We start from the raw sequence: 288,358 nt of genomic DNA on the forward strand, positions 1-288,358 counted from the left end.
TAGTGGGAGATCGGACCTTTACAGGTGAGGGAAAGCAACTTCAGAAACGAATTATTTTCTTTGCTTTATTATTTTTACCGAGACAGAGAAGTATTGTATTGAGAGATATCTATTTTCATAATCAATATGTGCCTAAATTATATTTAAATCATTTCACTCTGTACTATATATTTTCAATAATTATAGAATGTGTTGTTCATCCACTTAAGGGTACCTCTGTAGACATAGCCTAAAGCTGCAGAAGAATCTGAAAGATCTACACGTGGTATGCTTAGAAACTGCAGATTGGGATCTAATGTAGACTGCATTAATAAATGATGTGAAATGTTGAAAAAGAGTTTCTTGTCGTGCTTTTGAAAATCAGCACTTTACCATATTTTGCTTACATTTCTTCAACGTACGTTGATGACCAGCCCCGAGGGTCTGGTTGGAAAAGGAAGTGCAACATTATACTTATAACCGATTAGTCTCTTTGAAAGTGCCATTAAAGTGAATTTACTTCTTAAAGCGTGATTATTTTCTGACCTTCTTTTTAAAATCCACCATGCTAACAACACAAATTTCATTAATTCTGAAAAGACAAGACTGCCTTCTAATAATTCATTTAATTTGGGTTACTCTTTAACTGATGAACATTACAAATTAGCTTTATTAGGTTAAGTACATTTTCCCCAAAACATTCTGACCTGTCACCTGGGAGAGAGAATTTTGAGGGAGGAGTTTCAAAATAGTAAAACTTCTATTAAACCTAGTAATGGAACATATCTGTACACAGGTAAAAACACAGTTGCAAGTGGGGGACTAGAGAAAGGTTTTAAACCTAAATTATTAGATTACCTACATGGATAAAATTCAGTACTTGTGTAATTGTTCAGAGCCGTAGGTATTATTTGTAATATAATCTAGTTCTTCCAACTACAGTTTCAAAAAAATTTTAGTAGGATGTATTGCTTTCATTCATTCATTTTCTTATGAAGTTTACTATCATAAATTGGGACTTGGAATATTTTCTCCAGTTGCTCATTTTATGAATTGGTGATTTATACTGTAAATCTAGCCCCACGTCAACTTCAAATCATGTTTAATGGAAAGCCCTAGAATTTCATTAAATTTCCAAGGAGATATCATCTTTAAAATTAGAAGGTACACCTCTCCGAAGAAAAGTGGTTACTTTTTCTGTACAAAGCACCTTATGCAAGGATTAATTCTCTGAAAGCCTTTCACAATCTTTATGTCAGCAGGAGTTCACCGTAGATTGCTCCTGCTGAGATTTTACATTAGGGCAAAAAAGAGGTTTGCACCTGTCACTCATCAAGATTACAGAGTCATTATTGTAGCGCTTTAATAATTTTGAGGTGTTTTTTTAAATGTCGAAAATGAAACCACTTTCCCTCTAAAGCCATATAAGATCTGGAAATTTCTAAATTGAGAAAAAATTTATGACAACTATAAAATCCAATTACTTAAACCCAGTTTACTAAGTTAAGCTTCATGGTAAACGGATCTATCCTTGGAACTATGAAAAGTTTCAAAGTTTGTCACTAAACATTGAAATTCCATTAATTGCATATTTGATCTCTTGATGCTGTAGAAAATAAATCTGGCCTTTGCCTTTGAGATCTATGTGCCCTAAAAATACAACACAGATTTGGCATAAAGCATACTGAATGTATTTATATACTTTGTGGCTGTGTTTATCCAAAAATTTCAAAACACGTTTCAAAAGCTTAATACCAACTGATAGAAATAAGCTACAAGAAATCCAGTGATGCTTAACCAAAGATAAGTGCTTAACATGACAGTAGGGGTCAGACATCTTAACTCCCATCTCCTTAGTCCTGACCAATGACCACATCTGCTTAAGCAACACTGTTAGAAGCACACCTCTTTCAGCAAATAGGAAATCAATTGGACAATTTGAACAGTGTTCAAACATAACGAACTCTTGTTGAAAAAGAGCCTCTCATTACCTTTGTATTACAGTGAGATAACTCTCATATCAAAATGGCACTTAAATTATTCAGTGTCTAAGGAAATAATTAAAATAATTTAAATGAAATAAATCACTTTTTTTTTTAATTCCCCTGTTTGCAATTATACTTGAAATCTTATCCCCTTCTCTACCCTGTTGTGAGACTTTGACAACCTCCACAGAAATGGCCGGGAAAAGCAGGGAGTTAATTTGCCTTCAACATTGCTCTTTATGCTGACGTCCTTGCAAGTGTAATTGTTCCAGAAAACATTGGGCAATAACTGATTGGTTTGGATCCTACTAGAGGAGAAATTGCCAATCCCAGCTCTAAAACGAACAAATATCGTTATTTTTAACCATTTTACAATTTAGCTAATGTAACATGCCTCACAGACAATTGTAAAAGAAGATTTAATTCTGTCAGATAAAACATATCTTTGATGCAGAAATAGAGGAAGCATTAAGCCTAATCTGGTTTAAAGGTCTTTACTTTTGGGGCGCCTGGGTGGCTCAGTCGTTAAGCGTCTGCCTTCAGCTCAGGGCGTGATCCCGGCGTTATGGGATCGAGCCCCACATCAGGCTTCACTGCTGGAAGCCTGCTTCTTCCTCTCCCACTCCCCCTGCTTGTGTTCCCTCTCTCACTGGCTGTCTCTCTCTCTCTGTCAAATGAATAAATAAAATCTTAAAAAAAAAAAAAGGTCTTTACCTTTTATTCATTCATTCCTTCATTCCTTCATTCATTCAAACTTAAACTTATTGAATGCTGACTAAATGCTAGGGATTTAACAGGTGTTTAAATAAGATGGGATCCTTGGCTATCATGAGTCAACCCAGTGGTAAATTAGAGGAAGACACTCATGTATTCAAATAAATGTAATAAAGAGTAATGGTTCTCTCTTTCTTTTGTAAATGTTTATACTGTGTAAATAAAATATCTGAAGGGTTTGCCACTGGCTGGAACAGCTACCTATAAAATTTGGATAATGAGATCCACTTGGCAAGACTGTTGTAATGAGTGAGGTTGGTCTTATTCACATGCCAGTTAACTACTATTTCTCATCTTTGTGTTCCCACTGTCTTAGTACAGTGGTTTGCATATTTTCACTCCATAAGTATCTACTGAAATGAGTCAAACTGTCCACCCACCAGGTGGTCTTGGGCTTAGTTAACTTTTTGATGCTCTAGAAGGCTTTCCAGATAAGTCAAGGCAGGAACCTGGTGGGTAGGAGACTGGGAAACTTTCAGACTCACAGGGTCTACTTGAGGATCCTATGTAGGTACAGAGAGTGCCAATAATCACGTCTATTATTTATAAATCAGCTCCTCTTACAAATGAAGAATCGAAGAGCTGAGATCAGCTCCCAGGCATCTTGACTCAACTTCTTTCTATAATTATGACATGGCCTCCCTTGTGAAAGCTTTTCTGGGTGCATTTAACATCACTTAATGTACGACAGCTATTTTCCCTCAGCTCCGGATAGGTCTGTCAGTTTCCTCAAGAGGCTACCACCTCGCAAGATTTTAATCTCTGAATTGTGGTCTCAGCTATAAACCTCTTAGCTGAGGTTTTAATGGCCAAGTTTTAAGTAAATTTAATAGATAAACCAGTGGGTGTTCCAATTACATATCCTATTAAAGGGCTTTATGTGAGTAGGATTTTAAAAAATTACTATTAAAAAAAAAAACCCCATAGTCCATGTGCAGTGTAATTTGCCAGCAGGAAAGATTTCAGTCCTGGCAAAGTTGCATATAAAAGGGAAGCTAAGAAAACGAAGAATCACAGTACTCCACGAACACTCCAAAAAAGCTCGGGATTCTTTTGGCTCTTTGTCCGCAAACAGGTAAAACGCTTTGTGTTTCTAGCACTTGTTTGAGACCACATGCTTTTGTCTTGTCTATAGGGCATTTTACACCCAAAGGGCTAAATCCAGGTGTGACAGTAATCTTGACCTTCGTGGTCCTTGTCACCTGGGGCCACAGGGATCCAGCCTTTGGGGAATAATTACAACAGCTTGTGGACCAGTGTTTGATTTCATCTTTAGCCTCTTTCCCATCCGATGAAAATTAACCTGAAGACTTTGTGAGAGTTCCTCCTGTCATTAGCTAATTCAAGGCTGCCTTGGCTGCGGAGGCATCTGGTCTGGGGCTTGGTGCTTTGAGAGGTGTTGAGTTCTCTCTCACGCTCACAGATGGTCTGGCCAGCACTTATGTGTGGAAGACACTCAGCAAAATGGAATTAGTGCCACAGTGTGTGCATTTAATGTCATACAACTTTATATTTGCCGGAGATTCCTAGCAGGAGCTACCTTTCCAAGCAGATGGCCTAATTCTCTTTATCTCAGGAACTGATACAGTTGAAAACTAATCTACCGGGGGTTTGGGGGGGGCAGGGAATGTTAAGGCAAAAAAGGCAAACTTGATAAGGGAAGGAATCCATGAGTTTGGGTAACCAAATAAATACTAAAAATAAAAGTAGACTTGCTTAGTATGAAAACGTACTAAGCATGGAAGTTCCAAGTACTGCCTTTACCTCCAGTGGCTAGGAAACCCGAGGCAAGCAGGCGGGGATGTGTTTCACGTCTGCTTGTGCACACAGGCAACTGCCACTTCCGCCTTCTGCAGGCTTAGCATAGAAACATTAGGCTTCTCACCAAAAAGGTCTTGACTTTTCGCTCAACTCAGTCTGGGTCTATTCTCACTATCACATTGATGTCCCTTAGAATGGAGCCGATTCCAAAACTTATAGCTGGACTTCTCCTGCTGACCTTATGTGTGGTGGGCTGCTCTGGCCAACACTGGTCCTATGGACTGCGTCCTGGGGGGAAGAGAAATGCTGAAAAGCTGATTGATTCTTTCCAAGAGGTAAGGCTTTTTCCTCATCAAAATAAGACGTGGCTTATGGGATTCAGTCTATGTTAACATTCTGTGTGTGCCCCAACCGTGCTATGCTGAGCTCCACATACTGTTGGTATTCTGGGGGAGATGAGACACGTGCAAAGGCAAGTCCCATCCCTGCTTTCTGTTCAGACAGGAACAATCCCAAGAGAACACAGCAACAGGTGCGAAGTAGTGTGTCGCACCCTGCATATCTAGAATTGCCAAAGGAATTTGAAACGATGGGTCTGGGATGGACCCAAGGCCTCCAGAGCAAGACAATTCCTTGGGATTTGGAAAGAAAAATCTTAGAACTTCTGCTTATTTTTTTTTTCTTATTTCACCTTTTAAAATTATCTATGATACTAGGTCAGTGTACATTTTCCTAACTTACAAATAAGTATTCTTACCAAGAGTACATGCCCTAATCATTTCTTTTTACTGAAATAGGCATTTAAGCAAAGAACTTGGAGGCTGTTAGTGGGGAAGGGCTAGCAAGCTCAAGGACACAAAGTACATACTGGAAAATATCCGGGATTCAATTGCATACGCATTGATTTCAGTACTAGTACCAGCACTAACATAGGGTACTTGGTTTTTTATCTTTAATTGAGACTTATGTCATGTGAGGATCGCACGAGAGAGGCGTTAGCTATTAGCTGGCTAACCCCCAAAATGGCAGTGGATTAATAAAAATACAGTTGTTATTGTTTCTTAAATTAATGGGAAATGGACAGAACCTCAAGGATAAGCAAGTAAGGGCTGGGACACTTAATGTAGTGTTGCTAAAAGGAAACTAGAGAAGCTTAAAATCATTTAGCTTTCTTTTTGGAGAAATAGTAAAGATAATTAAGTATGAAATAAAGATGCCCTGGAATCCGAAGTCTCCTCGCCACAGATTATATGTGAAGTAATTTTTATTTAACTATGACATATTTAGTAAAAACTAGAAAATAAGAATCACCCCTATTCATAACTACAAGATCCTCGACTTTTGTATACCATTCCCTCATGAGGTTCAAAGTACTTCATTCCCATCATCTCGAGGGAGAAAATATTCTCTCCTTACTAGCATTACTCCCAGAACGCCCATCCTTCTGTATAAATGCCTCAGGGAGGATCTAAGTTCTTTAAGTGCCCATCCCACAATTCCCTTGACCTGACTCTTCACACACAGTTCTTGGGGAAGTGGAAAATACCATTCCTTCCATTTATCTCCTTCAGCAAGAATCATGTTCTTTTTCCTCAGATAGCCAAAGAGCTTGATCAAGGAGCAGAACCACAGCGCTTGGAATGTACCATCCACCAGCCCCAGACTCCCCTCAGGGACCTGAAAGGAGCTCTGGTGAGTTACAGTGGTCATGACATGGAGCTTTAGAGATGGAGAGGTCCTTGGTGCCACCTCTCAGATTGTCCGCTTAGGACAACCACCTCTCGGCCTCTGCAGGGCCTAGCTTCCTGGCTGCCTGAATTCCTCCTGGGTTGGCCTCACTATTTTGTGACACCCTCTTTCAGTGGGTAGACAGTCCTAACGGTACTTTTTTCCCTTAAATTAATATTTCTCTGTAACTTTATCCCCTAATCTTGGTTCGAGCCTTTGGGATGACTAATATATTTCTTCCCACTGTTACATGTCAGCTCTTCATGTATATTCATTGGCCACCGTCCCCCCTCCCCGACTCGTCTAATCTAGGCTAATCCACACCTCTCCACAAAATTCCTTGATTCATTAATATTCTTGGTATGACATGGTTTTTCCCTGGAAAAATGTAGAAATCAAAAATGGTGCTCTAGTCCCCCCCCCCCGACTTTGGAATAAAAAATTCCAAACTAGTAAATTTGTAATTCCATTCCAATGTAAATTTGTAAAACCACATATTTGATTTCCAGTTTTCTGACTGGATTATAACAATCTCCAAATTGCCACCCAAAATGGGAATCTGCTAACCTAATGCAGGTTTTTGATAACAAGAAAGCAAGTATACGGAGCACTGAATATAGAGGCTGAATCTTGAGCTCACCAGTCGGTGCTCTCTGAGCAGCCACGGTCCACTGGTGTGCAGCAGTTAGGGCCACTACAGTTCGTTAGCAGCTCTGCCCAGGGTCATATATAAAGAAATCATATATAAACACAAGCTATAGCTTTCATTTTGCCCATTGATCTCAACTTCCACACCCACAGTTCAAAGAAAGCAAGCAGACAGACATCTTCATTGGCTTTCTGTGTCTACTTCTACTTATCACATAATAAAAATAATAGCAAGCAGTGACATTTCCCAAACGTGACCTTAGAAAGAAGGTATTGAGGCCAACGCTGGGTTAATAACAAACTGAGATCGGGGCGTCTGGGTTGCTCAATCGGTTGAGTGTCCAACTTTTGGTTTCAGCTCAGGTCATGATCTCAGGGTCGTGGGATTGAGCCCCGCGTCAGGCTCCATGCTCAGCATGGAGTCCACTTGTCCCTTTCCCTCTGCTCCTCCCCCTCCACCCGCTCACGTGTGTGCCCTCTAAAATAAATAAAATCTTAAAAAAAAAATAAATCACAGAGATCAGACCTTTCTTTCACCTCCTTCACATCCTATCCTTAAAGTATTAATGTAGATCTTACATTTATTAAACAACTTAAAAACACACGATGTTATATCTCTCTAGCACTTTCTGGAGCACAAAAATAAACGGATCTATTCTTTCTATATTGATATTTTAGAAATTAAAATATCAAAAGCATAGTGAAATTCAGCTAGTAAAATCAACCTTGATATATTTTTGCTCATGTATTTTTTAGGAAAGTCTGATTGAAGAGGAAAACGGGCAGAAGAGGATTTAAATCCAGTGAACCAGAAGGATTGACAACACAAGTATAATTCTCACGTTGAAACTTGTGACTCATTTAACATCTGTAAATTGTGTGAATCTCAGATAGGCTTATGCTAAATTCACACATTTCATGTTGAAGTGCTGTGTTGTGAATAAAGTGGCATAAATGTTAAGTCTTCCTCTAAGGCAGAATTCTGGTGGGAGAGGGGCACCATAAGCCCACAAACAGGAGACCTCCGAGCATGGGGCCCGGGAAACAGGAGAGAACATAAAGTCGACATTATTGTTGAGTAAAGAAATCCCATGGCTCTCCTCCGCCACCACCCTGCCCCAAGAACAAGACACTTATTGGGGCAGGCCCCAAAATCTGATTCAGCTACAGTTTTCTGTGGGGTTGTGGCTTGATTTTTGACTATACTCCATAGAAGGGAGGCCACGGCCAAGGTTTCTTCCCACTTGGAAAGCAGTTCCCTTCCCAGACTCCCTTGGATCCCTTTGGAAGTCACCTGGAACCTGAGAGGCCTTGGGAGAGAGGAGGCTGTGCTGGGCCCCCATCCGATTCTCCCGCGGCCGCACGTGGTCTCCCTGTGTTCACCACAGCCAGCAGTGCATGCAGGGGCTGGGGACCCGGGCCCAAAAATAATAGTGTTCATCGGCCACATCTTTTTGGTGCTCTCTCTTGAGAAAGGCTCTGGAGTACAGAGTCTGTTGAAGACAGAATTCAGCTATTTCTGCGCACCCTGGTCAAATAGTGTTGCCACCATTCCTTCCCCACAAAGACCAGCATCAGACTCTGTTCAGGGACAGATGTGTAAATATGGTCATTAACCCTCACAGCGACCTTGAAAATTAGCTACTCTTGTCTTCCCTTTAAAAGGAGGAGACCAGGGTTTAAGGGACCCACTCAGTTCCATTGGGGTACGTGGGCAGGGCTCCCGTTTTGCACTAGGAAGAGCAGCTGATGGCATTAGACTGGAAAGCCAGTACATATTTGGTTAATTGGTTATATTTTGTTAATTGGAGCTGAAACAGGATTCTGGGGCTCATGTATCGACTTCATTTACTGGTGGCTATTTCGCTATAGGGTCCAAGACACTATGACACCAGTTTTCAACTATCCTCCTACCTTCCAATTGATTATGAAACCATTTGAAAAAGTCTGATGTCGGGTAAGTTGCCTGGTGTCACAGCAACAAACTGAGCCTATGTTCACATGGCAACAATCAAGGCCCTTTCCCTATTTCACTCAGACAGATAGAACCTTCCACCTCCTCTCCCTACCCCTCCATCTCGAAAAAGGGCCTGTGGTGAGGAATTTGAACTGGAGTCAGAAACAGTCCATGGGAGAGAAAACCCTCCTTTTTTAATACAGATCAGCACCATGCTAGATTCCCCAAATATCTCCATTTGAAGAATCTCTAAAACTCAAAGAAATTCCTTATTCCCACTTCAATAAAATTAAGCGGAGATGTAGTTCACAACCTACTTTGTGGAAGAAAAGGCAACCCCACCTATTTTCACTAAACCAATACATACAAGGCAGGACGAGAGGCTTCCATCAGCCAACTGCTCAGGAACTATTTGTTACTAAACACGATATCATTTACAATCTTTACATTAGTTAACACATTAAAAGAACAGGGCAACACAGTCACGTATTTATTTTTTTTAAGATTTTATTTATTTGAGGGAGAGAAAACGAGCAGGGGGAGGGGTGGAGGGAGAGGGAGCAGCAGACTCCCTCCTATGCAGGGGGCACGGGGCTCCGTCCCAGGACCCCAAGATCATGACCTGAGCCAAAGGCAGATGCTTCACGGGCTAAGCCACCGAGGTGCTCCTCACAGTCCCTTATTTTTTACATTCTGTGGGAGTCTCAGTTTTCCAGAAGCTGTGGGCTTCCCTGAATGGGCTACAAAGCTGCCCATCCAGCTACCTGATGCTGATGTGAGCTTCAAAAAAAGCTCTGTAGCCTTTCCAAATAAAGGGTGGGAAACATACTAAAAGCTCCCTTTAATAGGTTCTCAAATATAAATGGCTTTCAATCATCAAGCATCAAAAACAGTGGCTTGAAGATAGACCATGTTAGCAGTGGGTTTAGAAGTTGCAGTATTCTGGAGATGACTGGGAAAAAGCCAAGCACTGCATGAAGTAACAATGCTTATAAATTTTGACAGCGAACGGTGCTCTAAAGTCGTATTTCTCACTGGGGACTGTAGATCCAAAAAGATCCCCCAGGCTTACTGATTCAGTCTTGGGGGCCCAAACCATTTGCATTTTTAACATGCCAAGGATTCTTATGTACACAGTGGGGCATTATTGCCCTAAAAAGCAATAGATGGCAAATGTTTAAAAGCACTGGAACATTTTCTTAAAAGAAAAAAAAAATCTTAGGCATAAGCCCAGGACTTAAAACAGTGTGGCTATTCTAACTGAAGTGGCTGCCCCCCCCCTCCCCAGGGTGACACACCACCAGCAGGGAGTTTAAGAAATGAACATCTATTTTGAACACCAATTTTCTCAAGTTGTTATTTCTTCTAAGATGGTGATTTTCAGCCTTCGCCAAATGTTGGAATAACCACTGGGGAGATTGAAATGGAATATGGTGCCTGGGTCATGCTCCCCTCTCTTGGAAATTGATTTAATTGGTCTGGGGTGTAGCCTCTTCCCAGGTGACACTAATGTTCAGCCTAGTTTGAGAATCCGTTCCTATCCTTCCCAAGTAAGTTACCAGCTACTCCTCTTTTACTTCCCTTCGCAGTGAATGAGTGAAGAAACAACCCATCGCGTTTAATGAATTGTTGTCACAAGCCATCAGCTCCAATGGATGGAGGGGGGTGGAGGTGACGGAAGAACAAAATGCAGCTCTTCTTGCTTCCAGGTGAAGACGACTCCATGACCCCACAACACAAGAGCCTAAACTAACAGGACCTACAACGACAGGAGGCCAGAGGGACTGGGTGTGATGTGTCAAAAAGGAGGTGTCGATAAAGAAAAGTTCAGGAATGATTTCCTTTTGTTAATGTGAAAGTAATAACAGACTAAACACAATAAACTTCAAAATACATTTCCATTTTTAATTTAAAAAATAAATAACAGCAAATCTGAACAAAATTTTTCTACTTCAATGCACATCTTCCTAATGGTCCATGTTTGAAACCCAACTAGTTTACGAAATCTTGGCAACAGAGCCTTTGACAAAGTCTGGAGGAACAACTTACAAAATCTGACTAACAGGCGAGTTTAGGCAGCATATGTGGGAGACCAGCGTTGGCTGGGTTATAAGAATCAGCCTGAAATCATCAACTTAAAAGGAAAACTACCTTTTTCCTTTTGTAGGTTAGAACTGGTGCTTCCATGCTCAACCCACCCAAAGAGGAACTTACCTTTTCCAACTAATTTTAAAATCCACTTGGTCAATGGCATGTGGGCCTAAAAGCTGTGGTACAGAAACTTCCATTGCCTTCTGATTCTTTCTCATTCACATAGAATCAAAGTAAGCTCGGTCCAAAAGGATTCTAAAAATCACGTAGCCTCAGGTATATATGTTTTACATGAGGAAACTGAGGCCCAGGGACTGACTATAAATTGACTTGACAAAGGTGACACGGTCTTTACTGTCCTGTTCTGTGTTGATGGTGGGGCTTTCCCCCTTTTTTCATTATACCCAAGCAGTGAGAGGAAGGAAGATACAGCTATGAATGGCTTTCTAAATGCCTTTTGCAGAAGGACAGCACGGACATGAGGGGACTTTCTGGGGTTCTGGAAGTAGTCTAGGTCTGGATCTGAGAGGTGGTGACATGGTATATGCCTGGTAAGGTTTCATCCATCTATACCCCTAAGATTTGTGCACTTGACCATATGTATGTTAAGACATGCCTCAATTTTAAAGGAAGAAATCACCCCAAGATCTGGGGGCCAGTAGTGGGGAAGGACTCCCACAGTTTGGAAAAAGTTAACAAAGGTAGATTGTTATCTCAAATCCCACTTTCTCTTGTTTGTCTCAGGGATCTGCAGGGTGAAGGCATTTTTCTTGGGTCTCCCTGGTAGGAGACAAGGACTGCAATTCTGGAATCCACATGTGAGGTGGAAGAGGGGAGGCCCATGGCCCAGCAGCCTTACTGAGGGTTTCACTTTCCCCTAATCCCACTCTCTTGCCAACCCCACAACACAACACAGTCTCTGCGTACCAGGCTGTTCCCATTGGACACACTGAATTGCCATATCCTGAGGGTCTTGCATGGTGTCTGGCATTCAATGAGGGCTTAATAAATGCTGAATAAAACAATTCTTGGAAAAAAAAAAAAAAAACCTCAAAGGAAGACAAGTCACCAGAACAGAGAGAGAGAAAATAAGGGATTCAAAAAAAAAAAAAAATCCCATAAACTAATATCCACAAAGGTTGTGACAGTTTGGGGGCTACTTTCAATGTCCTTCAATACTCCCGAGTTTTTATCAAGTCAAATAAAGACCAGTTCTTTCCTCTTTTATTCCCAGCCCCTTCTCTCTCCTATAAGTAAGGTAATCATAAGGCGTTTCTTTGCAGTGTTCCTCTTTGACTTCAGGACAGACATGATTTATGATCATCAAACATGACTCTCTGACCCAATGGCTTCCCCCATGTTCCCTGTAAGCAGTTATCTACACCATTACCTAAAATCCTTTCTACTAAGGCAGGAGAGACTTCGTATTTCCATTAAGGTGGAAGGGGAATCAGATGGAAAAAATATGTTCTATTAAAAAAGGGAAGGTATTTGGGCACTTGGGTATCAGACTTCCCCAGCCCCAGATCAAAGACCACACTGCAGAACTCACTGCACTGCTCTGAAGGGACATGCTTGAGGTTTGGTATTTTTCGTGACCAGCTTACATCTTTCTATCTTAAAGGCAGCCTGAAAAATAGGGCGAGTGAGGCCTATAGACCCCCACCAGCCAGTCTGTCAGGCAACTTCTCAGAAGCTGCTCTGGGCTTCACAGAAGCCCCGTATAACCTTTCTTCCTTCTCTTCATTGAGTTCTTTCCACTAAAATCCTCTTCAGTTCTTATTAACACTTCTTCAGTCATAAATAATCATGTCAGAGACTCCAAAAGACGCCATCTCTTTAAAAGGGACTGTATGTGCACAGCTAACTTGCATCACTTTCCAAATTACCTCAGGGGGGAAATATCAATAATGCTCTTAGGGAATTCCAGATCTTACTCAGGCCGAGCAGAGGAAAGGAAAGACCATTTCGTACCTACTACTCCACATAGTCGATCTCATTTGACCTCATCTGTGTGGCAGGTCCTTTTCCCTATTTCGGAAGGGGAAGCAATGAGGGCTCGGAGGATTGCAAAGGGTTGAGGGAGTTTGTAAAATTAACAGATGACACAGCTGGGATGGTTGGAGACCAGATGGTTTACTTCCAAACTCCAGCTTCTCTGTCTTGTACCCCCTGAAGGTTCCCCTGAGTGGAGGTGGAGAATTACCTTTTCCTCACCACTTTTAACTACGCACGCTAATTGCTTGAGGAATGCTGGCCACGTCTCAGGTTTGTATTTCCCTGACTCCGTGAAGCATCAGTATGTCTCTTCTAAGAGGGGTGGTGCTGAAACAGGTACATGAAGAAGCCGGCAAGCAGATCCTTGCAGACAAGAATCCTCCGAATTCTCAGAGGTGAAATCTCTCTTTCCTCTCTCTACTTCGGGACCGGGTAGGCGGGGAAGGGGACTGGCTGGGCCCAGTTATGGAAGGGACCCTCATGAGCTTCCCCCATTGACCTAGGGGATCCACACAAAGCTTTCTGCTTGCCATTAATGTCAAAGTAGGATAGAACTATCTGGGACATTTCCACGGTTGTCCCAACAAGGGGTAGGTATTCATCATGGAGTCTGCCAGGGTTGTCTTCTTGATCTAAGTGTTATCTGGGGACAGAGCCTCAATTAGCAAGCTGGGCTGTTAGTAAGAATCTGTAGTCAGATTTTCTGTGTTTAGCTTCAATTTCCTTGTCTACAAAACGAGGGGGTTGTTTGTACGACCTTGAGCCCTTCTAGCTCAAAACGTCTCTGACCTTGTGTGGTTTGTGTGGGTGTACGTAATATTTGATCATCTATATCACCCCATTCTTCTTTCGAAAGGACTGCTGACTTAGTACCGTAAACATGTAATCAAATTAATTCCACAATCACGAGGAATAAATAATCAAAGGGAGATATTGCACTCTATTCCCCAGGGTAAAATCAGGTGGCAGTGAGGGCTGCTGAGCCGTCCAAATGGGATCTGGAAGAGAAGCTGTTGAACCCGGGCTTTGAAGTCCCTTCTGTCCAGTGATTTGAGCTCAGAGGAGGTAACAGGGCAAGAAACTGTGCAAAAGAAAGAGCTTCAAGGGAGGCTGTAGCAGGAAGGAGTGACACGGCGTGGCGAGGGCCAGTTAGTTGGGAGTGTGACGACTCCCGGGAGGGGGCGGGCAGCGTTCCCACGCCACACATAGTAGCTGGTGTGGGGGAGACGGGAGCTCAGACCTCACAATCGAGTCCATGGTTTTTTGACAATGATGGCTATTCATACGTGACAGTAGCCAATTTTCCTTACAAAGATATTCTTTTCCTTAAAGGAGACACAAGCAGACATCAGAAAGATAGGATTATTTCGGCTACCAAAGTACTTGATGCAATTCTCTTCCAATGTTATTCGAGGCACGGTGTGTCCACGTGAGAAAACCAAGTCTCAAGCATAGCTTTTCACAAGCAAAGCAAGAAATCCTTCCAAAGTGTAGGTTCCTGGGGTTGCTCCACGACCACCACAGAAGAACTTAGCCAGGCTTCTGTAGGCTGCGGTGTCTCTGCGCTGGAGGCGGAATTTGATAACGGTGAGGGAAATCTCTCTTTTGAGAAACACAGAGGACACGACCAGTTCTGGAATTCAAGTGGACTGGAGATGTGGCCTTAGTCCTCCTTCAGAGAAGCCTTTCAAAGAACCACCAGTTTTGAGCCGGTAAAGCTGACCCAGATCAGGAAGGGCAGTCAGCAAGGGGCCCTGGGGAACGAGGACAGGGCCTCCTCTCAGCATCAGCTGTTCAAGGTGTTCAGAGTTCCAGAGAGAGGGCAAGATCCTTAGTGGGATCCGGGCTCAGAGGAAAGCAAGCCAGATTTCCGAGCTTTGGGAGGTGGTGGGGGTGGGGCTTTGGCCTCTCTTCGGACTGGCAGTGGAGGGGCAATCTGAGGGAGCAGACACAACGACAGTCAAATGAGTCTTGTCGAATTTACTTTCTCTTCCACATTTCTGACACGGTGCCTTAGCGTCTAACCCATCTAGCTACGCGGCCTTGGCGAGGAGAGAAGGGCAACAACACTCATTTCTCCTCCCTTGCTCTCCTTGGGTTAAGCAGATACACACCAAACTGTTATATCCCCGACACTTGGGTTCTTGGCATATCCTCAGTAGGCATTTAATGAATATTTGTTGAATGAATGCAGGAAACCCATCAGAGGCCATTCCAGAATGACTGTCACTCACTCAGGAGGAGTAAACTCTTCACATGTGAACCAGATACTCACGATTTCACTCACCTGTACCCAGGGTGAAGTACAGAGAAGAGCTCTACCTTTGATTGGATGAAAAGGGCTGCTTGCATTTTGTTACTTCCCATTAGAAACTCCCCTATCTTTTATGGTTTCAGGCATGAGTCAAGAAGTGATTAGTGTGACAAAACTATGGGAAACCCGCCTAGCAAAAAGCTTAGAAAACCAACACTGTGCTCCCGAGAGTGGGGCGCTCTGACCCCCGCACCGTTGTTCCCTACCTCCGCGGAGTTCCTCTGGCTGCTCTCGTAGGGCTTGCTTTTGGGGGGAGGGGGAGGCGGGACAGTAGTAGTCATCAGCCCATCTGTCTGCAAGGATGGGGAGCCTAGAAATGATACAAAGAGATGAAGGCAGAGAGAAGAATTCATCAAGGAATCTTAACAGAACCTCTGCTTGCCATTTTAACATCTAAACCAACCTGGCCGATCAAATTGCCAAGGCGATATTCCATAGTTTCTGTGGACAGAATGGAAACGACCTCTCAACCCTCACGACAAAGGTAGCACTGTTAACTCACCAGCAGGTTTCACAAGAAGTTCCGAAGTAAAAATCCCATTTTTTTGCTTAGGGTTTTAACTATTAAGCTGGAGATGTAAACATTTTCTAGAACTTAGGGTATGACTCTATTCTCCAATCTATCTCAAGTGCTTAGAAAAAAATGTCACAAAGTAAGTGGTCAATAAATATTGGTTAAATTTAACTGAGCTGTCTTAGTTTGATCATTTAAAAGCCGCAATATCCATTTCCTCCAGGACAGCTTATTTAATTATCTCTAACTCTTGGCGACTCCTGTGTCCCATGTGGCACGATGATTTATCCCTCCATTCTCTGTACCAAGGGTCCCTTGGAATTCTTCTCAGGCCTAGTGTATTGCTGATTTCCCAGGCCTGCCTGTAGGCAGTATATGGAATGGGCCTATTTCTTGTCCTTCTTTGGGACTCTTTCCTATACCAAGTACAGGGTTACCTACCCAATAGTTCATAAGTTACTTGCTTCCTGTCTGGTCCCCGTCTGGCTCTACCTCATTTATACCTTCACAAATGGAAAAGGAGTGGTAAGACCCTCTGGGCCACTCAACAGAGAAGGTTAATGAGTCCTAGCAACCCAAAGATTCCTTGTTGAACTCTAATTTTGCTATACCCACTACCATGGAATGAGCCAACTTTATAATAATCTCACATACTCTGTGCGGTCAGGCTAAATATCGCCCAGATCCATACACATACTCTGTTCCCTACTGAAGCAAAGAGAAGGAATATACCTGGATCTCTCTACATCTCTACACCTGTATATATATATATATATATAAAACTTACTTAGCGTCCTGGTAGCTTTAGGAGTGAGTGGAGGTGGGCTCAAGGGCGTTGACTGCGGAGGTGAAGAACCATGAAATGGTGTCAGCCGATTGTCCGACAACTGGAGACTCTTTGGTCTTTGTGCTTTTCGGGCTGGGCTCTAGTGGGGGGAGGGGCACAGCAAAACATTCTCACGGTGAGAAAGGCTGAGCCCATCAATGCTCCGAACAACCTTGCCTGCTGAGCACCAACTTGTTCGAGGGAAGATTCCAGGAGCCACACTTAAGCTTCCGGCACGGTCATGTGGGGAGCACGGCAAAGACACTGACAGGGAATCACTAAAGCAGACATTCTTTCTTGGCCAGCCAGGAGCTGATTTTGACCACAGTTAGACTGTGTTATTTGATTTGGAAAGGAGCCACCCTGATTCTCAGGGAAGGCTGGTCTTGCCACACTTAACAACTTGATGTGGCTCATGAAAAAAAAAAAAAAAAGCACTTTTTTTTTTAAGTTAAAAGAAGACAATGTTTGGACTGACTCATGGAACATGGTGGTGAGAACCACAACTCCAAGCATTAACCCACGTGTTTACATTGTGGGTACAAGATCTTGCACCACCACTGCTTTAGACACTCAAATTCTCCGTATGTGCTTTTTTTTTTTAAGCACAGCTTAAGATCAAACACTGTCACAGGCTGCCGGGTCCTGAGGAGGCACAGCCAGACTTCCACCTGGTGACTCCCAGCTCTGCCGTGAGTGGTGATGTGCCTGGCCGCAGGGAAAGCACTAGCAAACCTCTGGTGCTTGTTTGCTTGCTGTCCCCCACCCCCACCCCGACCCCCTGTTGTTGGTTTTTTTTACCATCAGATCAGGTTCTGGCGCTTTCTCTGCAATGACCTGGGATTTGCTAAGGCTCCAGTCTTTTCTCTTGAACTTGCTGATCCGGTTCTCATTGTCCTCTCTGAGGGGCAGATCTTCAACCCTGGCACCTGATGAAGCCCTGCGCTCCAAAAGTGGCTCCAGGATTGACCTATTAGCCAAGAACAAGGACAGAATCACAAAAACACTGACCACTTGGCAGACAAACGTACTCCCAAAAGACCAAGGGTTAGGACTCCTCAACCTCATCCTGACCTGTGACTTCCCTCTCAGGTTCTAAATCTGAATTTCTAACCGCCAATGGGACATCTCAAGGTATCCATGTAATGAGACCATCAAAGTACAAAAGGAAAATATCTCTGAACATGCATCTTATCCCAGGAAGAGAGTCTTACTAAATTTACAGGCAAAGGTAGAATTCATACAGTAAAAGATGAATAAGCAGCTTTAGACAGTGGAGAATAGCACGTGCCCCAGAGACAGCCTGTGTTCAGATCCTACCTCTACTTACTTCTTGGGTGATCTTGGGCAGAAAATCTTTTCATACCTCAGTTTCCTTATCTGTGAAATGGGGACAATAATAGTACCCACCTCATAAGGCTAAGACAAATGCTTAGAACAGGGTCTAGCATATATACATGCTCTCGAAATGTTTTTATTACAATGACAGATTTTTCAAGCACCACAGTGAAAACTGTTTCATTCAAGAATCATGATTAGGGGGCACCTGGGTGGCTCAGTCGGTTAGGCATCTGCCCTAAGCTTGGGTCATGATCCCAGGGTCCTGGAATCAAGTCCTGCATCAGGCTCCCTGCTCAGTGGGGAGTCTGCTTCTCCCTCTCCTTCTGCCTGCTGCTCCCCCTGCTTGCGTTCTTTCTCTCTCTCTCTTTCAAATAAATAAATTTTAAAAAAGGATCATGATTAGGTGCTAGAGAGAGGAAGAGTTTGATGAGAAACAGGACAGTCTCACGAGATTTCCCCATAAATTACTTATTAACTACGAAGGAAAAAAACAGTATCTCTACAGAAAAAAAAAAATGGACAAAACCTTAACCACATACATGGTCAGTTCACATCCCCACTGGGGGACAAACGGACATAATGCTCTTCTGGACATGACACTGTAAAAGGACACAACATGACACAAAAGTCTATAACTTGACTCCTAAGCACAAGGACACATAAGACAAACCCAAATGAAGGGAAATTCTATAAAATAACTGGCCCGTAATCTTCAAAAATGTCAATATGATGAAAGACAAAATAAGGAAAGGCCAAACTACTTCAGATTAAAGAAGAATAAAGACATGTGGCCAAACACAGCATGTGATCCCGAGTGGATCCTGTACCAGAATGTGCAGCGGGACAACCGACAAAACTGGAATCGGGTTAGAGTTTGCAGTACGGCATCGATGCCAAATCTCCTGAACGGACAGGCTGTAGGTGTGCAGTTATGTAAGACAAGGCGTTTGCTCTTACAGCCTAAAGTATCCAGCCTCCTCCCACATGGCGGAGGGGGGCTGCTGGGGGACAGACAGAGAGGGAATGACTGTAGCAAAATGTTAAACCAAAATATTACACCTTTATGATGGCGTTTGCTTAGAGCTTCTGAATGGGTATTCAATAAGCCCTGGTGTGATTAAAAACTGATAGATTTTTGGGGCTTCTGGGTGGCTAAGTCACTTAGCGTCTGCCTTTGGCTCAGGTCATGATCCCAGGGTCCTGGAATCGAGTCCCATGTCTGCTCCCTGCTCGGTTGGGAGTCTGCTTCTCCCTCTACCCTTCCCCCCTGCTTGTACTCTCTCTCTCTCTCTCTCATGCTCTCTCTCACATTCCTTCTGTCTCTCAAATAAATAAATAAAATCTTAAAAAAGATAAAAAATAGAAGCTTCTGCTTGGCAGAAAGCATCATTACTAAACTGAAACTGTCTCTGCTTGACACATTTTAGATGGCAAATATCTTTAGTATGTAAGAACCTTTTGCAAACCAAAAAGAAAAATGAGTTCAATTTTTTTAAATCATCAAAGGATATAAATAGGTCTTTCAAGAAAATGGAAATTCAAATAATTTTTTAAAGTGTTGCTAATTATTAAATATTCAAATATTAAGACAAGATATTTGGAGGGGGCAAAGACTTCTTTACATTTTATTATGGAAAATTTCAAATGTGTAAAAAAGTGAAGAGAACGCAATAAACTGCCATGTGTGTATTCCTCAGTGTCAATAATGATAACTTGCAGCCAATCTGCTTTCTTACGTACACCTAAGTCACTTTCCTCGCCCCTCGCTGGATCACTTGGAAGCAATTCTTAGATGTCATATCATCTCAACCATAAATACTTCAATGTGCACCTCAGTAAGGCAAGACTCAGTTCATAACATAACTACACTCCCATCACCGGTCCTACAAAAGGAATTCCCTCATTCCTTCAAACATCCAATGCTTACGTTTCCTGATTATCTCGTAAATTTTTTGGAAGTGGCTTGTTTGAATCAAGACCCAAACAGTATTCACTTGCTGTGTTTGGTTGATATGCTTCTTCAATCATTTTAAACATTTAATATGCATGGTCCCCGTTTCTGCAAAGTGTGTTTGCCTTGCTCCACGAAAGTTCCAGGGACGTCTGACTGGGGCTGAGCCTATGGAGTCACACTGGGAAATGCCTGTAGACAGTGGTTTCTTTTTTTTTTTAACTTCAAATTATTCTCTCCTTTTCTATTATTTTTTAAAAACCTGTATGTATGGGTTTTTAATTTTCTGGCATCTTTCTTTTTTTTTTTTTTTAAGACTCTGGCGCGCACATGTGGGGGGAGGGGCAGAGGGAGAGGGAGTGAGAGAATCTTTTTTTTTTTTTAAGATTTGATTTATTTATTTGAGAGACAGAGAGAGAGAGCAGAAGGAGTGGCAGAGGAAGAAGCAGGCTTCCAGTGGAGCAGGGAGCCTGATGCGGAACTCGATCCCAGGAACCTGAGACAAAGGCAAGACACTTAACCCACTGAGCCACCCAGGTGCCCCTTTGGTATTTTTCAATTGTTAATAAATTTAAGAGGAAGCCACTCATTATTATTTATCTTAAATCTGTACTGGTTAAAGAAATATCACAGAACCAAATTCCAAAAAAGACTCTAATTATTCTTAATTATTTTTTTAATTTTATTTTTTTAAGTAATCTCTACACCCAACGTGGGGCTCGAACTCACAACCCTGAGATCAAGAGTTGCACCCTCCTCCACCTGAGCCAGCCGGGTGCCCTGAGACTAATTATTCTTAAAAACAACTAAGCCAAATCAGACAAACAAGATCACCTCAAACAGTAATTGGTCAGGGAGAAAGAAAACCACCACCTCAGATTCTATGGAATCAATTATGACTTTACCTCAGAGACGGCAAATGAAGGCTGCGGGTCACTAGGTTGACAGTCAAAGACGCGAGTTTCACTAGGGCCTAATTAGGAACCAAACTAAACCATAAAGTAACTACAGTGTGGTCCCCCAAGGTCTGTGTTATTTTTTTCTTATAATGATTACTTCAATGATTTTCCTGAAATATCAAAGATTAGTCTTTTTCTAAACAATTTTGTTCTGGGCCCAGCTGTGCTGGTGCTCTAAGCATGTACTCAGTCGGCCTTCTGGCTTCCCTTGACACAATGAGCTATGTTTCAAAAAGTAGTTCTCCTTCTGTGCCCTGGCCTACCATTTGCCAGACAGGATGGATACATTCTACTTTCTTCCAATAAAGAACTGGCCCTTTGCAGATGGCTCCCCCAATATTCATCATCGAAGTATTAATATTGTGACGTGACATTGGGAATGGGAGACTCAGGGTCATTAGCTGATAATCAGTTAGCTGCTTTAAAGAAACATCCTAAATAATGTTAGAACATAGTATCAATGACTTCCTACTCATTGGGGAAATTTGGGCAAGGTCAATAACCCACCTTGCTTGGGTTGCGGTATGAAGAGGGCCTCACTCACCTATTCTCGTTTACTGCCCTAAGTGTCAGCAATCATGGTGTCTCTGATGTTCAACAGCTGTTTCAAAACTTTTCTTTTTTTGAATGAGACCATTTATTTAAGAAAAGAGTATTACTGAACAGAATTTTTATGCCTTCCACAGAGTCGGCAGTATCTCTTAATGGCATAAAAAAAAACCATAGAAGAGAAAAATAAATGAATCCAGGACTATCTAATATTTATTACCCTAAGGAGTAAAAATAGTGCAAACCCCCAATACTCAAGTCGCACACTGCACTGCACGTCGGTATTCATTGGACACCAGAATCGTAATGAACGTCATCCTCTGAATAGGGAATGTATGCTTCTAGAAATGCATCCTATACTTATCTTAACCAAAAGGCCACGAAGGAATGTGAGAATATATCCTAAATAACTGGAAAGCTATCTGCACACATATGTTTGGTACAATTCTTAGTAACAAAACTGTATTTTATATTGACAGAAGCTAGATGTTTTCATATGAAATTTATAATGAACTTTGATGATTACCTGCTTAGAAATAATGACACAGCTTAAATATTTGATAGTAAGAGAAAGATTAATTATGGCACGTTCATAGGATGCAATGGTAAATAGCTATCAAAAATGATAATAAGGGCACGTGGGTGGCTCAGTCGGTTAAGCCTCTGACTCTTGATTTCAGCTCAGGGCATGATCTCAGGGACGTGAGATAGAGACCTGCGTGGGGCTCTGTGCTCAGTGGGGACTCTGCTTGAGGATTTCTCTCTTTCCCTCTGTCCCTCCCCTGCTTACCCATACTCTCTCTCAAAAGGAAAAAAAATACTCAACATGTATAGTAAGTTAAGTAGGTCACAAAATGGTACTTATGATGCTTTTCCAATTGCATAAAATATATATATGCTTTTTTTGTTATATAACTAAACTTTAACAGCAGTTACTTCTGAGTGATGATGTGATAAGCATTTTTTCTTTTAAGTTTCCAGTACTTTGAAAAATTTCTATGTGTACATATATTAAGTATATAATTAGTAAAATACTGTTTTAAGATAGTATTTTTAAACGGAAAGAACACAATTACAGATTCATTTCTTTAAAATATCTTAAATTTGAACACATGGGAAGGCAGTCCATGTTTTTGGCAAGAAAGGTTCAACATCAAAAAGCCATCAGTCTTCCCAAAGTTAGTCCAGAAGTTTTACATGATCCCATGATCCCAATGGAAGTAGCAATAGGATTCCAGACAGGTGAATCCAAATGTGAGCCATGAGTAAAAGTAGCCAGAGAAATTCTGAAAAGGATAACTAAAAAATAAAAGCCTTTCGAAACTACAGTAGTTAAAACTACATAGTACTAATGCATAACACATAGGGAGATCAAAGAAATGGGGGAGAGAAAGTCTGCAAACAGACTGAAGAACATACAGAAATTTGATTTGGTAATAAGGTTGACATTTCAAATCAGCGGAGAAAAGATGGTTTGCTCACTAAATGTTACAGGGAAAAGAGCAGTTGCATGGCCAAAAAAAAAAAAAGGTGACTTCATACCTCACATTTTATACTCACATAAATTTCAAAGAATCACAGATTTAGTGGTAATAGTGAAATTCTAAAATTAATTTTTTTGCAGCCTTAGCGTGGGGAAGGCTTTTTATAAAATCCAGAAGTCATGAAATCCAGCATTAATTTACTTGACTGCATAAAAAAAGTCAACACAACTAAATAAAAAATAAGAAGCGAAGTCAAAAGACAAAGGAGAAACTGGAGGATGTATTTCAACTACTATTACAGAGAAAACACAACAGAAACATGCACCCAAAATACTTGACCCTAGTTTGCAGAACATAAAATACAAACAGCTGCTAAAAAATGAAAAGCTCAGATTCACACAAGAGAAATAAAACCAAACCAAAATGAAACCTGATACCGCGAAGATATTCTCCACCTAGCAGATTAGTGAAAATTAAAAAGGCTGATAATACACAATTTGGGGTGTGGGGGTGATGAGGCACCCTTGCATGTTGCTGGTAGGACTGTAAATTAGTATAATGTCTATGGAAGTCAGTTTAGCAATAATTTGGACAATTGCAACTATAAATGTTCGACAAAGCAATTTCACTTCCGGAATTTCTCTCATGTGGATATACTTGTATATTTACAGAACAAATTGTTTTTAGGCTTAGGCACTGCCACACTGCTGTGACAGCCAAGGACTGAAAACAGCTAAACATCCACCAACAGGCAGCGGTGGAATGTGGCAGGGGGCAGACGTATCCCAAGATGTCTGCAGCTCGAAGAAAAGAGGAGGCTCTTTACAGTCTGAAACGGAATGATTTTCAAGACACAGTTACGTTTCATTCATAGAAACAGAAAGTGTGAGGGAGAACATCTATTTAGGTATTGCTTGCGCGCGTACAAAGAGCTGTTGGAAAGGCACCGAGAACCTGAAGGCTAACATCACTTCCTCAGCAGAGGGGTTCTGGTAAGGTAGGAGTCAAGGACTGAGGGGTGATTTTTCATGAGAGATCCCCTTTGTACCTTGGAATTTCATATCATGTAATTATGTTACCTATTTACAAAATAAATATAAATTTTGAAACTGCTTTTGAAAAACAATTCAGATGAAAAAATCAGACTATCAATTAATATGAAAAAATAAATCAGAATGTGATAGGGTGGGTGACAAGATGTGACAGGATGATGGGTGATTACGATCCGATTTGTCATAACTATTATCATTATGTAAATAATGATCTTCCTCATGAGGAAGACACAGAATGATCCGGAGGTTAACAACTATATACTCTGAATTACTTCCCTTATAAGGGTGATGCATCTACATTGACCAAGGCTCCCTTTCGTGACAAAAGGCAAAGGTTAGTAAGGAGATAACCCACCCCCTCCTCCCCCCAGCAATTAAAAATTGAACCCTTACCCATCAGATCCTGGTCTGGAAGGAGCATTATCGGATGAGTTAGAAGAGGTGGAAATCACTGAGGAAGTCACTGAGGTGATGGACAGTCTCCGCAGCGTAGATGACATGATGTAGGGAAGTACGATAGAGCCCGTGCGGCTTTGCTTCCTCTCAGTCAAGGTCGGTGGCTGAAGAACACACGGCATCTCATGGTGAGCCGGCCTGGAACTCACCATACGGACTGGCACACCCCCCATCCGTTTGGGGCCAGTGCCATTTGTATTGGCTGGCACCCACTGCTGCTTCACTTGTTAAATACTGCAACTACTTCTATTCCTAATTATAAACACAGCTAGGTTAAACCTACCTTGTTAAGACTAGAGAAAAATTCCCCATAATTTGCTGCCAGCCAAATAAGACAGGAAAAACCAAGCTGTTCATTACCCCCCAACAGAAAAGCAAAACCCTCAGTCTGCTTCTCCAGTTTAGCTTCTTTCAGCCACTAAAATAATAGAATACTGGCCTCATAGAAAGTTTTGGATTCAAACTGTAGACCTGATGATTAAGAAGTAAATGGTGAATCTTAAGTAAAGGAACATCGATCTACTTTCATCAGAAATGTCTCCAGCTGGATTGATTGCCCCAGTAGGCCACCGTATCAAATTTACATGCAACCATTGGCCTGGATCTAATAAAAACCACTCATTAGCTGAAAGTCAATCCTTCCCACCTAGGAGCTTGTGTAAAAGACAAGTGTTCCCAGGAAAAAGCTCTTCATTGGCAGGAGGAGGTTAGACATGACTGAAGACTTGACTAAAAGCAATGATCACAAAGATACTCTGGAGAAAAAAGCAGTAAAGACGGAGATGCAGGAATGGGAGGCAGGAGGACACCAAAGGAAATTCAGAGCTTTGATCCAAGGAAAGAAAATTTGAAAATCAGGGGTTCAAGAGTGAGATAGTTAGAAAGCAAAGTGAACTCATATTAAAAAGAGCTGAAACGGGGCGCCTGGGTGGCTTAGTCGGTTCAGCATCTGACTCTTGGTTTTGACTCAGGTCATGATCTCAGGGTCATGAGATCAAGCCCCGTGTCAGGCTCTGCACTCAGCGGGGAGTCTGCTTCTCTTGTTCTCTCCCTCTCCCTCTGCCCCTCCCCATGCTTGTGCACACATGTGTGCACGCTTGCTCTCTCTCAAATAAATAAATAAATCTTAAAAGAAAAATAGGAAAAATGAAGCTTGATCCAAACATTCAATCAACTGTTGGAGAAAAAAGGTTATTTTTTCTTTATTTTTTATTAATGTGGGCATATTTTATGCCCAATATGGGGTTCGAACTCATAACCCCCAAATCAAGAGTTGCATGCTCTACCAACTGAGCCAGCCAGGAGCCCCAGAGAGAAAAGCTTATTGAGCACATGCACTAACCCACCCAACTTCTCAGGAAGAAGAAAACTGTCACTGGGAGAAATGTGTTAGAACTGTTGGAAGAAATGATGAAATCAGCTACATGCATTGTGAAATGCACTTCACCATTCTTTCTCCCCTTCAAAGGTATTCAGAGTGGAAACTTTTCATTAAAATGAAAAATAAAGACTAGGAAAAACACCAAGAATTGGACTAGGCCAGAGAGGAATAACCAGCGTCTGGGAGCAGAAACGCCCCAGCTACTAGTAGAGCAGTGCGCACACTGTGGGCCCAGACCAGCGGCCTCAGCCCCACCCGGGAGCACGTGAGAAAGGCAAACCCTCGGGCCACGGTAGACTTCCTGTTAGAAACTCTGGAGCTGTGGCCCAGCTATCTGTGTTTTCACAAGCCTTCCAAGCGGTTCGGACAGTCACTCAAGTCTGAGAACCCCTATGTAGCACGTGTTAGAAGGTCACCAAAAGCATGCCATGTCCTCTCCTCTCGAACCCCAGAAGTTCCAAGCCGTACCTCTGCTATTTTGACTCATCCGGCAGCTGAAAAACTCATCAATAATAAAAACGGTAAAAGAGACCGAAAAAGTTAACAAGCTACTTAGACGAAGCCTACCAGTGTTATAACCCCATAGAGCTTTTCCACTTTGTCCTTGAGTTCCCGGAAACAAGAAGACAACCGGTCATGTAGCGGCTTTAGCTGCTCTGTCAGCTTCTCCCCGTGGATGCGGATCCCCTCTGTCAGCAGAGGCATCTGGAGAAAAGCACGTGACAGGAAGGAAGTATGGTTTAGGAAGAGAGATACTTCAGATTTCGAGGTTGGGGAAGGATGGGGGTGGAGATGGACAGGTAAACTGGCAGACACAGCACATACCACACGGGAATGCTACTTCTCCGTGTGGGGCTAGGGTACCGGACACCCTTGGGTCAAGGACGCAGAGAAATACACAAGGAGCAAGCAGGCCCTAAACTGGGAAGGGCTGACAGCCAAGACCTGAGCCCCGGGGCTTGTCTGTGGCTAAGCCACTGCTAGTTTTAAACCTAGACTGAATTGGATGGCGGCATTTTCTCCCACTGTTCACCAAAGTCACGAGAGAGAGAGAGAGAGAGAGAGAGAACCCGATGCCAACATGTTCCAGCTGGAAACACAGCCCAGCAAACCAATCTGGGGACTTGGATCTGTTCTCTAGGAAGGGCCCTCTCGGCACTGCAGAGTCTAATGGAATGCTACTCCTGGGGTCACTTTGCCAAACAAAGAGATAGGCTGTGATTCCAAAGGTTAAAAAATGAAACAAAACAAAACACCCTGAAAGTGGGCTTGTGGATTGAAGCCCTAGAGAATATCTTGGCGTGGTGCAGCGGAAGGCTGTCTGGCCACACGCCTCCCATGATGCATACCTGTAATGCTATCAGTCGCTTCAGCAGCTCAATCTTCTCCTGGTCTTCGGGATGCTCCTGCAAATACTTTTCTGTAAAAAAAGCCTAAAAGGGGAGCACATGCAAATATTAATTAGAACACACCTATCTGTGTATTTGACCCTCGAAGGAGGAGAGGGGTGCCTGGAAGGGTGAAAAATGTCTTCTGTTCTATCTGATAAACCTGGAACGGCTAAGTAAACACTCATTCTTTTGCTGGGACAGCCCTGATGCCATAGTGGACAATGCTAAAGGGATGTGCTCTTTTGTGGTCTTTCTGGAATTGTGCGATGCCGAATCGAAGTACCTTCTCAACGACCACCAGACACACACAAGTGCACAAACCAAATAATCATCAGCAGAGCAGAACGGCATTTGCTGAAATAACTGTCCCAAAGGACTAAGGCCAATGACCACATCTAAAGGTTATTCATTAGCTTAAGTGTGCAGATATTATAAAGGAAAAAGCAAAAAATCAGTAGGCTGGACTGGATATGGACGTAGTTTTCCTGCTCCATCATCTGATATAGGCTGTATCACATTTTTTTCTTGTATTAAGTAAAGATTAATATCCACACTTTCTTTTTACTCATCATCCAAAAGGCTTTTTTGAAGACAACATGAGATATAGATGTGAAAATGTTTTATAAATATATTTTTTAAAGATTTATTTATTTACTTGACAGAGCGCGAGTGAGCATGAGTGGGGGGAGGGACAGAGTGAGAGGGAGAAACAGGCTCCCTGCTCAGTGGGAGCCCGACAACCGTGGGCTTGAGCCCAGAACCCTGGGATCATGCGCCTGAGCCGAAGGCATAGGCTTCACCCACTAAGCTCCCAGGTGCCTGATTCAATATATTTGAAGTCCTTATAAAAAGGGGAAGTTTAGACACAGGGAGAACACACTGTGAAGAGGCAGAAAGAGAACACGGTCATCTGGTCATCTATAAAACAAGGAATATTCGCTGACCCCTCAGAAACCAGGAGAGAGGTGGGACCAGATTCTTCCTCACAGCCCTCCGAGGGAATCAAGACTCCTGACACCTGGATTTCAGACGACCGGGCTCCGGAACTGTGAGGCAATATATTTCTATTGTTTTACGCCACCCTGCGTGCGCCTTTGTTCTGGCAGCCCCAGCAAAGGAACACAACAAGGGATACAAATATATGCAGGCGGGCAGGCCAAGGATCACAAACAGGAAGCAGGACAGCACATCCGGAGAGCGCTCCGTCTAGCCAGATTCATGTTTAGAGAGAAATGAGTGAAAAAGTTGTATTGCTTAAACCTTCATCCACCTTCAACTTTAAGCAGTTTAAACCTTCAAAAGTTAAAAAAATTTTTTTTGATATAAGGTAAAATGCACTGAAATTCCCAAAACATCGGTTGAGTCAAGAAATATTGGAGCAGGGTGCTCTGAAATTCAACTTTCTTAGGAGAGTCCTGCCTCTCAACAGAAAGGGGCTGATGAATTACAGCAAACAGCTCTTGCATCCCTATCACGCAGGCAATGATCAACGGGCTGCTTTAGGACAGGTCACCTGTATAGGTAGGTGATGATGGATTCCCCCAACGAACTGCAATGGGGGTGATCAATGAGTTTACTTCTTTTTTACGTTTAGAAATGTACAAACTCATACATATTAATTAAAAGTACAAACTAGTCTTTTAAGATAAAGGTCTTGAAATTTATTAGTTTACACACCCTACTTTTCCTTTTTTAAAAAATTTCAATGAGAAGACAATGATATTGGAAAAAACCTTCATATGAAATTACATACTATTCATCACAGATATTGACATGTCTGGATTTGAGTTCAGGGGCATTCTGTAAAACAAAATAATAACACTTGGAAAAACACATGAAGATTAGTACTAGATAGCGTAGCTTATATGAAAAAACACACACCCAAATCACTACAGTATAAAAAAGTGTTATATTCTGGATCCTAGTTTTACATTAAATTTTGTGATGACACTGGGGATTATTGACACCCGGCATGGGCACACTAGAAGTGACCTCTGGTGTGGACTCCTTCCCAGCTGCTAAGGGTCATAAGCCTGAGGAAGGTGCAAAGGTTGATGGGAAAGATGGTTACGACAGCAGTCACAGAGCACTGGCAGCCCTGCTCAGTCAGGGAGGACGTTCAGATCACATTTGGCTCCAAGTGGACAGGAGAGAGGAAGAAAACCAACCCTCAGCAAGCCTCAACTGTATGGCAAGTGTTCTGCGATGTTCGTTACACACGTGATGCCTTCCTCAGCTACCAGCCGCTCCCGGGCTCCTCACTTTTTTCAGGTACGAAGCTTGGCACTCAGAGAGGTGAAGTATCCCACCCAAGGGCACACAGTGGCCAATGGGAAGCCGGGATTGGGCCACAGGCATGGCTGATTCTAACGCCCCTGGTCTTGGTGCACAAATGGAAAGAAGAGAATTGGCCCACTGAACGTCCGCCCACCCTTCCTGTCCACCTCCATCACTTCCCACTCACTCTCCAGGCTACCACAGGGGTGGGGTAGCCAAATGTTTATTTGATCAGGAAGAGGACTCCAAAATTACTTAGCCACTGAAAACAGCTGAACAATTAAAAATCCTGCCTCGATTAATTACACTTAACCGAATGCTACCTACCGAATACATCACCTCCATTTTATTTATTTATTTATTTTTTAAGATTTTATTTATTTGAGAGAGAGCGGGATAGCACAGAGGGAGAGGGAGAGGGAGAAGCAGACTCCCCACCGAGCAGGGAGCCTCATGTGGGACTCAATCCCAGGACCCCAGGACCTTGACCCGAGCCAGAGACAGACACTTAACCAACTGAGCCACCTGGGCGCTCCCATTACTTCCATTTTAAATGGTGCTACATTCAAACCCCATGCAATGGATTCACATCTGGTGAGCGCTCTTTTCTTGTTTTTCCAGAATACAAAATATGACACTTAGTTGAACTAATATAACTGGGCAGGCAGGGCCAGCGTTTGTCCAAACAACCTACGGCACACCAAACTGGGGTGGGCGTTCCTAGAAGCTCATTTTAACTAGAGCGCAGCTCTGTCTCTCCCACAGATGCTTCTTCGCTTCCAGAACATCCTCAGCTCTGGGTCCACCTGTAAACTTTCTACCTCTCAGGGGCGAGAGAACAGCAGGTAAATCAACCAGACGTGGTATACTAGATTGATCTTTCAGTGACTGCTTACCAGGCCGTGGCCTAACCCTGGCTGGGTTGCTAGGTTGCCAGGATATGTGAGGTCAAGGACACACTTTTCATTAATTTCACTTGCCCATTCATAAAGAGGGCAGAGTAAAAAAATCTCTCAGGGAACCTGTAAGAAACGAATTCACTGGCTACACGGTGCCACAGAGAGAGACATGGAGACACACGGGATTCACCTTTTCGTAGTTGGAGTAGCCCCCCATGACAGCCGGGTCTACGATGCCGCTGAGCAGCATGGAGAGAGGGTGCACAGAGAGGGTTCGGTCCCAGGCATGCTGCTGAACACAGTTGCTGATCTTCTCATTGGTGAGTTCCATGGTTTCTATGGCATTCTCCAGGGGACTGATTTCCTCCTGTGACAGAGGACAAGGGAGAGGAAGGGCATTTTGTGAGCTCACAGCAAAGCTGGAAAAAAATCCCAAGCGTTCTCTTTTAAAAGGTACAAAATTCACCCCAAGCTATAAAAGAGTGAAGTTTTGCTCGTCAAGGTTCTGTTTATCTGGATACCACACTTACTGGAAATGGTTTTGCTAAGTTGCGAAACAAGCTATTTAAAATCTTAAGACGTGGGGCGCCTGGGTGGCACAGCGGTTAAAGCGTCTGCCTTCGGCTCAGGGCGTGATCCCGGCGTTATGGGATCGAGCCCCACATCAGGCTCCTCCACTATGAGCCTGCTTCTTCCTCTCCCACTCCCCCTGCTTGTGTTCCCTCTCTCGCTGGCTGTCTCTATCTCTGTCGAATAAATAAATAAAAATCTTTAAAAAAATAAAAATAAAAATAAAATAAAATCTTAAGACGTACAAGGGTGGCCTAAAAATTAGAGCTATAGTGAGGATTATTTCTTGGTGCAAAGTGTCTACAGAAATTTTGAAAAAACAAATTGGAGCTGTAATAACAATTGATTTTTAGGCAGGGCTTCCTCAGAGATTTCTGAGAAGATCAATGACAACACAGTAATGGGTTATCTGATCCCACATACTTCTGCAGCACCCAAAATGTTTCCTGGCAAGAGGTTTGATGCTTCTTCCATGAGAAAAGGGAAGTGACTTTGGAAGCCATACATTCAAACCATACATAAGTCACCTTAGTATGGGTTCTGTGGTTAAAAGAAGTCAGAAATAAGAAGATGTATTAGAACATTCAAGGTGAATTTTGGATGAAAATGAAGTAAGATTCAATACAGATTGAGAAGAGCAACTCCTGTGGAAACATCTTCAAAGCCAGGTCTCAAGAAAGATCGCCTTCTTCATTTTACCCACTGCCAGCCAGCATGACCGCCTACCACAGCCTCGATGCCAAAAGTCTCTGTCCAAAAATCATATTCATACTTGAAAAATAATAATTTATTACTAGTGGTATGGAACACATGAAAGTTCAGTTCGGATTCGTTCAAGATGTATTTCTTGAAAGTATATTACATGCCAAGTACTGTGCTATGCTCCACAGTCACAACAGTGACTAAGATATAATTCGTGGCTGCGAGGAGCCTACGGTTTTATAGTGGGGGTCTCAAGACATGTAAGTATGGGAGTAACTTGTTAGAAATAAGCCCAGGTTGCGGCGGGGCACAGGGAAAATGCATCTAACCCCACCTGGGGAGTTTCAGAGATGGCTTCCAGGTGAAGCTGGTACCTAACATGAATTTCGACGGGAGGTAGTTAGGTTGAGAAGTAGCATTTCGGGCAAAGAAAATGCCCCACTGTCATGGAGGGTTGAAATAACATGGAACGAGCAGTTTAGTTCCAGAAGATTCCATAGGAAATGAGGTGGCAGAGCTGAGTCACAAGGACTCTGCAAGCATGTGCTAAGGAACAGGGGCTTTATGCTCTAGGCACTGGGGAGCCACGGCAAGGTTTTAAGCATGAGGACTGGGTCAGCTTTTCACTGTGGAACTCATGCTCGGAGGCTGTGAGGAAAACAGGCCTGTGAAGGTCAAGGCAGGAGGCCAATGAGGGGGCTCTTTCCGTGGCGTCCACCAGAGATGAATGAGGGACTAAAATGGGGTACAGTAGTAGGACAGCTGGAAGTAAAGAGAACAGATTTAGTAAGTATTAGAAAGGTAAAAGGGGCAGCTTTGGGGAGGGATGGAGAAGGAAGTGTCTGGGGGGACTGGTGATGCGATTAGCACAAACGAAAGAAGAGCAAACGTTTTGGGAGAGAATGTGATTGACAGCAAACTCAAAGGAGACATTCCGAAAATGGTTTGGTAGACTGGCAGGATCATGAGGAGACTCATTCGCTCATGAAAGAGTCATTCACTGTGAGGAACCTTCAGGGTTGGTGTTGTAACATCAGTTGTACAAAGGAGTTCTATTAGACAAGCATGCCTTTTATTTCTCTTTTGGAAAACAAAGTTGGCCAGAGGAGGCTGGCCGAGCTAGTGAGAACTGGAGGAGCGCTTAACAAAGGCTCTTATTCTATCTGGAGACACAAAGAATTTTCTGAGTTCCAATTTCAAATGACTCACCGTTGAAATTTGTTTGACTTCAAACCACTTGAGAATCCCAGGAAAGGTGTATGCAGTTGTATACGTGGTCCTTTCGATCCACATGGTCTGGCAGAAGGAAAACGCAAATGTCAGTTCCCAGGCAAAATGGCAACGCTCCCTGGTTGAGGTCAGGGAGATTCTATTCCCAAATGCTTCCTTGGTGAACGGGCCATAGTCAGAGGATTCTGGATGTTTAAAACTGCAAGGGATCACCTACTTGAGCCCTCTCACCCTCTAGAGGGGACGTGTGAGGTCCCGAGAGGCGGGACTTGCTCAGGTCATACCGGCAGCAACACGGGAGCGTAACAGTGGAGCCCCGTTTTGGGGTAGGCTCCGGTCTAGAGTTCTCCACTGAGATGGCCCGCTGTCTAGGTAGTAAGCGCACAGCACCCCTGCCCCCAGGCTGCCATCATTTCTGCCGTCTGCGTTGGTTAGGGGGAAAGCCGACTTTACCTTGTTTTAGAGGGAAAAGGCGGGGGACTCACAGCAAATTCATTGTCTGGATCTTTCTCTCCTTTCCGGAATGGCCTGGAGTATCTGAACTGCTGCACTTCATTGGCTCTGTAGTAACTGGAGAAAGACATGGCCACATGCTGTAGTTTCTCTCTTAGAATAAGCAGTCCTTGATCAGACTTCAGTAAAACCTGGACCACATCTTACACAGACCAAGTCTTATCCACTAAGCGACCTCAAAACAGTCTCCGCAATGAAGGCTGGAGGAGGTGCACAATTTGAATTTATTGCACATCTTTATTATTTACAAATCCAGTCCACAGCTCACCATTTAAAAAGGTATATGTATTTATATCCCCATTTGTGATTTCATTTGTATATTTTTATCACAATTCTATCAATCCTACTAGTATTTTAGCTTCTCAGGAAAAAAGAACGAGGCCTTTGATCACGGGACCAGGCAAGGTGAGGTGAGTCACTCCTCAGTGAGTGGTTCTGAGTGGAAATAAGATCTAGAAGATCTGAAACCTAACAGTGAAATTCCTGATTTCCATCTGTCTGCCTAAAAACAAAACCCCAAGACCCCCAAATCCCTTTTGAGTTACCAAGCTCTTATTTTATACTGAAAATAGAATCAAGAGTTGCTGTGGTGTGGTCTGAATGCCAAAATTCACGTGTGCAAATCCTGCTCCCCGCGATGGGACTAGAAGTAGTGTCTGCGGCAGGCACGTAGGTCATGGGATGGAGCCCTCATGAACGAGAGGAGTACCCTTATCAAAGAAACCCCAGAGAGCTCTGTCGCCCCCTCTGCCATGTGAAGACACACAGAGAAGTCAGTGTCTGTGAATCAGGAGGCAGGGCCTCACCAGACACCAAATGTGCTGGCACCTGACCTTGGACGTCCCCCGCCTCCAGAACCGTGAGAAATAAATGTGTTGTTTATAAGCCACCCACCCAGTCTGCGCGATCCTGTTAAAGCAGTCCCAGAGGTTTAAGAAGGTCTTCCAAATGAGCTTAAGACTTTGGTTTTAAAGATTTTATTTACTTACTTACTTATTTATTTAGAGTGTGGGCGGGGAGGGGCAAAGGGATAGAGAGAATCAGGCGGACTCCGCTCGATCTCATCACCCTGAGATCATGACCTGAGCTGAAATCAAGAGTCAGATGCTTCACCGACTGAGCCACCCAAGAGCCCCAAAGCTTTGGTTTTGATGCTTTTCTAGATAAAATGTGTTAGAAAATGTTTTTAAAAAGAAACAAACAACCCCACTTACTTTAAGATCTGCTCTGGAACTGGTTTGTCCTTGTAGCTGGGCGGGAGGCTCATCACCGGCTTTACGGTGAAACACTGCATGTCTGAGGAGATGGTTAAGGAAGGGCGAGGGGCTGGGCCATGAAGCCGTCCCAGGCAGAACGCACCACCCGGGCCTCCTGCCTTGCAGATGGAAATGGTACCTGCTTGAAGTACTCCTTTTCACCGAATGCCGGCATGGCACTGAAAACAGGGTTCCCCAAATGCCTTAGTAAGTCATAATCCTAGGACGGTTTTTGGTCAGACACCTGGCAGGCAACCTTGCCATAGGAAAATAGGCATCGATGAACTATCAGGGGAAGAGGGATTCGGAACAGTTTTAAGTCATTTCCGACAGGTATGCCTCTGAAAGTGCCGGACCCCAGAACCTGTGCCGTGGGAACTTCTGCCATCTGTGGGTATCACTTGTTGATGGGGGGCCAAGGCTGGGCACTGAACTAGGTTCTCAGTATGTTCCGGCCAGCAATAAACACAACCACCAACAGGCAGATGTTATGACTCTCCTTTTCCAGACGACGAATCTGAGGCTCTGAGAAAACCCGGAGCGCGCACCTGGGACATGGTGAAGTCAGGCTTCAAATCCAGCTGGGGGGGGGGGGGGGCTACCTGTCTCTCTGACTTGATTATTTTCTTTTAATAATGACTTTTTTGTCCTCGCCAGTGCAGATATACTGTTTCAAAATCTACAGCATTTAAAGTCAAGGTGAAGGCCCTGGGTGGGGACAGAACAGCGAGTGCCAGCGTCTCTGGGTGGTGCACAGCCCCCGGGGCACCAGCACTACAGGACGCTCACTCAGAAACACACAATGAGAATTCACAGCTGCTGATTTAGAATCCCTCCGTGGGGAGTCTCACGTGTAAGAAAATCTGAGGACCACTGGGCTGTGCCTTACACTGGTCTAGCTGACAGAGCATTTTCACAGAAATGACCTTTTTATTTTGATCCTCCCAGAAGTGCTACTGGGTGTTTAGGGAAAACAGACTCACACCTCATGGATGAGAAACCAAGGCCTGGAGGAAGGAAGCCGTTTGGGAAAGGTCAAGGGACGAGGCAGAAAGGACTGAGGGCCCAGCCACAGGAAATCCTAAATCCAGTTCTTGAAGACCTCTTGTCATTCCCACACCACGAAGGCACCGCCGTTGTCTTCTGAACCCACATAACCCAAACAAGGATTTATCCTGGAAGACCATTCTTTTCTAAGCATCTGCTACATATTAACAGGCTGCTGTTCTTTCAAAGGTGTGCCTGTCACTGGTCTGTTATTATTATTGTCAATCTTTCTAGAGCTACTTACCAACCTATATGTATAATAATGGCCAATATTTATTGGATTTGTATTATGTACCAAGCACTGTTCCTAATATTTGACAGACGTATACTCGCTCTTTACAAGAACTCCGTGAGAAAGGATGAACATCATCCCCATTTTACAGATGGGAAAACCGAGGCACGAGAAATTAAGGAACATGCTCAAAGTGACACAGTAAGTGGTAGAGCTGAGACTCGAAGCCAGGCACCTCAGCTCCAGAGCCCGTTCTCTTGTCACGCCGTGACCCTGTCATGCTGGCTCTGGCTTATCTACCTTACCTCTCTTTGAATAGTGTTCAATTTTGAAGCATCTTTATTTTAAGCATAAAACACAAGAAAAAATTCTAAAAATAATTTTGTTATGGAGCTCTTAGTGTCTGTTCTTGTTTTCTTTTTAAGAAAGCATGTAATTAATTTTTCAATAAGTCATTCAATGTTATTCAGTAAGTCATTCAATAAGTCATTGAATGTTACAAAAGAAAAGCTATACATCTTTCTCCACAATCCAGAATTCTGAACAGTCTATGTCCTCCTCAAGCTCCCCATACAGCTAAAAACATATCCTTTCATATTCAAGATTTGCTTATCTCCTCTTGTACTTCATAACCATGAACTAAGGACGCTAGGGTCCCAAAGCTTTTACACAGAATGGGAAACTGAGTCAAACGGTTACATGAGTGGTCAGAGGACAGGACATATCCGAGTGCAGAGACGGGACTGAACCCTTAGCTTCTCTGGCTGGGCCGGGCCATGTCTCCCCAAGGTGAGGATACACTGCTTTGGGGACGACTTGATGTCCTCTCCCGGGGGCGTGGTGCTGGTCATCTTCTCAGCATTCGGGAACTGGGTCAGCAACCTCAGGCTGAAGTCTTCTCGCCTCTCATATTCCTTCCCCCGGTAGATGAAGATTCTGTTCTGCAGGTGAGAAACAGCGAGGGGAGTGATTACATATGAAGAGTGAAAGGACAACTGGAGATCCTGGTGCTGAGGGAGCCGCAGCCCTCCCGGGCTTCAGTGCATCCGCCAGCAAGCTCTCACTGAATACCTACTACGCGCCCCGCTGTAGCCATCATGTCTGGTAAGAGCTCATGGTTTCTTGGGGGAGATAAGTCATCGGCCTAAAGCTGATGCGGTGCTTCTCACAGTGCGGCCCCACGGCCACCGCTGGTCTGCAAATGGTCTACACTGATTCACAGGGAGAAGAGCTTGTGCCCTAACATAGATCCATGATGTCACCAGGCATGCTGTTGAATTTAGCTGATTTTTTTCACAGCAAGACATTCTCAACAATGGAAGGAAGTGCATGAATGTACTTTACACGCAAGACCTCCCTCGTCTTATCATGATCCAGTTGTAGATGAGCCCTTGGAGCGGTGCTGACCTGGAGAACAGGAAAGCGTGAGGAGCGTCCACAGCACACATCTCCATTAGCAGAGAACAGGAATAATGTACAGCAGTTATTATATCAACCCTGAAAATCACTGTGGATGGCAACATCAAAGGCTCACAGAATATAAATGCACTAAATCCTATTCTCTCCCTTCTAATCTACATTCCTTTTCTGTTTAATAAAATTAATAAAATTGGATGTTTTTAGAAAGAAATTTCCTAGGCTCCAGGCAGAGGAGTAATTTGACTCATAGCTGCTGTTGCCCACGCAAGTTCAAATGTAGCCATGTTTCAAAGGTTCCTGCTCGTCTGATGATCGCTCAGATGAGTACTTGGCACTGACAGCCCATGCATGATCCATTTTTTAACTAAACCTTAGGCCCATATGGTCCTGGAAAATGTTTCTAAAAACCACCCGTCCGTTCATCTAGCAAATGTGTATTGGACAAATAGCAGATACGCTAAGACACTAGGGATATAATGACAACCCTACTCTCACAAAGCTCACCTTCTGGTGGACAGAAACAGAAAACAAGTAAGTATGATAGTTTATCTAATATAAGTAACAGGAAGGCAATATACCTTCCAGGATAAACACTGACGGCAGGAAAAACTGCCTGGTCTTTTGCAATAGATGATGAAATTTTTCCAAGCTGGGAAAGATTTATATGACTCAGCCATGCTTTATGCAATTCCATCATTCAGGCCAAGCTGTGGTAGGTAAGGAAGCAGACTATAAGCAGCACTAATTGTGGGATGTGGACAACAGTCTGAACGGAAGCAGACAAGCACAAGGTCAGCATAGACTAGCACGGATTGAAAGAGAGGCGTCGAGGAAAACATGGCATTGACTGGGCCCAGATGGACAGACAGGGTAAGGAGAGGAAAAGAGAAGGGGAGGACAACCAGCAGGATGAGTGAAAGGAAGGACAGGGCCACAGGGCAGAAAGTATGGAACTGAGGTAGAAGAAAATAGGCTTGGACGAGACAGAACACTGAGAGGCAGGCACCAGTTCCCAAGGCCCTGGGAATTCACTGCAGGTTCTAGAAGGAGGGAGCCACATGATGGAAGCAGTAGTGTAGACAACCTCAGCAGACACTGGGCTGTACATCCAACTGTAGGAACCCCAGGCAGGAGAAGCTGGTGGGAGAAGGAGAAGCTGGATCTCTGACCCTGGTGTCTGGTGAAGGGCAAAGAAGCTGGGAAGAATCACCGAGGATTCTGAGCTTGCTGGGCCCAGAGCAGGAGAAGCAGTGGTGCCCCTGACAGAAATGGAAGGAGGAGGCCTGGCTGAGGCAGGGGGGAAGAGGACAACACGATTTTAGATATTCTGAGTTTGGGGAAATGGTGCATAACACAGAAGGACATGGAGGTTACATCGTGCAGAGGCTTTTATATTTTTCAGCGCACGCTGACAACACCTAACATCCACAAACCACTTTACAGTTTCTAAAAACTCCTGTATGCCATTTATTTAATTCTGAAGCAGCCCTGTGAGGTGGGCAGGATTTCTGTAACTTACACGTCGGAAAACTTGGAGGTTACATGACTTGGTCAAAATTCTATCGTCACCCAGCAGATGATGGGATGACTTCAGATCGGAAGTCTAACCTTTGCCCTGAACCAGTGCTGTCTCCAGCTCACGTCGCCTATTTCACGTGACACAGCAGTCACACACACACATGCACACATGGCAGGCACCACTGCCTTATTGGGACTGGAGCACTGCGACTGCCAATCTCAGTCTAGAACCTACTGCAAGGCTCCTTCCCAGACCCTCTCCTCCTGGTGCTCCGTTCTCTTTCCCCGCACTCTCTCCTCCACATGCGAATAACCCGCCAACTTTATCTCCAGTCTGGAACTTTCCCTTTGAGTTCCCGGTCCATGTTTCAAATTGCTGACTCCCATCTTTTGGTTGTTCCACGTTACCTCACACCGAGTATGGCCCAACCCACTTTCACAATGCATAAAGATCTGAAAGGCTATCTGCGATCCGGGACCCCAAGCCACCTGCCCCCCATTCTCTACTTGCCCTCTTCTTCACACTCCTCCAGCCTCACAGCTTTTGAACCTGCTGAACTCACTGCCTGGCCCCCCCTCTTATCTCTTGACGGCCCCCTTGCTTATTCCCTCACTTCTTTCAGGTTTTTGCTCAAACGTCATTTTCTTATTGAGGTCTTTCTCATTCACTCTATTTAGAATTTCAGCTCCACCCCTACGACCGGCCTCTCTCTTCACCCGCCCCGACATTTTCTCCATGATACATATGGATGTCTACATGGGATGCGGACATTGTTCTACGCCATCGGACATACTAAATGTGTGACTTACTTTTTGTGTGTCTCCAGGCTAGAATATAAGCTCCAAAATTTCAAGGATTTGGGGTGTTTTGGACTGTGCCCCCATGCCAAAATACAGCAAGGCACAGAGTAAGAACTCAATAAATATTTATTCAATGAATGGACTGAATCTCTCTACCATGACTCCATTTTCCAGTACTGCTGTGTTAGTGGACGGCTCCACAGCCCTTCCAGTTATGTAGCCAGAAACCTAGAAACCACTCTTGCCACCTCCCTCCTTCCTCACCCACATATGCCAACAACAACCATCAAATACTGTTACTTTATCATTCGAAATCCTTCCAGCTTTTTCCTAAAGCCACTTCCCGAGGACGACTGGCCACCCCTTCCTTCAATGTCTGTAATAGTCTCTAACTGGCTTAGCTGTGCATACCCAACCATCATCTGTACCAGCCAGATAATGATTTTGCCAACACACCGAGTCCGCAACGGCTCCTTCCTGCTTGTGGGGTACTGACAACACAGCCAGGGCAGCCCCAGAGCCCCGCCCTGTGTGCTCTCCCCACACGTCGTGCCTCAACTCCCCACTCGCCCCACTCCCTCTGTTCCTGCCACACTGGTCTTCCATTCCCAGGCCCTGCCACGCGCTCGCCTGCCCCTTTCTCTGCCTGCGGTGTTTTTCTCCTACCACCTTTATTTATCTCTGTCACTCCAAGCTCAGCTTTCAAATTGCAGCCGAAGCAGAAATTCCCTGGGAAGTCTTTTCTGAGTTTTAAAAAAATGCAGGCATAATTTACATATAGTAAAACCTACCCTCTTTAGTGTAAAATTCTGTGAGTTTTGACAAACATAACCATGATCACAATCACAATACGGAACACTTTCGCCACCACCACCAACCTCCCCATGCCCTTCTGAACTTCTGAAGCCCAACCCTCCCCCACGACGACGAGAGGACGACTCCTCTGCTTTCCACCCCTACTGTAAGTGCCGGCTTGGCCAGATGCCATAGAAATAAAATCACAGAGTATGCAGACTTTATGGTCTCAGGTCTTGTACTTAGCACAATGCATCCGAGACTCGTCCACATGCTTGTGTGTATCAGGAGTTTATTCCTTTCTATTACTGAGTAGTATTCCCTTGTACGGCTATCCCACAGTTTGTGTATCCCTTCACCAATGGAGGGACACGTGAGTTGTATCCAGTCTTTGGTGATTATAAATAATAAACAATCACGTGCAAATTTTTTTTCATGTGAACGTAAGTTTTATGATACTTGGATAAATACTCCCTGGTTAACCAACTCTTATGGCACAGAAAATCTTTCTTGGTCAGTTTCAATTCCCATTCGTTTGCGTGATTATATAATTAACATTACACCTGTGAGGCTGTAAATTCCATGAGAGTAAGGACCATATCTGATCCGAATCTGCCTCGTATGTGCCTGGCACACAGCAGGCACTCAGTACACAGCTACTGAATGAATGAGTGACCTCTCACTGGGCACTAGGAAGAATGTAAAGTACTTCCTTTCTCACTTTTTCTTAAATTAGGGGAAGGAGAACGGGTAATATGTTTAAACACAGTCAGCTCTACAGCGGCTTCCCTTTTTGTGTGGGGGAAAAAATAAGATTTTGTTTGTTTTTGAGATTTTAAAATCAGTATCACATTATAGAAAATTTTGAGAAGGAAGAAAAACATGGTCCTTCTCACTATTACAACACCTGTTTTTATTTTTGTGAAACTTTTACAGTCTTGTCCTCGGGATATTTGCTTTCCAACTGGCTGGAAATAAAATAAACAACTAAATACATCAATCCACACGTTTCCCCAGCCTGACCTGTAGCAGCAGAGCCGTGGAGGCGATGGTTCTGTTTTTCCCTTTTTCATTCCACCTGGGAAAAGTCATTTTACAAAGGAGCTGCCAGAATACCCGAGGTTGGGATGTGGGGTGAAGAGGACGGCCACGCAGGAAGTGCTTTCCCTCCCCGACCTCCCACAGTGAGAACACGGGCCTCCAGCTGCTAACACACTAGGCCCATCTGGAAAAGAGATGAAGACCTTCGCTCCTTCAGACTGCATGGCTTAATGGCTCGGAGGACCACCCCGAGGTTTCTTACCCGGAGGAAAGAAGGAAAGCCCTGTCCGTAGTATCCAACAGCAAAGTATTCAGGCTGAGGCCTCATTGCTTTAATGATGTTCTCATAAAACGAGGCTCTTTTTTTCTGGAAAACAAAACAAGACATTCCACAGGGAGGTTACAAGGGCACCACTGAGGGGTGGGGAAGATCAGACTATTTGCTTTGTTGTTTCCCATGGGCCAACAGGCACATGAAAAATCTTTGGAAAATATCTTGTAGGCCAAGAAGTTACTTTCTTGGATTGAAGGGTTTGGACCTGGGTCCGTGAATGAGCTTTGGAGGGTCTGGCAATCTCTGGAGTTGCCCGTGGGAAGATGCACGCATGTGCGTTCCACTGAGGAGAGAGGCAGTGTTAGCTTTCACCAGTGTCCTGAAGAGGGTTCAGGACCCCTAAAAGGTTAAAAAGCCCTTTCTGAGATTCGCAGAGGGTGATTGCACTTAAACAGACACACATGAGAAACGAAGATAAAGAACTTTCTGGTTCACACAGGTGGTTTGGATTAAAGTCTTTGGTTCAGCTACAAGTGCGCAGAAGGTGGTGGTGATGTTCTGGGTTTCAACGTCTGGTCCCAGCCCTGTCTTTACTCCTTCCCATGGGAACAGGTTTCCCAGCCAGGGCTGAGAGTAAGCCTTAAAGAAAGCAAAACAGGTAGCCAGACAGGGGTCCTCGGGGCATGTCCCTAGGCCCCTCTCGCAACGGTCCCATGACTGTATTACTAACTTTATTTAGGTGAAGGTTTCTAGCACGTTTTCTTAGCAGGGTAACGTGTTATATCACTAACGGCTCCATTTAGTTTGTGAAACTAAGAAGTGATTTTGTGTGTGTAATAGCAGGACTTGGTACACCACACTGGCAACTTCTTTTCAAAGTGATCTTGTAAACTCTCCCCTCAAAGAAGCTACACTTGACCCTTGAATGACGTGTGTTTAAAATGGATGAATCCACTTACATGCAGATATTTTTGATAACTACAGTATATAGTACAGGAATATCTTCTCTTCCTTTTAATTTTCTTAACATTTTTCTCCAGCTGACTTTATTATAAGAACACAGTATATACATATACAAAATATGTGTTGTCAACTGTTTATGTTATCAGTGAGGCTTCTAGTCAACAATAGGCTATGAGTATTAAGTTCTGGGGGAGTCAAAAGTTATATGCAGATTTTCAACTGTGGAGGGCGGGGTTGGCACCCCTAAGCTGCCCACCCTGCACCATTCAAGGGCCAACTGTATTATTACATAACGACGGGTGACCTGACCTTTTGTGATTCCACTACTAAAAATTATCAAATGTGATGTGTGTTGGCCTACCACTGGACATTCAGAGGATTACTTTTGTTTTGCTCTACTGTTTTTAAATAGTTGACCTGTGCCAGTGGCCGGGCATAACACACAAGTTCATGGAACTGTAAAAAGTACAGCACCCCAGTGACATTTTGGGAGAAGAAAATTTGAGAATCAAGATCCAGCAGCATTTAACAACTTACCAAAATGTGCACGAGGTAGAAAAAAACAAAAAAACAAAAAAACAAGGCTCAAAGATTAGCAGTCCATTCATTCAGCAGGACCCTGAGGATGCGGACCACAGAACAAGTAATTCTGATGAACAGAAGATGTCAGAAAGTATTTGAAATATGGACAGTGTTCACAGAAGGCAGAGTAACTGAGAGGGTAAAGAGAAGATGGGTCAGGAATATGGAGGGTCCCTACTCTAGGGAAACAAAATGCACAGAGAAGGGAGAGGGGTCTGTCGGCAACGGTCCTGAGCCCTTCATCAAAGATAATTTGGAGGAATAATGATAACACCTTTTGGACCTCATCTTTTTTTCATTTTTCTTTCAAGCAAGGTTTGCTTTTCCACTGTAAAGAACACCGTTTATCTTGACTCTCTCAAATGTACAAAAACATTTTTGCGAACACAAATTCTAGCACCCCTGCTGGACACTTGACACATTCTGACCCAGACTCACCAGCAGGTTGCCGAGGCCCTCGTAGTCAAATACTTTGCTCTCATAGGTCTCAGCCAACTCTTTGCTCAGTTTGATGGCCTTCTCCCACATCTTCAGAAAAAGAAAAGTAGGGTTACAAGCAGAGAACAAAGCAGTCACTGATCTGTCTGTGAAAGCCATGGGAGAGTTGCTGACAATGGCTCATGAGTCAGGTGGGTTGATTTCTGCACATATTCTCACCACGCCTCACCTCTTGGATCAACTAAACCTTTTCTTCTGACATGATAAAGCTACTACACCTTGGCTGCTTTGCCATGTTCTATAATTCTGTTTGCGAGAACAGAAAGAGTACCATGTGTCCCAAACAAAAGCAATACTGCATCGAAAGGGCAAAGCACTGAAACCATTGAGAGCTGAGAGGAACCAGTTCCAAAGCCTGGGTTTTGAGAGCATGAAAGTCTTGTTGGAGGAAAAGGAAGGTAGTGTGGGCCCTAGTTCTGGCTCTGGGGTGTGTGTGCGTGTGTGCGTGTGTGCGTGCGCACTTTTTCTCTGACTTATTTTGCTTAGCATAATACACTCTAGCTCCATCCATGTCACTGCAAATGGCAAGCTTTCGTTCTTTTTTATGGATAATACTCCATTGTATAGATACCACATTTTCTCTATGAATTCATCCGTTGTTGGACATTTAGGCTCTTTCCATAATTTGGCTATTGTTGATAATGCTGCTTTAAACATCGTGTGCATGTATCCCTTTGAATTAGTATTTTTGTATCCTTTAGGTAAATACTTAGTAGTGCAATTACTGGGTTGTAGGGTAGCTCTATTTTTAACTTTTGGAGGAACCTTCATACTGTTTTCCAGAGTGGCTGCCCCAGTTTGCATTCCCACCAACAATGCATGAGGGTTCCCCTTTCTCCACATCCTCGCCAACATCTGTTGTTTCCTGTGTTGTTAATTTTAGCCATTCTGACAAGTGTGAGGTGATAACTCATCGTGGTTTTGACTGGCATTTCCCTGATGATGAGTGGTATCGAGCATCTTTTCATGTGTCTGTTGGCCATCTGGATGTCTTCTTTGGAAAAATGCCTATTTTTTCCTTCTGTCCACTCCTTAACTGGGTTATTTGTTTTTTGGGTGTTGAGCTTGATAAGTTCTTTATAGATTTTGGATACTAACCCTTTTTCAGATATGCCGTCTGCAAATATCCTTTCCCATTCCAAAGGCTGCCTTGGCTTATTTATTTATCTAACCAACAGGTTCCACTGTTAAAACAGGAATAGTGGCTGCAAGTGGCAGTCCATGAGAACTCTCCAGACCTCTGAAACGAGTCAAATCTAGGATCTGTTTTGTTTGGATAGCACATGGTTTGTTTCTTCCTTCCCCTTGCCCTTCCATATGTTTCCTCCATTTTGAAAGCCCTTCAGCTAGACACACTTTGTCCAGTTGACCCGAAACTCCACAACTTCCTGCCTAGTTCACAGGTTTACTTTACCTTTTTGAGAGCCCCTGGGGCAATTAATTAGGTTGCCTGTTACCTACAGTGTTAGGCAAGTAGTGGCCTGGGCATGGGATGAGCACCAGGGGCTGGTCAACAATCTCTAGAGAATGCGCTGAAAATGACAGTGCTAGCCCCTGGCACTCAGCGGTATTTAAAGGTAAAATTACAGTTATGGAGAGTGGGGCCCTGGGCGGCCCATTATATTCTCCATTGGGTTAAGTGTCCTCAATAACTGATCTTTACTGACTTCCTTAGTTTAATTTATCTATTCATTTGCTCTCCCACTAAAAATACCAGAATTCAAAGACACACATGGGAATAATAAAGAGTAAGTCATCATTGTTTTAAAATAAAGGATTTGTCTGGTCTTTGTCCTGAGTTCCTGGAAGGGAGCTTCTAACCCCCTGGAACTTCTCCAGTGATGGGAGTATCTTTGTTGTTTCTGGTGGGCCCCTTAGACCACACCTGAGTTTATACTCATGAGGGGACTCACAGTGGGCCTCTGGATGGTCCCAGAACGGGGCTGGCCTTGCCAGCACTGCAGCCCATGGGATTAGAAGATCTGGGCCTCGAGCAACATGGTATCAGCCGGACCCCCAGGGAGGAGAGGGCTGCTGGAGACTGAGTTCACTCATGCAGCCAAAGACACAACCAACGAAGCCCTCAGATGAAACCCCAACAGAAACTATGCACAGAGACTCAAGTGAAATTCTGAACATCAGTTCGCTGGGAGGATGATGTGCCCTGCATCAACGCAGAGAGGACATAGAAGCTCTACATTTGCAATGCTCCTAGACCTTGCCCTATGTGTTTCTTCAGTTGGCTGGTCCTGATTTGTGTCCTTTAAAATAAAATTGTAATTATAAGCACAGCACTTTACCAAGTTTTGTTAGTTGTTCCAGCATATTATCAAATCTGATGGGTTCGTAGGACTCCCTCCCCCAATTTATCATTAATAGGTGATTGGGTGGATGGCCCAGAGACCCCTGAACTGTGGCTGGTGTCTGAAGTGAGGGCTGTCTTACTCGGGACTATCTCCCTAACCAGAGGGAACTGTACTGTCGGTAGTCAGCATCAGAACAGCACTGCAACATTGCAGCCAATTTCTTCCTTTCCCTAATACAAAAAGACAGCCCAATACTCACTTTGCCTTTGTCAAAGTATGATATGATTTCTTGATACAGCTTCTCTTTAAGCTCCTGCTGGGTATAGACATAGTAACTGTCCCTCTGAAGCAAATGGGGTACACAGGGTTTATCAGACCACTGAAAAACAAACAAAAGGAACAGAAGAGATTAATGTAATACCTTGATTAATTAAGTCAATTAACTAAGGGAGATTAGTGTAACACATATTCAGCTGATAAAAGTCACAGACATATTTGTATATATTTTTGATTTGGCCATATTGTTTAGATTATTAAACACAAGCTTCAAAACGAGTGTCACACCGAATGGGCAACCACGTGAAGCATTCCTGTAAACAGTCAGGAAGGGGGCGAAGTGCCGACCGGCACAACTGCTGGTCACTGACGGTATTACTCAGACAACAGGATGGAAGAAAAAAATTAGAAGTATAAAAATGGGAAGGAAGGGGTAAAACTATGACCGTGTGCAAACAAAGACTGTATTCTTCATAATTCATGCCTTCCCAAAGCGTGCCGACTGAACGACTATCACAGGTAATGAGAGAATTCAGTAGCAGCATAAAAATTAGCAAATATAGAAATAATTTAGAGATGGATTTCCCAGGAATAGATAACCATGCTGAAGAGAGAAGACGCCAACAAGAATAAACCCCAATGAGAAGATATCCAGGCAAAACAATGTGAACGTACTTAAGGCCACTGAACGGTCCACTTAAAATGGTTAAAACAGTAAATGTTATGTTCTGTGTATCTTACCATAATTAAATTAAAAAGAAAAGATACCTAGGAATCAACATAACAAGGAATATGCAAGACTTCTATACAAAAAGTTTAACACACCATTGAAGGGCACAAAAACAGACTTCAACAAATGGAAAGTCATATCATGTTTTTGGATAAGAAAATGCTACTCCATAAACAGGGGAAATTCTTCCTATATCAATGTTTTAACTCATGATTCCAAAGTCCATATGGAAAAACAAACAAAATGAATAGGGCAGAAAACTCTGAGAAAAGAACAGCAATGAAGAGTAACTACCAGGTAGTAAAACGTCCCATCAAAAAACAGTGTGGTCCTGGTGCGTGAACAGCGTTCATTCAGACCATGCAAAAGTAGAGGCAATCCGGTAAGAGACTTGTCTTGTTCAGCAATTTACTACATGATAAAGATGGAATACCATCCCAATGAGGAAAATACGGACTATACTTAATAAACAGCACCCCCAAATTCAGTAGCTAGCTGGGGAGAACAAGTTGCATCCACACCTCATACTTTATGCCAGGGTAGGGAGTTTAACTTTCTGAGAGCACAGATGAAAAGACCTACAGTCCCTGACACAGCGGAATCTCTTTGTGATCATTCCACAGTCAACAAGCCCTCCCGCCATCCCATATGCAATAGGCGTTTTAGTGCCCTGAACTTGAGTACAAATTGTGAACGGCTGCCCTGGGAAGTGGTGAGGCAGAGGACTCCTGTTTTTAATGACAAAGCTAAGAACAATGCACACGTGCTATTTTAGTATAAAAATTAAATTATACCAGAAAATTAATTGCTAGGGGCAAGAATGGAGACAGGGAGATGTAACAGGGGGCTACCGTCATGCTCTAGGGGAGAGACAATGGATCAGGACAGCAGCAATGAAGTAAAGAAAAGTGGATAGAAGGAGATAAAATCAGGATCCCTAAAAGATGTCTGCACTCCTGTGTTCACTGCAGCATTATTCACAGTAGCCAAGACATGGAAACAACCTAAGCGTCCAACAATGGATAAAGGAGGTGTGGGATATATACGCAATGGGATATCATTCAGCCACGAGAAAGAAGGAAATCCTGCCATTCTGGGCAAGACGGATGGACCTTGAGGGTATTACATGTGAAACAAGCCAGACAGACAACGACTAATACTATATGATAGCTCTTACATATGGACTCTAAAAAAAGCCAAACACATGAAAACAGAGGGCACAGTGGTAGTTACCAGGGGGTTGGGGGGCAGGGGCACTGGGGAGATGTTACTGAAGGGTGCAAGGATAGCCAGAGCATAAATAAATCCTGGACATCTAATGCACAGTGATTACAGACAACAATACTGTATCATAAACTTCAAATTTTCTAGGAGACTAGATCTTAATTGTTCCCACCACAGAAAAAAAAAAAAAAAAAGAAAAAAGGGTAAGTTTGTGCCTTGAGAGAGGTGTTCACAGACGCTACAGGTCCTCAATTCTAGCTTGGCCTCAGTGTGGGAAGGTGAATAAAAGATGACAACAGGTAATTGCCTGAGAGCCTGAGTAGACTGAGGTGCCCTTTAGCAAAGTGGGAAGAAAGAAGAGAGTGGGAATGGATCCAAGAGCTCCGTGGGGAATGACAGCTTCTGTTACTGTGTGAGAAGTGCAAGCTGTCTATTAGCAGCTCCGAGATCGCGACGTGGAAAGAACAGTTCATACATGAATGCAGAGTTAGAGGACTGGTCACAGCTAGAAATCATCATTTGGATCCATGACATATAGGTGTATCCATATCCACGGCATACTGCTTTGACTTTGCAAGAGAGTGTAAATAGGGAAGTGCTGCTATATTTGTTTACAATCATTTCCTGGCAGTTCTACAATTTTCTTTTTACATATATTAATCGACGTGTATTTTGCTTCTTCAATTAGATGGTCAATTAATTACTGAAAGCCCACAAGCTGTGCTCTGCTTCTGAAGGATTTTTAAACAAATGATAATCGACATTTTCCCAACCGTGGTCAGAAGATTAGCTGTGCCTGTTTAGAAGGCATACAACTGCTCTTGGATAAAAGGATCTCCCCTGAATAAGGCTTCTTCCCATCCAAAATCATGAAGCGTGCAGGATTTGGTCCCAAAGGGCTTAGGCAGCTGACTTCCACCCAAGGGAAAAAGGCAACCCTGATGCACTTACCTGCAGTAGCTCGGCATGGAGGAGGAGGGTGTAGGCCGCTTCTGTGTAGTTTTCGGAGTCTCGGTGCAAATCCCGCAGCTTGTACAAGTACCTGGTCAGAAGGGGAGGGAGGAGGCATTCTGCCACTCGGGTTCAGCTCATTCTGCAACCAGGCCGCAGCCTGCTTCCCCATCTTTCCTCCCCTACTCCTTTCTCATAGACAAAGGAATCCATCCCTTCCTGTCTTCCCCTCCCTCTGTCCCTCTCTGCTGCTTCTGTCTGTGTGTCTTTTCCACTCCATCTACTCTCCTTTGTACTTTTCCTTTAAGGTGGTGGGGCTTAACTTTTTTTTTAAATGTCATGGACCCCTTTGGGAAGCTAGCAAGAGCTATGGAATCTCTCCCCAAGAAAATGCATATAGTTAAAGTTTGTTTCATGCTCAGGGCTTCCAGCATCCCAGGCTGATGGTCCTTGACAGAAGACACCTGTCCATCCATGCCTCTGCCCTATGCAGACTTTCCTAACTGCTCTGGCCAGGCTTCTATCCTTCCCCGGAATCCCAACACCATCCCCCCTTTAAACTCCCTCAGACTGTACTTAAGCGTCTGTCTAAAGAGTTTACCTTTTCAGGGGGAAGGGGGCATATCACCTACTTTCTGATGTCTCTCAAAGCATGGTGTTGGGGCTTAGTATTTGCTTACTGAAGAAATAAATAATAAAGCCATGACATAAATGGCAAAAGCAGAAATCTCCTCCAGCTTACCTTATATATATGTCCTCTCTCTTCTTTTCTTTATAAAAATTCTATCAAAAAAAAAAAAAAAAAGAGGGGCAAAAATACCAACGTAAGTCAAAGGTTATGGAGAAGCTAGCCACGGAAATGGCCAAACCACTACTTTTGTTTTTCAACAGTGTCACTTTTCCAGAGGTTATTGTTTTCCTTTAACAAATACCCCACAAAGAAAGGCAGTGACTATTTATAAAGATAAGTTGAAGAATTTTTTCAGGACCATGCCTCTAAAAAACGTGAAGGAAACTCTCTAAGTGAGATAGCCAACTGATACTCAAGTCAGCTAATGGTCTTTTTTTTTCTCAAAGGGTCACTGGAGTCAGGCTCTTCATTTATATTAATGCACAGAGGAATGCACAGCAGACTAAACTTCTGAGGTCTGTGGTCCCGGTTACATATATTTAGGGAAAGGCAAGACCACAGAGTTCTACCACCATGAGGATTCCATAAACTCTCTCCTCACAGTATAGTGTTTCTGATGCAATATTTCCAACAACAAAGCAACCACATATAAACAAGACAGAGAAAAAGGTGAAGGATGGCCTTCGAGTAAGAGCTGAGCCAAGAGCTTATGTTTCACTTTCCATCCCCATGTCTGTGGGACCTGATATCTGAGCCCAGAGCTGAGTCAGCAGTTCCAATTAGACTCAGCAGGACATAGACGCCATACAGGTGGCCCCAGGGTACCTTTGTGCCTGGGAGATCTACTCAGAGCTGAGCTACGCTTGCAGGGGTGGCCCAGCAGTGCCCTCTCGCCAATGCGGGGGCCTGACACCTACCAGCACGTTCACAGTACAGCTCATGCGGTTCTCCTTGCTCTCGTCATGCATGATAATGGTTCTGTAGTCCAACAGGTGCTCTAGCAAGCTGCTGACCAGGAATGCGAAAACTTCTCCAGAGGCAGAGAGGTATTTATGTTTCCGGCAATGTTCTAGGAGCCTGGAAGGGTGGCAGTAGAGAAAAATACCCGTGTTGCATACTGTCTGTCATTCCAGCAGTGTTAATGAGCACTGTCCAAGGTCCTGGCAGCAGGTGGCGCCAGACCAGGAGACACACACCCTTCTGTGCAAGGCCAACGTATGCCAGGGCTTTGCTTATGCTGTCCCTCCTGCTGACTCAAGCCCTACATTGTCTTCAGGGCTTTGGCTCAAGTCCCACTGTCACTTAGAACTCCAGCCCACAATGCCCATCTTTAAACTTCTATCTGTACTTGTTTTTTGTTTTTGTCTTTTGTCGATACCACAGAATCTAGAACCTTGGCCCAAAAGTGTTATGTATGCTATCTGATCACTCTACTGAAACTGAAAGAGACCACCTTTCTATGTCTTTATTCTCCCTAAAGCCTAGCACTTCAGAGCATCCTGCAGGCATTCTGGAAAGCCTTGGATCAGCGCCCGGTCTTGAGGACCCTAGAATCTAGTGCATATCCATACGCAGTCCTCTTCAGACGGAAGTGCTATTTAGCAACAACAAGAATGCAAACTTACAAATAAATGAGCTGAGGATAAATTTTTGATTTAAACCTTTTCCTGTTGTACCCAAATAGAGCAAGCACCTTCTATAGGGGCTTCTTTGGTTTGACAACTAGAAGAAAACTCAGAGAACAAGAGAAAAAGAGAGAGAGAAATAGGCTCAAAGAATTAGCCCAGACTTTAGGAATATTCTTGAACACTGGAGATATGTGTAGTCCTATTTTTCTGAGTTAGTGATTCGGGAAGAATGAAGGAAAAAAAAGAAGCTCTTGCAGTGAAAAATCAGCTTGGGATTTAAAAAAAAAAAGGGTAGTTTATCATTTGTAAATTGTGTGTGTATATGTATGTACTTTCTCCATTTAATTCCTGTACGGGATCCGAATTACAAGAGTGATGATGTGGGAGGGTTTGAAGCTCAAACAGGCAGACTTAAAAGATGAACGAACAGATCTTGTCATCCACTAAAAGCAAACTAAAAGAGTTCTGGTTCTTGAAAATACAGCTGAGTCATCAATTCAGTTCCATTTCTGAGCACCCAGTGTGCTGGCTCCTTAAATCTTAAAAAACAAAAAAGAAAACAGAGTTGGGAGTCCCTGTCCCCAAGCACAGTATAGTGTGCGTCACGCCCACAAAAGAAGTGGACAACAAAATGACAGGGGCATATACCCAATCAACAGGTGACGCAGCCGGTCAGTATCACAAAGGCTCAGAGAACCCAAGGAATAAGTAGGCTCAGACAGTGAGCACCATGGATGATGGAGGGCTTGAGGATGGTAGCAGTGACCAGCACAAACCCACGGCAGCGATGCTCCGTCAGCACGGGCTTGGTAACAGAGGCTATGCTAATGCATCGCCTCATTTTATCCTCAGCCAATACCAAAGTGTACACGGTATTCGTGTGGATGAAAAAAAGAGAGCCATCAGAAAGGTCAGAACACTTGCACAAAGTCATGCTCCTGGGATATGGTGAAAAGGAGATTTGAAGGTTTCTCCACCTCCAACATCCAAGTGTTTTTAACCACCTTTTTATGTTGTAATCCCATATGTGCAAAGGAGAATTCAGAGGGCAAGAGGGGTGTGTGGGCTATGTGTGGGTGGGTAGGGAGTGGCGGTGATACTGTGAGAACAGGAGGGAACGGAGACGTAAGATGTGGGGGAGGTGGGTAGGGCAGTGCAAAGACCAACCCGGCTGGAGATAAAACAGGTGTTCTTAGAGGCCTTCTATAGGGCATAAGGTATTTTGAAAGGTAAAGTGGACTTTGAAATATTTTTTCCTTCCTCCTTTAAAATGGTTCTTTGAAGCCATAATTAGAGGCGAGAGCACGTTTGGTGAAGTTCAGCGATTCAAACACTGGGCAAAATGCCGTCGCTCTGTACATCTCCCCCTTCTCCTCCATCTGCTCTGTTCTCGAGGGGCCGGGCTGGCCAGGAAAACATGGACATTTGGCTCGCTCAGACAAACAAATGTCAGCAGTGGCTGGTGTCAACTCCATTAACCCCACCGAGGACCATTTGTGGTGGTGAGCCCAGTGCTTCTGGATCTACTCGACTAGTCTATAAGGGCAGCAGAAGCCTGCTTCTCTCCATCACTCTATGACGCATCAACCTGAGACTTTGTTTCTGAAATACTCACAGTTTTTCCAGAAGGACCTTGTACTGTTCATCTCCTCTGCCCCCTTCTACCTCTTGGTCCAGCTTCGTGATTAACTCGTTCTCAAACTGAAAGCAGAGTCAGAATTTTCACAGGAGAATGCCAGGTATCCTTAGAAGAGGACATGTAAGACACCCAACCAACCTTTCTAGATTCGACCCAACCGCTTTACTGACCTGTGAACGCTTTCCACCATATTCTAGGGGAAGATCGTCCACATCTATTAATCATGTACCAGGGCTCTATCGAAATGCTCTAAACTAGTCTTATGTTGCTTTACATTGCAGAAAAAAAAATACCCTTTCTTCCTTTGAGGGAGGCCTCAAAATAAGAGACCACCGCATCACTCCCCCAATCCACGGCATTATTTTCTCAGCTATACCGCAACAGATAGGATTAAGATGTGTGATGTCAAATTTTAATTAACCAGAGATGCAGTGTTGTTTTAGGAAACACATGTAGCAAAAAGATCATGGGATACAATATCCAATTCTATCTCAAACTGCTTTACAAAATGAAAAGTTAATAGTTCTTAGACCACCCTGGATTTGTAATACTTGGGCTACTGTTTCTCTATAGAGAAAGCAAGCAAGCAAGAGCTGACTATCTGCACGTTTGGAAGATTCCAGTTCTACCACTTCTTACCATATGGAAATTGCCGTTCCCGCTAAAGTTGAACTCACACTGCATCATGTCAAAGAAAATGGGGATGGTGGCTTTCCGGAGCTCGACCTCAGGGGTCAGGGTGACCTCCAGAATGGGACCCACCATGGAGGGGATAAATTTGATTTTGTGGGGACCTGAAATGAAAGTAAGTGAGGATATTAAAAAGTGATTTCACTGGAAGTCAAACATCACCACGTTCCTCCACGGGGCCAGAAGAAAAGGAAAAGGTCATGTGGGTGAATCAACTCAATTCAGAAGTGAGTGACTAAATATTATATTCTGATAACATGTAGATGTCATAATACAAGACCTCCCAAGTCAACTTTCACTTCGAGACACACAAAGAAGTCTCAGGGTTACTGGAAAATAAATTCCAAAGAACCAATCATGGGGTGCTTATTACATAGATGTGCGTGGCCATTTCAACATCGTACACTCACCCAGGTTATACCACATGTCCCGGATTCTGAAGCCGATTTCCTTCCTCATGTCCCCGTATCTAGGAAGAAGACCATAAACAAGAAAAAGATCTGTAGTGGAAATGAGTACATATATTAAAATGATGAGGTAAGTAAGAACAGCCTGCTGCTCCTCTCGGTCACATTTACGACAGGTTTGAGGCAAGGTCACTTTAAGAGATGCAGTCAATACCGAAAAGAACCCCCAAAGAGAACTGGGCCACATGGAGAGGGGGACTTTACTAGCAGGAGGGGGCCAAATGCGAACACTGAAAAATAACTGAGAAGTGAAATTGTCAAACTGACTGAAGGGAGAAGGGTGAGGAGTGCTCTGGTCGCCGTTAAGCAAAGAAAAAACAAAACACAGCAAGCACCAATGAAAAGGAAGGGAATGAGGTGATTTACATAGTCGTGTGGCTGATGTCTAACAAAATGCTGACTTCATACTTTTTTAGCTGAGTAACCCACCTGCACACCAGTACGTTCTGCAAAGTCCTCACACTGAGAGGCTCTAGATATACCTTCTCAGTGGGGGGGTGTTGTCCCCGGAGGGGTGAAAGGTGGTCCTTGGGGGCACAGAAGGCTCACTGTTGTTATGGATGAAGTACAGATATACACAGAATACATAAACAGACATGCAGGATATGTATCTGTGGTGTTAGTATTTTGGGGGTGTGTGACTGGAAAACCAATTTCTGAAAAGGTTCCTTAAAGGGGTCGATAAAGAAAACAGAGAGAAAGAAACATTGATCTAGACAGTGGCTCGTGGCTGGAGATGAATCAAAATCACCTGGATATCTCTTTAAGAATACACAGGCCCGAGGCTACCCCAGCCACGACCAGAGGCCAGGGGCTGGGAAAACTGGAAACAGGGTGGGTCAAACTCCATGTGGCCGACGTTCCCACGGAACTCTAATAGGGACTTACGGTCCATCCTACAACCACACTGTGACATTTTCTACTCACTGCACCAAACATTGTTTTCAAATTCGTCCTTTGTAAATGCCTTCAGAAACCAGTATAAAACTCTTGTTTAAAGACCTCTCATAAAAATAAATAAATAAATAAAGACTTCTCTACAAAAACAAAACAAAAAACAAAAACAAACTTCTCTTACTATTCCATTTTAACTCAAACACCTAATTTTATTATTTATATTAGGTAAGCATATGTAACTAATGTCTGGCACATAATATACAATAAATGATAACTACTATTGTTTATTAATACTGCTGTCGATGCTACTTCTACTAAAAATAAGAGAAATCTTGAAAAAAACTAATTCATATTTCTTTTTTTTTTTTTTTAATAATGATTTTTTATTATATTATGTTAGTCACCATACAGTACATCCCCGGTTTTCGATGTAAGGCTCGATGATTCATTAGTTGTGTATAACACCCAGTGCACCATGCAATCTAATTCATATTTCTATAACATTAATAAAAATGTTTTCCCAAGGTGCACCTCTGCCCATATGCATATATATTTTATACAGCCTGTACTTAGTCACAATTCTCTCTGATCAAAACCAGAATCACTAAGCCTAAGTAGCCACTTTATTTATCAGACTTGGTGTCAACTAACTTCACTTTTGATTGTTTGACCAAAATCAAATCCATCCTTGAAAGAAGTCATGTCATTTAAGATAGTTTAAAGAATAAGATTAAGATATCTTAAAAATCAATTTTCTCTCCATACCCACCCCACAGGGAAATCCATAAAACCGGTTCTACTTTTATCTCTGAGATTTAAATCTCACTCTCTGAGCCACGGATCTCAGTGTTTTAGGAAGAAACCAGGGGTAGACGGATACCAAATAATTTGCCTAGAATCCCAGACATCCCGGCAAGGGAACAGAGCTCAAATTTCACAGCCTTTAAATGACACATTTCTCACGTTCTATTTAACTACACAGCCTTGAGTTTCCAGGCTCTCCGTGAACTCTGAAACAGACCGGAAAGGAAAGCAATGAAAAGCTTCCCTAAATCTCTCATTGCTCTTGGTCATATGTCCACGTCGAATTCCAAGCCAGGAATCTGGAGGGCATTTTTAGGGGATGTGTTAGTCTTGGCTCCTCTGCTGAACTGACCGAGAGATGAAACAGTGTGGCTTTGTGAAGCGTGAGTGGGAGAGGCGCCGTGCCTGCAATGCGGGTAAACAGCCAGCAGATGGACAGCAGTTCTTGGAGATGGGAGTACTGGCCAGCCTCGGTGCTCTCCAAGCATGGATTCCATATTTTAAAACGTGACGGTTGGGGCACTGGGGTAGCTCAGTTGGTTAAGCATCTGCCTTCGGCTCAGGTCATGATCCCAGCGTCCTGGGATCAAGTCCCACATTGGGCTCCCTGCTCAGCGGGGAGCCTGCTTCTCCCTCTGCTTGCCGTTCCCCCTGCTTGTGCTCTCTCTCTCAAAAATAAATAAAATCTCTAAAAAAAAAAAAATTGTGACGGTTGATGGGAAAATGAAGGGGGCCTTGAGAAAAGAGATGTGAATTAGAGGAAATTTGAAGCTTATTAAATTATTCTATTAAGACTGATCTCATCAACAACATGGGGAGCCCCTGAACAGTTAATGTTTCTGTGATACCAAAAATCCTGCTCTGAACAGAAATGGAAGAATTGGGGCGCCTGGTGGTTCAGTCAGTTAAGTGTCTGCCTTCAGCTCAGGTCATGATCCTGGGGTCCTGGGATCGAGTTCTGCATCGGGCTTCCTGCTTGGCAGGGAGTCTGCTTCTCTCTCTCCTTCTCCCCAATGCTTGAGCTCTCTTTCAAATAAATAAATAAAATCTTAAAAAAAAATAGAAATGGAAGAATCACCTTGCCAATCTTAAGCAATTTCTTAAGAGGACACTTACTTTTTGACAATTTTGTTGCGCTTGGCTTGAGAGAAGGTTTCAAGCTGCAGGGACTCGTGGGTGAGAAATGCTACGGCCAAATGGAAGTAATTGTTCCAGAGCTGCTCAACATTGATCGTGTGGGTGAAAAGCAACAGAAAATAACATTAATATGGGTCAGAGTAAAACAGTGCCACATGGTAGAAATTTACTCAAAGGAAAAAAACAAAATAAAATCCACCAGGCCCCTTTTTCTTTCTCGTGTCTCAATTATTCAGCCCTGAAAGTTTTAACACTCACTATTAAGCTTTTTTTTTTTTTTAATCCAGACTATTCTATTTGTCTTTACTCCTGAGATAGGGGAAAACTGCCGCCAAGAAGTGCACCTATTTATAGTAAGTAGTTTGGCAATATGTATCAAAAGCCTTAAAATTCTGCCAAACTTCTGAAATAGTAAATACTTTAGGACTTTATCCTGGCAAAATAATCATGGGTATTTAAAAATATTTAAAGCAACGAAGGCCTTCACAGTGTTATTTAAATAACAGAAGATGGAAACAACCTAAATGTTCATAAGAAGTATTTGGTTAAATAAATCATGGCCGGGCCATGCAACGGACTGTACTCAGACATTAAAAATACTGTGAAAACATTTAATATCATTGAAAAGATGATAGAAAAGATTATATTAATAGGTTGCCAAAGAACTGCACAGCTTGATTCCATTTTGGCATATATATATAATTTATTATATATATTATATATATAACGCCTAACTAGCAAATATAGATATTCCATTTTAGCTCATACAGACACACACACATACAGATGTATTTATAAACGCATATATCATCTTCTCTTCCGATGACTCTCCACTGTTAAAGTTCCCCAGATATAAACAAAGCCACATGATACAGCAAAAGCACATCACCAACGAACTGTCTGCACCATGGGAGCGGGGAACGTGTCTGCCTTCACCGGGGCCTAGAATGGTGCCCTGTGCCTATAAATACTCTAATATTTGTTGGATGAATGAAGATGGAGCTAGGGGTCACCTGTTTCACTACCACTTTGGATTTTCACACAAGTGTGTATACGAACCTCTCCTTAGAAATGAAACCACTTGCAGGCAGAGAAATGTCTGCGTGTCCATCTGCAAGCACATGTGTATATGTGTATTTGTGTTATGGTAACAGCAGAGGGTAGGACTATTTGTCTTTCAATTTTTTTCTTTTTCCTTAACCATATTTTCTACTACTACTTTTTTTTTTTTTAACCTGTATTAGTTATACAGAAAGAAAAATAAAACTCTAATTGATTGTGTCTGGAGGACAGAGTGACAGGAATGTGTGCTTTAGGGAAAGGAGAAAAACAAGAAAACTGTTTGCACTTGAAAATGATAAAATCTGAAGTGACATTTTCCAAAATGCCACAGTTCTCTCAGGGTGGCTGAGAGTTCGAGGAGCCTCCTAGGTGAGCAGCATGCTTACCTGAAGTTCAAAGCTTGTCTGATCCATGAAGAATCTTGTGAGAACCTCCGTAAACTGATTTATCGCACGGAGGAAAACTCTGTGGGAGGAAAATACCAGATAAAGAAGGGAACTTTCTGCTCTTCCAAATGTCTACCATCCACGTGAAAAACTGAAGCAATCTAAACCTGGACTCGGCAACACGAGACCGTTAGCTCTATCAAGGTCACCAGAGAGCAACACCAGAGCGGACTGCAAAGGACACTCAAGTGCAGTTTCTAGAACTGCCTACAAGAGCCACTCCAGGCTGCATCACAATTCAGCCACTTGAGGGTACATCAACCAGGTCCCCTGAGCCTCAGGAAGGGCTCCTCGCACTCCACTGCGATGCTTCTCTTTCCAAGTCTGGTGATACTGACAGGAGTTTTTCTTTAATCTGGGAAGGGTTTTTCTAATCAGGTATGTGGAGTTAACAACTCTTAGAATGATTTACTTTATTTAGTTCTTTTAAAAAAATTCTGAAATTTTATTATCTGTATATATATATAATTTTGAAGTCTTATTTCATATACTTATGTGTACATATATGTGTATGTATATATGTGTATATAATTCTGAAACTCTGAAAAAATATCTATATTTAGTTCATTTTGCTCCCATTCACCAAGTATTTGTTATGGTCCAACAATTACAAAGAACTGGCTTAGGTTTTGCCTTGAAAGAGAGGGTTCCTGGTCTTAAGATGTTTACAACTTGGTGGGGGTTACTTGCATGGGGGTCACCATGACCCAACCAAGAATATGGAGAACTTGGCGGAGGGGGTGTCAAAGAGGTACGGGACATCAAAGGAAGAGAATGCCACCTCCAGGTCTGAAAGGCTTCCTCTGGAGATGACATTTGAGAAGGACGTTGAATGGTGGCAAGCTGACAGCCAGCGGTTATGCGGGAAGACACGGCAGGTGTAAGAAACCCAACAGAAAACACAAAAAATGTCCAGGGACCAGGAAGAGGCCAGTTTGGTTGGAGTGCAGGCTGTATATCGAGGGAAATAGCAGAAGGTAAAGCTAGAAAAGCGGGGTGGGCCAGGCCACAGAGGCCCTGCCTGTCATGATGATGAAGGCCACATGGAGCCACGGAAGGGTGCTATGGGAGAGCTGGGGAGGAGGTGGACAGGAGGACAATGAGGAGATTATATCCCAGCCAAGAGCCCAAGGCAGGGCAGCTGCAACAGCCCAGGGGGAAAGCAAGAACGCGAGCCCAGAACCAGCATTCCAGCAACAGGAGGCTCCTTACTCTACTGAGCATGATGTCCTGCCAAGAGATATAAAAGCACTCTCTGAAGGTCAGATAACAGGTCACCTGGTCATGAGAGCCAAGTATTCAGAGTCAAAGGCCTCAGGCCTGGCCCCGGAGCGTCTTACCTGCTCTGTGTCATATTCATGACCATCCAGTCTTTGGCGTAGACATTCTTTCCAATCAGATCCTTAAACATGATGAAAGTCTCCATGAGGAAGTCCTGCAGAGAACAGAGGAGGAACGTTTGGGGGAAAACGAGGTGATGAGAGGGAGCGTGGCATCAGAACAAGATGTCCCTTGCCCCTGATGACAGCCTATCTTTTTAATAAGGGCTTTTGGGGATCTGACAAGGACAAAAAAGCTGTCCACATTTTATAAATGATAAAACTGAGGCTGTGAGAAGGTAAAACACTTGCTTAAGGCCACAGAAGCTAGGCAGTGGGAGAGAGGGAAAGAGAACTTGGGGTTCCGGACCCCAAATTTAGAGCCATGGTGTCTAGGCCTCTGCTGCCAGGTCTGTCCGAATAGATCTACTGCACTTAAAATGAATTTACCAGCAATTGTGATACTTCTTGTAACTCTGAGCCCAATTCTCCTTTATTATTATTAGAACAGAAGAAAACTGCTATAAATAAAAAGCAAAGTCATGATTCTTCCTATTCCAGGAATGTTCCCATGAGTAGCCTGGGGGAAGGAGCCTAAAGGGTCCTTAAAAAGTGTCAGTAGCAGTGGGTCGCGATGACAATAATAACTAATAACGAACACAGAGCACAGTATCTGCAGAATAGCTATTCGACGCAAAAGGAGACTGAGCAAAAAGCAACTTAGGACAATGTGGACTAAAATTCAAAGCTAAAAAGTTCTGAAAGATTTTATTTATTAGTTAGTTAAATTTAGACATTTTTCCACTTGGATTCCTGAGTTGAAAATCCAGGCCAATTCCTCTGGCACTAAACCGCAGGGTTCTATCTCATGAATTACATCATGTAGCAGAAGGAATGCGGGACTTGGGAAGCAGGCAGCCTGGGTTCTATTTCTAACGATGTTCCTTCCAGACAGTGGGCAAGATGGCCGACTTCCGGCGCTCGGGATGCTACACAGCGCCGGGTTGGGAACAATCCTGGCTGTGAAGTCTGTGTGACCCTTGACTCTTCCTCCAGTTCAATGGAGAGTCAAACTTTTCTATTCTCAATTCTCAAATCACAGGCATATTTCATGAGTTTTAAATTTTTTCATCATACATTTGAAGTATATCCACCATTTATTAACTATTCTATTAACTCTCTTAAATCAGTAAGAATTCGTGGCTTCTGAAGCAAGGATTACGTTTAGAGGCAGGATACCCACTCCCAATGCCGATTCTACATTCCACTCTCGGTAATCTAACTGAATTGTAAACAGTGATGGTATATAATAAAGGCAATGCACAGATTGTCTCAGGCCTTACTCTATCTCCCACTTCCCAAAGTCTTCCAAGTGATTTACTCAGAAAGCAGAAGAGCGGGAAAGGACAATCCCCTGGAAGTCAAACGACCTAGCTGTAGCCACAGGCTTGCCCCTAATGACAATAGTTCCCTCATGCGGATAATAATCCTTTCTTAGTTAGATAATACAGGGGAAAGAGCTTACCTTGTTCTGGAAGACAGGAGTTAAACCTGGTTTTTTTTTGTTTGTTTACTTAATAGAACCAAATTGTCAAGAGCTTGAATTTAGTACAATTTCCCTTATTCTACCTGCTTTCTGAAGGAAGTTTTTAAAGAGTCACTAAACTATTTCTATGTTAACTTTATTTTACATGACAATAATAAAATTACTATTATAAATAGCTAGCTTCATAGGCATTAACCACATGCCAAGCACAAAGCTCAGTAATTACCAGGTGTTGATTCGATCAATACTCATTTACGTTAACCCTCGAAATAGGTACTATCTTATAGACAAGGAACCTGAGTGTTAGCGAAGTTAAATTGCTGGGCCAAAATTTCATAGAAGGAAGCAGGATGGCTAGAATTCAAACCCAGACCTAGATGTACTAAAGCCTGTGTTTTTAAACCCACTACACCTTCTGCCTATGGAGGAGAAACACTGTTACCCCCAGCTTCCATCTCCACCCTCCCCTCTTCTGTTCCTAATTCTCTCGCTCTTGGTCTCTGCAGGCACAGCGACGTATGGCTACGGGTCCCTGTACCATGCTGCCGGCCAGAGCATGGCTTAAGTGCAGGCTCATGGAGGCCTCCAGATTAAGCCATGTGGTTCATCACTGGATCCACTACTACTATTACTACTATTAAATAGCATTCTCTCTGCTGTTCCTTGTGTGTTTTTCCACCATGTGGACCTCACAGAAAGGAAGGTGACTGGCAGAGAAGGAGCTGGATATCCTTGGGTATACAGGCCGCATGCTACCAGTATAGTATAGACAGAAAGTAGAAAATCCAGAGCATAAAGAAGACTGAAACATTCACGGGTGGTGGGAGACTGTCCACAGCAAGGACTAGAGCAAGAGGACATTGGACTGCTGATCCTGCCATGTCCAGCCCACTGCTTTATAAGATAAGATGATACTTTCAGGGACTTGTTAACAGCCACTAACAATTCCCTGAGGGGAAGATCCTGGGGAAGCAGCCAGAGGCCGAACTTTGCATCTTGGGCAACTTTTGGTTGTAATGCTGAGCAGTAATCATGAGAACAATTTTCTTGTTGAAAACAAAAGAGAACAGAATATCGTCAACTGAAGGTGACTGATATTCACCCTCTGGGGAATACAGATGTTAGAAGGGGCAAGTATGACCTCTCCTTCTTTCCCTTTCCAGGGAATACTGAAAAGGATGACACAACCACATCTTCAAAGCAGTACCGTGCACAGCTCTGCCTCCTAGAATCCCTGCCATGGCGTAACTACGATCCCTGAAAATGAGGTACTACTCTCTTCTGAGAGCAAAAAGATCCCCCAAATGGTTCCAAATGAGGGTTCTCTCTAAATCCAAGAGACTCAGGAGGCTGAGTGAGGGCCTCTTGGTACATGTTTTGATAGATACCAAAAGCTATCTCAGAGAGAAAATAAGGATCAACCCTTTCCCTTTGGTACTCACTGTGGACAGCCATCCAGCACTGGAGGTGGATGGGAAGGGAATTCTGGACTCATGATGCTCAGTTTTGTTTTTGTTTTTTGCCAAAAATAAGAAGTCTTAAAGTTATCAGGACTCAATGAAGACAACTTACAATGATGTCTTGCCTGGTTTTGAAAGTGCTGATATAGTGGCCGTAGTGGCTATCGTCCATTTGCCGCAGGATTGCAATCATACACGCGACAAAGCTCCCCTGGAAGGAGAGAAGAGACACAAAGCCAATATCCCTTAGACCACCAGCTGACAAAACAAGATTTGTACGTATGTACTTTGGTCGTCTCTACCCAATTACCAAAACAGGCACCCTACCAACCAGGAAACACTTGCGTTCTAAAGGTCTAATAAGGCACACACTTTGCTGTTTCAGCTTAAAATAACCTCCTTCCAGGTTTGAGTTAAGGGATGTGGAGGGCTCTGCTCATCCCCTTAATAGCATGATTTGCAAAATCAGCAGACACGACTCTGAGATCTCAGCTAGATCAGTAGTTGAAATACCACAACCTGGGGACTTTGTGTTTCTTGTTGAGACAGAGTTGTTGTCCGTGGAGAAATGTCTGAAATAGCACAAATTTAATTTTGGAGGAATGCAAGGAGGAAAAAGAGATCATAAAACTGAGAGTGGAAGAGCAGAGAGATAAGGAAATGAGCGCTCCCAGCTAGAGCACTTCAATGTCATTCTTTCAATTCCAGAATCCTTCAGACAGTTCCTTCCAGCATGTTAGGCATGTGTGATTACAGACGGATTTGAGGAAAGGGACTGAATAACCTTATGATTAACATCAACTTATATTTTTGAAGTTAAGCACTACATATTCAATGTGCTTTCCCCTCGTCCAATCCTATTTGAACCACACACTTACTTTTCTGGTCAGAGGGCATTTAATTATCTAGGGGGGATGCCCTCCTGTATTTATATAGTTATTTAAATAAATTGGCATAGAGAAGATGAATATACAGCAATTTGGAGACGGAAGGAATGACTTCCTAAACACAAAAACAATGAAAGAATACTCTCTGAATGAAAGCCTTAGTCTCTTTGGTATAAAAAAGCTTTAATTTTTATAATTATAAAAGCAATGTAAATTTACTGTCCGAAGGCTTCTGATACACAGTGCCAAACCGCAGTTTGCACTCCCGTCATTATCAACACTACTTGCTTCTCCGGGCCTTTGCCTATTCCGGGTCTCTGCGTTTTATTTAATTTCATTTCTGGTTAATCTGCATTTCCTTTGTTCTGAATTACACATTCTGTCTCTTTGTTGGTCGGCCATATTTTTCTCATTTTGCTGTTTGCTCATATTCTTTACTCATTTTCCTACTAAAATATCTTTTTGTTAACGATTTGTAATAGGTCTTTGTATATTAAGGCCATTAACACTCAGCACAGATTTTACAAATAATTTTTGGAGTTTGGTGCTTGACATTTAATTTGCTTATATATATACATTTTCACATATGGGGGTTTAATTTTTTTTATCTAGTAAACTTCATCTTTTTATTTTATAGTAGCCTTTCCATTTTTAAAAATTCATGAATCTCTTTTCTTTTAAAAATAGGTATAGAAAAAGAGGTATGGGTGAAAGGGATTAAGAGCACACTTACTGTGATGAGCACTGAGAGATGTACAGAATTGTTCAATTACTATTTTGTACACCTGAAACTAATATAACACTATGTTAATTACAATGGAATTTTTAAAAGTATAGGTTAATTTATGTTTTCCTCTAGCTGTTTCATTATTTCTTTTTTTACATTGCTCTTTCATTCCATCTGCAATTTATTTTTTTGGATATAGCATGAAATAAAATTCAAACCTTTTTCCACATTGTTCACATTATTTTCCAAACAACATTTATTAAAAATCTTCACTTTCCTTATAGAAAGGTAACAGAATTTTCATATAATCTAAAGTCTCCTTTTAAATTCTCTCAGTTCTGTTCTGTGGATATATGTACTCTAGTCCATAATTCCAACACTATTTTAATTATTGTAGCTAATTATAATGTTTTCAAATCTGACAGGCAAGTCCTCCACTATTACTTCTATGTGGCCATTCATTTATCTGTATCTTGTATTTATTTTTTTTAAAGTTTTAATTTATTTATTCATTTGACGCAGGGCTCAAACTCACAACCACGAGATCAAGAGTCGCACACGCTTCTGACTTAGCCAGCCAGGCACCCCGTCTTGCATTTACTTTTACTCTCATATTTTTGTGATTAAATTAAACGGGATTTTTCTTTTACAATCCCTAAATAGTTACCGTTGTTATACAGAAAGGCCATTGAATATTGTCTGTTTATTCTGAAACTGGTCAGTTTAATAAATCGTTTATTACTTTTGTTAAAATTTTGTTATGTCTCTTGGGTTTCCTAGAAATGGTAGTCATTTCACTAAAAATAATGATAATTATGAAAATTATTTTCTCCTTTTTCAATAGTCATACTTAGTATATATGTGTGTAAATGTGTGTGCGTGTGTTATTACATTGGCTGTAATTTACAGAAAAATGCTAAACAGGGTTGAGATTTAACATCTTGAGTCTCCTTTTTATGACCATCAAGTAATAGGTTGCCTAGTGATTGCATGTTAACATCTCCTTCCATTAATTTGTTATAGATATTACGTCCATCACTTACATTTTGGCATGTATGGAGATAGTCATAAAGCTTTTTTCCTTTTGTTCAACTGACGTATTTTATTAACAGATCCTCTACTGAAAATATTTTTTTTCTTTTTTCTTTTTTTAAGTAGGCTCCACGCCCAGTGCAGGGCTTGAACTCACGACTCTGACTGAGAGCCAGACCTGAGCTGAGATCAAGAATCAGATGCTTAAGAGTCAGATGCTTAACCGACTGAGCCGCCCAGGTGCCCCCAACAGATCCGCTAATACTTAACTATTCTTGAGTATGAGAATAAACTATATTAAGCCACATATATCTGTATTCATTCATTTATCTGCATATTTCTCTTTGGAGCTGTCTCTTTGTCTCTGTCTTTCCCTTGCTTTTTTCCTTCCTAGGTTTATCTTTCTCCAGCATTCTTTGCTTCCCTTGGCATCTCTACCACTCCCTGTATCTCAGCCATTACCACTCCCATCATCTTACTTTAACAGAAACATAACAGGGATCCTGCTCCTTTCACATTCAAGTCCCCACCCTTCTCTTCAAACACAGTGAGCCAAGATTCTTGAGCTGGCTTAAACAAGTAAGATAACGAATGATTTCACTACTAAAAGAAGCTGAAGAGGTCCATTTAAATTAAGATATGTTAAGTATTACCTGAAAACCAATCTATCATTTCCTAAACAACACAGTCCTCAACCTGCCTTTCTTTATATGTTCTTTAAATACAGGGCAGCAGGGGATTGACAATAACAATGAACGGTACGTCTGGTGGCTACAGCTTTAGTACGAGATCTAAATCCTTTCATGTTTTGGATCACCCTGAGTCTTAACCTAGGGGTACTTCTCTACATTCCTATTTGAATCAGCTCTGTCACCAGATGTTCCGCCCTGACCGTTGCCGCTGATTGAAAGGCCCCTCCCCACACCTCCACACTACCCTACCACCTTCTCCAAGTCTCTGTCCAAATTTTCCCTTCCCATGAAAACCATTCTTAATCACCTCGTTTAAATTTGTAACTCTCCCACCCTGACTGTCCTTATCCTGCTCATTTTTTTCCTCAGGGCCCGTATCTTCTTATTTTTTGTTACTGTTATTGCTAGAATATAAACTTCTCTAAGGTAGTGATTTTTGTCCGTTTTGCTCACTAATCTACCTCCAGTGTCTGGAATAGTCCCTGGCTTACAGTAGTTTCTTCACACCTATTTCTTTTTTTTTTTTTTTTTTTTTTAAAGATTTTTATTTATTTATTTGACAGAGATAGAGACAGCCAGCGAGAGAAGGAACACAAGCAGGGGGAGTGGGAGGGGAAGAAGCAGGCTCATAGTGGAGGAGCCTGACGTGGGGCTCGATCCTGTAACGCCGGGATCACGCCCTGAGCCGAAGGCAGACGCTTAACCGCTGTGCCACCCAGGCGCCCCATCTTCACACCTATTTCTTGAATAAATAAATGGCTTTTATTGACTATTACCATTTGGGATGGTCCTTTTTTTTCTTCTGTCCTCTAAGTAAGATCAAATTTAGCTTTTACTATCATAATTAAAAGATGCTTCATTTTAACGATGTTACAACATGGTTTTCCAACAGTTACCTCTGGCTGCAAACATACGTGTCCTTTGACATCTAACTGAGGCCCAGGAGGTGGAGAGGAAGAGGCCAAGGCAACACAGACACGTCTAAAACCATGCTAATCACAAGTTCTTTCAAACATTTGTTTTTCTTTGAACCAAAAGGTCTGGACGGTACCACAGGCCACCAATCTACAAGCACGCTACACAGCAGTGGAACTATAATGCAGGGGAAGATGGAACTGATCAGAATTCCTCTCCTGGAGACTATAGTGCGTAGTTGGAAAACATAACCTGGTAAGCTGCCAGGGGTGGGGGTGGCCGCCATGCGTGGCCTCTGCCGCAGGCTGGCTGCCTGGGACCCAAACCCCAATTCAACCCCTTGGTGGTCTTGCAACCTCAGGCAATTTTCTTAACCTCTCTCTGCAAGTTTCCGGATTTGAAAAATGCAGCTAAAGAAAGAACTACCTCCTAGGATCTGTGTGAGGCTTCCATGAAATGTAAAGTGCTAGGGCTCCTGGGTGGCTCAGTCGGTTAAGCGTCTTCCTTCAGCTCAGGTCATGATCCCAGGGTGCTGGGATCAAGACCCGCATTGGGCTCCCTGCTCAGCAAGGAGCCTGATTCTCCCTCTCCCTCACTTGTGCACGCTCGCGCTGTCTCTCAGATAAATAAATAAAATCTAAAAGGAAAAAAAAAAAGAAAGAAAGAAATGTAAAGTGCTTAAAATAATTTCTCGCAGATTAAAACAAACCCAAACCAGCTAATGACTACTACTATTATCATCACTACAGCTAAGAGTACTACTACTGTTCCTATTATCATTCTAACAAGGGTAGACCCAGACAGTCATGCACACCACATACTGAGAATCAGAACGCAATTACTTGAGATAACAGAGGAAGGACTGAATGCAGCCACCACAACCCTTCATCTTCTGCTCACAAATGTTCATGTTTTCCTTAAATGAAATAGTCAACAAATATTAAAAGAGCATGAGGTCGATTGGGTGCTGAGTTTGCCTACCTGGGGTGCCCACACGTCTCAGTCACTGCTGGAACGTATTACAACAGGCTTGTCTAATCTTCAGTATGAGCAAGGTTCCTCAAGAATGGATCTGAACACTTCGTGTTTACAGGGTCCCCACTAACTTTCCCCCCTTAACCTCTCCCACCACCCTGTTGGAGCATTTTCCCTCAAGAGAAAATCAGTGTTGGAATCAAGATCCGCTGGGTCGGGGGCGGGGGAGGTTAGAACCAAGGTCACTCATCGCGGAGGGCTGTAAAGTTCCAGAGCCCACTCACTGCCCCTGGCAGCTGTGACGCACAGCCTGCGGGCATAGAGGTGAACTGGGACGAGTGGCGCCTGTGGGAATCTGGTCCCAAGACGGTGGTCCGGAGGACTCCCAAGGGGCGGGTGGGACCCTGAGAAGCCGCCGTGGCGGCCTGGTACCCCGATGCGATACTCACAATATGGGGAGACTGTCGGCTCATCCCGATCACGGTGCGGTTGATCCTTCTCAGCAGCCGTTCCATTATCAGCTGGATGTGCATCGCCGTGGGGCCCTGCGGGGGAAACATGGGAACTGACCCCACTTCTGACTCAGCTTCACTTTTCCTCAAAACACCTTGGACAGGTGAGTGTTCTCATTAAGTCTCATTCTGGCTCTTCCCTGCAAAGCAATCTCTTGTCCAAAAAGGGGAAAAGAAGCTCGCAGATGAATACATACCGTCACTTAGGAATTGGTTGAAAATGATGAGGTGTAACATGTAAAAGCTGGGAGTGGGGATGCGGGGGAGAAGTCCTCCCTAGGGAGCCAGACCATCCGCGCTCACTGCAAGTTCAACGTGGCCCCCAACTCAATGTAGTTCTGGGGGGACCCCCTGGCATGAGAGGTCAGTCCCGACGCTGAGCACAGGGGGTGGCCCAGGAGAACTAGGCATGTGCGTGGGAAGGCAAAGACAAAAATTCAACGTTCTTCCCACCTTCTGTGTAGGAGGAAAAAAACCAAGAAATTCAAGTCAAGGAGCCAGGTATTGACTGAATGTGTTCAAAAGTCATTTGCTGGGGGCACCCAACTGGCTCAGTTGGTAGAGCATGTGACTCTTGATCCCGGGATTGTGAGTTTGAGCCCCACATGGCGCACAGAGATTGCTTAAAAAAAGGTTTTTTAAGCTAAAAATATTTTTTTGAAACCCACAAAAGTCATATGCTGGTGCTTTAACCTCTTGTGTGATGGTATTTAGAGACGGATTTTAGGGAGGCAATTAGGTCATTAAGGCGGGGCCCTGGTCTCATAGGGTTAGTGTCATAAGGAGAGACACCAGAGAGCTGGTCTTTTCTCTTTCCACACACACACTGAGGAAAAGCCATGTGAGGACAGAGAGCTGACAACCATCTCCAGGCCAGGAGGGGGCCCTCCCCAGGAACCTGACCACACTGGCACCCTGACTTTGGACTTCCAGCTGCCAGAACCATGGGAAATAAATACCTGTTGTTTAAGCTGCCCACTCTAGGGTGTTTTGTTTTGGCAGCCCGAGAAGACTAACACAAGGATTTAATATTTTGACTCTGTCATGTGTCACTCTGAGCAATTATTTAACTTTGCTGAGCTTCTGTTTTCATAGCTGGGGAAAAGAAAGGTTCCCATACAGGAATTAGCTGGGCTGGTGTACACAACAGTGCCTCACAAATACACATTTTCTTTTAAAGACTTTATTTATTTACTGGAGAGAGAGAGCACAGAGGCAGAAGGAGAGGGAGAAGGAGGCTCCCCGCGGAGCAGGGAGCCCCATGTGGGGCTCAATCTCAGGACCCCGGGATCATGACCTGAGCTGAAGGCAGGTGCTTAACCGACTGAGCCACCCAGGTGCCTCCACGAATACATATTCTTTATTTTTCCTTCTCTCCTTCTTGTGATTTGATGTTATACTCATTAGGTTCCAAGTTAGCAATATTCAACCTTGTCCTTCAAAGCTTTTATCCAGTCTTGCTTCATGATAGATATTTTGAAACTCTGGGTTAATAATTCAAATAACTAAATCACGCTATATATAGTTTTATTAAAATATCAAGCACTGTTTGCTCCCCTTTTGCACTTCCCTTCTTTCCTTCTTTGTTTTTATTACATATTCACTTGTTTCCCATTTCTTTGAGGGAACGTGATCCGTTAGACCTGCCTCTCTGTTGAGGCATTTTACCCTCTATTTAGGTAACAAGACCACACCACAGCCCTGGCCAGGTGTGTTGAGTCCTGTGCCGACCCCATGTGGGGGTAGGAAAAGGAATCCGGCATTCTCTGAGCCCTTCAGAGATTCACCTCTAGCCGGAGAGCTGGGGCTTGAAGATGAATGAGCAAAACACAAGGATCCTCCTAGAAGGTCAGCTCCATGAGGGCGGGCTGCTTGCCTCGGTTCTTCACTGGGGCACTCTTAGACCTATCACGGTGTCCAGAGCGCAGGATCTGTTTAAGACGTGTCTGCGAACTGAATCGTAACTCAAGATAGGAAATGATAAGCACCTTAAACAGGAAGTAAGGAGAGCACGAAGGGAAGTAGCAGAGTTGGGGGCTTGGGGCAGGACTGAACCAGGAGCGACCTCACGGAGGTGCTTACTGCAGCTGGACTTTGAAGAATTTGGACAGTGTGGAGACACAGCTCTGGGAAAAGAGGAGTCCTGGACTATTAAAAAAAGGCATAGGAATCATGTCAGTAATTAGAGCCTGGAATTAACTGAGGAGATGAGGGGATAGTGGAAGACATACAAGGTTAGGCTGCACACTTAAAAATGCTTATGGTGGGGGATAAAACTGTATCATTATCACCACCAAAAAATTATCAAACTTACTACTTTAACAGAAGCTCCAAGATCAATAATCTTGAATGCTTCTGTTCATTACAGGGAACCTTATCAGGAAGACAAAAAAAAAAAAAATTTTTTTTTCTCAAGCCAAGGGGCGCCTGGGTGACACAGCAGTTAAGCGTCTGCCTTCGGCTCAGGGCGTGATCCCAGCGTTATGGGATCGAGCCCCACATCAGGCTCCTCCGCTTGGAGCCTGCTTCTTCCTCTCCCACTCCCCCTGCTTGTGTTCCCTCTCTCGCTGGCTGTCTCTCTCTCTGTCAAATAAATAAATAAAAAATCTTTAAAAAAAAAAAAAAAGTTTCTCAAGCCAAATAAATCTTCCAGTGTAATATGTAAATACATTCAGGTCATTGCCAAAGAGTCCATCTGTGTGGTAAGAAGGCAGGCAAAGATATTATATTAAAATTTTTTATGCTAAATGTAAATTTTTAAATTAAATTTAATTTTATATTTATAATATAAAATATTTATATTAAAAATAAATTTATTTATATTCAATATAAATTATATATTTATATTAAATATAAATTTTGTGTTGATATTAAACATAAATCTAAATATATAAATTTATATAAATATATATTTAATTATAATATATTTATGTTTGTTATAAATATAATTATATAGTTATAATTATATAGCATATATTTTATATATTATATAAATATGTATATTTATATAATCATATTTATATAATTTATGTATTTATATATTTACATTATATATATTTTATTTATAAATATACATTTAATAATGTATGATCATATATGTATAAATATGATATATTAATATGATTTATATTAAATCTATATAAATATAAATATATTTATGATTTGTATTATTTATAATATAATATAAAATGCATATAACATATATTCTTTTTAAATTATATTATTATTATATATAACATAATCATATATAATTATATATTTATATGATACTATAATTATATATAATGTATAGTATATAATATATTAACATAAATATATTATGATTAATAATTATTATATTATTTAAATATAAATTATTTAAATGCAAATATAAATTTAACAAATCTATATTAAAAATTAATAATAAAAAGATATTATATTAAAAACAAGACATGGGGCACCTGGGTTGTTCAGTCCGTTAAGTGTCTGCTTTTCCTTCTCCCTCTGCCCCTCCCCCATTGGCACGTGTGCACGTGCGTGCTCTCTCTTTCTCAAATAAATAAAATCTTTAAAAAGCAAAACAAAACAGCATCAGAAGTGGAAGAGATCTAAGAGGCCATTTAGAACAATCCCCACATGTTATGGAATGGGAAATTGAGGCACCTGGAGATTTGCCTAAGGATAAAGAGCTCCACGTGCTAATGCCAGCACCAGAAAACAAACAGCCCAACTCCCATGCTTCAGATTAACTGTGAATTGTACACATTTACTTCTAGAACACACTGGAGCCCTGCTGAAACCAAAGTCCCTGGTACACTGTTGCCAACTACAGCTTGGACCTTTATTTTAGTATTTTGATTACTGAGTCATAAGAGTTACTTTTTAAAAATATTCTTAGCATTATGAGATGCTTAGTCACATTTATTTATTTGTTGCAAAATCCTTGGTTAGGAATCAAATTCCCAATCATAAAATTCCTTGGGAAAATTTATTATATTTTATGTGGTTTCTAGAAACACATTTAAGGGGGAAAAAAGGAACGGGAACATGACCTGTAATTAATAAATATCCAATAAATAATACAAATTGTAAGTGGGCTGCAGGGGCTCAGAGAAAGGGTGGAGGTAGGTAGAGAAAGCAATGGAAGAAGCCTTCTCCGGTACCTCCATGGCTGCGGCATGAATTAGCAGAAATGCAGACGTGCCCGTGTGAAAAGCAGCAGCTGAGGCAGGCTGGGGCCAAACTGCGGTGAACCTTGAAAGGTGAGCTAAGAATTTAGCTATGGGGAACTGACAGTGTGTTCTTCAATTCCTTTAGCAGACCTGAATCTAAATATACTGGAAGGAATGGGCTTAGGCAAGGCCAAGACTGTTTTCCCTGCTCGTGGAAACAGTAGTGCCAGGGAGCCATTGTGGGGGGTGGTAAGTATGCTTTGTGCTCAACTGAACACCTTCTGCAACTTCTCCAGCCTCTTGAGAGGGGGCCATGCCTAGGCTATGGGTCGTGCTATCTCTAGAACAAGGTAAATCCAGGCAGATGCAGCCCCAGGGTTTGGGGGAGAATGGGCGCCCAGGTCAGAGAGAAGATGTGAGACAAGAAAAACACATCATTTCCACTAGGCTCCAAAAGGAAGGATCAGTGTCAGACAGTATAAAAATGAGAGCATGTCAGAAGCTCAGGCACATCTACAACAGTCCTGTCAGTCCAGTAGAAAAAGGCGGCCAAGGTTTCTGCATAAAAAGTCTAAACAGGGCTCTGATTCTTCAAAGCCCCCTCAGGGATCTCAGTGGTGGACAAGCCAGGAAAACCAGCCTGCAGCAGGCACCCCAGTAAGCAGACCCCTCCTGGACCCAGATTTGCAGAGCAGGCTCTGGCAAGAGGAAGCCTCTCCGATCACCTCAAAAGCACCCCAAAACCTGCCCCAGTACCCAGGTTCTGAACTGCCTGAGCCAAGCCCTGAGACGAGGAAGGCCCTGAAGTCATTCTTGCCCAAGGCAGAGGGACCCATGTGTGTGGTCTGCATCGGGTGACGGTTCAACTCACCACATCCTTCCTGTCCAGCACTTCCAGGATGTTGCTCAGAAGCTGCGAGCTGGCCTCATGGTCGGGCTTGCTGGAGTTGTCATCTAGCTGGCCGCTGAGCTGGTCTGTCAGCAGAGGCAGCAGCACGTCTCTGCACTCTGGGAGACAAAGTGCACCCAGCTCACCAGCTGCAGCAGACCCCCCGCCCCCGAGGTGCTCCGCTTTTGCCTGCAACTCTCCCTCTGCCCCATATGGCAGCTGACCTCTGAGCTCCACCCAGCAGGAGCACAGCATCCTGGGCATGGAACTTCAGCCCTGTAACTTGATTTTATTTTACTTTTTTAATTTAATTTAATTTATTTATTTGACAGAGGGAGACACAGCCAGCGAGAGAGGGAACACAAGCAGGGGAGTGGGAGAGGAAGAAGCAGGCTCCCAGTGGAGAGCAGGGAGCCTGATGCGGGGCTCGATCCCAGAACCTGGGATCACGCCCAGGGCCAAAGGCAGACGCTTAACGACTAAGCCACCCAGGCGCCCCATGTAACTTGATTTTAAAAGCCAAGAAAATTACACCGATCACAGGCACATATACAGAAATGTTTAAAGTATTCAACAATGTCTTTGGCTTTTTTAAAAAATGCCACCTCGACAGCTGAAGGCTAAGTCCTACGAAAGGAAAAAATTAAGTAAGTCACACTTTTTAAAAAATGTTTGAAAGTTTCCACCTAATGGAGAGAATTCACTCTAAAATTTGTACAAATACTGAGTGAGCTTTCCTAGTACATTTCAGGGTGTTTCAAGGACGTTCTGAATGTTTTTGCAGGCACATGGGCTTCGCAACATAAGGGGTTATCCTTCTATGATGTCTTCCTTCTGGGATCCTCGCTATTAGAAGACATTATTACGATGAGGCCAGATGTTCTGGACACTAACAGAAATGACTGTTAGCAGTGAGAATACTTCCTTCTAATTGGAACACACGGTGCATGCTTGCTCTGGTGCTCAAACACCCCATTTTTATCATCTCATTTATCCTTTCTGCACGCTTAGAGGCAGAAATATCATAGCATATTAAGATGTCTAGTAATATTATATTTTCTACTTGAGAGCATTCACTAGCTTTGTGCACACCTCCAACTGTGTCCTTGGAACAGTTAGAATTTCTAAGCAAAAATTCACAGGGACAGGAAATATCAGAGCCAAAAGGGGCTACCAGTGTGATCTAGTTCAAATCCTTCCTTCCACGGAAATGGAGGCTAAGACTCACAAAAGGCTCCTCGTGTGTCCAAAGTTACATAACCAACCAGGGCAAGGCCAGGAGGCCTGTCACCAATAACTCACTCACCTCTCCCTATTTCTGAGGAGTCTTGCTGGTGCTCAGACCTTCCAGGAAATACATGCAACACGGGGTCACCCTCTGGGAGCCCCTGACCTACTGGTAGCTCCAAAAGAACCTCCCAGAGCAGCCCCTCTCTAGCAAGTCTTGGGTTTATTGGGGAAAGACCAGCCATGGAACCTCTTCCCCATATCAGCTTTGGGACAAGAGCACAGTGATTTAGACTTGGTGGCTACATGCTTGCCTCTAGTTACAAAATGAATATTTCATCCATGTAAGAGTTTTCTCTCCTCTGTGCCCTCTGGCTCCCCCACGAAGCCCTTCCCCACCAAAACCTGTGACTTCCAGTGTTTGCCAGTTTCTGTGGTATAAATACGACCACTGTGGCCCATTTTCAGCTCCTCACATGATATGACTGAGCATGGAAATTGAGAAGAGATACACACAATCTGCTCTCCTGAGCCAGGACCGGGGCGGGGGTTGCTCCAGCACACTCCTACAGGGCTGCCCCCTGGTTTTTCAGGTTAAGCAATAAGTACAGGTCAAAGAAGACACATTTGTTGAAAACCATCTTTCCTGCTTCCCTGCTACTTTCTGGGGTGTCCCATTTTGAGGACAAAGTTCTCTTAATTAATGAAAGACTGACTTGTTCTCATAAAAAAAATGCATGATTTTATTCTCTCAGATCCTCTTGGAAATACTAACCTGACTCTGTCTGCCCTTTAAAACCAGTTTCTCAGGAGGTCCCTATGTCCCAACCAGCTACTGGCAAGGTCGTTATTGACATTTAAGGGAAAAAAAAAAAAAAGCAAGCGTTGGCTGGAGAAGCAGCAAGACTGGAATGTCGGTAAGCGGTAGTTTTTGGTGAGGACATACCCGACTGCCGGAAAAGATTGCTCTCCACTATCTTGGTCATGCAGTTCAGTTTCTGACGAACTAACTGGTTGTCAGGGATGCTTTGAATGAACTTGCAGAAGAGCACACTGCAAAAGAGATCCCAGAGGTTAGTATTTTCGTTCCGTCACACTGAAGGTATCATTACACAGCTCCTCCCCTCGACTCTGAGATCCGGGCGTGGAGAGTTTTCCCTGGAAATCCCTCCCAGGCGGCCTGAGAGTCTGCCCCTTGGAGCTGAAGCCGAGACTGTTCCATGCGCACTGCAGCGCTCAGCCTCAGAACCTTCTCTGTTTAAACTGCCAAAGCACGGTCACGTCCATCCCGGCTTTGCGGACCTGTCCGACCCCTCGCTTCTGCACAACCCTTTCCTGGCTAACTCCACCCCGGTGTCGATCACCATCTGACTTTGCACTGCTGGGGTGCTTAGGTACAGGGCTGGAAGTGTATTATTATGTACTTTCTTCTGGAGTTAATTTCACGTCTGCATGTCTTGATTCCACAGAGAAAAGTGCAAACCTCTCTCAGGGGCAGGCTTTGTGTCTTCTTTCATATTTTTCACAGAAACTGAGCACCAGAAGGGGTTCAGTTAAGACGTGTTAGAAGAATAACAGGATGTGCAGCAGCCCATGCCCCAGCCACGCAGGGAAGTTGCTTCGTTGTTAAAGTCAGCAAACGGTGCTTTGCTATTTACCTAAGCTCCACGGGATCAAACACAAGTTTGACGTCGTTAATGATGCTAGGAAGGTATTTCAGAGCTGCCCCCTGTAAGAAAAATACCGAAAGGCAAATTCAGTTGCCAAGCAGGACGAAGGCAGAATGCATTACTTAATCCCAGGAAGAAAAGGCTTGCATCTACACAGGGAACCACACACAGATGCTCTCGCAGTAGAGAGCAGAGCTAAATGCTGCTAAAGGTGATTGCCTAAAATCTTCTTCCTAAAAGGTCAGATGGCACGGCCTTTTCTTTTTCTTCATTATCAATAGGTAGTGTTTGTTTGGAATTCATTTTTCTATCAAAGCAGGTAGTCAGAATCTTGACATCTCCCTCATAAGATGGGCATAAAGAACAAAGAATAAATAATGAAATTCAGATCTGAATCCTCAGAGATGGCACATTTTATATTAAAAAACTGATAATGAGGAACATGATGATGACTTTGGGCTTCTGGGAAGAATGGGGGGGGGGACTTAGAATAAAAACCTGTTGCCTGTACCACTGCGATCAATTGGCTGAATTCACAGGGGCCATGGAAGCCTTTCAAGGGATGTCTAAAAGGATAGTTTGTCTGTGGCAAACTGCCACTTGAGAACACAAATGGACATAAAAGTTAAAACACAGGTTTCTCCCTTTACTTTCTGGAAGTCGTACTAAAATTCACAGGTTTTCCACGAATTCACTTTGCTTCTCTCCCGCCATGTCCAGTTCTATGTTGTCACAGGACATTCTCAGCAACAGCATGAAAAGAGGCACCCACGGGGATACCATGCTGACCTTGATCTTGACAGCTTCCTCCAGGGGCCTGTCCATGAGCATATTGAAAGCGAGAAATAACTGGCGGATTGAATTATTAAATTCATCTCCATCTTCGCTTTGGCCATAAAATCTTAACAGGAAAAAGAGAGAAGCGGTCAGGTTTTCCATCTTCACAGAGAATTTTTGAAAATATCTGTCCCCTAATCAATGCTGGAGGCCTGTGTCTCCCTGGTCACCACGTGAGACTGTGCCAAGGGAAGGTCAGAGGGTGCTCCAGGATGGTTTCGGGGAGACACCCAGTAGGCTGAGAAGATAGTACCACCTGGTCAAGAGCAGGTAGGAATTCGTACCTAAAGTCCTACCACAGAGCTCTGCATTTGGTCTGCTACGGTCAGCCAGTCTGGAATGACTCCCTAGAAGCTGTATGAAGCTGTCCATCCTAGCCATGCACGGGCACTTCCGGCCAAGGGCGAACAGCAGGAGCTGCTCTGTGTGAAGGATCAGTTGAGCTCTGTGTGCATGCCCGCCTTCCTCAGCTCATTGGCAGAACGCCCAACATGCAGGGGACTCCCCTGGCTCACTTTCCCAACACACACTCTTGCCATAGCCTACCCTCCAGCATCACTACTGCCCTCTTCCCTAGTTCTCCTCTTCTACTCTTTCCATCTCATCTCCTCAAGCCCTGATCATTCGAGCTGAGGTTTCAGACAATGGGTAGAGAAGCTCCTTGAACCAGCAACGTTCTGAACCCAACCCAGTCTGCAAGTTCAGGAATGCCATTCTCTCCACTGAAGAGGCCAGGTGCGTGCTGACCCGCTCTACAGTAGGACCTCGCGGCACACAAGAATACCTCGCCCTCACTGATTCGTGCTGGTTTTAAGGTACTCTGCTTGTCTTCAGGATTTGTCCATCTGCTGAAAAGCTGGTTCTTTCTCCTAAGTAGAAATCAGAGGTCTTTGGCCCATTTCTCAGAAACATGAAAGTCTCAAATTGTAACCCAAGCGCATTCACCCTGGGTGGCAACATTCCCACCAACTGGTCAAGAGTAGGGACTGTTTGGAGTCAGGATTTTGCACACACACTCACTCACTCACACACATACACGCACACATATATTTAAGTTCATCTGCATTCAGCTACGCCTTATAAGGGACTTGTGGAATTCGAACTCCCCTGAGAAAAGAATTCGATCAGAGGGTTATTGGTCATTCTCAATTCATCCATTTAGCAGAACTAAAAAAGAACTTTCCTTGCTACTTAGTCCACAGGGTATCTCAAAATTAACATACGCAAAGCAGAACCCCCTTGATTCTCCTGCTCCTCTTTCAGAATTCCAAGTCTCAGCAATTTAGCACCCAAAACCTGGAACTTATCCAGGATTCCTCCCTTCCTCTCATTCTCCCACAGACTCTAACAGCAAGGCCACCTCGCGCTCTCGGCACCCCATCGGAGACGGAGCCGCCGCATCTCACACTTGAACTACAACAGCCCATTGTGTGCTCACCCAGGGTTTGCTCTTTACCCTTGATGATCCACTTTCCACCTAAGACATGAGATGATCACTGGAAATGGAAGCCAGATTTTACTGCCTCTCTAACTGAAACCCTTCGATGGCTTCCCATTCCACTTGGGTGAAATCCAAACTCCTTACTACAGCCTGCCAGGTCCTCCCTCGTTTGTCATTCACCTGCCGCTCCCCATTCTCCCATTCTCATCCTCCATGCTCCAGCAGCACTGGCTTCTCCTGATTTCTCACGCAAGCCCTACAGAGCCTCCCCCACACCCTCATTCCTCCTCCCTGAGACCTGCACATGTGGCCTCCTCCTGTTTGGTCTCAACTCAAATGCCAAATCCTAGAGACGCCTTCTCCCTCCCTGGTCATTATCCCCCCAAGGCCTCCCTAGCCAGCCCTCACCTATCTGAAATAATCTTAAGGTTTCTTTCTTCACTATTTGCCTCCCTGGCTTCAACCCAACCCACAAGCACCATCAGAGCTGGAGCCTTGTTTCGTCTGCTACTAGAACACCAGTACCCAGACCAACACCTGGCATCCTCTGTGCCGGGCATTTAAAAAGAGGGGACTAGGGGCGCCTGCGTGGCTCAGTCAGTGAAGTGTCCGACTTTTGATTTTGGCTCAGGTTGTGACCTCAGTGTCCTGGGTTTGAGCCCTGCACTGGACCCCACACTCAGTGGGGTGTCTGCTTCTATCCCTCTCGCTCTCCTTCTGCCCCTCCCCCGACTCGGGTATGTGCTCTAAAAATAAATAAATAAATAAATAAATAAATAAATAAATCTCTATCTATCTATCTTTAGAAAAAAGGGTAGTGGTGGGGGGAACTAATACAAGACAGGCGGAGTTCTTAATGCCCTACCATGGGCAATTTACAATTTTAATTCTCCCTAGGTGTCTCCTGAATGGAGGTAATCTCCAGCCAGGAAATGAGCTCAAAGAGAAATTTAAGCTCTGAGGAGGGCAAAGGGGTGGTGTGGGGGAATGGATGGGGTGTGGGGTCTGTGGGGGGTGACATTTCATTTGCAGCTCCTGGACAGGGCCAGTAAACTGATGTCTATCTGATCTAAGCAATCAGAGAATGTAGATTTCAAGGGTTGCTTTCTCAGTTCAAGCTCTTGTTTCATGAGAAAAAATAAGAGGGGTGGGGATAACCATAAGCAGGTGCTCAGGGACCAAGTTCAACACAGCTACTCCCTTAGTTAATTTCATGGGCTACTTAACCACTTTTCCGTTGTTCTCCTTGTATATAATGCTGAAAATGCTGGCTCACATGCAGTGCAACACAGTGAAGGGTGACACACAGTGAGTCATCAATGGAGAGTATTTTTCAATTTCATAAATTAAAATCTCCTTTCTATGGTTTTATGAGGATTTTTATTCCTGGACATCAGGGCTCACATACAAATGTTTAGGTAAGGGAATGTTCCCTCAGTGGGACACTCTGGGCCCTAAATGAATTTGTGGAAATTTAACATAATTGTAAAATGAGGAACTAGCTATAAAGGAAGCCTGTCTGAAGAGAGAGACTACAGAGATTGCATATAAACCCGGCCCTGGGTAAACACCGCTCGCTTCTGCTAGGCAGGGAGGGATTGTCACTCACCCAGTTGGACTTTTAAGTCATTAAACGTTTTTAAAAACTGTAAAAATTTACAAAGTTACTGTGGAAACTTTAAAAATGCTGAAAGAATAAAAACCTGCTTAAAACCCTCTTACCATACAGTTTTATTCCTACTAAAATATTAGTTCCCAAACCTATATTTTCAAAATGGGGTCATATGACACTTATGTCTTATGCTTTAGTTTTATTATGTAAGAACCTATCATGGTTATCTTTCCTCCTTAACATACCCTTTCTCATTCATCTTTGTTCACACCTGCTGGATTATTTTCCAGCAGATAAACTTTTAGATAGGGTATTACCAGACAAAGGTGGTATTTTCTTTAGCTTTTTGTGGTTTTTGTTTTGTTTTTACTTTTTACTCATGGTGTCAAATTTCTGCCCTTAAGAAATTTATATTCCTATCAGCATTAAAATGCAGGACCAAATTTTGTCCAATTTCATCAAAGGATAAAGATTTTTAATCTTTATCAAATGTACAGAAAAAGTGTGTGTGTGTGGCATTTTGATAGTATGAATTTTCTTAAAAGATTTATTTGTTTATTTAAAGAGAGTGGGGGCAGGGGCAGACAGAGAGAGAGAAAGAGAATCCCAAGCAGGCTCCCCAATGAGCATGGAGCCCCATGCAGGGCTCAATCCCAGGACCCCAAGATCATGACCTGAGCTGAAATCAAGAGTCTGACACCCAACCAACTGAGACACGCAGGTGCCCCTGAATACTTCTTAAGAAATTTAATTTACCATTTGAATTTTTCTCTTATAAATTGTTTTTGTTTTCTATTATTTAAGGATGTTTATCATTCTTTTGTTGATTGGTAAGAGCCTTTAATTAGTAAAGGTAATTAAAGGCCTTGATCTATACGGTACATTGTAAGCTTTTCACTGTTAATTGTTTGCCTTTAATTTTATGATTTTGTAAACATACCAAGTTAAAAACAATACGAATGCTCAAATCTAGACTTGAAACCCCCTTACTTATAGTTTTACTCCTAATAACATTTTAGCATGCTATCTGTCCAGTTTCCAAATCTGTTTTAGCAATATATTTTAACAGTTTGGAAATTCAGCTATTACTGAAAGGCAGAGATGGCACTGGGGTTGTGGGCATTCCCAGAAAAGTTACTTCCTCATTCTTCATCTCTGCTTTTTTTTTTTAAGATTTATTTATTTATTTATTTATTTATTTGAGAGAGAGAGAGAGAGAGAGAGAGAGGGAGAGAGAGCAGGCCGGGAGGGGGTGACATAGAGGGAGAGAGAGAAAATCCCAAGCAGGCTCCACCTTCAGCATAGAGCCCAACTTCAGGCTCGATCTCATGAGCCTAAGATCACAACCTGAGCCAAACCAAGAGTCAGACGCTTAACTGACTGTCACGCAGGTGTCCTGTCTCTGCTGTTTTTGATGGAACTGTTATTCGAGAAATTCAAGCTGGGAATTATCATATCTGGCTTAGTTTCATCAGGTAACTAAGCATGATGTCGGCAAAAATCACACACCTCCCTGACAAGGAAACATCTTCCCGACGACAACTGCCACTATTCTCCATCCACCACCAAGAACTCATAATCCTAGATCTGTACACCCAACAACATCATGCAGTCCCTTGCTACGCCAAATGCAGTGTTGCCACAGGAACCTTGGTTCCCAGAGCGGTCATCACCAACCAAGGCTTTTATCAAGCTGCACACTGTAGCTACCTGCATCCCTAAGTCCCGCTGTCATTACTGCTCTAGAAATTCTGCCGACTCGAAAGGACTTGGCATGGGCCTTCTCTAGGGGTTTCAGAGTCTACCACCATCTTCAGCCTTGGAGTTCTGAAATTTGGCAATTCCATGACCCAACCATGATCAGAGCACTGAACATGAGCATGAGGATTAAGGAAAAGTCCATGAAGAGAGAGGATACAGCATAAACATCTTACTGCAGCGACCATTACCTCAAGTAGAGTACTCTAGATTGGATGATGAATCTAAATAAGTACTTCAGGGCTTTCAAAGCAGCGAAAAGCAATTCTGTCTTGCTGGAGTCATCTGCATTGGCCACATAAAAGTTCAGTACCTTGGAGAGTTTCCTTAAAAGGGTGAAAAAGAAAAATGTCAGTGGGGCAAAGTGGTATTCTGAGGTTTGGGGTATGTTATATAAGACGGGAACCTGGCATACCGGGGAAGCAGAAATCACAACTATAATTATCTCTTCTAGAATATTCTCTGAGTAGGGAAATTGACTCCTTTGCAGTTTGGTTTCCTCACTGCAGTCTAGGTTTGGAGCTTCCCTAATGCTTAGAAGCGGTGGTTTCTTTCCCTTAGGATCTTTTAAAAGGATCAAAAATGAAAGTTGAAGGGATTCAAACCATGAAGGCATTTTAATCTCTAGTATATTATACATACATCCTCAGACGTTCCTGTAAGGAAGGGAATGTCTGCCTAATGCAGTCACCTTAAAAGAAGTCTAATTCCCTCCAGTCTGCCTAAACTCTTTGGGATTCACAGAATGGTGAGTATGGGAAGAGAAGTTCAACCTGACTCTGGCTCAATCTGATGGAAACAACCATGGTTTCTGAGCATCCCAACAGATAACACTGGGCTGGGATGTCAGATTGCTCTTTGTGTCCTTCCAGAGTCTAGGCATTTTCTTAATCGGTTGTTAACTTACACTCCGGGGGGCACTCATAGCTTGACCTTTCTTTCTATAAATCTCTAAGTTTTCATAGTATTAAGAAAAATCCACAGCACACATGTCAAACTGATAAAAGCTTGTAAAGAAACCCAGATTACTACTTCCTGGAGTGTTGCATTTGGCTCTGTGAAATGAAGATCCAGTGACAGGAGTTCCCCGCTTGCAGCTACCGCCTGCTTGGAAAGTGAGGCTACTGGATGCAAAGAAACCTATCACCAGTGTATCTGCTGCTTCTCCCAAACCAGCGGGCATCATGTCCGTCATGTTCGTTGGTGATTATGCTACGTAACATCTCTTTTCTGTCACTTACATTTTATAACATCGCTGGGCCTCCCATGCAAATAAAACCAAGAACTTTCTTGTTTAGTTCAGAAAGGACACAAGGGACCTAAAGAATCAGGTCAGTAGCCAACCTGATTGATCAGCAACAGCAGCTAGCAGGACCGGCCTAAGCCACTGTCAGAAAGATCTCTGCTGATCTCAACAACATTCCTGTTACTCTTTATCACATTGCTCTGCACAGTAGCTGGGATGCAAGGGGGTGGGGGCCACGTACAATGCCATGGGGAGGTGGGCTGAATGTTAGTTGCTTTCCTGAGTCAGAGGCTCATAAACCAAGGACAGAAAGGAGGCTGCACTATGGAAAAGGCAGAGACCATTCTCCTTTATATAAAAGACAGAAAAATTAAATCTCATATCCTGTAAGTAATAAATCCTACAAAGCCCTTGTGATGTAGGGCTGAGGACATGACCCTCAGTTCTACCAGACTTAGTCTTGCTTAATCCACTGTTTGGTCACCGTGGGGTTTCCTGCTAATCCCCCTGACACCCAACTCTCCTAAGATCTGAGTATGACCTTCTGTCCTTAACTGTGCTCCCAATGCCTTCAACTCCTCATCTCTCTGTGTTCTGGATTCTCAAAGACATACAGTCTTACTTCCCCGGGAGCTTCCCAGAAGGCAGGGATTGACTTTTAATGCCTTTCCCAGGGGTGGAATACTTAGCTGGTTCTCTCTTTCCACCGGAAGCTTCGAACAAGCTTCTGCACTTAGGGGCACACTTACTCGGCTTATGTCCCTTGCATTTCTTAACAACCCAACCCTAGAGTACACACCCAACAACCCAGCAGCTGGTAGTCCCCTTGAATTATACTTACACGTATGCCAGAGTGGCACTGAAGTGCTTGTAGATGTAGGTTTCAAGGACAGGATTAAAATGCTGGAACTTGATGTCTCCTATCAGTGAGATAATAAATACCTGCCAAAGGTGAAAAATAGAGATAGCAGCACTGTACGACCCCAGGCATTTAGTCAATAAACCGGATGTTAGCATCCTGGTGACTTCTTTTCTTTCCAGACCATGTTTGCAGCATTCTCACTTCACTGTTCTAGAGCTGAAGTCTTGGAGTTTCTTTTATTTAACATCAATAGAGAAACTATGATGTGTCAGGCAATGGGCTAAATGCTATGGAGAATCTAGTAAGAGCCAGCCCTGGCCTCAGAGAGCTCAGTGTCTCAGAGGACCAGTGCACAAGCAAGATGAGTCAGGGAGGAAGATGGGAAGAGGCAAAAGAAAGCTACAGAAAGCGGTCTCCTGTGGGAAAAAGAAACTCTAACCCAAGGATGCAGCTAATGAATTATTTCGTGACCTTGTTCTCGTAAGTGCAGCATGAGTGCCCCCAATAACTTAACTTCATCAGATTTTGCCTCTCAGTTTCCCCTTCTTCTGTGAATGGTATCCCTATCAGGCACATAATCTATAAAGCATCACGCTGCACCTACTGATGAGAGAAGAATGCAGAAGAAGTGCCCCAGGGACGCCTGCATAGACCCACTGCCAGCTGCTCTATCCCATGAGAATCTGCAGACCCAGTCCCACAGAACCCAGAACCATTCTTTCCCATGAATCTGGACATGTGTGATCTTAGCTGGAGCATTTCCTCTCTTTATCTTATAACCTTAACTTCCTGACCACTTCTTGAATGTATCAATTTCTCCAAGCTGGTGAAACAGCCAACATTCCTTTGCTGCAACATCCAGGTAAATTCTGCACAGAATTTTAACCCCAACGAGAAAACGATGCTTGGTTTGGATGTGTCAGCTTCCTCCATTCACTCTGCCACAAACTGCAGCCTCCAAGATTTTTATTTGTTTGTGTTTTAAGATTTGTTTATTTGACACAGAGCAAAACAGCACAAGCAGGGGGAGTGGTAGAGGGAGAGGGAGAAGCAGACTCCCCAGGGAGCCTGACATGGGGCTCAATCCCAGGACCCTGTAATCATGACCCGAGCTGAAGGTAGAAATCGACTGAGCCGCCCATTCACCCCACCTTCCAAGATTCTAACATCATCTCTCCTTGTCTGGATCTGTTTGTGGAATGGGCTGTATGTTGTACAGAATGAGACTGATGCTTGTTTCTGATGTGTGAATTCAGTCTCCCTTGTATGAACATACAAGCACAGACAACAGAGCCACAGTCACCTTTGGTAAAGGTATCTCCTGGTTTATAGCTAGGCAATTTTCAAATAAGTTAAAGTGATCCCTGATTTCTAATGTAATACAATACTTCATTTACCCTGAGAAAGAAGGCATATCAAAAGTAAGATCTAACAGGTAACAGAAAAATAAAGTCTTTGAACCTAAGTCAGTTGTTTCTAATTTAACCTCTAGAATCAGAGAGATGGATGCAAATATTTATGCAAGAGGATACTCGATGCAGTCATTTATAAGAGCAAAATACTGAACACTACCCAGTTGTGAGAACAAACTAGTTAATATGTTTAACGTTTAACTGCTTACCAGTGCATCAAACACAAGGAAGTCATAGGTTTCATTGTCTGACATTTCCATCATTATGTTAAAAAGTGCATCTAGTGTATCTTGCAAAAACTGGAGATTAAAAAACAAAGAGAGAGGTTACTTTATGCTTTCAGTTCTTCTCCATAGTGCAAAAATTCAGAGAAATTAGGTTACAATGGAATGAATTAAAAATAGCATTTCTTAAAAATTGGCACTTCTGCTTTCCAATGTTGATAACGTTTTATATTTCTGACCACTGATTTAATTTGAAATATTGAACTAATGATACGGTGACTGTGTTTCTAACCATGAATACATAAACATACCTTAACAATTTCGCCTCCATCCACCTCCATTAACTTCTTTAAGTTGTGTTTAATGTTCTGGGAGTTTGAACGCCAATTTAACAAGCCCAATAGGTCAACTAGGAAGAACGACCACAAACCAAAAAATTAGACACTGATTAGAAGAAGTAACGCACACTATTTCAGGATTCAACTACAGAACTCTCTAGAAAAGATAATTGACCTTAATAGTGGCTAATTCCTTTTTTTTTTTTTTTTTTTTTTTAATTTACTGTCTCCTGTCTAAACCAGAAAAAACCTTGTGGTCTTTCAGTCTTCAGAGAAAAAAATTAACCACTAATATATGAGAACATAAAACTGAATTCCTGAATGGAATTAATATTTCTGAAATAATGACATCATAGCCATGTAGATGAGAAGTTGGAAATACTTTTTTCAAAAAAGATTTTATTAATTTAATTATTTGAGAGAGGGAGAGCGAGCAAGCATGAGTGGGAGTAGGGATCTATCCCTAGAGAGGGAGCGGGAAAAGCAGACTCTACACTGAGTGGGGAGCCTGACGCCAGGTTCAATCCCACAACCCTAAGATCATGACCTGAGCCGAAATCAAGAATCAGATACTTAAAGGTCTGAGCCACACAGCTGTCCCGAAAACACTCTTAGGTAAACTTCATACCTTCAATTTGCTGCATTGCTTAATTCATCCTTTGCCACTATATGTGTCTCAGTGGATGCCAAGGGAAAAGGGAACTTATATGGGGCGCCTGGGTGGCTCAGTCATTAAGCGTCTGCCTTCGGCTCAAGGCGTGATCCCAGCGTTCTGGGATTGAGCCCCACATCAGGCTCCTCCAGTGGGAGCCTGCTTCTTCCTCTCCCACTCCCCCTGCTTGTGTTCCCTCTCTCGCTGGCTCTCTCTCTCTCTCTGTCATATAAATAAATAAAATCTTTAAAAAAAAAAAAAGGAACTTATATACATGCACTGATTCATTTATTTTTTTTAAGATTTATTTATTTATTTTATAGAGAGAGTGGGAGAGAGCACGAGCCGGAGCAGAGGAAAGGGAGAGAGAATCTCAAGCGTACTCTGAGCTGAGCGTGGAGCCTGATGTGGGGCTCGATCCTGACCCTGAGATCACGACCTGAGCCGAAACCAAGAGCTGGATGCTTAACCAACTGAACGACCAATGTGCCCCACACTTATCCATTTAAACACTGTGTCCACATTGTAGAGATTTCATTTTTTCCATTTTGGAATTGAGGAAACTGAGGCCTTATGAAATTCAATTACTTGCCTCAGGTCACACAATTGCCAGGGAGTCCTAGGAATTTAATTATAGATTGATCTGATTCCCAAAAAACCATGTCCTTGCTACTCTATCATACTGCCTTCTGAGAGTTCTTCAAAGAAACAGACAAGCAAATTAGACAATTGCTATTTCAAAGGAAGGCAGAACAGACTCATGGTCCTTAGGGTAAGACTGGGACAGAAATCTTAAGGTGTATCTGGATTTAAAGTGTAGAATTATGGATCTTTAAGCCATTTATAGCTTTAATCAATGTTGAAAGTGTCAAAGGAAAATATAACAGGCATCTGGACTGTTACTATTTTATCATTTTGTTTAGTACATTAAGCTACTATTTCAATTTACAGAGCATTATCTAGCAACACATGCTTTTTAATCAATGGACTTGTATAATATTCAGAAGTTGTTAAAAACATACTGTTCATTAGAATAGTCAATTTGCTTTATGAGTGTTTATTAGCTTACCTATTAGTCCCTGGGAAACCTCCAACACCCAGTGCCCAGAGACGCCCCACTGTCAACAGAATAAAGTCCCAATACCACTCACAGAAGGTGGTGAGCCCCCACCCATGGCCTTCCTGCCAGCCCACTACCCACCAGTCTGTTACCCCTCAGCAGCCAGACAGATCAACTCACTACTCCCTAGACTATGGCACGCTCTGATAGATCCAGGTCTTTGCATATATTCTTCCCTTCGTCTGAAATGCCCAGATACACTTTAATACTATGTATTTGGTAAGCTCATCCTTAGGTTTAAGACCCACCTCAAATTGTCTTCCCTCTGGGAAGACTGACCCAATCATTCTGTGCTATTTATACTCTTTCCTACATATACATATGCATATGCATAGACAAACATAACAAATAATAAAGACACACTCGGTATTTCTTTGGCTCTTCCTATAGACTTGAGCCACTTGAGGGCAGGAACCATATTGCACTCATTGTTATACACCATCATGCTGCCAGGCACCTAGTAGGTGTTCAATACATATTTGATGCAAGAATGAATGGACGGGTAGAAAGGGAACTGGTAGCCCTGAGGGAGCCGGTATTGTGCTCGACACAGTTCTTGGATTTAGTCATTTATTCAGTAAGCATTAATAATAGACACTGTGCTAGGCTTGTCACTTCCCCTTCCCATCTCCTACTTCCGCCAGAGGCTAGTCAATGGCACCACTCCATTTGTTACTTCGCTCCACTAGCTGCTGCCTGAGGAAAAGGATTTAGATACTTTATCAGGGTGAAGAGTCACCCGGCAGCTTGAAGCATCTGCAGACAACCCTTCTATCAGCCCAGAGGTTTACGCCCTAGAAATATTTGCATGCCACATCACTGCCCATGTCAGGAATAGAGCTGGAATCTGGTGAATCATAGGTCCTGGGGCTAGAAAAGCGACAGCCCCGTGTTAGAGCAAAGTCCCCAGACTTCCTGTGCTGCTGAGACTCACGCGGGTTGAGGCACATAGCTCTAGTTAATTTGTGTCAGTTGCTACACAGTATCTCTCTTATTGTGGGGATGTACCACAATGGGTCTGTCCATTCAACCGCTGATAAACATTTGAGTTGTTTGCAGTTTTTTCTATTTATCACAAACAATTCTGCCATGAACATTCTCATGCTTCTTCTGGTTTCCAGGTACAGCAGCATCTCTGGGCAATAAAACTAGAATGGAATTTCTGGATCATCGGGAATGACCATCCAAATGTTATCTAATGTCCTCTCAATTTACGTCCCTCCCCCAAAGTATTCAAGAATTTGGGATACTCTGATTGACAATCCTCTAATTTAGGCTAGTGGCTACTTTAGGGAAAGGATTAGAAACTATAATAATTAAAAAAGAAAAGAAAAATAAAAACTGTGACTTTTGGGGTTACAAATATCTATTTTCAGATCCATGTCCACTACTTATGAACCCAGGCAAAATATTTTGGCACTTTAACTTTCTGATCAGTGAACAGAATAATGGCAATGGTGGTGTCTTTGTGCACTAGGGTGTTGGAGGGTAAAATAAGATGCCGCTGGGAATTGTGTGGCACTGGGCCTCACACCTGCAAGGACCTGAATTCCCCTCTCCCTTTGCTGGAGCCACAAATCTATTCTCACCTTCCATACGGGCCCAGCAACAAACGATCCATATAAACTGGCTCTGATTTAGGTTAGAAAAAATTTATAAATGAAGAGTCTACAAGATCTATTTGTTAAAAGGCCAGTGGCTTTTAACCTTTAGAGTCTGAATAGTCCTTTGTAAGGCTAAGGAGAAATGCCATTGGTCACGGTCCCTGTGAAAGAACAGCCACCCTCTTTATCAGGGAAGTGCCCTCTTGGAGTGGAGGGTTTCTTACTGTTCTTCACCTTCCTCTTTCTTGGAAGACATTAAAGTGGTTCCTTGTAACTTCCGTCGAATTAGAAGAATGAATACATGAGCCACCCACAATCTTTATTCTCATTATTTGTCCCTCGGAATGTCCTGTGTCCTCTGATACTCGGGATGTCCTGCTGTTCTCTTCACTTTTCTCACATCGGTCCTCCCTCCCTCCCGCCCCCACCCCAGGCCATGAGGACTGCACATCACTCCTCCCTGGTTCCCATGAATTTGCCTTTTTCAACCTTCTTTGGGATAGGTTATCATGCAAGACTTTGGTTTGGTTTAGTTTGGTATGTTGAGTTTTTTTGAGACCTAAACACTAGGAATGGGGAGGACAACGAAGCCATCTGATGGAACTTCCTGGGATGATGGTGATGTTCTGTGTCTGCTGGCCAACACGAAAGCCACCAGCAGCACGAAACCATGGAACACCTGAAACGAGACTAGTGCAACCATACTTTCTTCTGATACTAAATAAATTTCTCAAGGTCCATGTGCCTGGTGGCTGCCACTGGAGGACAGCATGGCTTTAGAATATGCAGAAGATGAGTGATGCAGATATCAGCAAATCAAGCGTCTGAGCTGAGTACTGCCACCTGCCCGTACGCTTCCTGTATTCTTGACTGGAGATAATAAACAATCTAACCATATGGTTATGTTTCATGGAAATTCCTTCTGCTTTTCATTGAAGTTAATTTTAGCTACTTATCTCTTGCTTTACTTGAAGTCTAATCTCTGGAAAGGAAAATCTATTTGATAAATGCCATCTTTTTTGACTATCTCTTAAAAGTCCTAAAAGTACATTAAGGCTTTGTATTGTCTGCTACATACTTACAAAAATACCATTTTAACATTTTATAAAGAAAAGTTTGAAAAATAACAGAAAGAGCACAGAAAATAAACACGGTCCCAACTTCGGGAGTCTTTCCTCTTAGTCTTTTCCTGTGTACATATGATGATGATGGTGGTGGTGGTGGTGGTGATGATGGCTAATATTCACATAGTGTTTATAATGGGCAAGACACTTGTCTTACTTTAACTTATTTTAATTTACTTCATTCTTTGAAATACACACTAGTCTTACTCCCATTTCCAAGAAGAGGACACCAAGTCACAAAGAGGCCATGTGGCATACCTGAGCTGAAAGAACTAGTGGCAGAGCTGGGACTTGAACCCAGGCAATTGGCTTCAAACCATCAACAGGTATCTAAACAAAATTAGGATTATACCCCACCTAGTGCTAAAGTTTTCACATGTCTTTGATTACATTTTGAAATATATTTGGCAGCTGTACATATGTCAATTAATTACATGATAATGCCCCCAATTACTGGACTTTTGGATTGTTTCTGCTGTTCCCCTATTATGAGTAATACAGAGACATCATCAGACGTGAATCTCTGCACTCATCTTTCATTGTTTACTTAGGTTTCATTTCTAGGGCTGAGACAACTGGCTCAGACTGGCTCAAAGGGTCTGAATACATTCAAAACCTTTGATTCTCCTTCTAAATCATCTTCCGTAAATACTGTACATTTAACCCAGTACCAGCAGTTGATCACATTTGCTTTTTCCCTAAAAAGGATTAGGTCACGGACACAGTTTTGTCATGTCTTCTATGAAGTACAGAATGTTTTCTGGCTTAATTTTTGTTTTTCTCTTAATAGACTTTATTCTTCTGAGAGCAGTTTAAGGTTTACTGAAAAATTAAGCACAAAGCACAGAGAGTTCCCACATATGCTCCCTGTGCTCCCCAGCTCCCCCTACTACGAGTATCTTGCATTAGTGCGGTACACCTGTTATAACTGATGACCGAATATTAATACTGTTCATGAGCTGAAGTCCACAGTACATGTTAGGGTTTACTCTGTGTAGCACGTTCCGTGGCTTCTGACAAATGTATAATGACACGCGTCCATGTATCCATCACGGTGCCATATCGTATAGTGTTACTGCTGGAGAAGTCCCCTGTGCTCTGCCTATTCATCCCTCCTCCTCTCCGAGGCCTTTGCAACCATGAAAATTTTCACTGTCTCCATAGTTCTGCCTTTTTTCTGGCTCAATTCTTGGTGAGCGTGTTTTTACTTTCGCATATGTATCAGCTCTGCACTTCACTCTGTTGAGTCTGGCCCCTTATCCAAGTTGAAATACTATCCATGTTCTCTAGCCAACCATGATTCATCAAAACAAACAATACTGACCCCTTTTAAAGATCAACCAACATCTGATTCCTGAGTGTATCTTATGTCTGAACTGTTTTGTCTATCCCTTAGCACTTCCGTAAGGCAGAGTCCTGGCCGTGTTCCTCACCCAAATCTTCTAAAAGGCCAAAGTGACTACTCCTTTATACATCACAAGGGCTACAGGATTTCTAAGGCAAGTTCCCAGAGTTCCTCATTCTTGGCTCACTATGTTCAGCAGGACCCCTTACTCATAAGTTAACTGAATGAGAAGCTGTTATTGGATATCAAATGCCATCATATACACAAGAGAAGTTAAAATTGATAGCAGAGATTTCAAGAAGGAACAAAGTGAAGCCCATTTGAACTATTCAGCTGATTTTATGAAAAACCTCCGACTGCTTGGGGAAAAAAATGGGAAAGAGGAATCTCTGTTGGGTGGGGGGGCAGATGGAATTCTAACAGGAAACGCTTCCTGCTCTTAGCCACACCTGTTTGGGCAAGAGACTGTTTTTTTCTCGGCCAGTATCCTCCCCCTTATTACCAACATCTGTTATTTCATATATTATACAGAGTGCGTTATTAGAGTTCTTTGCTGCCTTGAAAGAAGGCAACAAAAGACTTTAAAATTTTTTCAGCCTCTGTTAGTGAATACATTTACAGGTTTTATAATATTAAAAAATACCAAACTACTTTTCATCCTATTTGAAAGATAGGCAAGAAGAACACCACATGAAGAACAGGGAGTAGAATCCAAAGTGCCCAGCATCCCGCCTCGGAAGACACAGCCCCATGTGGCCCAGCCCCCTGGGTCTAACAAAACAGCCCAAGGGGACCAAACAGAAAACCCAGTGTGGTGTCAGTGTGGTCACCACACCTACCATTCTGGGTGAGTTTTGTGGAGCAAATGAGGGTGGCGATCTGAAAGCTGTCTTTGGTGCTGTCCTTGCTTGGGGTGAAGCTGGCCAGGGTTTTGGAAGCTTGGAGCTCTTTTTCTTCCATCTCTATCTTGGTTCCTGGCAGGGTCAGATAGAATTTAGCATCTTCCATTTTCTTGTTGTCACCCTGAAAAGGAAGCATATGAGGGACACCACATGATGGGCAACATCTCATAGATGCAAATAAAGTACTTTCTCTCATGAGCACAGTGCCTTTCCAGGGCACGAAACACAGTTTTATCAAATTATACTTATGTTCCTTCCAACTCTAAGACACTGTGATACTTTTCCAGGGTTTGAGCCCAGAAATAATTTCAACACTGAATAAAAATGGAGTAAGTTGTGAACTCCAAACTGAGAACATCCTAGATGTCTGCTGTAAATAAATAAATATTAAGGAGTAAGGGTGGATTTCAGTTTCTTGAACCTGTAAACGGTCAGAATGACATGTCATTGGGTTGAGGGGCTGACTGCATTCATTGGGAGGAAATAGCTTGCCACAACTCCCAAAACTATTTGTGAAATAAGGAGCTGTTAGAGGAAGACCCACGCCAGGCAGATGCAGCTCAAAGAAGCTACCGGTTCTGATACAGTTCAATAAAGGAGACCTTCCCGTGTCTACTTGCCACTGGAAAATCTCCGGAGATAATTCCGTAGCAGTTAAAGAGTGAGGACAAAACTGCTAGGGAAGGAAGCGAGGCCCCCTAGCAGAGAAATGGTGCCTGGCTCTTGGTGATATGAAAACCACATCCTACCACATCCTACCACACCCTCCACACCCCAACCGAGCCCAACAGTGCAACTGTCTCTGTCCCATACAGGACGATGCAGAGGAGAGGCAAGAGGCCAGCCCTTGACTATTCACTGCCACGGAACACTGTTGAAGGAGAAGGAGACGTTCTTTAGAGGCCTCGATAATAATACAACTCACTCCTTAACAGAAGGGATGGGAGACCATGCAGCTGGAGCCCTCTGGTTTTCTAGACATAAGGGGCAAACACTTATAGCTCTAGAGAAGTTTCTGATGCTTATCCACATAATTCTGACTGGAGCCTTAAGAACCCCTTTCGGAGGGAGTAAATATTTCCCAAGCAATTTTCTGAGCCTTGTTCTCTTAGCAGTACCTTATATACCACCAGATCATGCCTCCCGTCCTGCAGAGTGGTGCCGTCCGGGTTCATCAGTTTCACGAAGGCCACGCCAAAGGCTCGCTCAGATTTATCTCTGGCTGAAAAGACAGAAATACAGGTCTGAGCAGCGCAATAAGACAGCAGGAAGCGCTGGCTGTGATGGACCATTTCCCATTTTGCTCCAGGGTGTGATATTCAATCACGCTGTAATCAACACTGTTCAGCGAGCTACAATAAGCCGTGTGTGACTGTGCATGCCACGGGCCCCTCAAAGGAAATAGTCCCCAAACTGAAATCTTCTAGTACCTCCACCTATGTTTTTCTTCCTATATTTGCAAATAAATGAGACCAGCAACTACCCAATCACCTAAATCAGAAATGTAGATGTTGACACTGACGCCCCCTGCCATGTCAACTCCATGTACGGAATCCATCTGAAACCTGTGCCTTTTCTCCCCCTCCCTTCTGTTCCTACCCTAGTTCCATTCAAGTCTTCCCTATATTTCTAGAGGATCTTTCCAAGCAGTCCTTTCCTCCACAATGCAGCCAGAGTGAGATTTCCAAAAGCAGATCTAATCAGGTCAACCACGCTGCTCCAAAAACACCTCCATGAGATACCTCATTTCTGTTGCTTTAAGATAGACTCTGGGAAGCATTAATTGTATACAAGGTTCATTATGCCACCTCTTCCGTCCAAGAGAGGAGCCCAGGTGCCAGGAGGATCCAGCCTCCCCAAGGAACCAGAGCACCTCCCTCTGGATCTTTAGGTGTTGGCCTCTGAGCTCACTGTCCCCCAGTTAGGTGTCAATGCCTGGGCAACCTGTGGCCTGTTCTCATCACACGTACAACTCTGAGGTCAGCAGCGGCTCACGTGCCCCTAGACTGGCTGTGCAGTAAACCACTATATGATTATATTACGATTTGTTTATCCATTCTCCTGTTGGTGGCCGTTAGGCTATATTCAATGTGGGGATATTTGAATAAAGCTGTTATAAACATACACCAAACCACAACGACCATCACTACGACCCATAAAACACCTTTTAAGGGCTCCGCCAAAACCTGATTCAAAATAACCTTCATCCTTCATGATGTGGCTCCAGCCTGCTTAGATTCAGACCACTGAAGTGTCAGTCCAGGCTCTGTCACTCCCTAGCCCTGTGATCCTGGGCAAGGATCTCATTTCTCTGTGCTCAGTTTCTTTTTTGTATAAATGCGGAGAAAAGCATTATGTATGTTATCAGATGACTGTCGATGCTACACAGTGTATAAACAGAGATTCATTTAGTGTCTCATACAAACTAAGGGCTTGATAAATGCTAGTTTAGTATTATGCAGAACCATAGGAAATTGCTGATATTTGCCTATTTGATACTGACCTACAAAAACAGCAATTTTGTGGGGTTCAACTTAATATCACGACACCCGCTGCTCTCACTTCAGCCCTACTGCGTTCACTTTGTGAGTTTCAAACACATTTCCCCACCGTTACTCTTCACTGGGGAAACATCGATTCCTTCTACACCTGCAGTCTCAGGATGTCCAAATCATGCACAGATGACAGGGCTGGACACTGTGCTACATGCCCCCTTACAACTCTTTGCTGGGGCAGCACCTGCCACACTGTTCTGACCTTAGCTGCCTTTTCTCTTGCTCATCTTCCTAACCAGACTAGCAGAGACGTCAGAGCACTACGCATGCCCTATCCTGTGAAACCCTTACCGAGTGTCTATTAATATCATACAGAACCTTAATATTCATAGAACACATTTTGGGGAAATTCTTTTTTTAAAAAATTTTATTTAAATTCAATTTAGTTAACATATATTTATTATCAGTTTGAGGCACAGAGTTTAGTGATTCATCAGTTGCATATAACACCCAGTGCTCCTTCCATCAAGTGCCCTCCTTAATGCCCATCACCCAGTTACGCCATCCCCTCACCCACCTCCCCTCCAACAACCCTCAGTTTGTTCCCTAGAGTTAAGAGTCTCTTATATTCTGCCTCCCTCTGTTTTTATCTTATTTTATTTTTCCTTCCCTTCCCCTATGTTCATCGAATTTGTTTCTTAAATTCCACATATGAGTGACATCATACAGTGTATCTGTCTTTCTCTGATTGACTTAGCACCAATGAATCCTGAAGTAATGATGCTAAGTAACTAGTTTCCAAGTATTTTGTTTTCTAGACCCACAAAAGTACTGTCAAGCCAGAGTAATTTTTTTTTTTTTTTACCAGAATTATGCTGTAGACCTTCTAGTACTTACATTCCTGAGATGACCTGTGTCGGAAGGTAAATCTTATATGGCAGCGGGTAACCTCCTCTATAGCGATGGATACCTGCACAGTAATAAGGAACTTACAGTTTACAGATACACAGTATGTTGCACTCTTAGCTCATTTTACAGAGTTGGTGCAATTTTAGTTTCTTATTACAGCACTAATTCCTACAGAGTGAGATTGAGGGTAAGGTTCCATTCAAAACAGATTGTTATTTTCAAAACCTTAAGAATCTGAAGAGAAATCACCTTTGCTGTTTACCACGATTCTGAGGATGGAGATATTACAAGTTTCTAGTGCCTTCTCAAGTATGAAAGAGGAAATACTTCAGAGGAACAAGATCAGGACTTTGGGGTCCATACAGGAGCTTTCAGACTGCAAGGTGTATTGTATGTTGATTGATATGGTAATAATTAGGGTCCATAACAGAAGGAAAAGATAAAATACTGGGGACAAGGAAGCTTTACGCTGTTTACATATATGGAGGGGACAAGGAATGCAGAAGTACATGGCAATGAAAAGAGCAGAGAACTTGTGGCAAATAGTCAAATAAATTATAGCATGATCATATAATGGAATATTATTTGAGTACCTAGAAACCCATTTCTGAAGAACTTTTAATGCCTTGAAATAAGTAGTTTTAAAAAGCACAACATAAATCTGTTATAAACTGCACATTCCAAAACATATGAAGTATATAAAATTGTGGAAAATGATTACTTCTGCATTGAGATATTAGAGTTTTTTGTTTTTTTTTTTTTAGTTTTCTAGGGAGAGCTCATAAGATTTTGACAATCCAATTGGACTTTGACAATCTGGGATTTAGGAGAAATGGGCTCCAATTTAGGTGTGGACACTAAGCAGTTACAGGATCTTGGAAAGTCACCTGACATTTTTGAGCGTTAGTTACCTAATCAGAAAGGGCATTAGGACACTGTTTTAGCCACAGGGCTACTGAGTGACTCACCCGGAGGGCTTATCTAAAAAGCACTTAGGGAATTTGTAATACACATATTTAAATTGAAAAGAGCCCAGAAAACTTGGTCAGAGGCCAAGAAGAAAAAAATGTTAGGCAACTGCTTGCAGAGTGTGAAATTTCCATTTTGTTTTGGATCATCTTGGCAGCCTATTACATCATTACAACTACAAGCGTCTCTAGTGAAATTTCTACACATTTATCAATGAGAATGTTATTTAAGAATTCCGAGTTAACGATAAATACTCTCATGCAGAATTGTATCAATTCATTTCTTATAGGACACCACAGGCAACCTACCTATAACTTCAGGATGAAGAGGGAATGATTTGTGGGTAAAAAGAAAGGAATCTAAAGGAGTTTTAAAATATGACGGAGATTACAAATGGCGCATCTCACCTTGACCGTCTCATACCAACAGGGCTGCTTCACTTGGTAATAGACTACTGATTTGTACTCTGAAATGCCTTCATATCCAGCACCAGGATGAATTGCTTTCTTTGGAAGGGAAGAAAAAATTAAAAGATCATTTTTAATTGTTTTTTTTAATTCCAGTATAGTTGACATACAGTGTTATATTAGCTTCCAATGTATAATACAGCGACTCAACAATTCTAGACATTACTCAGTGCTCATCACAACAAGTGTGCTCTGAATCCTCGTCCCCTATTTCACCCATCCCCCCACCCACCTCCCCTCTGGTAGCCATCTGTTCTCTGTAGTTAAGAATCTGTTTCTTGGTTTGTCTCTCTCTTTTTTTCCCCTTTGCTCATTTGTTTTGTTTCTTAAATTCTGCGTATGAGTGAAGTCATATAATATTTGTCTTTCTCTGACTTATTTCACTTAGCATAATACTCTCTAGCTCCATCCATGTTGTTACAAATGGCAAGATTTCATTCTTTCTGATGGCTGAGTAATAATCCATTGTGTATAAATACATCTTCTTTATCCATCCATCAGTCGATGGACACTTGGGCTGTTTCCATAGCTTAGCTATTGTAGATAATGCTGCTATAAACATAGGGGTGCAAGTATCCCTCTGAGTTAGTGTTTTTGTATTTTGGGGGTAAATACTAAAAGGGGATAATTTCATCTAGAAAAATAAGAGCACTCCACATACCACGCATGAGCCATCTACCCTCCACATGGCCGGCACGTGCCTCACACTGGCACACATCAGCTGATCCCATTTGGAGGCTGAAGAGCAGGGTAAGAATGAGTTTCTACTCCTTTCTTTGAGGTTCTACGTATGTAACTATGGTAGTCAATAAGGGACCCAGCACCATCCCAACACTCCTCTGCCGTAAACTTTATTCTCTTTTCCATCTGCGGTCAGGCATTCTCTTTCCTTCCTCTTCCTTTCTCTCTCAGGGAGCAGAGGCCCAGAGAGGGTGACTGGGAGTTAGGGCGCACATGCAGACACACCGCTGTGTGAGGTCCTATCCATGCTCTGCTTCAAGGACCTGGAGTATCTGTACAGAATGTTCACTAAAACTCAGGGCTGTGTCTTTTCCTGGTAATGAGCCACTTACTTCAGTAGAACCAGGCCTCCAAGGGGGTAAGCAAAGCTGTGATGTGAGCCATCAAGAGAAGATGCAAACCTGAACTCAGGAGCTCAAGGGCTCTGTTAGTAGCACAAAGAAGCCACTCTCATACCAGAGCGCACCACACAGTCCCCCCCCCGCCCCCCGACACTGAATACGATTTGACTCAGTCCACTGTTGCCTTCAAAGATGATCACGTCCATAGGGAAGGGATGGGGATGCGTACTCCACTGTGCCCTCAAGGACCTGTGTGAGCGAGGCACTCAGACAGCTTGGGCCTTCAATTCCACAGAAGGTAACCAGAGGGAACTACGGCTCATATGAGGGGAGCTGGATCTCAGCTGAGACCATGAAAGCCTCCGTGATGTCAGAATCAACACTCACTACTTGTCTGTCTGGACAGAATGCTGCCATGGTTGGAGGAACTCTGGACTGAAAGCCAGGATACCTGGATCTAGTCTTACCTCCTCCAGTAACTTCTGTGTTTCTGCGAGAAAATAGCTTGCCCCTGTTGGGTTGCAGTTTCCTGATTACTAAAACAAAACCTAAAGACCAGTGGGAGTTGATGTGACCCAAGAGCCCTACCAATTTAACAGCTTTCTACCGGGTGTGTCTCCTCTGGTTCTGCCGACTTGGTACAGGAAGGGGGCCCTGCAGCACCTTCTGGGCCCCCGCACCACTTCACTCCCCACAGGGACCCACCAGTCTTGAAAGTGGCCCAATTACTTGCAAATGATACAGAACTTCTGGATCAGAAGCATACGCATGAAGCCACTGGTGGCTGGAGATACTTCTTAGAACAGGAGGAATAATGAAAATAAGCGTCTAAGTGGGTTTCTTAGTAAACTTGGTAATTGCTAATGACAAATTAAACAGGTTTCATCCTTTTTCCTTATGAAAAAAGCAAATGCACACTAATGTGGGGAGCAAGTCCCCTAAGACCAAAGTCCCCTAATATGAAGAAGTGTCTGATGGCAGCAGGATTTCTGGGCAGCCCCGCCTACCTCCAAGAGCTTGCCCTCCTCGTCGTACACAGACATGGTCACCTCCACATTCTTTGGCGTCTTCTTTTTCCCTTTGTCAAACTCCCCGTGGATCAGGGTGACATAAATATCATTCCTCACGTCACCTGCAACAGGACAACCCACCCTATGAGTGGTGCTCAGAGAAGTCATTTAAAATTTTCAGGATATAGTAAGATATAACATAGAAATAAAATATGAAATGTTCTGACTTGGGACACGCAGGTGGCTCAGTGGGTTAAGCATCTGCCTTCGGCTCAGGTCATGATCTCAGGGTCCTGGGATTGAGTTCTGCATCGGGCTCCCTGCTCAGCGGGCAGCCTGCTTCTCCCTCTGCCCCTCCCTGCTTGTGCTCTCTCCCTCGCTCCCATCACTCTCTCTCTCTCAAATAAATAAAATCTTCACAACAACAAAAAAAGAAATGCTCTGACTTTATAGGGAGCTATTCATATAGCAGAAGTTTTTATATATATTGTCCTCTTCTGCATCCTTCACCCTACCTTTCCATACATACCAAAGTGTCTTTGAAATGCACTGTTTTAAAAGGAACTCTTTTCAGTAGTAATCCTTTGTTCTATTTATTAATAACTGCTGTCTAATAATAAGTACACAATGTATTTTATTAGGTTACAGTGGCAGATTTTTTTCTCAATAATGCCTTGGAGGGCGGTATTTTAACACATCTGAAAATAACAAAAGCTAACGTTTATTCGGTGCTTCCTCTGTGCTGGGCACTTTCCAACATGTCTTACAGGTAAGCATTTAGTTAATCCATATAATAACCTGATGAGAGAAACACTATTTCTAAAAGCCTGTAGAATACTTTACCTTTATTTAAATCAGCTTAATTGTTTTTACCAGTATCAGAATCATTTCCATTTGTCATAGTCTGGATTGTCCCGCACAAAATTTGAAAAATTAATTAGCAAATGAAGAGCCCCCACAGTGAAGAAAAATTTAAATGTTATTGAGATGCTTAAACAAACCCTAGAATGAATGAAAGTCATAACAAGTTCCTGGCCAGGAAGACTCGGTATTATAAAAAGGACTCCAAAATGTATACTCTATTATAAACTGCCTCCCAATGTAAAAAATTAAAACCTTCTAGCACTATAAGAAAATAGGGGTGCACATTTAGAGCACTTTTCATTTTCACCACTCATCTGCTTAGAAAAAAAATTAAGGTCTTACCCACAGTTGGTTAAGGTGGAGCAAAAGGGGCTGATTCATACAACACAGCTCAAACTCTGAACTGACACACTTTGTCAATAGAGAAACTGACAATTTGTATTAAAAGCCTTATCTGACAAAGAAACTTCACTGGTAATATTTGTACCACAGTATTAAGAATGTAAGTATTCACCTCTAAGGATATTCATTGTGCTGTTGTTTACAAAAGTGAAAATTTGGAAAATCCTCAATTTCCAACAATAGGCAGCTGTCTGAATAAATTACAGTACAATCAGATGAGATAATTTTCATTTATTCATTTAAAAAACTGACTGAGCACTGTTTGGGAGACAATGGTGAGCCAGCCATGCACCAGCCTCACTTTCACAGAGCCTACAGTCTAGAGGAGAGAAGCATCAGCAGATAATCACAGGACAAAATGCATCATTATGAATGAAGGAAAAGGTCAGGCTCTGTGAAGGCATAACACTAAGTCCTTACTGTGTCTGGAGGGTGTGGGAATATTTCCTCTGAGCTGATACTGGAGGGAGGAGAGTAAGAGGGAGCAAAAGTAGCATGTGCAAAGGTCCAGAGGCAGGGCCACAGGATAGTTGTCCAAACATACAGTTGTCCAGGGAACTGATGGCAGTAGCTACCACTAACGGAGTGACAATGGAGAAGGAGAGGAGGGATGGATTCAAAAGACCTTTCAAAGGTAAAACTGGCAAGTCTTAGTCACTAATTTAGTGTAAGGTATAAAGGAAAGGGAGGTTTAAGGCTGACTTTCAGGTTTCTTGTTGGTGCAACTGGATGGACAAGGGTGCTATTCTCTTAGATAAAACACAACAGAAGAGCCTGTCTAGATCCAAAGGATTATAAGTTCCAAATGGGGATTCTGAGTAAGAATTAACCAGTTAAAGAGAGGAGAAGAGAGATCTAGTCAGGTAGGCATAGTGGCTACTGAAGTCCCGAGGCAGGAAGTAGTAACAGAGTTCAAAGGAGCGGTCTTGAGGCTATGGACACGAATTTAGACGCAACTAAGACACAGAGGCAAAATGAATGGAGGAAATCACATAGGAAGAGAATACAGGTATGAGAAGGAAAAGAGGTCTGTTATGGACTGAACTGTTCCCCCTAAATGCATATGCCGAAGCCCTCACCCCTATACTTCCAAATGCGGCTGTACGTGGAGACTGGCCCCTTAAACAGGTGACTAAGGTAAAATGAGGTCATATGTGGGTGCTATTCCAATATAACTGGTGTCCTTATAAAAAGAGATTAGACCCGGGTGACCGTGTGAGGACGCAGTGAGAAGGTGGCCATCTCCAAGCCAAGAAGGGAGGCTTGGAAGAATCCAACCCTGCTGACATCTCAGACTTCCAGCCTCCGCAAGTGAGAAAATAAATGTCTGTTGTTGAAGCTGCCCAGCATGTGGGACTTTATTAGGGCAGCCCGAGCAAACTAACAGAGGACATAAGGACCAGATACTGCGGAACTCTAACATTTAAAGGCAAGGTCGAAGGGGACATGCTGGCAAAGGGGAATGGAGACAAAGAGAAGAGTGCGGGTCCCCGGCGATGAGGGTGGACCATGTCAACGAGGGGGTGGTCGACAATGTCACATGTTGCCCAGAGAAGCCGGGCCAATCTTTTAGGCTAAAAAATATCCCCTGGACTTAGTGGCATTACAATCTCGGGTGACTCTAGTGACACCATTCTGGACGGGACAGAGGGCTACTGGCAGATGCAGAAACAGAGATGGATAGCACGTTATTGATGGCTTCTGAGATGCTGGCTGTGCAGAGGAGGGCAGACAGCAGGAGCACCTGAGCTAGAGGGGAAAGTCGGGCTGAGGCAAGGGCTGACGGTGTCTCTGGAGCCTGTCCAAATGGTGATGACGAGCGACAAGGTAAGGAGCTTTGGTCTGGATCTCTTATTTCTCAAACCTGGCCATCACCAGAATCCCTGGGGGAGCCTTGGTCTTAAAACTGAATCGGTCTCTGGAACACTGTGGGAACCTGTATTTTAACGTTTCTGAGCTGAATCAAAGACCAGCATTTGGGAGCCATTGTCCTAGATGATTTTCCAAGTCTCTGAGAGCCCTGGCAGTCCGGGAACCAATCCTATCGACCAGAGAGATTAGAAAGAATCTTCCTAGCCAGATAACAAAGATAAATTCACTTTGTCCAAAAAAATAAATTTCTCCCTTTTATCGTTTCAGATTTCATTCTTGCTGTAGTAATAACACTGCCTTTGGTTATAGGAATGTTACCAATGCTTATTTTTTTTTAAACAAGAAGACAAACACTTTCACAGTATGAAGACGACAACGCACTGGGCTGAGTGAGTCTGGAAGGGATGACATCAGCAGATGAAGCACCACCTTCTTTCATGAGAAAGGAAAAAGATGGTCTCCATTCAGATAGCTCTTTTTCCCATTCATCCTTTTTAATGCCACTACGTGCAGACGACGTGTGTGGCAACACGTTATTACCGCTCCTTAATCTCCAGAAGGAGGAATAAGATGTTGTGCTACGTTAAAGGAACCCCAATTTTTACGTAGTAGACAACAGCATGGTTTTCTAAAATTTTTCTAACATGCCAAAGGTTACTTATTTACATATTCTATCTACCTATCTATAAAATACATCATATCATATTTTAATATTTATAACACATATGCTTTATGTAATATCTTATATAAAGTTCCTTGAGATGATTTCCTTTCATTACTGCAAAGATTAAATCAAATGGGTTAAGTCAGCGAATTCAAGAGAACACATATGCAGATCACCAACATATGGTGCCAAAAAAGACAAAAGGAAAGTAAGAAAACCGCAGTATGTTTACATCCTTGTCGCCACACGTATGGGGAGAGCCAAGCACACAGTCGGAGTTTAAGCAAATGGGGCAAAGGGTCTGGCTGCACTGAGCTTAGCAGACTCCTCGCTGGGGCTTCCTGGCCAGTGCCCCCCAATGCTGGTGATGTCACCCTGAGAAAGGGACATGTGACAAGGCAAATCACTTTTGGGGTGTGAAACCTGTGCTACCATTAGTGATCCTTAACGGGTAACGTAGGGAAGAATTTCAGAGGGGCTTGTGCAGAGCAGAAAGGAAGAATGCGGCGAGGAAATTCTGAGTTCCATGCAGAAGCATTATCTCGGGCTTGTGTACCGGGCACTGCAACCCCGAGAGTCTCCCACTGTCTCGATACCACGGATGCGGGTCACTGAAGACCACAGAGGATCTCACATTGCCTCAGCTATCCTGTTAAGACATAACTGCTGTGTGGAAGGAAGAGCTAGAGGATGGAGGACAGGTGAACCACGCAAAAGCTTTTACCTGGAAGTATTATTTCAGGAAAGCCCATTTTTCGGGCAATTGCAGTCGATCTATCCACCAAGTGTGAAAAATTCTTCTGAACCTGTGTGAGGTCACCTGGCAAAAGCTTCAAAGATACCCAAAGTCCTTTAAAGAAAAAAAGGGTGAACTTTTAGTTCTATGATCTATACCATAAACACACACAGAAACGCTGAAAAAAATATATGCATTGTATTAATACACAGATACTTTATGATAAAAATGTAAATTCTCCCTCAGTTAACTTATAATTTTTATGACACTCCTATCAAAATCATAACAAGACTTCCTTGAGAATTGGACAGAGGTGTGAACAGATGCTTACTTTGGAGGGAAAAAAAAACAAACATGAGTAAAGACAGCCCCTATCAGATACCAAAATATTGTAGAGCTGTAATCAAGTATTGTATTAGTGCTAGAAAAGATATATATAAATCAATAGAAACAATTAGATTAAGTACTATAATATACAGCAATTTAATATATAGTAAAGATGTATAGCAAATTCTGAAAAAAGAAATGACAATTTCATAAATGTGCTGGAATAATTTTCTTGCTACTTAAAAGAGAATCAATCTAATTTCTCACCTCGCATTTTCATTAAAATAAATTCCTAATTTAATAAAGAAATAAAATAAATCTTTTTTCTAAGTATAGAGAAAAATGAAGAAATCACACAAAAAAAGAATTATCTAGGGGCACCTGGGTAGCTCAGTCGGTTAATGATGTCAGGGTCATCGGATCGAGCCCCATATGGGGCTCCATACTCAGCAGGGAGTCTGCTTAAGGATTCTCCCCCTCTGCCCCTCCCCACACGTGTGTGTGTGTGCACATGCACGCTCTCTCTAAAATAAATAAATAAATCTTAAAGAAAAAAGAACTATCTATACACAAATGGAAAGTTCTGATATTTATAAAGATGTGAAAGGCAGGCTACAAAAGGGTGAAATACCTACAAGAAATTACAAGAAAGACATCAGATAAATAGAACATGAATAGACAATTCACAAAGAAGTGACAAAGTTGGTAAATATTTGACAAATCAAAAACTGAAAAATACATGTTCTATAAGACGTTGTTATCTGCATAAAAACTGAGAAGGAAAACTTTAGAAAAACTCACGAATGCATAGGAAGGCTAGGTTATTCACCATCAAGTAGTTTTTAAACTGCAGAGAACTATGGAAGTCTACTTTTCACCTTTCAAATAGGTAAAGATATATTTTTTGAGAGAGAGAGAGAGAGAGAGCACACACAAATAGCAGGGGAGGGGGAGAAAATCCTAGTAGGCTCCACAGCCCAGCGTGGAGCTGGGAAACATGGCTGGATCTCACGACCACGGAATCATGACCTGAGCCAAAATCAAGTGTCAAATGCTTAACCAACTGAGTCACCCAGGAGCCCAACAAACAGGTAAAGATTTTTAACTATTCGGTCGCCAAGCAGACACTGTGGTAATTAGCACCCACTGGCAGAAGTCAATGGAAAGCAATCTGGTAATATGTGTATCTCTGAGTTTGAGCTTGTTCCCATCATTTGACCCAGGAGTGCTACTTCTGGGAATTTTCTTGGGGAGGTATTCCTAAATATGGAAAAAGCTTCATGTATAAAAGTAGTCACAGCAGAGTTATTTAAATATATAATGGTAACAAAATAGAAAACATTTAAGTGTTTCCCTAGGGGGATCAAATTTTCTTAAATCCAAGTAATGGAATATCACGCAGCCAGCCACAGAAAAATACATGTAATGAGCATAAAAACATTTGAAAAGTACTTGGTTTGTTAAGCAGCAAGAAAACAAATTTTTTTTCACTTTTGCCTGGGGGAAAAAATTTACACTACACAGCAATTTATTTAGTATAAGGATTTTCAACTCTCATAAATCATATCCTAGGCTAGGAGTTCTAAAACAACAGAAATGTATTTCATTATTTGCTTTCAGATTCTTTAATGACTCCTTACATCTCTTTCCCACCCAGAACAACTGTGAACACATGGAAAACGAAATATGCTGAAAATAAAGTGTTTCCTGATTGCCTCCACTTCAGTAGAAGATAGCTACAGGGTGGTTAAAAAAAAAAAAAAAAAAGTGACCCAATCTTCAAAATTATCTCCAAATCATCACCATCTTGGTATTTGAATTTTAAAAATTTACCCAGTTTTTAAAAAAATATTATTTGAATTTAAAATGCAGTTCCAATGAATGGAATTTCTTAGTTAAAACTGTGTCAACAGAATGAATGATATATGGAAGCACTAAAAACAACTCAAAATGTTTTGCTAGTTAGCCCGTTATTTCATATTAATATCTGTTCAGGGGCTCAGGGGCTCAATCTGGGTGGCTCAGTCTGTTTAAGCATCTGCTTTCAGCTCAGGTCATGATCCCAGGGTCCAGGGATCGAGTCCTGCACTGGACTCTCTGCTCAGTGGGGAGTCTGCTTCTCCCTCTCCCTCCCCCTACTTCTACTCTCTCTCTCTCAAATAAATAAATCAAATCTTAAAAAATTAATGTCTGTTCATTTGTATTACTTTGGCCTCTTTCCTCTTAATTTTACTTAATGTAATGGGATAAGCATTCAGAGGGTGGAACATAATTATCCCCAAACTTCTTTCTCATTGTGCATTTACCTAGAATCAGCATTGGGATTGTAGGGGAGACAAAACTGAGAAAGGACTCATGGGATAATTATTTGTTCCATAGAATTTACAAAATACAGCTGCGATCCCATTCAGTGCTGAATGCAGCCTCGGTGCTCTTCAGTGTTCAATGCCTTCAGCAGGAAGCTGAGGCGAGCAAACCCCCCCAGGGTCTGCTTTCATCAGAGAAGACAGAGAGAAGGGCAAGTGTCCCAGGACCCAGCTCCACCGCCGCTCCCCGCCCCCCAGCTTAGTGCAGGGCTGTGTACCTTGCCCTTTGTGATTCACTTCCTTCGCCGCTATCACTTTATTCAGGACTGAAGTGAGCGGCTCATTCTCCCCAGTCACATGGGATGTTATCAGGGGCGACATGATTAGCTGTCTCTGCCGGATGTAGGTTTCCATTGCGATTCTGGGAAAGTCAGAAATGAGAGGTGAGGAAAAAGAGGAAGTTTCTATAGCACAGCTTCAGGGGCACCTGGGTGGCGCAGTCATTAAGCGTCTGCCTTCGGCTCAGGGAGTGATCCTGGCGTTACGGGTCGAGCCCCACATCAGGCTCCTCTGCTATGAGCCTGCTTCTTCCTCTCCCACTCCCCCTGCTTGTGTTCCCTCTCTCGCTGGCTGTCTCTCTCTCTGTCAAATAAATAAATAAAAAATCTATAGCACAGCTTCAGACAGGGCGGGTACTATGGGAATAATCTGGAAATCTAAACACTAGACACACCTCACTGGAGGACTCTCCCTTTATTTTTACATGGGGTGCCTATGTTGGTTATTTCCAAGATGAATTTGGTGTCTTAGACAGGCACCCTGTGGAAAAAGGAAAAAACAAACTGCCCAAGAACAAACGAAACTGATGGCCAAATATTAACAAAACCAGGGGCAAGGCCTAATGCTCTTTCTGAGGTGGGAGAGGCTGATGGAATGGAACTGAAGAAGCAGCAGGGATGGGACGGGTGAGCGGGCCTCAGTCCTGGTTCTACCTGGCAGTAAGCTCTGGGCCTCAGTTTCCTCATCTGTACGATGGGCCTAGATCTATGCCTTCCAAGGCCTCCATCTGGCACCGACACTCCACGCACATTCAAGAGCAGCATGCACGCAGCAGCTTTCGGAGGGTGTTCTTAGATTCTCATGTGATGACAAACTCTATGTAGAGTGACAATGGCACAGCCACCAGCAAACAAGCTCCACTTCAGTGGTCCCACCAGGCTGAGATCAAAGAACCAAACGCAGCCCCTCCTGACAGCACAAGCACCTGCAGGAGCTGTATCAGCCTGGTGCAGGTCGACAGTCGCCCTCTCTGCTGTGGTTTTGTTCTCTTGCCCACGACGCAGGCCAGCTTTCTCTGCGGGCTTCTGATCTGTACCCCGATAGTAGCGGGAAAACGGCACTGCAGTGTCTCACTGAAAAGCGCGGGGGCTGTGATCTGAGTGGCTGGTTCAAAGCACTCTCTCTTAGACGGACTAGCAGAGTCCATCCGGGACACTCTCCTCACATAATATGCTGCGAAGCTTACTGATGAGGTAAGTTAAGAAGGCATTTGCCATAAATCTTAGGAGTTGAAAGCCAGAGACTGTGATTTGCATCATGAATGCCTTACAGTGGCTGTTGGCTGCACAGCGAGCGGTAATCAAATCAGGGCTGGGCTCCTGGGAAAGTCAGAGCCCATATTGTTAGACAGTGAAGGCGATCTCAGGGCTCTGTTTCAACACGGCTGCAGGATGGCAGCTGGTTCAGAAATTAGGCGGGGGGCACATAACCAAAGGAAGAAGCCCACCTCAGAAGTGAGATAAACATACAGAGTAACGTCCACATCCATGCATGCTGCTCCCATCATGTACACATACATATAATATGCACATATATAATACCTAATGCACATATAATAGTGACAAATAACTTTATACGTATATGTAATAGGAACATCCATGGACATGAAAGTTCTTCTTGTTTATATTTATCGTAAGTATAATATATACATTTTAATATTTCTAAATATATGTTCATATTTATTCTCTATATATTTAATATTTACTCATTAATGTTTAAGATAGTCATATATTTAATATATTGATACATTTAACTTAATGTATTAATATAAAATTCTAGGTAATATATTCATTACACTTAATATATTTAATATTTGAATGTGTATGTATCTATTTATAGTGGGATCAGCATTCATGAATTTGAAAGTCACCCCATAATTCATATTAGCATTAAGCTACATAAAATATTTACCTCACCACATTCTTGGAGGGTCAGTATACAGGTGGTAGGATACTAGATAAATGCATTTAAAAAATTATTAATAGCAGCCTCTGGATGAAGGAAGGAAGTGCTACTTAGCACGAGCTATTTGTACTATTATATTTAGAAACCGGTCTAAAGGTGGTGTGCTTTAAACTGAAAGATAAAGATTTTTATACTTTCAGTAAAATTACATATCATATATATATTTTTTGTACAAAAATAGAATCACAGAGTCAAACAAAAATGAGGCAAAATCACCTTGGTTACATCAACAGAAATAATCACTGTTAATTATGGAGTATATTCTCTGAAATACCTAAATTTTGAGGCTTTTAATGAACTGTAACAATCTATATTCTTAAAAGTACTGTATATTTCCTTCTACCCAGCCAAACTCTGGATATTGTATATACTTTTAAAACTCAGTGAAACCAAATACCAAACCTCCTATTCAATTTTCATTGCATTGATTCTCAATGAATTTATAGGGTCAATTTATAGGGTCTGCGTGTGTATGTGTGCGTGCTTGTGTGTGTATATATACATGCATATATTATTTTCTGCATATCCTTATGAATTTCTACTAATTATAGAGTAACGATATTCATCCTGTGTTCATACACATTGCAAAGATTTCACTAAATTTTATCCTGTACCTAAGTTATTTAAAATTTTTGTGTGGTTTAACCTGTCAATTTTTCTTTTTCGGTAAGATCATTGCAGTCTGAGTCAGCAAGGCCTCCCACACATCACTATTACATAAAACTTCTATTTTCCTGTAGTATTTTAAGATTTTAGTTCTTACACTTACACATTTAATCATCCGGAATTTCCAGGGGAACACGCTGTAAGACAAGGCTCTAACTTAGGTTTCATAAATGGGTAGCTAACGGTGTCAAACAATTCATCTCTGCCTAGTTCCGATTTCTCCACTGGTCTGTGCTATGACTTTTTAAAAATCATACATTAATTCAAGTATCCTTGGGCTGATTTCCAGAATTCTCTGCGGCTCTACTGATCTGCTCTGGCAGCTGCAGGCTGCCTGAGACAGTCACCTTCCCTCACTGACATGACCGCCCTGTTAGAACTCTGTTCCATCATCGTCGGCGGCCTCCTCAAGGCCACCACCACCCGCGCCCCCGGTACGGCGAGCACGACTGCTAGAGCCACGATGTTCACACATACACTTCTTCAGAGCCATGTGGGTTCACATCTGCTGGCCCCGACTCCCCAAGGGGCCCACATGGGGCCCCAGCTCCTGAAGCTCAGTGGGGAGGCCTTAGCAGAGCTCTTCAGGGAATCCTTCCACGTCCTCCCAGGCTGGCTTTCCATCCGCCAGCAGGAGCCCAGGCATTATCAGTCAGCCCTCACTCTCAAACCTCCTAAACTCCTTTTACTCAAAGCATGGTCCCTGGCCCAGCAGCAGCAGCAGCTGGAAGCCTATTAGCCACAGCCTCCATACCTACCAGACCACGTTTTACATTCTGGCAAGATCTCCGGAGAAGCCCCGAGCTGTCCTACATGATGCCTTGTCCTCTGTAATACCTGTTCCAGACAACAGAGGACAAATAGACTTTGGCCCTTCTGACACCCATGGGGCACCATTCTCTGGTTTCTGGTGCAGATACAGATTTGCCCCTTCTATTCCATTAGTCCCTTCTGTAGAATCAGAAACGTCAGGCTCACCCTCCTACATGTGACCCCAATATAAAGGACCTTGAATGAAGTCTTCCGTGAGCTTCTACCTCCCAATCTTCCAGCTGACCAGGCTTTCCTTCTGTAACTGAGCAAATGGTTCCCAGCACCTGGTTCTGTGTTAACAGATCATTCAAAGCACTGATCCAGGTCTCAAGTCACCCGGGATAAATGCCCAAGTACTTACTGTTGAAAGGGAATAAAATGCTGCTTTTCTTCATCATCCACCTTCCCGTGTATGATATCAGTAATATCCATCACTAGGAAAAAGATAAAACTTGATTAAAGAACTTAATTGCTTCAGGCTTCAGTAAGTGACTATGGAAAACTACAGTATCTGCAAACACAGGACACCAGAGAAGAAAGATACCACATGGGGACATGTAGATCTTCACCAGCAATGATTCCCGGTGCCCAGTCTGCAGAACAAGTCATCAGGAGTGCGGGCAGTGGTCTGGATTTTTCTCAGATTGATCGGGCAGACCACCCGCTTTTTAAAATTCTACACAACCAAGTGCTAAATTCTTGAGAAGTCGGAAACCAGATTTTTTTTGTTTTTTGTTGTTGTTTTTTTTTTTTTTTAGCAAGGCTGCATTCAAAGACACAGAGCACACATATTTTTGTCTGGAGTGTCAACAGAATGAAGACCTGAGAGAGAAACTCAAGACTCGAAGGGGTCAACCGTCTCTCGGACTCAACACAGTGGCACCTGGCTTCCGCAGACGCAGGGGGAAGCAAGGGCGCCAGCAGCGCAGAACAAAAAATCACGCAATGATTTGCTTCTTCCTGCACAAGAGGAGCGACGAACACAGCACGGTCCTGTGCCTACTGCGTCTATTATCTTACTTGTACCAATACTATTATTCGCCTGCTTTAAGAGATAAGGACACCCAGCACAGGAAAGGTTGGTAACTTGTCCCAGATCAGAAGTTTTAAGTGGTGAAGCCAGGGTATGAACCCAACAGCGATTATGGGGCCAAATCACTTTAAGCCAACAATGCCCTGCTGCCCGGAGAACTAAGTGGGCCACCCTACAGCTGTTCAGACCAGGCAGGGCCCACAGCCAAGAGGCAAGCCCTGGGTTAATGAATTATAGTCTGGCCATAAAACACACACTCACCATCCACTCCCCAGATAACCTGTTTGGAGATTAGAAGAAGTACTGAGATAGGAGACATTTCTCCTATGAAAAACTAAAGGATAAGGACAGAAATGCCTCCTCAAAGTGACCTAAACCAGTGGGTAAGTCTTGGGAAATAATAATGTTGGTGAAAGGATGCTGTAAAAGTGGCCCATCAGCTTGCTGTTAGCCCTTAAGAGACCTCTGCAAAACACTGTACCAAAAAAAAAAAAAATACTGAAAAATCCGTGTCTGGCGCACCCCCTCTTCCAAGGGGCGGTTCATTTGTCAATGCCGTCATGTAGTTACTCAAGATCTCTGTTGATCAATGCTTGGCATTGAGGCTTAGAGTACATTACTGTTCTCTCCGTACACACACACACACACACACACACACACACACCCCGAAACAGAAAAACAAGCAAAAGCTTGATATTCAAATCTCTTTGGCCCATTTTGAATGACAGTGACTTAAACATGCCCTAAATTTGGGACGCCTGGGTGGCTTAGTCGTTAAGTGCCTGTCTTCGGCTCAAGGTGTGATCCCAGGGTGCTGGGATCGAGGCCCGCATAGGGCTCCTCTGCTGGGAGCCTGCTTCTTACTCTCCCACTCCCCCTGCTTGTGTTCCCTCTCTCGCTGGCTGTCTCTCTGTCAAATAAATAAATAAAATCTTTTAAAAAAATGCCCTAAATTCTTAGTTCGGTGGATTGTCATATAGATGGCTAAATTGTGCTAGGCCAGGGTTCCTTGCCTTTTCTGCGATTTCATTTTAATTATCTCTCAGGAGTAACACTGTGCCCTCCTCAGAGACCAGCAGCCCTTGAGCACCAAGCAGAAGTGCAAGGTTGGTCACGGAATGACAATATACTCAGTCTCACGGAGAGGAAGCCTCGCTACCCACACAACCCACAAGGTCAGTCCTGCTGACATTTTCTGGCCATTTGTTCCAGGAGAATTATGGCATTTTATTGATAGCTTTCAAAACTCCTTAGTGACCAAAACGTCAACGTATGACCAGGAATTTATTACCTTAATTTAAGAAACTACTGAAGAAAATGCAGGGGCTCATGGGAGGTTGTGGGGCGTGATTTAAGCCAAGGACTCTCCTTGAAAGAGGTTACGAACCCAATGTTGCCTTTGAAGAGTGAATCTCTGAGACAGGCAAGCCGCTTTCCAGAGAGAATTTTGTTGGACTGAAATCAATACACAGCCTACAGGCAGGGAGAATGCCAGGAGTCACAACTGAGGCTTTCCTACAGTCCTACTGTGCACAAGGCACTGTGAGGGTCACCAAGGGAGAAACAAAGGAGGCAGGGTCTAGGTGAGGACACAGAACCTCGGAGAAAAGATAACTGGTAGCCTCAGGCAGTAAACGCTGTGTGTCCGATACTCACGCTGACAACCAAATTCATCTTGCACTGTCTCTGGGTTTCCCTTCCTCCTATTTTCAATTGTGTGCATGTGGCGGGGGTAAAACCTGCTGTTTTAACGATTCTTCAACATACAGCAGCATTCAGTACATTCACGAGGCTGTGCGGCCATCAGCACCATCCTTCTCCAGAACTTTTCCATCTTCCCAAACTGAAACTCTGTCCCCCTTAAACACTAACCCCCCCATCTCCCCCTCCCCCAGCCCCTGACAAGCCCCACTCTACTTTATCTCTATGAATCTGACCACCCTGGGTACCTCATATAAGTGGGATCACGCAGTGTTTATCTTTTTGTGCCTGGCTTATTTCAGTTTATACAACATCCTCAAGGTTCATCCACATTGTAGAATTTCCTTCCTTTCTCAGGCTGAATGATATTCCACTGTATGGACAGAACACATTTTCTTTATCCATGTATCCATCCATGGACTCCTGGGTTGCTTCCACCTTTTGGCTAGTGTGAATAAGGCTGCTCTAAACCCAGGTGTACAAGCATCCTGACACCTTTTGCTTCCAGTTCTTTTGGGCAGACACCCAAAAGTGGGATTCCTGGATCGTAAGTTTGATGTTTAATTGTCGGAGGCCCTGCCGTGCTGTCCTTTACAGTGGCTGCACCATTTACATTCGTCTCGGGGTTTTCTGTACCTGCTACTCCAAAAGGTCTTCGGAGCCCACAGGTGTGCTTTTTGCCCTCCTTCAGCTCCATGTGGCCCACCCGGACAATCTGGCACACGAGGCTGATGCGGGGCCGGATGAGGTCTGTGCTACTGAGGTCCTAAAGGGGCAGAGAGCAGGCAAAAAGGAGATCATGCTGCATCACCCCGTCACCCTTGTTTCTCTTTTCACTCAACAACAGGACACCGTTCAGAGCCTATCTGCCAATGCTGGAGTATCAGAATGACTCCTCCCTCCCCCACACCCACCCAAGAACTACCAGGGCATCAGAAGAAAATGACTGTACTCAAAAAAGGAAGGAATTTGTTTGATTTCCCAGTTCCTACTTCAAATCAAGAAATCAGATCATATTCAACCTAAAGTCTCTAATTTATCAATTTAAGCAGGGTATTTAAAAATCGGGACACCTGTCATTGCTGCTTTATATTCTGGCAGGACGTGGCTGGGCACCTGATTCATTTCAGTGTTAAATGAAATCAAAGCTTGCATGATGCTGACATTTACTGGGGATCTACTCATGCTGAAGATATTTCATTTCATCTTCCAAATAATCCTGTGAGGCAACTATAACAGACAAATTTACATGTGCTGGTTTCTGTAATCATTCATCTGTTTTATGAGAGGTATTCATTGAGAGCTTCTGGGTGTATGTTGATTAATGAAAGAGGTGTAGATGAGATGTCTCTGGTTTTTTGTGGTTTGTGTTATGCACTTGTTTGTATTCTTAAGGACGGGTGAGTAAACCCATGAATGAGCTCACATATCTCATTCTCTTTAACATCAGAAATAATTTAATTGCATCTCAAATTCCTTTCATGAAACAGCTGTCTCCTTACTGAATCAAGAATTACTTTCTAAATAGTCATTCCAAATCCATCCTCTATAATTTAGTTAACTCAGGTCTCCAAGATAGGAATACATAGCAATGATAGTGTCAACCCTGAATTTCTGCTCTAGGCTTTGTGAGGCTTCTGTTAATAACAGAAAGATAAAGACTCCGGGTGACTAGTTACATAAATTGTGGCACACGGATACTGTTTATTAAGGTACAATAATTTGTAAAAGAAGTTTTTGTAGAATGATCAAGGAAGTGGTCACCGCATTTTATTTAACTGAAAAGGCTGGACACGACATTTGTATCCCAAGAAGATCCTGATTGGCAGGGGGGTGGGGGCAAGGGGATGAAATGCAGCTTTTCTAAAATGCTATCGACCAGAAGATGGACCAAAAATTCAATAATTCCTTTTTTAGTGTGTTTTTTTCAAGGTACACATTGACTGATAAATGCCTTTTGGTGTTAGGAGAAAATCCATGTATCTGTGAACTCAGGAAGAGAGGTTTCAGGAAGAGTTCAAGATCTTTCTCAGTGTTTACCAGGTGGTAAAGATACAGGTGGGTCAGCACGTAAGCAGTAATCATACAGCGCTTGTTCCAGAAACTGGATGTTAACCAGAGGAATGAATAATAATGAGAAAAGAAAGAATGATGGTGATTATGATATGATTATTATGGTGATTAGCCTGTACTGGGTCCACTGCTCCCTGCTCCACATCACGTTCTTTGGCGCTTTCCCTTAGACTCTGTTTTCCTTGCTGTATGAGTGGTAAGAGAGTAAGGAGGTAAAATATGTGCGTGGGCTTAAGGAAAGGATGCAGAGAATGAAGAGAGTGTCTCTTGCAGGCCTAGTGGAGAGCAGGTGGCAGTGCTCTAGGGCATTTCAAGCACCGATGTCATAAAATAGTGAGAGAACCCCAAGGAAATTCTAGACCAAGAAAAAGAGTCACCATGCCCCAGGCTATAAGCCAATAAATCCCCTTGCTCTTGACCCATAGAGAGCAGCACTCCTCCTTCCTTAGAGAAGAGGAGGAGAACAGGGTAAAGTCCATTAAAATATGAGCAAACAAAAAAGTCGAGATCCCTGTCTTTGCCTGAACTGTTAACCTTGATCTGGAATGCTCTTCTCTTTACCAGCATTGCTCACTCTCTTGTCAACTTCAAGCTCTTGCCCAAAAGGCCCCTTCTCACGAAGGTCTGCCCCAACCCACCTCTTTAAAACAGCACTCCTTCCCCAGCCCCCAACCTCCACCCCCTCAAAGTACTTATGACTTCTAACATTCTATGCAAGGTACCCATATATGTGATCATTATTTCTTACTGTCTCCCATTTTGCATAACAGCTCCTCGACCAGGGATGTTTTTTCTGGTGTGTTCACAGCTGTGTAGCTGGCATCTAACAGGTGCTCAATAAACACTGCTGAATCAACAAGTGGTTATTCCTGCTGGGAGGATTATGGTGATTTTTCTTTTCAGCTTTCCATTTCTGAGGTTTTCCACATACTTACCATGTGCATCTGCTAATATCATAAGCATGGAAAATGATTAAACGTAAGGTAGGACTTACAGTAAAAACCGCTTGAAGGTTATTAAGCTTCTCTATTTCCTTGGGCATCCCATTACTGCCCCAACGAATCAGGTAATTCTCACTGGTGAAGGAAAAAAAAAATTATCTGTAACGAAGGGCTAACTGGCAATGGAGCTGCCCTTGGCACAGACTTCACAGGGTACAAGGAAGGCCCCCAAAAGCTCCGTCGAATTTATCAGGCCAGTGAGAATGTAGCACCCAAGTGGCGGCTCCCCGGTCTCCCGGCTTTGCAGAAGTGGGCGCGCCACAGCCCCGCTCTGTGAGGCACGCCCGGGGCAGACCCAAGACAAACTACTCAGGACGGGCCAGACACAGCAAATTCTACCAGATGCCGCCTGGCGTCTTTTCTCCACTTCGAATTCTTTGCATAAAAGTTTCAGCTTTGCTGAATCAGGAATATAATTTTAAAATAATCATTCCAAGTCCATCCCCTGGAATCTACTCCACCACACTCAGATACAATTTCTATTATAGAAATAAACAATTTGTCAGTAACTACTTTTAACCATCTGCTCAAAAATAAATCTGTTTTCTTAGCTGCTCAGCTAAGTAGTAGCATGACTGAAGAGTCGAACGAAGACTATTACCATTCTCTATAGTCTTAAAAAATTTTTTTTTGCAGGCTTTATTTTTTAGAGCAGTTTAAGGCTGACAACAAAGCTGAGTGGAAGGGCCAGAGCTTCCATATGTCCCCCCACAGCCTCGTCCACTATCGGCATCCCCCAGCACCCTGGTACATTTGTTACAACTGAAGGACCTACACTGATACCTCATTACCCCCAGAGTCCACAGCTGACCTTAGGGTTCACTCTTGGTGCTTGCATTCTACATTCTACTGATCTGGACAAATGTAGGATGACACACATCCACCATTATGGAATCACACACAGTCGTTTCACTGCCCCAAAATCCTCTGTGCTCTGCTGACGCATTCCTCCCTTACCCCATCCCCGATGGTCTTTTGAACGCTTTGTCCCCGTCCCCATGTTCTGATGAGCTTTACGGGATTCTACGACCGAGGGAGTACACAAACTGTCACTGCACGTTTCCAGCAGCCATACAGACAGGCTCTGTAGCCCGCAGGATCTGATTTTCTACCACTTAGCAATCCTACCCCCTTTTCTATCTCCCGCTCTCACACCGAGCAAAGGGCTCCTCCGGTGGGTGGCAGGTGAAGGCTGGGTTATTTCTCCAGGGGCAACAGCAGACGGCCTGGGACTCACTACCTGATGAAGGTGGACTGGTCCGGGTCATAGAGGGCCATGAACAACTCGGCGTCTTCCCCAATGTTGCAGACAAAGTTCTTGAAGTTCACATAGAGGCCGTAGGTGTGGACGGCACTGAAGACAGACTGGCCCCGCAAGTCCAGGTTCTGAAGAACTGACTGAATACAGAGGAAAAGAGACAAGCCTCTTGGTTTCAGCAAATGGGGAATAATGGCAAAGACACAGGCCGGCAAATAGGGGACAAATATAATTGCCACCTGAGGGCAGAATCACCGACTGAGAAGAAAGTGTGTATATGCGGCCAGATGATCAAGTGCGCAAAATACAATCGCTATGATTTGGACGATCAAGACTGTCCTCCTCCTCCTCGGGGCGCCTGGGTGGCTCAGTCGTTAAGCGTCTGCCTTCAGCTCAGGGCGTGATCCCAGTGTTCTGGGATCGAGCCCCACATCAGGCCCCTCCGCTGGAAGCCTGCTTCTTCCTCTCCCACTCCCCCTGCTTGTGTTCCCTCTCTCGCTGGCTGTCTCTATATCTGTCAAATGAATAAATAAAATCTTTAAAAAAAAAAAAAAAAAAAAGACTGTCCTCCTGTTCATGGGGCCCCTGGGTGGTTCAGTCAGTTAAGCGTCTGACTCCTGATTTCGGCTCAGGTCATGATCTCGGGGTTGTGAGATCGAGCCCCATGTCAGGCTCTGTGCTCAGCAGGGAGTCTGCTTGAGATTCTCTTTCCCTTGCCCTCACCCCTCCCCCACCCTGTGCATGTGCACTCTCTCTCACACTCTCTCTCTCAAGTAAGTAAATAAATCTTGGAAAAAAAAAAAAAAAAGACTGTCCTGTTCAGGGCCTTGAGCCCAGCGAATTCAGTAAGTGCTGTCTAAAAATGACAACTCCTGGCTTAATAGCTTCAGGAATTTCTCATCTGTCACATGGCTTCTGAATGAACGCCAGAGGCACAAAAATCATGATCCATTATCCCTCTTTTTGGGAACAGATTTCATTGCAAATAAGAGAGTCCACTGGAAAGGCTTCACTCTCAAGTGTGGTTAGCCACTGGACCCAGAAACACAATTAATTATCACAACTGTGCTTAAGAAACAAAACTAAAACTACATGAACAGAAGCCTTTACTCATTAGGACAGAAGACTGGAAGAATATATACCAAGATATCAATACAGCTGGGTCTGTGCCATCACGTGTGGGGAATTTTTCTTGTTCTCTTTCTCTGTACTTTTCTAATTTTTATTTAATGTCCAATTGTTACTTTTAAAACCTTTCAAATGCTTTATTTTTAAATATTATTTTATTTAGTTTGGAAACTGTATTATGTATACCAAATACAGAAGGTTACACAGTGTAAAGGTTCTCTCCCACCCAGTTCTCCTTCCTAGAGGCAACAAGTAATTATCAATTTCTTGTCTATCTTTTCTGAATTAGTCTACGCATATGCAAACACAGAGGTATGTATATCCCTTTTTGAAACACAAAGACTAGTGTTTTGTACACACTGTTCTGAATCTAGCTCTTTTTCTATTAATGCATATCTTTGCAATCTTTCTGTATCAGAAGGCATATCACTGCCTCATTTTTTTTGTTATGTTTTGCTTTTCAATGAGGCAACGAATGATTTTCTAAACATTTCTACCTCTTGTTATCAAGGACTCCCTTTCTCTCATTAAAAACAAAAGCAAAAATGGAATCTCAGTGACCCAAATCTGCACATTGGAGGAAGTGTACCTTTTCTTCTTGGATCTTTTCCTCAATCCTTTTTGAGGCCACTTCGTGCGCCTTGAAGAGGGCAATGGTGCTGGTTTCATCTGGGTCCAAGATGTTCCCGTTGTCATCTCTCACTACCAGATCTAACCCAAGCATTCTAGAAAGAAAGGAGTCATCAGCAAGTTCTCCTCATTAAGAACAGACCCTTTCCTGAGGAGTCCCCAGGAAAGAACCCAGAGGATTCATGGTTAGAAAGTTGGGTGCTGGACCGGTCAAGTTAAGAACACCTCCGTGGCTTTTCTCTTTTTGATTTCTGCCTCCTTTCCACATAACTTGTTGTAAATAAGTTATGAAAACGTATGGTAATGTTAACCAAACTCATATGATATGCAAAGTAATTTGTTTCGCAGAAACTCCACAGAAAAGGCAAAACCATCACTGCTTCTGACCAGATTCCTTTGACCAATGCCTCTTCCCATGATCTTCTATTGTTTGGCATTGATAGGCCAGTGCACAAATATCTGGTGGCTTTGCCTGATTTCCTTAAAAGTTCAATGTTGAGGACAGCCTTTAATTCAAGACTGTCTTAAATGTGATCGGTGAAGTAGGTCCTGGCTGGTGGAATCTCATAACCTATCTCACAGCATGGGCTCTGCTGTTACTCAGATCGGGATTTGAATCTTGGCTTGAATACATGCTGGCAAGAGGACTCCAGGTAATTTACTTAATTTTGCAAAGCCCTGACTTCCCCATCTGTAAATATTCCCTACCCTTCAGGGTTGTTGCGAGAATTTAATGAGATAACACGTAAAGCACGTAACGCAGTGTCTAGTATATAGTACACTCTCCATCCATGGCAGGTCTTATCGCAGTAACCGGCACAAGAACACGCCCAGCTGTGTTAAGTCGTAGCTCTGAGTGTTACACAGGAAAACTGAGAGCCATGTGATCTATGCAGGGCACAATCCCTACCCAGGCTCTTATGCCCAATGTGCACAAAGAAGTAGAAAAAAAATGTGCTTAGTTCCAAGATGTTGGGGACTGTGGTGGAAACAGGATACTGCTATCTGAATGCCCAGCGTACATTCCAGGAACCAGCAATTTGGGAGCAGGGATGTCAAAAAGCAAGAAAGCAGAGGGATAATAGTGAAATGTACCAAGTCTGTGGGAAGAAAGTAAAAATGTCTAATTACCCTCCTCTCCCTGTTTTGTAGCATCTCCATCAACTGATTTAATCTGGCAGGTTCCTTTCCATGGCAGCCAGACCCACAGGCCACCAGACGCAGGAGCTATAGGGTCTTGCTGGCAGCTCCGAGACTGGGCACTGACACACTAATGAGGCAGCTTCATTTCTTAGGCTGCTTCTAAAGGCTCGTGGGATGGCAGGCATGTCTGTCTGTGGGACATTAACATCCTTTGCTGAAGATCAGAACCCTCTAGGCCCATGTAATACTGTGACAAGTCTCAAAAATACAGGGGCAGCAGAGGTGCAAGGAGGGCCCCGACTTAGCCGACCATAGCTGTTTTTGAAGAAATATCCCAGTGCGTGACTAGCAATATAACCTGTGGTTATAGTCCTATGAATGGACAGGTGACAGGGAGGGAACAGTTCATTCTTAACCCTAAGAAGGGACCACTAAACATAGAATCGTAAGTTTGGGGTTCAAATTCCAACTTCCCCAATTATGATCTCTGTAACTTGGAAATAAATCACTTCACCTCACTTGGTCTATTTCTTTAACCATAAAATGGGTTATAATCAAGTAATGTATGTGAAGGGTACATAGGAGATTTCAAATAATGGTTGAATCTGAATCTTGTATCTGTATTCACTCCAGCTATTTCTGAATACAGTTGTCAGAATCTATAACATTTAAGTGAGTAGGATAATGAGCTGTATTTTACCAGGTGTCAGAAGAGTCCTGAGGCAAAGGGAGAAGGGGAAAAAAAAAATCACATATGCACAACTTGAAGAAATTTAGAAAACCAAATGAAATGTCAAACAGAGCATCAACAAAACTAAGGAACCAATCCAGGCTTTTAAAGGGAGCTGGTCAGGAGGGATGCAACCCAGGCCACTGGTAACTGATGAGCTGACTGATTTCTCACTTTCTAAAGGGCAGTAATGTCTAGAACCTATATATCTACTTGAGCTAATCACAAGATTAATGAAGTGATTAACTCTTTAGAGGTTACTGGAGACATAATCAACAGGCTAAAAATATGTTTTACTCTTGTAAATTTGGTTTTTATACACTACACACCATGGTCCCAGTTAGGGCACATGAAGAGAAAGACAGAATGAGTCTGATGCTGATTTAAAATCCACTGTTGGAATAAAAACTGAGATTGATGCAGGCCTCAGAAAATGTGACTTCAGATGCCCTGTCCCTTTCAGTCTTGTTTGGCGGCAAAGTCCCATCTTCCCTGATTGTCTGTCATCTCCTTGACCCAGAGATCCCACACAGGGTATGGCCTATGCAAGGGACTGCCACATTTTCCCAACAAAATTAAAAGTTCTCCAACGCAAAAACAGAGCAGTAAGCATCATTCTTTGACAATTCCAAGATCAAAAATGATGGCCATCCATGCCCTTAGCATGAATGCGCCCATCTCTTTCCAAGTTCTCAGTGAAATCATCCCTGGTGTACCTGTTTCCATGATCGATTTTGGCTGTGACCTTTTTCTTGAGCTCTGCCAGTTCGTCCTTGGGGAGGGTTCCAGACAGGATCTGGGACCGCCACTCAATCAGGCAATACGTCATCTGCTGTAGCTGGCGAAAGAGTGTGACCTTGTTGCTCTAGGATGGGAAAATGAGGTGGAGGAAAGAACAAAAAATAAAAGTGTGATGGAGGAAGGAGCCATCTTTTGACTTGACTCTTACTTTATAAGGTGTTACTTAAGCAATTAATTTTCCCATATGGTAAGCTGTGCACTTCAAAGGGCTTTTGTTTTTTGGTTTTGTTTTTTTTTTTAAATAGGGATGGCTTTGCTCTAGGCCATTCTCATCCGTCTTCCATTCCAACTTTAGAATCAGATGAGCTACTGTAGGATGGATGGTTGTACCTAACTCATATAAGTATAGCAACTTGTCCATGTACCCTAAGTTCAACCATGTCCCTCCTCTGTTTTAAACCCTCCAGGGATTTCCTCTGCAGACACAGCATATCACATTGTAAACCCCTTCCTATTTTGGGTTCTGTCCACATTCCCAGCTGCATTTTACACCAATCTCTACCTCAAAAATCTATGTTCCCTCCATGCAAAAGCTATGTCCATCCATTTCTCCTGAGTGCTCCAGACCCTTTTCATATGGTACTTCCTCTCCTGGAACCACTTTTCTCCTCTTCCCCCAAACTTACCCCCATGTCATACCTCCTTACACACCACAACCTCCACCTGTTGCTAATTCTTACTTCTTTGTTCTCAACTTAGAAGTCTCTTGCTTGAAACCCTAACTGTGGGCTGGCTATCCCTCCCACTGCCCTGGAATTTACTCCCATCCTGGCACTCAAAACCCAGACCATCCTGGCCTGTCTCTCTTCCTAGACGTAAGCTTCTACAGGACAGGACGAGGAGCTTGTTCGTTTTTGTATCCCTAGGAGCTGGTACAGAGCAGATGTTCCATAAAATGTACTACATGTATGAACTATGGATGGAGAAAGAACTATAATTTCAGAGATAAAGGATAATGGAAAATGAAATGGAGAATATCATTTTAAAGTCCTCATAAAACTGTTAGACAATCCTGGAAATTGTCAGACCTACAATAATTAAACCACTATTCTGGGCTTCAGTAAGAACTTCTATATGTGAACCAAACTAACTTATGACCAACTAATTATATGGACTTGTATCATTTTAAGAGCCAACTATCTGATGTCCAACCCATTCTGACCTTGGTTTTATCTAAATGATTAATATATATAAATAACAGATCATATCACTAACATATACAATACTGTTTACATAAATAACATATATCTAATCATTTTATACACACAAGATAATTTTAAATTGTGAAAAGTTGCCAGAAGGAAAATAAATGGGGGCAATATGATCGGGTGTACATGGGGAAAGGAAGCGCCTGAGATAAAATCATCAAGAAAAACTGTTTTGTGTATCACTTTTGAAACATGTGTTTTTAAAAATAAAAACCTGCACAATTCCACTTACACCTTAAATACTATGAATCACTTCTTTTTTATTTACAGGTGAAAAGTCATGATATATTTATATAACTATATACTTTAAAATTATAGGAAATATTATCATCTGCTATAGTAATAATGCAACCCCTACACACACACACACACACACACACACACACACACACACACGAAGGAGTTGTGGACAGCGGCGGAGTGCGCTCTTCTGTGATCTTCTTCTACAACAATCCCTGGGGCAGATTCCTGCCCAAGTTATCAAGGACAATCAAGATACTGAAATACCCAAGATACTCCTGAACCAAGAGTAAACCTGGAGCCAAGATCCCTCAGCCCAGAAGCGGGGACGGGGGAGAGAGCAAAGATGAGCCCAGTGGGATAAAAGCTCTAAAAGAAGGTCAATGTTCTGTGAGAACACAAAGGAGAGAGTCTAAGAACTCCCTTATACGCTCCATTAACACTGTGGATCTGAAAAAATACAGACCACGAAACCTGCTTAGAACTTTGAAACTACCTACATTTTATGTGTTTTGCATTTTCCGAATTGCCTCTTTCTCATCAGCCAGTCTTTCAAAATGCATAAAAACAGGACTTTAGGGGGGAGGAGTTAAGAATGGCAGAAGAGTAGGGGTGCCCTTTTTCAGCTGGTCCCCTGAGTCGAGCTGGATAGGTACCAGACCAGCCTGAACATCCACAGAATCAGCCTGAGATGCAGGAAGATACATCTGGATCTCTACAAATGATCATCTCCATCACTGAGTATTGAGGTACGAAGCGGGGAGCCATGAATCCTCACACAGATATCGGAAGATAAACAGAAGGGGGAGGGAGCCTCCATGCTTGGGCACAGGGAAGTGGTAACCACCTGCGCTGGGGAGCGGGCAGACGTGCAGACCAGCACCCGCGAGAGAGCAGACTAAGACCGTGAGCCTGGGAACGCGCGTGACCAGTCTGAAAACGGAGCTCCAGAGTGCACGCGAACCACACTGAAACGGAGCTCCGGAGCACGTGGAGGCGGCTGGCGGTATTAGAAACACAAAGGACAGAGACCCGCCAGCCCTGGAAGTGAGGGCTGGGACACCAGGTGTGGGGTGCACATCCCGGGACGCTGTATGGTTTAGCAGCACCAACAGAAACAGAGTTAAAGTGGCCAGAAGAGCTCAGTGGAGAGTGGACTGTGATCTCTCTGTTCTGAGACAGAGGCTGGGATTCGGCCACTGCTGCTCTGACTCTCAGAAGAGGCACAGCAAACCGCCAGGGAAAGCCACCAGAGAACAAAAGCCTGGAAATACCGGCTCACAGTGTGCCCATCCCCATCCCTTCTCGCAGGGGACACAGAAAATCTACCCAAACAGGGTTGCCTGAGTATCAGCGCAGCAGGCCTCTCCCCCAGAAGGCAGGCTGAAAAATCAAGAAGCCCACATCCCTAAGGTCCCTATAAAACAAGGGCGCACGGCCTGGGTCCCGGTCAATAATTTGGGCTCTGGGGAACCCCACAACCACTCCTCAGCAGAACGACAAGAAGGAGAAATCCGCCCCCAGCGAAGAAAAGACAATGAGTCTGTGGCCTCTGCCACAGAACTAATGGATATGGATATAACCAAATTACCAGAAATGGAGTTCAGAGTAACAATGGTCACGATGATGCGTAGACTTGAAAAAAGTATTAACGAAAATGTAAATGAGAATACAGAATCTCTAAGGGCGGAAATGAGAGAGAATCTGGCAGAAATTAAAAATTCTATGAATCAAATGCAGTCAAAACAAGATGCTCTGACGGCCAGGGTAAATGAGGCAGAAGAACAAATCGACGAATTGGAGGATGGGTTAGTAGAAGAAAAAGCTAAAACACAAACTTGGCTCAAAAAATTCCAATCTCAAGAATGTAGGTTACGGGAGATTACTGACTCAATGAAATGTTCCAATGTCAGAATCATCGGCATCCCCGAGGGGGTGGAGAAAAACAGAGGTCTAGAAGAGATATTTGAACAAATTGTAGCTGAAAACTTCCCTAATCTAGCAAAGGAAACAAGCATTCGTGTCCAAGAGGCAGAGAGGACCCCTCCCAAGCTCAACCACGACAAACCTACGCCACGTCACGTCATAGTGCATATTCACAAATATTAGATCCAAGGATACAGTACTGAAAGCGGCCAGGGCAAAGAAATTTCTCACGTACCAAGGCAAAGCTATCAGAATTCTGTCAGACCTGTCTACACAGACCTGGAATGAGAGAAAGGGTTGGGGGGGCATTTTTAAAGCTCTTTCAGAGAAAAACATGCAGCCAAGGATCCTTTATCCAGCAAGGCTGTCTTTCAGAACTGATGGAAAGATAAAGACCTTCCAGAATCGCCAGTCACTGACCAATTTCATAACCACGAAACCAGCCCTACAGGATATATTAAGGGGGGTTTTATAAAAGTAAAAAGGCCCCAAGAGTGATACAGAACAGAAAGTTACAATCTATAGAAACAAAGACTTTACAGGCAACATGACATCATTAAAATCATATCTCTCAATAATCACTCTCAATGTGAATGGCCTAAATGCTCCCATAAACGCCACAGGGTTGCAGATTGGATAAAAAGACATGACCCATCCATTTGCTGTCTACAAGAGACTCATTTTGAAGCTAAAGATACATCCAGACTGAAAGTGAAGGAATGGAATACCATCTTCCATGACAATGGACCTCAAAAGAAAGCTGGGGTAGCAATTCTCATATCAGACAGAGTGGATTTTAAACTAAAGACTATAGGTAGAGATATAGAAGGGCACTATATTATTCTTAAAGGATGTATCCAACAAATGGATATGACAATTATAAATATCTATGCCCCCCAACAGCAGAGCAGCAAGATACACAAGCCAACTCTTAACCAGAATAAAGAGACATAAGGATAAAAATACGTTAATAGTACCAGACCTCAACACTCCACTATCAGCAATAGATAGATCACATAAGCAGAAAATCAACAAAAAACAAGAGCTATGAATGCCATACTTGACGAGTTGGACCTCATAGATATATATAGAACACTACACCCCAGAACCAAAGAATACTCATTCTATTCTAATGCCCATGGAACATTCTCAAGAACAGACCATGTTCTGGGTCACAAAACAGGTCTCAACCAATACCAAAAGACTGACATTATTCCCTGCGTATTCTCAGACCACAATGCTTTGAAATTGGAACTCAACCACAAGGAAAAATTTGGAAGAAACTCAAACACTTGGAAACTAAGAACCATCCTGCTCAAGAATGATTCGGTAAACCAGGAAATCAAAAATCATTTTAAACAATTTATGGAGACCAACGAGAATGAAAACACAATGGTCCAAAACCTATGGGACACTGCAAAGGCAGTCCTAAGGGGGAAATACATAGACATCCAAGCCTCACTCAAAAGAATAGAAAAATCTAAAATGCAGTTTTTATATTCTCACCTCAAGAAGCTGGAACAGCAACAGAGGAACAGGCCTAATCCACGCACGTGAAAGCAGTTGATCAAGATTAGAGCAGAGATCAATGATTTAGAAACCAGGAGCACAGTGGAGCAGATCAACAGAACTAGAAGCTGGCTCTTTGAAAGAATAAATAAAATAGATAAGCCACTGGCAAGACTTATCCAAAAGAATAGAGAAAGGACCCAAATTAATAAAATTATGAATGAAAAGGGAGAGGTCACAACCAACACCAATGAAATAGGAAGGATCATTAGAAACTTTTATCAACAGCTTTATGCCAATAAATTAAGCAACCCGGAAGAGATGGAGGCCTTCCTGGAAACCTATAAACTACCAAGACTGAAACAGGAAGAAATTGATTTTTTAAACAGACCAATTAATTATGAAGAGATTGAAGCAGTGATTAAAAATCTTCCAAAAAACAAAACTCCAGGGCCTGATGGATTCCCCGGGGAACTCTACCAAACATTCAAAGAAGAAATAATACCTATTCTCCTGAAGCTGTTTCAAAAAATAGAAACAGAAGGAAAACTACCAAACTCATTCCATGAAGCCAATATTACCTTGATCCCCAAACCAGGTAAAGACCCCATCAAAAAGGAGAATTACAGACCGATATCCCTGATGAATATGGACGCCAGAATTCTCAACAAGATTCTAGCTAATAGGATCCAACAGTACATTAAAAGGATTATCCATCATGACCAAGTGGGATTCATCCCGGGGATGCAAGGGTGGTTCAACATTCCCAAATCGATCAGTGTGATAGATTATATCAACAAGAAAGAAGCCAAGAATCATATGATCCTCTCAATAGATGCAGAAAAAGCATTTGACAAAATACAGCATCCTTTCCTGATTAAAACCCTTCAGAGTGTAGGGATAGAGGGTACATTCCTCAATCTCATAAAAACCATCTATCAAAAGCCTACAGCAAATATCATTCTCAATGGGGAAAAGCTGGAAGCTTTTCCCTTAAGATCAGGAACACGACAAGGATGCCCACTCTCACCATTATTATTCAACATAGTACTAGAAGTCCTTGCAACAGCAATCAGACAACAAAAAGGGATAAAAGCTATCCAAATCGGCAAAGAAGAAGTCAAACTGTCTCTCTTCACAGATGACATGATACTCTATATGGAAAACCCAAAAGAATCCACCCTCAAACTACTAGAAGTTATAGAGCAATTCAGTAATGTGGCGGGATACAAAATCAATGCTCAGAAATCAGTTGCATTTCTATACACGAACAATGAGGCTGAAGACAGAGAAATTAGGGAATCTATTCCATTTACAATAGCACCAAAAATCATACGTTATCTTGGAATTAACTTAACCAGAGACGTAAAGGATCTATATTTTAGAAACTACAAATCACTCTTGAAAGACATTGAAGAAGACACAAAAAGATGGAAAAATATTCCATGCTCATGGATTGGAAGAATTAACATAGTTAAAATGTCCATGCTACCCAGAGCAATCTACACTTTCAAAGCTATCCTGATCAAAATACCAATGACATTTTTCAAAGAACTGGAACAAACAGCCCTTAAATTTGTATGAAACCAGAAAAGGCCCCGAATCATCAAGGAATTGTTGAAAAGGAAAAACAAAGCTGGGGCATCACAATGCCGGATTTCAAGCTGTACTACAAAGCTGTGATCACAAAGACAGCATGGTACTGGCACAAAAACAGACACATAGACCAATGGAACAGAATAGAGAACCCAGAAATGGACCCTCGGCTCTTTGGGCAGCTAATCTTTGACAAAGCAGGAAAAAACATCCAGTGGAAAAAAAACAGTCTCTTCAATAAATGGTGCTGGGAAAATTGGACAGTTACATGCAAAAGAATGAAACTTGACCACTCTCTCACACCATACACAAAGATTATGTCCAAATGGATGAAAGACCTCGACGTGAGACAGGAATCCATCAAAATCCTAGAGGAGAGCATAGGCAGCAACCTCTACGACATCGGCCACAGCAACCTTTTTCATGACACATCTCTAAAGGCAAGATAAACAAAAGAAAAAATGAACTTGTGGGACTTCATCAAGATAAAAAGCTTCTGCACAGCCAAGGAAACAGTCAAAAAACTAAGAGGCAGCCCATGGAATGGGAGAATATATTTGCAAATGACACTACAGATAAAACACTGGTATCTAAGATCTACAAAGAACTTCTCAAACTCAATACGTGAGAAACAAATAAACAAATCATAAAATGGGCAGAAGATATGAATAGAAACTTTTCCAATGAAGACATACAAATGGCTAACAGACCCATGAAAAAATGTTCAAAATCATTAGCCACCAGGAAAATTCAAATCAAAACCACACCACCTTACGCCAGTTAGAATGGCAAAAATTGACAAGGCAAGAAACAACAATTGTTGGAGAGGATGTGGAGAAAGGGGATCCCTCCTACATGGTTGGTGGGAATTCAAGTTGGTACAGCCACTCTGGAAAACAGTGTGGAGGTCCCTTAAAAAGTTAAAAATTGAGCTACCCTATGACCCAGCCATTGCACTACTGAGTATTTACCCCAAAGATACAGACGTAGTGAAGAGAAGGGCCATATGCTCATAGCAGCATTGTTCAAAGCAGCATTGTCCACAATAGCTAAATCGTGGAAGGAGTCGAGATGCCCTTCAACAGATGACTGGATTAAGAAGATGTGGTCCATATATACAATGGAATATTACTCAGCTATCAAAAAGAACGATTTCACAACATTTGCTGCAACATGGACGGCACTGGAGGAGATAATGCTAAGTGAAATAAGTCAAGCAGAGAAAGACAATTATCATATGGTTTCTCTCATCTATGGAACATAAGAACTAGGAAGATCAGTAGGAGAAGAAAGGGATAAAGAAAGGGGGGGTAATCAGAAGGGGGAATGAAGCATGAGAGACTATGGACTATGAGAAACAAACTGAGGGCTTCAGAGGGGAGGGGGGTGGGGGAATGGGATAGGCTGGTGATGGGTAGTAAGGAGGGCACGTATTGCATGGTGCACTGGGTGTTATATGCAACTAATGAATCATGGAACTTTACATTAAAAACCAGGGATGTACTGTATGGTGACTAACATAATATAATAAAAAATATTATTATTAAAAAAAAAACAAAAAAACCCAAAAAACCAGGACTTTAAAAAGTTCCATTTTTAGTAAGCAAAGGTTAAATCCCTGTTTGGTTTTTTCATGTAATTCTGTATAAAATGTTGCCATCCCATTGTCTTTAGACCTGAAAAAGGGAGTGAGAAATTAAGCCCATAAAATTTTGCTTTTCAAAGCAGCTAGGCAGAACAGGGATCTTTTTTCTTTCTTGCAACCAATTTGCCCACTCTTACTTCGGTGGGTTTTTTTTTAAGTGTTTTCTAATATTAATGAAGATATTAGTCTTTATATTATAGTTAAATGGGGGAGGCTCAGACTCAGGGATCCTCTCTGAGAGATCTCTGGCAGGGCTTTGTTTGTGGCACACATTCACTAGTTCTTGGTCTCAATTATATTAGACACTATCCAAGGCAATTTAATTATTGCCTGCTCATATCAGCCTTGTTTGCCAAGATCTCCCCGCAAAGAAGGATGAAGACAGCCATTCTTCTCTGATTCACTGTGCCAAATGAATTCTGAATAGACAAGCTGGAACACACCAAAGGAAGCAATTTTCCTAGTTACTTTAAGGAAATGGATTTCATCGCCACATTTCTAAAATTATTCTAAGTAGGATGTTCTTTGCAATAGCTGGACCCAGATACTTTATGGGTTTCTGGGGAAGCACATGAGGACAGGTGAGGAGAAAATCAAGCACTCCCCACAAGACCTGAGCTAAGTACCTGAGTCTCCATCACGCCCCCTTCCTATCTTCCTTCCTGAATCCTACACTGCCCAAGCCTGCCTGTTGCAGAGTACCTTCTCTGGGACCATTAATTCCAACCTTTTTGCAATAGCAGCCACTGTGACATAATTTAAGAGGGCAGGGAATTTATTTAATAACCTCTTTGATCATCTCTGCAAAGTCACCACAATCCCAGGGCATAGGAGCAACTCAAAAACCAATTTTGACAGTTCAGCTGTAAAACACGACTCTGGTTTCATTTTCAGCTACAGCTGCATGAAAGAGAGAAATATTCTCCCACCAGATAGTAGAGGCATTCCTGCACCTGCTTAGAATTTCTCCCTCTTTTCCACTTGGAGATCTCAAGGGTCTTACTTTTTACATTTCTATTCTGAATGGTGCTCTCTCTTTCTCTAAGAATTTCTGGAGATAAAAACAAAGTCACAAGGAAAAAAAAAAAAAACAGCTTTACCTTCAGCAGTGGCAAAGAGGGATACAGAAGGCCTCCACTGAGTATTTCAGAAATTCTAGAGACCACTGGGACAATGGCACCACCTCCCCAGTGTCAGAAAACCTGGATTCTATTCCTCACTTCCCCAAAGAATGCAGAAGACAGTCAAAAGACCTTTCTCTGGTCCTCCCCATCTCCTCTGTTTGCCAGCCTTTCCTCTTGCCCGCAGATTTTGATTTAGAGGCAAAAGGGCTTGGGGCACCTGGGTAGCTCAGTCCTTAAGCGTCTGCCTTCTGCTCAGGGCGTGATCCCAGCGTTCTGGGATTGAGCCCCACATCAGGCTCCACCGCTGGAAGCTTGCTTCTTCCTTTCCCACTCCCCCTGCTTGTGTTCCCTCTCTCACTGGCTGTCTCTACCTCTGTCAAATAAATAAATAAAATCTTAAAAAAAAAAAATAGAGGCAAAAGGGCTTGACAGCAAGTGTGGGGACTTGGTCTCTATCTCTAATTCTATCATTAACTTGCGAAATGTCTTTGGGCAAATCATTCCCCCTGAGATAGGCCCGTCTGTAAAACAAAGGGACTGGCTCTGAGACCCATTCCCAAGGCTGAGCGCCTCTGAGTCTATGGTGGAGACATTAAACTTAATTACTCCTGCAAGCAACTTCCTGATTAACTGTGTCTGACTCTGACCATCTCCCTCCTGATGTGCTCACAGGCTCAGGGAGGCTCCAGATCAAATTTCACCTGTGCAGAGCTCTCTGCAGTGACTCTCCTTTCTGTAACTCCTGGGGTCCCGAGTGGTGTCCTGGTTCCTGTGTGTCCTCACACTGCACTGCCTCCACACTCTGGGAGAAAGGGAATCCATGGGGCCCTGACACTCCTCCTCTCCATCCTTGTGCCTCTTCTCTTTGCCAGAAAAAGGCTTTGCCTGAATAGCAAAACCCTCATTTTTGAAGAAAAGATTCCAGTAAGGCTATTTTTGCCCCAGGGAGCAGCGCAAGAAATCCTGAGAGACAGGCAACCAAGACGGGGTAAAACAAAACTGGAAAAACACCCAAAGTGCACCCCCTGTCCTGTCCTGGTCACCGCCACGGCGGCTCATCTTGTCTATTAGGAGAGCTCCAGGCCCAAGCAGGGCTTGTCACTCACAGATGGAATGCCCTGACAACAAGACCAAGTTTTCTATGGGAATTTTCTGTCTCTGGTAATAAGCAATCAGACGCTGGTTTCCAACCATGAGACCAGCTTAATTACATTTCAGAGCATATGCTGCAGCGGCCAGTAATAACCACCAGTTCAAAAAGATTAGACTTGAGTAGTTTTAATCTGCGTGGATATGCAATGATGGGAAGAAAGGCAATTCATTGTGTCTGGCAAGTTCCCCACCCCCACCACAGTTATGGGCACTTTCTCCCCTCCAGATTTTTATACAACTACAGATTAGCTCAAGGTTTTATTGTCCTGGAGAATTTTAAATGAGAGGAGATCAGGGGCGCCTGGGTGGCTCAGTCGATTGGGCATCTAACCCCTTGGTTTCAGCTCAGGTCATGATCTCAGGGTCCTGGGACTGGGCCCTGCATGGGGTTCCCTGCTCAGCAGGGAGTCTGCTTAGGATTCTGTCTCTCCCTAAGCCCCTTCCCTACTCACGTGCATGCGCTCTCTCTCTAATAAAGAAATCTATTTTAAAAAATAAATAAATGAGAGAAGATCAGTCCATTCTATTAACTACATTTCACCAATTATGTTCACTTGATTCAACAATGCATATTTTTTTTTAAAGATTTTATTTATTTATTTGACAGAGACAGAGACAGCCAGCGAGAGAGGGAACACAAGCAGGGGGAGTGGGAGAGGAAGAAGCAGGCTCCCAGCAGAGGAGCCTGATGTGGGGCTCAATCCCATAACGCCGGGATCACGCCCTGAGCCGAAGGCAGACGCTCAACCGCTGTGCCACCCAGGGGCCCCAACAATGCATATTAACCACCTTCCACACCAGGCTTGTCTCGTGTCTCTTTTCTGTAAGGAAAAAGGATTAGACTCCGTCTCCCAAGATTATATGGACAACACAGCCTGGCTGGCCAAAACTCACTGAACCACCATTAAGGTGGGGAACAGCACTGAGTTAAATCTCGGGGTGACAAGTTAAGAGAGTGTGTTTAACATCACCAAATATCTCAGAATCTCCAGGACAGTCCCTCTTTCAGAAATGTTCCTCCTTCCGTCCCCACAAATACATTCTAACTTGTCATTTTTCAAATCCCGATTGTTGCTTGAGAAAATAAAATGTGGGATGTAGACTCGTACATATTCAAGAAGTGTAGCTGGTTTGTTAGTGAGAAGGGAAATCTGGGTATTACATCAGTCTAATCATGTCTAAATCAACGCATAGGCATCCGCCCCTCCAGCTGGCGGAGAGGAACTCGCGTCGAACAAGGGAGATGTGCTGCTAGAAAGGAAAGAAGGCCGGAGTTCAGCTCACTGTATCTATTCCTCACCACTTTCTCAGGCTGGGGAGAACAAATGATCCTGAGAGGCAATCGAGAATAATGGGCAGAGTACTTACAAACCATTGACCTACGGCGGTTACCTTCACACGGAGCTGGAAGGGAGCCCACCCGTCAGCCCCAAGCTGGAGGGAGCACCCTAAAATGACTTCGAGGCAGAATTCCACCGTGCAGTCTAGTTCTTCTGACACTTGCCATCATCAGTGAGCTCTTACATGAAGCAGTGCTGTAAGGGGACAGTCAGGGGCCGTCACAGTTTGATGACAAAGCACCAGCACTGTCCTGGAAGTTTTATCCAGATGATCCAACGAAATCCTTACAGCAAATGTGCAAGGCATATATAATATATAGTTACCGTTTCAGGTGAGGAAAGGACAACTTAGGGGTCAAAGGACTTGTGTCCGGCTGCAGAATCAGCTAGTGGCATACCCTGGACCCAAATCCCTGCCTTCAGGATCTGAGTTCTTTCTGTTGTAGTTTGTTTGTTTGCAGTAACTATTACTGGGTTTGATTTTTTTTTTCTGAATATAAAAGTAAATACTAAGTAAGGCAGCAAGCCAGACTTTAGGAACCGGCAGCCTGTCTGACCCCAGCGTCCACAGTCTTGTCATTTCACTAGGTGACCACCTCCTCATTCATAAAGTTTTCCCCTTTCCAAATTAACCACTGAAAACACACCCACTACACAGGCTCCAAATGAGGAAGAGTAGTACAGACAAAGCCAGAAACTGCTGTGAATCTGCACTCTGCATTGACAGGTGTCCCCTTTCTTTGCCGGAATGATCCATGCCTCTCGGACTTGAGCCTAAACGAAGGAGGCTTGCTCTCTGTGGTGAGAAACACTTAGCTTGCTTACTGAGTGCTCAAGGCCACTCCGCCTAAGATGATAACACAAGGCAAAGGAAGTGGCCTTGGATGGGGCGGGGGAAGAGGGCACACACAAGAGAGCCTCAGAGACTCCTAGTTGGGTCAGAGGGATGCCAAGTCAAGGCTGCCCAGAGGGAGGACGTCCAGAGCAGCTACTGTTTCAAGCTAAGACAGCAGTAAGTATGCCATGTGCAGAGCCTGGATGTTCCGTCTGCACAATGACTTCACGGCCAGCACCTCTCTTCATGCTCGCACAGACCCATGGAGTTAACAAGGTAGATTTTACATCACTTTCACAAGAAGGCAGAATCCAGACGGCACTTGCAAACATCAAGTGACTTGGCCAAGACCATGGAGCTAACTAGGGAGGGGCCTGGATGAGACACCACGCTTCCGAATTTCTAGTCCAGTGTTTGTCTCGTACAGCCTGCTTCCTCCCAAAAGCATAAAGCCAACATCACCAGGAAAGACAATTAAATGGGACAAAGTAATACTAATATAACAAAGAGGAAAAGGAGGCACACATGGGGATTGTCATCGTTTCTTTTTCTGCTTTGGAGGAGTGGGTTCTCCTCTCTTCAGTGTAAGGAACTCCTCCCCCCTTAAAACACATTTATGGTTATTTCACAAGGATACAGTATGACTGCTAAAAATAAATCACCACTCTGCAAACGTCTTTCCTGTCTAGAACAGTCACCTGTGTCTACATGGCTGGGCTTACACTGGTGAGTGGATGGCAGTTTCCTCTCACAGAAAGCTCGGGATCTACTACGTACATTTCTCGTGAGCACAGACTGAAAAGGAGAGAACTAGTAAATGAGTTGTAGAGAACTGTGGAGGTTCTAAGACTCTACGAGTGTCCTGAAAGATCTCAAACAGGGGGGCGCTTGGGTGGCTCAGTGGGTTAAACGTCTGCCTTCCGCCCAGGGCGTGATCCCGGCATTATGGGATCGAGCCCCACATCAGGCTCCTCTGCTGGGAGCCTGCTTCTTCCTCTCCCACTCCCCCTGCTTGTGTTCCCTCTCTCGCTGGCTGTCTCTATCTCTGTCAAATAAATAAATAAAATCTTTAAAAAAAAAAAAAAGTAAGAGAAACATAAGCACTGCCGTAGATTAGTAAAATCAGTATTTATCTCTATGCAAACTGAAAGAACTTACAGAATCAGAAAACAAAAACACTGATAAAACCGTGTTGGGGGGGTGAAAACTACAGATTTGGGGTCCTTTTACCTTTTACCCAGTGAAGCATAATATTTTAAGGTTTGTTACTTTGATGCAAGTTTTTGAGAAAGAAGTTCAGAAATCCTGCTTGAAGTGAAGTGTCAGCATTTTAGGAATGGGAACACAACAGAGAAAGTCATGATTAATAACAAACCCATTTTAAGTGGATTATTTTTTAATAAATAAGCATGTATCAAAAGCAGAAGCAGATTGCTGGGCCCTACCAATTGATTAGGATTCCCACAATGAATGTCTTTTAGTCATCTATAACAGCTATCAGACATTTTTAAATATTCACAATTAACACAATGATTATTTGATTAGCTGCCAAAATTAAGATGGGAAATATGCTGCCCTCTGAGAGAAGACAGAGGTCCTCCCTTCTTCCCTTTCTCCCTCCTTCCTCTCCTCCCTACCCATTTCTGCTCTTAAATAGTGAAATGCCCTCACAGGAAATCTTCACCCTGGGCTTACCCGCACCTAACTACTGAGGGATTTTGGAAGCCCAAATTCACGAATCAGGCTTCCTGTTCCCTGGTTGACTTATTTCTCATTTCTATCAATAATGGGCGGGGCACAGTCAGTCACCTGTGAACACGTGGAGGACACAGATAATGAAGTGAGCACAGGAGTTGTGTCTTAACAAGAGGAAAAGTCTACCTCATCCATATTCTCCACTCTCCAACATTACCACTTCATTTCTTTTTTTCTTTTTTGTTTACAATTTCTTTTTCTCTCTCTTTTTTAAAGATTTTATTTATTTATTTATTTGACACGGGGGTGGGGTGGGGGTGGGGAGCGGAGAGCAAGCACAAGCAGGAGGAGCAGCAGGCAGAGAGAGAAGCAGGCTCCCCGCCGAGCCGGGAGGACCCTGGGATCATGACCAGAGTAGAAGGCAGCTGCTTAACCGACTGAGCCACCCAGGTGCCCCAACATTACCACTTTAAAAATCTCATTTCCCAGTCTTTACTAAGCGGTATGTTTCACCACTCACCAATTTCCAGAGAGAATGCATTAAGGAAGCTCTCCAAGTATATGCATTCCTCATCTTTCAGACTTGTTGCATCCGCCACTAACCAATTAACCAGAACCTGAGAGTGCTTTCAACAGAGGCACCAGATGATCAATGCAGGCCAAAGGGCTTAAAACAGCACGTCTGTCCTCGTGATTTAAGAACTTACAGGTAGCTCTCTCCTCAATTACACATAAAGAGATCAAAAGATCACTTGCATTACAAGGCAGTATTCCCCAAGGGCCAGATGATGGGCTCAGCAGTAAGTGCTCCTATGGTCCAGAAACATTATGGATTGCTGTGTTTAGAAGCTACATTATGAGGAAAAAAGAACTTGAATTAGGCCTTGAAAGATGGGCAGGCAGAGAAAAATCCTGTGCTTTCCCAACAAAGGGGTTGGTGATTTCTGCTGCTGTGATCCATCATGGGTAACAACAGCCCAGGATGGAAAGGAAATCATATATTAACTCTTGGAAGTCATGCTAGAATGAGCTTCTGATTACTGCTTTTGGTACTAAGCATCTGGAGGAAGGTGTTCTCCCTAAGTTATTAAGACTGGCTTTTGAGAGTTCAAATGAAGAATCAACACATGACTGAACAAAAACCTAGATAAGCAAAGTCACATAAAGGATGGAGAATGGCTTCCAGGCCAACGAGTCTAGTCTACTCCCTTGCTGCACTCATCTCCCACGCATCGAATGAGAAAATAAAACTTCCTCTTGGGAATTTCTGGTCAGCCGGAGAAGATGCTTACAAAGGCAGGACCTAGTGATGATTACTTCCTTCCAGGTCCCCAGGAAAGAGGGAACTTTAAGAAAACGGTGTTTGTGCATTCCAACGTCAAAGAAAGAGCTGCTGCCAGGGGCCTTGGAGCATTCCTGGCCTCTTGCAAGATAGATGCCCAGGTATTTTCATTCTGATAATATTAAAGGCCAGATCTACCTGTTCTTACTTGCAAACCTACACACAACTTGTTATTATGGTTTACCATGGAGAGAACTTGCTCATTCCTGTGTCATTTCCCACTGAACTGGTGTATCTTATTAGCATTCTGAGGTCAAACCATTGTTGCAAGACACGGTACTTTGAGTTGGCCTTGAAAAGACTCTTCAGACCATGGCTTAATACCACTCAAGTTGCAGAGTCTATAAGGTGCGCTGGCTGAAGTAAAGAATGCCACCCTCCTGGGAGTCCTCATGCGGCTGGGCAGTGAAACACTGACAAATTCCTATTCACCAGGATACCAGTCGAGGCTAAGAGCCTGTCCCAACTTTTCTTCCACTATCCCATGTCTTCAATGGCCCTACTCCAGGACAATGAGAATCCATCCACTGGTCATCAGCCATTGTACGGTCCAGCTAACATGTACCCGATCCCATGCAGACAGCTAAGACGTTGCTAACACCTTGCAGCAGAACAGATGGGCTGAGAGCCCAGAAACGATGCCACAGCTTCAAGACCCAGGGGAAAGCTCACCACATAGAGCTTGCGCCAGATGACAGCCCATTCTCGCAGCGTCGACGTGAGCTCCTGCACCAGCGGGAGCTCCCCGGGAATCACAGTCTCATGCTGCCTAAGGAGAACCAGACAGATGCTTACGTTACTCTGGGCTGACCATCACTGCCTTTCTTGACAGGGGTCATATTCCCCACAGCGCAAAGATGGGTGTGGGGCTGGTCTGGCTGGAAATAAAAGTCTGTTGAGCAGACTTTATTACACCCGAGAAAAGAAGGGTCTTACCAATACGGCTCTCAAAATAAATCGTTTCTGCAATGGAGCAAAGGCTGGGCCCAGCTCTGACCACCCCATTTTACATCTCTACAGGAGCAACTGCAAAGCCAGGCTGGTTCTGCCAAGCCACCATTCCGTTAGGGAGGGTGGGTGGAGAAGTGTGCAAGGCACGAGGGTCGTGGGGCTGGGACTCTCACTCAGGACTTGCTGGTGGGGACCAAGGCTCCCCCCTCTTGGGGAATGGGGCTCGATTTTCTTCTCATCTGCTGCCTCACTACACTGAAAATGTGTATATACCATATACCTCACTGGCTCACGGGAGACTCACAACAAGGCAGGCCTGATCTTTATTCACATTAATTCTCTGGTATTTTTACGATGAGCAAAAGGAAAAATAAGAGCAAGCAAACAAATGGGAAATATAGGTAGGATTGCCAGACTTAAATTGCCAGACTTAAATAAGGCTACAAGATGCCCAGTTAAGTTGGCATTTCAGATAGATTAAAATAATTTCTTAGTGGAGGTATGACTCATGAAATACCTGGGACATATTTACCTAAACAATTACTTGTTTTTATCTGAATTTCAAATTTAACTGGACACCCTGCATTCTCATCTGGCAACCCTAGTTAGTGGGGATACGTCTCCCTACGTGCCCTTCCACCAATGTGGCTGCGGCTAGTGACAATGGAGGCTGCCCAGGAATGGTCCCCTGGAAAGAAGATTCTGCAGGAAGGCAGGACACCTGGTTTTCCATCTTGGTTCTGCCACTGAAGAGCTGTGTGAGTCTGGGCATGTCTCCATCTCTCGTGCAGTCTGCAGAACTTACAACTCACAATGTTCTTTTGATGCTTAGCGTCTGCGTGACTCTGATCCATTCTCCTCTCTATCAACCCTGGGACTCCAGTCCTGCTCCGGGCTCTCCTTCCCCTCCTTAACTCTCCTGCCCATGGGCTCCCCAACCCAGCAGCCACTCCTCCCACCTTAGGCTGAGTGTCTTAGTCCCTCTCAGTCTCCACAGAGGCAGCACTTTCCAGGACAACTGGTAAGTGGATGAGAAGTTAGAATATCCAAAACTTAATGGATTTTATCTGCAGAGCATGTTCACACAATTTCATAATTTCACATTAGGCTCATGGCCAACGTAGGGCCAGATTTATTTCCTCCAATCTGTCTTGGCAAAGTCCAAGGTGCAGTAAGGCTAACTGACTTGCGTAAGCTTCAGAGCTGATTACTGCTGGATGCAGCTGCTCATCTCTCTCCCAAGGTTGCCAAACTGGAGGCTCTCGGAGATCTTAGCAGTGAAAGAGTGCCCAACGTTCATGGGTGCGCACACACACTCAGTGAGCAGGCAGTGCAAGAGGAAGACAAAGGCCCTTCATTCATTCATTCTCTGTCTTTACTATTCCTGGGGAAGGATGCCAGACAGCAGCAATTACAAAAGAAGGAGTCATCTCAGGAAAAAGTTTGTATTCACTTCTCTCTCCTGTGAGAAGGGCAACTGACGAGATGAGAGCAATAACGTACACGAGAAACTCTTTAATGATAATTTGACACGTTCACCATTTTTTAGGTGTCTTCCTGGGACTGGACTTACCCTCGGTCTTCCACGGTTGCCTCCTTCAAATGGATGTACGTTTCAGGGAAAATCCCCTACAGAGAGAAGATCGGTTACACGGCCATAAAAACCTCAGGGTAAAGAGCATAGATGGCATTGGGAATGAATGAGGAGGAGACAGGATACCTGGACCGCTGCTAGAGTGTGTGGTCAGGCTCACAGGACTGACCACACTGACTGCGCCTCCATGAAAGCATGGCTGGAAAGACAGAAATTAAGAGTGGGGTTCACAGAGCATGGGAGAAGCGCTTCGGAAGTGGACAGGCAAACGTATCCAGGTCTGCTCAGAGCGGCAATAACAGTAAGGGGTTCCACAGCGAGCTCCTAAAACCCTCCAGGTCCTAATGCCATGATCTGCTGCCCTGAAAGGGTTTCACATAATTAGTGACATGGAGGGCTATGTACTTAGCAGCCCATAAAATTATAGTGATTTTCCGAAACAATCCCTTCTCAGCACTTTCACTTAAACCAAATGTGCCCCAAATCAATTAGTACTAGTTATCTGGTTATTTTTAGCACTTCCCAGTCTCAAATTGCTCTCCATTCCGTATTCTTAAGAGGTGATTCTGTATCACTGCTGTCACGCTGCTCATGGGAAAACTAAGGCCCACAAGGGCCTAAGAAAAAGACTGGAAACTGATCAGTAGAAACTGAAGAAGTGAAGATCAGATCGAACCAACAGAAAGCAGGTCATGGATCTGAGTTTTCCTAAATGCCAGTGGCTTCTGTTGTTTAACTGTGTGATACGCTCATCGATAAATACTGCCATCTGGAAAAGGCATTGCTATTCTTAGTTTTAGGGTACTTTGCATGCCAGACCAGCAGAGGTAGGAGAACCTATTTAATAGGCACCACTGGCTCGACTGCTCCTAGCCCTGCACCTGTGGAGATCAGTGCGACCCTGTGAGACATTCTCTGTCTGGGGCGGGGCGGGGTTGGGGGGGCTGACCACAACCGTGGGAAAGGAAGATCTTCCTACCTGGGAGACGGGGTCAAAGATGTACCCAGTGATCCTTAATCGATCCAGAGACGGAAACCTAGTTAATTCCCATTGGGGTCAGTCAGTCCTGTGTCTGGCTTCGTGTGCTATATTTACCTGACAGTCTTGTATCTCCATTTTAGCCCTTTGCCAACAAAACAGGAACCAGTAAGAAAATTGGAGATTGCGCTGCTCCCAGCCTTGGTGATGACGGGGTAGATCCCGCCACTGCCTGAGTCAAAAGCAAAATGACCATCCTTTCAGGGGCCAGGCAGGAAGAACAACAACAACAACAAAAAATTACCTTCCCCTCCTCACTTTGAGAAAGGGGTAGGCATGGGGTGTATAAGTAAGAAAGTACTATGCCAATCCGTTATTGATAAAGCCCAGAACACAGAGAGAGGCAAGGTGACACTGACCTCTTTCATTACAGGGGCAGGATTCAAAGTGATTTTGGAAAATTGATCAAACAGTTAAACAAAAATTCAGTGTACATGTAATTCCTCTGGGGCCTAACTTCTGGTGTTCTGAAGCTCCAGATCTGTCCTTAGGGTGTCTAAGGAACTTTGGGTGTTTCTTCCATCTGCTAAGCTGAGGTAAATGTCTCGCTGACTGCCATGTTGGTGGAGAACCAGACTTGATGGCCCAGAACTCACCTTGAGGACATGATGCTACGTGAAATAATCCAGACACAAAAGGGCAAATACTGTTATGATTCCACTTGTAGGAGGGATCTAGAATAGTCAAATCCATAGAGACAGAAAGTAGAATGGGGGCTGCCGGGGTGGGGTGGGGGAGGAATGAGACAGTTGGTAAAAGATGAACCACTTAAAGCAGTAGTTATAAGGGGCAACATTTGGAGGTTAAAATAAGATGTAACACTGCTTATCCCAGAGAATATCCCTGCAGAAAAATTTTCTCATCAAGAAGATAAAGGACCAATTAAAATTTGTGTGCATTCGTAATCTGATAACTGGTCTCCTCCTAATAATTGGGAGAAATCCAAGATAGAAGCATCTGAAATATAAACAACATCTTATGTTGTAACACCCAAGCAGATTACAAGCAGATAATTTATAATGAATGTACAGATATGATGACTTTCATTTTAAGAGAATATTTATTTTGTTGCATTACTGCCCTGTTATTTGTAGGCACCATCCTTCCATGATAACATATGTTCACTTATATCCACTTAATTGCTCTGGTAAATCTGAGCCTTGTAGAACTTTTCCTATGCCATTTGACACACAGAAAGGCAGGATAAACCTGGGGGATAGATTACTAACTTATAGCTTATCTCAATTTTGATTTTCCTTTCTCAATGCAACCTACTCACTTGAGGAAAAAATAAATAAACTAATGATTTTCTAGATATTGCCCTTATCCACACTTCCACAATCCTGCCAGGATCAATACTCAGTTTCTGCAAAGCTTCTTGGCTTCTTCAATTCATAAAACCACGAGCTCATTTTATCACCACTCTAAAGGGCTCGGTCTGCTAAGTGACACCAAAAATTTCCATTAAAATAAAAGGCCTTTCAAATAGCTCCTCCCCTAAAGACCAGCAAAGGCAGGAAAACAGCATTAGGAGAGGATTTCAAATAGGCTGGATCTCCTAATGAAAGGGTGTCAAAGCTGAACATAATTCATGATGACTGAATTTAAATTCCCTTGATGCCTCCTAGAGCTCTCCACCAAGAAGATATTTGAACTTAAAAATCAAGTAAATGCACCATCCTTGTCTGTACTACCATTTCATTGAATTACAAAATTGAATTATCAAGAACTAAAAGAAGCTCTTCCTGAAATAATTCTTCCTAAAGGTGAGATTTAAAGTTTAAACAAGGGGGGCGCCTGGGTGGCACAGCGGTTAAGCGTCTGCCTTCGGCTCAGGGCGTGATCCCAGCGCTATGGGATCGAGCCCCACATCAGGCTCCTCTGCTGGGAGCCTGCTTCTTTCTCTCCCACTCCCCCTGCTTGTGTTCCCTCTCTCGCTGGCTGTCTCTATCTCTGTGGAATAAATAAATAAAATCTTTTCAAAAAATAATAAATAAATAAAGTTTAAACAAGGGTTTTAAGAAAAAAAAAAATTAAAAACACACCCAGAACTTGTCATTTAGACCTTAGTGGTGCATGCTATTTTCTTTTCAAAGCCAACAACAAGGGTATAAGCTGGATAGATTCTGATCTATTAGAGCATCACAGGATGCCTTAGAAACTGAGGTCTTCTACGTGCAAAAAGGATCCTAACACACTGTAGCTCTCTGAAAGGGAAAAGTGGGCAGGGGACCTTGTTTCAACATGATTCACAATCATCAGTTAAAAATCAAGAATTGTGTTTGTTCTTTAAGTTCGTGTGATCTTATCTGAGAATGGGGTTTTGTTCATTTTTTTTAAGTTGACATTTTTTTTAGAAGATTGGGAAGTGGCATAAATCTTCTTGCTCTTTAAAAATTCAGAACTTCAAAATGGTTAACTCTAATCGTGCTTCGAAATAACTATCATTTCTATAATTACGAGTAAAATAAACAAAGATAGGGCTAACCCCAAACCAAGAAACGGGAGTATCTATAAACCACATACAAGGATCCTGAAAGAAAGAGAGGCTTTCGTTTTACTATGCTCTCATTCAAGCCAGAATGTCCCTATCATCAGTCCTCTATTTGAAGGCCTGGAGAAATTAAAGTCAGCAAGAGATTAAATGAAAAGTAGTTAAGCTGGAAATGAAAACATATGGGAAAACACAGGAATCAAACTGTGGGCAGAAAAATTCAGCATCAGGACTTAGGGAGGGATAAAAGGACCAAAACTGTGGGAGTTCATACTCACATGACAAGCAAACACTCCTTCATTTTGGAAGATTATTAAACTGTCAACGTTAACAAACTGGGTGTGTGGACGTGTAAATGTGCAAATAGTGACTTCAGAGCCAAATATATAGAAAGCTTGATCTAAACAGCACTGGTTACTAATGACTACAACCTGTAGAAAGGGGTTTCTCGGGGCACCTGGGTGGCTCAGTCAGTTAGGTGCCTGCCTTCAGCTCAGGTCATGATCTCAGGGTCCTGAGACTGAGTCCTGCATCAGGCTCCCTGCTCAGCAGGGAGTCTGCTTCTCCCTCTGCCTGCTGCCCCTGCTGTGCCCTGTCTCTCTCTCAAATAAATAAATAAAATCTTAAAAAAGGGGGGGGGGGTGTTTCTCTAGGCCCCAAACTCTTTCAAGAGTTGTATGCTCAGATTACTTGCATCTCATCCCATGTTTGAAAAATAAGAACTGTGGGTTTTGCTGGGTTTTTTTTCCACTCACTTCTTGATAAATTCTACAATGTTTCTCTTGCCCCTCTCCTAATTAGCTATTTTGCATGTGAACTAAGTGTGAAATACGATGGTCCTCTCCATGTTGCTCTTTCAAAACAAAGTGCTGACTCGCACTGCTGCCCCAGAGTGCAGCATCAACGGAAAAGCCGAGGGGGGTATTAACGTAACTAACAGATTTTCTTTAGCTTGATGGTGAGTAGTTTTGGCACTAGGTACAGGAACCTGCTAGGGTCAGTACTTTTCAAACTCTCTGCCCATGATGAAATACAGCTTCATGCAACCGAGTCCTTAACTGTACATAAAATATAATTCAAAATACATAAAATACATAAAACATATATACCTCACACAAAAGTTTCATGAGACAGTATTCATCACAGAATTCCGTTTTCTTTTCTGCTTCTCAGAGTTCCGGTTTTTGGAAGATGTTGGTTAATAACCCACGATGTTGATCTCATGATCTGTTACTGGGGTTGGTTGTGAGGTTCACAGCTTCAAAACTACTGCTCTGGCTTATCCATTTTATAGTGAAGGATGGACTCAAGTAGAAATGGGGAGATGCTTTAGTTCTGGGATGTCAGCACAGGAGATAAAGGACAGAGAAGCAGCACGGGTCCCCCCTGAAGGAGACAGCCAACAATAACAATGTCACTGTGTCACCACCCTGCTGAGCTCGAGGGACAGGGAGCAAGAAGCCTGCCAGGGCCCTACCTGGTGTGTGAGTTCACCTCTGGCCTCGCTCCTTCAGTGGGCCGGTGGGAGATACGGTCCATGGGACTTGTGCTATTTTACTTATACACTGAGGTCAGAGAATTTGTTTTCAGATCTAAAGAACAGCCATCCCAGAGAACACAAACTAGGTCCAGAGACAGCAAGGAGCAGAAAATTGTACCAGGTAGCATAACACAAAACTAGCAGACAGATTCAAAGTTAAAAAGTAAATGACAAACCATACCTTTTTAGATTTATTTTGGAGGGTATATCCTCTGTACCAACCTGTGGGGGAATAAGAAAACACAATCTTTTATGTTATCTAATAGAAAGATAGGAGCAATATGCATCCTCATATTCTACTAGAATACTGGGATGGAATCCAAGAGGTAATTAGCAGACTAATTAGAATATGTGCATTTGGGTTGATTACACAATCACAATCTAGATCTATTTTACAGCTTTACTCTCTTCATAGGTAAAGGATTTAAAATTCACACAGAACCATACCTCATCTCTGCTCCTTTGGAGAAAGGACAGAACAAAAAAGACAAGACAGAAGGCAGCTCAACCTCTTCACACCTTAATACCTTAGACATTCAGTACGTGTTTTTGCATGAATGAAGAAGGTCTTTCATCCATATACACATATTCTACAAGTCACCCTATACTATTAAAATAAATAGTTTAAAATAATTTCTATAGGCTCTCTCTTATCTAAATTCTCAGGTGAAGAACCACTATTCTGGAACAATTTTAAACAGGAATGGAAAATTTACATATATAAATATTTGCACCTAAAAGAGTCGAAACAAATAATAAAAGAACATTTTAAATAATTCTTGGCAATGCTATTCACACCCCTGACAATAAAAAAATTTGTTGGCTTGATGAGGCTTTAAATAAAGCCTTTGACTTTTTTATAAAAACTTCAATAAATACACATACACCTATGGATGTTTTTCCACCCTGTATCTGGTAAAGGGAGTATACAATTTAATTGATCCATAAACAGATAACTTATATTAAATATTTATTGAACACCTACTAGAAGTAATTTACTATAATGATTCCCCACGTTCCCCATGTCCATAAGGCATCAAGCTGGTCATCTTCCCTAAGCAAACCCGACTGTAAGTGGTACATATGTGTCAAGCAGCCATCTACATACAGTGAGGTGATGCAAACTGTAATTACAACTTAAGGCATCTGCCAACAGGCTTCTAGAACTGTCTTGTAATTTGTTCTATACGAAATCATCCAGAAAAGAGACACACAAAGTATTCTGGATATGTTACAAGAAGAAAGTTGAATTTACCTTGAGCATAATTTAAGAATATTTTCACAAATTTTTAAACTGTCAGTATTCAAAATTTAAAGAATTTTTTTTTTTTAAAACAGGAAAGACTAGGGTACTATGCTGTGAAATCGTTATAGGTTTATATCAAGGCCCACGGTTGAGAAAAAGGTGTTTGAACAGCAAACACTGCTCCTAGTTTCAGGTGCCAAAGTGTGCGAGCAGCCAGGTGTAAGAAGAACACGATGCTAGACCTTGCTAGCTGGTTCTGCTGTTACAGCAGAGTGCTTTTGCACGAATGAATGAATGGCTTCAGGCTCATCCTGTGGCGGGGGAGGGGCAGGCAAGCTGAGAAACAATGGTCTCTTCCAAGCAGTTTTCATCTCCCTGCGTCCTACAAAACCAAGATGTAACAGTTTGGACTTTGCTCCACTGTCAGAGGAATTTCTCTGTACTTGTGTAAACAGTATTTTTGCGCAGCCATTCATCACAGAATTATGCTTCCGAAACCTGTCATTTTTGAAAAAAAAAATTTTTTTTCTTTACTTCCTAAGTCTCCTCTAGAATTGGGGTTTGTGTAAAACCCTATCTAAAGGCACAAAATTACCACACTGAATTTGTAGAATGTTCATTCTGCTTGGTTAGGTACTAGTAGAATAATGTCCATCCCTGGAGTTTTAATCATCTGCTGTCAGGACCCCATAAATTCAACTGCTAATAACTGCAAGAGATACAAGCAAGAACACGGTGTTCCAATTGATCCCAATATTTAAAACAGGATAATTATAGTTAAACATGGTATGCTTTTAAGGCTTCCAAATGCGTCACGATGCGAAGAGATAGCGAAGGCTCTATCAAACAGGCACCTATTACCAGTAAGCAGTGTGAACCGGCGGGAATCTCGGATGCTTTTAAAAATTAGTACATTAGTAAAATGAAGAGAATAGTGGGGGATGGTGAGTCCAGAGGGCCAGTCCTACCTAGGTTTAGATGAAATGTCTGTCTCAAAGAGTGAATTTGTAAGCCCATAGATACATAGACCAGACCGGTGGTTGCCCGAGGCAGGGGGTGGAGGTGAGGGCGAAATGGGTAAAGGGAGTCAAGAGGTACAAACTTCAAGTCATAAAATAATGAAGTCATGGGGGTGTAATGTACATCATGGCAACCACAGTTAATAATACCGTGTTCCATATTTGAAAGTTGCTAAGAGAGTAAGTCTTAAAACTGCTCATTACAAGGAGAAAGCATTTTGCAACTATGTATGCTAATGTATGTTAACTAGACTTATTGTGATGAACATTTTGCAATAAACACAAATATCTAATCACTGGGGGGCCTGGGTGGCTCAATCAGTTGGTTAAGCACCTCCTTTCTGCTCAGGTCAAGATCTGGGATGGAGACCCACCCACTCCCCCACCCCCACCCCCCCCCCCCCATCCACAAGGCAAATATTCAAGGGCATTCAGATCTTGGGTTTAAGCAAATAGGTAGCCAGAATTAATTCTTTGGGATAGGAAGATTGGAAAAAGGAAAGCATTGGGGGATGGGAGACAGAATCAAGAGATGTATCTTGGCCCCTCTGCTTCTCTTCCTCAACAACTGAGCCCTGAGCCATTAGGTGGGACAGGGCAACTTGGGCATTTGCAAGGGGGGTGGGGAGGGCATCCACACAGGGGACCAGACTGGCATGGCCTGTCACAGGCAGGCAGAACAAGGTGGGCATCCATGGGGGATGGGGGGTCCGCAGGAAGAGGGTGAAGAGAAGGGCATCCACAACCACAACCTGGGCGTGGGGGATGGTGGGGGACATGAGCTATCACAGAGAGAACAGGCTGAAGAGGGTGTCCATGTGGGAGGAGGTATGGTCATGAAGACAAGAGATTGGTTACATGCTGAGGCCCTAATGAAATAAGTAAATACATTAATCCTGGAAGCCAGGTTTCTTACTGTCACAGAAGGGAGTTACAGGAAAGGGAAAAAACTAGAATGAACCCTGAGATGCTGGACTGCACTTGCAGGTACCCATGTGTACATATGACTCCTAAAATTGGTAGACAGGTCAAAATTAATGGATGTGTTAACCTGTATTTATACGCATATGCGCATTATCCCTGGTTCTGCTGATACCTATTGGTTCTCATTTTTTTGACCCTGAGAGAGATGATGGAGAGCTCAGAAAAGAAGCTATGTAGTGTCCAAGATGCAGCAGGAGGGCAGAGGACTCCACGAAGAACAAATCCAAGCAAGTGGAACTGCGAAGTTATCTCATTTGTCTGAACATATGAGGAGGAGGTAAACACTTCTGTCAGAAAGTCTGGATATGAAGGAGAAGTAGGTCCACAGAGAACCAGGAAAAGAAGAATTAACACCTCTAGAAACACATTATTCAAGACAGGAAATAGAATGAAGGTACGTTCCACAGCATCTGCTGCTTATACTACATAGACTCAGTAATCTAAATAATAACTTTGGGGGCACCTGGGTCGCACAGCGGTTAAGCGTCTGCCTTCGGCTCAGGGCGTGATCCCGGTGTTATGGGATCGAGCCCCACATCAGGCTCCTCCACTATGAGCCTGCTTCTTCCTCTCCCACTCTCCCTGCTTGTGTTCCCTCTCTCGCTGGCTGTCTCTATCTCTGTCAAATAAATAAATAAAATCTTTAAAAAATAAAAAAAAATAAATAATAACTTTGAAAAAATTATGATGTATCTATACTGGGAGGTCTCTATCAGACACAGACAAGTATACGCGTGGCTGGTGGGAACTGCAAGAGAGCTAAACCCTTAGCTTCCATAAGAAGCAGTTAATGAAATGGAAATACCAAGTAATAGAAGCACGATTCTTTAGAAATGAAAAAGCAAATACCACAACAAAGGGCTGCAGGTGGGATCAGAAACCAAGAGGAGGTGGGAAGAGACTGCTGTTTATCATTATAAACTTGATAGAAATGACTTGGCCTTTAAAATTATATGCATTTATGACAATGATAAATTTGAAAACTAAGACAAAAAATACAACTAATACGTCCTGGTAAGCCAGGACTAAGAAAGGCAAAATTATAGGGAAAGAAAACAGATCGAGGCTGAGGGTGGTATGAAGTTGGTACAGGGGTCAGGGGAGAATCTGGGGGTGCTGATAGAATTGTTCTCTATCTTGTGCTGGCATTTCATGATTGTGTGCATTGTTCAAAACCTGTACACTAAATAGGGTGAATTCAACTCAATGTAAGTATTTTTTTTCTAGATGAGATACTACTCTACAACAACTTGAATGGCTATAGTTAAAAAGACGGACTCTAGGGACCCCTGGGTGGCTCAGTCGTGAAGGTCTGCTTTCGGCTCAAGGCGTGATCCCAGGGTCCTGGGATCGAGCCCCATGTCGGGTTCCCTGCTCTGCTGGGAAGCCTGCTTCTCCCTCTCCCACTCCCCCTGCTTGTGTTCCCTCTCTCACTGGCTGTCTCTATCTGTCAAATAAATAAATAAAATCTTAAAAAAAAAAAAAAAAGACGGACTCTACCAAGAGTTGGTAAAAATATGGGCAATTAGAATTCTCTCACATTGTTTGTAGCTACAAATAAGATTGAACATACATGCACTATATGTTAACTAACAAAATTTAAATTAAAAAACAAAAAAAAAACATGGGGTGCCTGGGTGGCTCAGTCTTTAAGCATCTACCTTCGGCTCAGGGCGTGATCCCAGAGTCCTGGGATCGAGCCCCACATCAGGCTCCTCCCCTGGGAGCCTGCTTCTTCCTCTCCCACTCCCCCTGCCTGTGTTCCCTCTCCCGTTGGCTGTCTCTCTCTGTCAAATACATAAATAAAATCTTTAAAACAAACAAACAAACAAACACACAAAAAAAAAAACCACCAAAAAAAAAAAATACTATACACACACACACACACACACGCACACACACACGACCTATGACCTAGCAATATCCCCACTTCTAAGTACGCACCCAAGATCAGTAAAAACCAGGCACCTGGGTGGCTCAGTCGGTTAAGCGTCTGCCTTCGGCTCACGTCATGATCCCAGGGTCCTGGGATTGAGTCCCATATCAGGCTCCCTGTTCAGCAGGAAGTCTGCTTCTCCCTCTCCCTGTGATCCTCCCCCCTGCTAGGTTTCTTTCTCTTTAATAAAAAATAAATTAATTTTAAAAAAAGATCAGTGAAAACATACATCCATAAAAATATAAGATTGTGTTGCAAAGCTTTATTATTAATAGCCAAAAACTAGAACCCATCAAAATGTCCCTCAGCAGGAGTATCAACAAACTGTGGTATATTCACATAACTTAGTGGTGAAAAGGAATGAGCTACTGTCTTAAGCAACATCATTAATGAACCTAAAAACATTATGTGGAATGAAAGAATCCAAACACAATAGACATGCATAATTCCATTTATATAAAGTTGAAGAGCAGGAAAACTAAGGCATGGTGACTTCCTTGGAGCATTAGTTGCTTTTTGGGGTGAGAATTGTGTAGAAGAATGCAACGGGGAGCTTTTTGGGGCAAGGGAAATGCTCTGTCTCTTGACCGGAATATTAGGTACATGGGGTGCATTTGTTTGCCAAATTCACTGAATTGAATACTTAAGATGAGTGTATTTTACTGTATATAAATTTTACTGCAATTTTTAAAAGCCACATAAAATTTTACTCTATCATGTAAGCATTACAAAGTAAGGACTTCAAGGTGATACAGAATTCCATGACAGTGACGTTGCTCAAATATTACTAAATATTTTTGTCTGAAACTGCCTCTGAAACCAGCCGGAGCCATGTGTGAAAAATCACAGGACCATTTCTCCATTATTTTTCCTTTTTATTGTGCCTCCCTTAAGACATTATCCATCTTCCCTCCTCACTTTATGTGCCAAAGCTAATCTGAACGAGTTTTGCTACTTCCAATAGATCAAGACTGTAGATTCATTTACTCGCTCAGCAGAGAGGTGCCAAGACAGCAAGACCTACAGTGTCTCCATCCTTCCAAGTCTTGCTTTATCATGGGAAGGAAAAAAACCACAGACCTGCAAACACCCAGCAAATAAACAAAGTGCATGCACAGGAGGTTAAAAGGTATTAAGGAAGGAGAGTACTGCCCTGCGGGGGACGGGGGACGGAGGAGTGGGGGTGGGGCTACTTTAGAAAGTATGGTTAGAGACTCTCTTGGTGCAACCACTGGAGCCAAGGATTTACATCACTAATGTGGTCATTCATTTATTATAGATAAAAACACTCACTGAACACCAGCGGGCCAGACATTGTCTTCAAGGAGGAAGGAAACAGATCCATAAACAAATAATTGAATACAAAGGGCTTCTAACAGGCAGCCTTGAAGACACTGGCTCACCAAGGGAGAATTATGAATATGCTAAAGACTCCAAAGGCAATTACTGAGGGGTACTCAAGACCTTCCCAACCGTAAAAGCATTGTTCAGATGTGTAACTCGTGGAGAGTTTTGTAAAAGCTCTCCTCGTTTTGAGTACCACAATAAATTAGTCCCACTCCCAGAATAAACCATTTTTGTGTTGTAAAATACACATAAAATATACTATTTTAACCCTTGTTAAGTGTTCAGTTCAGTGGCAGTAAGTACATTCACAATATTGTGATACTGTTGACCTGCCAGGAATCAAAGGCAAGCAACAGATAGGGAGCCACTGTTTACTTGCACCTCGACATGGGGGAGGGGAAAGGCCAGAGAGGATCCACAGAGGAAGAGCAGGTGCTAAATCCTGTTATTTTTCCTTTAAGTGTCACTGGTCTGGTAGTTAATTAGGCCAAGGTCAAAGGTCCGTCCTCTGTGGGCCAGGTAAACCCGTTGGGCTCCTCTGGCTGGTTTCCATGGTCAAAGCTTGCCCTCCCATCCCGAAGCAAATGTCCCTCTAAGAGATGGCTGCAGTCCCTCCAGGGAAGCTGGTGAGTAGAAACAGCTGGGTGCAACCTCCGAAGAGGACAGACAGAAACCAGCTCAGCTGTGGGATCCTTGTCCTCCAACTACAGGATGTTCACTTTTCAAATGCACTGAGCAGCTCACTGGTGTTTTTATTTTTATTTTTTTAATTTAAATTCAATTAATTAACATACAGTGTATTATTAATTTCACAGGTAGAGTTCAGTGATTCATTAGTTGTATATAACACCCAGTGTTCATTACATCACGCATCTCCTTAATGCCCATCACCCAGTTATTCCATCCCCCCACCCGCCTCACCTCCAGCAACCCTGTTTGTTTCCTATAGTTAAGAGTCTCTTATGGTTTGTCTCCCTCTCTGATTTCATCTTATTTTACTTTTCCCTCCCTTCCCCTATGCTCCTCTGTTCTGTTTCTTAAATTCCACATGAGTGAAATCATAACTGTCTTTCTCTGATTGATTTATTTCACTTAGCATAATACCCTCTAGTTCCATTCACATCGTTGCAAACGGCAAGATTCCTTTCTCTGATGGCTGAGTAATATTCCATCGTGTATATATAGACCACCTCTTCTTTATCCATTCATCTGCTGATGGACATCTGGGCTCTTTCCGTAGTTAGGCTATTGTGGACACTGCTGCTATAAACATTGGGGTGCAGGTACCCCTTCGGATTACTACATTTGTATCTTTGGGATACATACCCAGTAGTGCAATTGCTGGGTCATGAGGTAGCTCTATTTTTAACTTTTTGAGGAATCTCCCTACTGTTTTCCAGAGCGGCTGCACCAGTTTACATGCCCACCAGCCTCACCGGTACAGAAAGGAAAAGGATGCAAAGATAGTAAAAGATGATTCTATTCTTTTATACCTTTTTGGGAAACAAATCAGTCTTCCCAGTTAGACATCTTAGCTCAGTTTGGTGCCTTTATCATACACAGATAGATGCTGTACGTGTGAGCTCCAAAGGAACTCAGACTTCTCCAAAATCTAACACCCTTACTTAAAAAAGAGGAAACACAGGCAAGGAATTGCAAAGGTCGTACAGTCAACCAGTGACTTACTATCTAAGCTGGGAATGCAAACACAGGGCTCCTACCACCCGGTTCATCAGGGTTTGCCTTCCACCACCTGCCTCCATGGCCATGCAGCAAGTGGGATACTTGCTCAAGGCAAAGAGGCACTGCCTCTCATGGGAAGGAAGCTTGGCCAAGGAATCCAACCAATATAAAACACCTATGCACGCAAGCATGCCAAGTAAATGGAAAAGAAAGAGATGAGGCTTCCATCTTTTATTTTATTTCTTGAGTGAACAGTAAAGAGGCCTGTGTTTGTGGTGCCTGGAACGTAGTGGGCAAGCCATAAACTTTAAATGACTTCAGCAATGAGAAAGAGAAGGTCTGGTGAGCTGGTGGTCATGGACAAAACAGATCATGCAAAGGCTGTATAATAAAATCTGCACCCCCAAAGCACAATCTGACAGCAACATCCCAGAGACCCTTCTCTCCCCTTGGGATCCCACACCTAGTGGCCAGAACCAGGCGGGGCCCGAGCACCGGCCCGGAGGCCAGAATGTCTAGAGAAGAGGAGGCATTGCTCCTTATGAAGAGGATTCATCTGAAATGCACAGGCCTGGTAGTGTGCTCACCCATTCTGTGGGACTTCCATTTCTTCAACTATTCAAGTAATTAAGGCTTTCGTGGCTTCAATTTCCTTCCACAAAAACATTCTACTTTTCCCCATCTTGTTAACTCATAACGCCATAGCTAAAAATGCCGAAGTTTCTCCTGGTCACCTACAAGAGATGGAAACGTCAGAAGCTTCTTTCAAGCAGCAAACACCTCCTGAGACAGGCAGGGGGAACCTGGTCCAGGGTGGGGGTGGGGACAGATGCAGAACAGTTGGCAGACTGGAGAGGTGACATATCCAAATGGCCACTGCAAAAGGAGGAAACGTCTCTTGGCTTCATAGACACCCTGAACTCAGTGACACAGGGGAAATAAAATTTCCTCTCTCTAATCAACATCATCATTCTGGTTTGCCAACTTCCGTGACATTTCCTGGACGTGGCTTTTTCCTTCTTTCTTTTTTAAAGCAAAGTAATCCTGCCAGCAGTTGGCTCTAGTTGCCCTCCTCTGTGACGCATTTCTCTAAGCTTATCCAACTAGTTCGAGAAAGCTGAAATGACAGGATACAGCATACGTTTGCTGCCACTCACTGTGAAGACTGGTTTTATCAGCAGCACCAATTCGCAAGATGGACAAGACAGGGATGTCTTGTTCATCAGGCAAGATCTATAAAAGACCTATGCTAGGCTCTGTGGAGCCTCCAGAAGACTGAGGTATAAACCCCAACCCCCGATCTCAAAGACTTTCTAATCTGCTCACTAGTGGAACAGAGACACAGGTGAGGGAAGACAAACCCGCACAGCTAATTACGGAGGATCTCTGGAACCACAGCGCAGGCTGCTTTCCTCAGGCGACCATCTAAGCCTCCCGAGGACGACATCAAGGTGAAGGGCGCACACATACAGGCGGCTTCTCTTTCTGAAGGGAGAATGCAGGCCCCAGCAAGACAGGAAACAGCCCGTGCAGAGGCACCGGGAGCATGCGTGCCTTAGCTTAGAGCGCGTGTGACACGGAGGGCACTGTCCCGAGACCCCTTCAGTCTGGGTCACTTAGAAACCTACTTTGAGTTCCTCAGTGGAATGCATCCTAAAATGAAAGGGCAAAGCTGTACTTACAGACTCTGAAAGTGAACCACTGGGCTCCACTTTGAGAACCCAGACAGAGGCGCGGAGACGCTGTCAGGGGTGTGACAACATCAACAGTGGCAGAAACAGAGGCAAGGACCCAGAAGTGACGACGGCAGTATGAGTCCTGGTAGCAAAAGATCAGCAGAAAAGGCATGAACATGAACCACGTGGGACCTTCCGAGACTGTGTGAGCCGAAGACCGCTGGGTTCAATGCAAATGCCTTCTGCACTAACACAAGCAGGAGGGCACAGTCGGGGATACCAGTTAGACACCCGCTGCCACAGACATACAGGAGGGAGACTGCTTCAGCTTTGGATGGTCAGGGACCTCTCCAGAGACCTCTCTGCTTATTTGTCCCTCTCTGACCTGCCTGCCACACCTGTGGGTAATAGTAGCCCAGCCCAGACCTGGAGTGTGTGGGCTGGGGGAAGGGGGCCATATCCCTGGATAGGGTAGATGACCGGGCTATGCACCCCTGGAACAGATGTGCCTGCCTGCTCAGAGAAAACCAGCTCTTGAAAACAAGCAGAGGAGATGGGGGGGGGGGGGGCAGATGAGGCACGGTGGGCCCTGGAGGGGCAGGGGGCCCAAGGACACAGTGGACTTGGGAGAGCAGTGAGGAGTGCACCTGGCCAGGGCAGCAAGCGAGTGTGGCAGAGCCGTGGGGGAAAGAAGTTCAGAAAGAGCGCATCCCGCCATAGACAAATTCAGGGTGCCGGGAATCTTGTCTGACAGCTACTCAAAAAGCAAAAGAACTTCACCCTCTTTGAAAAACTATAGGTTAGGTCCAAAATAGAAGCATCATTTCCTCAAAGGCCTCACAACGTGGAAAGAACATTCTACTTGGATTCCAGAGGACCGTGGTGAGAATCAAAGCTCTACCATTTAACAGCTGTGTGAAGTTTCAAGTTTCTGAACCTGATTTTCACATTTACTAAATGAGGACTGGGAACGCTGGTCTCCCATGACTGTAATAGCTAAGATTCAGTACAAGAAAGCCCTCAGTTCAATGCCTGGCACACAGAGGGGCGTAAAATGCCAGATAAATTTGGAACCGAGGGTCCCAGTGACATAATCCAGGGACTAACTCCCACTTCCAGGGCCGTCGTCTGGTTCCTGGGCTAATGATGGTAGACTAAAGTTCTTTTCTTTGTTTTCTGAGGAATGTGTCTGTGCTTCCTGGAAGAAGGAGAAGAACCTGTCTAAATTATTCTCAAGTTACTGACAACGAACAAAGCTGAAGTATACTTAAGGCAGCTGGGATACCAGGCGGGGGGTGGGGAACTTTACTACAGAACCGTAGCACCCGATAAGATAAGACTTTCATCTTCCAAGAGAATAAGTTCCCTGTCCCCAAGAAAACCATAGAGAAGATGACTTTAATGGAAAGGTAACAAGAAAAAGTAGAAGGAACAGGTTGGGTGACAGAAAAACTGTATGACAATGGCTAGAATGATTGAGAAAATAGTGCTGGGTAACTCAGGGCCTGAACAGATACGGAATGCAGCCAAAAATGAACTCAGAAGTTACCCAAATAGGGTCTTCTAATGCCTGACTTGACATTTAGTGGGGAATGAATGTGACAGTAAGACTAATTAAAACACCCACCCCTTCCCATCCCTTCAATTCCAACTTTAGTGACAGACTCTTCAGCCTGCATCGGTGAGCACTGAGCAAGTATTCGAGGTTAGGAATTCAGTATTGATTACTCCTGCCATTTAGAAGATGGACTGAAGTATTCAGTACAGTTGTTAAAAATCTCGTACTCCTGTTGTCAAAGTTAAGTGCACACATATTTAATATTGGTCAGATGACAAACGCTGGGGACATACACACAGGATGTAAGAGTGAGACTAACAGTCCGTCTATAACAAGCACCCTTCCTCTCTTGCCCTGGCCACAGCTCTGTGTAGCCTGGTCACACAGGGAGTGGAGGCCAGGAAAAGAACCACAGTTCCCTGCGCTTCTCAGACTCATTGGCAGCATTTGGGTTTTTCAGGCAGCGTGTTTTCTATGATGGTTTCCATTGAATGATTTGCTTCCTTGGGTTGAATAAAACGGGGCACTCCAGCACAGAGTGGGTACTTATGATGCCCACGTCCCCTTAGACGCTTTCTGAGATCATAAATTGCTCTCATATTACTATGAGCAAAGTAAAGGCATACATTAATCTTCTCTCTCTAGATATAAGCAAAAGGAGAAAAATCCTATTCCTATTTGCCCTCAATCTTAGACTTCTGTCTAGGACTTTCTCTTTACACTAATTCTTCACTGAGTCGTACCTAGCCCCACAATGATTTGATGTGCCACGTTTCCCAATGGAGATAAGACACCCAACACATTTTTGGTAAGTTATACACCAAATAATGTGAAAGGCCCCACATTCAGAGCTGTGAAGGGAGCAATGAGTGGTTATGTATATGTGTGGGATGGAAGGGTCCTGCCCACCACTTTGCCACCTTCTTGACCCCTTGATCCCACCAGGATTCCTTGGAGACCAAAATTTATGCGACACCAAAAACTCATGAGAACATTCCTCCAGAGCATCCCCCGAAACGTCTGTGCTTTCAGGCTGAGTTTGCCTCCTCTGGTGCGTGGGCAGCCGTTCAAATGGGCCAACTCCAAGCGCCAGTTCCCGACAAAGTAACTGAATGAAGGCACCACTCAGAAAAAAATTCTGACCCCAAATCTAGAAGATCCCATGTATGCCTAATATACAAAGAACAGACATTTTAAAGATGGCATTTTAGAAGCACATTCATACATATCTCAAAAGGAAGAACAAGAAAAGGCATTCTCCTTTTGGTAAGATTAAATCTGAGAGGAGACTTCTCACCAGCTCTACTTTTTAATTAGTTTTTCTGTAAACATACTCCTGCCGCCACACTCATCTTTTGAAAAACACATCTCGGGAACAGATGTCCCCAGTAGTAGTAGCTGACATGCAGTGCTTAAGGTAAAGGTCAAACAGATGTGGGAAGTGGCCGGCACACTCAACAAAATGCCACACGGCCTCATTTGCTTTCCAGGCTGGTGCCAGAATGTTCGCACGCAGTCCTTATCACAAAATCCAAGCTGTTGGGCTCACTGCCACTGATGTTCGTGAAAGGTAGTTGTTTTTATAACTAGAACATGGTGACTATGGATTCTCAATTACAACGGGGTAACAAAAGTAAATGAAAGTTACAAACACATCAAATGCCATATCTCAGCTTACACCCAGTAAAACTTTATACATGCTGTTAAGAACTGATTTTTAAAAATTAGCTCCAATTTTCTTTGTTTCTCATTTGTCTATGACCATTGGGTACGGCTGACCAAATAGAGAGGGCAAAGAAAAGAGGTACGATCAAGGTACGATCTAACTGTTGTTCGTACAGGTCCGTAGGACGTGACAATCCATCTTCTTGACTCAGACGTTCTGAAAGAGTTCAGTAAGACCTTACTGTGTCAGATGGTCCAATCAGCATATCTTGGAGAGATGATTAAGCCTCCGCTTGAAACAATTTCAAAAGCACTGTCTTCTTTTTCATGCTTCTGTTACAAAGTTTTGTCAACCAAGGAGACAAAATTCAGTGCCATGTAACTCTACCGCTCTGCCATAAGACTGCCCTCTATACCTCAAAATAAAGCCTGCTTTATAAAGATAAGATTCAAGATATGTACAGCTCAAGTCACAATCCGTATTAATTCCCTTTATTATAAGGGAATGGATTTCTTGGTTAAGGTGCATTTTAAAACTGGCCTCATTCTATATAGAAGAAATAACACGGGTATATTAGGGATCTCCTGTATATACACAAATGCTTCTTTTTATTTCAGCTTTTCAGGACTGCCTGTTTCGTCTGGTTCCAATGCCATGATTTGTGCTATCCTTTGGGTCCTTACATATTACACTAAAACTGTACAAAGCTTTATGCGGTGCCTGCTTCTGTAGAGCCTGGAACGCCTTTGAGACATTATCTCATTTTGTTATGGCCAATTGTGTTATGCTTACCCCCAGAAATCACTGTTAACACCAGCCACCCTCTCTCTTGAGCTTGTGAGTGGTTTATGGAGCTGAAAACGAGTTACCAATGGATATGAATCAAACGCAGGAAACCAGTACCCACTGGTGGAACAACAGACCCTGGGCATTAAATCACTTATGATTGGAATCTGGTTAATCACAGGAGAGGAGAGCGTAATGGCAAAAGGAACGCTGTAACCTTGTTTTTCAGAGCACTTTCAATCAATCACTTTCGATTCAAAATTTCAGATGCAATTTCAGATGCAATGACGACGATATAAAGAGTTTAACTGTCCTGCCCAGGACGGTCACCCTCGATAGGGACAAAACCATCTGATCTGAAGTAGCCCTCTGCCTTTTCCCTCCTCTCCCTGTCCATCACTCGCATCTTTTTCTGGTCCTGGTAATACCAGCCTTTCTTCCTCGTTGCACTTTTAAGTCTCTGAACTGTTTTGTTTACTTACTTTGTTCACTTGTTTTTGTCTCCTCTAATGGAAACCCTACAAGAACACGAACCTTGCTGTTTTGTCACTCAGGTGACCTCAGTGCCTAGAACATCTCTTGGGCTCAATAAATGTACCTGGCACATAATAAGAGCACAATACTTGCTCAACAAGTATTTTTGAATGAATAAATGACCACAACTAGAATCTCCAGGTAGCAGTGATTTTTCAGCCATGCCCATGGATCTGGGGTGGGAAAGAACATTCTAGATGGAGAACAGCTGTCTCACTACCAAATCCCTTGTCTGGTTAAAGAAGCAAGGCTGTGAAAGGTGAGCGGTATTATAGCTTCGCAGTCAATTCTACTTCCCTGCCCCTATTTTTAGTAACAAATGAAGGTCAGGGGCAAGGTGACAGAAAGACATGAGTGATAAGTGACAGCATTTGGGCTATTTTGGAGCAAAACTCAAGTAATCAGTCTGGCAGTTCCCAAAAGTTTAAACATAAAAGCAATTCCACTCCTAGGAACGTACCTAAGAGAACTGAAAACACATGTTCACACAGAAACTTGTACATAAATGTTTATGGCAGCATTATTCAGAATAGGCTAAACGTGTAAATAACCCAAATGTCCATCACCTGGTGCATGGATAAGTAAAATGTGATACATGCATACAACGAATTTTATTCAGCCATAAAGACAGGAAGTACCGATACATGCTATAATGATGATGAACCTCGGAAACACTACATTAAGTAGAAAAAGCAGCTAGTCACAGAGGACCACATATTATATGATCCCATTTACATGAAATGTCTAGACTAGGCAAATCTACAGAGACAGAAATTAGGTTGGTGGTTGCTCAGGGCTGGGGGATAATGACCACCAAATGGGTACAGGGTTTCTTTCTGGGATAATGAAAATGTTCTGAAAGTAGATGGTGATGATGACTGCCCAACTCTGTGAATGGCGCACTTTGTAAATAACCATTGAATTGTATGCTTTAAATGGGTAAATTGCACAGTATTTGAAACAGAGCTCAATAAAGCTGTTATTAAAAACAAAAGCAGAAAACTCGTGTAATAACCAAATCCTTCTGCAGTCTGCAAGGGCGGGGAAATGTTGGCACCTCCCGTATTTCCCTCATGGAAGGAGAAGAACAGCTCTGCCTATTATATCTGGGGTTTTATGAAGGTGACCCCCTACCCCTCTTACTCGCCACACTAGCTTGCCTTGCTCCAGAGGGCTTGCCTTGGTCTCGTGTTTTATCTTCACTCATTTAGCAGACTTCTGCAGAACACCTACTCTATGCCAGGTGCTATGCTAAGCACCGGCCCTGAAATGAAAGGGGAGCGGGCTTTGCCTTCAAGGAGCTACCACTTTCATAATTATTCATTCGACCACAGGGCAGGAAACAGCAAAAGGAAGAGTCCTAAGTGGTATTCTGTGGCGGGTTGTGGGCAGACAAGAATTTTCCGTATCTGGGCTCCAGAAAGGTAGACTGCTGTCCACACCGGAAAAAGCACACACGGTCTGGTATGTGAATATCGCAAAGGCGGCCGGGCAGAGCGCGCAGTGGGGAGCCCCGGGAGCCAAATCGGACAGGAAGCTGGAAGACACAAAACCCCTAAGGCCATGAAATAGTGCCAGCATTAGCTTTAAATTCCATCTGGCAGTACTTTGGGTGTTTCCATTCTGTTTATTTGTATTTTTTTAAAGGAAAGAGGAGATGGGGAAGGAGGGAGAGAACTCAAGTTATTACTCAGCATTTCCACCGTGTTTAATGTTTGCAAAGTATTGCTGCCCTCACTTAGTCCTGCATTGCCTAAAATAATAAAGGACTCTGAGAACCCAGCCAAGAACTCAAAGTACTTAGGAGATATAAGAACCTATCACTGCATCTGGCAAGACAGGCACTATTAAAAAAAATTAATCCCATAAAATAAGCACTATATAAAAGCTTAATCCAATATAAGAGTCTTTGTAAAACTGACAGGCCACTTGGTGGTGGTAAATGAACTCCGTCAGCTCATGTTCTAAGTTTGCCCATTCATACCTTGACACGTGGCAGTTTTGCCGAATGGGCAAGGACATCCTTTTTCGACATGAAAGAGTCCTATGGCACACCAAGTATTTTATGGTAACAATTCCCAGGCACACCAGCTTCCTGCTGTCAGGACTGGAGCACCAGGATCATCATATTCAAGATGCGACATTGATAAAGTGGCAGGTTTTTGTGTGATTGTCTATCAGCAGGGCCAGCACCGGCAAGCACACCACTTTATGAGCTGCAAAACGCTAGAAGCACTGTGGCTTTTGGACTCAAGCTCCGGAAGGTACTTGGAATGGATGTGTTTGTGCGTCTCTGATTACATTTATATTCAACCAAGCTCAGTGACCCCTCGGCTTGCTCCAGAGGAGTGCTACCTTTAGGAATGTTCACTGGTCAACTGGGAGACTACTCAGTAAAGTACAGAGAGGATGCAAATAATAAATGCTTGTTAATATGAATCCTAGGAGGACAAAGTGCTTCAATTAGCTACTTCGAAAAATATGTTGGGGTCACATAGAGATGAAAAAAGAATCTTGAAAATGTATTCAAAAGACATCACCTACTTTATTTCCAATCAATTCTCCACTCTTCCCTCCTACACTCCACTAATACACTTAGAAAAGCTTGACAACACACACATATGCACACAAACTGAAAATCTAACATGATAAAGTGGGAATTATGAGGTCAAGATCTGAAAAAGACCAAAACTCAGAAAGATGAGACCAGCGTCTGAGGCTGCTCTCTTCTTGGGGCACTTGTCCAATTAAGAAAAGTGTCCTGAATGCCTGAGCAGCATTTCTGATGGCCTCATGGGTCCAGGAGAACAAAAACTGGAGTCCTGGACTGCCAATGAGTTGGCCGTAATTTCAGACAAACCAGACTAAGGCAAAAAAGCATTAGTACAGACAAAAACATTGGTAAAAGATTTAATAAACAGGAATTAAAAGCTCAAATTGCTTAATATAACAATTCTAAAGTTAAAGTTGTATGTACCTAAAAAAAGGTCTGAGAATACATAAAGCAAAAAATTGACATCACTGTAGATCACGGACATAAACTGCAAGCATGGTGGAAGATTTAACACGGTTCTCTCAGTGACGGAATATGAAGAAAAACATTAACATATAGCAAATTTGAAATAAAAAATGACAGGGAAATCAGAATCTAATTGTCATCTATAGAACTCTCACCCCATGATCCTAATATACATTCTTTTCGAGCCCATATGGAAGAGTTACAGAAACCGAACATACACCTTTCACCTGTACAGGGCAAAAACGTGTGCCCACTAGATAGAACAGATTAATCTGGCCCTTGACAAAGAGGTATGACTTAGTAAGGTTTGAGGGAACCATGATTTCAATAAGCAAAGGAGTCCTGAGATAAGATGATAGTACATTGTCCCTTGTGTCTCAGAGACTTAGGGACTACATGGAATTGTTGTTGGGTTGGACCTGAGACGATGAGGATGAAAACAGAAAAGAGAGAGTGGAGTGGGAAGAGCCCACACAAACCTCTTTCTCTTCTCCTTTCCCCTAGGAGCTGCATGATTGTACTTTAATTTGTGTGGAAGGGAGAAGCAAACACCTGCCCTCTGCCTAAAAAATAAAGGGAGGCAGCAGAAATAACAGAGTGTTCTGTGCAACTGGGCAGAATAGAATGACTTAGCTTTTCTATAGCCAAACCCTGCTTCCTTTCCGACCAGCTTCACATTCCCCATCCTAGGAATCCACGAGAGGTTCTTGATGACCACCTCTGCCATTCTACGTCACGAGCATTTACATGGGTCAGGGGGAGTGCAGATCCTAAAAATCTAGAGATCCTGATTCTAACAAGCCTCACTCTCTGAGAAAAGTCTGCCTAGCTTCCCACTGCATTTCTGTCTCAATCTTCAGAGAGAATAAATGGGCCCTAAAAATTGGTCTTTGCTTTGATCCTCGACTTCCGTGGCCTGGATACATGTTTGCTGTAGTCTGGGGATCTGAGTCAGAAATGTGGGCATGTAGAGGAGTCCTGCTAGGAATCTGAGAGTTTGAGTTGGAGCTAAAAACTTGGGATGGGGTGGGAGGTGGTGGGAGCAGACATGACGTATGCCTCTCAGACAATCAGGAGTCCTGAGTCCTACCCTACAGCCCACTAACAGGTTAACTGGAACCACCTCCCCGGCCCGAGCTAGTTGCAAGAAATATACTAGTGGGCTTTCTGGATCTGCTGTAGCCCTGACCTAATTCTGTGAAAGAATCTCAGCAACACCAGTAGGTCTCTCCCTCATTTTTCCCCCAATCTGGCAACATTTAGTGCTGAGTAGAAAGAGCCACTTAATCAGCAGTGCCTCCTTGGCACGACAGCCAATCTGGGGGCCCACATGGCTCCTCCCGGGCCAGCACTGTGGCAGATCCTTCTGCATCCAGTGCCTGGGCTTCAACAATTCACATACTTTGAGAATCTGGTGTCTGGGCATGTTTGCACTCATGTACTCAACGGGCTGTTTTGAAATCACCCTCGGTACGAAACTGTATAACCTAAAGTACTTCCTGGATTTTTACTAGCACCGCTTCAGGAAGTAAAGCATGTTGATGTTTGCTGTAAGTGCCTTATTAATAAGTAACTCCCACCGTTTACCCCTTTCCCCGTCTGGCTGAAGGCCATCCAGACTTACCCTCATACATCTCCAGGATGTGAACCGTGTCTCCAATCTGCAAGGAGAGCTCCACATCTTGAGAGGCATTGTAGTTATAGATCGCTGGAAAGGAGAAACACAGGGGAGAAATGGCATCAGTGGTGGTTAAAATACAAGTCAGTAAGCAGCACACGCAGTGGCTAATGAATTACTTATTTAACAAATAACCCTCTATTCCATGCTTTTGTGTGAATCACCCACTGCAAGGCAGAGGACATCCTCCACAACCCCCATGACTGGTATGTTCCAGTCATTCTTCCATCCAACAAAAATTGGTTGGTTGCCCCTTGCATATTGTGTTGGAGACCAGTGACAGTGACAAAACACACAGATGTGGTCCTGTCCCAGGGGTATTTAATCATCTAGGAGAGGGAGGAAGACATTAAATGTATAATATTACAGAAACAACTACTTAATTTAAATTGTGGCAAGAGTTCTGAAAGAAAAAAAAAACAGGCTAGGGGCGCCTGGGTGGTTCAGTCGGTTAAGCGTCTGCCTTTGGCTCAGGTCATGATCTCGGGGTCCTGGGATTGAGCCTGGCATCAGGCTCTGCACTCAGTGGGGAGTCTGCTCCAGGATTCTCTCTCTCACTCTGCCCCTCCCCCTGCTCATGCTCTCACTCACACTCTCTCTAAAATAAATAAATAAATCTTTAAAAAAAAAAAAAAAAGAAAGAAGAAAAAGAAAGAAACCAGGCTACAATGAGAATATGCTGTGGGGTTCTTTAAGTCAGTTCCCTTATTCATCAGACAACAGCCAGCCTATAACACCGCTGAGCTTATAACCTCTAAGACATAGAACAAGCCACCTCCTCACTTCCCTGACACAGTAATTGGGAGTCAAAAGGCCACTGTGAGTCCCATCTACCCACGAGGAACGGACTGACACAGGGTGTGCTGCAGACATGGCTGCCTTGCCCCTGTTCCAGGCATCCTGGGGACCTGGATGGCCCCAGCACCTCCACATCAAGGTCACCTCAGTCACCACATCCTTAGGACCGGCAGTGACTGGGCCAGATTGTGAAAAATAGGCTAAGTCTTATAATTCAAAAAGATGACAACCCAATTTTAAGATGGATAAGAGCTCTGAAGAGACATTTTACCAAGAATCATATGCTGGCTAAGACACATGAAAAGATACACACCATCATTAGTCATCAGGGAAATGCAAACTAAAACCACAATGAGATACCACTTCACACCCACTAGAATGGCTCTAGTTTCAAAAAGGCAGACAACCGGTAAGAATGTGGAGAGACTAGAGCCCTCAGACATCGTGAGCAGGAATGTAAAATGGCCCAGCCTCTTCAGAAAACAGGTGGACAGTTTCTTAGAAAGCTAACCATAAATTTCCACCATGGCCCAGCAATGACATTCCCATTTACCTATGAAGAGAAATGAAAACACGTCTGTGCAGTGACTTTATGTGAATACTCACAACTGCTGTGGTAGGCAGAAACATAGCCCCCCAAAAGACAGCCACATCAAATTTCTGGAACCTGTGAATACTCCCGTGTGTGGCCAAACATTTGACTAAGTTAAGGAGCTTAAGAGGAAGAGATTTTTCTGGATTATCAGGGTGGGCCCTAAAGGCAATCATGTGTGTCCTGACGAGAGAGGGCCAAAGGGAGTTTGGGGAAATGCACAGAAGGGAAGGCAACTTGGAGATGGAGGAAAAGGTTGCATCAGGGATTGGCATTACCACCGGAGGAGGCAGCAAGGAATGGAATCTCCCCAGAGCCTCTAGAAGGAGCAAAATCTTCACCTTAGACTCTGGTCTTCAGAAACATAAAAGCATACATTCCTGTTGTTTTATGCCACAGTTTGTAGTAATTTGTGAAAACAGTCATAGGAAACCAATATAGCAACATTATGTGCAATAGCCAAAAAGTGGAAACAATTCATCAATTGATGAATTGATGAACTGATGAATAGATATGTTAACTAGGATATTTCCATAAGATGGAACACTACTCAGCAACAAAAAGGAGTAAACACAGACACATGCTACAACACAGCAGAACTTCAAAGACATTATGCTGAATGGCGGCCATATGTGAAATGCCGATTTTAGGCTTCCATTTATTTGCAATGTCCAGAATAGGCAAATCTACTAGAGATAGTACCGCCGATTACTGGTTGCCTGGGCAGGGGAGAAGAGGGAAGAGCGAATGAACACAACAGGCATGAGGGAGGTTTTCAGGGAGGTGGAAACACCCTCAAACTGGATTGAGGGGATGGTTACACAACTCTGTGAATTTACTAACATTCATTGAACTATATACTTGAAAGAGGGGGGATTTTATAGTACATAAATTAGAGTTCAATAAAACTGTTTTTTTTTTTTTTTAAAGTAGGTCTAGTTGTTACCCTCACTCTCTTGGTAAGGGATGTGCATCCTTCCAGGAAGAAAGAACCACCTCAGAGATTCAGTTCTAGCCATTTACCTGATGATTCAAGGAACCAAGATGTTCCCCATCCCTGCAGCTCTAATGAGCACACAAGGATGGTCATTCAATCCATCTGCCAGATCCCACAAAGGTCTTTAAAAAGCAAAGAAAGTTGTCCCCGCACTGCAAACTGTGGGTACTCACTGCTCTTTCTCGAACCTGCAATGCACCCTATGTCTGCAGCTTGACTGAGGCTTTCCCTCACCTCATGGTCTATCCATGAATGGAAGGAGCATATCTCCGGCCACATCTTTTTCAAGTGGCCTCTCTTTTTGAAGGGACTCACCCAAAGAGTGTTCTTCTGTAGTCTCAGACAAATTATGTTGAAATTAATGTACTATTGAGCTTTTGGACTAGACTATGAATTCAGAACAAGGTTGGGCTCATGAAGTGGGTTTGGAGAAACTACACCGGATTGAGATGTAGCAGTTAGTTCCCCATTGACTCCTATACCTCTTTAGGGGCTACTGGGCCATGGCTGCTATTCCACTGAAGTTCTCCTCCTTCATCCGAGAGTCAGGTGACTCAATGCTTTGTCCACTAAGTGTATGTCTGGTTTTCCGTACAGAACGTACATCTCATATCCTTGACTCCCCCTAGTCCCCATTCACTGAGTCCCACTGAGCCTGTTCCTTCCAGCGGCCCTGCTCACAGATGGAAACAGGAAGTAATGAGGTTGCTGTGTCACAATGTGTTGTGTAATGACCAAGCTCCAGCTCTTCCTCGTTCTTGTCATCAGGAAAGTAGGCAGAAACTCTCAAAGGCAACACCTAGCACAAACACCTACCAAGGACTGTTGTAAACACACACACACACACACACACACACACACACACACACACACATACACACACACTGTAAACCAATGTTTCCTTAACACCTTGATTCCTAAATCCTCCAAAATTATCCTAGCCTTAATTACCCACCTTAGCCTCCAATATCTGCCAAATTCTACCCTCTGCTCCAGTCAAGACTCTCACAGTGCCCCTAAATTCTGTGCTCAACCCACAGTTTATCCCCACTTGTAACAACAGCTTATCTTTTGCTATGTAACAATCCAAAGCTCACATTCACAATTCCACTCAACAAATAACTACAGACTCCCTATCACCCTGCATGAATCTGTTTCTTCTGACATCTGACATCATTTCCTTCCAACACAGTTTGGGTTTTAATCTCAGATAATCTTGATTGTCATCCGCCCCCAATCGGAAGGTAAACTCCTCACAATGTTGTTACATTATTTTACAGATGGGGAACATTATTTTTTCTGGTTGCACATTATTTTTCTGCCTTTCACATTTCAAGGCACTGGATTAGACCCAAAGAACACGCTCAAGGCACAACGGTGACTTTTATAGAATCTACCAATCGATTCAGTTATTCACCACTTCTTCCCCAAAACTTAAGATACTTACTTCTGTTTTCCTGAGAAGCAGCAGCTGTGGTTCCCCACCACTAATGAAAGAGATATCAAAATCACCTCTCCTGCCACTTTTTGCTTATTATACAAGAGAGAATCTACCTTTCCCAATCAAGCTTTCAAGGAGAGTCCCATGGGAAGCACAACCCTTCAAAAATGCCTTTCACTGGAGTAAAGTCACCTGGTAGAGGACATTCATCAGTTTCACGTCTTCGGGCAGAAGTACCAACAAGATTCCCAATCACTCAGAGCTGTCATCTCTTCATTCCAACGATGCACTTTTGAACCTTACCCTCACTCTCCCACCCTCTATTACCCCTCATTTCCATTGTATTTTATGGTTTCACTTCCATAAGTAATACAGTAACTATAAGAAGTGCATGCCACGCACCACATTATTTAATTAGGAAACAGATTCAGAAGGGGTAAACACCTTGGCCCAAGTAATCCAGCTTTATAAGTAGCAAAGCTGTTCCTAACGCTGGTGATGATGATGGCTTCATCACATTTTACAAGGCTGCTCCGGAACGGTGAAGGAACAGCCTGGAAACAGAGAGGGGAGCCTCATAGATTCTCAGTATGATGTCTGCCTTAGATTTCGCTCATAAAACGGAAATCCAGCTTCCAAACACAAGCTTTATTATATGGGTCAGTGACTGGTAATCACGTTGTCTGCTAGTCTGGTGCTATTTGAAGGACCGGCATACAGCTAGCTCTCAGTGGATGGTGCTTTCTTCCTGGAATGTGACTAATTATTACAGAGAAAGACAGATACAGGGAAAATAAGGGAAACTCTGAGGGTTAAACAAAACAGTATTGAAGACTCAACTATACCACTTACACACGCATGACCTTGAATGAGTTCTCAGTCTGAGCCTCAGTTCCCCATCTGTAAACTAGGCATCAGATCAGATAACTCGAAGGGTCCCTGTGGCTCCAACATCCTCTGATTCATGAAGTGATGATAAAAAGCAGGAGAAACAAGTTGTGCTGTTTTGACCTAGCAGGCCCACCACAATCTCTTGTTTTGTCTGAGGAAATTAAACAAGAACAGGGAGTTGCTGAATATAAATTGCCTCGCTGGCTGCTATGTGCAAGGTTGGGAAAGACGAATTGCTGGAATTTTTCCCTAAGCAGCTTACTGTTTATATCATGAAAGTGTAATTTTGCAGAGCCAAGTAGACAAGACAGTATGTCTACAAATGTAAAATAGTTTGCATTTTACCAAATCTTTGATTTGGCCTTTTCTTTTAAACCAGGCTTATATGAGAGAGGTGAAAAGAAAGCTGGGTGTTAAGATTATGCAATAAGAAAACAACAGAATACACGAATAGGCCTCAAAACGAGGCTCAGTTTCAACAGTGAAAAGTCTATGTGTTACTAGTATTTAATCTTTCTAATAAATTAGGTTCTTTCATGAATCCTCAAATTACAACCCCCTGAAGAATAACTAAAACATGACATTTCCTATTAGTCATTTGGTAGACTCTACAAAAGAAAGATCCAGCAAACACAGACCAAGGTCCCAATGTGAACTATTTACTATTCAGAATATTAAAAAGATGACCAAACTTCATCTTTTTCATTATTATCTTGATCTACCTACTTTCAGCCAAACACAAAAAAGGCACATCCCACCTTTGATCTTTGCCCCGGATTTAATGCAATGATGTCCTCAAAGGCCAAGTGGACTTTCTTCTTTAGCTCTTTAATTACAGTCTACTATAAGGATCAGAGAATCAGATTCAACAGTAGGTCTGACCCCAAGAAGTAAAAATCTGTGGTTTTATACTGATCATTCTATTTAGGTTGCAAACTAATCTTTTTAGGACAAGACCATGACGGCGCCTCTGTACTCAGAACATCCCGGCCAGGGGCCACCAACCCAGGACAGCAGCTTGCATTTCTCACCCATAGTACTCCACAGGATCAGGCTCTTTGGGGATTCTTAACTCCATTTTCTAGACTACTGAGGAAAATAGAGGATTTATTGACCAACTCATTGGTAATTCTTTAAGAAATCTCTATTTTAAGGATTATAGCTATTTATAGACAGAACTGAATAATACCCTTAACCGGAGAGATATTTCACAGATATTTCAACTATAGTTTACTGACTGTCTCACTGTTACCAAGTGATTACTATACACCATCTCATTTAAACTCATATGAAATTAAATTTACATAGAATATTTAAAGGAGAAAAGCTGAAAAAAAGGAAATTTGCGATTATGGGAGAAAAGTCTATATTCTACAAACGTGTGGAGCTTTCTCCCACAGCTTCCCCATCGAAAAAGTGGAGGCAACCGTACATTCCTCATTAGGTTTGGTGAAGCACAAAGAGGAGAATGTATGCAGAATCCCTAGGACCATGACCAGTACCTGGTGGACACTGGAAAAAATGGCAGTCACCTTCCCTTTCTCCCCTTTCCCTTTCTTGCTGGGTCCAGCTCCCCACTTTGAGCATGGTGGCACCCATGTCCTCAAAGATGGACACTTTCACCCTCACCAATAAGCCAGTGGAAGTCATTCAGTGAAGACTGGGAATCAGGAAGGCATGTGGAGAAGCAGAACCAGCTAGCCCAGCAGTCCTTCCAGGGTAAAGGCTGCTGGGCAATGTAGTGCAGGTGTCCCTAAGGACGGCAAAACCGCTTTACTGCAGGCAGCTGAGAACGGAGTTCCCCTAAGAAGCAGCATGGGAGTAAGGGAATATTTTAATATTTTAACCATTTTCTTGCCGTCCCTTCTAGCATTTCAACAGTGATTTAGCTGAGGAACCAGGGTTTTATTCAGAATAACAAAGATGCCTCAATCATGTACTCACTACAGTACTCTCAATCTGGGTACATTAAAACACATTCTAATATTACTCATGCCTACAGCTTCTATTCTTTTCCACTGATCTCTTTCTTGTTAAGAAAAAGTATAAGAGAAAAAAAATCTGAGGGCAATTAAGGAGGGTTTTATTGGTGAAGTTAAAAAAAAAAAAAAAACAAAAAAAACAAAAAACCTGACTTACTACTAAGTTCCGAACACCTTACCCTAAAAAGTAAGGTAGGAATCAGGTTCTTCTTGGTATGCATTCTTACCAAATACAAACTAAATAGAACTGAGATAAAAAATGATCAGCTCTAAGATTGCGTCCAGTTTACTGCAGCTAACTTATGGATGGAAATCACAACTGAGGAATCAAGAATCTGAAGATAAAAGCCACAGATCACCGTGGAATCTAGAACAAGTACCCTGAAATGATAGGCAAAAATGTCAGTGACTATTTTCTCCATCCATACATGAATTTGAGACAAAACACAGTTCACGGAAAAAAAAGGAATGACCCCCAACAGGCTGTAAAACCTATTACTTTGAAAACATCAAGCTGAAAATGAGAAAACAAGAGTAGCAGGTTGGGACCTGGGCTTACATCTCAGCAGGGCGTGTCCTGGGGCAAGCCTAACTGGTTGCCTCCCCACCATGGACCACATCCAGGAGGGTCTTAGGACTGAACCCCGGCCCTTTCCATCTTATATTCACCACAGTCACGTCTTGCTGCCAGCACAGTGAGAAGACAGAGTGTGTGTATACGTGGCCCGGAGGGAAGGGGGAATGAGAAAAGCAAACAGCCAGGGAGAAGGCCAGAAGCTAAAGAAATCTGGGAAACCATCTGGTCAGATCTCCTTGTTTCATAAATGAGAAAATGGAAGCCATGCACGTATGTGCCCACTTGAGCACATGCGTGCACACGCGTGCATGTGTGTGTAGGTGAAAAGTGACCTGAAGGTGAAACCTACTTAAAACCAGGCCACTGAAGATCCTTCCCACAGCTTGGCCAGAAAACTACCATGCTGGACTCTCACACAAGTCATTTAATCTTTAGGCTTCAATGTCCTCATCAATGAAATGGTATTTGTGAACTGGTATTTTACCTGCCTCTTAGGGTTGTTATAAGAATAAAATGAGGGGCGCCTGGGTGGTTCAGTCAGGTAAGCCTCCGACTCTTGATTTCAGCTCGGGTCCTAATCTCAGGGTCGTGAGATCGAGCGCTGTGTTGGGCTCCACGCTCAGCGTGGAATCTACTTAAAATTCTCTTCCTCTCTCTCTGCCCCTCCCCTGATTGTGCAGACACACTCTCTCTCTAAAATAAATAAACAAAAGAATAAAAGATAATAAAATGAAAAGAAATATAAAAATGAGTAATTTTTAGTAATGCCTTTGGAACCAAGATATTTCAGCATAGAAGACAAGTACAAATCAAAAAAATGATAAATAAATCTCGGTTAATCTATGTGAATTAGAAATATCATTATGAATTTGGAACATTTTTCTTTTTTAAAAAAAATAAAATATATATTTTATGTATGTTTTTCACTTCCACTGTGGCTATAGTGAACCAGAGAACACATCAGGGAGCAAATGAACTCTCTCGTCTTAGAGATCTAAAAAATAGGCAAAATATGACTAATGGTTTTCAGGCACAAACATGTAGTGCAGGAGAGGGATGCCTGAGAGGACAGAAACAGATGAGGTTAAGTCTACTGCCTCTGGTTACTGTCTGAAGGTCTCCAGGCAAAAGTAGAGGGAGGAGAAACACAAGCAGGGCCTGGTGGTCACCCTAGGATGAGGAAACAGAGTTGAGAATTCAGGGAGGTCCAGGTGGCTAAGATACGCAGGACAGAGAATCAGAGAGGAGTTTCCCCCCGAGTCTACAGCTGAGTACTGGTCAGCCCATGCATGCAAAGAAAATACCCAAGGCCAAGGAAAAGAACCACTAGAAAAGAACAGAAAGAGCAGTTCCCACTCCTCACACAGGGCTGGGGACAGTTCGTGTTTTCTACAACCAGCCTAGAGAAACCTTGTGCTATGTGGCTACCGCTCTGAGCACTGGAAGAGCAGAGCCTTGGTAGTGCAACCCACCTGGCCCTCAGGTAAAGGCTGCGCTGGTTCTGCCTACCCAAGATCAAATGCAAACCTGGAAAGAATAAAAGTTTTCTCATAACCTAACTGCATCCCAGAACAAGATTCAAACTCCCAACAGAATAAAATGTACAATGTCTCACATCCAGTTCAAGATTACCAGGCATGCAAAGAAGGGTGAAAATATCACCTAAAGTCAGGAGAAAAATGAATCAATAGGGAAAGACCTAAAATGACAAGGATCAGGCAACAGAACATGTCCCAGGTAACTAAAGGATTCAAATCATACAATGGAATTAAACTAAAAATCAGTAACAGACATTTAAAAATCTCAAAACATTTGAAACTGAACAACATAATTCTTACCAGTCTGGGGGCCATTCAAAAGTCAACGTAATCTACCACATTAAGATGAAAAAAAAAATGTATGATCATCTCTGTAGATACAGAAACAGCATTGATAAAATCTGATATCCATGAATGATAAAAAAAAAACTGTCAGCAAATTAAAAATATCTTCAGCCTGATAAGAAGCATACATGAACACACCTACAGCTAACATCATATCAAACTGTCAAATATTAAGTGTGCTTCCCTAATACTGGGGACAAGGTGAGGATATCAGCTCTCCACTTCTATTCCACATTTTAACAGTGGTTCTAGCTAGTGTAATAAGGCAAGAAAAGAAATAAAACATTTACTAACTGGAAAGGATGACACAGAAAATAACATGTTATTAGAAAATAACACGATCATCTACATAGAAAATCTTGAGGCATTTACAAAAGAGTGACCAGAACCAACAAATGAGTTTAGGTGGTTTCAGGACCCAATTTTTGTCAATATACAGAAATCTATTGTATTTTTCTATCCTACAACCAGGAAGCTAAAACCGGGTTATAATTAATGTGTATTTCTTCCCATGGATTCTCAGTGAAACAGCTTGAAAACCAGTGTCCCAGAGAAACTCTTGCATAAGTGTACTGAGAAACAGGTACAAGAATGTTCACAGTAGCAGCGTTTGAGCAGTAAAAACTGGAACCATTCCATGTCTACTGAAAGGAAAATGGAGAAATAAATTATGATATATTCAAACACAGAGTACAGCAACTTTGCACACATACCACTAACAAAATGCTGAGCATATAAGAAAAAATCATTGGAGATATACACACACAAGATGATGCTTTTAGAGAAAACTCAAAATCTTGCAAAACTAAATGAATTAGGTTTTTAAAGTACGCATGTATAAATGGTAAAACCATAGGGAAAAAATGGAAATAAAACACACTAATTTCAGAATATTTTTATATCCAAGCTAGGACTGGAGTGATAGACTACTAGGAAGGAAGCATGATATGTGGCTAATATCCAAAAAACCTTTTTTTGTAATTCATTGGATGGTGAGGGTTTATTACTCTTTATACTTATTACTGTTTCTCTTTATATTCTTCAGGTGGGCTTATTATACTCTTTATACTCTTTACAAGTGTTGCAACTATGCTTTTATGTATTTATATTTATAATTATATAAATATATATAAATTATATATATAAATTATATAAATATATTTATATTTATATAAATATATATAAATTATATATATAAATTATATAAATATATAATATAAATATATATAAATTATATAAATATATTTATATTATATGAATATAATATAAATATATTGATAAATATTTATCAATATTTAATTCAAACAATGAAAATCAGCTAGACAGATCTACATGAATACATATACATGGGGGGTATTCATAATGACAAAAAAATACCTCTTTTACATAACTTATTACAGGGTAACATTTATATTATTCCAGTGGTTCACCGGTGTTAGCATGCAGCAAAGTCACCTGGAGGGCTTGTTAAAACACAGATTGCTGGGCCTTCTGATTCAGCAGGTCAGGCTTGAGAATTTGCATTTGCACATGTTCCCTAGGTAGCACTGAGGCTGCTGGTTCAGGCCAACACTCCAGGACCTTCAACACAAGCCAGCAAAGAAGGGAGAGCTAACCCAGGCCTCACTTTACAGATAAAGAAACGTAATCTCTGAGAGATGAAGAGATCTGCAGTATATGTCCAGCTCTGGACTCAGACTACCTATGCCCAAACCCTGGCTTTGTATTTAGTAACTCTCAGACGTAATTTAACCTCTTGGTGCCAAAATTCCTCTACCTGTAAATGGGTACAATTAGAGCATTTTGCATATAGGGCTTGTGCGAGGAGTAAAGGATTATAAAACACTTAAATCTGTGCCTGGTACGTAATAAACCCTGGGGAATTGTTAACTAACTTAACTGCCACTAAGTTAATAAGTGGTGGAGCTGAGACTCAAATCTAGCACTTCATTTTCAATTATCGTCAACACAAATGCTTTTTGGTACCACAAAACAACATTGGGGAGTCCCACAGAGTCACACAAAACCTCTCTTAAAGATAGTTTTAGAAACCTTTAAAACCAGAAGACTTGAATGTAAATTCTAGATCCAACTGCTCTTTCCACTTTTAAGAAAACTAAGAACCAGAATGAAGTGGCTTGCTTAAAAGATCATACAGCTAGTTAGAGGAAGTGTGGGATGTGCAAACTGGAATAATTTTTTTCAAGGGCCACATAAGTGGTCTTTATTATAACAAGCAAGCATTAGATCTATAAATATGAGGAGCTAACTTTCTGATTTACATACCTTTTTCATATACATATGTGTATACACAAACACCACATATAGAAATTTTATGAATGAAGTTTTCTTTTCAAGATACAATTAGTTGGAGAGGCATAGTCAGTTAAATGTCCTACTCTTGCTTTTCAGCTCAGGTCATGATCTCAGGGTCCTGAGATCAAGCCCCACATTGGTTCCACACTGGTAAAGAGTCTGCTCAAGATTCTCTCTCCCTCTCCATCTATTCCCCTCCCCACTCTGTCTCACTCTCTAAAATAAATAAATAAATCTTTTAAAAAAATACAATTAGTTGGAGTCAATTCAATGCAAAGATATGGAAAATCTTTCCGTCTCATTTCTTCCTGCAGTCTGAAGAAAGGTGAATATATTATTTCTCTGATTTAATTTTAGGACAAAAGAAAAATCTAAATTTTGGATTGTATTTCAGTAAAATCATCTTTACATTTTAAAAATTCACCCAAGTTCCACTTTCTTTTCACATACATTTGAACATAATCAGAAGTAGAATAGATAAGTTTTTCTAATTCAACATGCCTTTCAAGTTATCCCCAAAGCATTAAAATTTTAGGCATGCCATGTTTATAAAAAAATATATTGTTCATAAAATATAGTAACCTAACGTACCTTACAATGCAATCTAAATGTTAATAGCAAAATAACATTTTTCTAACCAGAAATATAGGATTCTTTGTTTTTTGGCATTTAAAAATAGAAATCACTCTAAAGCTGGTGGAAAAATATATTTCCTGGTCTTCCACATTAGCATGTTATATTTTATTTCAATATAATGAATTAGACAGTTTACGCAGTGACCTATAGTAATTACATTTGCTCCAATGTAAAGTGTTATAGTTCCAACTTCTGCTTCTATGCTGTGAACCACAAAGAGAAGACAAAATCATGTACCATCAAAAGGCAACACATTTTTATGATGAGCTACACAGATGACAGGATCACACACACTTCACTCCCCACCCTACTGCCCTGCCTCATTGGACATTTTTTATGGTATCGGAGCATAGTATAGGTAAAGAGAAAAAACAAAGATCCGTCTATTTCAGTTAGATGACTGGAGACTTTATTCTTTGAGTCATGCAGCCTTGACACCAGCAGAGTCACCCTAGACCTCCTGCTCCCCATTTCATCTTTGTTCATCTTTGTTCATCATCTAGAACTCAGGTTATTACCCTTGGGTCTTTCCTGATTGCCCTGCTCTCAATCACTTTTCCGGTATGAAACAGGACAAACAATAACAACTACATCACGGCTGTTGTGGAGATTAAGTAGTATTCCTACAATAATTACCATGGGAAGAACTAGCTATTACTGGCATTACAACACTATTCTACATAACCATGCCACTCTACCACTTTTCTGACAATACACTCCCAAATCTTCCCATAGTTCTCTATTTTCTACTGATGCATGTTTTAAGGATTTTCAAAGCTCATCCCTTTCTGAGTCTACTTTGGTAACCCTCCTTGCTTGAACAGCCCTCTCTACTTTCTTTCATTTGACTACCTCCTAGCCATAAAGTAAACTTACAAAAGTTCAACTACAAACTAGCTGGGATTATCCCAGCCTTTGATGGTTTTACCACTTGAGGGATTACAATGCTTCATCTATTCCACAGTTCAGAGTTTGCTGTGTGATTTGGCCTGCCCAGGTCCCTCCTGGGGCTCTGTGCAAAGAGGAGGCTCATATCAGGCATGGCCCCATGTGCCCATGGGTTTCTTGACACCTGTCTTCTTGAAGAGGATTGCTCAACAGTGACAAAAGAGGCCTATATAGATTTGTCTCTTCTTACCTAAATTATAACAGCTTCTTTCCCTCATTGAATATCCTTAAAAGAGAACTAAGAGTGTTCCTGATAGGTTCCTTTAGTCAAATCGTATCTGTACACCACTGTAGACCAGTCTTTGTTGTTTTTTTTTTTTTCTCCTTACCCACATTATGCTGTGATACTGTAAAAAAAGTTCCTCTGGGGCAGGGGGATGGGTTGGGGATGTAAGTGTGGAGTGACATGTACGTGAATATGTGATATGTGAAAATGTGCCAAGTACAGGGGATATGTATGGCATAGCTCCCTTAACAAATAGGGCTGATTCCAGGTTTTCTCTATCTTGATAGTTCTTTGGACCTTTCAAGAAATTTCAGAAAGAGTAAAGTTGGTTGCCTAAGCTTAGAGCCATTCTTCCCCTTTTAATTCTCTGTCATTTAATGCAAAGTTTAACAATATTGTTACAATTCTGTTACAAACATTTGAATCTCATGTTTGTCATCTTATGCTTTCTATTTCCTGTAAAATATTCTTTTTTGTTTGTTTTGTTTATCTCTTGCTCTGTGGATTATGGTTTCCTTTTTCCCCTTTTGGTAATATAAGGAAATTCTCTGTATAGAGAGGCTTTATTTGTATTTGTCAAAAACTGGAAACAACCCAATGTCCATTTTCAATAAGAGAATGAGTAAACAAGATGTGGCACATCCATAAACTGGAATTCTACTCAGCAATTAAAAGGAACAACCACTGATATGAATGACTCCTAAATGCATTATATTAAGTAAAAGAAGATAGACTCAACAGAGGACATTTACACTGTCTGATTCCATTTACACAGCATTCTGGAAAAGACTAAACTATAGAGGAGTAAGACAGGCCAGTACTGGCTAAAGGGATGGAAGGGAGCTGACCAGAAAGGAACATAGGAAAAAGTTGGTGGGTGGTAGAAGAATTTCACATTTTTATTGGGGTGTTGTACAAATGAATGAATTTCTCAAAATTCACAGACCTAGGGGCTAAAAAAAGGTGAATTTTACTATATGTAAATTATACCTTGCTTTTAAAAATGTTAATTAAAAAGCACAAAAAGCATTCTACTCATGATTGCTTTGACACTTTAAAAAAAAAACTCTTAAATTTATCTTAATTATCAGTATCTTTAATTAGACATTAATCAACTGATGTAAGAAAAACACTTTTACATCCTCAGGTCCACACCACTTCTCGTTGTTTTTCTTCTCATAATCTGGCAGCTCATTACATAATATTATACCAAATTGATTATTTTTATATTTTTTACCTGCTTTTATAAAAATTACCATCCCATGCTCTTTTGTACCTATATTTAAACTAATTAGTTGTGTGTAGTCTTATGTCTAATTGGTTTCTGATTTACTACTGATTTACTACTAATCTTTTTATAGCATTACTTCCTGATTTTTGCACTGTTCAGGTTGATCTTTAGGTTGCCTAAAGTAAACCTCTACTATTGTTTGAATGCTTGCATCTGCCCCTCACCCCCCAAATTCATATGTTGAAAGACTAACCCCCAAAGGTGATAGTATTGGCAGGGAGAGCCTTTGGAAGTGATTCGGTCATGAGGGTGAAGCCTCATGAAGAGGATTCGTATCTTGTAAATGAGATCCCACAGAGCTCCCTAGCCAACTCCACGGATGTGAGAACAGAAGTCTGTGACCAGGAAGATGGCCCTCATCTGAGCATGCTGGTACTCTAATCTTAGACTTCCAGCCTCCAGGACTGTGAGCAATAAATTTCTGCTGTTTATAAGCTACCCAGTGTGTGGTATTTTGTTACAGCAGCCTGAATGGACTAAGACAATCCCCTAGTAATTCATTTAATCTGGGCATATATGTAGAACTCGTTCTTGGCTCTTATATCTGTGAACTATTGCTGCCTTCAACCTCAACTGAGTTTAGAATTCCTGAGTCAAACAACCTTTTGTTCAAAAGATTCAAGTATGCAAAGAAGACCCAAGTAAATAGAAACATATCAAGTTCCTGTAAGAAAAGATAGTAATATTAGATCTCAACAAAGATCTCAATGCTCTAAATAAAAGGTATACTAAATTAAATTCCAATTAAGTCTCCAAAGGAGTCTTAAATATTTTGATACATAAATGATAATGAAATTCATCTGGAAGAATAAATGTATGAAAAAATTAAAAATATTTTGAAAATATAAAATTAATAAAAGGATACCTACCCCCAACACATTTTTTTTAAAAGTTACAATGATGAAACCAAGATGGTTATTTAGAATAGACAGATCAGTAAGCAGAACTTTTGAAATCCAGAAATAGACCCAAATATAGGAAAGTGGTAAATGATAAAATTGGCAATTTAAGTAAGATAGGGTAGAAATAATTTATTTTTTTTTATTTATTTATACTTTATTTATTTATTTTTATTTTTATTTTTATTTTTTTTTATTTTAATAATGATTTTTTATTATATTATGTTAGTCACCATACAGTACATCCCCGGTTTTCGATGTAAGGCTCGATGATTCATTAGTTGTGTATAACACCCAGTGCACCATGCAATATGTGCCCTCCTTACTACCCATCACCGGTCTATCCCATTCCCCCACCCCCCTCCCCTCTGTAGCCCTCAGTTTGTTTCTCATAGTCCATAGTCTCTCATGTTTCATTCCCCCTTCTGATTACCCCCCCTTTCTTTATCCCTTTCTTCCCCTACTGATCATTCTAGTTCTTATGTTCCATAGATGAGAGAAATCATATGATAGTTGTCTTTCTCTGCTTGACAGAAATAATTTATTTAATAAATGTTGCCAAAATAATCACCTTCCTGGGTAGAGAAAAAATAAGTTTGATGTGTCCTCATGTCATATATGAAAACAAATTTTAGGTGGATTAGGGATTTAATAAAATGAAAATCATAAAAGTACTAAAAGAAAAATACAGGGCAATATATTTATAACTCTGGAAAAGGGAAAGCCTTTCTTAGTTGATGGCCAGGTCAGATAGCAAAAAAGACTGCAGATTTGGCCAGAAAAAAAATTAAGCTCCCATAGAACAAAAGGCCATAATGACATGAAAAATTAATCACAAACAGGGAAAAAATTACAACATGCTGGTATGATCATATCAATAAATGCAGAAAAAGCATTTGATAAAATCCAGTAACCATTTGTGATACTGTGATTTATAGTAGAAATAGGCATTATTTAGTCTTCATCCTGTTCATGACACAGAGCTCCTAAAACTTTGGAATTTCCTGGGTGATAAGAGTATTAGAAGCATCTTTTGTTCTATTACTTCTTTGACCTTGATTTCTGACACAGTGCTCCTGAAACCGTCGTAATTTCCTGGGTGATAGAAGTGCCTTTTGCTCCAATGAGGTAACTCTGGGTGGGCTCCTGGATAAGGACTGGTCACTGGAAAGACTAAGTCATGATTAGAAGCTTGGAATTTTCAGTCCCAACCCTCCCCCCATTTTTTGAGAAGGGAGAAGGGCTAAAACTGGAGTTAATGGATAGATCAAGGCTACCTGATAAATCTTCCATAAAATCCCTGAAGTACAGAGTTCGAGAGCTTCCAGCTTGGTGAACATGTGAACACACCCCTCCCCACATACGTTGCTTTATGCATCTTTTCCATCTGGCTGTTCCTGAGTTATATCCTTTTATAATAAATTGGTAATGCAATAAGTAACATGTTTCACTGAGTTCTGTCAGCCATTCTAACAAATTAAGCCCAAAGAAGAGGTCATGGGAACCTCTGATTTATATCCAGTCATTCAGAAGGACAGGTTAACAACCCAGACTTGCAATTGGCATTCTAAGTTGGAGGGGGTCACTGGAATCTGATTTGTAGCAGGACCATAAGAAACACAAGTAGCAGCTTGAAACTGGTACCCAAAGGTTTTGGGGGAAGTTTTGTAGGACTGAACTCTTAACCTGCAGAATCTGACACTATCTCTAGGCAGATAGTGTCAGAACTGAGTTGAATTGTAGGACACCCAATTGGCATCTAAAGCACCGCTGGTTGGTCCCATACATACACACATACACACTCACATTGGAATTGGTACCAGAATCAATTTACCATTCATGAGAATCCCCTCAGTAATCTTAGAGGGGATTTACTCAACTGGTTAAGAAATAGCTACAAAAAACCTAAGTTAGCATCATATTTAATGGTAGGAAACTAGAAGCTTCCCCATTAAGATCAAAAACAAGTCAAGGATGTCCCCGCTCACCACTCCTTTTCAACATCATACTGGAAGTCCTAGATAATGTAGTAAGATAAGATAAGGACAAAAATGGTATATAAATTGGGAAGACAGAAATAAAACTGTCTTTGTAGATGATATTTGCAGACATGATCATCTCCATAGAAAATCTAAAAGAATCTTTAAAAAAAATACAAGACTAATATACAAAATTCAATCACTTTCCTATATACCAGGAAGCAACAAATGGAACCTGAAATTTAAAACAATACCATTTGCATTAGCACCCCCAAAAATGAAATATTCGGCATAAACCTAATAAATTATGTACAAGATTTATGTGAGGAAAACTGTAAAGCTCTGACAAATGAAATATTAGAACTAAATAAATGGAGAGATATTCCATGTTCACAGATAAAAACTCAATATTGTCAAGTTATCAGTTCAACTTGATTCATCTACAGTCAATGCAATCCCTATCAAAACCAAAGCAAGTTATTTTGTGTATACTGACAAACATTCTACAGATTACATGGAGAGGCAAAAGACCCAGAATAGCCAAAACAATACTGAAGGAAAAGAATACAGTTGGAAGACTAATACTACCCAGCTGCAAGACTTATCATTAAGCTACAGTCATCAAGACAGTGTGGTATTAACAAAATAATAAATAGATGGACAGAACAGGAAAAAGCCCAGAAACAGACATACATAAATATATCTTTGTCAAAATACATTTTTGTCTTTAAAAAGCTACAAAGGCAATACAATGGAGAAAAGATAGTCTTTTTAACAAATGGTACTGAAACTGGACAACCACATGTAAAAAAAAAAAAACAATTTATACACAGACCTCATCGTCTTCACAAAATTAACTCAAAATGTATCTTAGACCTCGGTATAAAATGCAAAGCTATAATACCCAGAGGATAATGTAGGAAGAAATCTAGATGACCATGAGTTTGGTCGTAACATTTTACATACAACACCAAAAGCACAATTCGTAAAAGAAATAACCAATAAGCTGGGCTTCATTAAAATTAAAACTTCTGCTCTGCAAAAGACACTCTCAAGAGAATGAGAAGGTAAGCCACAAACTGGGAGAAACCACTGGCAAAGACATATTTGATAAAAGACTTTTATCTCAAATATACAAATAACTCAAAAGTCAACATAAGAAAAATAAACAACATCAAAAAAGGGGTCAAAGATTTTTCAGACATCTCACCAAAAACAGATACACATATATAATGGACAAATGAGCATATGAAAAGATACTCATCATATGTCATTAGGGAACTGCAAACTAAAACAACAAGGAGATGCCACTACAGACCTACTAGAATAACCAGAATTAAACAATGACAACACCAAATGTTGGTGAGAACGCGGAGTAACAGGCACTTTCTGCCCTAGGAACTTCCTTATGGGAATGCAAAATGGTACAGCCAGTTTGGAAGACAGTTTAGCAATTTGTTTAAAAATCTGAAATACTCTTATCCTATGATCTAGCAATTGCACTCTTTGGTATTTAATCAAATGAACTGAAAACTTATGTCCACACAAAAACATGTACAGGGATGTTTACGGAAACTTTATTCATAATTGCCAAAACTTGGAAGCAACCAAGGTGTCCTTCAGTAGGTGAATAGATAAATAAACTAGAACATTCAGACAACAGAATATTATTCAGTGTTAAACAGAAATGAGCTATCAAGCCATGGAAACCCATGGAGGGGCCTCAAATGCATATTACTGAGTGAAAAAAGCCAATATGAAAAAGCTACATACTCTATGATTCCAACTATATGACATTCTAGAAAAGGCAAAACTATGAGGACTGTAAAAAGAGCAGTCATTGCCAAGGGTTAGAGGGTGGAGGTGGGGGTAGGAGTTGTGGAGAGATTAATAAGTGTAGCACAGAGTATTTTTAGATGATTTTTGGGGGGAGATTTTAAAAATGAATGATATCATAATGACAGACACATGTCATACATTTGTCCAAGCCCACAGCATGTATGACAACAAGAGTGAACCCTACTGTAAACTATGGAGTTGAGGCAATTACGATGTGTCAATGTAGGTTCATCAATCGTAACAAATGTACCACCGTGCTGGGGGTTGTTGATAATAGGGGAGTATATGCATGTGTGGGCAAGGGATAAATGAGAAATCTTTGTACTTTCCTTTTAATTTTGCTGTGAACCTAAAATGCTCTGTTATAAAGAATCTTTTAAAAACTTACAACATATATGGTAAAGACAGAAAAATGGATGCCATAAAACTTTATCAATCATGATGCAAAATGAAGATTTTCTACTCAAGAGAAAAATAAGCAAAGAACATGGACCAATTACAAAAGAAATAGAAGTGTCCAATAAATGCATAATACCTCCATCAAAAATAGTAAAATGAAAAAAAGTAGCAATCAATTTTTTTCCCATCAGGTTAGGAAATATTTTAAAATATGGCAATTCTCAAGGTTGGAAGAATGTGGGAGACAGGTACTCTCAAACACTGTGAGTAAGAATACCAAGGAGACATTTTTTTGGAGGCCATTTAGGAAATATGCAGTACACTTAAAAAGACCTTATTACTGAAGTAAAATAGACACATAATCACAGGTATACAGTTTGATTAATTATTAAGAAATGAACCTGTGTATGTAACCACCACCCAGGTGAAGATAGAACATTAGGAGTAAGAACCCCAGAAGCTCCCTTCAGGACCCTTCCCAATTTCCTTCTCAAATATAACCACTCTCCTGACACCATAGATTCCCCTTGTCTATGGTCAAACAGTACAAAGAACCTGAATCATACAATGTATGTATGCAATTCATTCATGTTCTCTCTTTTGTTCTCTTACCAGTAGTTTGCTCAGATTCAATGCTACACAGTGTCCCATTTTGTGAATCTACAATTTATTCATCCATGCTGGATGGACATGTGGGTTGTTTCCAGTTTGGTGCCCTTCAGCTATATGCTTCTATAAAATAACACCCTTACACTCGTCTTTCAGTACGCATATGTACTCAGTTCTATAGGGTATTTACACAGGAATGAAACTGCTGAATCGCATGGTATATGTATGTTCAATTTTAGTAAATACCACCAAACAGCTTTTAATAGTCATTACACACCCAACCCAACAGGGAATAAGAGTTCCATGTTGCTCCACACCCTAACCAACACTTGGTTTTAGAAAAGAAAGACTAAAAAATCAATGATCAAATCATCCATATCACGAAGCTTTAAAAAAAAAAAAAGAGTAGCAAATTAAATCCAAAGGACGTAGAAGGGAATAATAGAAGAGCAGATATTAAATAAAACAAAAAAATATGCATTCAATTAAAAGCACCAACAAAACCAAAAGTTGTTAGATATTAAAAACTACTGTCAACAAATTTGAAAACTTAGATGAAATGTAGAAATTCTTTTGAAAAATACAACTTAACAAAATGGACCGAAGAAGAGTTAGAAAATCTGAGCAGTACTATTAAAGAAATTGAATCATTAATACTTTTTCTCAAACCAAACTCAAAGCCCACATGGCTTCCCTGGTGAGTTCTACATAACCATTAAGGAGAAATACTACCAATCTTACAGAAAGAAAAAAAATTCACAACTCTTTTTATGCATGAATATTAGAAATGTACATAAATTCTGACATAGCACTTATAGGAATTTATTCTATGATGTGTTTATTTAAATGCACAAAGATACATGTACAGGAATAATCACTGTGGTATTGTTCATTGTTAATGACTAAATTCTGTCCCCTCCCCAAATTCATATGTTTAAGTCCTAACTCTCAGAACCTCAGAATTTGACCATATTTGGAGATAAGCCTTTACAGAAGTGATTAAGTTAAAATGAGGTCTTTAGAGTGGGTCCTAATCCATTATGACTAGTATCCTTATAAGATGGGAAAATATGGACAGACATGCACAGAGGTGAGATGATGTAGTAACGCAGGGAGAAGCAGGCCATCTACAAGCCAAGGACTGGAACACAGCATTTCCTCATAGTCCTCCAAAGGAATCAATCCTGCCGACACCTTGATCTCAAACTTCTAGGCTCCAAAGCTGTGAGACAATACATTCCTGGTGTTTAAGCCACCCAGTCTTTGGTACTTTGCTGTGACCATCCTAGCAAACCAATACATTCATAAAAGCAAAAGGGCAAGAAATAATACATCATTTGATTTTTTTAAATTTTAAGTAATCTCTACACCCAACCTGGGGCTTGAACTCACAACCCGTATATCAAGAGTCGCACAGTCTACCATCTGAGCCAGCCAGGCCCCCCAATCAATATATCTACCAGAAAAAATTGTTTAAATAAATTAGAGTACATCCATACTGTGAAATACTACAGAGACTGTATGAAAAGTGAAGTATGTATATGCATGGGTATTGAACTACAGTTGTTTTTTTTTAAGATTTTATTCATTTATTTATTTATTTGAGAGAGAGAGAGAGCACGCATGCATGTGCATGAACAGGGGGAAGGGTAGAGGGAGAAGCAGACTCCCCACTGAGCAGGGAACCGGAATGGGGGCTCTATCCCAGGACCCAGAGATCATGAACTGAGCTGAAGACAAACGCTTAACTGAGCCACCCAGGTGCCCTGTACTAAAGTTGTTAATAAAATAAATGTTCATAATTTTTCTTAAGAGAATATACTATAATATCTATCTATAATGTCCCATTTTTGTTAAATAATTCAATGTGCATTTCAGGGGCGCCTGGGTGGCATAGCGGTTGGGCGTCTGCCTTTGGCTCAGGGCGTGATCCCGGTGTTATGGGATCGAGCCCCACATCACGCTCCTCCGCTATGAGCCTGCTTCTTCCTCTCCCACTCCCCCTGCTTGTGTTCCCTCTCTCGCTGGCTATCTCTATCTCTGTTAAATAAATAAATAAAATCTTAAAAAAAAAAAAAGAATTTAATAATTCAATGTGCATTTCAAAAGCACAGAAAATGTCTACAAGTTCACACAATAAATTGTTAATGTGTTCAAGAGATAAGAGAAGGCATTATCTAGCACTTTATGGTTTGGTTGAAAATGATGTGCATATATTGTTTCCTTAATCATAAGGAACAATGAAGGTATGCAAATTGGTACACATACACCAGATTATTATATGTAAAAAACAGATCAGAATCACAATTGGACTTTTAAAAAACTGAACAAAATGGTTTAAAAGTTTATAAGAACGAAAAGATATCTGAGAACTGGTAACATTTTGAAAAGGGATTTTTCTTTCGACCCATTAAAACTACCTATAAAGTTTCTATATACTCAAAGCAGTTAAGCACTGATACAAAAATAGAAAAATAAATCAATGGTATCAAATAGTCTAGAAAACTATGCAAATACATATGATAACATCATTCTAATTTAGTGAGGAAAAATGATCTAATAAACAGTGCTGGCTATTCATCTGAAAGAAAACAAAATTTGACTCCCTATCTTATCTCATATACAAATAAAGGTAAAGAGCTAATACACTTTCAAAACATACTCAACTTCACACCTACGAAATCTGAAAAATATTAGCAAACCATTATCCACCAGCAGATTACAAGATCTGGTACTAACAGAGTGGTCAGCAGTTCACATCTCATAAAGCACTGGTATAAATGTGAACTACAATAATTTTTTTGGAGAATAATCTGACAATATTCTTGACCTAGCAATTATTTTTGGAATTCAGCAAAAATAAGAGCATCGGTATATAAGGAAATACAAACAGAGGTGTTTATTGTAGCACTGTTTGTAGTGGTAACCAAGTTGGAAATAACCAGAAGGTACAGAAAAAGGAAACATTAAATAAATCATCAGACACATACCCTATGAATAATTAGTCATTTTTGAAAGACATGTGAATCACATCTATAGTCACTGACCTAGACATTCATTTGCCCATCATATGCTGTTAAATGGATTAAAAAGGAAGAAAAAAGAAAGCAAGCCATTGAGTAATATGTGTAATATCATATTACAGGACGCAGAACTTAACCTATACATACATCTGGCTTATATGAGCACTGACGTAGGTGTTGATGACACAGCTACCTTCTTTTTTTATTTCACCTTTTAAAAAATGCTTAACTGTGGTAAAATACACATAACGTGAAATTTATCATGTTAATTATTTTAAGTGTATGGTTTAGTAATGTTAAATATGTTTACATTCCTATGCAACCAACCCCCAGAATTTTTTTCATCTTGCAAAACTGAAACTCTTTACTCATTAAAGAATAACTCCACATTTCCCCTTACCTGCTAGCCCCTGGTAACCACCACTGCACTTTCTGTTTCTATGGCTTTTTTTAAAAAAGATTGATTTATTTATTTTAGAGAGAGCAAAAGAGAGCGGGAGGAGCAGAATAGAAGGAGAGAGAATCTCAAGCCCCATGTGGGGCTTGATCCCACGACCCTGAGATCATGACCCCAGCTGAAACCAAGAGTAAGGCACTCAACCGACTGCACCACCCAGGCACCCCTCTGTTTCTATGAATTTGACTACCCTAGGTACCTCATATAAAGGGAATCCCACAGCAGTTGTCTTTTTGTGACTGGCTTACTTCATTCAGCATAATGTCCTTAGGTTTATCCATTTGTAGTATACGTCAGAATTTCACTCTTCTTTTAAGGCTGAATAATATTCATTGTATGTATATACCACCAATTTTGTTTATCCATTCGTCCATTGATGGACACCTGTGTTCCTTTCATTTGTGGGCTACTGTGCCTAATGTTGCTATGAACACAGATATACAAATACCTCCTAGAGACCCTGTCTTTTTTTTTTTTTTTTTTTAAGATTTATCTATTTGAGAGAGAGAGAGAGAAAGTGCATGGGGCAGGGAGACAGAGGAAGAGAGAGACTCTCTAGCAGACTTGTGCTGAGCGGGGAGCCCCAAGCGGGGTTTGATTTCATAACCCTGAGATCGTGACCTGAGCTGACATCAAGAATTGGATGCTTAACTGACTGAGCCACCCAGGTGCCCCTAGACACCCTGCTTTTAATTCTTTGGGGTCTTACCCAAAAGTGGAATTGCTGGATCATATGGGTAATGCTCTTTAATTTTAGAGGAACTGCCATACTGTTTTTCATAGTTGCTACACCATTTTACATTCCCACAACAGGGTACAAGGGTTCTAATTTATCCATATCCCTGCCAATCTTGTTACTTTGTTTTTTTGATAGTAGCTATCTTAATGGATATAAGGTAGTATGTCATTTTGTTTTGTTTTGCATTTCTCTAATGATCAGTGATGTTGAACATCTTTTCATGGGCTTGTTGGCCACTTGTACATTTTTGAGGAAATATCTATTCAAATCCTTTGTGTATTTTTAAATTGGATTATTTTGGGTTTTTTTTTTCATTGTTAAGTTGTAGGACTACCTGAGAAGGTGCCGGGGTGGGGGTGGAGGCAATGAAGCCAGTAACTTTTCCTTTATTCATCTCTGTATTATTTACTTTGTTATGAAACACACAGATGTCTTTCAGATTATTTTTATATTTAATGAACTATAGGAAAGTAAGATGAACCTGTGTCCCATTGCCAAGAAGAGCCTCACACCAACCCCTGCAAATTCTTGCCCATCTAACTGTTTTAAATTAGTTTCCCTCTCCTAGTTGAAGATAGATTTATTCTCAGTTCATTTCTACCTTTTCCAACGGAATGAGATTCAGAGTGACTCACTTTTCTTTTTCTTATGGATATAAAAAATACCAATAATATTTATCATAAGGTAAAAAAGATACATTTGTTAATATATAGATATTATAAAAAATAAGAACTTAAGAATATTATATAAATGTAGGATGCTTAAAAATGCTTAAGATAAAAATGCTTCACTCATTCATTCAACATATCAAGTATAACTTGGTCTTGTCCTAGTTGCTGGAGACAGAGCAGGAAACAAAACAGAAAAAGTCAGAAGAGTGATAAGTGCTATAAAAAGTAATGCTGGGTAAGCAAGGGTGGAGTAATATTCAGATAGGATAATCAGGGAAACTTTCTCTTATGACGAGTCTCAGCTGTTAATAGGCTACAAATGTCCACGCTTCACCCATGAGGTACAGGGTCTCCCCACTTAACAGAAATTTAATTTTGTTTAAGGATTTTAAGAAACCTAAATAATCATCTACCAAAACAGACCTAAATCCATCTTAATATGTGTATGCATTTATAAGATTTTTTAAAAAGAAGTTACTTGTCATGGAAGGAGTATTGGTGTCCCTCCCCAAATTCATATACAGAAGCCATAATCCTCAATACAATGGTATTCGGAGATGGGGTTCTGAGAGGTAATCAGGTTTAGATGAGGTCATGGGGATGGGGCCGACATGATGGGATTAGAACCCTCATAAGAAGACCTCTTGCTCCTCCCTTAGCGACATAAGGACACAAAAGGAGGCCATCTGCAAGCCAGGAAGAGGGCCCTCACCAGAACCCAACCATGCTGGTACCCTGATCTCAGACTTTCCAACTTCCAGAACTGTGACAAACAAATGACTATTGTTTAATCCACCCAGTCTATGGTGTTTTGATAGAACAGCCCAAGCAGACTAAGACATTGCTTCTCTTGACAACAGCAACCTATTCTTACCACTCATTCTCATTTCATTTTTTATGCTTCATTAAAAGTCCTTCACTTATTCACTTTTTCTTAGATCATTAAACATTTCAGCACATGTACCCTGTTTAGAGGACAAAGACCCAGCATGCATACTCCAAATCTTGACCCTTGGGTAAACCACTGAGCCCTCACAAGGATGGAAGAATTAGCGACTCCATTCCGGAGCTTTCAAGAGAAATGCTCAGTTGACCAGAGCAAAGGCTCCAGAGCAGGAGTCTGGGTGAGCTATACTCTCATGCGGTGAGAGGAAATCAGTGGAGGAGGTTACACTGCATACAGTTTGCTAGGCAGGTCATTGTCAGTGGCACCAAGGGTGGAAAACATTGTTTGGCAAATTTCCTCAAACACTTCATCCTTCCTGCAGATGGGGAGTCTGCTTATAGTAGAGGAAATACTGATGTCCCACAGCCTTTATGAAAATTCTTCTTTAGCTGACTGGGCTCTGTGCTTACTAAAAATAAGTAAGGGCATTCTGGGTTTCAGCAGGAGCCTCTGCTGAAAGGTAGGAACAGGTGGAACTACAAGAGATGAGATAGAAAGGCATGAATTCTAATGATCTCTGCCTCAGTGTGGTAATGTGGCGATAATTATGACTCCTGGTCCTCATCCTATCTGATTAGAGGGGGAAAAAAACGAATTTACAGAAATCTTCTTACTTATTCTCAGGGAACTTCTGTGAAACAGCTAGAGGTAGGGCATAGCATTCTTTTAGCTGTATTTGAGAAAATAAAGGAGTGTCTGAGTCAGGGGGAGATTCAGGCCACCTGTCTCCTAAGAGTTATCATATCCACCCATCCAGAAGTGAACATGATATGACCCATTGAATTATAATTCCATTGATTTTAAAGATGGGGCTTGGGAACTATTCATAAGTGATAAGGCAGAAGTCCTTAGGGGTATGGTCTGCCTTTCAGATCCCCTTTGAAATAATATCAGGATTATTAAAAGAAAGGAAAATCTATAACCACCCAGAAACCAAACTAAAGCACTATCTGTGTGCCAGGGCATTTGAGAGAGTCTTCCTATGCTGCAAAATAGACATGAAGAAAGCAAGAACACCAACTCATAATTTTTCCCTGAGAGAAAAGTGCCCCCCCAAAGCAGCAAAGACCCTAACAAAAGCCAGCATTTCTTGCTAACTTGGGGGGATGAGGGCATTTCTTCACTCCCAAATGGCTGGAGATGAATTCAGGTAAACAGGAGCACAGGGTAGCCCTGGGGATGGTGAGCTGATAGGATCAGCATAACTCTGCAGGCAGGGGGGGTCTGGACAGGATTCCCAGCTCCACTACCTACTAGTTATTAAACTTCTCTAAGCCGGGGCGCCTGGGTGGCACAGTCGTTAAGCGTCTGCCTTCAGCTCAGGGCTTGATCCCAGCGTTCTGGGATCGAGCCCCACATCAGGTTCCTCTGCTAGGAGCCTGCTTCTTCCTCTCCCACTCCCCCTGCTTGTGTTCCCTCTCTCGCTGGCTGTCTCTCTCTGTCAAATAAATAAATAAAATCTTAAAAAAAAAAAAAAAACAAACAACTTCTCTAAGCCTCCATTTTCTCCTCTACCAAAATGCCTAAAAATTGCGACTTTTACACAGGATTGCTGTGAGGATTAAATGAAATGGGAATGTAAAATGCTTAGAATCGTTCCTGCAAGTGTTCATCTAGAGATGATGACGGTGATGACAATGGTGATGATATGATGGTGGTGGTGGTGATGGCGATCATGATGATGATGACAGCAATTAGGGGTGGTACTGGGATTTAAGATTTGGCAAAATACGGCTAAAGTTTTTGAAAAGCTTCACTTACTTTATGTATTCTTACCCTTTGATCTAGTAATTTCACTTATTAGAAATATTCTTTTGAAATATGGAGAAATAGACAAGAGAATTTAAACACAAAATTTAGTTGCACTTGGAAAAATAGCAAACAAACTAAATACCTAACTACAGTGTAGATTTTGAAAAAAAAATGTGTAGAAATAAAGCAATATAGATAGATTGACCGTGATTATAGAGAGACTGGAGAAGCAGGTTGTTAAGATGGGGAAATTTGAGAGGCTGGATAAATGAATGATATCCCACCCCCATACACTTCCAGATAGCAATCCCTTCTCCACCCAATATGAGACAGGAAGTTTATCCTCTGTAAAAATTGAATGACAGGGACACCAGGCAAGGAAGATGGGCTGGAGTGAAACAGGACAAAGAGGGTTACATATCAAGGGCCGATGACCCCAGCCCTTTTCTCCCACTGATGTCCAAAAGCAAATCTTCTCTGGGAAAATATAAACTGCCCTGCCCAGGGAAATATCTACAGGTGAAGGCATGTGAAGTTCTTCCAGAAGGAAGGAAGGAAGGAAGGAAGGAAGGAAGGAAGGAAGGAAGGAAGGAAGGAAGGAAGGAAGGGAGAAAGAAAGAAAGAAAGAAAGAAAGAAAGAAAGAAAGAAAGAAAGAAAGAAAGAAAGAAAAAGGAAAGGAAAGAGGCAGTTCAGAGCTTCTCATCTGTATATATGAATAGTCAGTCAAGGAACAGCAAACATTTGGGGAAGATTCTCCAAAATGAAGAGTACTGCACTGAAAAGAAAAGAGACAAAAATAAGAGAGAGCAGAAGAAAAGAAAAAGTAAGAAAAAGAATCTGGCAGAAAGAAAAGTAGTGCAAGTATTAGAAGTACAATCTTAAGACGCAAAGAAATGGAAAGACAGCCCATGCTCATGTCTTGGAAGAACAAATATTGTTAAAGTGTCTATACTACCTGGGGTGCCTCGGTGGCTCAGTCAATTAAGCATCTGCCTTTGGCTCAGGGCTCAGGTCATGATCCCAGAGTCCCAGGATTGAGTCCCACATTGAACTCCCTGCTCAGTGGGGAGTCTGCCTCTCCCCCTGCCCCTCACCTCGCTCTCATGCTAGTTCTCTCTCTCTCTCTTAAATAAATACTTAAAAAAAAGTCTATACTACACAAAGCAATCTACAGATTTAATGCAATCCCTATCAAAACACAAACAGCATTTTTCACAGAACTAGAATAAACAATCTTAGAATTTATATGGAATCACAAAGACCCTGGCTACCCAAATTAATTTTGAAAAAGAAAAGCAAACCTGGAGGCATCACAATTTCAGACTTCAAGTCATATAACAAAGCTGTAGCAATCAAGACAGTATGGTACTGGGACAAAAATAGACACACAGATCAGTGGAACAGAATAGAAATCCCAAAAATAAACCCTCAATTATTTGGTCAATTAATCTTTGACAAAGCAGGAAAAAATATCCAATGGGAAAAAGTCTCTTGAACAAATGATGCCGGGAAAACTCAATAGCAACATGCAAAAAAAAATGAAGCTGGACCACTTTCTTACACCATACACAAATATAAACTCAAAATGAATTAAAGACCTAAATGTGAGACCTGAAACCATAAAAATCCTAGAACAGAGCACAGGCAGTCATGTCTTTGACGTTGGTCATAACAACGTTTTTCTAGATATGTCTCCTGAGGCAAGGGATATAAAAGCAAAAATAATTTACTGAGACTACATCAAAATAAAAAGCTTCTACACAGTGGAGGAAAAAATCAACAACACTAAAAGGCAACCTATGGAATGGGAGAAGATATTTGTAAATGATATATCCAAGGAGGGGTCAGTATTCAAAATATATGAAAAACTAATCAACACCCAAAAAACAAATAATCCAATTAAAAATGGGCAGAAGACATGAACAGACATTTTTCCAAAGAAGACATCCAGATGGCCAATAGACACATGAAAAGATGCTCAACATCACTCATCATCAGGGAAATGCAAATCAAAACCACAATGAGATACCACCTCACACCTGTCAGAATGACTAAAATCAAAGACACAAGAAACAAGTGTTGGCGAGAATGTGGAGAAAGCGGAGCCCTCCTACATTGCTGGCGGGAATGCAAACTTGTACAGCCACTGTAGAAAACAGTATGGAGGTTTCTCAAAGAGTTAAAAATAAAACTACACTATAATCCAGTAATCTAGCACTACTGGGTATTTACCCCCAAAATACAAAACACACTAATTCAAAGGGATACATGCAGCCCTATGTTTATAGCAGCATTATTTACAATAGCCAAATTTATGGAAGCAGCTCATGTGTTCATTGATAGATGAATAGAGAAAAAATACATATACATATACACACACAATGAATATTTTTCAGCCATAAAAAAGAATGAAATTCTGCCATTTGTAATGACATGCCTGGAGTTAGAGAGTATAATGCTAAGCAAAATAAGAGAAAGACAAATACACGGTTTCACTCATAAATGGATTTATTTATTTTTTTTAATTTTTTTAGAGAAAGAGAGTGTGAGCAGGGGATAGAGATGCAGAGAAGGAGAGGTAAAGAGAGAATCCCAAGCAGACTCCACACCCAGTGCGTAGTCTGATGCAGGGCTCGATCCATAACCCTGAGGTCAAAACCTGAGCCCAAATCAAGAGCCGGACGACTAATCGACTGAGCCATCCAGGTGCCCCACTCATTCGTGGAATTTAAGAAACAAAACCAACAAGCAAAGGAAAAAGAGAGAGAGAGAAAAACCAAGAAACAGACTCTTAACTATACAGAAAAAACTGATGGTTACCAGAGGGGAGGTGGGTGGGAGGATGGGTGAGATAGGTGATGGGGATCAAGGCGGGCACTTGTAGTGATGAGCACCCAGTGTTGCATGGCAGTGTTGAATCACTATATTGTACACCTAAAACTATAGGGGCGCCTGGGTGGCACAGCAGTTAAGCGTCTGCCTTCGGCTCAGGGCGCGATCCCGGAGTTCTGGGATCGAGCCCCACGTCAGGCTCCTCCGCTGGGAGCCTGCTTCTTCCTCTCCCACTCCCCCTGCTTGTGTTCCCTCTCTCGCTGGCTGTCTCTCTCTCTGTGTCAAATAAATAAATAAAATCTTTAAAAAAAAAACCAAAAAACTACTAAAACACTGTATGTTAACTATACTGGAATTAAAATGAATTATAAGTAAAATTTTATATTTCAAAAAAAAAGTAAAGTCTTAGCAGCCACAGTGGCCTATGAGATTGAAATTGCAATGTTTGAGAGATATTACTAACACATTACACCAAAACTTCCTATTTGGTGAAACCAGAGGTACTGAAAGAGATTTCAAAAAGAATAGTTTCCTCACTATATGATTCAATGTTAAATTAATGCCATGTACGGGACCATCTAAAATTATCTTACGGCTCTCTGAAATCACAGACATGGCTCCCTTCTTGGAATTGTTGGCCTGGGCAATAGTATTCCCTCAGGGCCAACCTTGAGCCATTTTCCTCACCCAAGAGCTCAAGCTTGATTTCTGTGTTCTGGGTATAGAATAAAGGTACTAGAAAGACATGGCTGACATCTGGCATATTCAATGCTGCTATCAGCTGATATCGAAAGAAAAATCCAAAACTCTTATACAAGCGAATTCCACTGCTCAGGACGTGTCCCACAAGTAGTAAGTTCAGAAAGCGGTTGGTGACTCAAACAGCTAATTTCAATTGTTCCTTTTTAAGATGCCCATTATTTAGATGTCCGGAGATCTATAGGTGATCTCTGGACATCATGAGTAATTATATTATTACTCATTTAAACACAAAACAGTTCTTTAAATCCCCTCCCAATTATCACACAAATTGTGTGTGTGTGTGTGTGTGTGTGTGTGTGTGTATAGTATAGTGTTTCCAGGGTTTGAAAAGATTAAGAAAAACCTGAGATTTGTTATTTCTAAATACTTAATATAGAAATCATATAGGGGCACCTGGGTGGCACAGCAGTTAAGCATCTGCCTTCGGCTCAGGGCGTGATCCCGGCGTTATGGGATCGAGCCCCACATCAGGCTCGTCCGCTATGAGCCTGCTTCTTCCTCTCCACTCCCCCTGCTTGTGTTCCCTCTCTCGCTGGCTGTCTCTCTCTCTGTCGAATAAATAAATAAAATCTTTAAAAAAAAAAAAAAGAAATCATATAACTTTTTATTCTATCCAGGTTGGGGGAAGCGCTACCAAAGTGAATAGCGGTCACTTTCTATTAGTAAATTCCTCAATAATTAAACAACATTGCTCTAATAAATGGTCTTTTTTAAGGGTTTTTTTTTTTTTAAAGTATGTGTTCCAATGATACTGCAGTCAGAAACATTGACAGAAACAGAAATAACATAAAGTCCAAGACATTGAGTAGACTGCAAATTGCTCTCTTGCCCTGTTTGGGAAGAGTAATTCCCTCCTCCCTAATCTTTGCCCTTCTGGAGAGGTACCATCTCTCCCTGAAAATGAATTACCACCATAACACGTCATGTAAGTCCCCATGGAGACCTGAGTCTGCACCTGATCGTGGGCTAGGTGCTGGGGTCCCGAGGCATGGAGAAGCAATTCCAGCACTCTGACCTGAAAGTTCTGTACCTCTCTCTCTCCAGCGTCTGTGAATCCAGGACACACATACAAAAAAACCTCCCCACACCCACCCCTGCCTCACACAAACTGACTCTGTTTTGTTCAAAGGTGCTCTATTCCCACAGAATACGCTGACTGCTGTGGCACTCTAGCTTATCCATGGTTTAAAGCTGAAATCAAACTGGTCACCCAACTCCCCCATGCTTTTGAAACAGACACAAAGAGCCAGCTGAACCATTGTGAGGGCATTCCCTGGTCTGAAGAACCATATCCCAGTGGTGGAGAGAATGACTCTGTCACAGACATAGAGCCCAGGATGTCCCTGACTGAACGACCTGTACATTTTCCCATAACCCTGCTCGCTGATCATGCCACTTCCTTCAAAAGAGTCATCTGGTGATGCTGGGCAGAAATATGTCCAGCCAGAGTTATAGGACGCCGTTCATTCTAGTCACCAGCTTGCTGTCGGTAAGAGCAAATCTGGAGTTGGCCAGCGGGGGAATTAGAACAAGGTGGGCTACGAACACTGACGCAAGGAATCCCATTCTGGCCCTCTGTGCCGTGTCATCACCTCAGCCAGCAGGCCTGTGACAGATGGGGCCTCTCCCATGTCATAACCCAACGTCCCCTTCATCTATGTCCCCCTCACATTTACACGGGGCCCAGCTTGTGGAAGGGTAACCACCAACCAGTGTGCACTGAATTGATATGACCTACTTCCACACAAGAGAAGAGGAGCCAGGGACTGGCACTTAAGGCGAGCTGTAAGACCACAGTGACCCATCTCAGCCCAGTAGCCCTGAGACCAGCAGAACGGGCATGTCAGTGGCAGGGGCCAGGGGTGGGGGTGTTGAGAGAACCAGAGGGAGGGTTTGCCCTAGTACCCCTAAAGCAAGAATCACTGTGCAAAATTAGAGGTACCAACAGTGACTGTCATACATACTGAGAAACTGAAGAGACAAATACGAGACTGAAATCAAGAACTACTGGATCAGATGTAACCTATGTTCGGGTGTGAAAATGCCACTTCTCCTTTATCAGAGGTGCTCAGAAACGGTCTGTCCCACTCGCTCCCCTGGATTACTTAACCCTAAACCACTTCCCACTCACAGGCCTGATATGCTGTCCCAGTTCATCCTGCTAGGCCCCTAGGCCCCCCTGTACATCAAACTTGCTGGGAGCGAGAGCAGAGTAGCCAAGGTGAAAATCAAAAGAGGAACAAGCCAAGTGAAGGGAAGAATTAGTTCTCTAAAAGCAGAGAATCAGGTGGGGGAGCAAACAGAACCAGCTAGCAGGTTTGCTATCAAAGCATCAACCCACCCCCTCCTCTGACTGTCCCAGGGGGCTTCCTGCACCGCGGCCACAGTAAGAAGCGGGACATTTCCCAGCTCCACTGCAGCCACTTTCATGAATAAATGTGTTTATGATGTCAGGATTAGAATGAGTGCAATTCTGGATACGCATTTAATTTGCGTTATTACTTCGCCTTGGGGTGGGGGGGCGGTATTTGCAAAGAAAGTTGATTCCTCCCGGAAGGCTACTTAACAGACGGTTCTAATTAAGCCCTGGTGTAGCATGAGGACACCCCAGAAGAGGGTAAAAAGGAGCTCTGCCTCCCAGGTCTCCGGCGCCTCACATGCGCCCTCCCAAGTAAAAGCCACACGCGTTTTCCCAGCCAGAAGGGGGGAGAAACCTAGAGATTATCAGCTTTGTTTTGCTACAATCGTGTGTTTTTCGGGAAGCCCCAGCCTTCTGTGTGAAACGAACAACTACGTGGAGGTGAGCAGAGTTCTCTGAACAGGACAGTTACCCCAGGGAAGTTGCCGTAACACGCCTGGCCTTCCCATACTGCCGTTTCATTTCAGGCCGGAAGCAGAGAGGCCCCCTCCACCTCTTGGGTCTGGGCCCGATCCACAGGAAACTTCTCTCTTGATTAGACTCCCACTGAGCCCAGGGTTCAGCTTTCCATCTTTCATTCCAACCCACACACTCTGCCACCCCACCAAGAACAGAGTCAGGGGGCCTTCTCAAACAAACTTGCCCACCCACAACCACTGTGGGCAAGCTACAAAGCTCATGTGAAGAATCAACCGTGCCTTTTTCTTGGAATTGAGAAATTGGCCTTTGAACCGCAAGGGAATATTCTCTAAAAAACAGATTAATCCTCATTTAGTTTTGGCAGTCAAAATTCAGGGGTCAATTAAACAGAGCCAAGAACTAATGCCTTAATCTGTTTCCTGCACATTCACGGGCAATGCCTGAAGAGGTAGAGGATCCATCAGCCCCATCTAGATATTTCTGGAACTCACACCGGCCTTACACAGCCTTCCTTTTCCAAGGTTCTCCTACAGTCCAGCAGAAAGGGGGTTTCAACACTATCACTTACAAGCACCAACATAAGCAAAACAATTCAGAGGCTCTCTAACTACTTTGAATGAATTGGTCACAGTCACATGACACATCTGGATATTTCCTTTTATAACAGACTTTCCAGCTGAAATGGGATCCAGATGTTGTAAGCAGATGTATATTTAGTCCCCTTCCTAGGGGGTACCTACATAACGAAAACTCAACTTATTTTGACTTTTAGTGTACTTCTTACTGCTGCTACTGGAATGCAAACCCCCCCATGCCTCGGGCATGGCATTCTTGCCCACTGCACTGAGCGCAATGCTTGGACCGCACTTGGTCCTTAAAAGCTGGTCCAGTAAATGAAGCAATACATAAATACAATGAAAGTTTCAATGAATCGGATTAAGCACCAAAGTCAGGAACAAAATGTTTCCTGTATAAGGTTATACAGATGGATCTGGATTTGGAAAATCTTGATCCCCTTGTTAACTATGACTATTCACCAAGCTAATGGCCAGGTTTTTTATGTTTTGTAATAGCTGATGAAGATTTTTTATTTTTTATAATAGCTGGTGATTTCCATTTGAATGATTTACATGGGAGCTTAAACAAGAAAATTTTTCTTAGATGATAAACTGCAGAAAATGTCGGCCTTTCTTTAAGACCCAACTCAAGTGACAAGTCACATTTCCTGAGCACCTACTATGTGCCAGCCCCTGTCTGGAAAGCTCTCAGGCACTTACTCACTTTGTCCTTACAACCCTCTGTAGTTGGTTCTCATATCATCCCCATTGCATAGGTGAGGAAACTGGCTTAGTTGTTCACTGGGCCTCCCTGACCTCTCCAATGGAAAGTATGCACTTCCTCTTCTGAAACGCCATTTAGCACATTTTGTGCTTCTCCTATGATACGTACTGCACTCTCCCATGTACAAGCAATAATTCAAGCATCGTCCCGTACCCTCGGCTCCACTGTAAGGCAGACCCAACAACTGTGTATCACGGTCACCTGGGCAGTTTTTAAGACACAACACAGCAGAGGCCTAGAGATTCTGGGTGTTGGCTGGTGCTCTGGAATCTTTAGCTTCAGAAAGCTGTCTAGGTGCTACTGACACACACTGGATTTGAGGACCACTGTCTTACTCAGCCAACTCACTGCTTTGCGCGTTGTGTATAATGAACAAAACTGATTGAGTGAATGAATGGTTTAATGAATAACCATTTTGAGATGTCAATCAAGATACATACAACTGTTTTTTCAAGTGGACACAGAACTACCCCCACCCAAACTCTGCCAACCCCTCTACCTACTTCCCACCATTCCCTCCCTGCCCCCTTCCCTCATTCAGCTCCAGCGGCGCTGGCCTTTCTTACTGTTCCTCAACTGTGCCAAGCCCTCTACGTGGAACACTCCTACCCTAGATTTGCATGCCTCGTTCCTTCTTTTCTTCAGATCTCTCCCAAATGTCATATCCTCAGAGAAGTAATCTCTGACAGCCCTAAGTCAACCACAGCACCAGCCCCTATCACTCACAATAGTGTTACAATCCTTTAATTAATATTCTCATAATCCTTACGGTTAATTGCCATTATATTATATACACTTCAAATTTGCTGTCTGTTTCTTCCCGCTTAGAACATACACTCCAAGAGGTTATGGGTATTTTTAGGAAAACCGACAACCTCTCCGGCTGTTTAAGCCTTCTGTGTGCAGTGTTTCAGAGAAGTCTTATTTCTCATTGCGACAGAAAGAGGGGCCTAGCTGACTTTCCAAGTTCTTTCCAGGATCCCAAGTCTTAGAAAACTGAAATTTTACAAATAAAAAAAGGCTCAGACATCATGTAATGCAAGGGTTCTTCTTAATCTGGGGTCCATGAGTCCCTGCAGATTTCTAAACTTCCTAAAACTATGTGAAATTTTGTCTGCATGCATATGCACAATTTTCTGTGGCAAGAATCCACAGCTCTCATTAGGGTCTCGAAGGAGTTTTATATCTCAAACAAAAAGTTAAAATTCTCTCAGCAAAATCCTTTATTATGGATGAGGAGACGGAGGCCCCTGAAGCAGCAGCTTCAGAACAGCCAAACAGCTGGTTAGTGATGGAACTGTGAGCAGAGGACACATCTGTTGATCCCCAAGCAGTCTCTTTAGCCCCTCCCCCCATGCCCCTTAGAAAGAGAGGACCCTTCCCTCATGACAATGCCAGACTGCCACCCTGGACCCTGGGCTCAGAGAAGCTACTTCATCGTGTGTATGACTAAGCCTTGGGCAAAAACAGTGCAGCACGCTCTCCCCCTCCCTCACAATTTAATTATCCACCAATTTGAGGGTAGAGAGAACATCAGAGGGGTGAAGGCTCAAATTTGCCCTAAGCCTCTTTCAAATGGCATTTCATACCAATGCAGTACAGGGCATCTTCACGTACCCTCGCTTGCCAGATGCCCTCCGCAAATAAAGAACTTCTTTTTTTCCCTACTGCCAATGGCTCTGATTTTCTCACGATTTCCTATCATGGTAAGTGCCAACAAAATATCACCCCACCACATGTCCTACTGGCTATTCTTTCAGCGTCATGGATTCCAAACCAGCCCTGCTGGAATGAAAACCAATATTCACAAGCCATCGGAAGGCGTGCAGAGAAATAAAGGACAGGGCATACTTGAACTTCAATCAGAAGCACATGATCTGTCCTCTCCTCCAATTTTCTGTGCTTACAGAAAGCTCTACAAGGAACTCTGAGGTCCCACATCAACTTTTCCAGTTAGGCCATCACATTGTAAGGAACACAGACCCACTCAAGTTGCGTCAGGAAAAGGGATGTATTGGACCTGGAAACGGAAAGCTGCTGAGAACAAGGAGGGCTCCAGGGCCTGGGTGCACCACCCCCCCTCACCCCAGAGGCTGTAGGGCTGCTCTCCACAGCTGCTCCCTTCTATCAATCAGCTTCCTCAATTTCCATCTGGTTTTCCTGTTTCCTTTTTTCTAAGTATAGTTGACACACAATGTTAACATTAGTTTCAGGTGTACAACATAGTGACTGGACAAATTTATACATCGTGCTGTGCTCACCACAAGTGTAGCTACCATCTGTCCCATTACATCACTATCATAATATCATCAGCTATATTCCCTACGCTGGGCCTTTTATTCCTGTGACTTATTCATTCCATAACTGGAGGCCTGCATCTCCTACTCCCCTTCACCCATTTTGTCCATCCCCTGCCCCCCTCTGGCAACCACCAGTTTGTTCCCTGTATTTATTTATAAGTCTGATTCTGCTGTTTGTTTACTCATTTGTTTTTTTAGATTCCACATGAGTGAAATCATATAGTATTTGTCTTTCTCAGTCTGACTTACTTCACTTAGCATAATACCCTCTACATCCAACCTCCATATGCTTTTTTCATTTGTAACGTTGGCCTCCATGTGACTTCAGTTTGCCAAGGACTCAAGTCTCTCAAATGGTATCCTTTTAGCTTCTGCCTCCTGGGAGTCTTTCATTCAAACTCCCAAGATAGGGAATATGACTGAGTCTACTTCTTTGGGCCAAGCCATGTCATTGTCCGGCCTATGGAAAAGCTCCCCTGGGGTGGTGTGCCCACCCATGCACCAACCGGCAATGGCCGAGGGAGTCAGACGTGCTGTAAGACGTGGCTGGCTAGCTGGGCCTTCCCGAAGTCTTCCGCAGTGGCTGTGGCCAGAGAGGTACAGTGACTATTTGTTCTAGGGACTGAATCAGGCTGTTGCACACTGTGCTGTGGCAGGCTTCTACTAGGATGTGAGAGCCAACTTAAATTTTCAGGGATTTTTGTGAGCCATTTGTTAATCCACTGTTAGTTTGAAATAAGCCGCAGTGGGAGTATTTATACCGTAGACACTGGCAAATGCTACAAATTAGGGCTTTCTTTCTTTTTCTTTTTTTTCTTTTTTTGTGCTAGCTAGTTTGCTAGCACACCGCCGGAGCATTAATGGTTAAAGAGGAAGAAAAACAATCAAGGTAAACAGGGCTCCCTGACAATCTGACGTTTGATAATCTATGTCATTTCCCTCTTCTCTTCACCCAGCCTTTGCTGCAGCCAGAACAGACGGCTTCCTCATTCTGCACTTCCCACTGATACCTGCTCCACAGCCCGGAGCCAGCGCTCGTGCTGAGCCATACCCCCAGCCTTCCCAAGCCTCAATGCCCATCTCCATAAAGGTCAACTTCTTCCCTGAAGACTACCTAATTCCCTCAATTAAAATAACCTCTGCTTCTCTAAACTCCTGGAACCCCAAGTGTATATCTCTATGCCCCCTTTTCATGTTTAGCCTTCCACTTTAGTTATTTCTCACTTCATAACTTGGAGTCCTTTCATTCATTAGAAACTTGCCATTAACAAGATCTATGTCCATTTCTCCTCCAGATGCTTCCAGGTGCTGAGCATTTGCTCCTCAGTTCGATACCTGGTAGCACATGGTGAATGAATACAGAACAATGATTTCAATAATTGTTGGCCAATAACACATCTCTCCCTCACCTTCAGGCACCTACTATTCCAAACCTGCTAACTCATGAATTCCCCAATACAGAGGAGCCCTGACAACCGAATCAGTAACAGGATTCAGGAAAGCATCAATAGATGCCATTTAAAGGCATGTATCTGGTCTCTGTGTGTGTTACTTTCACTCGATCTAAATGCCCGTAGGAGAAGGAAAAAAATCAAGACTATAACCTAGGGATTAAACTTTGACCTAGCAACAGCAGATCCATACTTCAAACCACCTATTGAACTTGATCAACACCTTATTAAAGCCGATTTCCCTTTAAGACTTTGAGAAAGATGACTCGGAGTATTAGGGGAAATCTCAGAACTAGGAACCAGATGAACAAGATCACAAGTTCACTGTCAAGAGAAAATTAGTTCTTTATGTGATGAATCACTTAGCCAGCCTGAAGAGTATATAAAAGCCACCAAGCAGTTACAAGGAAAACTATCAGATTACAATTGGCATGTGAAGAAAAGAGCCCTGAAGACAGGGGCTTCTTTGCCCCAAAGCTTTTCCTAGACAACACCTTCTGAGTAAGGCTTCAGGCAGAAAGTTCAATGGCCTAACGACTTTAGATCTTGAAATTCTTGGTCAATGTATGTGGCCTTACTGGCACTGCTCAATTAATTCGTAGAAATTTTCAAAAATTGAAAATTCTTCACACTCTGAGAATCTGGAAAGTGGTAGAAAATATTATCTCTATCTTACAGATGGAAAATGGAGTGAAAGAGAGTCAAGCCACTTGATTGTGTCTGTAACAGAGACTGAAATACAAGGCCGGCTTCCTAATCCTGGTTTTAATCCTCCTCTGTGGGTTTCATTCTACCCATCAACCCTCCAAACCCTAAGTGCCCCAGAATACAAAAAAAACAAGTGACCTTTATGAGATGGATCATTCCTGAAGCTTAATCCAAACACGTGGTGTTAAAAACTAGTTAAAAAAAAAAAAAAAAACTAAGGCAGACAAAAGAACATGGTAGAGTGCCTATTTCAGCAAGAAAAAAGCCCTCTAATCTTCCAAAAGTCTAAAACTCTGTTACCCAAGGCTGCTGATAAATGCAAGAAGATAAAGACATATTACAGGGAACGCAGGCTTCACTGTAGATAACACGTGTATTTCCTTCAACTGTCATTTCTTGATAGGAGCAGTTTTAGGAAGACAGGACCGCAGAAGCGCTCTACTTTCCCTAAGGTTTTATAACCATTAGCTAAAGGCTCCTCAACCTGGAATTTAGCCCCCTGGGATCCAAGAGAAGTCAAAAGCAAAGAAGGAGAAAAAAGAAAGCAAATGAAAGCAAAACTCCACATGTGCATGGGTCCTCCCTAACACCTCAGATCTGATCCTTACAAATGGAGGTCTCTGGGCAACAAATAAGGGGCTGTTTTCCACGTCCAAAATCTGTCCTCATGTCACCGCCTTAAATCAGAATCAAAATGCCACCGAAGGAAAGTAGATGGGACTATGGTCTGCTTGTGAGCCGTTTGCTTCTGAAATAAGTTCCCCTGTCAAATCTGAACAGAGCAGGCAGGCTCATATCTAATTCAAGAAAGAAAATACAAGAGATGGATTCAAAATTTCCAAGGCTCTTGGCTTAGATCGGAACTCAAACATGAAAGGAATTCTTCCACAGAGTCAAACCATTTCTGAATCTGTGAGCTTTCAAAAAGACCTCCCTGAAGCTATCAAGCAAATGGAAAAAAAGCTGGAGCTGCAATCCTCGCGTCACCAAACATGAACTGGGTACTGGCCTCTCCCAAGGTATCTAAGGCTCTTCTGAAATACTCTGCAGTATTCTATACACAGTCAACTCTTTGACTTAAGTAGGCATCGGTCTTCTTTAGGAAAGGCTCACAGGCCCACAAGATAATCATTCAGGATTCTGTCCTCAATGGATTCCTGTTTTCAGATTCTATGATAGTCTATGTGATAGGGCCAGAAATGGCGGGCTACTGGTCACAAATGGCTGTGTGTCCATGACTGGAGACGAGGCTGGAGAGAATGGACTGTGTGGCATTCTATCAAGCCAAAGGGAAGGAAGCCAGCCTCTATGAGTGCCTACTCTTTCTATGTATTTTCCACACATTCCATATCTTATATAATCCTCACAGCCCACGAGCCACTGGAACATAGCAGGTACTCTGAGAACGTGTACTTCCTCAGAGCAGTAAGCTCGCCACAGTGAGTAGGGATTCAAATTCCAGTTGGCCTGACTCAAAACACCCATGTTAGTCTGTCAGTTATGTGTGACTTTATTATTTATTTACACCTCTTCAGATCCCAGACTGATCTGAGCCAGTGAGCGAGTGCTACTCCAAGAGCACAGAAACAGAGAAGTCCTCTCACCCAGAGACCCCTGGGAATTCAAATATTTTCTATGACAATTTTTGCAAGCCCAGGCCATTTCCAGCCATAAGAACTTTGACACTTTGATACTAGAGTCTGGTCTGGACCTTTGAAGATGAGTTCAGAGCTAACCAACATTAACTACTTAATAATCAACCCTGCTCTGCAAACAAGGGCACCTGATTGCCAGCCCAGCGTACTCTCAGGTAGGCTCCGGCCTAGCAAAATTTCAGATAATGATTGCCATACTGCCCGCGGTACCAGGAAGTGTGCTAATCATATTCCCAACTTCTCACTTGGCTTAGAGCCTTGTATAACTTCATAAAGGCCATACAGAGTAATAAAAGTTAGTAGACCTGAACTTCAAAATTCCAAGCCACAAGAAGCTACCCTCCAAAACTTCACTCTGCAGCAAATGGCTCTTGCGTTTGCCTTGACAATTCTGATTTTAAGCGTGGTTTGGCCACTGGCACTAACCACAGTCTGCAGGACTGGAAGTAGTAACCACGTTAGCTTACCATGGGGCACTGAGCAAATCAACATCTGCACCTTGTTCTTCTTCACTCGTGCAGAACAGGACTAATTTTTTTTAAAGGCATACCCTGTTAGTGAAGCTGTTAGACTATAGAAATAATCATATGTAAATGTTCTGTTTTGTTAGCGAAATATTTTATGTAATGGAAGACCAAGTCTTATGTATTCCATGGGACTGACCATTACCTTAACAAAAAAGACTGTGACCTCACACCTATTGTCTCTGAACAGATAGAGGGGTCAAAGCCAGAGACTAATGGTTTATCAGCCATAAAACAGTCATCTAGATCCTTAGGACAGCCGACAGGTTAAAATTAGTGAGGTGTGATTCTACAAGTTTTTAGTTTTAGGATTATAAAGAGATGAGACTAGTGTAAACATGAAAATTCCATTTTTCCCTTAAGTGAAGAACAATCTTGGAATTGGTTTTTGATTGTGAACAAAGAGACAAAGTGTGTCATAAGTAATTTACCCAACCGTAGAAAGCAAAGTATACAAAATTATGGACAGTCCTCAAGAATGCAGGGACACATAAAGTTAGATTTTTGCTAGAATATGCAAGAGTCAGCATAAGTTTGAGAGACGGGGTCGAAGACCTAATTGCCAAACCCAGCCAAGACATCCTGTGTGATTTGGGGCAAACCACCAAAATACTCTGTTTCATTTGCTAGACCTCTAAAACAGAGGTGACAACAGCTACTGCCTTTAGGTCACACATTACATGAATAATCATAGGATCCTTAAGTCCAATTTATTTATTTGTTCAAATTGGTAACGAATCCACATCACACAAACTTTAAAAGACGCAAAAGTACTCAATAAAAGCTCTCTACTTCTGACACCCAATCCACCATCCCCTTCCAAGAAACGACTGATGGGACAATTTCTTACGTACAGTTTCAGAAATGGCCTGGCATTTACAAGCGCACGCAAACACATACCTTTCTCTGCCTACTGCATTCAGTGCCTTGAACAGTGCTGGACACAGTGGGTAAGGCACAAACATTCATTTAACAAAATTAGTACTATAGGTACTTTTTGCATCTTGCTCTTACATTCAAATATATCTTGGAAATAGCTCATATCAATGTACAGAGAGCTGCCTCACTCTTTTCCTTTCCAAAATTCTTCTTTTGGTGTAATATACATACAGGAAATGCACGTGCCACACATGCACAGTGCACTAAGTTTTCATAAACTGAATCACCTAGCTATGCAGCACCCTGATCAAGAAAGGACATTACCAACAGCCTAAATGCTCTGCTCATCCTCACTGCCAGCACACCTTTCACCCTGCACACACCTAGAGTAACCACTACCCTGACTTCTAAAAACCAATTAGTTTCTCCTGTATTCGTATTTATAGAAATTCAATAACACAATAGGTACTCTTTTCTGTTCACCTTCTTTCCCATAGCCTTTTGCGAGATTTAACTGTATTTTTGTGAGGCCATGTAAATCCTTCATTCTCATTGCCCTATGGTATTTCATTGAGTGGGGACACCATCATTTATACATATGTTTGACTGCCAGTGGGTATGTGTGTGGTTTCCAATTCGGGGCTATTTTATATAGTGTACTTGAACATTCTGCACAAGGCTTTTGGTAGAAACTTGTCATTCCCCTAACAGTGAAACTGCTGAGGCACAGAGGAGGTCCATGCCTAACTTTCCTAGGAACTACTGAACTGCTTTCCAAAATGGTTGTACCAATGTACGCTTCCATGACACATGAGACTTCCTACAGCCATATGTCCTCACCAACAGCTGGAATGATTCCATGGTTTGGTTTGGTTTTGTTTAACGATTTTATTTATTTATTTGTCAGAGAGAGAGCGAGCACTAGCAGGAGGGAGAGGGAGAAGCTGACTCCCTGCTGAGCAAGAAGCCCGATGCAGGACTCGATTCCAGGACCCTGGGATCATGACCTGAGCCGCAGGCAGATGCTTAACTGACTGAGCCACCCAGGTGCCCTCCATGGTTTTGTTTGTTCTCTTTAGATCTTCTGGTGGGGCTGCCATTATGTTTACAATTCCACGATGACAAATGGAAAGCAGCCACCTTCCAAATGTTTACTGGACGTTTGGATTATCATCTTTTATGAAGCGTCTATTCAAGTCTTTTGCCCATTTTTCTACTGGGTTATTCTTTTCTCTTATTGATTTCTAGTTCTTTACATGTTGGCAATACGATCTGTTGGTCAGACGTGTACTGGGAATGTCTTCTTCCTTCTGTTGGGTTGCCATTTTAATCTCTTAAGGGTGTCTTTCTGCGAACAGAAGTTCTTAATTTTAATAGACTTGGTTTAATTTTTTTTAAGTTGGTGTTTTTTGTGTCTCTTTTTAGAATCTCTGCCTACTCCAAGGTCAAGATGTTCTCTTATGCTCTCTGCTTTTTTTAAAAAGATGTATTTATTTATTCTTAGAGGAAGAGAGAAAGGGGGGAGGGGCAGAGGGAAAGAAAAAATCTCAAGCAGACTCCAAGCTTAGCACAGAGCCGGGTGCAGGGCTCAATCTCACAATCCTGAGGTCATGACCTGAGCCAAAATCAAGAGTCAGATGCTTAACTGAGCCACCCAGACACCCCTATTATGCTCTCTTTTGAAAGTCTCCACCTTTCAGACATTTGGAATCATTTTTTATGGCATGAAGTAGGGGTCCAGTGATCAATTTTTTTTGGCATTAGGCAGGGGTCCAGCACATTTTTTCAATATACACAGTCAAGTGACCCAGCACCATTTTTTGAAGACATCATCCTTAAACCACCAAATGCCAGTATCATCTTTAGCAGATACTTTGTCTGTCTGAGCCTGATATTTTTAATGGTATAGTATTCCATTACATGCATGTGCCATAAACTACTAAACCCATCCCCCACTAACTCACATATATTTTCACATTTTTTTTATGAAAATGCTCTAATGAATAAACTTGTCCATATATCATTCCCCACATGTGCTACTGTATCTTCAGGATAAACTCAAAGAAGTGGAATTGGTAAGTCAAAAGGTATATGCATTTTTTAATCAATACTTGATAGAGGTTATACCAATTTTAATTGGATCTTTCAGACCACAATGATACGGCACACACAGTATTCTTATAAGACACGGCACATTAGAATCACGCTTATACCAAAGTTCCCAACATTTTCTGAGCCTTTGGATTCCTTTTTCAAAGACAATAAATGTGTAACTATGCTTCGAGTACCCACTGATTGAGAAAAGATACACAAGCATGGAAGTTCATAGAAACTGTGCCTCACAATCCTGTGAGGTGGAAAAACTAAAATGAATCACGCTGTCATGATGTGGGGAGCAAGCCTTCTCTGTTTATTTGCTCCTGTTCATAAGGGAGCTCAAAGCCTGGCTGGAGAGCTCAGAAACCAGGTAGACGGACGCCAGCCTTGTTCTAGGAGGAGTGTGTTCCAATACGAAGTCCACAGTAGCTCTCGGCCTGAGATGAGGGTGCATATCCTCCCAGTATCAAACTTCCCACTGCCCCTTCCCATCAGAACAGTGCAGGAGGACTGGCATCCCCCACGACAGCAGGGAGCCTTGCTCAGACTTCTCCTAGCTTAAGTGTTCCGAACAGCATCACTATTTTGCTCAAAATACAGGTCTAAAAAAAGACCAATGTTCTCTCACTTCCAGGTCAATATTATAATCCTTTATGATCAATACATGACCTCCCCTTCACCCATCAACACTCGGTAAAACATAGTAACATTCATTCTCAAACATGCCTGTAAAGTTGTAAGACTGTCACGCTACTTATTAATTTTGTGACTGACATTATGTCAATACCACGGAGCTGGGGACCAAAGACCACTGGGCCCATAGCAGGCCTGAAACATGACCACCATGGAACCCACAGTGTGACTTCTACTTTGCAGGCTCAAACCTCCAGAACACACTTCCTTCCCAGAACTCTTAAAAAGGGGAAGGTGAACAGCAAAGAAAACCGTCAACAAAACGAACAGGCGGCCTACCAAATGGGAGCAAATATTTGCAAATCACCTATCTGATAAGGAGTTATCCAATATATAAAGAAATAATAAACTCGGTAGCAAAAAAAAAAAATCCAAATTAAAAATGGGAAGATATGAACAGACATTTTTCCAAAGAAGATACATGCCCCAGAGACACATGAAAAGATGTCCAATGTCACTAATCAGGGAAACGCAAATCAAAACCACAAAGAGAGGGACGCCTGGGTGGCGCAGTCAGTCGTTAGGCGGCTGCCTTCGGCTCAGGGCGTGATCCTGGCGTTCCGGGATCGAGCCCCACATCGGGCTCCTCTGCTGGGAGCCTGCTTCTTCCTGTCCCACCCCCCCCCCCGCTTGTGTTCCCTCTCTCGCTGTCAAATAAATAAATAAAATCTTTAAAAAAAAAAAACCACAAAGAGATATCACCTCACATCTTTCAGAACATTATTATTAAAAAGACAAGAAGCAAGTATTAGTGAGGATATGGGGAAAAGGAAAGTCTTGTGTACTGTTGATGGGAATGTAAATTAGTGCAGCTAGTATGGAAAACAGTATGGAGTTGCCTCAAAAATTAAAAACAGAACTACTATCTAATCCATCAATCCCACTTCTGGGTATTTATTCAAAGGAACACTAACATGAAAAGATAGCTGCACCTCCATGTTTCATGCATCATTATTTAAAACAGCCAAGATTTGGAAACAAGCTAAGTGTCCACTAATGGATGAATGGATAAAGAAAATGTGATACAGACACACAGGAATATTATTCAGGCACAAAAAAAGAAGAAAATCCTGCCATTTTCAGGATTATGCTAAGTGAAAGAAGTCAGAGAGAGAAAGACAAATACTGTCTGATATCACCTACATGTGGAATCTAAACAAAAAAAAAACAAAAAACGGAACTCATAGATAGAACAGACTGGTGGCTGCCAAAGGCGGGGATGGGTGGCGATCGAAAGGTACAAACTTCCAATTCTAAAATAAGTAAATCCTGGGGATGTAATGTACAGCCTAATGACTACAGTTAATAATACTGTACTGTGTATTTGAAAGTTGAGATTAGCCTTTAAAAGTCCTCATCACGGGGCGCTCGGGTGCCGCCGTTGGTTACCCGTCCAACTCTTGGTTTCAGCTCAGGCTGTGATCTCAGGATCACGAGCCTCATCGGGCTCCGTGCTTAGTGTGGAGTCAGCTTGAGACCCTATCTCTCCCTCTGCCTTTCCCTCTGCCCCTCCTACTTATGCTCTTTCTCTCTAAAATAAATAAATAAATCTTTTTTTAAAAAAGTCTCCATCACGAGGAAAACTTGGTAACGATGTATGCCGATGGATATTAACTAGACTTAACGTGGTGATCATTTCACATTCTAGACACTTTACACTGTACATGTGAACATGCCATCATGTTATATAGGTCAATGATATTTCAATAAAAGGGGGGAGAAGATGATTTGATAGCTGGATCTTCTTTATACCAAAACCTCCACCTAGAGAAAACCCAGGGAAGACAGACATTTTCCCCTTAGGACTGCGTGGGGTTCAATTACTTGTCAGACCCCTAAGTAGATGTATAAAGAAACTTGCTCTGTCCAGTTATAAAGAGAGAGGAAGCAGCTAGAAGACAATAGGCTGAAACAAATCTGCTAGTAGACCCATGACTCTGGTTAATCACTTTATGCCTCTGGGGCATATTTTTCCAATAACAAGGATGTTAGCTATGAAGGGATACATATAGACTCTAGCCCTTAATATTTTGATTCTATACACAAGAAGGCAAAGCTGTCAGATTTTTATAACTCAGATTTATGACTTATAACCAGTCTCCAGCAGGAAAGTCTGGGGAGGGAGAGCCCTATCACTCCAGGCTCAGAGAAAGAACAAAGTACGGCGCATCCTGTCCCAGGTACACATGTAACAAACCAGTCAGCAGGATGCATTCTTACTCACCTTGGCTGAGTCAGCAAAGAGCTATTTTCAAGAGGGAATTAATCTCTGCTCCGATCTCTTTTCCTCAAGTTATTTGACAAGATAAAGAATGGATGCCTAGGATTGTTAGAGAGACAGGGTATCCAAGGGGTCCAACTACTGTATCTGACATGGACAGTCCCAGAGTTTAATGGGGTATGGGAAAGTAGGAGAAAATGGCACCATCTGGAAACGTGGATCCATGACTATAAAGCCACTGGAACAAGAGCAGCTTTGCGATGGCACAGAGCTTTGTGAAAGACAAAGACCACTTTTGTCTCTTGCTTGGGAAGTGGTTGCCAATAATTCAGACAATCGTTTGAGTCCTGACTGCCAGCCCAGGCTCCTAGAGCACATGGCCTGGACATCACTTGCACAAATAAAACTAACACAACCATCCTCTGCTTTCCCTTGCTTACCCAAATCTCTGCCTCAAAGTCATTTCTTCTCCTGATGTCAAAAGCACATTTTTAAACTTAAAAATAACAGCCCATGCATGATTCCTGAGGTATGCTGGACGCTACCCATAAACCAATGTCGAAGGACTCCCAAAGGACCTGTTACACCTTTGACACCCACAGACAGCAGATAATTCATGGATGATTTTATCTATTAGATGAGGGAGAAAACTATTTTCCCCTCCTTTCAAACATTTAGTGAAGAACAAATTATGTGACCTTAATCAATTTCCTGAGACACAGATACAGGTCAAATTCTATGACAATGCTATTCTAACTCTCAATTTAAATGAGTCGCAACAGATTGACCCATGTTCCTTTCTTTATTCTTTTGACAGTACTAGAATATCTTCTATGTATAGAGCTGTAATTGTTGTCACATTGAATATTCTTGGGAATAAACCAGAAGTTGGAAATTTTTCCTTTATGGAAAAATTCACTACAGTGAGATTTGATTCCTTACCCTCCAAACTCCACTGGTTTGTCTCTTAATATTTAGATGAGGAGAAACTACAAGTTAAGTTTCAGCTAACACGTGGAAGGGTATGACCACCACAAAAAGCCTTCTATGAAAACGGACAAACTAAATCTTGAGTAACAACTCCTTCTTGCTACAAAGCCCCTTGCCAGTACTCTCAATTACTTTTTCTTCTCCACATGACTTGCAATCTCCTATTTTTTTAATTACCCTGTGCACAGTATATACTGTGTTTATTGTAAGGGATCTCAACTCCTTTTTTGTAATAGGAAAGAACAAATGCATTTAAAAGCCTTGTTTCGGGGCACCTTGGGCGTCTGCCGTCGGCTCAGGTCATGATCCTGGAGTCCCAGGATTGAGCCCCACGTGGGGCTCCCTGCTCAGAGAGTCTCCTTCTCCCTCTGACCCTCCCCGCTCTCCTAACTCACACACACACTCTCTCTCAAATAAATAAATAAATAAATAAATAAATAAATAAATAAAATCTTATAAATAAAATAAAATAAAAGCCTGTTTCTTTCACTAGACTTCAACTTCTTTTCTCTCCAAGTCATGTGCTCCACACAGCACTAATGCAATGACTCAGAACCTCCTAAACCCTATTTACCACTGTGGTCAAGCGCCTTCCTCCATGAAGCCTCCACAAATTATGAAGGAGGAGGAGAAGGGAGGAGAGGGGAGAGGAGGACAATTCCAATTTTCCCTTCCTATCTAATAAGGCATCACTTAGGATTTCAATTCCTCTCCCACCCCACAATGTTCACACAAACCTCTGCGTAAGCAATTTATTAAATCTATTTTATCTATTATTTAAATGTGCCTTTTCCCACTGCTTTTATTGCACCTCACTAGAAGGACACAGGGCAGTATACTCCATGGCCCGGAGAAAATGACCTCTTACAGAAGACAAGACAAATTTAGGTAGATGATGAGTTCAGTGTTCATTTATTACTCCATCATTTATTTACTGAGTGCTGACCACATGCCAGGTGCTTTTTCCCAGGGTTCGGGTTCACTCCTGAAAAAGACAAAGTTCCTGTCCTCCTAACTTTACACTCTAGCACGGGAGACAAGTAGTAAACACAAATATATAAATAGGACAATTATAGACCACGTAAAAGGAATAAAGGGGAAAAGAGAGACACTGAGAGGTGTGGGCAGGCAAGGTGTGGGGAGACAGTAGTACCCTTAGCTAGGGTTCTTAGGAGGCTCTAAGGACTGATTATTCTAACGGTGATTCCATTTTTAATTCTCTTTTTATCTAACGAACTACAGTTGATGCTTCTAATTTGCAGATTCTGTATTTGTGAATTCTCCTACTGGCTACGATATATCTGCAGCCTCAAATGAATATTCCTGGTACTGTCAAGGGCACTCTCAGATGTGTGCAGAGGGGCAGAATGTGAGGAGCAGTTCCCACCTGAGGTCCAACAAGGCGACATGCCCTCTTTTTGTTTCCGTTCTCATATGGCAAACAAGTATCCTTTTTGTAGTTTTAAAGGCAATGCCATGTTCTTCTCCTATTATGCTTTTTGTTAATGATTTCACTATTGGAAACGGCCCCAAGCATCGCACTGAAGTACTTTGTGGTCCTCCTAGACCAAAAAGGCTGGGAATTTTCTAATGGAGAAAATACATGTGTTAGATTAGCTTTGTTCAGGTGTGAGTTCACTGCCAGTGAATCAATGATGTATATTAAATAAGGTCTTTAAACCTTACACAGAACACACATAAAATAAGGTTATGTATTGACCAGTTGATGAAAATGTGACCGGAGGCTCACAGCAACCTGACCTTGAATTTCGCCTAGGAGCGATGGCTCCATATTCCCTAAGTCAGTGTTCCCAGCTACTTTACAGAATATTAACTTCCACCAATCACAAGGATTTACATTACAACAGAGAGATCGCTTGAGTTGGGCATCATCCTTGCTCTTTAATAGAGAAATGGCTTGACAGGTACCGGATTCTAGCCAGATGCCAGTACACTGCTGTTTTATTTTTGTTGGTGTTATTTTTATAGTTGCTTTTTCCTATGACATGTGATACTGGTTCTCCTTTAATGGTAGGAATGTAGGATTTTCTTTTCCAATAATTGTTTTCAGTTAAAGACGCAAAAAAAAAGAAAAAACAGCAACACAGAAGATGAACTAGGAAACAGACCAGGCAAATGGGTTGGAATCAGGCTTGGAAGCTGCTTCACAAGGGCACCTGGACACAGCAGAGATCAAGGTGACAACGAACAACTAAAGTCTGGGGAAACTTTGGGGAAAGCCTTAGTTTTCTTATCTGGAAAAGGGGACAATAGATGAGAACTACAGCATTACCTCAATTTAATGCAACAGGTAAAGAAGCAAAGCTGAAACTTTTTGGTCTGGAACCCCTTTATACTCTTAAAAGTTACAAGAATCTCAAAGAGATTTATTTATCTGGGGTACATGTATCACTATTTACCATATTAGAAAGTAATACTGAGACATTTTACATTTTTATATTTAACTAATTTAAAATAATCATAATGGGGCACCTGGGTGGCTCAGTAAGTTAAGCAGCTGACTTCAGCTCAGGTCGAGATCTTGGGGTCCTGGGATGGAGCCTCATAGGGGACTCCCTGCTCAGCAGGGAGTCTGCTTGTCCCTCCCCCTCTACCCTTTCCCACCCTCCCCCTCCACTTGTGCTCTCTCTCTTTCTCTCAAATAAATAAATAAAATAAAATCTTAAAAATAAAATAATCATGGGGCACCTGGGTGGCTCAGTTGGTTGAGTGACTGACTCCTGATTTCAGCTCAGGGTATGATCTCAGGGTGCTGGGATCAGGCCCCACCTTGGGCTCCATGCTCAGTGTGGAGTCTGCTCATTCTTCTCCCTCTGCTCCTCCCCCTGCTTGCACACTCTTTCTCAAATAATAAAAGTTTTTTAAAATTAAATAAATAATAAAATAATCATAATAAACCCAATGTATGTTTTTTGTGAATATGTATTTTTCCAAATAAAAACACTTTTCCACACAAAAACACTTAGGAGAGGCACTGCTTTGCATCTTCGTAAATCTCTTTAATGTCTACCTTCATGAAAGGCAACTGGGTTCTCCCATCGACTTTGGCATTCAATCTGCTGTGATACCACACTTCATGCAGGCTCTGGGAAACCATATACTCAAGAGAGGGCAGAGTGAAACAGGCCAATAACATCTTAGCATCATAGCCAAAAAAGTTTTCAATCTCATGGGCTCACTGAAAATGTCTCCACAACCCCCACAAGTACCTGGAACATACTGAATTGAAGGGTTTAAAACAGTCACAAAGTAAATTCATAATAAATATTAATTCTCTCTGCCCTTTGTTCTTAGCCTCGATGTTATTAGAACAAGAACACATTAGGGCAAAGACTTCTTCATCAGCTGTACAATATCTAGCAGCATCCTGCCTCTGTAGACAGATGATCAACAAGTGCTACTTACTACTGTTGCTTATTCTGGTTCAGTAATTAATCTGCCGTGTGATCTTCAGCCAAGGATTTTTAGTCTGTGCTCAAATTCAGAGATCCATGGACTTGAAAAGGGAAAAAAATACATCTCTATTTTCTAACCCTCAGCATGTACCTGAATTATGACAACAGGCAATAAACCACCACTTGTACCAAACTGAAATCATAGGTATTTTCATATCATATCACGGTTACTGCAGATATCTTAAGAAAATCATATATGTTCATCACTAATTCAAAAGTACGGTAGTTATTAGACCTGCCAGGAGATCTTGTTATCTAGTGCACAGATAAGCACACATATTACAATATCACAAATTTTGAAAAATATCTTGACAGCTGTATTTCAATACAACTGGGTTTCATTTTCAATCCTTCATAGTTGACCTTGTGCATTTAAAATCATTATTCTAAGAAAGGGATCCACTGGCTTAACCAGATGACCAAGAGAATTCATGTAGTCAAAAGATTACCTTGTGTTAAGCAATTCACTTTACCTCTTTAGACACTAAGATCCTCTCTTTAAAGGGAAACTGGACTAGTTATTCTGAGATCCTCCCCCCAAGAGCTGGACGGGAACCCACAGCACACCTGAATGCATTAACAAAGAGCTACAAGGGTCTGCTTTCAATTTTTACACCAGCATTTGAGAATCTACTCTACCAAGCTAAATGCTTTCAGATTAATGGGGCCTAGCAGAATCAAACAGAAAGCAAAAATTCTCCCACACTACCTTTTATCACATTATAACAGTAGAGATCACAAATAAACAATAATGAATTATTTTGCAAAAAAAAAAATCAACCATCAACATAATCTGGGACTGATATTGATATAAATAGCTTGTTTGGGTGCAGACTTAAACATAAATGTTTCAAATCATCAGAAGAGTAACCTGGATATATATCACTAACATTTGCTTTAAATCTAAATAAAAGTGACTGTACCCTCATATCCTCAAACAGAAAAAAATCAAGAAAGAAAGAAAGAAAGAAAGAAAGAAAGAAAGAAAGAAAGAAAGAAAGAAAGAAAAAGAAAATAAAGAAAAAGGAAGGAGGAAAGGGAATTTTCCATGGCTATGGGAAGAGCACTTGTTTCTAAGCACTTGGCACGGAGCACTTCACACTGGGATACTAATGGACTAGAACTTTAAAGAAGCAAATCTATTGGTCCTCTCCCTTGATAACACAGATAACACACATAGGTCATTTAGGCCCTTCTAAATGCTAGAGATTGAGCCAACAGAGCTATGTTTAAGAACCAAGAAAGCCCAGACAGATTGCATTTCAGTCCCCATAGAAAAATCTAGGCTATGTCAGGAGCAGCCAATAGTGGCACCAAGATAATATAAGAGACGAGACTGCTAGCTTCACTTAGCAAAATTCAAATTGAGATCAAAGCGCTACCCTCACACAGAGTAGCTGTGAGTCATTAAAGTGCTTCAAAATGGCTACCATATGGCTTCCTTCACCCAGAAACGCAATCTGACCAACAGACACTCATAAGTGATAACTATCCCCCAAAAAGTCCAACAAGCCAATTTTCCTAATTATATTTAAATGAGTCTTTCTACTCTATGCTTCCTTATTTTTTCTCAACAGCACATCTTTTTTTTTTTTTTTTTTTTTTACTTGCAAAGATGAAGACAGAGTGAAGGCTCTCACTTTGTGCACTTAACATAAAACTCAAATTGTGGTGAATGGGGGGTTTGGGGGGTGGGAGAAGAACTGCATTAAATCATCACAGATATTAGGTTAGGGCTTTACAATGTCACCTCAACACCAAGGACAAGCAGTTACTGAAGACATGCTGTATGCCTAGTACTGTGACAGGAATACAGAACCATAACCTGATTCAGTGAACCCAAGGATAAAAGGGTAAGTAACAAAGGATGGCACAATGTAGTGATTGTGAGGACAGGCATAAAGGTTTGGGAAGGTCTGGTTCATACCAAATCTGGGGAAGTAATGGCAATGGATTTGAGCCCTGAGGAAAAGGCCGGACTGGGGAGGATGGAGAAGTGGGAGGGCACTCAGGACAGGGGACAGGCACAGGGAGCAAAGTCTCAAAGGAGAGACTCACCACTGCACACTGCACAAGAGCAAAGAAGGGCAGTGTCTGCACTGGTGAGTTCATGAAAGAAGCCAGGAGAGATAAGGTTGGTGGAGACAGGTTGAACCAGATTATCATAACCTTGAAAATTGGGCTCAATTTAGACTTTACCCTGTAGGCCAAGGAAGGCTTCCAAGCAGGGAGGTGTTAGGAACAACAGTGAGTTTTAGGGATAAACAATGGTGATTTATCTCCTCAGCTAATCTGTCCTAACAGTGGGTCCTTTTGTCAAGCCAAGATTAATCTGAATCTATTGTGTCTAGTAAACTAAGTGTGCCAAATTATATCCTGGGGCCATTTTGCTACCACCTATGCCCTGGAAATGTAATTCAAATACCTTTCTCTACTGATGATAAATAACGGGGGAACCTGACTCCAGAACAGGAAATATATTATATATATATATATATATATATATATATATATATATATATATATATATATATATAATTATATATATATTATATATTAAAAAGAAAACATGTCATACTTGCTCCTATGACTATGGCAATCAAAACTATATTGGGGGGTATGCTTGCATTAACTACACAAAAGTCATAATAGTTTTGGATCCTGTTAAAATTAAAACTGATAACTTTGTAAGTAGTAATTAATGATTACGCATTGCTAAATATGCTTTAATTTAGTAGTACTCTGTAACGCTCAAAAATAAAGAAATTGATTCCCTCTATCTTAGACCATTTCACTTCCATAAATACTGGCTAGTACTGGCACCTGCCTGAAGCCTCAGGATCAGGTAGTCTGAGGCAGAAGAAAAGCATACTCATTTCTGAGTTGTAGCCACAGGAGAGTGCAAGGATTCTAAATAAAATTTAAGAGGAAACAAGTTTTTTGGAGCAGAGGGAAAACTAGGAATTATGTATATACTATATATTATTATATACATAGATACATACATACATAAAAGGTCACAATCAAGAATACTATAGTAAATGTAAAAGGGTTTGGTTGTTGGTTTAACTGACTCGCGGTTACAGAGGTAAAAAGCACCTAAAGGATGTTAAGAGTATCTCTGAAAAGAACTCCACTGTCAGAAAACGCAGAAGCACAGAAGAGGTTCAGGGACCACTCCTTCTAACTGAAGCCCTGAGGAAAAATGGGGGCAGGGAAGGGACAAAAGTAAAAGATTAAATTACAAGTAGGCCGAATGAATGAACCTGAGAGGAAGTGATAAAATTCTCAACAAACACAACTGTGTTTATTCTAGGGAACCGCTCGGAAGTCTACTTGCACTTGTAATCGCCGGCCTTACAGCAGTCTTTCCAGGAGACCTCAGCAACCTCACTCCTGGTTAAAGGTGAAAGAACCATGGTTTTTCACCTGGGTCAAAACCAGGCACATCCAGAGTTTCGGGTGCAAAACAACACAACAACAATCCCTCCGCGGGTGGTGGGGGTTCTTCCAGGAGGGCTGCTAGGAATGCCAAGGGCCTGGCCAGGACCTGTCACAGTTTTCTTAACAAAATATCCTCATGTTATCCCACGACGAAACTCGGAAGGCTCAGAAGGCAGTCTTACACCGTCTCATACACGCTCCGTTAGGGACGAGCGTGTCTGCACAACCAGCCCCCGGGGGCAACCACCCCCGTTGCCTGGTCACACACTTCCTGTCTCTTCCATCACCACCCCACGACTTCAGTTTCCCATTCAGTTTACAACTGTTAGCAGGGTCTCAATCCCTGGGAGGAAAGGGGGGCGGGCGGTTTTCTACCCCCAAACCCTCACTTTGGGACATCAGAGAGAACCCAGGAAGAGGGAAAGCAGAAAGCCCTGGGTCCGCGAGCGGCAACCCGCATTCCGCCGACGGCGGCCGATTAGAACTACTCAATGAAACCACAGGATCGGGAGGAGAAAGGCAAGCACCCGGCCCGGTGCCCCGAATGAATAGCAGGCGAGCGCTCGACTTTTGACGTTCCCACCGTGCAAAGCACTGGAGCTCTGGGTTCTGCAGCCGAATTACCAGTCCCGGAGCCCGAGTGCACTCGGATTCCCCAAACCCGGAGGGACGTCCCCAACCGGGCACTCCCGCTGCGGGAGCTGAGCTCTGCTTGAGCCCGCGAGGGCAGCGGGAGCCGAAACCGGTGCCGGGCAGCGCGGGTACCCGGTGGCCCGGCGTCCACCGCCCAACTCTGCGCAAGGCAGGGCCGCTCCCGCGAACTTCGCGGCAGCCGGGCACGGGCGGGGTGGGGCGAGCACTCACCAACCCCGTACTTCTGCCTCTTGGTCGGGATCCAGCGGGCCATGGCGGCGACCTCGCCCCGCGGCGGCGTTTGCGGCTGCGGCGGCTACAGCTCCTGGGGCCCCGGCCGCCGCCGCGCCGCGCTCCTGCACGCCCCGGGCTCCTCCGCCATGTTCCGGCAAACTTCGCCGACCCCGCGAGCCGTCTACCCGCCGCGCCGCCCGCACGGGATTCGCTCCGGCTCGGCCCCGGCCCGCGGTCACCTGCTGGGCCGGGCGGCCGCGCCACGGTGCGCGCCCCTCCCGGCGGCGCCGCCCCGGCCCCTCCCGCCGGCCGCGCCCTCCGCCCACCGGGGCCGCCTTCGCGCCCCGACCCGCGGGCGCCCGGCCTCTCCCGCCCGCCCCGGGGCTCTGCGCTCTCCCGGCTCCGCCTCGCGCACTTCCCGGGAGCGGCTTCCCAGGGCCGACTGGTCTCAGGTTTTTTTTTCCTTTGGGAGTTTGGCGGTTTTCCCCGCCTTCCTCACCCGGATTAAACCCTTGAGGTTGGATCCGGGGGGGGGGCGTCGGGAGGGCAGCGCTGGAGGCGCGGGGCACACCCAGGCGGGCTGCGGGTGGGCGAGGAGTGCGAGGAGTGCGGGGTCGCTCCCACTGCGCGCCGCGGCTCTGGGGGAACGAGTTTAAATTCTTAAGTTGCTTCTTGGCCCCGGGCACCCCCAGTGCCTGGCACTCAGCGGGCGCTCAATAAATATTTGTTGAATGAATGAGCAGTTGACTACTGCGTTCACCCCCTGGAGCTTTAACTGACACTGCGAGAGCCGGAAGCCGGACTCCAGGGCAGACATGATCTCCCCGCGCCACCGTTTATAGCTTTCAAAGCAGGCTCATTTGTCTTCAGGTAAATAGAGACCTGATGCGAGGGAGACGTGCTCCTCAGAAGTGTCAGCTTCCTGGGGGAGCTCCGTTGGGAAAAATTCTTTAGAGAGCCTTAACTTGGACATCCTGTACCCCCCCCCCAATACCGGGACTCCTCCCCAGCCGGAGAAATGCACACCCTTATGGTCAAGGGAAAAGTTCGCCCCAAGACCCCCCGCCCCTTTTCCAACAGACCAGCAGCCTAAAGAGCATCCCTGCGGAGACCCGGGACAGGGCACGTCCGAGTCTTCTCTCCCTCACTGACTGTATAGTTTGACCAACAGCCCAATGCAGGACTGCTCCTTTGAACCGCAGGAGGCTCCACTTGGAGCCCTCTGAAACCCCTCCTGGAACTCACTTCCTCCTGGAGAGACCTGGGGAATGAAGATGGGATTAGAGATCCCTGAGCTGAGGAGTGAAGGGGAGGGACGTTTTGCTACCTGACCCACAGAAGTAAAATCTCAGAGTAAATGACCAGCCGATTTATGTTCACGGTTTGAGAAAACCCCTCTTGAAAGAAATTGTTTTGTCCTTGCAGTCTGTGAAATTTTACTTGCCTATTTGGAACATGAAACAAAGATAAACACGTAGTCAAAGGGAGTGAAACTTGACCGGAGAATTAGTGCATTGCAACTTTGGTAACTTTGGTAAAACCAGATGTGACATAAAAAAAAAAAAAATGTTCTGTTCTAGCTAGTACTCCTAGCGCACTCACTTTCTTCTCTATCAAAAATAGGTATTTATTCACAGAGTGGAGTGATAATTTAAGAATCTGTCACTTTAGACTTAACATCCAGAAGGCATGAAGGCATTGCACCATCTCCCTGAATATAATTTTTCTTTCTCTGCCAATGACATCGTGATTAACCTAATTTCCCGGGCTAGATAATCTCTTCTTCTTTCCACAAATGTTAGGCACTGTTGTAAGAATGGATCACAGCAGTGAATACAGTAAAATCCCTACCCTCGTAGAGCCTGCAGTCTGGAAGAGGAGAGTAAAACATATGCCACATGACGCTAAGCATGTAGAGACAAATCCAAAGCAGGGAAGAGAGGATGTCTGAGGGGACAGGCTGCTGCTGTTTTATACCGGGTGGTCTGCGAAGGTGACATTGAAGTGTAAGACCAGAACGAAGTACGGATTCCAGGGGAAAGTATTCTGCATATCAGGAATGACAAACGCAGAAGCCTGGAGGCATGTTTAGCAGGTTCCCAAAACTGCAAAGGAATCCTGGTCGGTAAGAGGTGAGTGAGAAGCAAACTTGGTCCAAGAGGCACAGGGTGGCCAGATAGAGCAGCACCCTGAAAGGCACTGTAAGGATTTATATAGTACAACAGAAGACGAAGTTTGAGGGTTTTAAGCCAACCAAGGACACAATCTAATTTGCTTGCCTGTGGGATGAACAGGCTATAAAGGCCCAATGGAAGACATAGTAATATTTCAGTAGTTCAAGCAAGAAACGAAAGCAGTTGGGTCCAGGATGGTAGGGGAGAGATGGAAAAGAGGTTGGGTTCTTGACATGTACTGAAGGCAGAACCAACAGGAGTGCAGAGTGCGCAGAGGGGAATTTACTGTGAGGCTTCTGGACACTTTGATTAGCTTGTTTCTGGAAAGTTTGCAAAGAAAAAAAAAACGTGTGTGTGTGTGTGTGTGTGTGTGTGTGTGTGTGTGTGTGTGTGTGTGTGTTTCTGAAGATCTTTACTATATATGCTTCAGGCCCCAGAGACCTTGGATCTTGTCCCTGGGTGTGATAGACAAGATGGGTCAAGGGTGACTCTAAGGTTGGGGGCTTGAGTAACTGGTAAATATATCCAACTGTTCTGTATTGAAGGTTTTCTTTCTTATTTCTTTACCGCTAACTTCGTCATACCTTCCTCAGTGATGCCTCCATGTGGACCATTAGGAGCTGAAGCATTTGCTTTATAGAATGAGGGCTTCACAAAGTTATTTTAATCCCCTCTGTTCAAGGAAATTGACCAATGGTCTCTAACCTCCGGTATATTCTGAATTTAATACACGTCAGCGTGTTCATGCTCATCCAGCGGATCTGGATTTCTACCAAAATCATTTCAGCTGCCTTTTCTGGAATGTTTTCAGCTGCCACCCCCTACCACTTTTCGCAAAACTTGAGGTTTGAATTTGGGCACTGGATATTTCAAGTTTGACAATAGTTGCATGAAGAGGGCTGGAGGCAAACGGAAAATTTTAATTACAGCTTTCAGTATGTTTATTCTTTTTCCTCTGAAGACTGAAGTCCGCCCACTTTGTTATATCAGATGGTTAAATCCCAATTTGAAAGTCCATTTAAATCATAAAAGCAGAGCTATTCAATGTGTTTTATTAAAATGAGGCTGAGGGGCGCCTGGGTAGCGCAGTCGTTAAGCGTCTGCCTTCGGCTCAGGGCGTGATCCCGGCGTTACGGGATCGAGTCCCACATCGGGCTCCTCCGCTATGAGCCTGCTTCTTCCTCTCCCACTTCCCTGCTGTGTTCCCTCTCTGCTGGCTGTCCCTGTCACATAAATAAATAAAATCTAAAAAAAAAAAATAAATAAAAATAAAATGAGGCTGAGAATTAGGGAGTCAACTAGATGGTTAGGTGGAATAAGAGCAGGATTCCCAGAAATACCACTTTCTCTTTCCTCTGATATCTTTTCAGAAGAAACAGTAAGCATACCCCACAACCAGAGATATTCAGACTCCAAAACCTACACAAATACAAACATATTTATACACCAGCATACTCTGCTTGAAGGTGCCTTGGAGAAAGAAATGAGGATACATGAATTTGGAGGCTAGTTTGACATGAAAATTGTGGCTATCCCTTACAATGGCTAAGAGAATAGATGCATGTGAGGATAACTGGCAAGAGCTTCACTTCCTCCATTGATTACCAGGTTTATTTTGCCAAAATTGGCTGACTTGATTGCTTCTCTGAAGGAAGTTATGGATTCTGCTTAAAAAGCGTCTCTTTTTTTTCTAGGTAGAAGAGGCTCATTCTTTGAGCCTACATGTGAGTGAATGTAGCTGCTAGAATGTGCCCCCCCCCCAAAAAAAGAGGAAAAATGTAATTGGCTCTAACCACCACGTTAAGGTCTTCTGAGGGCAAATGCTTTAGGACAAGGTGGTTGTATGTAGGTCAGGCGCACGGCAATGCATTGTCATTTGGGACCTGTGAGCTAAATGGAACAAAGGAACTGACCTCCCACCCCTAGGAGAATTTTTTTTTTTTTAAATATACCTACAAACTCCCATCACTATCTACTCTCTGCCCCCCAAATGATTTGTCTGGTGAGCATCTTTGGGTCTGTTCTTGCCTCTGCCATGTGGCTTTGTAGGTCCTGTTTCTCTGCTGAGTGAGAAATGATGGTCAGTGTTCTAATGCCAGTCATATCCTCATCCCCATTGCTGCAAGATTTATGCTTGGGAGGCGCTTTCACCCTCTTCATGAACAGAGCAAAAAGCTTTTAGTTTTGTTTCTAGAATGCTTGTTGCTGCAAATATCGAAATATGCTTCGAGATCACATTTGGGAGAAACCAATGACATGAGCAATTCAAAGTCATCAGTCTGATGAAAATTGGATCAATATTCAGGTGAGAAGCAATGAAAACCACTTGAGTTTTCAAAACTTTCTTTATAGATGTATCTTGAAAAGTTCCTATATGAACTTGAAAATTTGTCTTCCTTAAACTCTTTAAAACAAGAGATGGTGGGAACTAAGAAGCAATGTGAAAAAATTATAATGTAAGCTTAAGTAAAAATAACTAAATCGTATATGCCATAATATAACTATATAAAATTATATTTACATGGAAAAATTACTACAGAGGAACATTAAAAAATGGAAAGTTTTATTCAACCTTCTTCAAAATAAAATAAACAAAAGAAAACCAGTTGGTTGCTGAGATTCCTGGATGATGTAGGAAAACAGGAAATTAAATGCCTAAATTTGACCTTTATTTGGGACAAGAGTGAGGTTTCATTCTGCAGCCTCTTGGTAACAGTGACACTGTGACTATATTGTTTAAGTGACTGTCATAGTCAGCAGATATGTCTTCCTATTACTTCATGGTCAGTTAAGAAACACACATTTGATCCAGAATTTTTATTTAACACCAGATAGATTTTTTCATGGTCACCAGCTGTAGTGTAACAATAATAATTAATATTCATGGCCTGTGCCTGGCACTATTCTAAATCAACTTGTTTAATCCCCACACAACCTAATGAGCTAAATCAAACTATTTTCATCCTCCCCCCTTACAAATGTAGAAAGCATGGCCCAGAACATGCTAAGATATTGCCCACATGATAAGTTACTGTCAGAACGAAATTCAACCCCTGAGCAGACTGGCTTCAGGGTCCATGCTCTGAACCAGGAGTCAGTGAACTGTTGCTGTAAGGGGCCCATATATATATTTTAGATTTTGCAGGCCATCTGGTCTCTGTTGCAACCTCTCCACTCTGTAATTAGAGCAGGAAAATAGCCATAGACAATATGTGAACAAATGAATGTGGCTGTTTTCCAATAAAACTTTATGTGTAGACATGAAATTTGAATCTCATAATTTTCGTGTGTCATGAAATAATCTTTTTTTTTTACTTTTTCAATCATTTAAAAATGTAGAAAACATTCTTTTTTTTTTTTAAAGATTTTATTTATTTATTCGACAGAGATAGAGACAGCCAGCGAGAGAGGGAACACAAGCAGGGAGAGCGGGAGAGGAAGAAGCAGGCTCTCAGCAGAGGAGCCTGATGTGGGGCTCGATCCCACAACGCCGGGATCACACCCTGAGCTGAAGGCAGACACTTAACCGCTGTGCCACCCAGGCGCCCCTAGAAAACATTCTTAACTTGAAGCTTGTACAAAAACAGGTTGTGTGTTGTTGTTGGCCCAGGGGCCATAGGTGGCCAATTCCTGCTCAAAGCCATTACCGCCACATTTTGAAGTAAGTGGAAAGGCTGAGGGTGCCACCAGGAGAAGGGTCAGGGTGACAAGTGAGACATCAGCGTAGGAACTTTCCACCAGAAGTCTGCTGTATGAGTTTGGGTGAAGCTCCTGGAATAGAAGTCGTTGGAAGAGAAGGACTCCAAGTAATACAAGTTACCTTAGAGGTTGGGGCACTTCTGAAAACAGTACCTATTTGGGGGAATTGTCTCCTGGCCTAGCCCTCTTTTTATTTATTTATTTATTTATTTATTTATTTATTTATTTATTTTTAATGATTTTTTATTATATTATGTTAGTCACCATACAGTACATCCCCGGTTTCCGATGTAAGGCTCGATGATTCATTAGTTGTGTATAACACCCAGTGCACCATGCAATACGTGCCCTCCTTACTACCCATCACCAGTCTATCCCCCTCTGAACTCTATTCTGGATGACAGGAACTATAAATAAACATAACTAAACCTCTATAAGACAGCATACAAGCAACTGTTTTGCTACCCGCTGAACAAGTAGACCTACAGGTGGACGGGGGAGGAACATTTATCACACCATTATTCACAACAGCCAAGATATGGAAACAGCTAAGTGTCCATCCAAAGATGAATGGATAAAGAAGATGTGGTGTGTACATACAATAGATTACTGTTCAGTCATGAGAAAGACAGGCATTTGTGATAGCATATGGATGGACCTTGAGGGCATTATGCTAAGTGAAATAAGTCAAACAGAAAGATAAATACTGTATGATCTCACTTAAAGGTGAAGTCTAAAAAAAGCCAAATTCATAGAGAGTATAATGGTGGTTGCCAGGTCTGGGGGTTGAGAGAAGTGAGGGGATGTTGGTCAAAGGGCACAAACTTCCAGTTCAAGATGAATGAGTTCTGAGGATCTAATGTACAGTATGGTGATTATAGCTAACAATAATGTATTATATACTTGAAAGCTGCTAAGAGAGTAGATCTGAAATGTTCTCAGCTGAACTATACAGGAAAGCATATGGTAATTATGTGATGTGATCAAGGTGTTAGCTATAGCTGTGGGGGTAATTATTTTGCAATATATGAAGGTATCAAATCAACATGTTATACACCTTAAACTTACACAATGTTATATGTTAATTATATCTCAGTAATGCTGAGGGGGAAATGAGTGGAGGGGGCATTCTCCTGAGTATCCTAGTGGAAATGACAATGGGTGTTCTCAGATCATGGTGCCAGAAGGAGACGTGACAACCTCTGTGAAAAAGTTTGCAAGGCCAGGTAGCTACCGATGATATCATCTGGCAAAGGTCAGAGCAGAAGAAAAGAAAGAAAAGTGGGCAGATGGGTGTGAATTCTGAGTTACACCCTCTGGCTTTTCCAGAAATACTAGAAGGGAGACTTGGCAGGGAAAGGAGGGTGTTGAAACTGTAGAACCAGAGACCCATAGGAATTCTTATTTTTGTTCAGTTTTGCTGAAATATAATGACGTATCAAATTGCATGCGTTTAAGGTGTGCGATGTGATGACTTGATACACTTCTATATTGTGAGAAAAGGACCACAGTAAGGTCCACTTCTGTCACTTCTACCACTTTGTGTGTGTGGTAAAAACATTTAAGATTTACTCTTAGGAAGTTTCAAGTACATAATACAGTATTGTTAACTATAATCACTATGCCGTACATTGGATTTCCAGAACCTATCCACTTTATAACTGGAAGTTTGTGCCCTTTGACCAACTTTTCCCCCTCCCCCTAGGCCCTGGTAACCATCAATCTCCTCGCTATTTCTAGAAGTTCGACTTTTTTTTTAGATTCCACATAGACGTAAGATCATACAGTATTGGTCTTTTTCTGTCTGACTTATTTCACTTAGCATAATACCCTCAAGATCCATCCATGTTCTTGCAAAGGGTAGGATTTCCTTCTATTCCATGCTGAATAATACTACACTGTGCATAAATACACCACATTTTCTTTTCCCATTTATCCGTTGATAGGATATTTCCATATCTCGACTATTGTGAATCATGCTGCAGTGAACATGGGAGTGCAGATATCTCTTCAATATCCTGTTCTCATCTCCTTTGGACATACAGATAAGGAATATTCTGAAATGTTTTCACATTCATTAGCTCACTAAAATTGAGACCGCTATTTGCTGTCTGTAACTGTCCTTGGTCTCAGAATTCATGTTTTTGAATGTCAGCCTTTTTATTCTCTTGGCAGAACCTACATTCAGCCTCGGATTGTTCGTGCCACAGTACGAGTAACTCCAAGTTTTAGGGATTGTTCATTGGGATTACACGATTTTAAATTGGGATCATTTGAAAGCTGTTCTTTGAATCAAGCAAATCTGTGATTGCCAAGCCCATTAATGATAGCTTAACAAACCTTTCATGTTAAAATGTAGACAACATTCTAAAGTAATAGTCTGCAATCTCAGGGTATGGCTTCAGCCCAAGATGGTTTCGCCTCCTATTTGGGCAATATTCCCGAGCTCACTTCTTTCAAGATAACAAGATATGTCTACATACTTTGCCCAGATCACCTGGCTCCGCTGCATCGGGGGAGGGCGCCCCAGGGCTTTCTACTTACATAGTTTCTTAGTCATGTTACTGTGGCAGAATGTTCTTATTTAAACAAGCCCTACCCTCCCATAAAATTATGCCTCAGGGTTCGTTTCTCAGAACCACTCATACCACAGAGGCAAAAAGTCTTTTAGGAGAAGTAAACCCGCTTATGTTCTTTGTGGAGACAAACGCCATTTAGAAATGACCTGACTTCGAGTCCCACATCACACTCCTTGCTCAGCAGGGAGCCTGTTTCTCCCTCCCCCTGCTTGTGTCCCAGAGCGCTCTCTCTCTGACAAATAAATAAATAAATAATTAAAAAAAAAAAATGACCTGACTGCTAACGTCTGTCCTTGTTAACTGGGCGTGGCCCACACTTCAAGTGCCAGGAGGGCTCTGGCCCTGGGAGTTGTGTTTTGATTTCTCCTGTAATTTGCCAAAAGGGCCTCTCTTGACTTTAGTCCTCCTATTTGTGAACCTGTTGTTGTAATTCATTGCCTGGGTTCATGTGTTAGAATTCTTCAGTATAAGTGTGTTCTTTGAAGACAGGAAACTACTATTCACCTAGAATGTGTTCAACAGGAAAATTCCAACGGCCATGTATTTTACTTAAGGTTCTGTGAGCCATTTGAAGTAGAAGCATACCAATAGAATGAATAGACCTGTAGTGAACACAGCCAAGAATCAAAGAAAAACAGGGGCGCCGGGGTGGCACAGTCCGATTAAGTGATGACTCTTGATCTCAGCTCAGGCCTTGATCTCTGGGTCCTGAACTCAAGCCCTGCGTTGTGCTCCGCACTGGGCCCGGAGCCTACTTAAAAAACAAAACGAAACATAAATATGAAACTAAAAATACCAAAGGACATAGGACCACAGAATTAGAGGAGCAAATTTACATAAGATTATGCATATAGTTCTCACTTAATAAATTGTAAACATCACAAACAGAATTCACTGGGAAAATGTAAATGACCAAAATTGAGCCAAGAAATAGACAACCTCAGGCGGCCAAACAGCACAGAAGACATTGAAAATGTCATCAAAATACTACGTCTAAAAAACGTGGCAGGCCTAGCCATAAAGGCAAATACTTTTGTATATTCCAAGAAGAGATCCGTTGAGGATGTAATACAAACTCTTCCACAGGAAAAGATGGAATGCTTGCTCATTTATCGTATGAAACAGCATAACCCTGGCAGAAAAACCTGTTAAAATGTGGGAGGAAAAAAAATACAAATTGATATTTGTGCAAATGTAACACAAATACAGCCATAAATAGAGATTCAGAATGAAATATTAGTGCATCTCTTCAAGCATTCAGTATGGATAAGCAATCGTGGGTAGATATACAAAAGGCATTTGGTTAAAATTAGCATTCGCTCGCAATCCAAACTCTTAGTAAACTAAGAATAAGACATACATCCTCAACTTGATGAGGAGCGTGTCCTGGAAACTGGCAGACGGCATCACACTTCAGCGCTGTCACGTATTCCCATTCACCAGAAATAAGAAGTGAGGTCCTGGAACACCGTGGTTAGAGCAGTATTCAGGGTTGCTCTATCCAATGCAAGGAAATGCGAGACATGAATTTGAGACCAAATTGTTATTGTTCGCTGATTATGTAACTGGCTAACAGAATCAACAATGAATATTTTCAAACAATCAGAATTTTATCATATAATATATTTAACTCTTTTCCCTTGTTTTGAAGTACATGTATGGGGACTCCATAGGCCAAAAAAACAAAACAAAACACACACCAAAAAACAAAAACAAAACCAAAAACCACTGGGGCTCTTTCACCAAATTTACTACTATATGGTATGTGTGATATTTCAGTTTCTGCAAAGTTGGGTTAAACTTAACCCATCTTTAAACACAGAAGAGAATTAAGCTTCAAAAGTATTTCACCTGTCACGGAGAAGTTTAAACAGGTCAGCCCAGTTGCTATTATTTTGTCAGTACCGTGCTCTCTTGGGTGGAATGGGCCTTTCGGTGGGTTATAGAATGTCACTCTGAATTCTGCAAGGCTGGGGCTGCTGCTCCCCTAAGAGGCATTAGTGGGACCCTCAGAGTTCACCTCCCAGCCCAGGGCGAGCTGACAGCCCTGCCCCTGTTGTCGATCTCTGCTAACACCACCCTTTGTGCTCAGACCACAGAACTATGGCAGCAAACAAGACTTTGGGGTGTGGTTGCACAAATACATTTTGCACTGAGCCTATGTTTGCCTACAGTTGGCTCTGAGGGAGCCTCTTACCCTTAGGGACTGAGTTAACTCTTAGAGAATCTCTAAACCCTGTGATGCAAAGGAGCCCTGAGCCATGCTACAGTTCAAGCCTGAGGCACCAAAGAAGGTCCAACCAGTAGCTTCTAGGCCGGCCTAGAGAATGACCTGAACTTAGTTGCAATGACAACAGCATAGGAAATAAAATTCATGAAGGTATTGGTGAGAGCAACACAAATTGAATTGGAAAATATAATTATAGGGGCGCCTGGGTGGCTCAGTCAGTTAAGCGTCCCCCTCTTGGTATCGGCTCAGATCATGATCTTGTGGGATCGGGCCCTGAGTCTGGCTCACACTCAGTGGGGAGTCTGCTTGAGATTCTTTCCCTCTAAGCTCACCCCACCCCGCCGTGCGCATGCTCTCTCTCTCTCTCTCTCTAAAATAAATAAGTAAATCTTTTAAAAATTTTAAAAATTAAAAGGAAGAAAAAAGAACACGTAATTATAATCACTGCTGAATTAACCATGAGCATATCCAGCAAGCAATTGAGGGATGATTTCAGAACCATTGGTAGTTTTCCTGCCATGCTCAGTCTTTTCTTCAAACACTCGTTCTAATAAACATATCCTATGGTATCCTAGAAAAAGGGGCTTGAAACTTTCTTGGGATGAACGATGTTCACACAGGTGAAATATTTGTTTCAATGCCCATAGTAGAACAATACAATCAAGTTTTGGGAATGAATTAGAAAGAGGGCAAAACTTCAAAATAAATTTTAAAATATGAAATCAGCCCATGGCAATTTGTGTCTGCGTTTTAAAATAGAAATAATTTACTATGCTACTGAAAATAGCCTATGAAATTATAAGGGGATAACAAAAATTAAAAGATGGGGGGGCGTTGCTATTCCTGGAAAAGAAAGCTGAAAAGGAATGCTGTTAAAAAAAAAAATTTATGAGGGGCACTGTCATGCTCGAGAGATATGGTACTAGCGCCACCCACTGTTCTAATTATAAATTGCAGCTATGCCAGAGCCAATTCGTTCTGAATTTTCAGAATTCTTTTAAAACCTGCCCTCTCATGGCAGAAACAGGTGTTTTGTGTTGCTTTCACTATTTCCACTTACCTAAATCGTATTAAGAATTACTGTGCTAAGAGCTTTACATAGATCTTCTCATTTACTTGTCATAACAACTCTTATCAGGCTGGTAGTATTTTTATCCCCACTGGATAGATGAACAGAACAGAACTTAAGAGTCACTAAATAACTTAGCCAAGGTCCCATAGGTGGTGATTGACAGAGCCAGGGGTAGAACTTTCTGATCAGAAATCAACCTCAAGGCTGCTGTTCTGCCTTTGCCTGCTTTATGGCTATGTTTTGGGATCTCCCCTGTAGGAGATCTTCCAGAATGTATGTTTCCATCACTTCAGCCTTGGCATATCAACTTTAGAAGAACTCACACAGAGGAATGAATTATTATAAAACACTATTAGGGCAAAAAAGAGGGTCTGCAGGATATTTTGGGTGGTCCTTCTTATTTTAATAAAAAAAACGGGTATCAAGTTTCAGGCCTTTATGTGCCTTTGTACTAATTTGTGTGTCTGACAGTGATAACTTGTATTTGGATATTTTCAGATTATCGTGAGTGAGAGATAGGAAGATGGGTCAGATTTTCCCTGAAAAGCACCCCCTCTAAGACTAAGGGTTCCACCACTGTTCTATTTCTATCAGGGGGACAAGAATGGCTTATTGGTCCTTACTTTGTATAAAAGGCTTGTTATCAAACCTTCATTGGCTGTCATATGGAGATGCTAAAAACTCAGTACTATCTTCCAGTGAATCCCCGGGTTGTGCTACATGTAATGGTATTTTGTGTCCAAGGTTTGAAAACACAAAACAGAGAGGGGAGGAAGCAAATGGAAAAGTATAGACTAGATGAAGTCCAGGAGGGCAGAGAGGAAAAGTAGAGGGAGACACGGACAGGGTCGCAAATCCAACTGGAGGAGAGAAGCAAAATCAGGAAAGTGTACCCAGGATCCAGGTCCTAGGAAAAGCAGAAGTTGGAGATCCAGTGTCAGCACACAGCCACGAGCCGCACAAACACTGGAGTGATGTGGGGTTGAGACCAGTTGGAAGCCCACAGTGGGGACTCCATGACAGTGTGTTGGTTCTTAGGAGGACAGCTTTCAAATCAAGAGAGTCAACACCAGATACAATTAGAGTCCATTCAATTCGACGGCATAAATATTTTTCCAGTGCCTTTGGAATGAAAAGCGCTGTGGTAGTTTTGCACTGTGAGTAATCAAAAAATCTGCCTCAACAGACCTCCTCCCCTGTTCTCTCTGCAGATTAGCGCTGGCAGCATTTAACGCCATCTAGCTGTAAAGACTGGAAAAGCTCATTGGCTGCGTTCCAATCTGATTAAGCATGGTGTGCCCGAAAGCTACAGTTTAGTTACCTAGTTACAGCCTAGATTGGCATCTCCAAGCTGTGTAATGATTCCCGGGCCAGCATCCTACTTCTGGCCTGGAGAACCCTACTTCTTACGTGTGTGTATTAGTTGTAATTCTTTTTCTCTTTTTAAAAATTGTGGTTAAAAAAACACATAACATTAAATTTATTATCTGAATCATTTTTAAGTGTACAGCTCAGTTGCCTGAAGTATATTTACATTGTTGTGCAACAGATCTCTAGAACTTTCTCATCTTACAAAACTGAAACTCTATACCCATTAAAACAAATTCCTCCTCCCTCCTCTCTCCAGCGCTTGGTCACCACCTTTCTATTTCCTGTTTCTATGATTTTGATTAGAGACTTCATATGAGTTGAGTCACACAGTATTTTTCCCTTTGTAACTGGCTTAGCATAATGTTCTCAGGGTTCCTCCAAGTCTTAGCATGTGACAGAATTTTTTTTCTTTTTTTTTAAGGCTGCATAATATGTGATTGTATGTATATACCACATTTTCTTTATCCGTTCATTCATTGATCGCATCTCTTGGCTGTTGTGAATGCTGCAATGGGCGTGGTGCTTATTTTTTAAAAGCCCAAACCTAGAGGTCTAGCAGTCTACGGAGTGTTGATGGAAACTGAGGCAGAAAGGTGATGGGTAGCAGGCTAAGTGTCTCAGGAAGCAGAGCATGTAGCAGAATTGTTGGCTGCCATGCCTCACTGCCTGTACTTTTCATTTAGAAGAAAGTGTAACTGTTGGTATGACCCCTTGGGTTTACAGAAAGACAAACTTGCAACAAAGGGTTGGAACTTCTCTTCAGTGACTCATGCAGGTCACATAGCTCAGATCCCTAGTGTCCTTGTATGTCACCCAGAGATTTCATGGGAGTCATCCTCATCTGCTTCTGACATGGACACATGTGTGCTTTGTCCAATTCCACAAAGAGAGGCATGCTGGAGGGGAAGAAAGAACACAGATTCTGAACTCTGGCCTCTGAGGACACTTGTTTTAGTCCATTGTTTTTAAACTTGGGAAAATCATTTAAATTCTTCAAATTTCAGCCTTCTCATTTATCAAATGAGGATGATAATGCAGACTACAAATTTTTGGTGAGGATTTAATGAGAGTAATTGTAAATTCTAAAAAAAAGTGTTACATAAACATTGACTATATTAGTTTTAGTGAATATCAGTATAATAACATTTGTAGCAAATTTCTGTTTCAACTTGTTGTCATTTAGCTGCTTTCTTTCTTTTTATAAGTCAGAGGATAGCACGCTTTCTTTATCATATGTCTTTCAGGGTTTTGAAAAGTAAGTTCTCTCCACTCAAATTCAAATGGAAAAATACCTGTCTTCCCTGGGGTTTACAGCTCCTTTGAATACAGAAATAGTTACTCAAAATTTATCAACTCATGAAAATGTTTGTGGGAAGTGCCAGAAATTGCTGGTTTTTCCTGGATGTCTATTCCCTCTACTGCTTCAATAACAGAACTCCTGTTTTTTTAGCTGGACACATAGCTGCCTAGAATAAAGATTAGTGTTTCTTAGCCTCTTTTGTGGCTAGCTGTGGTTAGGTATGGCCAATTGAAATTGGGTCTGCCTACATATTTTTTAAGGCAAAAAGAAAAAAAAAGTTAATATAGGCAATTAGCCCATTTCAAAATAATTGGAAGAGGGGGTGGCAGAAGGCTGCCATCTGAACTACTAAGTTCCAGAACATTCTGTCATTGCTGCAGTCCATCTTGGAGCATGACGTGGAAGCCAAGGGATCATCCTGGGTCCCTGATGAATGCAGAGTTCTCAAACCAGACCCTTGGGTCACTTATTTCTAGGCATGTTTTATGTGCAAGAGAAAGTTCCTTCTTGTTCATGCCACCATTGCCTGGGATTTTCTGTCACTCAGATTGGAACCAAACTATAACTGATACAAGTTTGATAACAGTCATGGTTATTACTCACATGGTATTTTTAGATATACTACTTAAAAAAAATCCACACCACACATTGTTATCTGTGCCTAGGATATGGCAGACACTGTTAGCCTAATTAAGCAGAAGAAACCACTTGAATATTTACATAGAGGGGTACCAGTGCAGGGGATTGGTGACCTAGAGGCTGGGAGAGCCCAAGGGAGGATGGTGAGTTAATTTAGGGGTTATCAACAGCTGCTACCACCACTGGGTCTAAGGGACAGAGGGAAATGATATAGATTATATCATTGTTCCCATTTATTCACTACGCTCCCGGGTTTGTATATCCTGCCTCCTGGATATGTGACTTGCTTGGCTAAGAAAGTGTGAGCAGAAGTGATAGACACTTACAAACAGCTGGCATCACAAAGTCTTTCTGACAGCTGGGCAGCTTGATAAGTAGGCAGCACTGGGCTTGGAGTCAGGACATCTGTATTCAATTCCTGGCTCAGCCACTCACCACCGAATAGATCTTGGGCCAATCACTGGGCTTCACCTGAAGGCAATTTCTTCACTGGGGAAATGGGCTCCATGATGGGTTTATACTGATCTGTCAGTGTCCTTTTATCCTGCTACCATATACCTTGGCTCAACCATACAATAACGGTCCCTTAAAGGAGGAATTCTTGTCCCTAGATTGAGTACTTTATTTTCCCTGTTCTTTGACATTGTCTTTGTCCTGGTACTTATGCACCAAGCAGGGTTTTTTTTGTTTTGTTTTGTTTTTTTCTGCTAAGAATGACTATTTCTTCTATGAACCAAAGCACTGCAAAGTCGACTCATTCCAATTTTTAATAGAACGATTCAATTGGCTGGGAAAAAGAGTGTCAGTTTAAGGAATGACTTGGCAGGTGCAGGAAAAACATCAACACTTCAGGGCCTCAGACAAATGCAGATCCTTTCAAGTGGCGCTGAGTGTTGTGATAAAGCAGTTTTCAAAAAGGAGCTGTAATGCAATCTTTTAGTCCCCCACCTCCCCCCAACTACACTTCCAAACTCCCAATTGGGCTTGTCACCTGCCCTGCCACCACCTTCTTTTCTTCCTTTTCAGTGGAAGAAAGATTGTATTTCACTTGAGTTACTCCAACCAGATTTCCTGGACTGACTACCAAGGACATCTCTGGTGGTTTTAAATCCTGCACACAGTTGTGATAAAAGTGAAGGGGTAAGGGTGAAGAGTGCCTTTTTAGGTGATCACCAGTAAGTCTGAGAGTTGTGGTGCTTTCCAAATCACTATATCAACATTCATTAACGATGTGCTTAGAAGTCATCCTGCTAGGTACTTCTGAAGTGTAAAGTCCCAGCACTGGGGAAAACAGTCACCCCAAAGAATGGTAGAGAGGGGATGGGATGAAGGAAGGGAGGTCTCTTGCCTACCTGGCTGAAACAGAGCTATGCCTACCTTTCCTAGGCACTGTCCTGGGATCTCTTACCAATCCTACCTGATGGCCACACTGATTTCTAAATAAAAGGCCACGAGTGGGGCTATCACCCTCTCACAGGGCCTAGATTCCTCAGAGCTATCCATATGCACAGGTGTCAGCTTGATCCCTAGGCCAACCTCCCTGGGCAGCCACCGCAGTGGGTGGGATGGCTGAAGGTTCTTCAGGTTGAAAGTCTTTCAAAACAGATTATCATGTCTGATAATCCAGTGTTTGGGTTTCCATGATAATGGATCTTCGTGCAGTTTTTCCAGTCTGGTTAAAACTTTTAAAATGAATACATGCAAAATCAAAATATGGCCTTCCCTGCTTTCACCAAGGAAAGAGGGTGGGATTCATCCCACTTTCCACCTTTCCTCCACCAACAGGCTTACATCTGGTTGTTTCTATTTCTTTTAAAATTTTTTAGAGTAGTATAAGTAATACAGAGTGTGTTCGTTTCCTGTTACTATTGTACAAATGACCACAAACTGAGTGGCTTGAGACAACACAAACTTAACTATCTTCAGGTTCTGCAGGTCAGAAGTGCAAATTGGATCTCAGGGGCTAAAATCTAGGTGTCAGCAAACCTGTATTCCTTTTGGAGACTGTAAGGGAGAATCCTTTTTTGCTATGTTTTCCAGCTTCTAGAAGGCTCCTTGGCTCCTGGCTGCTTCCTCCTCAAGATCTGTCGCTTAATCACATCTGCAAAGTCCCTTGTACCACGTACGGCACCATAGTCCCAGGGTCCAAGGATGAGGAAGTAGACATCCTTGGGATCACTGTTCTGTCTACCACACTTATTAAAAAGATAATAAGTAGTATAGAGGACATAAAATAAAAAGTCAAATCACGCCCCAAATAATTTTTAATTGTGTCTGTTGTAAGTTCTTCTGCTTGTTTGCTACCAAACTCTAAACAGCATGCTTGCATATTTCTAGTTCTTGGTTGGTAAACTTTAAAAATATCTGTTAATATTTTTACCTGTTGATAAATACTGTTGATAAATTCACCTCTCTTCTTTTGCCCCTCAGCATTTCCTTATTCCTCCAATTAACTGACTTGACATTGACTTTTGACATTGTTTATTGATTATCCATAAGTAGGATGCGAGAGTTCCTGTATTTATATTTTCCCCCATGTTTCCTCCTACTCCTCTATGCTTGGCTTGTCAGTGATATCATCAGTTTTTTATTGTCAAGGATTATTTTTCTGTAATTAAGTCTTCCATGTGCTTTGTCTATATGTCTATAGATTAATTCTCAAATTAAACATAGTGATTCCAATATGATAATTCTGAAGGCATTAATCAGTGAAAAAAAATAGCATGATCAGACCTATAGAAAAGGAAATGCAATCCTACATCCCTGAAACTGTACCTCTTGGAGGAAAAAATTCCAAGCATCAAGGTCAATGGAATCCCCCACTCACCCCAGCAACTACTCAAAACTGGCTCACATTTTAATTTGCCTCATATAGACCTGTGACCTCCTTGGACACCTTTTGTTTTACTGGGGACTGTACTGCTTTTATTATTTTCATGTTCACAGGAAAGAAGAGTGAAATCTTAGCTTCGTATTCAAAATATATATTGAATGAACTCCACTTTTTTTTGTTTTTGTTTTTTTTTTCAAAGAGACTTCTAACTTCCTGATTTAATTTGAGCTACTTTTTTTCAAGGCAAGCTGCATAAAATCATTCCAAGAATCTCTTCTTTGCACTTTTGAATGCATTATACTATTCTTTAGATTATATATGTTCTTGCTTGGAATCCTTTTCCATTTTGCTAAAATAACTCCTCAAATAATTTTTTCTAGAAATGATATAATGGAGGTTACCTTTCTGGATCCTCGCTTGTTTGAAAGTGTTGATAATCATTTCTTACGTTCAGTTGAGAGTTTGGCCAGGAATAGAATTCTCAGTGCCCAATTTTCTCTCAAAATCTTGAAGTTATCATTTGACTTTCTTGTAGTGTTCATTGTTGCTGATCAGTAATCTGACACCAATAGGTTGCTCTTTCTTCTTAAGACCTTTTTTTTTTCTCTTCGGGAAATTTTGGGAATTCTTTTTCTTTTTTTTTGAAATGCTTTAATTTTACTTGGTTGTGTCTAGGTTTAGATTTTTTTCCCCACTCATCTTGCTTAATTCCTAGTGCTCCTTTTATTTATTTATTTATTTTTTAATTTTGGGGGTGGAGAGGGGCAGAGGGAGAGGGACAGAGAGAATCTTAAGCGGGCTCCACACTGAGGTGGGGCTCCATCTCACCACCTGAGATCATGTTCAGTGCTCCTTTTAAACTAGAGGACCCACGTCTCTTCAGCTTTCCCCGACTCAGGGCATTTTTCTTCTATTATTTCTTTGATTATTTCCTCCATTCATTTTCTGTTCTCTATTCTAGAATATCTGCCATATGGGAGCTGGACCATCTGGATTCAGCTTATAGGTCTTGTATCTTCCTTAGTACTTTTGCTTTAATTGCTGTAAGGTTTTTCTAATATTAGCTCTCAGGACTCTAATTTGGATTTTATCTCTTTTATTATTTGACCCAACTATTAAATGTTTTATTTTGATATTTGTGCCTTTAATTTGTGAGAAATCTTTGTTCTTTTCTTGTGTGCCCTCTCCATTCTTGTTTCACAGGGACCTGTTCTTGTTTTATGGATGTAATAACCTTTTGGATTTCCATCAGGATATTAATTAGATTTTAAATATTTCTCTTCTGTTTACTAAGCAACCTATTCTCCCCAGTCACTGCTTGTTCACACGATTCTTCTTATTTGTCCACTGCAAAGGAAACAGTGTGCCTAATAGGTTGAGAACAAAAAGGAGAGTGAGGGAAAAATCAGGTCAAGGGGCCTCCAGTGGCCAGTTTACATATGACATGATAAGCACGTTAGATCTATTTTATATGTGATAGGAGCCATTGGAACTTTGAAGTCAGGAAGCAATATGATTTGGTATCAGTCTGTAAGGTCACTTTGACCACTGACTGGAGAAAAGACTGTGAGGATTTGAGTTGATGAGCAGTTAGGAATCACGGGATCCATCCACATCTGAGAAAGGAATGGGGCTCGCATGAGTTGGTATGTTGTCACAGTTCCCATTTCCTCAAGGGCAAAAGTTCCTGGAAAAGTAGGTCCATGGAGACAAGCGGCAGGAGTTGGGGACACAGCTGTTGAGAACAGTCTGGTTGGATGGGATGGTGGTGGGGGGGGGGAGCAGGGAGGTCATGGCCATGGGTTCTGTTGTTCATTCTATCTGGTCCATTTTCTACTAATTCAATTTCTGAAAATTCAGCTCTGGACTTGCTGAGATGATAAGGAGAGGTGAGGTAGGAGCAAGTGGGCTTGAAAAGGAAGGAGACAAAAGAAGGCAATCTCATGCAGTGATTTGGGGGAACAATACCATTCCAAGTCCCCTGGGTTGCTGGATCAGAGTTGACTATGCATTCTAAGGGTTTCAAAAAGTTGACAACTTTCTGAACTCCTCAGCATTGTTCCAGGTCAGAGAGGATCTGTGTCATAAAGTGGGAGGAGACAATTATAGTAGTTTGAATACCAGCTCTATTATTTGTTACTCTGTAGCCTTGTGTTTAACTTCTTAAACATCTCAATTTTCTCATTGTAAGACTGAGCTCATAAGACCAACCTCACGTAATTGATGTAAAATTTTAGACAAGATCGTGTATGTAAAGTGTGCATATAGTGAATGCAAAATTTAGCATTTTATTTAGATTTACTCATTTTTTCATTCATCCGTACATTTATCACTACACAAGCCTGATGATAATGTTAACCATAAGAACAGTCACAAGCATTAAGTAGTGATAACTGTGCCAGCCATGATTATAAATCCTCTATAAATTAACTCATTTAATTCTCATGATAACCCTAGGAGGGAGAAAGTGCTCTCTACCAAACAGTATTGGCTAGGTAGCACTGTGGTAATAAGCAAGCCCAAATTTCAGTGCTTTCAACAACAATGGTTCATTTCTCACACGAATTTCATGCTGGCTGTGGGTCAGCTCTAGCTGGGCAGCCCTTCCTCACTCTGGTGTCAAGGTCAAGGTCAGCCCTTATTTTGGTTTCATCGCAGAGGGAAAAGAGGTGGCTGAGCCAGGTAACAGTTCTGAACACTTCTGCTCAGACGTTGCCCATCACTTCCTCTTTCATTCTCTTGGCCGGCTGGTAGGGCCACGCCTACAGGAAGAATACAACAAAGGAAATTGGAAGGGATCTTTGCTTTGTAGGTGATGAAACTGAGACAGAGAGGTCAAGCAACTTGCCCAAAGAGACACAGCTAGTAAGTGGTAGGATTGAATCCCAGGGGTCACACAAATAGTAGAAACGAACATTACTTCTCTGTTGTAGGCCCTGTTCCCCTTTCAAAATCCTTTCACGTTAGTTCTGGAACTTTTTAGGGAATGTCTCATGTGTGTTCACAAACAGATCCTCTCTGCCCTGACCAGTTGGTGAGGTCTCTGCAATATAAAAAGCCACATAAAGTTACCTCCCAGATGTCATCTCTTTTTGATATTGAATTGCTACCTACTTTAGACTACTTTGCTACTGATTCACTGGTACCAAAGTTGCTGGGGCCCATCAGGACTATGAGGTTTTCAGCTTGGAGTTCAGAGTGTGGCTGCTGGTGTCCGTTCTGTGGGTGCTGCTTTGGCCCCATGCCTCCGAGGTGTGTGCTTGGGCATGGGGGTTGACACCCCTGAAGTCATGCTGTGCCATCGTCCTTTACTCTGGACCCAAAGTACCATTGGCTTTAGCTCTCGGTATATCATAGTGATTTTTTTTTTAAGATTTTTTTGTTTATTTTAGAGAGAGAGAGAGAGCGCACGCATGAAGGGGGTGTGGGGGAGGGGCAGAGGGCGAGGGAGAGAGAGAATCTCAAACAGATTCCCCACTGAGCACAGAACCCAATGTGGGGCTCAATCTCATGATCCCAGGATCATGACCTAAGCTAAAATCAAGAGCCGGACACTCAACCAACTGAGCCACCCAGGTGCCCCTCATAGTGATTTTTTGAATTATGTTTTTATTTTTGGAAAGGTAAAATGTTCATGTTATAACAAATACTATATAATAACATATATAACATATAATCTGACTTCCATTCTTGCCTACATGTGCCCTATTCCCCCTTTCCAGGATAAACACTTACGTTAGTTTCTATTATTATTATTATTATATTATAATTATTCTGATATTATTATTCTATTATATATAACTTAAATTCTTCTGGAATTTCTTAATAAAAATTAGCATTGTATTTTTATCTCCTTTTCTTATGCAAAAGGCAGCATACCGTGTATTATTCTGGATAATTATAGATCATATTTGGTCCCTCCAAAACTTATGTTAAAGTCCTAAGCTCCAGGGCCTATGAATATGGCCTTATTTGGAAATAGGGTATTAGTAGATGTTAAGATGAGGTCTTTAGGGTAGACCTTAATCCAATATGATTGATGTCCTTCTATGAAGAGGAAAATTTGGTCACAGACATAGAGGGAGAATTCTGTGTGATGACAGAGGCAGAGACTGGGGTAACGCACCTGCAAGTCAAGGAAGGCTAAGCATGGCCAGCCAAGAATAGAAGCTGAAAGAGGCAAGAAAGGACCCTTCTTTTGAGACTTTAGAGAGAGCGTGGCCCTGCCAACCCCTTGATTTTGGACTTACAGCCTTCAGAGCCGAAGACAATATATTTCTGTTGTTCTAAGCCACCTAGTTTGTGGCACTTTGATAGCACAGACATAGTGAACTAGTACTTGTACTTTGCTTTTTTTCACTTAATTATAGCAGAGATTTTTCTAAAGCAGTACTAAAAGTTTTCTGTTGTGAAAAATGCCACACAATATTCCATTATGGATTACCATAATTTATTTACCTTGCTCTACTGATGAATACTTGAGTAACTTTTGGTTTTTTACTGTTACAAACAATCTTGCAATGAATAACCATTTTCTTTTTTTCTTTTCTTTTTTTTTTTTTTTTTACTTTTAGAGAGAGACAGAGTGTGCGTGTGCAAGCAGGGAGGTGGGGTGGGGGTGGGCTGGTGGGGAGGGGCAGAGGGAGAATAAATTTCCACATATTTTGGTTAATGTCTGGACTTTTTATTCTGTTCTATTTATCTGTTTATTTGTATCCTAATACCAAGATATTTTAATTTTTGTGTTTTAAAAACATGTTGTCATATTTAGTAGGGCAGTTCTTCATTCACTGCTTTGTTGTGTGTGTGTTTCCCCAAAAGTGTTCTGGTTCTTGCTTTCTTATTTACATATATAATGTGTAGAATGAGCTTCTCCAAGAAGTTTAGTTTATAAGCAGAGTTTCCATTTTCACTAACTACATTCTCTTTCTTTAGGTTTTAAACAATTTTGGGTGCTCCTTCCTTCTGATGACTGAGGTATCATCACAAATCCAAACTTCACATACCTCCCTTTCTTCCCTAGGATGAGTACATCCTGACAGCCTCTTGGACTCTAACGTGCCCTACTTCTGCCTTGGACCCTGCATCCAACAGTCTGAATCCTATCACTGTCACAGTTCAGGCTTGAGCAGGACCTGGATGAAGACATACTCATTCATGCTGCCAGCATCTGTTAGCACCTTCTTGAATATCCAGGAATAATAACAATCTAATAAGAAATGACTAGCCCTATGAGAAAAAAATCATGAATTTTTTCTTTTTTTTTAAGATTTATTTATTTGAGAAAGAGAGAGAGTGTGAGTGGGGGGAAGTGCAGAGGGAAAGGGAGAGAGAGAATCTTCAGACTCCCTACTGAGTGGGGCTCAATCCCAGGACCCCCGAGATCATGACCTGAGCCAATACCAAGAGTCGGATGCTTAACCAACTAAGCCACCCAGGTGCCCCATGAGCCACCCAGGCACTCTGAAAGTTATGAAACTTTTCTGAAGGAAATAGATAAACATACAAAGACATATAAATAAAAACATTCTGTTCCTGGAAGGGACCATTTAATGATATTTTTCTCTAAATCAATTAATCATCTGATGCATTCCAATAAATATACAGGTGTGATTCTTTCCTAACTTGAAGTGGTATTTTAAAGGTCCTCTGGAAGAATAATAGAGAGAGAGCTTCACAAAAATTTTGTAATGAAGAGTACTGAGTAAAACATCTTTTAAAGTTATAGTAATTAAAATAAAGTGGTAGTAGTGGAATAATTGGAATAAAAGATAGGACCTAGAAAAGGGCCAATTATATGAACACTTGGTTTATGATGAAAAGACATTTCAAATTAGATGAGGAAGTATAAAGTGTGCAAAAAAATGGTAATATTGAGACACAAGTTGAGCCACTTCAACAAAACACCAGAAATACAGCTTACAGTGTTGCTGCTCCATGTGTGGTCCACACACTATGTGTTTGGGGTCCATGAAGAGGTAGGTCGAAACTAAGTGTGAGCATTTAGAAACTTTTATGGGGATTTGACCTTGCTGTGCCCTTCAAGTGCACGATCTCTGTCCGAAAAGAGTATACTGCATTATGGAGGTTGAGAATGCATGGTGTGTGGTGAAGGTCATGGGCAGAGGACTCTATTACAACATGTGATATTTAAATTTCAGTTTGAGAAAATGTAATGATTTAAAACATTTTTGAAATTTTAGTAATTAATAATTATTAATACTTATTATATTATTAAAGAATTAATAATTGTTCTATTTCTTAACCAAGCCTTTTTAAATTCATTGTTGAACCTTATTAGCTTAATGAAGTACATTTTTATTATTTATTTTTCTAGCTTTAAAACAACACTGACTTCAGAAAAGGTATAGGACTAATACGAAGCACGTCTGTATTCACCCAGATAGCCCAGCGGTTAACATTCTACCACATTTGTCTTGTCATTCTCTCTTTCTCTCTCTCAGTGTACAGACATGGCAATTGATACTTTCTGAAATAACCAGAGCAATAGGTCACTGCTCCATATGCTCTTCTAGAACCTTGCCACCCCTCATCAAGAAGTGTGGTCTGTGTCCTCTGTTCTTAACTTGCGTGGGTACGTGACTGATGTAAACAATGGCGTACAACATAAGTGAGGTTATGTGACTTCTCAGGTTGGGTCATAAAAAGGATACACCTTTGGCCTGGTTATCTTTCTTGAGATACCCTAGGACGCAACTGTCATTTTGTGAGAAAGCCCAGGACATACGGCTAGGCCACATAGAGATTTTCCAGTCAACAACATCAGGATCAGCTTGGCTGACAGCCAACATCAACCACCAGACAAGGGAGTGATGATTTAGCCCCCAGCCCTCAAATCTTCCAGCTGAGGTCATAGACATCACAGGACAGAGACAAGCCTCCTATGATGTCTGAATTCCTGACCCACAGAGTCCGTGAGCATAATAACTGGATGTTCTATGCCACTAAGATTTGGGATAATTACTCAGCTATAATAAGCAGAACAATACATTAATAATTTTTTTTCCTGAGTCATTAGGGAACAAATTACAGATATGAAGCCATTACCTATTGATGTTTCCTACAAGCAAGGACAGCCTCCTGCATAACCACAGAGCAGCCATCAAAGTCAGGATATTAACATTGAGACAATACTCACTTCTAACCCTTAGATCCCATTAGCATTTCACTGACTGTCCCCAAAATGTCTCAAACAGATTTAGGATTTAATCCTCAATCACATGTTGTATTTGGTTGTTTTACTTAATCTGGAACTATTCCTCAGTCTTCAGTTGGCTTTTCTGACCTTGACAATTTTGAAAGGTGCAGGCAACTTATTTTGTAGAATGTTCTTCGGTTTTGGTTTGTCTGATATTTCCTCATGATTACATTCAGGTTGTTTAATATTTTCAGGAATATCACAGAAGTAATTCTGTGTTCTTCTTAGTGCATTATATTAGGAAACACACTTTTAAATTTTTCACTTGGTTAAAATTATGTCTGCCATGTTTCTCTATTGTAAAGTTAATAAATATTTTCTACTTAATATTTTGTGTAAATTTCCCGTTCTTCAGCAAAATTAACCCCACTGGTTTTAGTGTCCATTGGTGATTCTTTGCTTTAATCAGTTATTACTGTTGTGGCTGCTAAATGTTGATTTCCTAATTCCATTATTTCTTCTACATGTACTAGTTGACTTTCTATTACAAATGAGAGTTTTCCTTTCTTGTGGATGTACATAGGACTCATGATTCTTATTTTACTCAATGCATTAATCTGTTACTTAAGCATTATTTTATGCTCAGATTGTCCAACGTTGGGTCATTGAGATATGTTTTCTTCATTCTTTGGGCACTTCCTTTCACTCTGGCACAAAAAGGTGTTCTAGACCATAGCAACAAAGCCCATCGGCCAACTCCAGTCTACCAGCTGCTTTTGTACATACAGTTTGAGTATTGTCTATTCTACCTCCACACTCCTGCAGCTGAGTTGTACAGTAGGTGTATATATGCCAAAGTTGTTGTACCATTTTACATTCTCACCAGCAGTGTGCTACTGTTCCAGGCGCGACACATCATTGCCAATATTTGGTACTGTTGATCTTTCTAATTTTTAACCATTCTAATGAGTATATAGTTGTATTTCATTGTGGTTTTAGTTTGCATTTCTCTGATGACTGGCTATGTTGAGCTTATGTTCATGTATGTATCAGCCATTTGGATATCTGTTCAAGCCTTTTTTTGAAAAATAAGGTTATTCATGGGATGCCTGGGTGGCTCAGTTAAGTGTCTGCCTTTGGCTCGGATCATGATACTAGGGCCCTGGGATTGAGTCCCGCATCAGGCTCCGTGCTCAGCGGGCAGCCTGCTTCTCCCTCTATCTGCCACTCCCCGCTGCTTGTGCTCTCTCACTCTAGGAAATAAATAAATAAAATCTCTAAGGAAAAAAAAAAAGAAAAATTAGGTTATTCATCTTTTTATTACTGAGTTGTAAGAGTTCTTTTTTTTAATCGTACTTGACACTGAATGTTATAGTATTAGTTTTGGGTGTACAACAGTGATTTGACAATTCTATACATTATGCAATGCTTACTAAAATAAGTGTAATTACCATCTACCACCATATAAAATTATTATAATACTGACTATTCCCTATGCTATTACTTTTCATCTCCATGATTTATTTATTTTATAACTGGAAGTTTGCACATTTAAGATTTCTTTATATATTCTGATACAAGTTTTTTTTCAGGTATGTATTGTAAATGTTTTCTCCCATTCTGCAGCTTATTTTCTTATTGTCTTAATGATGTCTGTTGTAAAGAAAACTATTTTTTTTATGGTCTATGTTTTTATGTCCTATCTAAGATTTTCACCTCTGTTCCTCTTCTACAAACTTTGTAATTTTTTTTATTTAGGTTTATGATACAATTCTAATTTTTGTAATGACGTGAAGTGGGTTAATAGTCAGTTTTTAAAAATACAGATATCCAGTAGTTCTAGCAGCATTTATAGAAAAGACTTTCCTTTTACCCATTGAATTGCTCTGACATGTTTGGGGAAAATGAATTTACCAAATATAAGGGGATCTATTTCTGGAGTCACTGTACTGTTTCAGTGATCTTTATGTCTATTCTTTTACCAAAATCTTAATTTTTGAATTTTTATCTTAAATATTATAGCTTTATAGCACACCGTGAAATCAGATAGTTTTATCCAACTTTCTTCTTTTTAAAAATGGCTTTTGCTCTTCTAGGTCTGCAGCAATTTTCATTATAGATTTTAGAATTAACTTGTTGATAGCAACCAAAATGCCTGCAGGAATAGAGATCAGGACTGCACTGACTCTATAAATGAATCTGTGAAGAATTAAGAATGCTGATTTTTCCAATCCATGAACATACCATATTGCTCCATTTAGGTCTTCTTTAATACCTCAGAGCAATGTTCCAATTTTTCCAATGAAGAAGTCTTGCATGTCTCTTGTTAACTTTAATGTGCCAAATTTTTATAATTTTTCTATGTTGTTTGTTATTACTATATTTTTTGGAATATAATCTTATTATTATTTTTTTAAAGATTTTATTTATTTATTTGACAGAGACAGCCAGCGAGAGAGGGAACACAAGCAGGGGGAGTGGGAGAGGAAGAAGCAGGCTTCCAGCGGAGGAGCCTGATGTGGGGCTCGATCCCATAACACTGGGATCACGCCCTGAGCCGAAGGCAGACGCTTAACGACTGCGCTACCCAGTCGCCCCTAATCTTATTATTATAGACTCTAATAATAAAATATTTGGGGCCTATCTTTGCTTTTTATTCATTTCATGTTTTCTAGGGATTTAATTTTATAAAATTTTTCAAAAGAATCAGTCTACTAGAGATTGTCCTTCACCACAGATAGTGCGAAAAGCACTTGTCTAGAGATAACAAGCTGACATTTGGTCAATGCTTTCAGTTTTCATCATCTTCCAAGCACTTCTGGAAAGGGGACATAAAGAGCCACAGCAATACATGCCTGACTGTTTTGGAAAAATGCTCTGGAAGTGTCACATATCAATCCTGCTCATATCCCATGACCATACCTTGCTGCAAGGGAGGCTGGGAAATGTAGCTTTAGCTGCCGTACATGAGCTGGTGTACATGAGTCCAGTTATAGCTATTACTATGGAAGAAGGGGAACATGGATATGGATATAGTGGGGGAACAACTGGCATTCTCTCACTGTTGAAGCTTCTGGATACCTAAATGTTGACCAGCTCCTATCTTTCAATGTCATGAAATTACTCACACCTCCTCAGATGAGACATTTCAACAGGCTGGGATCTCAAGCTCTAATGCGTTCTCCTTCATCAAGTTTGGATGTGGCTTCTCCTGACCTGATGACTTACTGTGGAGCAGAGTCCCATGTACAGTTAGTTACCAGTCCCGGGGAAGGAGTACGAGTACTTGGAGGATCATCACGGTGCCAACCACCAGGAATAGATGGTTCAAACACTTCTGCCCGTTGCATCTTGGTATCAAAGTGGCCAAGGAAGACAGCACTAAATGAAACAATGCTTTACTTACATGGAATGGGGACAGAGCAAGATTAGGTTCAGTAGTGTACCAGAGGGTCTCTCCCAGCAGTGATACAGGGCAGTTGGCCTCTGCTGACCCCTCTTGTGCCACAGTTGAGGGAACTCTGTTCCTTTCTCATGGAGGACAGATACAACAATGGGCTTGACCAGGTGCCATTTGACACACATGCTTTAAGCAGAGACAACAGAGTACTTATTGAGTCTGAAACAAGAAAAGATACTCTCACGCAGGGCGATAAGCCTGCACAGACCATGTGGGTTCTTTATCTCTTGGTAGGAAGTGTTCCAGGCCCAAGGCTGGTTTCTATGCAACAGACTGGGGGTGGGGGGAGAGGACAGGCGGAGGGTGGAAAGACTGCAAGCATGAGGCTGCCTTCCCCAACACTCATGAAGCAAAGAACACAGGTTTGTATCCCTTCTAAAGATGCACATTGAAATGGTAGACTGGGTCAAGGACAACTGCAATAAAATCCTTATTTGGAAAAGAAAAGAATTGTAAACACCAGCCAATTCTCAAAGAACCAATTGTGAAGGCTCCTTGCCTTAGCAGTAGAGTGACTTTTTAAGACAGACTCTGGTTCTGTTCTCTGGGCAGAACTCTTTTATCTGTTGTTCTCTCTCTCTCTCCCCTAGTTCTATAATGAAATAGACACTTCGAGTCTGGCCCACTTAAAGTCTGTGTCACACATACAACTTGCTTTTTGCTAGTACAGGACATACTGGGCTCCTCGTCAAGGGAAACAATCCAAAGTCTAATTGATCCATTCCATCTGGGTCAAAGCCCAGCATTTTGGGTGGATACACAGACTTTTCCATGGTGTGTTGGAGGCTTTATCATCCGGCTAGGAAGTAGCACCCGCCATTCCTCTCCCATCTCACTGGCTAGAACTTCTCATGTGGACACAACTGGCTGAAAGAGAATAGGAAATGTAGACTTGAGCTGAGTAGCTCTGCCCTCACCTAAAATTTAGGAGTCCTGTTATTAAAGATGTAGATGAAGGATACTTGGGAGCAATTAGTCAGTCTTGGCCACACTCAGGCATGATTTTTCTCTTCTACACCATACTGGTCCAGTCATGGAACTCAGTTTTCATGACTCAACAGACACACAGAAACACATGCACACTCATACAAAGCTTTTGTTGGTGATAACAGATGACTTACTCAGTTTGGGGAAGACAGATGCTGCTTATGTCACAAATGATGGAAATTATACTATCACTCCTTCCGCCTTCTTGTTCTTCAAAGACCCTCATCCCTTTCACAATGTTTCTCAGCCTCGCTTCTGCTTTTCCCTTTACTTTGTCTGCTCTATATTTCAGATTTACTACTCAGTCCTATTGGTGAGTGCTTTAGCTTCCTTTCTGTGTCCTTGACACTTCTAAAGCCCTGACAGTCTCACTTTCCCTCAAGTGATATTACTAAGGGATTTTGCTAAAGGAAGACAGTTTTCCTTTAAAAGGAATTCAAGGATCAAGTGTCAAAATTATGATTTTTCTTTTACCCTGCTCAAGTTTTATATGTTAGAGAAGGGACTGGAATGAAAAAAAAAGTATAAAATATGTACAACACATATAATTGCATAGTGAGATTATGGAAATTTCGCTTTTTCTATTATTTTACAAATGTATTATTACAGAAATAGTTTTCCTTTGTAATCTGAAACATGGATTATGTTAGATAGATTGTGTTAAGAAATCAATAATTTTCTCCTGAAAATCGGTAAACCTGTGGCATAAACTATATTCAGCCCAGCTTCCTATCTGCTTTCTGTAGGTAAGAAAAGAGAAAAGATCACGCAATAATAGCTAACATTCATTGAGTGCTTACTACATTGTAGGTAATTTACTACATACTGTATATGAATTAACTAACCGAATACTTATTTTTTTAAAATATTTTTTGAGCATATTACTACACTATTGATTTTATTTTTTTTTAAAGATTTTATTTATTTATTTGACAGAGAGACAGAGACAGCCAGTGAGAGAGGGAACACAAGCAGGGGAATGGGAGAGGAAGAAGCAGGCTCCCAGTGGAGGAGCCTGATGCGGGGCTCGATCCCATAACGTCTTGATCACGTCCTGAGCCAAAGGCAGACGCCTAACGACTGAGCCACCCAGGCGCCCCCTAACTGAATACTTATTATGACCCTAAAAAGTAAGTACTATTTTTATTATTTTCATTTCATAGGTAAGGAAGTATAGAGAGGTCAAGTTTCTTGTGCAAGCTCACACAGCTAATAATAATAATCAAAACACTTGGTGTGCTTATTACATGCATTGTTTTATGAGATATATGTATATTAATACAATTTAGTTCTTACCTGAATGCTGTGTGACAGATATCATGCTGCCCATTCACAGATGAGTACACTGAGGCCCAGAAAGTTTTAGAAAGTTGCCCAAGTTTACAGCTAGTAAGTGGCAAAAGATTTGAATCTGGAAAGTCTGGGTCCAGGCCCATGCTCCTAAACATTAATATTCACTACACGAACCTCATTGTAAAACTAACAAGTTTACTCTCGAACAAAGGTGTCCTTGCAGAGATTGCCTTTTGAATACCAACGTCAGGGACGTAAAGCCTGGTGAAGAGTCTGACTGCTGGGTTGTTGTGTGTGTTAGTGAGGTCTGTGCAATTGAGTTCCACTGTGGAATCTAGTTGGGTGCATCCATTCACAGCAGGGCGAGAAGACTCCTAGGAGGGCAAGGTTTGAATTACAGCAACCTGAAGATGAAGTGAGACCCTTGCCTGGAAAGTCAACATCAGAATGCTTATTCAAAAAGCAAAGCCTGGATTTGTTAGGCTCTCTCGAGAGATGCCATCATTATTAAAGGCCTTATACCAGCTGGCTTCCTGTGCACGGGAAAGCCTAATGATGCTGACAGGTCACATAAGCTTGCACTAATGGGCTCGTGTTTTATTTATTCAGGTGCCGATTTGACATTTCCCAGCCCCGATGAATCTATGGATTTGGAAATAACCGGGTCCTCTCTATATATACCGTGATGTTATCTCCCCAAATGAAGGAAATGGGAAACAGGAAAGGCCTCGATTCCCTGCAGATAGCTCTCATGGTTTACAATGAGAATTCAAATATTACAAAAAGCATTAGGCAAAACTTAAAACACAAATCATTGCTGTTTAACATGATATATTGCAAAGAAATTTCTGGCACTGAAAGTCTCTCTTTAAGCAACACTTCCACATAGCGCCAACTAAATAATGTAACAGCATCTGGACGCCTTCTAAATCGAGTATGAAATTATGTATTTCTCCCATGACACAGATGAGACCAAAAGGCAACATTTCCTAAAATAAAAAATGAAGGGTAAATTAAGTAGTGGCTAAGGAAGACTCTTGTGCTTTCTTCCTTTTATTTTTTTAAATAACTTTTATTATTGAAGTAAAACATACATCTAGAAGAGTGAACAAATCATGGATGTTTATTTTGGCACATTTTTACACACACACATGTAAATACCACTTTTCCCAAAAGAGAGTGCCACCAGGTTCTCAGAATCATCATGCCCTCTTTAAACCCTGCCTTCAAAATTAATCACTGTCCTGACTTCTTTTTTTCAAATTTTCATTTTAAAATATAGCACAGATACATAAACCACATAAAAATATATATAAAATAAAAAAATAATTATAAAGCAAGCACTTGTAACTACCACACAGGTCAAGGGATCAAAGTTGACCAGCTACCTAGTACCCTACCACATTTCTGGCAGGCAGACAGAAACTTATCCAGGTAATATAAAAATCATGTCCTTGCTTCACTTTGTAGTTTTCCCACCCCATTGTGTCTCCTTAAACAAAAAAAGTTCAGTTCTGTCTGCTTTTTAAAAAAAATATGTCACTGAGCCTGACGGTAGAACATGTGACTCTTGACCTTGGGGTTGTAAATTCAAGCCCCACATTAGGTGTAGAGGTTACTTAAATGTAAAATCTTTTAAAAAATGTTATTTAAGCCTCTTTTAATCTAAAGGTCCCACTCTATCATCATCTTTTACTTGTGCATTATATTTGTTGAAGAAATTGGGTCTTTGTCTTGATAGTGTTTCCCATTATCAGGTAATATGACCAAAAATTTCAAATTGATCATTTCAAATATGATCAAGCTCATAGCTCTAAATGTCAATTTATAGGCAATACAAAGGACAGAGTGAATTCTTCAAATACTTATGTAGATGCATTCAGTCATATCCAGTATACCATCTATAGGGAAGTCAGGAGAAATGATTGATTTTTTTCCTTAAAAAAAAAGTTTTAAAAAGTAATGAGTTAATTCCCTATCATCCTTCAAAGGTAGTCAAATTCTTAAAGCATTATTAGGAACTCATATATTTAACTTGCACTTTATTTATTTATTTATTTATTTATTTATTTATTTATTTATTTATTTATTAGTTTTTTAAGTAGGGCTTCACACCAGTGTGAAGCCTATGCAGGGCTTGAGCTCACAACCCTGAGATCAAGACCTGAGCTGAGACCAAGAGTCAGACACTTAACTTACTGAGTCACCCAACACCCCTTAACTTGCACTTTAGATTAAGTGAAAGTAATTACTTTAGCATCCCAGAAACCATGCCAACGTATTTAAGAATACAAAATATAGTTTTCATCATCTTTCCTAAACTAGCGTATTTTTTTCAGAGAGATAAATTTTCTTATTCATGGACCATTTAAAATATTTTACACTTTTTATCCTTACTGATATTCACCCTGTTCACCTTTGGTTGGTGGCAGCTTCTTCAAGTTGCTCTTGTGTCTTTTTGATAATACTCCAGTACTCTTTGATGACAAGATACACTAGGCTTGTTTTGTATATTTCTTGCCCAAGTCATGTAATTAGCAATTTCTTCAAGAAGTTTTGACTTCCTTTAATAGAAAATGATATTTTAAGATCACTTCTTAGGGGCTAAGTGTGCTCATTGCTACTGGGTAGATCACTGTTATAGAATAGAAGAAAAAAAAATGGAGGAGAAAACATTGTCAATTACACATATCGGATAAGGGATTGATATCCAAAATATGGAAGGAACTCTACAATTAAAATACAACAACAACAAAAACAAATAGCCAGATTAAAAATGGACAAAGGACTTGAATAGACATTTCTCCAAAGAAGACATACAAATGGTCAATAATCACATGAAAAGACGTTCAAGGTCATTAATCATTAGAAAAATGCAACTCAAAACCACATTGAGATATCACCTCATACCCATCAGGATGGCCACTGTTACAAGAATGGAAAACAAGAAATGTTGGTAAGGATGTGAAGAAATTAGAACCCTTTGCACTGTTGATAGGAACATGAAGTGATGCTGCCACATGGAAAACAGTATGGAAATTCCTCAGAAAATTGAAAATAGAATTATCATAATATTCAGTAGTCCAACTTCTGACTATATACTCAAAAGAATTTACAGTAGACTTTCAGTAAGACATTTGCACACTGATGTTCATTGCAGCATTACTCACAATAGTCAAGAGGTAGAAGCAACTGAAATGTCCATCAATGGATGAATGGATAAAGAAAATGTGGTCCACACAATGGAATATTGCACAGCTTTAAAAAAGTTGGAAATCCTGTCACACGTTATAACACAGATGAATCTTGAGGACATTAAGCTAAGTGAAATGAGCCAGTTGTAAAAGGACTAATACTGTGTGATTCCACTCATCTGAAGTGTCTAAAATAGTTAAAGTCACAGAAACAGAAAATATAAAGATGATTGCCAAGGCCCAGGGAAAGGTGAAGTGTTTATTAGTGTTTAGTGGGTATAGAGTTTCAGAGTTGCAAGATGACAATTCCTAGAGATCTGTTGCACAACAGTGTATATATATACTTAACATTCCTGAACTGTAGACTTAAAAATGGTTAAGATGGTAAATTTAATGTTAGGTGTTTTTATCACAATAAAATTTTTTTAAAAGATCTTAAATCAATAAGCTTATGTTCTATTTTAAGAAACCTGAAAATAAGAGCAAACTAAATTCAAAGTAGGCACATGGAAGGAAATAATAAAAATTGGAGTGGAAATAAATGAAATAGAGAATAGAAACACAATGAAGAAAGTCAACGAAAGAAAAGCTTTTTGCTTTTTGCCTTTTGCTTTTTAAAAGAACGACAAAATTTAAAATCTTTTAGCTGTACTGAACAAGAAAAAAGAGAAAAGACAAATATTAATTTCAGAAATCAAAGAAGCGTCATTACTATTGATTTTATGGGAATAAAAAGGAATATAAAGGAATTCTATGAACAGTATGACAGTGAATTAGATCACCTAAATGAAAGGAAAATTCCTAGAAAGACATATGCTACTAAAACTGACCTAAGAGGAAATAAAAAATCTGAACAGAACTATAACAAGTAAAGCGATTGAATTACTAAAAGCCAGGTCAAGATGGTTTCACTTGTAAAACCTAACAGACATAGAAAGAATAACACCAATGGTTTCACAAATTTTCCCATCAAAAAGAAGAGGAGGTAATACCTCTCAACTCATTCTGTGACTTCAGTGTGACTTGATAACAAAAGACAGCACAGGAAAACTCCATACCAATATCCTTTATGAAGATAGATGCAAAAATCCTCAACAAGATATTAGCAAACTGAATCCAACAACATAAAAGTGATTATACACCATGACCAAATAGGATTTATCTCAGTACTGCAAGGTTGGTTTAACACATGAAAATTATTAATCTGTATGATAATTCATATTAACAGCATAAAACACAAAATAACATGGTAGTCTCAATAGATACAGAAAAAGTCTTAGACAATATCCAACATCTTTTGTGGTATAAACAATCAATAAATTAGGAATATAAGAGATCATCCTCAACTTGATGAAAGACTTCTATGAACAGACCACAGCTAACATCATAATGCTGAAAAACTGACTGATTACCCCCTAAGATCAGGGGCATGATGAGAATGTCTACTCTTACCGTTTTTTTCTTGACATCGTACTGAAGGTTCTAGCCAGGGTAATTATACAAGAAAAATAAATAAAACGCACATTTCCCCTCTTCCCCTACCACCATTTTTATTGAAAAATAATTGACGTACATCACTGTATTCGTTTAGGGTATAATAGTTTGATTTATATATACTGTGAAATGATTACTACAACATGTTGTTAAAATTCATCTTCTCATATAGATACAATAAAAGGAAAAAAAAAGAAGAAAATAGAAAAAAATCTTGTAATGAGAACTCTTAGAATTTACTCTCTTAATATATATATATATATATATATATATATATATATATATATATATATATATATATATATATAAACAGAGCAGTGTTAGCTGTAGTCATCATGTTGTACATTACATCACTAGTACTTATTTATCTTATCATGGGAAGTTGTATCTTTTCACCAACTTCTATTTCCTTCTCTCCCAACCCTCTGTCTCTGGTAATCACAAGTCTGATCTCTTTCTATGAGTTTTTTTTTCTTAGAAAAGATATCTTGATTAGAAAGGAAGAAATATAATGATCTCTATTTCCAGATCATATATTGAAACTCCTAAAGAATTCATAAAAATCTATTAAAATCAATAAATGAGTTTATCAGTGTTGCAGAATACAAGATCAATATACAAAAATCAGTTGTACTTATATACACTAGTAATGAGCAATCCAAAAATAAAAATAAGAAAGCAATTCTACTCACAATAACATCAAAATAATAAAATACTTAGTAATAAATTTAACAAAGGAAATACAAAGCTTTTACTAAAAACTAAAAAACATTGTTGAAATAAATTAAAGACCTAAATAAATGATAAGACATTCCATGTTCATGGATCAGAAGACTTAAAATTGTTAAGATGGCAGGGTGCCTGGGTGCCTCAGTCAGTTGGATGTCTGCCTTTGGCTCAAGGTCCTGGGATCAAGCCCCATGTGGGGCTCCCTGCTCAGCTGGGAGCCTGCTTCTTCCTCCCCCTCTGTCCCTCCACCTTGCTCATTCTCTCTCTCTCTCTCTCTCTCTCTCTCTCTCTCTCTCTCTCTCAAATAAATAAATAAATAAATAAAATCTTTAAAAATTTTTTAAGATGGCAATACTTCTCAAACTTATCTGCAGACTCAATGCAGTGGTTGTTCAAATGCCAATTGCTATGTATGCGGAAATTAAAAAACTGATCCTAAAATTCATATAGAAATGCAACAGACCCAGAATAGTCAAAACGATCTTGAAAAAGAAGAAAAAGTTGGAAGACTCACATTTCCTGGTTTGAAAACTTATCACAAAGCTACAGTAAACAGGACAGTGTGATCCTGGCATAAGGATAGACTGACAGTTCAATGGGACAGAATTAAGAATCCAGAAGTATATTGTAACATTTATGGTCCATTGATTTTCAGTGACAGTGTCAAGACACAGGGCACTTGGGTGGCTCAGCTGGTGAAGCGTCTGACTCTTGATCTCAGCTCAGGTCTTGATCTCAGGGTCATGAGTTCAAGCCCTGCATTGGGCTCCACCATGGCCATGGAACATGCATTAAAAAAAAAAGTGCCAAGATACTACAATGGGAGAAAGAATAGTCTTTACAACAAATGATACTGGGACAACCAGATAGCCACATGAAAAACAATGATGTTAGACTCCTACCCATACCATATACAAAATTAGCTAAAAATAGATCATAAACCCAAATGTGAAAGCTAAAATATAAAACTCTTAAGAGAAAACACAGGAGTAAAGATTTGTGACTTCATGTTAAACAGTGATTTCTTAGAAATGACTCCAACCACTTGTGGTTACAAGTGATGGCATAAAAAAAGATAAATTGGACTTTACCAAAATTAAAAATTTTGTGCATCAAAGGATACTACCAACAAAGTGGAAAGGCAACCCAGTGCTTTGAGGTGATCTCCAATGCTTACCACCTTGAAAGGATATAGAACTTAGGGGGATGATGCCTGAAAATTCTCCTTCCTGCCCTTTCCTGTTACTCAAACGTAGCCTCAACAGTATCCATTCTGTACACTTTCTCTGCAACATGGGACATGACAAGCAGGAAATGTCCTTCCTGGTACCGAGAGACAAAATCCCTAAATGTGGAAAACCTAACTCTTGATCAATGAAACTTTCAAGGACAGATCTTGATCAAAGGGGAGAAATGTGAAAATAAGTAAAGGACATCTCATCTATCATGAAGCTGGGAAGCCCCGAAGGGGCAGCTTTCACACATACACAGTTTTTGCAGCCTACATAACCAGCAGGAAGAAGGATGATCTCTCTTTGCCTCGGCAGCAACACACCAACTACCACTTCCAGCCAATGAGAAATCTCCAGGACCTCATACTCACGTTCTTCTCAATGAACTTTTGTTCAAAACAACTCTCCCCAGTTTCCTCCTAAAAGCTAATATAAGTTGACTTTCCCTTTGTCTCTTCAGACTCCTCTATGGTTTTCCATAGTGCACTGGTCTCAAATTGTAGTTCCTCAGCTATTCCCAAATAAACTCATTTTGCTAATAAAATAACTGGCCAATTTGGTTTTTTTAGGTTGGCAGTTCAACCTCTTGAATCTCTAGGTTTAAGTTTTTTGCCAAATTCTGATAATTTTCACCTCTTATTTCTCTGAATGTTTTTCTACATTTGTTCTCTTTCTCCTCTCATTCAGGATTCTAATGACATAAATGTCCATTTTTTGTTTAAGTCCCACAATTAAGCTCTGTTCTTCTCTTCCATTCTTTTTCTCTCTGTTGTTTTAGACTGGTTAATTTCTATTGCTCTAAGCCCTAGTTCACTATTTCCTCTGTCTCCTCCACTCTGCTATTGAGTCCTTCCAATGAATTCTTTATTTCGGTTGTTCTGAAATTTCCGTTTGATTCTTTATTTCTTTACTGTGACTTTCCATTTTTCAGTTCCTTTGAGTCTGTTCATAATTGCTCATTTAAGTTTTTATCATAGTGTACTTCAAAATTTTCACCAGATAATTCTATCACTTCTGTCATCTCAGTATCGGCACCTGTTGTGTTTTTTCATTTAGTTTGAGATCCTCTGGTCCTAGATATGAAAGTGATTTTTCAGTTAAAACAAGGATATTTTAGATACTATGTTAGGAGACTCTGGATGTTATCTAAACCTTCTGTTTTAATTGGCTTCTTCTGGCACTGGTCTGGCTAGGGAGGGAAGGAGATGTCAACTTGTTACTACCAGACAGTAGAAGCCAAGATTCTTCATCAGCCTTTGTAGCTACATGAGTGGGAGGCTCCTAATTTCTGCTGGGTGAGAATAGCAGTCTGGCTCTTTTTCTTCCCTTATTGCACTGACTACATCTCCCAGTACACTGTTGAACAGATGTTGAATAGTGGACATCTTTGCCTTGTTCCTCATCTTAGTGGGAAAGGATTTACTTTTCATCATTAAGTAGATGTTAGCTATAGATTTTCATATATAGTTTCATATTTCTTTTATATATGTCTTTTACCAAGGACCAATGCATGTTGTTGTTTGTTTTTTTAAAGAACTCATTGGTTTTGGTTGATGTTGGTCTCATAGGATGAATTGGGGAGTAGTTGCTCTGCTTCAATTCTTGAGAAATATTTTTGTAGAATTAATATTACTTATTCTTCAAATGTTTGGTAGAATTCATCAGTAAAGCCATCTGATTTTGAAGTTTTCCTTGTGCTAATGTTTTTTAATGTACAAATTCATTTTCTCTAATAGATATATGGTGACTTAGTAATCTATTTCTTCTTGAGTGAGCTTTGGTAATTTATGTTTTTCAATAAATGTATCAAGTTTGCCCAAATTTTCAAACTTATCTGCATACAGTTATCTATAACATTAGCTTATTGTACTTTTTTTTTTTTTTTTTTTTTTTTTTTTTAGAAAGCAGAGGAGCAGAAGGAGAGGGAAAGAGAGAATCTTGAGGAGGCTCCATTCCCAGCATGAAGCCCAAGGCAGGGCTCAATCTCATGACCCTGAGATCATGACCTGAGTCAAAATCAAGAGTCAGATGCTTAACCCAACTGAGCCACCCAGGTGCCCCTTACTGTACTTTTAAATACATGTAAAACTTCTAATGGTGTCATCTCTCTCATATCTGATATTGATAATTTGTGTTTTTTTCTCGCTCTCTTTTTCTGCTCAGCTTCAACCTCAGCATTATTAACATTTTGAGCTGGATAATTTTGTTGTGGGAGCTTTTCTATAAGATGTTTAGCAGCATTCCTGGACTTTACCTGTTAGATACCAGCAATTCTGAGTGGTGGCACTCAGTAATGCCTTCAGACATTACCAAATGTCCCTGGTGGGCCAAATCACCTCCAAATGAGAATCACTGGGTTGGAGGTTTATCATTTTTACTGATCTTTGCAAAATGCCAGTTTTTTACTTCATTGATTCATATCATTTTTATCTTCTGCATCTCTACTTAATATGTTCACCCTCTTCTCTAACTTTCTGAACATACAGAATATGGTTATAATAACTGTTGTTGTGTCCTTATCTGCTAATTCTAACATCTCTATAAATTCTGTACTTTAGTTGATTGATTTTCCCCCTCACTATGGGTCATATTTTCCTGTTTCTTTGCCTACTTAGTAAATTTTGATTGGATACCAAACATTGTGAATTTTAGGTTCTTTTATGCTTGGATATATTTGCATTCCCATAAAAATTCTTGAGCTTTATTCTGGTATACAGTTAGGTTCCATGGACACATTCTTTTGGTTCTTGCTTAATAGATAGGACCACAGCAGTGTTTAATCTGGATCTAGTTATTTTCTATTATGGAAGCAAGATTCTTCTGAATGCCCTGCCTAAAGCCCCATGAATTATGAGGTGTTCCTGACTGGCTGTTAGGACTAGGCACTATTCTGAGCCCTGGGGGAACTGTTCTTTTTAATCGTTTCAGGTCATTCTTTCCTCAGCGTGGGGTAGTTTTCTCACATGTTTACACTGATTTTCACTCTGCAAGGGGTCCTCTGTGACCAATCCCTCATCTCTGGTGCTCTGCCTGTGAACTTGAGCCACTGTGCACTCAGCTCTATCTTCCAACTTTGGGAGTCTTCCATGCCCCACTTGGGATTCCCCACCCCTCCCCGTGCTGCAGCCTGGAAATTCTTCCAGAGGCATAAATTAGTCAATTGCAGTGTCCATCTTTCTTCCCATCTCTCAGGGATACTGTTTTTTGTTGCCTATTGTCCAATGTGTTCAAAACTTTGTTTATGTTTTTCCAACAATTAACAGTTGTTCTGGTTAAGAGGCAAATCTGACCTTTTACTCCATTTTATTCAGAAATGTAAGGCTATGTAAATATGCTTTAAAACTCTAAAAAAAATTACGTAAGGTCTCAGAAAATATAACTTAACAAATTCAACTTAGCAACTAGAAAACATGATGAAACATATAGCTACTAAATAAATTAAAACATAAATCTGTGTATAAAGTAACATCAGGATCAGATAGCTTTACAGGCAATGTTTATAAATTATTCAAGGAGCAGATAATTCTAGTCTTATACAAAATGTTCCAGAGGATAAAAAATAAAGAAATGTTCTCTACTTCATTTTATTACGCTAATATAACTTTGACACCAAAACCATTCAAGGACAAAATGAGAAAAGAAAGTTTTAGGTCAATCTTGTTATGAACTCTGATGCATGAATTCTAAATCTATGAAGGTATATATTTTAATTTTAAATCTAATCATGTCATTTTCCTGCTTCAGATTCTTAAATGATTTGTCATTACATTTTGAATAAAATCTAAACTTCTTACCACGGCTTGTAAGGCTCCATATATTTTGTTCCCTACTTGACCCCTGATATTCTCTTACCCCTCTCCCTGCTTCCTCCTCTTCTTTATTTACACTGTCCTTCATACACATCTGGCTCTTTTATAGTGCACGACTTTTATACTTGCCCTTCTTCCCACTCTGCTTCATTGCCTAGATCTTTTTAATGTATGTACCTACTACAATTTAGATTTAAGCTCAAGTATCACCTTTTTAGAAATTCCTTTCCTGTCCACTTCATCTCAGAAGTCTTCCACTCCTGCTGTCCTGTCGCTCTATCCTCTTTTCTGGCTTTATTTCTTCGTGATACTTATTACTTTGTGATTACTATGATCATTTATTTGTTTATCTCTTACTAGTGTGTAGATCCAAGAGGAAAAGGACTTAATTTTGTTCATCACTATATTCCTAGCATCTAGAACTATGGTTGATTCATAATAAGGGTTCAACAAACATACATTTAATTAATGAATATTAGACATTCCAAATATTTGATTAAAGGTTAAATAGTTTCATGTTATATTTTCCCTCTAATTAAATGAATAAATATTTTAGGATATTATTGTAGCATAATTTAGTTAAGTGGATGATTTAATTGTGACTTACTATAAACTCTCATCCATTAGAATTAAATAGGATAATCCATTCCTTTTAATTTTTTCATTAAGTTTTCCAAACATATGCAAAATGGAGAGAAAAATAAAATAAACCACACACATTCATTATGTATATTCAATAACTATTGTGATTTTGCCCCATCGGATTAATATATTTTCCTCTTCCTTGAAGTTATTTAAATGTAATTAAATATGTATCACTCTTTCTTCCATATTTCAATATGGGTCTAAAAATATGGATATTCTTATCTAACTACACTGACATTGTTCATATCAGCAACATTAATAATTAATAATAATAATTCTTTGGTGACTTCTGATAACCAGATAATAATCAGATTTCTTCAATTGTCTCAAAAATTGTTTTATTTTAAGATTTACTTATTTGAGAGGGAGAGAGAGCAGGGAGAGGGGCAGAGGGAGAGAGAGAGAGAGAGAGAGAGAGAGAGCCTCCAGTAGACTCCCCACTGAGTGAGGAGCCCAATGTGGGGCTTGATCTCACTAGCCTGAGATCACCATTGGAACTGAAATCAAGAATTGGACGCCTAACTGATTGAGCCACCCAGGTGTCCCTCAAAAAGTATTTTTGTGTTTGGTTCTCAAAAAGTATTTTTTATTTGGGTCATTTGAATTAGGATCCAAAAAGAAGTTTACACATTATATTTTGTTGTCTAGTGTTATTAAGTTAAAAAAATATCCAGAACAATCTCCCATCATGTTTTTGCATGCTATTTACTTGTTTCAAAAGCCAGGTCAGTTGTCTGTAGAATGTCCCGCCTTCTGGATTTGTCTGATTTTCCTGGTGGTGTCCTCTCCCTTGTTCTGTTCCTCTATTTCTCATTTTTCCTGTAAACAGAAGTTAGCTCTAGAGCTTGGTTAGATTCAGGCTCTGCTTTCTTGGCCAGAATACTTCATAGGTGGTGCTGTGTGCTTTGTATTGCATCACAACAGGAAGCACAAAAATGTCTGTTCTACCTTTAGTGACGCTATGATTGACTTTGTTTAAATAGGCAATACCATGATGTGTGCTTTAAGTTTCCCATCAATTTCTTCTTTGTTTCACTCACTGATGATGTTTGATTGAATCAAATATTTCACTACGGCTTCCAGAATGATGATTTGTATAAATTACTACATTTCTTCATTCATTAACTGAATGTTTTCTGAAAAGAAAGACATTTCCTTCTCAACTAAAGCAACTTGGTTATCCTGAAATTAGGGTAAGTGACAAATCATTGTATTTTAATTGCCAGTCTCCACAATAAAAGGTTGGTGCCCTGGTTTTCCTACTTGTGTTCCAAACGGCAGGTTTTTGTTTTTAATGTTGCCCTTGTTTGACTTTTTCTTTTTATCGTTAAGAACTGTGGATATTTTATTTTTAAAAAAGATTTTCATTTATTTATTTGAGAGAGAGAGAACAAGCAGGAGGAGGGGTAGGGGGGAGAAGCAGACTCCCTGCTGAGCATGGTGCCTGATGTGGGGCTCAATCCCAAGACCCCAAGATCATGACCTGAGCTGAAATCAGACTCTTAACCGACTGAGCCACTGAGGCACCCCAGAACTGTGGGTATTTTGAGAAGTTTGATGTGTTTAAATCAATTGTTTTCATTAACATTTTTGAGGCACAAATTGTGCCATTCTTGAAACAAAGGAGTAAAGCTGGTTATGGTGTCCTTTAATGATGACTATTTTGTCTTATAATTTTTATCTTTGAGAGCTTCCTTGTTTTTTTCTCAGAAAATCATTCTAAACTTGAGAAATGTTTGGATTGTAGATTTTTCATGAAGTTTCTTCCTTCCAAGTATACATGGAAAATTGGACTAACTGTGAATTAAATGTTGCCAAGAAGATGTCCTTCTGGATTTCTTATAATGACTCATTTGCACATTACCAGTAAATTGATTAATGTTTCTCAATCTTGTTTCTTCTCTGTGTTAAATGTTTCATTCAGCAAATATTTATTGAATGCTTAATATTTTCCATGCATTATTCTACTTGCCAAATAAACAACAATAACTGAGAAAATCAATGCTCCTGCTAAAATAAAATTTACATGATAGTAGGGGAGCCAGGAAATAAACAAGATAAATAAATGAGTATAGTATGTGTTATAGTGACAAGTGCTAAGGAAAAAAAAAATAAGGTGGAGGAGAGAGATAGAAAGTATGTGTAGGGGAGCTAGTGGAGGGGTGTTAAAATTTTACGTTGGGTGACCAGAGCAGGCTTCATTGGGAAAGTTATATTTGAGTAATAAGTGATATTTGATAATCTGAAGTGAGTGAAGGAACAAACCATGAAGCTATCTGAGAGAAGAGCATTTAGGGATCGTAACATGGGCAAAGGCTCTACAGTGGGAATATACTTAGTGTTTTCAAGGATTGGGAAAGCCCATGTGGCTGGAACACATGATGGAAAGGGTCAAGAGGGGGTCAAGAGGCAATGGTGGGGGCATATTGGGGCTTTCTAGATGTCAGTGAGAATATTCTCACTGACCTCCAATTACAAAGCATGTCATTGACCAAGGGCCCCAGCTGCTACATTCTCAAACCCACTGACACTTTCAAGGGCAGCTCCCTTCCACAGATAATACCAATAGTTCAATGACACTAAAGCAGACCCATGTCTGGGAGAAAACAGAGGCTCCTCTGATGGGTGACTGTGGCTCATGGACTTGCCAGAACTTCCTTAAATTGAGTGGAGGTCTAGGATGCTTCCACTCCATCTTCCCTCCCTATCGCCTTTCCTGAGAGTCAGACTTGCTTTGTGGTCTAATAATTATCTCAATTTCTCCCAGTTCCCTCCTCTTTTCCCCTCACAGACATTTCTCCTAATAAAATCTTTGCACTTTGTTTTTCCAAGATAATTTTTTATTGTGAAAAAGGATACAAATCATAAAATTTACCATTTTAGCCAGCTTTAAGCATACAGTCCAGTGGTATTAAGTATATTCACATAGTTGTGCAACCATCACCACTATCTATCATGAGAACTTTTTTCATCTTCCCAAAATGAAATTTCATACATGTTAAACAAGAATGACCTATTCTTCCCTCATCTCCCCAGCCACTGACAATTACCATTCTACCTGCTGTCTCTATAAATTTGACTACTGTAGGTACGTCGCATAAGTGGAATTATAAAGTATTTGTCCTTTTGTGACTGACTTTTTTCACTTAGCATAATGTCTTCAAGGTTCATCCATGTTTTAGCATGTGTAAGAATTCCATTCTTTTTTAAGGGTTGGATAATATTCCATTTTATGTAGATGCCACATTTTGTTTATTCACCCACCCATTGATGGATACCTGGGTTGTTTCCAGTTTTTGGCTATTGTGAAAACTGTTGCTATGAACATGGGTGTACAATCTGTATGAGTGAATCTCTGTGCAAATTCCTGCTGTCAATTCTTTTGAGTATATACCCAGAAATAGAATTGCTGGGTCACAAGGTAAATCCATTTTATATTTTATATATAAATTTTATATATATTTTATATTTTGAGGACCAACCAAAACCCTATTTTCCACAGGGATTGCACCACCAGCAATGCATAAGGGTTCTAATTTCTCAGCATCCTCACCAACACCTGCTATTTTCTGTTTAATTAATTAATTTATTTATTTATTAAAGATCTTATTTTTAAGTAATCTCAACACCCAACGTGGGGCTCGAACTCATGACCCTGAGATCAAAAGTCGCATGCTACCAACAGAGCCAACTAAGCGCCCCCTGTTTTATTTTTTTGATAATAGTCCTCTTAATTGCTGCAATTAATGTCATTGTGTTTTTTATTTCTATTTCCCTAGTGATTAGGAATGTTGAGAATTTCATTTGGTGCCTTTTGGCAATCTGTATATCTTTTTTGGAGAAATGCTTATTTAAGTCCTTTGCCCATTTTTAAATATGTTGAACAGAAATGGTGAGAATGGGCACCCTTGACTTGTTCCTGATCTTAGGAGAAAACCTTTCAGTATTTCACCACTGCATATGATTTCTGTGGGTTTTTCCATATATAGCCTTTGTTATGTTGAGATAGTTTCCTTTTATTCTCAGTTTGGTAAAGTATTTTTATAACGGAAAGATGTTAAATTTTTGGTATCAATTGAGATAACCATGTAGTTTTCCCCTTCATTCTATTGATGAGGTATGTTATGTTGACTTTTGTATGTTGAACCATCCTTGCATTCCAGGGCTATATCTCACTTGATCACGTTAAGCACAGGAGCTATTTTCACTTTTCTTTCTTTTTTCTTTTAGTTCCTCACACTCAATAATTTCAAATGACTTATGTTCATATTCACGGATTCTTTCTTCTGCCTGTTTGAGACGTTGTTAAACCCCTCTAGTGAAATTTTCAATTCAGCTATTGTACTTTTCAGCTACAGAATTTCTGTTTGGCTCTTTTTCCGTCCATATTTTGTTTTCTGATTTCTCTTAGTTTTTGTTTGTGTTTTCCTTGAGCTCTTTGAGCATATTTAAGATAGTTTTAAAAAGTCTTTGTCAAGTAAGTCTGATGCCTATTTCTTCAGGAACAGATTTTGGAGATTTATTTTGTTCTTTTGAATGGACATTATTTTCTTGTTTCTTTATATGCTTTGTGATCTTTTGTTGAAAATTGGGCTCAGGGACATCTGGGTGGCTCAGTTGGTTAAGTGTCTGACTCTTGATTTCAGCTCAGGTCATGACCTCAGGGTCATGAGATTGAGCCCCACATCAGGCTCTGTGCTAAGCATAGAGACTCTTGAGATTCTCTCTCTTTCTCTCCCTCTGCCTCTCCCTGCCCACTGGCATGCTCCCTCTCTTAAAAAAAAATCAAAGTAAAATTGGGATTTTGAAGAAGGAACAGTACTTCTCCCAGACTAGATTAGGGGAGAACCTTCCTCATCAGCCCAGTGTGAAGGTTTATGGTTGTCAGAACCATAAACTGGTCATGCATTTCCATTGGGGTGTGTCTTCCCCCACTTCCATTCCTCTGTATATACAGTTGCATTTCAACATCTTAATTTCCCTAAGAGATTCCCCCTTGCTTCTTCTCAGGGTCTTAACTGTTCTATTGTATTCCTCAATCAGTGATCTTTGCTTTGGGGTGTCTATAGGTCTGCTGTACTCTTGTAATTTTCATGAGCCATGTCTACTGTTTCCTGCAGGTTATTCTAGCCAAAGATCCAAGCCACTTTTTGCTGTCTGGACTCTGAGTTAGACAATACTGAAACCAATCCCACAGGCAGCCCATAAACAGACTAAGACACTGTAAATTTGGGGCACCTGGGTGGCACAGCGGTTAAGTGTCTACCTTCGGCTCAGGGAGTGATCCCGGCGTTGTGGGATCGAGCCCCACATCAGGCTCTTCCGCTGGGAGCCTGCTTCTTCCTCTCCCACTCCCCCTGCTTGTGTTCCCTCTCTCGCTGGCTGTCTCTATCTCTGTCAAATAAATAAATAAAATCTTTAAAAAAATAAATAAAAAAAGACACTGTAAATTTATTTCATGGACAGGGGCTGGGGACTAGGCCACTGCTTCCCCCAAACTGCACTATACCAGGGAAGAGGCAGGTACATACATCATGAAATTTTCTGCCACTTTGAATGTGGCTTTTTCTTGATTTGGCATTTGCTTGGTTCCTGTAAATTCTTTGACTGATTTCTGCTATTCTGATAAAGCTATTTTACTCAGTTTCTAGCTGTTTATATAATGTTTCCATGAGGGAATAATGGTCTGGGGCTTCCTCATCTGCCATCTCACTGATATCACTGAGGGTTATCCTTGCACTTTGAATTCCATCTTGAGATCTGCTTCTCAGTGACCACAGACCAATACAGATTTGTAAGTATTGGAAAGAATTTTACTCTTTTCCTGAATGTGATTAAAGGCACTAGAGGTCTGGAGCATAAGAATAACATGATCTGATTTACATTTAGACAGTATTTTCCTAACTGTTCTCTTGAGAGTGGTCTGAATGGTGAATAGGGGAAAAAATAAGTAGACTGGGTAGGAGCTATTGCAGTAGTCTAAACAAGAGATTATGGTAGCTTGGACTAGAGTTACAGCAGATGATGTGCTAAGCTTCTGAATATATTTTGTAGGTAGAGTTGATGGCATTTATTTATAGATAGGATATCAAGGAAAAAGAAGCAAATGGAAGACTGGAATTGCCAGTGACAGAGAAGGTGGAAAGGCAGTGTGCAAATATCAGAAGCTCAGTGTTGACTCAATCTTTACAATTTTGAGATGTCCATGAGACTTATAAGTGGGAATGGATAAAGTCTAAGGAAATGTCTGGGTTTGTGAAATACATTCTGGATAATTCTGGTAATTTGAATTGGATATGAAATTGGATATAAATCATCCAGGGGCTGAGTATAGATAGAAAAAACAATTGGTCCAAGGACAGAGTGTGGGAAACTACAACATTTAGAATTCAGGGAGATGAAGAGGAACCAGCAAAGAATGTTAATAAAGATATTCTTGTTGGAGACATTCACAAAAATCTTATTTATATGACTGATTTCTTTGAGAGAACTGATCTATAATAGGTCTAACAATTAAAGACACATTCTGTGAAGTTTTAACTACATTCATATAGCTAATTTACAATCATTTTAGCAGTTATAGGATTAAAACATGTCAAGTAAATGAATTATAACACCACCTCTTTCCTGGACAGATCCAGAAACTAGTATTTAAGACATCACAATGGTTTGAAATTTTATATTGATATAAGTTCAATATATAATACCAATTGTATTTGATATTAAATGTATACATATATACACACATATACACACATATATAACACATATACATATATAGCATACATATAACATATATATATACATATAAATATATATGTATATATATATATATATGGCACCTGGGTGGTTCAGTCGGTTGTGTCCTACTCTTGATTTCTGCTCAGGACATGATCTCAGGGTCATGACATTGAGCCCCATGTCAGGCTCTGTGCTCAGTGCAGAGTCTGCTTGTCTTTCTCCCTCAGCTCCTCTCCCCACTTGTGCTCTTTCTCTCTCTCAAAAAAGTAAATAAATAAAATCTCAAAAAATACATGTAATAAATGATCTTGTGGTGGACTGTGGTAGGCAAAACTTTCTTAAGCAAGACATTGAAAGCTTTAACCACAGGAAAAAGGATTGGTAAATTGACTTTATTAAAGGTAAAAACTTCTATTCATTAAAAGGCATCATTTCACCAAAGGGGATACCCAAAGAGCTGGTAAATATTTGAAAGATGGTCATTACTCTCAGATGTATTTATTCATTATATAGAATCAGGTCACGTGATTATGGACTCTGAAAAGTCCCAAGATTTATAGTTGGTGTGCTGGAGACCCAGGAGAGATAAAGGTATAGTTCCAATCTTAAGTCCAAAGATCTAGAACCAGGAGAGCCTATGGTATAGTTCCAGTTCAAAAGCTGGCAGGCTTGAGACCTGGAACAAGCCTGTGTTTCAGTCTGAGTCTGAAGGCAGGAAAAAAATTCATGTCCTAGTTCAAAGGCAATCAGGTAGAGGAGTACCTGGGTAGCTCAGTCAGTCAAGACTCTTGATCTCAGCTCAGTTCTTGATCTCAGAGTTGTGAGTTCAAGTCCCATGAGTTCACACCCCACATTGGGCTCCATGCTATATGGGGAGCCTACTTAAAAAAAAAACATTAAAAAAAAAAGGCAGCCAGGTAGAAGGAGTTCCCTATTATTCAGGCTTTTTATTCTACTCAGACCTTCAACTGATTGGATGAGGACCACACACATGAGGGAAAGCAATCTGATTTACTCAATCTACTGATTCCAAAGATAATCTCATCCAGAAACACCATTATGGACACATTCAGAATAATGTGTGACCAGATATCTGGGCCTCCTGTGACCCAGTCAAGCTGATACATAAAGTTAGCATCACGGGGTGTGTGTGTGTGTGTATTTTACAATTAATGTAAGTGCTGTCTGGAATAATTTTATAGAACATAGGACTTTCTGTGAAAGAAAGGGCTTACAATTTGAAGCAGATTCACATAGCTGAATGCTTCCATGTGTTGGGACAAAGAAAAATAATGGTGAACATACAGCAAGATCTAACCTCCAGAGTTAATGTCTCACTTAATTGTTCTGTGTGAAATGATCAGATTAATCACAGATTGTGGATTTTTCAATAATCTAAATTCCATTGCAAACATGTGTTCACATAATGACTTTTCACATAAGACTTATCTGTGGTGTGGCTTGTAAAGGGGTCTAAGCATGAAATAAGCTACAGTCATTTGGAGATCTGGGTGCATGCACCACCGTGGATCTTTTGAAGTAGGAGTACAGTTTAGGTCAGTGACAGCCAAGTGGAAAACTGCAGCAGACCTCTCATCTAGAGATAACTTTCCCCATTTAATAGACGAGAAATCAAGTTGTGTGAATTTACCTAAGGATGTGCTGCAAGTTAATGACAGAGGCAAATATGATTTAGCAGGCTGGAAAACATTCCACTATAATTTATATACTTTCCTGGCTCTGATTTAATGACTTTGACCTAAAGTTCGATGAAAAATCCTAGCTTGGCAAATAATCCCTGCAGAGACTATTTCATGATGCCAATTAAAAAGTTTTTTCTGGATGACTCTTTGTCCTTCCTCTCTTAATATAACTTCTACATCTATTGCCTTGAAGAGATTCATTCAGGTTGTATGCAACTGCTCCAGGTGTTACACAGCTGTCAAAACTAGTAAGTTACAAATTCTCAGGGAGCGTACTGAGGTGGTCCCTCTGCTGAGAAACAGTTAGAACCAACATGCCTGCGTTAAGCGCTTTGTTAATAACACTTTTTCCTGATTATAAAAGGAATATATGCTCATTGTAGAAAATTATAAAAGCACAGAGAAGATAATAAAAATTACTTGTAATCCCCCAAACAGATACCACTTCTAAAATTTTCCAGTCTTTTTTTCTATGCTTATTTTAAACATATATTGACACGAGTGTATTCACATATGCTTTAATAGTATACTATATCTATGTTGTCATTGTTTTGGGTTTTTTGCTGTGGACTTATTCATTGATTAAATAAATTTGAATAGATATGAAGTGAGCATTCCAGAAACTTGAATAATTATTATAACTTACAAAAATGTTTAGTATTTCTTGGTAACGTAGCCAATACTTTGCATAACTTTTGGGTTATGATAGAAACAGACTTATCTTTATTATCTGCAAAAGAATAGATTGTATACAGTGACACTCATGCCTTCACACACTCATTCAAAAAATCTTGACTGTGATGAGGTGTGTGCAAAGCAAGGTGAGGATGGAGTAGACTGAAATTTTCTTTATCAATCAAGTAACTTCTCTGACACTAAGTACAAATGACCTTTTTTTTTCTAGTTTTATTAAATAACACATTTTAAATTAAAGTAATGTGTAATGCAAACTGGGACATTTTTATCAAGATAAAATTGACATACATCATATTAGTTTGAGGTGTGCAACATAATGATACGATACATGTATATATTACAAAATGATCTCCACAGTAAGTGTAGTTAATATCCATCACAACACGTGTTACAATTTTGTGTATGTGTGATGAGAAATTTTAAGATCTACTCTTTCAGCATCTTTCAAATGTGCAACACAGTATTTTTTTTAAAGACATCTTTTTTTTTTTTAAGATTTTATTTATTTATTTGACAGAGATAGAGACAGCCAGCAAGAGAGGGAACACAAGCAGGGGGAGTGGGAGAGGAAGAAGCAAGCTCATATCGGAGGAGCCTGATGTGGGGCTCCATCCCATAACGCCGGGATCACGCCCTGAGCCGAAGGCAGACGCTTAACCGCCATGCCACCCAGGCGCCCCTCAAATGTGCAACACAGTATTAAGTATAGTTACCATGCTGTACATTGCATCCCCAGATCTTGTTAATCTTATGACTAGAAGTTTGTAGCTTTTGACACTTTCACCCATTTCACCCACCCCCCACCTCTGGCATCCTCCAATCTGTTCTCTGTATCTATGAGCTCTTTTTTTTTTTTTTAAGATTCCACATGTAAGTGAAATTACACATGTATTCATTGTTTACCAAACTTCTCACTAGAATGTAAGCCTCTTGGGTATAGAGACATTTTTTATTTTATTCACTATCATTCTCTGTGTCCTAGGACACTATCTAGCATTTAGTGGGTGCCCAATAAATATTTGTTGAATGAACAAATTAATGAATAAAACTTGTTTTTACTTAGTATAATGTTAACATTTCCCCATACTGTTAAATATTCTTTTACAGCGTTTCGTAAAAAGATTTTAAGGTATAATTTACATACGTGAAAGTGTATGTATTTTAAATGTTCATCTCAATAAATGTTTACTTATGTGTCATCTATTAGCCCCACCCCGTCAGTATATAGAACATTCCATCAACTCACAGGTGTCCTTGGGCTCCTTCCTACTCAAAATCTCCCTATAAGTACCTCTATTCTGAGTTTTAATACCATAGATTATTTTTGCCTGTTCTTGAACTTTGCATAAATGGAATAAATGGATCTGCCTTTTCTCATTCAACATAACTTTATCAAAGATTCATTCATCTTGTTGCATATAATAATGACTCATTTTCATCACTGCTATAGAGTATTCTACTATATAATATATACCATAATTTGTTTATTCATTCTCCTGTTGACAAACACTCGAGCTATTGCCATTTTGTAGCTGTCGTGAATAAAGTTGCTGTGAACATTCTTATATGTCTTTTTTTTATGTTTATTTTGTTATATGTCTTTTTGAGGACATACACTTTCATTTCTCTTGAGTACATAGGAACACATCATAGGGTAGGTGTATGTTCAGTTTTAGTAGCCAAATCACTTTTTCAAGGTGATTGAAGCAATTGATACTCCCTCTAGGGAGGTATGAGAGCTCCAGCTCTGCCATATCCTTGCTAACATTTGGCATTTTTGGTCCTTTTAATTGTAGTCATTCTGGTAGGTATTTGCTACCATCACTGTGGTTTTGGTGTGTCCATACCAGATGAGTAATGATATCGAGTATCTTTTGTAGCCTAACAGCTGTGTGGGCATCCTCTTCTGTCAAGCACCATTTTTGTGAAGTGATGCTTTCTGATGAGCAGAAGTTTTTAACTTTAATAAAGACCAATTGATCAATTCTTTTTCTTTTTTGGTTAGAGCTTTTAGTCTCCTGATTAACAAGACAGAGTCCTGTTTCCCGACCACAATGTCACGAAGCCATTTGTCTGTTGTCTTCTAGAAGCTTGATAATTTTTGACCATTTACATTTGGTTCTAGATCCACCACAAACTAATTTTGTCTGCAGTATAAGCTAAAGATCAAAGTTCATTTTTCCATATAAAAATTCAATTGTTCTTATACCATTCATCGAAAAGTTCATCCTTTCTCCCACTGAATTTCACTGATGTCTTTGCTGATTTACTCAGTTCGCTTTGTATGTATGAATCTTTTCTGGACACTATTTTCTCTTTTTTGGTCTATTTGTTTACATCTTTGTGACATTACAGCACCATTTTTAATTGTTGCGAAGTTTTGTTTTCCCTGTTGTTGGATATTTACCAAACTTTCTCTATTATAAGCATGAATATTCCCAGAAATAAGGCTTTATGCAAACCCATGACTTTTCTCAGAGGGTAAATTACAAGACTAGAATTGCTGACTCTAAGGAATGCACATATTTTAAATGTTTCCTATATATTTTTGAAGGCTATTCAGATATATATCACATTAAGTTCCTGCCAGCACTAGATGAGAGCGCACCTTTATACCAATGCTTAGATATGTCTTATATTATTTGTCGATTTATAGTTGTGCTGGGAGCAACATGTTCCTCAGGTCTTTTTGTTGCTGTTGTTATGTTTTTGAGGTTGTTTGGTTACCAGTGAGCCAAGGATGAATTAGAAAAAAAGTCCAATGGCCATTTGGTTTTGACTCCTCTGAATTATATATTTAAATATCTTTTCTATTTTCCACTGGGATGTTTACCTATATCTATTAGAAAGAATTCTTTGAACATTTAATATATTAACATATATCTACCATATATGTTGAAACATTTTCTAGTTTTGTAAAATTTTTAAACATTTTTGAATTATTTAACTTACAGAGTTTTAGTTTTATATTTTTTAATTTGATTAATCTCTTTCATTATAAACTTGTTTCTAGTATCATGATTGTAAAATCCTTTTTCATATATATGCACACACTCAGCACAAGAAAGGATTTTTCTGGCATAAAAATTTCATATTATTGTTTTATATTTTGGAAAAATGTCTATTCTACCTGTCCTGCCCTTTCATTTCTGATTATTTATTTTACCTTCTCTACTTTTTCTTTTACTTTTTTAAAAATTTATTTATTTGACAGAGAGAGAGACAGCCAACGAGAGAGGGAACACAAGCAGGGGGAGTGGGAGATGAAGAAGCAGGCTCCCAGCGGAGCCCGATGTGGGGCTCAATCCCAGGACTCTGGGATCACGCCCTGAGCTGAAGGCAGACACCCAATGACTGAGCCACCCAGGAGCCCCTACCTTCTCTATTTTTTCTAAGTCAACTTTATTATTTTTTTCAACTTAGTCTTTTCGAAGAACCAGATTTTCTTATGTATTTTTGCCTCTAATTATTTTTTGCCTTATCTTTATTATTTTTTTTCCTTCTATTTCCTTAGGATTTACACTGATACTCTTTCCAAAATTGGATGTATTGCTCATAATTTCAATGATTTTTCTTTCCTAAAATATGTATTTAAGTGTATTTGCCTCTGATACTTTGTAAGCTTCATCCCACAAGTTTTATATGTATTGTTATTTTCTGATTTCCTTTATTTTTTCAATTGTCCATGGATTATTTGGAGAAGAGTTTTTTGACTTCTCAATATAAGCATTTTGGGGTCATCTTTTATCTGTTTCTTCTTCATGGTATTGTGGTCAGAGAATGTTGTTGATAGAATATTGGCATCATGCATCATCAAATTTGTAAATACTATACATATCTTTGGAAAGATTTTTTAGCCTCAGGAATTCATTCATATGACTTAGAGAAAATGTGTCCATTGTGTTGTCCAAACTTCATTTTTAGTAATCATTTGTCTGCTTGATATAGCAATTACTGAGAACATTGTATGAAACATCTTACCACAACAGTGCATTTATTATTATTTTTTTATAATTCTGAAAAGTTTTATTTCATATATTTGGAACATATATACTTAAGTACATATATGTTTGAAATTGTTAAATCTTCATGGTGAATTGTTCTTTTTTATTATTGAGTAGTGATTAACTTTACTACTAATAATGATTTTTTTTCCAGCAAAGCCTATCTTATTTGCAATTGTAAGAGCAACATCAATTATTTTTTGGTTATACTTGCCTGATGTGTGCAGTGTGTGCATGTATGCATATGTGTGTTTTCAGTCTATTTTCTTTTAACTATTACATGCCATTATATATTATGTCTCTTGTAAATAGTGCATATCTAGTGTGGATGGAAACATTTATATTATATTCATTTCATAACATTTCTTCTGCCTTTTTCTATATTTTATTTGAAATTTTAAACTTCTTGGGCCTGTCCTAGTCTCCCATGCTTACTAATGGAGTCAAGCATTTAGCTTTGAAATTATAGATACTTCAAACATCTGTTAAAAGAAATCCCAGATTCTGACAATAGATTATCTGTTAGCTTTAGATATGGGTGATTTTTTTTTCCTAGTATCTTCCAAGTTATTTTATAATGAATGCTGCATTAGGTGATACTAATCAGATGGCATTTGAAATAGAACTAAGTCTGTGTGTAGAGGAGTTCCTAGGTGGTTAGTAGGTCAGGTGTCTGACTCTCAGTTTCAGCTCAGATCATGATCTCAGGGTCCTGAGATTGAGCTCCCCCCACACTCCCAATCAGGCTCCATGCTTAGCGTGCATCTGCTTGAGATTCTCTCCCCTCCCCGCCCGCCGTCCCTCTCCATGCTCATACACACTCTTTCTCTAAAATAAATAAATAAATAAATAAATCTTGAACAAAAAAGAGTGTGTGTAGAAAGTGAAGTGACCTCTTCAGCTTCTCAAAATTTTGAGATTTTATTTATTTTTATTGAAGTGTAGTCGACACACAATGTTACATTAGTTTCAGGTATACAACACAGTAATTCAAGAACTCTATATATTGTGGTATGCTCACCATAAGTGTAGATACCACCTACTACCATATAACACAATTACAATACCATTGACTAAATTCCCTATGCTGTAGCTTTCATTCCTATGACTTACTCATTCCATAACTGGAAATCTGTACCTTCCATTCTTTTTCACCCATTTTGCCCATTCTTCCCCACTTTGTCAACCATCAGTTTGTTCCCTGTATTTATGGGTCTGTTTCTGTGTTTATTCATTTGTTTTATTTTTTAGATTCTCAATATAAGTGAAATAATGGTATTTGTCTTTCTCTGTCTGATTAATTTCACTTAGCATAATTTCCTCTAGATCTATCCATCTTGTTGCAAATGACAAGATCTCATTCAATTTCGTGGCTGAATGATATTCCATTGTATATATATACATTTATCATGTCTTCTTTATCCATTCATCTATCAGTAGATACTTGGGTTGCTTCCATATCTTGGCTACTGTAAATAATGCTGTAATAAACAGCAGTGCATATATCTTTTTGAATTAATGTTTTTGTTTTCTTTGGGTAAATACCCAGTACTGGAATTACTAGATCATATGGGTATTGCTATTTTTAATGTTTTGAGGAAACTCCATATTGTTTTCCATAGTGGCTGCACCAATTTACACTTCCACCAACTGTGCTCCAGAGTTCCTTTTTCTTCACATCCTCACCAACACTTATTTCTTTCTGATTCTAACCACTCTGACAGGTGTGAGGTGATATCGCATTGTGGTTTTGATCGCATTTCCCTGATGATTAGTGATGTTGAGCCTCTTTTCACGTGTCTGTTGGTCATCTGTATGTCTTCTCTGGAAAAATGTCTATTCAGGTCCTCTGCCCATTTTTTAATTAGGTCATTTGTTTTTCTGGTGTTGAGTTGTAAAAGTTCTTTATATATTTTGGATATTAACCTCTTATCAGATATATTATTTGCAAATATCTTTTCCCCATTCAGTAGGTTTCTTTTTTATTTAATTGATGATTTCCTTCACTGTACAAAAGCTTTTTACTTTGGTGTAGTCCTAATAGTTCATTTTTGCTTTTGTTTCCTTGCCTGAGGAGACATCTCTAGAAAAACGTTGCTAAGTTTGATGTTAGAGATTACTGCCTATATTTTCTTCTAGGATTTTTATAGGACCAGGCCTCACATATAGGTCCTTAACTCATTTTGAGTTTATTTTTGTGTATGGTGTAAGAAAGTGATCTAGTTTTATTCTTTTGCATGTAGCTGTCCAGTTTTCTCAGTACTAAAAGAATGTCTTTTTCTCATTGTATATTCTTGCCTCTTTTGTTGTAGATTAATTGACCATATAAGCAGGAGTTTTTTTCTGGGTTCTGTAATTCTGTTCCATTGATCTATATGTCTATCACAATTTTGAAATTTGTATACATTTATAATTCTGAGATAATTAATCAAGCAATAATATAAGTCAAATATTTTTCTACTCAGGCTATTTTGCTGATATTTATGAATAATTATCTGTTTATTAAAGCACCTTTGCTACATGTGTTAGTTTCCAAGGGCTGCGGTAACAAATGACGAGACTAAGTGGCTTCAAATAACAAATTTATTCTTTCAGTTTTCAAGAGGTTAGAAGTCTGAAATCGAGGTGTGGGGAGGGCTGTGCTCCCTCTGACGGCTCTAAAGGGAATCTTTTTATTGTTTGTTTCTTCTTCAAAGTAGACTTGGTGTCTAGAGAGGACTCACTTCCTGGTTCATAGACAGTCTTTTTCTTGCTGAGTCCTCATATGGTGGAAGGAGGGGGAGCTCTCTGAAGTCTCTTTTATAAGGGCACTAATCCCGTTCATGAGGGCTCTACTTTCATGACCTAATCATCTCCCAGTGGCCCCCACCTCCTAAAATTGTCACATTGGAAGTTAAGATTTCAACATAAGAATTTGGGGGAGGATACAAATATTCAGATCATAGTAGTGTGTATGTCTCAAAACTCCCCCTGCCTCTTTCTTATGAACATACATGTGATTGAATTTAGGGCCCACCCAAATAACCAGGATAAGCTTCTTTTCTCAATATTCTTCATTTAACCACATCTTCTGTCCTAGTACAGTAATAGTCACTCTTCTGCCATCTAAGGTAATAATCACAGGCTCTGGAGATTAGGATGTGGACATATCTTTTTGGGAGCCACCATTCAGCCCACTACATGCCTGACACGTTACTAGGCTAGTTTGAGTTCTATACACCAAAATCACTAAAATCAGTTTTAAAAAAATTTAAATTAAGGATTAAAATATCAAAGCTACCTACTCTCTTTAGATTATTATTATTTTTTAGAGATAATTTGGTGAGATATAGATAGTTCTTACCACCCACTCCCCACCCGCAACTACTTCTGCTCTTCCCAACCGTTGCTCATGGCAAAGAATTATTATCTTGAATATTTGTCCTAATCTTCAACTTAAAATAAAAGTACCTGAGGTACACAATGAGTGCCTCTTAATATGTCTCAATGCCATTAATGTAGAAAATGTTTAGCTTTTTTTGTTTTTGTGCAAAATAATTGCATATAATTCACAGGCACTGCTAGGCGTGATTTATTTGCTTTGTTTTGCTGTATTCTCGTTTTTTCACAGGCCAGCCAGCCATGGCCATCACAGAGAAAAGAGGCATTTGCCTGTGGAGTGTAGACAGTATGGGGAAGAATGTCAGTGGTTGAAGGATCTTAGCTTTCCTCATTTCCAATCTTTTCAATTTGGTCATGTAGCCCCAAAGTGAGGAGAATGCAAGTGACCTGGCCAAAGTCTTGCAGGTGATGGTGGAGATGAATGGAAGACTACTCTTCTCCTCCACAGCACATTGATTTCCACTGCTCTTGCCCCTAATCGCTTTATTATCATGTCTCAGCATGAGGCCATATAGGACAATGTGATTTCAGGGGCCTTAAGATTATTGCAGGGGAAGCAAAGTCAAAATGTTTGCCTTTAAAATTTTGCCTCAAGGGGCGCCTGGGTGGCACAGCGGTTAAGCGTCTGCCTTCGGCTCAGGGCGTGATCCCGGTGTTATGGGATCGAGCCCCACATCGAGCCCCACATCGGGCTCCTCTGCTATGAGCCTGCTTCTTCCTCTCCCACTCCCCCTGCTTGTGTTCCCTCTCTCACTGGCTGTCTCTCTCTCTGTCAAATGAATAAATAAAAAATCTTTAAAAAAATTTTTTTTGCCTCAAGACAGTGTTTTTGATGAGTCAGTCCCTGTGATATTGTGATTTATAATAAGAAATATATATGTGGTCTTTGTCCCCTTTTCTGACACAGAGCTTCTAAAACCCTCGAAATTTCTTAAGTGATGAGGGCAATCAAAGTGTCTTTCGATATGCTAATAAGGTGACATTTGGAGAGCACCTGAAGATGGGGGCTGGTTACCAGGAGAACCAACTGTGTGATTAGAGGGTTGCAGCTTTCAGTCTCTCTACTCCCCACCCCCATCTCTGGGGAGAAGGGAGGGGCTGGAAAGGAAGTTCCATTGCCAATGGGCAATAATTTCATCAATCATGGCTATATAATAATACCTTCATAAAAATACAGAAGGGTGGGCAAAAAACATGGAGATTTGGAAAGAGTGGCACACCTGGGGAGGACATGAAGCTCTGTGTCCCTTCCCCATACCTTGCCCTATCCCTTTCTTCCACCTGGCTGTTCCTGAAGTATATCCTTTTATAATAAACCGGTAATACAGTAAGTAAAATGTTCCTCTGAATCTTGTGAGCTGCTCTAACAAATTAATTTAACCCAAATTGGGGTTTGTGGGAACCTCTGATTTATGGCCAGTCAGAAGCACAGGAAATAACCTGGATTTGCAATTGGCTCTGAAATGGGGGGCACTCTTGTAGAACTGAACCCTTAAAATGCAGAATCTGATGTTATCTCCAGGTAGATAGTGTCAGAATTGAGTTGAATTGTAGGACACCCAGATGTGGTGTCTGAGAATTGCTTGGAGTGGAAGAAAAACCCTTATACCTTGGAATTGGTGACGTAAGGGTTCAGAATGGCTTCCTCCAAAATATGCCACTTTGGTATATTGATTATTTTGAAGTAAACGTACGTGAGAAACAGCTGGTATACTAAGGACACTCGGAGAACAGGAGATAAATTCTCCATGTGAAAGTTACTCTCCCCGCAGCAGTAGTGTAGAAGGCCTCCTTATCACTAGACACAGGGAATTTAGGGCTGAGGAAGGCTGTATAAACAAATCTTATTACTTCTTCACCATTTTACTGTCCCTAGCTCAAACCCCTTAGCCCTGTTAATTCTTCACAAATTCATTGTTGATTTGTTCAAAAAATATGAAAGCTTCCTGGTCTGGTCACTTCCTTGAGACTCAAATCTTTGTGGGGCTCCTGTACATACATACATAATTAAATTTGGTTTTCTCCTGTTAATCTGTCTTTTTACAACAGGGTAGTCTCAGTTAGAAACCTAGAAGGGTAGAGGGAAAATTACTTTTCCTCCTCTGCTGTGATCAGAACTTGTAGTCCCCAAATGGAAAATGCTCCTGGAATCATCTGGTAGTTACCCTACATTTTAGCCTGGTAATGGCATGTGTGGATATGCCTTTGAAGGGTGAGGAACATGGGGCTCACAGTCACGAGTGGTTTGCTATATGGAGGAAAAGGACTAGAACCCAAGTCTGCTGATATCTGCTCCTCTCATCTGTGCTTTGAAATTCTCTGCTCTTTCCATGAGAGCAACTGTGTCTTTTTGCAAAAAAGAAATTAGAGTAGGTCTGGAGAAAACCTGGCAATAAAAATAAATTAATATGCTCTCGCTTTTTCTCTTTTTGGGTGGGGAGTAGGGATAAGGTTCTTTGCATGTGAAGAGATTGTGATGGCTTCACTCAGACATCATGTTCTCAGAGTTCTGGAGGTGACATCAGCCTTGGCTGTAAGTAGGAAGTATGACCTTCTTGGTGCCAACACCAGCCCTCATAATGTTTCCTTCATCCGCTCGCTAAGAGCTGAAAGTGAGCCTGCTAATACCCTGGGATAGGTAACTCAGATATAAACGTGTGCTATAGGATAAATAATAGATATTTTCTCCTTTGTTGGAAGCATGCTGTGATATAAGGGAGGCCAGGAAGAAGGGACAGCCCCAAGGAGGGACTGAGTTTAGAGGAAACAAACATACATTTTCTTGGGTTCTCATTTGGCTTAACACTAGCACTGGGAAGAAGGGAAAGATGTCCAAGAGCAAAGGAAGAGAAACTGGGCCTATGCCAATCTTTTGGGCCAAATAGAATTCAGAGAGCATGATGTGTTTTTGAAAATGCTTGGCAAGGTAGTTATTTAAGATCCCTTGGGCATTCTCAGCTAGGAAGCCTGTTTAGATCTGACTAGTCAAGTCAACGAAGATGTTTAATGACTATTTGCACTTCCACAAGTGACTGTCTAAAAAGTGTTACTATTCCCTGGCAGATTTGTGTGGCCTTTTCTGCTGATGCTGTAGGACCTGAATAGACTTTGAGTGTTGATGCCAGGCCAAGTTTGCACACATAGACAAATCTTAAAGAGTGTCTTCCTGCCTATAAGAAAAATGATTTTTGACACGTGTCCCAGAAACTAAAGTTTGTTTGTTTGCTTTTCTAGGACTTAAAATTCAAGGTTTTTTCCTTCCCCAGTGCAGTTGATTAATGGCATTAATGAAGTTGCATCATTAGGTTAGCATAGTTCAGCTACGTTAAGAAAAATATGACTTCCTGTCCTCAGAAAGGACAGCACCAGGAACATTTGAGGATCTTGATAGCAGAAAGAATCCAACTCTCTTTTTTGGGTGAATAGTGGAAAAGCCTGTAATCTCAGTTTCCATACGGATGTCACCTATTCAAGATACATTATGTGGGAAGAGAAGCTCTGGCTCAGTTGTGGAGACTCTGAGCCCACCTCTTGATGACGGTGATATCAGGACCATCAAAAATAGGGAGTGGGTAATTCCTTAAGGAAGAGAAGAGATGCTAAGCGGATATAAGCAGCCCATGGCTCCTCAAAAAATAAGGGAGGAAAACCCTTTGCTGGACCCCTTGGAGGAGATAGCATGCTTCACTTGAAATGAGGGAGGCATGCGGAAACCAGCAGTGAAGTGGGACTTGGGGGTCCAGATCCCCCAACTGCTGACTCCCTGTGACATCCTGGGAGCATAGGGGACCCTGTGCCTAGACTCTGAGCCCCTATGACTTTATATCTTCTGGTTACATGCTGAGCTGCCCTGAGATTCAGAGAAAAGAATGGATGGGAGGGTGTTTTGCAGACTGAAAGGCACTTTTGGATATTGTGAACCACACCAAGCAGGGTCTTAAATCCCAGAGTGGTGGTGGCCTCAGAGAAGCAGGGACAGCAACATCCAAAGCCTAACACATGGGAGGCAGACTCACAAGTCCAAGTTCACAGTGAAAACTTTTGTTGCAGCCAGGGTAGATGGAGAAGACTGCTACATAAAATTCCCTTTGAGATTTTTATCTGGCTCTGGCCAGGATCCGACTATCTCCCTTGTTGGGTTCACTTCATGTTTTTGCTACCCAGGAATCTACCCTCCTTGCTCAGCTCGGGGACTTTCAGAATGAAACACTGCTGCATTTTACAGCCGACATCCTGTTTGATTTTTGATGGAAAGAACATGACTTGTCCTAATGCAATTCTTCTTCTATCTATCTGCCTTCAGATGGTGTCATGCTTTCCAGATTACTACTCAGCATTTTATTTTGCAAAAAAATGCTTTTCAAACATTCTTGAGGGATCTCTTTTAAGTGTTATGAAATGTGTTATTAGGATTTTCAGAGTACCTCAGAGTTGAAGAAATTTAGCCACAGGGCAGCTGAGGCTGTGCCCATAGACATGCAAATAAGGAGCTGTACCAGGGAAACCAGGGTTTCACTGCAGAGCTGCTGATGCAGCCACTTCCTCTTTCCTCCAACTTCTTGTCAGATTTATGGCAATTATTGTAAAAGAGCACTCAAGAGACAAGTTTTTCAAAGTAATATTTTAACTTTGTTATTGAAAATTCAGATACGCTCTGGGGGCTGATTGGTTGGGGAACTTATTATGAAAAGTCAGCAAAAATATCACTTAAATGATACAGTGCAGCTAGCTTAACACAATCCATGGAGACAGAAGGTTTGGCACGAATCATATATATCACAGTTCCATCCACAGGGATTCAATTACCTATAGGATCTTATCATCATGTGACTTTGCAGAGCTCTGACCCTAAGATACAGCAGGATGCTTTATCAGTGAGGACCACATACTTATAGTTCAGAAGTGGTGTCAGAATCATTTGCCATGGCAGGACCATCGGAACAGCACGAGAAGCCAGACTCTGAGAAGGAGAAATGTCCTGAGCAACCAGGAAGCAAGCCATGGCCAGATTTCAGAGGTCAGGGACTGTGGGAGATGAGAACAAGGAGGACATGGACACTGAGAAGCCCCAGCAGGCATTCGGCCAGAGAGATGGCCATGAAACCATGGACGTGAGGCAAAGTGGGAGTGAAAGGCACAGCATGGTCACCCCTCAACTGGGTCTAGCTCATTCCAGCTTGTTTTCATCTGCTCTGGCTGCTATAATAGAATACCTCAGACTGGGTGGCATAAATGACAGACCTTTATTTCTCACAGTTTTGGAGGCTGGGAAGTCCAAGATCAGATGCTGGCAGGTTCGGTGTCTGGTGAGGGCTCCACAGCTTCCTCTTTGCTGTGCCCTCACATGGCAGGGGGGGGGAGAGAGAGAGAGAGAGAGAGAGAGAGAGAGAGAGAGAGAACATCTCTTGTGTCTCTTCTTGTAAGGGCACTAAACCCTTCACGATGGCACCACCCTCATGACCTAACCACCTCCCAAAGGCCTTGCCTCCTAATACCATTACATTATGGGGTTAGGGCTTCCACACCTGAATCTGGGGTGGGGGAGAGGGACACAAACACTCAGTCCACAGAATACTGTTCTAGAGGTACTGCAGGACTATAATCGCTTCTATCATTCTTTTTGGTTGCCCATTACTTGAGTCCCATTCCAATATCTCCAGTGTGAAGAGTTCTCTGCTGTATGGATCATTATGGGAGTCAAAGCTCACCCACCATTATGGAAACCAGAACTTGCCTTTCCTGCGGTGAGGCCATGATAACAAGACCTGGGCTTTGCCAACCTCACACACTGCCCCTGGGCTTCAAGGGACCCAGAAGCAGGGACTATAGAGAATTCCCTGCAGCATGACTGCATCCGCAGCATGGCAGCAGCTGCAGTGAGCAGCAAGACTGGGATCCCATGGCGGCAGTGGTAGCTGACCAATCCCCAGTATCCGCTGCTTAGGGCACTGCTAACTTGGAGTTGGGAGCCAGTTCTGCTGTGGGATTTGGGGATTCCTGGACTGCCTCCCCAGATCTCTTAGTGATTCTATGAGATATCTAATATCCTTTTAATAAGTTACTCTTTCCACTTAACTCAGCCAGAGTCCATTTGTTGTTGCTTGCCACCACTAATCCTACCTACTTCATTGTTACATTCCAGAGAGCAAACAGACAAAAATAAAAGAAACACAAAAGCCTAGAATCAGGAATGTCAGTCTATAATAGTAGCTCTTGCTTGTTGAAAATATCTTTTCTCCTGTTGTTCTAAGCTATAAGACAATAGTTTCTGTAAAGCTGTTGTATTTCAGATCCTCCTTTCCCTTCCAGGGCAAACTGTGTTGTGGCCAGATCATCACTAAGCGCCATAGGGCCGGGTGCCCAAGTTGGTAAGTCTTCCCCAAGGACCTGGGTGTACTGACTCAAGAATGGAGTCTTGGGGCGCCAGGGTGGCTCGGTCGGTTAAGCATCAGACTCTTGATTTTGGCGTGGGTTGTGATCTCAGGGTTGTGAGATTGAGTCCTGTGTTGCGCTCCACTCGCAGCATGGAGTCTGATTGAGATCCTTTCCCTCTGTGCCCTGTCCCCTGCCCCAGCTCACACTCTTGCTCCCTCTAAAATATATAAATAAAATAAATATTAAAAAAAAAAAGAGTGGAACCCTGCCTTGTGCTACCCAAGGATAGGGGCCAATGTTCCCCTCTTGGTCTTTTCTAGAGTCAGTTCCAGGGCTAAACTTTGCTTCTTCTCTCCTGACTTACAAGAATTCTTGCAAGGACCTATACTGGTCTTGATGTTCTCCCAATTTCTGCTTTTGACTTCCAAAGCAGAGGCCTTCCTCCTGACCCTCCCCACTCCAATGGGGTGGTCAGCTCTGCTGTTGGTGCTGGCGTGGAACCAGTGCCTGCTCATTGGTTCTCTATCCCTCCTGCTTCTGCCCCATTCCCCTCCCCTCATTAGGGTCCCAAGAAAACTCTCCTCCCTGGATTCCCCATGATGCTGTACCTACCAGTGTGCCCCAACTTTTAGCAAGGGTGGAAGGGGTGCATTTTAACAGGCACCGAGGTGACCTTGCATCTGAGGCATAGTCCTGTCCTGGCCAGAATCTCTTTATGCACTTCCTGTTGTGACAAATGCTTACCCTGCAGACAGAAAACAGAACAAGGTCAAAACCAAGAGCAGAGGCTGACAACTGTAGTTTCCTCAGGTTACCTAGAAGGAGCATGAATGAGAAATTTCATTTCAGGAAATAGAAAAAAAGGAGTAAGGAAGTAGAGCCTTAAGGCAGAGAGAGGGGGAAAAGAAAAACATCAAACCAAAATCTGACATATCAGATACTAAAGGTTAGATACCAAGATCAAATACCCACAAAGCTATTGGCATCCAGAAATCCTTCTGAGGAGCTTGGTGATTTTTAATTATTATTATTATACAAAATAAATGAAAAGGAAAACCTTAGTTGGAAACAGAACTCCGATGTAATCATTTATGCTTATAATCGAAGTCGTCCGCCTCAATTTATCCACAGTGACCAACTCACTGCCTGCGATGCAATTCTTTTTACATTTACCTTTGGGTCTGAGTCCTTAATCTAATCAGTGGTCAAGTCAGGTAGGAGATACATGTCTTTGCTAGACAAAGGGAGGCCCTACTATGAAGCTGGAAATCACACTAGCCTCACAGCCTGTATTATTTTAATCCTATTGACTGTAGGAGTCTCTGCATGTTTAGCTCAGATGAAATTGGTCTAATGAGGTAAGGCTCAGGTAGTTTCAATTAGTTTGTGTGAAAATGTAGATATTTCACACTGTTTTGTGTGGGCTCATCTCTGAGAAAAAGGGCATTCCATCTTTTCTCCCCTGTATTTCCTGATTATCCAGCTCTCAGCAAAACATCATCTTACCTACTTACCAGCTCAGTCAGAGAAAGTTGGATGGCTTTACCAGCAGGTGTTGTAAAACTCTAAAATTAGGATCACCGAAATTCAATATAGCAGCAAATTAGGCCCTGAAGTGCCAGAAAGTTTTGAATGTTCCCTAAAATTGTTCCCCAAATGTCTTTGTTTTCTGGAATGCACTGGAGCCCGTTTGTTCCTGACACACTGGATATGAAAGAG

The 288,358-nt window shown here is 41.6% G+C and overlaps 2 protein-coding genes and 1 long non-coding RNA gene across 6 annotated transcripts; 2 read left to right on the plus strand and 1 right to left on the minus strand.

Annotated features, from left to right (window-relative positions):
- The first annotated feature begins 4,681 nt into the window (after positions 1–4,681).
- GNRH1 (gonadotropin releasing hormone 1) lies at positions 4,682–7,673 on the plus strand. The gene is made up of 3 exons (XM_045774005.1): positions 4,682–4,834; positions 6,096–6,191; positions 7,632–7,673. The coding sequence occupies exons 1-3, from the start codon at positions 4,682–4,684 to the stop codon at positions 7,671–7,673; spliced, it is 291 nt and encodes a 96-aa protein (XP_045629961.1).
- Positions 7,674–10,716: 3,043 nt separating this feature from the next.
- DOCK5 (dedicator of cytokinesis 5) lies at positions 10,717–222,097 on the minus strand. Of its 4 annotated transcripts, XM_045774031.2 has the most exons (52): positions 221,838–222,097; positions 164,816–164,899; positions 145,919–145,959; positions 140,644–140,699; positions 138,792–138,888; positions 122,423–122,571; positions 119,793–119,928; positions 118,058–118,215; positions 116,811–116,892; positions 114,380–114,509; positions 111,371–111,443; positions 107,505–107,647; positions 104,582–104,707; positions 100,053–100,177; positions 97,904–98,002; positions 96,516–96,588; positions 94,242–94,345; positions 93,061–93,244; positions 86,350–86,447; positions 86,024–86,113; positions 84,382–84,482; positions 82,486–82,620; positions 77,436–77,547; positions 76,635–76,705; positions 75,923–76,029; positions 73,732–73,868; positions 68,647–68,742; positions 63,082–63,180; positions 59,985–60,079; positions 58,585–58,663; positions 57,116–57,216; positions 54,242–54,300; positions 53,781–53,935; positions 53,118–53,203; positions 50,792–50,951; positions 49,986–50,026; positions 49,244–49,334; positions 46,322–46,441; positions 43,697–43,786; positions 41,702–41,806; positions 36,665–36,806; positions 34,545–34,626; positions 33,303–33,387; positions 32,797–32,883; positions 30,506–30,682; positions 27,098–27,181; positions 26,316–26,453; positions 24,305–24,471; positions 17,377–17,545; positions 16,537–16,675; positions 15,442–15,545; positions 10,717–14,857 (listed from the first exon to the last, which is right to left on the minus strand). In XM_045774031.2, the coding sequence occupies exons 1-52, from the start codon at positions 221,878–221,880 to the stop codon at positions 14,753–14,755; spliced, it is 5,610 nt and encodes a 1,869-aa protein (XP_045629987.1). In that variant the 5' UTR covers positions 221,881–222,097; the 3' UTR covers positions 10,717–14,752. The 4 variants fall into 4 exon arrangements, with proteins under 4 accessions (XP_045629987.1, XP_045629988.1, XP_087722734.1 ...); XM_045774032.2 differs by lacking the exon at positions 63,082–63,180; XM_087866608.1 differs by lacking the exons at positions 138,792–138,888; positions 140,644–140,699.
- Positions 58,810–65,924, plus strand: LOC148109114 (uncharacterized). The gene is made up of 3 exons (XR_015726541.1): positions 58,810–59,022; positions 62,673–62,777; positions 65,739–65,924. It is a non-coding gene; the product is annotated as an uncharacterized LOC148109114 (long non-coding RNA).
- Positions 222,098–288,358: the final 66,261 nt, after the last annotated feature.

This window comes from Ursus americanus, chromosome 13 (assembly GCF_024610735.1).
Source record: "Ursus americanus isolate L20-20 chromosome 13, mUrsAme1.1.p, whole genome shotgun sequence".
Taxonomy (NCBI): Eukaryota; Metazoa; Chordata; class Mammalia; order Carnivora; family Ursidae; genus Ursus; species Ursus americanus.

Coding starts and splice junctions, on each gene's coding strand:
- DOCK5 (XM_045774031.2), bottom strand. CDS start 221,880: ATGGCCCGCTGGATCCCGACCAAGAGGCAGAAGTACGGGGTTG. Junction 84,483..86,023: donor TCCTTGTGTTTGATGCACTG/GTAAGCAGTTAA, acceptor CACCTTTGGCAG/GTATTTATTATCTCACTGAT. Junction 63,181..68,646: donor GCCGACAGTCTCCCCATATT/GTGAGTATCGCA, acceptor CTCTCCTTCCAG/GGGAGCTTTGTCGCGTGTAT.
- GNRH1 (XM_045774005.1), top strand. CDS start 4,682: ATGTCCCTTAGAATGGAGCCGATTCCAAAACTTATAGCTGGACTTCTC. Junction 4,835..6,095: donor TGATTGATTCTTTCCAAGAG/GTAAGGCTTTTT, acceptor CTTTTTCCTCAG/ATAGCCAAAGAGCTTGATCA. Junction 6,192..7,631: donor GGGACCTGAAAGGAGCTCTG/GTGAGTTACAGT, acceptor TGTATTTTTTAG/GAAAGTCTGATTGAAGAGGA.